General features: G+C 35.2%; 1 protein-coding gene across 1 annotated transcript; it reads left to right on the forward strand.

Annotated features, from left to right (window-relative positions):
- The first annotated feature begins 39,476 nt into the window (after nt 1-39,476).
- On the forward strand, nt 39,477-233,222 carry LOC149085634 (nephrin-like). The gene is made up of 22 exons (XM_089232440.1): nt 39,477-39,917; nt 173,147-173,305; nt 177,074-177,195; nt 184,834-184,891; nt 187,775-187,927; nt 192,755-192,919; nt 193,167-193,457; nt 193,557-193,768; nt 195,386-195,473; nt 197,215-197,351; nt 201,532-201,685; nt 204,246-204,304; nt 205,894-206,137; nt 209,261-209,572; nt 210,674-210,952; nt 216,384-216,692; nt 218,233-218,523; nt 220,311-220,493; nt 224,364-224,518; nt 227,350-227,407; nt 227,815-227,873; nt 229,633-233,222. The coding sequence occupies exons 1-22, from the start codon at nt 39,806-39,808 to the stop codon at nt 229,831-229,833; spliced, it is 3,801 nt and encodes a 1,266-aa protein (XP_089088566.1). The 5' UTR covers nt 39,477-39,805; the 3' UTR covers nt 229,834-233,222.
- The last annotated feature ends 55,136 nt before the right edge of the window (nt 233,223-288,358 follow it).

The following is a 288,358-nucleotide window of genomic DNA, read 5'->3' on the forward strand; positions in this document are numbered from 1 at the left end:
GAAAGTTCAACTAAATGACTCTGGTGATCCCTCCTAACGGGAGAAAAACTAAAAACTAAATAAAAATGAGTAAAAAAGTAAAATGGTAGGAAAGACCAAATAATATGCCTTACTTTCCTTTTTTTTTCCCCTCTGATGTCGAGAAATTACCCGAAGTAATGGATGTATAACGATTCCGGGAACAATCAGTCGCGTATACGTAAGGAATTTTTCTTTTCTTCTCTCCTATCTTCATTCTTTACTCTTTCTCCTTAGATTATTTTTTTCTTCTTTTTTTCTCAACGAGTCATCAAAAGGTGAAAGGAAATGTCATCTTCTGCTTATGTGATTGATGAAGTGAAACTGATGAACAATAAAATATAATTACATAGCACGGAAAAGGACTGGTGGGCCAAAAAATCATTCGTAGAGCCGCGAAACGACCATAAATCTCCATGTTATTGCTTGTCGCTTGACATTTCTTCATGACTTTTTTTGTTGTTGCTTATCCAGTGTCATCAACAGCAGCATTTTCCAAGAAAAGCTTAGATTGATCTATGCAAAAGTACTGTATATGCAAACGTATATGCAAAAGTGCGTACTGCGTACTTCTGTGATGAATACCTAGAGCTCTGTGGAGATTTCTGGCATAACCATTCAAGGGATCTCGTACATTTTAACATGCTCAAAAATCCTCAAAACTATACACTATTCTAGATATAACATTAAAAGTATTATTTGATCATTATTTTATTCAAAACTTTTTACCCATATTTTCGATTATATATGCTTCGCAATGCAATGTGTTTCACATACGTGATCGCTGGAAGTTACACAGAGCACCGAGCTCAAAAGAACTCTATTCTCTTTCATCTTGAAGATATTTCGCAATATTGCATAAGCATAAAATACGGCATAAAATGATAATATTCGAATGTAAAAAAAGGGAGAAAGAAAATAAAATTATGTTGCGGAAAATTGTGTTTGTTTCTCATATCTCCAACACTTATGTTTTTTTAATATTACAATGATATACAGGATGGACGAGAAGTCCTAGACACATTTTTAAAACTAATAACAATTGCTATTAGCAATGATGCGGTTTGCAATAAAATACCCATCGCTGCCTCAAGTACTTTTTATTAAATTTAAGAAAAACGTAAAAGTTCGAATTTAACTCACCAATGTCGATGTAAAACAAAAGACTTGACATAACACATAAAATGCAACACAAACAGTGCATAATTTATGTTCCTGACAATGTGTCTTACATAAAACGATCATATTTCAACATTAGCACCTTTTCACCGATTTAAATAGTATATCCCGAGCCAAAAAAAAACCCGTTCATGATGAATTGTGATTATGCAACGTAAAATGTCATAAACATCAATTATGCTTTGACTATGTTCTATTTTATTTAAGTCGGGTTTTTCGTTCTATAGCGTCACTTGTGAGTGAAAATTGAACTCTTTTTTTTTAAATTTGTGATAAGCATTTCTGTGTGCAAACCACGCATTATTATGTTAATTGTATGATTTGTTATTATTTTGAATATTTTTGCATTTGTTATTAAAATGAGTCCAAGACTCTTCATCCATGCTGTATACTTGCATTTCTTACTCATTGATTGCTGCTCAGATTATAAAAAGTCGTATATGCGCATAAAATGATAATAAAAGAATATTGGAATAAACGTTTGTGTGATAGTATAAATACAGTGAAACACCTGTATAAAACGGAAGGTCAAGAGACTGAAGACTTATTTTCCGTTTTAAACCGTTTCAAACAATTTTATACATAAAAATATATGCAGTGATTTATTTCTATCGTTTACGAAACTGGAGTTTTGAGAACATCGAGTGTTAAACAGAGACATGCATATTATTTTGAATTTTTTTATGTTTGCTGTTTCAAATAACTACACATTTGAAATTTCATACTTAATGCGCTAATATAGTTGAAATTCAATATAAAACGTTCTCCTGAATCGCAATAGAATGAACACTTACTTTTGTTAAAAATCAAAATTTTTTAGTACTGTGAAACTTCGATATAACGATATTCTGCGGACCAAGAAAAGTATCGTTGTAGAGGGATTATCGTTACATCGAGAAGCAAAATTATCCTTACGTGTGATCAAATTTATGCTGCTGTTGTCATCTTTTCTACATCGACATTATTAATAGCCAGAAAGTTTTTATTTAATTTTGTGGCGAATAAAATATTTTATTCACCACAAAACTGTTTTTATTACACAAAAAATTGTAATTGAGAGAGATCAATTTAGTATATAACACATTCCCACTTCATTTGTAAGCATAAAAATTCCAATTATGAATCAATGTCCGAAAATGTCCGTCCCGCTAAAATTTTCTTTCTGTTTTCTTAGCCCGCTTCTGAAAAAGTTTGCTCATCACTAGACTAAAGCATAGTTTTTAGGATGCTTGACCATGTTAAAATGTGTGAAACCTTTTTATGCGTGTGCTTCAAATAAAAAAATAATTAATTAATTATCCCATTATTAATTTTGAAAAAAATAAGGACCCTTTTTAATCAAGATGCAACTTTCTACAAGCAACTGCATGCAGTCACCGACATACAATTATTTGGCTTCACGAATGCAAGAAAAGATTACTACAATGAAAAATCCCTGTCGAAATGAATGTTTTCCCCCATTGACATCAGCAGGATTTTGTATTTGCCTCTGAAATTGATAACTAATCCATTTATCTGGAAAGTCTCATTAGTCATTACCACTAATATTGTAACCTAGAAATTCTCATTAGCAATAGTGCTTGCTCAATTGAACGATTTCGTCGACATACGGAGATCTGTGCGAAAACTTAATCACCGTTGATCGTATAATCCTGAAATTTTTATCTTAGCACATAGGTTTTACATCTATTAAAATATCTTCCGTTAATCTTTCAAATAGTGAAAATGGTGTTTTCTCTCTGCTTTTGATTGAGATTTTTACTCGAAAAAAATCTTAAAGATATTTATTTCATATTGATAGAAGAATTTTACACTTTTCTGTTAATGATATTTCCTTTCGCGTAATTATTTACATCTATAAAAATTTTTATTAGAGCAAATTCTTATAATTCTATGAAATAATGATTTTTCTCACTGACCGCCCAACTTCGGTCTATCAGCAATAAGACAATTCGCTCTCGTTTTAATCCAAGTTGGGGGACTGAATGCCTCTTTTAATTATCATTATTTGGCTTGAGCATAGGTGATTATTTAGAATAACAATGCGTTGGTAAATATTCTGAAACAAGCAAAGAGTTCAGGGGATTATAAAGTAACAAAAAGTGTTAAAAGTAATGCATTGTAGATTTATATACAACTACAGTAATCAAAAACACATATCTACATATGATATGGAGCTGAAGAAACGCACAGATAAAAAGTGTCTTACCTTGCCTTTCACCAATCCTCAGTGTTGTACCACTGTCGGTAAAATGACTGCAGACAGCACAAAAAAAAAAGAGAATTAAGAAGATGGACAGACATAGTGAAAAACTAGCTAATTATGTAGAGATACTGATTTTTGGTTTAAAAAAAAATCTCTCTGCCGCTACCGGGCCTCTCGATTATCGGCCGAATGCTCTACTAAGGTATAGTGGCAGATAGAATGTTTCACCTTTGGAGCGCTTATATATGCTGAATGGTACTGTGCGATGGCCGGTGACAGCAATCGGTTAATAATGGCTCGTAAATGACATCAGGACAACAGGTGACATGTATTTCGAGAAAAATGTACTCTCCACTTGTTAATACAAGATATACTGAAAACTGGCTAATTATGCAGAGGGTTTCAAACAGTTGGCTGTTAAGATGAATTTAGGAAAGACAAATAATTCAACTGCCATTGCGGAGAATTGCACCCACTTCCTCTCACTTTCCGGGTGAGTGCCCTAGAACACTAGCCCATTTCAACGAATATCTAAATTTTTCCTTATATTAAAAATGGGTTTGGAAATTAGAGGTATGACATAATAAAAATTGAAAGATAAGTTGGATTTGTTGATATACATGAGACAACTATGGAAAAAAAACGCGCAAATCCATCTCGTCGGATCTCACTAATGAGCATATTTTGGTAAAACATCGACAATGCCATTAGAATTGTAATCGAAGAAAACTTTCATAATGAATCTAGAATTTTCGTATTGGCGAAGAATATTCCGAATTCTCTATCTTTGCTTCTAGAGGGTTCATATACGTCGGGAAATGTAGAATGCTGTTGGTCAGTGGAATTTCGACTGCTTTCATTAAAAAAAGTTATCAGTCTATCATATCAGGTTCTTCTTACTGAAGACAAAGAAAAGAGTAAAAAAATGAATTTATTCATAACGTATAAATTGACGAGATTTATTTATATGTTTGAATAATTATTTCATTATTTAATTCATTATTTTGCTGCTGGAAGTTTGATTTGTCTTTGTCTTATCCTGAAAAAAATCCCTTATCCCATACTACCCATGTTAAATTTAATCAACTTTACGCGATTTAGTCTTATGCGATTATTTTGTGGAACCAATTAGCCCCCCCCTTAAAACGAGGGACGTCTGTATGTTATGCACCACAAGCAAAGAGAAAACGAATCATTTAGGTAAAAATTAAACAAAGATATATGGTGGGTCACAAATATTCTAAATTGGTACCCACAGCATTTAAACGTATAACAAGACGCACGCCCTCAGATAAGATAGAGCGATGTGATCCGAAAGAGCACTGCAGTCAATTGCATCAGACAGAGATAATGTAAAAATTTAGAGGATGCCTACATCCAGCCGTATGTTGAAAATGGTTGATGTGATTAGATCAAGGATTTCTGAGACTTCGCATATTTTTTTTTTTATGATTTTGCACATTTCACAATTTCTACGCGATAGAGCCTTCTATCATTATTTGTGGTCATTTTAGACATATTTCCATATTTTCCGAGCATTGCTTTTCATATTTCAACATCTTCAGTGAATGCTCCTAGACATTTTACTATTGGAAGACTTGATACGTTTGAGACAAAATATGGTGTATCTTGGCATTTTCATGACATCTGTTCACTCGTCCTATTAATGTTAACGATTCCTTTTCACCTTTTTGGAAGGTGGAGGTGAAATGTTTAGGAGTAGAGGTCTGTTACTATTCTTGACTTCAAGGTTGCCTGGGGGGGAGGGGGATATCCCTTAAAATCTTCCTTAAATGTTCTCAATCCCTCAATAACAATAGCGTGGCTGTAATTGATTCATCATACAATTTATTCTTGTAAGGCTATAGAACAACAAATCCTTAATTTTCCCATTTTTCACTGTTTCTTGACGAGACCGTAGACGGTGGGGAGGGGGGGCTGGGGCTTGGTTCTCATGTTTTCTCCCTTGTTGAATCTACCTGTGTTACTAATTCTGTGATATGTATATGTTGTAGTTAGTGAATAGAGTGGTTGGCTAAACTCGTTTCCTGTGGTTCCCACCACTTCAAGGCGTGAATGCGAGCCGATCTTTCCTTTGAAAAGTCTCACGGAAAGCTATTCCACTTCACTCATAGTTTGGAAAACAGATGGCAGCACTATCACATCACGTACAACACTCAAGATACTCACTCAGGCTGTTAGATACACATGCAAACTTCCGGCACAAACCATTTTGTAGCGAATTGCCCATGGTGATAGACCGGACATGAGCTCGGTTTGAAAGGAAAAAAATAATAATAATCAGAAGAATTTCAGTCCAAGCAACAACTATTTTTTTTCAAAACTATTAAATAGTACTAATTGCATGAATACTCCTCATTCGTACTTTAATTTTCCGAAAATTAATTTTAAGCGAAATAGGAAAGGAAAATTTTGGGATTTTTTTAAATTCATTTTTTACAATGTCCGTTCTACCAGATTTTAAGTCATAAAAATACTAGCCCTAATGGATGATATAATGTATAAAATTATGAATTAAAATATTTAATTCCTCTTCCATGCATAATGCAATGTGATGGAAGTAGAACAACAACAACAAAAAGGGGTTTACTATTTTTATACCTTAGCTGCAAATCCATTATTTGGAAAAAAAAAAGTTTGAAAGCATAGTCCGGAACAAAGACCAGATATCATATCTCTCTCTCTATTGGGAAACTAATTTATAAAAACACTCCTGTTCTCTCCAGGAAAAGTTCACTTCTTTTGTCTTGCCAATCATTGCGTTTCAGGGGAACATCAATACGCGGATAGGGAAAAAGAACAGTGAAGGAGGAGAAAGAAAAGAGAACGACAACGTAAATGACTTTCCGTAATAGAAGAAAAGCATTTTCTATACGAGGGACAGAAAAATCGCTTTGAGTACTAAAAGTATATATGTATGAAAAAAAGATCAAATCGTTCTCTTCTCCTGTATTTTTCCTTTTTTTTTTTGCTATTCTTCTCATTCGATGCTGAAATTACCAGAGTAATGGAGAAGAAGAGGTTAAAGTCTGTTCCTGGAGGAGCAATCAGGTGAGCGTTACGCCTTTGCAATGGCTGATGTTCACAAAACGAAAAAAAAAAAAAAAGGAATAAAACACAGACAAGAAAATGTCATTCGACTCAGTTTTGATTGATGATCTCAAGATATAGAAATCACCATGTTTACAAGATATTTTTCCACTCTTGCAGCTCGTTCTGAAGAGAAAGATATATAAAAAAGAGATTTTTTGAGAATCTGAGATGCCATAACTTACGATTTATATACGTATTACAGTATATAAAGTTCTAATATGTTTCTCGATAGGACTCAATTATATTTCTTTTGTTACCATACTACTAGTAAGTTTAAGTTAGGACAAACTCTTCTTTTTTTAATACACCATTTGTTTCAAGTCCCCGACAAAAATTTTCTTTTTCTATGTCTCCTGACCATCTACCTGCAACTTTATCTGAAAATAAGTATTTCGTATGAAATATACACAGGGTTATATGGTGGGGAAGATGATGTCACTCTCCACTATTACTGAAAAGCTTTTGACAGCTGGCTGATGCGAAGATAAATCCGGGAAAGAAAACCCAATGGACCTTGCGGGGATTCGAACCCACATCCTCTCATTTGCCGGGTGAGAACTGTGGACTGCTAGACTACAAAGCCAACGAGTCCGCTTTCCTTGGAGCTTGTGTGTGCTGAACGGGGCCGTACATGGACAGCTAGACCTATCTCGGGGCAAAGCTCACGATAAGTTTTCTTCTGGTGGCAGCGGAGCCGCAACTAGGTGGGGGGGGGGGGAGCAGGCGAGTCTCGTGCCCCGGGCGCTAGACCCGAGGGGGCGCAAATTTCATTCTCAAACATCTCCTGCAACATTACGGCGGCGTCAAAACTCACACTTGCCCCGGGTGACAAAGCATCTAGTAACGTCCCTAGGTGGCAGTGTCAGACATTGTGAATTTTGGCCCGAGTTGGGTTTGGCTGTCCATGTACGGTCAAGTTCGGCACACGCGAGCTTTGAAGAAATAGGATTCGTTGGCTTTGTAATCTAGGGCACTCACCCGGAAAGTGAGAGGACATGGGTTTTATTTCCAGCAAGGTGTATTGGGTTTTCTATCCTGGATTTATCTTCGCATCAGCCAGCTGTCACAACCTTCTAGTTAAACTGGGTTGTCGGGATGATTAAAAAATAATAATCGGGTTTAAAAAAAATATGACTTGAAATATACAGGGTGATTCAGAACTCAACGTACGAACTTTTAGGGGACGTAGAAAAGACAAAAACTAAACAGAACCGCTTAAGAATGTATGGGCGAAAACCCCAACCTGATCAGCTGGAGGACCATACATTCTAAATTATTAACCAGCACAATTTATTTATTATGCAGGGTGATTCAGAACTCAACGTACAAAGTTTTAGGGGAGGTAAAAAACACAAAGAGAATCACATAGGAATTTATGGCCGGAAACCCCAACCTGATCATCTGGAGGATAAACGAAGATGTAGAAATGACAAGCTAATATTGTGGGGAAAAACCGTTTATTTAGCGACAATTTATTCGAGGACAGTACGTGTTCACGTTAAGTTTCACAATAGGTGCTCAAAGTTCTTACCATCCACAGTTATGCACGGTTGAGGGCGCTGTTCATCAACGTGGTTGGCCTGGCGCATGGCTAGAACGATCGCCCAATTTATCTAGCGTGGATTTCTTCTCATGGGGGACCCTGAAAGCTATTGTCTACGAGACGGCCGTTGACTCTGATACCAACCGCGTCGCAAAAATCTCTGTCGTAGCTGCATATTTCCGCAAAATGCCGGATATTTTTAAAAGGGTTAGACAATTAGTGCTTCGCCGTTGAGAAGCGTGAGTAACTGCGGATGGGTAAGAACTTTGAGCACTTGTTGTGGAAGTTAACGTGTACACGTACCGTCCTCGTGTAAAATATCGTTAAATAAAGAGTTTTTCCACCCATTATTGGCATGTCATTTCTTCATCCTTCAGCTGATCAGGTTGGGGTTTCTGGCCATACATTCCTATGTTGACCGAATCTGTTTTGTGTTTTTTACCTGCCCTAAAACTTTCTACGTTGAGGTGTGAATCATCTTGCATAAATTGCGCTATTTAATAGTGAACGGGACATGCAGAAGTATAGAGGTTAAATTTTTATTCATACACATTCAATCATCCAAAAGTGTTTTTTGTTTTGGAATATGCTCCTCCTTCATCGTTGTTTCAGGTTAACGAGAGTTGCAACGTCCCTTGCCAAACCAAAAATAGTGGTAGTTTGGGAAAGAACAGTGTTAAATGCGGATAAAACGATTTTTCTGAATTTAACACTGTTCTTTGCCAAATTTCCTCTATCTTTCGAATACGAATATCTCTGTGATTATTGCACTTGGAAACATGGATCTTTCTTTTGGCATCAGGACACAACTTTCATACAGGGCAACAACTTTGTAACTGGAAATTAGAGCAGAGGGGAACCATATAAAAACTAAGATTTATTTTATTACACACTATATTCACTCTCAAAACTGGTGAAGCATAATTTTTGAATGACTTCTGAGCATTTTTTAAATTCAAATCATACCTCTACGGCAGACGGATGATGAGATAAAGGCCGTGCTAGCACTTAGAGGACAATAGCATATTCAAAACTAAAATCGAAAATCCCGTTCGCATAAAAAAGAAGCAATTCCAGCAACATCTCCATGATTATGGTTTCCTTACCCTTTGGTGACGGCTCTCTATTTCGTCCACATTTCATCCCGCACCATATTTGCAATGGAGCATACCCGAACGAAGTAGTCGATTGGGTATTCAAGCACATGCAATTTTCACTTCAATGTATGGAAGAAAGATGACAGAACCACCACCAGAACACGAATCGCACAATATCTCTGACAACATATATACGTTAGGGCCACACGTACAATCACAACATGCATCCCGGCATGTACCTACCGATTCGTCAGAAATCCCGCAGAGTAATGTGCACGAGTTGCATGTACGGGTAAGTTGTCAAAACGTTATAAAATAGGCAGTGAAAATAATCGAGGTGATTCCCAACTCCTATCCATATCAAACATCTATTCTTCGTCTAAATTACTGCACTCAATCATCACCATCGTTCTCTTAATTAACTCAAATAATTATTTAATTTTTTTTCGTAATAAATCTAGTTATTTATTCGATATTAGTCCGTAAGACAATTTCCGAATGGAATCAATGGAATCATCATCTAAATCCTACGCTTTTCGTTTTTGTAATTTTTTTTCTTGGAAAAAAAAAAATTCGATTAGTCCTCGCATCGGTAAAATGTATTTTTTCTGCCGTTTTTCGACAACGTAAATATATGATTATAATTTTTGTCTGTTTTATATGTACGTACATGTGTACACCTACTAACTGCACAAAAAAAATTCCATCAGGAATTTTCCTTTCTTTTAGAACGGAAATATGTGATATTTATTTCATGTCCCGTTTTCGTCATGACAGTTGGAACAAAATACCACCACTTTAGTTATGATTGATGAAGTAAAGAATTGTTGGATGTCCAGACATTCACTGTGGGGCTCAAATTTCCTATGTGGGCTACAAGAAATGCATAAATGTATTTTGAAAGAAAATAGGCTAAGCACAAAGTAACTAACAACTTCTTGCAGCTCAAAAAAAAAAACAACAAATACAAATACAAATACAACGCCACAACAGGCAAAATGCCCAACGAGGTGGCTGATAAAAAGATGCCCATAAAAATATGGATGTCATATGTTTCAAAAATACAGCAACCCCATTAAAAATGCAATTAACACAAATTATAAACAATATATACACATGATAAAATATTATACAATGCCCATAAAGAATACTTATGGTTGTCTTATTCTAAGAATGGATAGCTTCTCGATTTACCCCAACATGTTTATCGTATTTCTTTTTAAACGTGTCAATTGTGCTACAATTTACTACCTCCAGGGGTAAGCAATTCCATTTATTAACAACCCTATTAGAGAAAAATTCCCTGCGACACCATAACCTTGCATTGTCCCTCACCAATCGATACTGGTGTCCCCTTGTAAAAGCGGTTGATTGGCGGTGTACTAAAAGTTCATGGTCCATCCTATCCATCCCATTGAAAATTTTGAACACTTCGATCATATCTCCTCGACACCTGCGTTCATCCAATGTAAACATATTCAAAAAATGAAGTCTCTCTTCATAACTCAAGCCCTGTGTGCCAATAAGGACACGCGTAGCTCTTCTCTGCACCCCTTCAATCAAGTCTATGTCCCTCTGTAGGTATGGTCTCCAAAACCTTACCGCATACTCCAGTCCAGGACGAACTAAGCCTCGAAAAAGCGGAAGAATGACTTTCGGAGAACGCGAAGAGACCTTTTTGAAAATGAGACCAAGCATTCAACAACAACACATATATTTATTTATATTTTATTATTGGGATAAATTGAGAAGCTATATCCATACTCAGATGAGGCAACAATAATTTTATATGGGCAGTATGTGTATTTATAGTTTATCAAATTAATTGGTTTTTTATTGCTCTTATTGGGTTGCTGTATTTTTCATAAGTGTATAATTAAGATATATTCGACATCCATATTTTTTTATGGGCATCGTTTTTAATCACCTCGTTGGGTATTTTGTCTGTTGTGTCCTTTGTATTTGGATTTGTATACATGAATTTAAGGCGAGTAAAACGGTTTACCCGCATTTAATGCGATTTTTTCCCAACTTTAATCCATTTTTTTCGAATTTGAATATCTCAGTGAATATTGCATTCAGAAAAGTGGAATGTTTTTTCTTGGCATCAGAAGAAGCAGAGGGCAGCAACTTTCTAATTGGGTTTTTGAGCATTGGGGTGTTCTACGTATAAAAAGTTAACATTATATATACAGAATTTCGGTTAACGAGCGGTTCAGTTAACGAGTAATTCTCATAACAAGCAAAAATATTGAACAAATTTTGACTCGGTTAACGAATGACGATTCGCATTACGAGCAAGAATTTTGTGCTTTGTTCATTTATTTCCACGTTATCACAACTGAGCTGATGATTTTTTGCTGCCGCCCCGTAAACGTGTGATGGAATTGCGGATAATATTCTCCCCTAAAATCTCCGGTAAGCGTGGCTCACTCGGAAAATTAACACAAGTGCGGTGTGAATGTTTACGATACAAAAGTAGATGTAGCATTGTAGCCATGCATACGCGCGCTTGACATTTCTTTTTTTTTTTTCAAATTCTGCTCGTACAAAACTGTGGGCTGATTTGAATTATTGAACGTGACTTTGAAGAGCTAGCTCATGAACAGGAACCCCTACTTGTCGAAGAGATTGTGTGATTGGGGAAGACTGGAGTGCACGAGACCATAGACTGGGGGTGCACGAGGATGACATTTAAGAAGTAGTGGTGAAAATGTCTAGAAGTTGACGATAGATGAAGTGATTGATCTATTTTTCACGCACCAGCAAGAGGTTATGGACGGTATCTCATCTGAGGAAGAGAGGAGTAAGGAGATGTCCCTTTCTCGCATAAAATGAGATTAGAGAGATGTGCAAAATGTGGGAATCTGTGCAAAACTCTAGAAAAGAACCACCCAAATAAAGTTGTAGCAGTGTGCGAGCAATGAACCTGTCCAACGAATACTGCGTTTTCCCATATCCTAGAAATCCTAAAAAGGAGGCAAAATCAAGTGTCATTGGGTAAGGCCTTTTTTGAAAGTCATGCAAAAAAATAGTAATGAGTTTGCAAACAACAAGGAGTCTGTAAATTGTCCTGAACGAAGTCCTCCTATCTCTCGTCGTTTAGAGTAAGTTAATAGTCAATATAATGTCAAACTTCAAGGAAAGGTAAAAGTTACACATAAACGGGCATTTTTTTTGTATAGCAATGTGGGGTTGTAAATGAAAAGTGTTGGTGGAAAAACACAAAATGCTAAAGAAATGAAAAGGTAGAATCACATGCTGGAAAGTCCAACCATTAGGACCTGTATCGTTGTTAGTTGTTAGTGGTAGCATATTTGAGCCCTTACTGTAATTATTTGATGTAAAAAAGGTTTTTTTTTTCCATTTCCTCAGCATTTCGTGTTTTTCTGCCAACACTTTTCATTTCCGACCCCACATTGCTATACCAAAAATGATTCTTCATGTGTAGTTTACCTTTCCTTAAAGTTTAGCTGATAAGTTCAGGGACACCTTGTATATTTAAATTTAGCGATAACGCATACGTTTTGTCAATGACCAGCGAATCACTTTTGTGAGTTTGTATCCCCCTTTCTTTCTCTTTCATAATATAGGAAAGTTTATATGATGGATTTATTCAAAGCTTTATTGTTGAAAAAAACAAGACTGATTTCTATCGCATTTAAATCAACGCGCCTGGTTTTCATACCCAGTGTATCCCATACTAAGTAGAGCAGTTCAAATCAGTTTCTAATTAATTAAATGTTAACTCTTGTTAGCATAAAATGATCGGGTTGTGATAAAATTAATATCCTCTATCCTTTGTGTGTGGTTTGGCTTTTGAGAACGGAAGATTGATTGAAAGCAATACAATTTACAGCATGGTTTGACTGAGTACCGTGGTAATGTTTAAAGACCGATCATGATCACTTTTCTGTCGTGAAAAAACTGAAACCCATACGTGTCAGTTCAAGTGTCACTAGATTATTCTATTTAAAACAAAAAAAAAAAACCACTTATGGCAGCTATTGGTACACACAGGGGCGGCTCAAGGTGAAATTCTCACCCGTGCGAAACATATTTTCGGTGTCCCTCTAGCCGCATCAGTAACGTAAACCGTAAAATCTTAGATATGTATACGCTACGCGTATGTATAATAAAATTAGTTTTCTCTGCAAACTATTCAATCCAATACACAGGGTGTCCTGTAAATGCTAATGCGGCCTTCATCTGATCAACCGTTCGTCGTAGAGATATGATTTCAGTTTAAAACATAATCAAAAACCGTTCAAAAATTATCTCGTACCAGTTTTGAGAGTGAAAATACAGTGTTGTGCGTCAGAAAATAAAAAATCCAAATTTTTATACGGTGCCACGTCTTCTAACTTCCAATTAAAAAGATGTTTCCCTGTCTGTTTTCAGTCCAAAATATGAGATCGTGTGTTTTTTACTGCAATATTCGCTGAGATTTGAATTCAAAATTCATGGAAAAGTTTTGAAAGCACAGCATAAATAAGGGAAAGACTCGTTGTCTGTTAGTTTTTGCTATAATTTCCCAACTTTCCTCCAATTTTAAAATTAAAATATTTCAGTGAATATTGTAGTTAGAAACATGAGTTTTTTTGTTGGGCTCAGAAAAGACAGGGCAACAACTTTTTAACTAAAAGTTAGAGGACAAATGGACCGTATGGAAATTTAGATTTTTTTATGATGTGACGCACAACACACTGTATTTCCACTCTATAAATTAGTACCGGGTAATTTTTTAACACCTTTTGAGCATTTTTAAATTGGAGTCATACCTCTACGACGAACGGTTGATGAGATAAAGGACGCATTAGCGCTTACAGGACACGCTGTATACTCATGGTTTCAATATGTTGCAGACAAAATATTTTTTCTAATTTTTCTGCAGTTATTCCTGTTTTGACTTTCCCTTCCTAAATCTCCCCCCCCCCCCCAGTACAGCTACACGGGATACAAAGCCCCAGAGCCACCCCGTGGGGGAACACAATATGTGGTGCATGGTAATAGCCAGAGAAAAGCACATTTTTAATCAATGTATTTTGTATATTCAGCATCCAATTGTTTACTGACATTTCATTTGAGCAAATCTTTGTTTTAATTTTCTTTTTCAATTTTCATACAAATTTTTGTATGAAACAAAAACTTTTGGAAATTAATCCGTTCAATTGACGGAGTGTCATAGTATTTTTTTTCTTAATTTGTTCACAAAAAAGGATAATTTTTTTTATGGCTTTTCAAACATGAAATTTTTTTAATTTCATCCTGATTTTCCATCTGAAAAATTTTCTCCCATGACTATGAACAAAATATACATTTACACATAGACAGAAACAGTTCTTTCTTGAATTTTTTTGGTCACATTTCCTCAAAGTCATAACTACTAATTATTTTAATTAAATTAAGTAAATTTATTTATATTAATTCAAAAAGTTAATTAATTGAAAATCAACATTAATTATAAAGAAAAACTTGTTCTAAAAGAACGTCCAATTTTTTGAAATTTCTCAAATGCGTTATTTAGCTCTTAGTGCTCCATCATCCTGAGAAAATTTGGATTTTTTTTCCCCCCAAGAAAATGTTTAACAGGAAGTTCTTAAAATGGCGTATAGATGGCGTACGCATATTCTAGTAACTAGAATAAAATAAATTAAAAAAAAATAAAAATAAATAATAGAAAAACTATTTTTTAGTTTTATTATTTCTCTATTTTCGAACGGGTTTGCTTGTACTAAGTGACGTGATGGTGCATTGTTGAGTGGTTGTAAAGTGCTTACCTTTCCCAATCACTATTTCGTGCGTGATTGTGGGATTGAACCCGGTTTCTCTGTATCATATTTTTTTTCTAGATTGTATTACTATTACACAGTCGATGCTCGTTATAACAAATATATATATATATAAAATATTTGAGACTTATATATATATATATCCTACCGGTCGTTGTAATGGTCGCTATAACGTTAGGTCATTATAACGAGTGTCGACTGTGCAATGAAACATGCTAAACGGAAAAATAAGACTGAAATAATATTCCATTTTAGGTTTCCATTTTATAATGATGCGCCCGCCCACACACACACACACTAATCAATGAAGGGCCTGTGTTTTGATTCCGTCGGAGACAGGTATTTTCCGTTTCCGTCTTAGATTGGTTTCACTGCACAGTGATACCTCGGCTAACGAACGCCTTGGCGTACGGAGTTTTTGGCTAACAAGAAAGTGATTCCGAAATGAATTATCTTCGCTAGCCGAGATATGAGTGTATTTGCAAACGTATGAGTGTAAATGTCATTTATCTTTCACAAAATACAACTGCAAATAAGGAGTTTCTTTTAAGCAGCCGTTTTGAGAGAGCAGGTTTTCTCCGAATTCCCGCAGCGTAGGGGTTAAGGGGGTTGGTGCATGTGTACTTCCCAAAAAACACACTTTCAAATACTATAAAATTTTCTGCGTCTAACTGTGCTCAAGTTTTGGTTCTACCTGTTCTAGAAATATCTTTAAATTTTTTTAATATAAATTGCTGGCAAATATTATATACGGTATATATACGCTAATATTTTCCACTAAAATACTCTTTTATCAAAACTCAAAAGCTCTTTTCTCAAAGTTTTTTGTTACATAAGAACATGTTTTCCAACACCGCTCATTCAAATGCGTTGAAACTGTGTGTCTCTCAACACTATTGCATTACATACTTTAGCATGATAATTTTTTTATTAAAATAATTTTAAAAAAAATGCGGCACAAAATATGGATAAATTTTGATAATTTTTTCGAAAAAGCTTCATGTTGTTGAAGTGAAAATGCGATAAAAAAAATAACCAACAATCCTATATGCTCGTTTTAAATTATAAAAGTATCCTATAAAAGTATTTTATAAAAGTATCCTTATATATAGTATTTCAGAAAAAAAAATTGAGTCGATTCACTTTATATGTATATATGTATATATATATATATATGCATAAATTGGATAGAAAATTTTTAAATATTCTTTAAAGGTAGGAAATTTTCCCACGGGAAAGCATGGGAAGCCAAGATTGTTCACCAACCCCCCTTAAGTAACCAAGTATAATATGTAAAAAAAAAATTGTGCACTTTGTTCATGAATTAGAGGAGTGGTCAAAAATGGGTCTAAATAGTATTTACCTGCGTATATTCAGAGATACGTGTAGGCTGAGAAGTTATACGAAAATCAGATGAATAAAGAACTACAGTAGTATATATATACAATTTGTGAACTAATGTATTTCAGAAATTTTGCAAAATTGTATGAACAAAAAATGTAGATTTCTACAACGTTCAGCCTTTTGTTATGACTGAAGTCTCTTATTTTACACTGTTTAGAACTCTATGTTTAAATCTATCTCTAACTCTATCCGAAATCGTTCAATCAGCCCATCCTCTTCATTTCCCCTTATATCCGAAATGAAGAGGATGTGCTGATTGAACCAGTTACTGTATTCCAATCTGTCATACAAAAGGCTTCTCACCTACTTATAGACCCAGTGTCATACCAGATCACTAAACGGATAGGCACCACAGAAATTCGACGCGAAGACTAATCAAAATTATACATCCCCAGATTGCTACGCAAGTGCTGGATCTATGCCATCCAGTGTATTGAATTCCTTGCATCGTGATTTAGAGCATGATAAAATTGACTGTATAATGCACTGAACCGATGTGTGGAGACATATTGCTTTGCGTAACAAGACCATCACACAATGTATTTCGAGTAAGTCTCAACTGTCATGTTCAATAGCTAGAAATGCGCGTAACATCTGATGAAGGACGTCAGTGTGATAATAGGTATGTTACGATGGTGCGTTTTACGAAATACAATATTGGAAATACGTCATACGACTAAGAAGAATATGGTAGACACGGATCCACAATATGATGAATAAAATTCAATTTGTTGTTTCACCGTAAAGTAATTTACCACATAACACTTTTGTGCCCTGCACAAAAAGCAACTTTATTAACACTTTTAAAGGGTGGATGATGCAAAATTCCGATGCTATTGGACACCCTCGAAAGAACAAGAACTGGTGAGGAATTTCAAAATATATTGAAGGTGCTTTTGAGTGAAATACTAAAAATAATGTCATAGCACCACCTCACTTGTGAAAATATCCTCAAAATTATCGTTATAGTGGGATTTATCGTAGTAAAGGATATCGTTGTATCGGTAGGAGTTTAATATTAGATTGTAGGCAATTACAAATACTATTTGAGAAAAGAAATAGCATCGTAGAGGTATTTATCGTTGCATCGAGCACTGTTCATCGATAAACTCGATCAGGGTATGGATGTGATTGTTAGTGATTTCGTAGATGGCGTTTAGCTAATGGGGGTAGTCACGCATCAAAGCGATAGGGAGTTGCTCCAAACCAACTTAAACAGCATTGGAGCATGGGCAAATGAATGGAGCATGGTCGCCCATTTTGATTCGAAAAACCCATTTTTCACTTACGAGTTGAACGGTGTTATTATTCCGGATTGAACTAGGATGACCGATCTGGGTTTTCTTATTGATGAGTGGCTTAGGTTTTCTGAACAATGTTCAGCGGTGGTCACAAAATAGAATAGAATGCTCGGTTTCATCATTTGAAAGGTCTTTTCACGTTCTCCTAAAGTGATCCTTCCACTTTTTCCGGGCTTAGTTCGTCCTCGATTGAAGTATGCCACCATACTTAACAGAGTGACATTGATTTGGTCAAGGGGGTGCACAAAAGATCCGCGAGTGCTCTTGATGGCATGTATGAATGTATGTATTATATGTATGGATTATCGTGTATAGTAGGCCTACAGTAAAACCCCCTCTTAACTGACACCCTTCTTTTATGGACAAATATCTATTTTCTTGTGGAATAAAAGCATTCTTCTCGAATCCCTGATTAACGATCATCCATATTTTACGGATGATATTTTTGTCCCACCACCGTCTGCGAAAGAGAGGTTTACTGCATATCATACAGTACGATCTATCATGTTTGCCAACGACGCGACACTTGGGGATTATGCATAATCGCCGGTTGAAGTGATTAATTTAAGAAAATTTTTAAAACTTACCAAAATGCTCGGTGATTATGTACAATTACCGGTTATTATGTATAACAACCGGATTTATCACATTTACGAGGCTTAACAATGAAGAGAAACTTGATTTTTTTGGAAATGTTTACATTGGAAGAGCGTAGGTGTAGGGAGGATATATATGAGGAACCATTAAATCAGTCAGAACATGTTATTTTATATATATATGGATTTATGAGTAAAGTAGGGGGCAAGATATGATCGAAGTGTTTAAAATTTTCATCGGAATATATAATATGGACCATGAGATATTAATACATTGTAAATCAATTGCTTCGATAAGGGGACACCAGTATCGATTGGTAAGGGACAGTTTTAGGCTGTGGTGCCGGAGGGAGTTTTTCTCTAATAGGTTTGTGAATAAATGGAACAGCTTACGTCCGGATGTCGTGAATTTTAACACAATTGACACTTTTAGAAAAGAAATACGATAAACATATTGGGATAAATCTAGAAGTTATCCATACTGAGATGAGAAAACCACAATTTTTTATGGGTAGTATGTATATTTATATTTTATCATAATTATTGTTTTTTTATTGCCGTCTTGGATTGCTGTATTTTTTTGATATAGTTTACATAAAACTCGACATTCAAATTTTTATGGGTATCTTTTTTCAGCCAACTCGTTGAGTATTTTGTCTGTTGCGTCCTTTGTATTTGTATATCGTTGTAGCGAGGTTTCACTGTGGTAAAACTTCCTATTTACGAGCATAACTATACATTCAACTTTTCAAATTTCCTTTAACCTTCGTTTAAAGGCAAACGATTTACGCTTACGACCAAATATTAAAATGTAAGGAGTTGTTTCGATACGAAGAATCAACTTAAATTTTTTGAAAACGGTGAGTTTCAATGTTGGTAATTGTTTTAAAATATGCGCAATTACTTACAGAATCCCAAATGTAAATAATACATAAAAAAACCAAACATTGTATGTTTGATTAGCAAATAATGATATCTTTGTATAACTCTTCATCTGCGCGTCTTTAATCTCCGGACCAACATTCCTATTTGCGATAGTTTCAAATGCTTCGGGGAATTTTTTTTATTCTTCTTCTTTGAAATCAAACATTGATTCGACAAAGAAAAACGAATTACTCATAAGAAGTTACGGAACGTACCTGAGAGAGAAAAACAGAATAATAGATAAAGTAAATACACACACACACAAATATTAAAAAATTTCGGTCACGAGGAAAGATATTTAAACAGTTTACGAGCGACTGGTTTCCGCACTAACTGTTTAAATATTGCCTAAGTTGTATCGGAGGGAAAACCACAAAAATGTTCTGCTATAAATGTATAAAATACAAAATAAATAAAATAAATAAATAAAAATAAAACGCTCATAAAACGTTTTGTAAGTTTTCTGGAAATTTCTATCGCTTTTTTCGTTTCTTTGAAATGAAATGTCCCGAGGACATTTGCGAGAAACGCTGTTGTTTATCTCTAACACATCTTTTGGACATTCGAGCGGAGGAATCTCCTGGCTCGCCCAGTTTTCCTCAACAAGATGCAACGAACCTTTATAGTCGAACTGTATACTTATTTTAAATGCATATGTTACGGTAAATGTGATAAAACGGTTCCTATACATAATACCGGGTTATTATGCATATTTACCAGTTGTCTTGGTAAGTTCGATATATTTATTCCTTTTACTGGTGAGTATGCGTAATACCCAACCATCGTTGGCATATATGATAACGACTAAAAAAATATCACTTTTACCGGCGATTATGTACAATAACCACAAGTGTCGTTAGTAAATTTGATAAACACTGGGAATTTACCGCTTTTATTTGTGATTATGCATAATACCTTATTGTAGTTGGTGAATTTGATAAATATGAAAAAAAATTCTAATAAGTCCGGCCGCTGTGCGGTCGTGTGGGCATCGTGCTAGATTCTTATCGTGAGGATTCAGGTTCGAACCCCGTTGTCGCACAGTGGTGGTAGGCTGAAGTAGGTTCTATGCGGTTTCCCAACAAGGTTTCCCGCTTTAAAAAGTCTGTCCACAGGAGCAGGCAGACCTTCAACACGATATTTACATAACTTGGAAAATCAAGAAATTACCATCTTTGCCTCAAAATATATAGCACCGATGTCAGCACTAGCAAGCACACGATACAAGCACAACTCTAACAACAAAAATGAGTCAGGACATGCAGATACATATGCTCACACAATACTCCAACATGTACCGATTCATTAGAAATTCCTCAGAGGAATGTGTACGAGGTGTATGTTCGGTTAAGTAGTAGTAAGAATATATATATGGTGAATATAGCCGAATGTCGATACAATGATAACACATTTTACGATCGTACCCCGATATAATGATGCAATACATGTATGAGTCATCGTGTATTGTAGGCCTACAGTAAAACCCCCTCTTAACGGACACCCTTCTTTTATGGACAAATAATTATTTCTTTCTGGAATAAAAGCATGCACCGTATTATCATTTTGCTCTATATACAAGACGTTCTCAAACATTTGCCACTCACGGGTTCTCTTGTGCGACTACGTAGAATAGTTTAGTAGATATTTTCACATAAAGAAAACCCCCGCTCGTCGCGATGCCTCTGGCAAAAGTCGGGGATGACCCTTGGAGACAAAACGCACACTTTGAGAAACACTGCTATGTACTATAGCACGAATGTTTCTATAACCGTTCCCAATCCTGAAATCATGGTGTCTGCCATGGAACCCCTATATGTAGCAGCAGAAACACAACTGTCTTACGCCGAAAATGTTCTGGAACAATGGAGGACAACATTCTATCCAGCATTAGTAAGCATGTTACGATATACGATAGCAATGGCATCTATTGGACTGAAAAAACACTAAAACAATGTTTTATACATCCTATCGAGAGATATCACCACGTGTATAATTTTTGTCAAATCAAATAATGTTACTCTTTAATATTGCTACTATTACTACTACTGAACAACACATACACCTCGTTCACATTCCTCTGCTGAATTGCTGACGAATTGGTAAATGTTGGAATGTGCGTGTACGGTAGGAAACGTAACATGAAGTTTGTATCTATGTAATGCTTGTCATGTGTAGTGCTGCCACATTACATCAATTTTTCAAACTATAAGTGAAGTGTAATGATTGAATAATTGTATCGCTGTGGGCTTGTTGCTCTCTGTGCTGAGACCCTTCTAACGGGACCCTTTTAAAATTATACGGCTGCAGTCTACCAACGTTGCAGCGGTACTTTTGCGCGTTAATTGGAAACTTTTCTTTTTCATCTTGCCATTAATTCTTCAAGAGGCAACGACAAGACATCTCCTTTCCATATAGGCCTCTTATTTTTGCATTGACAAGCCCAGATATTTACACCGAAGTGCCAAATGTCATGGGATACCTCTTGATATTGCTGCACTTCGCTGGATAAAAGGAGGACTCACGCCATATTAAGAGGTATTCCATGATTTTTGGCACTTCAGTGCACTAAAAAGGATTTCTCAATGGGAAAGTTTTCCCTATACCCCTTATTTTGTAAGTCCACTCAATTAAAAGGATATGACATTTTGAATGGGGGATTAGTGATTTATAATTGCCGCTTGAAAAAGTACTAATTCTTTTTTTATAATTCATAATTATGCCGTTGACCCCTCAGTGAAAATGACTTCGACCCACAGGGGTATCGGTACCACAAATTGGGATACAGTAAAAATATCAAGTTTTCATTCGAAGTGATGTTAAAGATTTTGCGGTTTAGAGTAAAAATATCCTTCTTATTTTTCCTGTGTGTGCGAATGTGTCAGTGAAATTGATGATTAGATTTTCTTGCATAAGTGAATTTAAATGAAAAATCGAGTCAAACAAATGTGTATCTGGAAAGAGATTCGTAAAATGATCGCAAAGAGAAACCCGTGATGCGTCTTATTGGTGCTCTAGATGGTGAAGAAAGATTAAATGAGTCGTTTGCTTCCGTGTTTTTCACGCGGTAGGGGTTTCACAGAAAAGAGACTTGATCGATGGGTGGCCGCGTCCACACTCCACCTCAAGGCAACGTCGTTCCACGTCTCGTCCTCTCATCAATCTTTAGATTCCTTAAGACTTTCGTCACTTCGGGCTCAGTATTGTTCGGATTTTTCCCGACGCCAATATACTCGAAACGAAGAAGCCGCCGAGTCCATGGATATTTCATTTGTCCGTAGTGTAGGAAAAGCCGAAGTTTTGTAATTCCTAACCCCGAGAAAACAGAGAATTTTCATTTTCAACGAGAAAATCACATACAGTAGAACCTTTCGATAACGGAAACCGTGGGACTAAAAATTTTGTCCTCTAACGGGGAGATACGATATACAGTGGAACTTTGTTTATATGACATTCACATTTATCTGACGTTCGGCTTCGGTCGTAAATGGTCGCTATACTTTTAAAATTATATGCTGTATGATACACAGGTGATTATGCATAATTACAAACCGTCTCGATAAAGAACGATTGACTAACTTTCACAAGATTCATCACTTTTATCGGTGACTACGCATGATTCCCAAATAAAACTGGAAAGTCTGATGAACATGGGAGAAATTTATAGAACCTTTCTTTTCTCTTCATTAAACCACTCGTACATGATACGTGCGCTACACATATTTTGCAATAAAAATTAAATTAAACTAAAATAAGTGTGAATGAGATAAAAGCATTCATTACAACATTATCTTGTAATGGTAGCTTTCTGCACACGTAACAACAAACAAAACCAACCTTACTATTGGAACTCACACATCGTGGACCGTAGTTTTGTTCAGTTAATTAGTAAATTAATTGACGATTTATCATATTTATCAACACGAGCTTAGGATTAAACATAATCTTAGTCGAATATGATAAATTATGTTTTTATAGAGGAAAAAAATGATAGATTAGTTTGGAAAAAAAGTTACTGTGCCTGGTTTTACTGTCCGCTATCGAGAGAGTGTCTGCTAACGAGGAGTGCAATATCCCACGGGACCGGGAATCATAAAAGAAACCATTAACGAGGATTGTCTATTAGGGGAGGTACCTCTGTAATTTTTTTTGTTCTTCTTACTCATGCACGCAGGATATTTTACGAAGAGTGTCCGAAAGAATGAATATTGAAAAAAAAATCCGGAAAACAGCGAGGGATTTCTGCATGCCAGGAATACCCGTATGTACCAGTATGCCACGAAACTCAAGGCACAGATATCACGGAAAATTCTTAAGTATCTCGACTGCAAAATAATCGACTGAAAAATCGGCTGATTTGAACCTCTTCTATTCTCTGCATTTTAGAATCTTTTTCCTATTTATTGACTATATTCAAAGTAGCGAGAATTTTTCGCGTTATAAATCATGATTTATTTTGAATGTCGGATACTAGACACATTATTGTACTTATTATTACACATAAATTATATTATAATAATTATAACTCTACCATAATTAGTTTTTGTCGTATACATATAGTATATTCTTCTCAAATATTTGTCAAACATATATGTTTTTTTTTGTTGAATTATATTTTTTATTGACATTGTGACTTGCAGTAGCTCACTATTTCCCACCATTGACGATTTTTCAGCAACTTGCAACTTTAGCGATAGGTGGCAACTTCATAATTACCTTTGTCAACTTTTATAGCTGCAATTGGCAACTTGGCTTGCATCTGAAAATTTTCTTGATGAAAATCTGTGATATTTCGTATTTTGGAAGATCTGATTTCCTACTTTTATGAAAGGAATATGGTCAGTCTAGGTATTCACTAAGTTGTTATTATCTTCATTCGGAACACTATCGGCCGACCTGAGATTCTGCTTTCTTGTGATAGACTGTTATGTTGACAGGTGATTCTAAAACGTTAGACTAAGCCAACAGGAATTATTAAATTTAATTATTAACACAACAGGAATTATTAAACTTAATTATTAAAACAAACAACAGGAATTATTAAACTTAATTATTAAAACAAACAACAGGAATTATTAAACTTAATTATTAAAACAACAGGAATATGTGTATATATTGCATATTCTGTAAAAAGAAAGGGAAGCAAAACTGCTCAGCACTGTGGACGGAGGCTTTGTTTTTTCGTTTCCCGTCACACAGTGGAGGCGTTGTATATATTTTGTATGTATTGTGTATTTAGATCATTCGAATCTTCCCCCTCAATTTCATCTTCTTACTTGCCACACAAGACTTCTCCTCACTTCTTTTGAAATCCCAAGCTTCGGTCCCCAGCCCTTATGTGCCACTGGGCACACACGTGCAACTTTTCTCCCTGCTCATTGGGTCAGCTATCCATTTTTTAGTCAAACTGCTTGTACGTTACATCAACGTTACGTCAACTGCTTGTATGTTACATCGTTTGAGGTAACGGAAGTAAGTTTCTTTGCATCAGTCCGGGGTTGTGAGCGGTTCTATCTATCTGTCTATCAACAGGAATTAAACATGAGCCTAAACTAAAGTCTGCCTAATAACCACTGCGCCAGAGAGCCAAAGATAACTATTTATAGGAAAGAGTAAAAATATACGACAACGAATGAAGCCACATCTCGTTTTTTGTCACGGAATCCTACAGTCAATAAGAGAAATTTCCAGCTATACATAGAAAAGAGGAAAGTTCTCTATTCAGGATCGAACACACATATCCCAAGAGCAGTGTTTTTCCTGTCTTTAGTAACCCACTGGAGTAGTGAGTAATTCGAAATACTTATCAGATAAGCCAAAGAAAAAAAGCTTTCTTCCGGCTTTCGTTTCTTTCTTCTTTTTTTTTTTTGAAGAAAAATTCTTAGAAAAGCTACTTTTGTTTCTCCCTGAGGTATCGCTGACTACTTTTGCCGAGAAGAAAAGATGATTTGGGAAGAAAAGAAGCAGAAACAAAAAAGAAAATTGCAAAAATACTTCTTTTTTGCTTGAAGATGCCACCAAAACAGGAAAAGAAAAATCTTCAAAAACGGTCTGTGATTTTGTTCAGATCCTTTTTGTATTTTTTTTTGTCTTTACATTTGTCTTTGCTATTTTTTTAAGCTCGTACGGTTCTGTTTTTCACTCCTTTCGTCACCTCTTTGGATGCGTTTTTTTTCTTTTCTATTTCCTTGGAAGTGAAACCCTTGTTGGTGTAATGTTTTTTTTTTTTGTTCTCTCTCCTCGCCATTCTCGCAGCTTTTACAAAACTCTGGGGACCTGTCTCGACGCTTTATATATACTTTTTCTTTCAAGAGGAGATTTTTCCGTGCTCTTCAAAATGATTTGTTTTCGTTGGTGTCTGTTAGCCGAGAAAGACATGTGTACGCTGTCGAATTCATACAAAAAAAATACATCCCTCCCATTTTTATAAAACACTTGTCTGCGTTTGAAGTCAAAATATTCGATATTTTAAAAACTGAATCTAAATAAAACATTGATAAATTTTAATGATGGTAATTTTTTTTTTATTTCTGCTTCGAGCAGAATTCCGTGAGCATGCATGTATACACAGTTACATCAAATAAGAAAAGAGAAGAAGAAAAAAAGAGGGGTGGATTGAGATGCATGCACGTTAAATAGACTCCGGTCTGCATAGATAATCTAGACACAAAATACAGTGATACCTCACTACAACGTTACACGATACAACGATAAATTCCTCTAGAGATGATTTTTTTTTCAAATCGTGTTTAGAATTGCCTGTTAAACTGCTCTCGCTACAGCGATGACCTCTACTAAGATTAATCCCTCTATAACGATAATTTTTTAGGAAATTTCGAAACTGTTCTATAACGATATTTTTTATTGTTCGTTCAAAATCGGCTCCAATATATTTTTTAAATTGTTCACCAGTTTTTATTCTTTCGAGGTTGTCTAACAGCATCGGTATTTCGCACTATCTACCCTTTAAAAGTGTTAATGTGCAGTGAAGTCATTAGGACACAAAAGTATGTTGCTGTAAACTAATTTACAGGGTGGAATAACTCTTGGAATTTTATTCATCAACTAATCAATTACAATTTTTTGGTGTGAGCAAACACTCATAAATGAATTTTATGGTGGTACTGGCAATGAAAATTCAGAAGAGATGCTAAAAGCAGCATAAATTTTACGGCGCCTGATGTCAATGCTACTTCTTGATATAGCAATAAACTCTGTACAACGATATTTTTCTTGGTCCACAGATTATCGTTATATCAAGGCTCCACTATATATATATATTTCAAAAAAAATTATAAAATAATAATAATAATTCAAGGTATAAGGACAGTGGTGGTTGAAACGGCTGCAACCCCCAAAACAAAATTACAGTGATCCTGAAAATGAGTGAATGTGCATGCTTTGTTAGAATTATTGAGGTACGGCTCTGGGCAGAAGGTGAAATCAAGATATATCCACTGATAATTATCAATAATGAGGGTGATTACTAATTCTCCCCTTGACGCAATTTACTGGCGAACCGTTGATCCTAAAGACATTCCATTAGGAAAGCTTTCCAGATAACGTGTAGAACTCACATACGTCATTCATGTTGCAAGAGTTTGTATAGTTATTAAAATGAAAAAAGTTACTTTTTACGGACACTCTTTCCTCAAAAACCCCAATAGAAACTTTTTACTATGTCTCTCTTGAGGCTAACAAAAAATTCTACTTCTCTGCATGCAACATTCGCTGAGACATTTGAGTTCAAATACCAGAGAAATGTTGGGAAGAAACAGCATAAACTAAAGGAAAACGTTTCTCTCCCTCCTCGTTTATGCGGTTCTTTTTCAGATTTTCTCAGATTGTTGAATTGGAGAGAATACATCATCGAATGTAGAATATCTCTTAGAAAAGTGGAATTTTCTTGGCCTAAGGAGAAACAGGTCAACAATTTCTCCTAAATGGGTTTTTGAGAACAAGATGTCAGTATAAGAAGTTATTTTTTTATATTTTAATATCTTTTTCCTACCCTTTGCGACATGAATGACGTATCAAAGATCTACTTCATTTGGGTACTTTTTCCAAGTGAAATGCCTCTAGGTTTGCTAGTAAATAGCGGCAAGGGGGAATCACCCGGTTTGTAAGCGGGCCTGGGTGGCTTTTCTTTAAGAGAGTTTACCTCGGTATAATATTCATAAAAGGTCTACTTCCTTAATATTGAGATTGATAATAGCAAAAGAAAATACACGCGTTCTTCTATATTTCTGAATAATACATTTTCGAACGACGTTCATCCCGATAACATATATTTTTAGTTTATGTTTCATTGAAAGAAATTTGAGACATTAATGTGCATTTCGAAGAATATCGACATGATTCATCTGTGCAGTGAATCAGTTGTGCGCAAGTTCATAGTCAAGACGCAGAGAGACGCATTCGTTTGAAATATGGCAGATATAAAAATATGAAAATAACATGATATACAAAATTCGTTTTCTTATGAATTCTCAATGACAAGTGAATCATAAATGTGTGGGATCTTTTAAGGTTTTTCCTGTTTTCTTCGAATTCGGCGTATTTTCTGGAGTTTTTTAAAGGAATAACGCCGGTGTTGGTTTACCAGAAATTCTGTTCAAATCGGTACAGAAATCATTTGGGAAACACTATGAAATATATATTTGCGTCTTTCCGTATTTGCGTCTTTCTTTTCTAAATGTAACAAAATGCTGCGGTGTAACAAAATGCTGATACATTGAAAACAGTGGAATGAATATATGTGGAAAATTTGCAAAATTTTGCAGTCTATCGAGGTAGCCGCAGTGCGGTAGGGTGTGGACATCGTACTGGACTCTGATCGTGACGATCCAGGTTCAAACCCCGTTGACGCACAGTGGTGGTCGGCTGAAGTATATTTTCTGCGGTTTTCCAACTTTCAGAAGTAGATTCGAGCTGGTCGGCCATGTAAAAAAGTCTCTCTACATAGAGCAGGCAGACCTACAACACGATACTGAAATAACATGAAAATTCAACGATTTACCATTTTTACTTCAAAATATGGAATGCATATGAATACCAACAAGAACACAAGGCATGCCCAACTCTGACAACATATAAATACGTTACGGTCACACAAACACTCATTCCGGCATGTACAAATTCGTTAGAAATTCGGAATGTGTACGAGGTGAATGTACGGCTATGTAAGTAGCGTATCGAGGTGAAGGTTTTTTAAATTAAACGGAATCATGTTGTGTGTGAAGGTTGAAACATGTGTATTTCGTTCGACTTACAAGTTTTCACTTTTGATAGGTAACGTTCACAAGAATATGTTACAATGAAAAATATCATGGTTTTCATTATAGTAGGATTACGCAGAACACATAATGAAAACTATAAAACTGTGTATTACAGGTTCTTAGTATTAAACACAAAGGCGAAAGTGGGGATGTTTCCCTGCTAACGATTTCGGTCTTCTTTACCTTCTGAAAAAACACAAGGGACACGTTTCGTTGCAAAAATGTATTTAATAACCTCATGTCGTCCTTTACGACGTGACACACGCCGTTATTACTGGTATTCCAGCACGTAAATATAGCTCAAATGTTATTAGGCATTACCTGAAAGGCAAAAAAAATGTGAGTTTTTTGGGTGGTGAAGTCTGAGCTATAACTTGAATACCATCAATCATTTATGGATTGAGTTCGATGGAAAAGCCTGAGTCAGAAAATTATATAAATTTGATGGTTTTTTTCAATTGTGGGGGAAAAATAATGAAAAAAAAAATACCCGCTGACAATAGTATAAACTTACTGGGCCCATACCAAAACATGGCAAGTAGTTATACAATCCATAGCTTTCCTAATGAAGAGTTGACTCGTTCTACTTTATTATAATAGCAATTGCATGACGGATTTGACTATTTATTAGTTGCTTGCATTCTTGTTTATTTGCGTCAAAAGAGTTTTGACCCATTACAAAAGTGGGATTAATTTTTTTTCCCGATTTTACAGAGTGCAGATAAGCACATTTTGGTCATAATAGCTTGTAATGAGATTGAGTGTTTGTTTTTCATAAGGTGGATTACATTTAAAAATTCAAATACAAAGTTCGTTGACAAATTTATTGTTGTCAAAAGACGTTTGAGTGCTCTACAGTGGCTTTTTCATCAGAACTACAATATCAAGAGTGCTTCTCCTCATGGCTCTCAGGCCGTTTTTCACTGTTTTTCCTTGTTTCATTTTCAGCTTCTCCAGCTATATCAAGAGCCTGGAGCTAGACAGTCATATTCTACCCGGAACACTTATCGTAACTCTCGTCTAAAGGCACCAACTTGGCTAGTAACAAATAATTAATACAAATTTATATTGTCATTTATTTGCAGTATAAATATGTGACTGCTCAAGGTAAGACTAAAGACAGGCAGTAAACAGTTTGATAAATATATTTAGCTAAAAATAAAATGAGTATACAATTTTTTTTATACGGAGAAGCTCTCCATACTTACATGAGACAATCATAATTCTTTATGGGCAGTATATTTATATTTCATTATAATTATTGTTTTTTATTGCTCTTATTGGGTTTTGTATTTTTAATATAGTTTTTAGATATATATATTCGATATTCATATTTTTTATAGGCATCTTTTTTCAGCCATCTTGTTGGGCGTTTTGTCTGTTGTGGCCTTTGTATTTGTGTTAATCTATATTACTTCATAATATTCAAAGCATTAGTCGTGTGTATCAACATATGTACAAAATGCGCCCGTCTGGCTAAAGATTTTAACTAGTGCTTATTTTTGGTTAGATCTTATTATCGGGGAAACACGATACCATATTTCAACATGAGCAACCTTTCTCCTGTTTAGATGGGGTGGGAGCAAAAAAGACACTCATATTGTAATGCGACAGTTTTATGCAACGCAAATGGTCACAAACATCAATTATGCTTTGTTTGTGTTTCATTTTATGTGTTGAGTTTTTCGTTTTACAGTGACACATGTGAGTGAAATTTTAACTTTAAATCGATCAAAAAATAAATAAATAAATAAAACTCTAGTTCATGATAAGTACTTTAGGACAGACCGCACCTCTTTATTTCAATTGTTTGATTTGTTATTGATTTTTAAAATGTGTCTAGGACTTCTCGTCCACCCTGTATTTACATTTACCAGACTGTATGCCATGTAAGTGAATGAAGGTGCAGAAATTTTCCTCTCTATTTCTCCATACGATAGTTATGTAGAAATAGAGAGGTAGACATAGGTCCCTTTTCTCTTCTTCATAGGCTTTCTTGGATAGTTCTTATGCCGACAGTTGGCCCTACAGGGCTATTAATCGGCTAAAAATGTAATTGTGGTCTGTTATGGTCTATATCATAGACCTTCCTGGTCAGTTCGTACACCGACTGTCTGCCCTCAAGGCCTGGGACTCGGTTAAAAATTCTGGTCTGGTCGCTCTAACTATCACTGTTTCCAAGTTTTTCCATTTCAAATTTAGGAAGTCCTTTATGAAACACCCCGTGTCTCTTCACTCTGATCCACCACCTATTTGTTGGCTTTACCATTGAATTTTTGATATTTTTCAGGATTATCACGCATTCGCATAATAAAGCTTTTTTTTGGATAAGGGTAGTGCAACCGCAATGTTCTCCATTTCTTGAATTCAGCTAAAAGGCTGCCTTGAGGAAGAATATTTGTTTTTCTTTTCCCCGGGAAACAGATTACATTGTCTCTAATTGCATCCTAGAAGCACATCTGAATGTCAATATCCAAAATAAGTCAGAGAGACTATATTGTTAAATCGATACGATACGATAATGCTAAATACACGTTTATTATTTTTGTTAAACGAAAGAACCAAAAAACAAATCAACCCGACCGTACTTTATTCATCCAAGATGTTTGAATATTATTTGCATGCTTTGAATACGTCCAATTATCCTCGAATAGATAGTAACAAAAAATATAAATTTCACGTGGGATCGATAATTCAAATGCCATCCAGATTTTTCATTATGTTATCCTATCTGATATGCATCCAATTAAAGTTCTTAATTACATAATTCAAAAAATATCTGCCTACTGAATCTTTCATTGCTCAAGATAAATTTTAGAAAATGCTTAAGCTTTTGAATCATAATATTTTATGCATGAGGATGGATCAGAATACTCTCTCATATAGGCTCCAAGCGAGAGGGTACATAACAATTAACGAAATATGAGAATAGAAACGGTTACCTAATATACTTTTACTCTAATACACTTGCAGTTGATGAATTGAATCACTCTCACAATCTCTCAGTCAATTGGTAAACACGTTTAAAAAACTAAGAAAGTAATATGTTGGTGTTATGTACAACGAAGAGCACAACAAGATAGAGAGGCAAATTGGAGTGTTAGCCAGGGTACTTTTAACCTTAGCAAGTACAGTGGTGCTGCAGTGCTCACTATCTAACTAAGACTGGACGCACATCTGTTAAGGCAAGACAGCTATAGACAATCATATTCATTATTGTTCATATTGATCTGTTTGGCGTAACGTTTCAATCGGTATGACTAACTGGTGACATAGTCATAACTATCGGTATGACTATGTTTGCTACAAAACTTTCGCTATTTCAAATACAAATACACAAATACAAATACAACGCCACAACAGGCAAATTGCCCAACGAGGTGGCTGACTTAAGACATCATGGATCCCCGAGCCCATACCTACTACTGCTACACCACACATGCACCCCCCCCCCCCAACGAATCGGTACATGCGGGAATGTGCGTGTACGTGTAGTGCAACCTGACGTAAAGTTTTTGTTTCTGTGTAATGCTTGTTATGTGTAGTGCTGTCATCTACCCCCAGTTTTACTAACTATGAGTGAAGTGTTATGGTTGAATGATTTACCGTTGTAGGACTGTTGCTCTCTGTGGCGAGACTTTTTTAACGGGGAGATCGGCTCGCATTTGCGCCTTGAAGTTGGGAACCACAGAAAACCAACTTCAGCCGACCACCACTGTGGAGTTCGAACCCGGATCCTCGCATCGCGAGTCCGTCACTATAACCACTCGACCACCACAGCGGCCACCACACAAAATAAAAATTTAAGAGGGGTATAGATTATGCAAGGAACAATTCAATTTCCATTTTACAACGTTAGTACAGTTTGTATATTGAAAATTGATTAAATATCAATATTAACAAAACTTTTCGAATAGATCAGACGACGAAAATGAAATGAAAATTGCATTTAATTACAATGATCATGATAATTAAGATTTTTTGCTTTCCATTAGAAAAGTTGGCGTCCTCTATTGGCTCAACAGAGAACAAAAATAAAATAATTAAATGTACGTATTGAAAACAACTTGAATAATTAGAGGCCGAAACTTAATCTCATGTGTTTTTTTTTTCTTTTATTTTTAACTTAGTAGTTTTTTATTAATTTCAATAATATTTTATTCAATAAAAATATTATATGTATAGTAGTTCATAAGTATTAATAGTTGACGCGTGAAGTATAATATTTGATTAAGCCGGAAAAAGTCCTTCAAGTTATCAAAAAAAGCAAGCAGGGAACTTTATGCTTCCGCAATGAATACTTTTTTATTACTTGTAGGTGGCAGCAGTGGTTGAATGTAACAATAGCTTGCTCCAGTACTATACCACAGAATTGTTAGTATTCCTGATGTCACGAATCTATAAAAAAACAAAACCATCCCTTATTACAGTAAAACTTTGATTAACCGTCAATCGTTTAACCGTCGGTTTCTGTTATCCGTCACCGTCTAAAAAAAAAACTAAAAAGCAGCCAAAAGTTTTAATGTCCAAAAAGATGGGATCACTGCTATGGTCTGTGCAAATGCCACCAGGAATCATACACTGGTGAAATAAATTAAGAGAATTTCTATATTTTATCGAATTTCATGGAAAGAACTGAACTGAATGTAAAACCACTGCTTCTAGACAAAAATGCAAATCTTGTACGTCAAATACGTAAGCGTACACGTGTGTGTAATCGGAGCCAGTAGAGAAACGGGCTTTATAAGCGCGCGTAAGTTAAGACGCATTTCGTTCGCTAGCACACCTCGGCGAATTTCTTGGTGTTATTTTGCAGCAATCGGTTAATTTCAAATTGTAACAGTAAAAATGAGTAACCACCAACTTTTAGATGATGGAATGAGGTGGCGAATTGTGGGGGAGGCTAGAAGCAGGCCAATCTCAAGTCCAGATTTGTAGAGAGTTCAATTTAACGCCCAGCGTCGTGTGTAACTTATGGAAACAGTTCCAGGATACCGGATCCATCGAGAGAAAGCCTGGGCAAGGTCGTCCAAGAGCCACGACGGCCAGAGAAGATCGCCATTTGTCGATTATAGCGAAGCGTAACAGGAGTGCTACAGCTTCTCAGCTCTCTGGTGACTTGTATGCAGCCACAGGAACAAGTGTATCAAGGGTGACTGTTTCTAAAAGACTTCACGAGAGAGGGTTGTTTGCAAGAAGACCTGCTGTTTGCGTCCCGCTCACTTCTACGGACAGGAGGATCCGTTTATCATGGTGCAGAGAGCATAGAGATTGGAGTATGGATCAATGGGCGACCGCTCTCTTCACTAATGAATCCTGGTTCAGCCTAAGCACCGATTCTCGACGTACGTTCATATGGAGAGAACCAGGGACCCGCTACCTACCCTCCAATGTCCGCGAAATCGACCATTATGGCGGAGGAGGTTTAATGGTCTGGGCAGGCATCATGTTGGATGGCCGCACACCTCTCCATGTCTTTGAAAGAGGCCCTGTGACTGGTGTGAAGTATGGGGATGAGGTCGCCTTTTCAGGGTTGCAGTTGGTCCTGAGTTCATTTTAATGGACGATAACGTGAGGCCACATAGAGCTCTTCTGCTCCACGATTTTCTAGAGAGTGAGGATATTCGTCGGATGGATTGGCCAGCCAGATCTCCGGACCTTAACCCTATAGAGCATGTTTGGGACGCTCTGGGGAGGACAATTGCAACTCGCAACCCCCCTTCCGGGAACCATCCAGGGAATGAAAACAGCGTTGCTGAACGAGTGGGACCAATTGCCACAGGAAATGATAAATTTCCTTATTTCAAGTATGAAATCAGGCTGCGAGACCTGTATATCTGTAAGAGGGGACCATACCCCCCTATTAACCCATCTATTAACCCATTTTTTTGTTTATTCTGCAACCGCTGTTTCATACCTTCCGACTCCAACGAGTGTTACGCACGATCATGCGTGTGTGTATTACAATTATTGAATGGTTATTTGTTTTGTATTGTATCAATGTATGTACATATCAAATTTCATAAAAATCGGTACAGCAGTTCTAGAGATAATCGACCAAGTCGGCAAATTCTCTTAATTTCTTACACCAGTGTAGATTACCCCTGCTTGTAATTGGTAAATCCGGAAAACCACGTGTTTTGACAAATTTAAATATTAACGCATTGCCTGTGAACTATTATGCCCAAAGAATTGCCTGGACGGACCAAAAAAGTTTTTTCAAAATGGTTCCACAGCGTTTTCGTGCCTCGAGTTAGAAATCCTACGGCCGAAAAGCAGTTGCCGCAGAAAACACTGCTGTTAATGAACAATGCCCCGACACAATCCTCTCGTGAACTTGAAAGTGATGATGGCAAAATAACATGCCCAATTTTCTCCCAGAGAATACAACTCCACTTATATGAAGCGACGTTACAGGAAAACTTTTATCGAAGGCCAACTTTCGTCTGATGACGGCATGACTGTCAAAGAATTTTGGAAGAGATACAACATAAAGGACGCTATTTTCAATATTGCCACTGCCTGGGCTGACCTTATACTGAAGTTTATATTGATCATTTGTGTGTGTGTGTAAAATTAAATACATGCATGCATTATTAATCTTTTAAAGGATTTTATTTTCATTTTCATCCCAAGCCCGAAGTGAAATTACGTTACTGTACATATGTATTACGAGATTTCTATGATCCGTCTATTCGGTTATCCGTCAAAGCCCAGGTCCGGACGGTGACGAATAATCGAGGTTTTACTGTATTCTAAAAATGAAATTGGTTTTTCATTTTTTTTGAAAACCAGTGCGCAACACCAAAATGAACAACATATGATATAAAGCCATACATTTTTCATTTGGATGCTGTACGCAGTTACTGTTTACAGGTTACTATGTTTTATGTCCGCAGTACAATTTGAGATATCATTGTTTTTGTGCTAAATACGAACACATATTCCGTTTTTATATTCTGCTTCGATCTTCTATTAAGTAAATAAAAAACCGGGACAAATAGGCGTTCCGAAAGCCTTTATCGGAACAGTGTATTTAATAGCGAATGAATGAACGCCATGGTCTCTGCCACCGGACTTATCCCGTTGCCGAGATCTCATCCAGCCCAGCTTCGTGGCAGAGTCTGGAACAAAGTGACTGTGCACCGAACAGTCTGAGTGTGTAGCTAGTGTTGTGTCTGACATTTCAGTGCTATCTATACTTCAAATTGTGAGTGAAGTGTAATGATTGAATATTTGTAACGTTGTAGGCCTGTTGCTCTCTGTGAGACTTTTTAACGGGGAGATCGGCTCACATTCACGCCTTGAAGTTGGGAACCGCAGGAAACCAACTTCAGCCGACAACCACTGTGGGGTTCGAACGTGGATCCTCGCGATGCGAGTCCGTCACTATCACCACTCGACCACCACAGCGGCTTGTATTTAATAGCGAAAAACCGGGACATGTAGCCACCCTATCCCGTAACAATGCAATGCCCAACGATCATTGTAGCTTTAGGGAACATGGCGAACATTTTCAAGAACCAACAGTAAAAGAACACTGATGAAGCTACCTAGCTGGTCAACTGGATAGCTCTTGTTTGTATCGTATCTTATTAAAACACAAAAGCTTCCTTATTTTGAAGATGACCAAGCGTGAATACGTTTATATGAAGCGTATTCTTTTTATTTTTACATATCAACAGAAAGCTTTTCTTTCTTCTTCTTGCTCTATCGTTCACTGGCATAATTATTCCAAAACCCAAACGATTGTTCAAACGAAATCAAGAGAGTTTCTAAAAATAGTTACTCGACCCACGCTAATGAAAAGGACATTCATTCTGAACTGACAATCAAAGTTTCTCTTTGAGAAGCGAGTGACATTTCGATTCAATCTAAATCTTTCAGCAAAATGCTAGACCTGTCTAGAAAAGGGTCCACGTTTCACAAAAACAACGGTCATTGAAACACACAATAGGATCCATTGTCCTGACACAAGAAGAACCAAAAAAAAAAATCACGATAGTATGTGTTAAGTAAATGGAACAAAATCCTACTGGAGCAATATAAAAGAAAAAAATCCGATTTAGACAAAAGTCTAATATCCCTCTTTGTTTGTATACACAACAGACCATTAAAAGACCTATTAAATATCGCTCGTAGAGCCCAGCACGCGTCATCATCATCATCATCGCTTAGGCGTAATGGGCAAAAAGGCTTAGGGAGACAAAACACATGTTCTAAGGACGTCATCAAAGACACTTCAGAACACTTTATGTCCGCGTCCCTTCTTTCACGTTCGAGTAAAGAGTTTCCTCTTTTTTTTGTCCAATGAGTTACGAGCAGTGAAGTAATGTTTGATTACAGTGATACCTCGGCTAACGAAGATAATTTGTTCGAAGTTACATTTGTAAGCCCAAATCTTCGTTTGCTGAAAAAGCGATTTTCCATAGATTTCTATGGAAAACCGTTCAATTCGATCTAAACACTGGCCAAAATTTAAAGATAAGTTTTAAGAAATAGTAAAAAAAGAAAAGAAAAGAAAACACTGGTGAAAGTCAGGATGATGAGAAATTAGCTAAAATTTTATATCTGAGGATTTGAAAGATCAACTCTGAAGATATTTTCATATTACACCATGTGCACAACCAAGTCGGGTTTGTAGGTGTCCTTATCCCTTTGTGATTTGATCAGCTCAGTTCCATGTTCCATGTATGCCGATAGAAATGATAACCTCAAAAAGCCCAGAAGGTTCAGTTTGATGCTAATTGTCTTGCACTTAAAGAACGTGCATCTACACCATTCAGTTTCATGAATCTGGCCGTGCGCACTGAAAATATTCAAGTCTAGATGTCCTTTTTAGAATGCATTTCATTGTAGCTTAATCTTTTATTTGAAATGGTTCAAAAACGTTACACAAGAGAAGTAGAGGACCATACCAATCAGTGGATGACAAAAATGAATATATAAAAGTAAATATCAAGGTATAAAAACAAGAAGCGTGGATCATGACACTGAAACTCATATTAAAATGCACATCCTTATACACAAGAAAACTGTAATTGTGAAGAAATCGATAGAGTGTATGAGCTGATCACCCCGTCAAAAAGTCTCGCCACAGAGAGCAATAAGCCTAAAACTGAACAATTATTCAATCATTACACTTCACCCATAGTTTGGAAAAACTGATGGCAGGTGACAGCACTACCTTTAGCCGCTGTGGTGGTCGAGTGGTCATAGTGACGGACTCGCATCGCGGGGACCCGGGTTCCAGCCCCACCGTCGTCACAGTGGTGGTCGGCTGAAGTTGGATTTCTGTGGTTCCCAACTTCGAGGCGCAAATACGAGTCGATCTCCCCGTTAAAAAGTCTCGCCACATAGAGCAACAGGTCTACAAACAGTACAAATAGACAGTCACTACACATCACTCACTTCACTTCTGAGATATAGATGGCAGCATTGAAAAATCATACGCAACACTAGATACTCACTCAGAGTGTTAGGTACACACACTTACAATTCCGGCACAACTCGCTAGGTAGTAAATTGCCTATGGCGATAGACCTGAGTTGTGTTCGGTATAAAAAAACAATCAAAAAACACTACCTTTAACAAACATTATACAGAAACAAACTACGTTAGGTTCATAACACGTGCACGCAAACTCCGGCACGTACCAGTTCGTTGGAAATTCAGTAGAGGAATGTGTACGAGGTGCATGTATGGTTCAGCAGTAGTAGTATTAGAGTCAATGAGTATGGATACCTAAGAGTAGTAATTTAGAATGATCAGAAATGGAGCACTCATTGTGACAAACTGGTCAAAAATCTTAAATTTCACACAGTCCTCCTTCTTAAACTAAAGCACATAATAGAACACACGAAAAATATAAAATAAAAAGTTCACTTTTTGCAATTTTTTTTATTGTAAAAGCACATCAATTGCCTTCTATTTTACTTTCATTACTTTATGTCTATATGTAAGGAAAAAATCTAAAAACATTGTATTATACTCGGTTCAATTAGAGGCTAAAAGAAAAGTAATCATAATCAGAAAAGAAGAGAAATTGCTCAACACTCTTGTGGGCTTCCTGGACAAGTAGAAGTCCATGGAGCCACGTAGATACTGTTTTTGTGTGTCTACTCAATTTGTAATGTTTCTTTGTGTATGTATTTTTTCATATTTATGTTTTCTGTTTATACGCATTCGTGTGTGTGCGTGAAAAATGATGAACAGTAATTGTGATGATGATTCACGCAAAATTTCGGCTCACAACGCTGTTAGATTAGCATGAATAACAACAAAAATCTTTCGTCAGTCGAGTAGGAAAAATCTCTAAGAGTAGGAGCACTCTTTTTTTGCGTTGCACTCTTAACCGAATAGGACCATTTCGCGTCGGCAGAAATTTGCTACGCGTTTTCGTTTTCCTAACGTGGAGCATGAGCTGTTCTGCCGTCTGCATGATCCGGTCCGAAGGGCAGTGAAAGAAAAAACAACACAAAAATGGTGTCGTGATCGGCGAAACACGCCGCGCACGACGCATTTGAATCCTTCACGAGCAGTCGGCCAATCACGCCCAACGTAAAGCGCTGGCGCGAGGAGTATTGCGCTCGGTATTAAAACAGTCATACCGTTTTATTACTTATTTGGTGATTGTACAGCGCACCGCGCTGGACTATTCACGTCGCACGTTTAGCCAAAAATTTCGTAAGTTGCGACGTTCGTTAGCCGAGGTATCGCTGTATCAGAATGAGGTTGACGATAGAGAACGAGTGCAGGGTGTTAAAAAAAAGCGTGTGGGGGGGGGGGGAAGGGATGGCTGAAGACAGGACTAGGAACGTGAAAGAAAAGTGAGAGATCTGATTCGCGTGGGTGTCATATGGGTTCCAGTGACAAGGCCCCTTCTTCTAAGGGTAATATTCCATGGTATCTGTCAAAAACAACAGAAAAAAGTAAGACAAATAACTCTCTTATTTTTATTTTTTTTGAACTAAGAGAGATTCCATGATGCGTGTTTCTTTGACTCTCTCTGCTATTGATCGCGCCTTACTGCTGCTGCTGCATGTGGTGTAGTTTGAAGCTTCACTCCGTCTGACGATCGACGGGCATCTAGTTGGACGTTGTACTCCGTCGAAGAAGCAAGTCCCGTCTAAACTGTCCTCGGGAATCTCTAACGAACCGACGACTACTCTTTATATTTTTTCCCCCTTCGATTACTTCCTCTGAGAGAACTTTTACATTGAGTTGAAAGAAGGGGGAAAAGCGTACGCCGTTATAAAAGTGTAACGGCACTTTAAAAAGTTTACGTTGAAATTTTCATTTTTTTTTTTAAAGACTGTAAACATTTTCTTGTTTAACGTATGGTGAAACTTTGAACATGTGGTGGATTCTGTGTTCGTTTAGAATAACTTCAAAAACTTGCTCTAAAGTGAATTTGGAAACTGTTTTGTGGTTGTTTACTGTGCTGCAAATTTGGAACTATACATTTGGTGAGTTTGTGATTTCTTTTTTTTAAGCTGTAAGTTTTTCTAAACATAGATGTGAATTGACATTGGATAAGAAATAGGTTCCAAAATATTTTTCCAAGTTTTTTTAGATTTTTCATTACTTTTGCAGGAACATAAAAAAAAATTTGGCGTACATTTTTCTTTATATCGCACTGAAACACTTATGGACTCCTTACGTTACTCTCGCGGTACGAATGATCATGTTTCATACATCATGTGGTCGATTTAGAGCTTTAAAAGTTTGTAGTCGTGTTTCTTCTTTCTAGAAAAACGATATTGAAATATATTATGGAACATTCCCGTCTGAGTAGATTACTTTTATATTATGAGTATTTATTTAAGAAAATGTATTTTTGACAAACTTTTTCAATCTTGGGTTAAAAAATGCATCAAATAAGATTCGGGAAATAAGATTTAGGAAAATAGATTTCAGAAATACGCATCTGAGATTAATCTTTGAATTTGTTTCTGCAAAAACTCATTGGTAATTCATGTCAATGTTCAATTACGTCTCGCTGAAATTCATCTGGTACGCTTCTTCGTTTATTTACGACCATAACATGCAATTCCTCGGGGAAAAAAAATAGTATTTCATTCAATTTTTCATAAAAAAATAAATTTGTTTATTCAAAAGAAATACATATATATAATATCATTAAATAATTTATTTATGAAAGGAAATAAACGCCAATCACTGATCAATAATGGGTTGATTCCATATCAAGTTTAAAACTCCTTGATTTCATCTCACAATGATCATGTTTCATACATTTGTCGATTTAGAGCTTCAAAAGTTTGCATTCATATTTATGGTTTTTTTTTATAAAACGATATATTGAAATATACAAAGGGTCATTTCGTCTGACTATATTTCGTTTATTACGAATATTTTAATTAAGAAAAAATGGTTTCAACAAACTTTTACAATTATGGGTAAGAAAATGCATCAAATGAAACTTTTGGAATGTGGTTCAGAATACGAATCTAAGACTAGTCTTTGCGTTTATTTCCAAAAAAAAAAACTCATTGGTATTCATGACATTTTTCTATTGCATCTCGTTGAAATTCTCAGGCGCGCTTCTTTGTTTATTTAAGGCTATAAAATGCAATTGACTAGAAAAAAAATGAATTTTGTTTTGTTTTCCATTCGATTTACTGTTTGTTTTATATAAAAAAGTTTTGTTATTTACAAGAAAGAGATTTTTATTAAATAATTTATTTATGTAAGTAAAAAAACGTCAATCACTGATCAATTATTGTTGATTTGACCTGTTGTTAGAACTCCGTGGAGACATGTATGATTTTATTACGGTACAAATGATCATACATTGGCATTCTACCGATTCAGAGATCTGAAAGCTTTTAGTTATATCACTTCTTTTTATAAAAATTATATTGAAATATACAAAAGAAGATTCCGTCTGAGTAATATTTAGCTGATTCGACATTTGGATTAAGAAGAAAAGCATTCCTCACAAATCTATAATATTTCAAGTAAAAGTTTGGATTAAATGAAACTTTGGCAATTCGGTTTCGAATACTTATCTAAGATTAATCTCGAAGCTTATTTCTGAGAAAACCCATTGGCATTCATGTCAGTATTCAATTACGTCTCGTTGAAATTCATCTGGTGCGCTTCTTTGTTTATTTACGGCCATAACATGCAATTCAACAGGAAAAAAAGTGAAACAAATTGCATTTCATTCGATTTACTGTTTTATATAAGAAAGATAAAGTTCGTTTAAAAGAATTAGAGATTCATTAAACAATTTCACTCATTTAAGTAAACAATAAATGTCAATCAATAAGAAATTATACTTTGATTCGATTGATAATTAATAGTTCTCAAAACTCGGTGCAAACATGCACGGTGAAGCGTTTTTATTAATACAACTTTTTTATTATCATTTACAATTATAATATTTAGATTTCATAGACATTTTGTTTAGATGGATGCCGGGTGTCGATAATTTATGTGATATGCATGGGCTATTTTTGAAACGATTGAAATTTCTCAGAAATTTTGTATAGAATTTTGAAACGTAATCGAAATTTAATACACATGCATTTATGCCCTTTGTTCCATCTTACTTGCCAAGTTGCTACCTCACGTTGATTATTTGAATTCATTTTTTTAATACTTATGTATAACAACTTTCATGTGCAGGAAAAATAAGTACTTTATGTGGAGGAAAAATTAACCCTTTTTATGTGTTTAACATCAATCCAATCTCAATAAGTGACTAATTTTCAGTTATTTCAGTTGTAAAGTAAAGGAGTTTCCAATTGATTTCAAAGAGATTTTGAAATAGAGAGAGAGATATAAAGAGATTTTTTCAATTGATATTTTTGACCGAAAAGTTAGTGATGGCTCGTTTCGGAGCATTTGAAATTATTTACATTAATGTTTATTTTATAAATTTTTTTCCTCTCTTGTCACAAACCGTGCACAAATTACACGACCATCTAACTGACTCTGCTACTGTGTTATCACCACCTCGCAGACTATTTTCCACCACCTGTGCATCTTTCCTACTCCCTCGGAAAAGTAGCTGTTATTCTCGGGAATAAATATCATTACACACAGTCCACACCGTCCGATGTGATCACATCGGGAATCGGGACCACTGATAACAATAACCGAATGATAACTATATTCGAGAAAAATTCCATTTGTGTGCAAGTACGGTGGCCATACATCCCGTTTGGTTGAACAAGACGCATGGTGGACGGGTATTGGTAAAACGGGGCAACTCTATTTCTTTCTCACATAATTGGTAGCAAAATATTGAATCTTTACATTCCATTTTTTTTATTATTTTAAAACAGGACAAATTTTTCCTTTGAGCCAAAATCCTGCATTTTTGTTACTCAGCTATTGTGAGGCGTTAGAATGCAACTGTCTAATGTATATCACGAATTGCGATATTCTTTTAATGTACGATATCTTTCATAGGTTCCTTCGAGAAAGGCTCTTTGAAAAAAATTTTGAATCTGGTCAAATGAAAGAAACTAATCAGGAATTGAAGGCAAATGCTCTTTTTTCGCCATACATATGCCTTCACATTTGATCGTTTTTGTCGCACCACGGAAATTTTCTGCACATGAGGGCTAATTAGACCGGGATCTACAATTTATTGCCGATTCCGAATAGCAACCTCATTTTTACTCACCGAGAGGTTGGCGTGCTAACCCCTCGAACGGTGGACTCAATGCGGTGGGACAATGAAGTGGGACTCAATGCGGCAGCAATCTTTTCCTATGGCCTTGTCACCGTTTGTCAGGCTTCTCACAAGTACGAACCACGTATCCAACTCGTGACACCTTTAAAAATTATGCCTTTACTATTGGAAGACCAAGCAAAATCAGCTCGACACATGTGGACCACAGCTAACACGGACGAATTACGACATTAAGTACGTACATTTTTGCCAACAAGGGAAGGGGGGAGGCTAACACCTTTAGTCTCCTGTATGGTGTTACATCAGGATAACGATATCTTACGGGGGAAAAAGTTTGCTTTAAACTTAGGGTATGTCCACGATCATATACAAAGTCACAGAAAATACGTGTTCCGCGAATTCAATCTTCTTTCTTCAATCTTAAATTCTTCAATCGCAGAACACTTGTTGCGCGACTGGTATATGAGTGTGGACACCCTTAGCTTCGGAATAGAATGAACATAAAACTATATGAACTAAAACTAAACGAATTTTTCTGATGATACTGGTCCGTTCCGTTTTTTGCAAAAGTGATAAAAATACATAAATGATAACATTGTTAGTGATTCTAATGAGCGGCGTTGACTGTAGTACCTAACTGTGCATTCATGTAAGTTTCGAGCATATTCAAGCACAGTTGACCAAGTTGATTGTTTTTGATCAGTGTTTATCTAGATCACTGGAGAAAGAGGGGAAGGGGGAAAAGAAATTCTTCTAATATTATGTTATACCGCACCATTAATTCCTAACTAGGAGGGTAAATGCTATATATACTTCTTCTTTTTTTCAAATTCATCTCATACCTCAAAACTTCGACTTAAAGGGAGAAAACTTCGAATCAATAAAGATTTCAACACAGAAATAATATTGAAGGTTCTGGATTTTCACATGAAAAATTCGACGTGAACATATGCTCTTCTCATTGGACTTTGTCTTATCGCTGAAGCCTGATGGGCAGCTCAAGTAGCAAACGAGTCCCCTGACAAGCACGAGTAGCGTGGAACCGCCTATATAAATGCATGGTAAGATATCGCAGAAAGTTATCTTTGGCTATACAGTGGAACCTCCCCTAACGGACAATTTTCTGATCCCCGGTCCCGTGGGGAATTGGAATTTTATGTATTTCACTCTACGTTAGGGGACACTCGCGATAGCGGACAATAAAATCAGGCAAACTCTAATTTATTTTTTTTTTTTGGTCATAAAACCGAGAATTTATCATATTCAACTAAGATTATGTTTAATATCATGCTCGTGTTGGTAAATAGGATAAATATAATAAACTGATTACTTAATTAACTGAACAAAACTACGGTTCGGGATGGGGAATTCGAATGGTAATATTGGCTTTATTTGTAGATACGGTGTGAAGAAAGAACACATACAGCAACCTATACATTTTAACACTAAGATGTCAAAAATTAACATTAAGATGTTAAATATACCAATTGTAACCACACAAAGCCAAATGTCGTACAAATGTGAAAGTCATTTAAACGAGGTTCCACTGTCCGTTATCGAGAGGTTCTATTGCACGTACTATATTGAGATCCGGCTTAAAGTCCATTGTCAGTGAAGGTATCCGATTACGTTTGAAACGTCATTTTGGAAGAAAGTATAGATTTTAATTTACTTCACTTTTTATGAAAGAGCCGCACTTATTGCAATTTTAAAACAGGCCTTGTTTTGTTTATATGACGCATAGAGCCGAAGTTTCGCCATCTTTAGTGTTGGGCTTTTACATTGAAAGTAATCGAAGAGTAAAATTTTTGAACGTGTTTTACGGAGAATGTTAAATTTTTTTAAATATTTTACTTGAGTTTGAAACACGAGTTCTAGAAATGTATTTGATTGTATCATTACAAAATTTTAATATGATATTCTGCCATATATTGTTAAGATTATGAACGAAAATCTACGGTCTAATACGTGTATTTGTGTAACAACAGTGGTTTAACCACTTGCCTGATGGTTTTTAATTTTTTTCTGCACAGAAAATCTGAGGGTTTTTATTTTATTTTTTTTATTTTTGTCATTCTATTCATATACCTATGACTTGGAATATCAAGACAATCACAGAAAATTATACTTAATTATTTGAACTGAAAATCTTAAAACTTTGATGCACTTAGGGGCCGTTTAAGTATTACGTAAGCAAATTGTTAGCCATTTTTGACCCCCTTCCCCATCTTGTTAGCAAAAGTCAGCAAAACTCTGACCCCCTCCTCCCTTGTCAGCAAAATTTCGTCATGAGCTCTGCCCCTTTGAATCCTAACGAATATTCGTGGGATCAGAAAGGTACACAGCCCCCCCCCCCCGTATGATCAAAAATCTATGCCCTCCTCAAACCCGATTTTGTAAATATGAACTAAGCGGCACATTTACAGATCGCTTAAGTGTCTCGTGGTACGATTACAGAGCATTTAAGCAGGCCGTGGCACATTTTCAGATCACTTAAATGTTCTGGGACACAGTTCAAAGAAAACTTTAGCAATCCGTGACACATTTAGAGATCCCTTGTGTGACATGTAGCACAGGTTTAAGCGGCCCCCAGTGCGGTTCTACATCACTCGAATTGCCCGCGGAACATTCTCAGATTACTTAAGTGATCCATGACATAATTACGGATCACTTGAGTGATGCGTGGCACAGTTCGGAAGCACTTAAGCTGCCCGGACACATTTCCAGATCACTTTGATCCGTGAAGCATTTAGTGATCACGAAAGTGGCTCTGTGGGGCACTTACAATAGGGGAGAATGTTACTTCAAGTGCCCACAAACTATCGAAAGGTTTTTTATCGTTTTTGGGGCACCGAATAAGATGCCGTTAAGAATATTTCATATTTCCATAAAGGGTGGTTGATGACGTAATCATTATCCAAACCCCCCCCCCCTCCTCCTCCTCCTCCTATGTCATCAAAAGTCAGCAAATCGGAAAACCCTCCCCCCCCCCATCGATGCTGACGTAATATTTGAATGGCCCCTTAGTACATAAAGTCCATATTTTGAAATTGAACTTTTTCTTTGAAAAACTTTTTTTTTTTTCCAATTTCAAATATCAGACATAAATACAAAAAACACAGTGAGTATCAAAACACGGTGCAATATAAACGAAAAATAGAAAAATGAACACGCACACTGTGCGACCTATAGAGATTTTGCAATCTTTTCATCAGGTCTAGATGAGACACATACTTGTAGTTACAATGCAACACCGTTGGTTACTATGGTGCTTGGTCTTATTAGAATTTTTTCGCATGGAATTTAAATAATTTAGTTTTTAGAGAGTTTATGCAACTTAACTATATTCTGTATCTATGTAGTTAGAATACAAGATTATTTGTGTGTGTGTCGAAATATCATCATATTGCTGTTGCATAAAGCCATATCGTTGTGCAGATTTAGTTAAACCTTTACTTCTCGTTAGCGCCCTCCAAGGGCAGAGATTGCGAAGCCATGCTAGACACGGGGGAAGAAGTGGATGCCTATGTTTGACTTAGGCAAATCAGGCACGCGGTTAAACTTAGACAATGAAATTTCAAAAAATTCACCCGTACGTCAAAATATTTAGGTGTAACTTATGCGCATATTATTCAATTCTTTGAATTTTGATTGATAACCTGAGTCTACTAAATTAATATATTGTGCGAAAATAACAAAATATTTCATTCACAGACTTTTCTGCAATCGAATTTCTGATATTACATGGATTTTGCCTAAAATTTGACATAAAAGTTGCCTCTTTCATGGAAAATGACATAAGTAGCTCAAAACTTATGATTGTTTTCGTCGTCACTTTGTATCAAACACTGTTATTAAAGTTCGTACATTGTGTATCTAGTACAGTTTTGTAGGGAAAAACGAAAGGGGAAGGCAGAAGTCGGAAACTTTAAAATGATATACCATGTATGAATATTCGTTATGAATACACTAAATCATGAAAGACCAGTCGTTAAAACGTAATCTATTCGGAATTACAAGTGGTTAGTGGCAACGTTTTCGAGAATCAACGAAACTTTACGAATTATGATACATTTTTGTGGTTACTCGATATATAATAGAGAAATAGACGTTTTTGAATGCGAACTGGAATAAATACCGCGAAAATGGCTAAAAGAAGCGAGGAAACGTCGATTTGGAACACGTCATTGCTCGGTCAAAGGGAAGTCACAAAAGACGCTTTATATTATTTTTGGAGTTTATGAGAGAGAGAGAGAGAGAGATCTCTTCGATATATTTCGGGAATCGTAATGGGCGAGAGAGCGACCCTCGAGACACGGGCGGTTATTTCTGTCTGCGGACATAATGGTTGAGAAGCGTGAAGGACTTGAATATACTTCTTATCCAAGATGAGTTATTTTATCTCGAGTGTCTGTTGCTCATCGAGCTTTGATGATTCTCGGAATGGATGTTTCTTGTCATGACACGTGATCTTGCAATCGTTCAGCACACTACAGAATACAAAGCAAACAATATTGAATGAATTGTTTTATAATGTTCCCGTGTCTCGGGCATTTCGATGCGACACTATATCCTCGATTTACTAATTCTAGCGTCAAGTCACCTACGGATAGCGTGACCTGATTTCAATCTGGGACATCCAAAGATACTTCTCGAGGTGCTCGTTTTCTGCCTTTTAATCGTTTGTTTACGTCAGTGGTGATACCCAGCGTTTTTTTTTTTTTTTGGTAATTTCCATCCAAGACCATTTAAGTGTGAAAAATTTTAATCCTCTGACGACGGAACCCATACTGTTTCGAAACGATCGTTAGGACCGGGTTTTTAATACTTTTTTATCAATCTTTTGATTCTATTTTATTACTTTTCGTGACACACAACATTCTTCTCTGGTTTCATTCTCCAAGCATCATTAACTCTCACCAATTCTCACCAAATACTGCTGATTCAGGAACAGGAGCACGATACAAATCAAGAAAAAATTCATTGAATTATTATTTTGCCCCACATTACGCACCACAGCACCAGTAGGTGGTAAAGGTAGCTAATATTCATAATTTTTCCAAAAGTCTACTGAAATAATGTATTTCAAACCCCTGATTAATGGTCATCCTCGGGAACGGTCACGGATACCATTTTTCATCATTCGTTCCATTGGACTAAAACCCCTGTATTTGCAATTTTGATTCAGCTTGTTTTCACTAGATGACAGCACAAGTTCTAATATTTGATCGACTTTTTTGGCTCCATTTCAATGAAGTTTTATCTTGAAGGTTTCCGATGTTTGGCAAATCTGATGTAATTTTTATGGCTGTTATATTTTACATGATTTCGTGCCGTTTAATTTGGCCAGCTCTACTAATCGTTGCTCTCTATTACTAAGAGAAGAGATTCCGGCGAGAAGAAATTGATGTCATCGAATACAGTGAACTCTTGCAAATGAATTCAGTGTTCGGGAGGACACCGATAAGTTACAGTTTGAACAGGAATATCAGCAAAAGGCACATCGGCAAGAAGATGGCCTAGAAAATGGAAATCAAGATAGAAAAAAGTACATTTTTGAAGACAGAAGGACTTGCTGTAGAAGTAACTCTGTATGCAATTTGTTTGTTTCAGCAAGAAGCAAGAATTTACCTGTGTTTCCGACCCGATTCTTCAGGAAAATGCTCTTGAAGCTGCAGAAAAAGTCAGATTTCTGTGGTTTCCAACTTCTAGGCACAAGCAATTACGAGCCGATCTTCCCGTTAAAATGTTTAGCCACAGAGAACAACAGGCCTGTACAAAAATACAATTATTCAATCATTACACTTCACTCATAGTTAGAAAAATTAATGGCAGATTGCAGCACTACACATAATAAGCATTACACAGTAACAAACTTCACGTTAGATTCCCCACACGTACAGTTACATTCCAGCATTTACCAATATGTTAGAAATTCCGTAGACGGATATGCACGAGGTGCATGTACGGTTAAATAGTAGTAGTAGTAGTAGTAGAAGAAGAAGAACTCAGACTCACATCCACTTTAAAGCTTCAATTAGTTAGTTGGATCGTGTTCGTGGGAGTCACCAAATTATATTTCAGAAATTAAGCAGTGAATCTTCTGGTGTTAATGATAATGTGTGCGAAAAATGGTGTAAAAAAATGGCAAAAGTTATAGGGGATATCCAGCCCATGATATGTACCAGAGGTGGCCTACAGGGGCCGTCATGCGGTCAATGTGTGAAATGGAGTTGGAAATCTCAGCAAAACCCAGTAAACGTCGATTAATCAGTTTTTCCAAAACATGTAAATTTAGTGTGGAAACTTTGTACAATATTTCTTTTGTAAGTTCAATTGTATATCTGTGAAAAACTTGCGTAGGTATTTTGTACTGTCAGAATTTCGATCATTTGCAAATAAATAACCATTTCAGTTATTTTTAATACTTTATTTCACAGTTTTAACAGGAACCCACCTCTCCCTCCCGATGTGGCCACCATCTATTTTACGGACACATTTTTTTGTTTCGCGAGTGTCCGCCAAAGAGGGATTTGCTGCAAAATTGTCTATGCAAAACGTGATAGGCATAAAAAAGCTCCTTACATATATTATATATACAGGTACCCTAATATACAATGTTCGGGATTTTACAGTTATTTACGATTTTTTTCATTCCGCAAATTCAATCTCTACGTAAAAATCTCTTTGCCGTATCACGCATTGAACCTTGTCAGTGAACTGCCAAGTGAAAATGAAGCCGCGAATTCTCAAAGAATCACGATAAAAACTCGTGTTATAGTAACAAAACACGAGTTTAGTTTCAGATCAGGCACATTGTCCAGAGTTCGAAGAAAAAAAAATGGTACACTAAGAAGAGTTTTACGCAAGAATAAGTCGAAGAAACTGAATAGAAGCTGTTTCAAGAAGGTGTGTTAAAGAAAAATAATTTGTGTTTAATTTTTATTACTGCGGTCAAAATTACTGCCTTCCCTTGTTCTAGGTAGTTCGAGATTCCCTGTGTGAGTTCTAGTGTTCACACACGATTTCCAGTCCCACGGATTTCATGATACGGAACTTATATAGTCGTTACGCTTAAAAAATGATAGTTAGGCTGAAAGTCTTTTTCGAGGTTTAGGGCTTGATGCCTCGCCAGGGCCTAGGATTGCTGCCACTAAACATACGATAAAAAAAAGTTTGTAACTATAACGAGTGAAAAACATCTCTCACACGACATGTACCCTCTCGTCAACGGTTTTCTACCTCTTTTGTGGAGCCATTTTTAGCACAGTAAAAACTCCCTTTCTCGGACACTGGCGGGACAAAAAAAATTCGTCCATGAAAGAGGGGTGGCCGTTAATGACCCACACACACACTCTCTCTGTCACGCACGCACGCACGCACGCACGGACGCCAGGGCTCGGGTTTATAACCCCACGGTGGCACAGTCGTGGTCGGCTGAAGTTGGTTTGCCTGTAGTTCTCAACTTCTAGGCGTGAATACAAGTCTATCCAGTTAAAAAGTCTCCCCTTCGAGGGTAGCAGACCTACAATTGGTGCAAAGATTCAATCATAACACTTCAGTCATAGTCCGAAAAATAGATGACGAAATTAACAATTGTATGATTGTGTGCATCGAGCTGAACTGTCATCTTGAGGATACAAGTTCAAACCCCGTTGGCAGGTCAGTGGTGGTCGGCTGAAGTTGGTTTGGTTTTCTCCGGTTTTTTAATTTCGAGGTGCCAATGCGAGTATGCCTTCGGTTTGAAAAAATCTCGCCGCAAAGAACTGACAGACCTTCAGCATGATATTTACAAAACATTAAAAATTCAAGAATTTACTATTTTTCCTTCAAAATATGGAACACAGATGACAGCACCAGCAAGAACACGAAAAAAGAACAACGCTTTTGGAGAAAAACAAATTATTGCCGGATTGCGACTGCGGGTTTATGGGTTACCGTAACTAACGTGGATAAAATTATCACGAAGAAATACGCGAAATTAAGATGCTTCTGAATCATGTCTTTTGTTATCGGACTTTGACCAGGGATTACCGGCAACTTCTTGAACTGGCCGGGTCAATTATTTAACGAAATTAGCCAATTCGCGAATTGGCCGGTCCTGTCGAAAATTGCCCAATTTCGGGCTTTGGCAGTAATATATATATTTGACAAAGCGTACATATCTGTTGCTTTATCGCACGTAAATCATAGCGGAGTCAGTTGGCCAAAGCGCCGACATCGAAATATAAAGCGCGGGTAGCTGGCAGAGCATCATATAAATTATTTATCAACAAATTTCCATTCATAGATTCCAAAGGGGTCAAAGTTTCCAAAATGACTCCATCGATCAATTTGCTTTCAAATAAGTGCATCATCAATCAGTCTAAGCTTACCCGTTTACGGAAGAAATTTTAAGGGTTTAGCTAGCTATAGCGGTTCTTCTCTAAGAATTCATATCCTGCAGATGCGTCAAAGAACGTCTCAAAGTCCGCCGAAATGGAATTCGTACTACTTACGAGTAACTATTTCAACGGGTGCGCGTTAAAACCCGCGAGCTCGCTAATATAACGCCTAGTATACGGACATCCTAGTGCTAATTAGTACTAAGAAATATTGACTGCGTAGAAATTCTTATTAGTCGACAGCGCAAGAGCTGTCGGGACAAAACGGAGAATTAATTAAGAATTTCTCTCCTGCGAGCGTTAATCATCTGTGACATTGTTTGGTCCTTGAGCTAATGTGCTTCCTTCGGATACCAGTTAAGGTGATGAAGGCCAAAGCTTATAATTATTATATTCTAAAGTGATCCGAGGAGAAGTAATGTATATGAGATGATCCCGAAACAGTAGTTTCGAGAACGCGTACTAGTCGGTATTCATTTTCATTTGCAGTTTACCTTTTTTTCTCTTGAGATGTATTCTATTTTTTTTAAAATGATATTAATGACTATAATTTTCTGTTGTTAACGTTAATTATAGTCATTTCCGACTTTTTGGACTTAGATAGGAAATCTTGATTATTACCAAAACATGTAATAGAAATTTTCTATAACGAAATAATATAACTATAATAATTCGTTATAATTCTATAACGAAGATATGGGCATCTTTTTCTCAGCCACCTCGCTGGGAATTTTGCCTGTTGTGGTGTTGTATTTGTATTTGAAATTAATTGTAATAATGAATGCCGAAACCTTTGTAATACATTCGATATTATTTACATAAGTCAGTCGGACGGAGAGATATAGGGACTACTACTGCTCCTTTAATACAAATACAACGCCACAGCAGGAAAAATTTTCAAACAGGTGGCTGAGAATAAGATGCCCATAACAAATATGGATGCTGTATGTTTCAAAAGTACAGCAACCCATTTAAAAATGCAGTTATAAAAACTATATACACATGATATAGAATATTATACAATCAATGCCCATAAAAAGTATTTATATGGTGACTTATTCTAAGTATTGATAGCTTTTCGATTTTCCCCACACACACACAACATATTTATCGTGTTCATATGCATACGAATTTCATATATATACAAAAGATTATAGCAAAAAACTGAAAAAAACCAATGAATGAATAAAATATATAAAACGAATAATATGGTTTGTACTGTTTTCTTCCAAAACACTGAAGAAATGTGAAAATACACACACACACATACACAACCTCTGACAATAAAGTTCGGTGAAATGAAGTCAGAACGGCCGATCTGGCAACACTGGCGAAGCAAAACGCTGCACATGCGTAGCGGCAGGTGTTGACCATCTGCCGCCACCGTTGTTCAGTTGAGCGTCGTTTGTGTTCCGTGAAAAACTTGTTTTACAAAGTGTTTGTTTAGTGCGTTGGTTCTTAACTGAGAACAGGAAAATGAACGAACAAAAGTATTGTTTTAAGCTTGGCAAGACACCGAAAGAAACTCACGCGATGCTGGTACGTGTTTATGAAGATCAAGCACTGTCCATGAAGGTCAGAGCAGAAACATCACGCATCAAAACGATACTAATCACCTTTTTTGATAGTCAAAGCATTATCCACAAAGAATTTCTACCTGAGGGAACGACGATGAATGCTGCAAGGTGCATTGAAATTTTGACCCGTTTCATGAAACGTCTACGCAGGGTACGACCTCAGTACGCACAACAAGGTTCATGGTTTCTTGTTCACGACAATGCTCGCCCTCACACAGCCAATATCGTCAAACAGTTCCTGGCAAAAAAGGGGGTGGTGCAAATTGAACATCCACCATACTTGCCAGATCTCAATCCTCCAGACTTCTTCCTATTCCCACGACTCAAACTCGCTTCGAAAGAAAAGCGATTTGACGATATTCCTGACATCCAACGAAACGTGACGAGGCTTTTGAACTCCATCCCAAAAAAGACTTCTTGCAATGTTTCCAGGACATGTATAGGAGATCTCAGCGGTGCATAGTAATGGGAGGTGACTATTTCGAAGGACAGTAAGGTAACTTTCGTTAACATTTCATCTACGTTAATGTTACAGGACTATTCACCGAACTTTATTGTCAGAGGTTGTATATATATATATATGTACACAAAAAAAAATTATTTTAAGAAAAATGAAAAAAAAAATTGAATTTTATGAGAGTGAAATAGAACCTATGTATGTATATATTTGTATTTTCACATTTCTTCATATTTTTTGGAAGAAAACATTAGATAACACTATAGATTAAATGCTTAAAACATCTCGCATAAATTGAGAAAACACAGAAGAGGGAATGCATTGCTTATTACCATTTATCATCGAGAGGGAAGTAACATTGACAAGGGGTGAGACCGTCAAACCGAAAGATACCCCAGCCCACATCGCCATATGGCAATATAAAGGGGGGAGACCACTGAGATCTGGAAGACTTGCTCACATTTGCGCCTAGAAGTTGGGAAACCGCAGAAAACCAACCTGCTGCCCCACGATGGGTGACGCCCACACGATCGCACAGCGCAACTGAAAAAATGTATGTAATTTTGATCCACACGCAACAATAACTAAATAATTCCAATCAGGTCAGGCTCCTTTTGACTCTGCTAATAGAAATAAATGTTTGTTAATAGGTACTGCACTGCTATCTGTTTGTTAACTAAATCTAATGTGAATGAATAGAACGACACGAGGTATATGGGTTTTATTTTGTCATTGTGAAAAATGGAACAAATGCACCAAATATGCGAATGTTCTGTGTATAAAAATTAAACTTTCTTTTAGATATACAAGCCAAAATATTAAAATAGTGAAAAAATTCTGATCGGTCAACACGACAAATTGAAGTCACAAATTGAAGTTATTTTATTTATTTATTTTTTTTTTTAATTTTTTTTTTTTTTTTTTTTTTTTTTTTAAACTAACCGTCTGCTTAAAGGATACGGAGTTTCTAAATCTGCGTGCGAATTCAAACGCTCGTCCAAGTGTAGTTGATAAGCAAAAACCATCCGACTTGAATGGAATTAAATCTCGGATTACTGAAAACCCAGATTAGCTGAAATAAACGATAGAAATCGACTTGAAAGTGGGAGGGGGCTTACACCCACGTATTCGTACTTGGTATGGCCTACTTTGTTCTAAATTAAACATAGCTTAATTTATTAAGATTAGGCTGGCGAGACCCATGGCCTCTTTATAAGGGATAGATATAGATTTCTGATCTCTTAGATTTCTTATAGATCTCTTAGATTTCTGAGACCCAATAATTCACTACGGAAGTGCCTCTAATTTTTTTTTTTTAAGTTGACATAATATTTATTCACATCAAATTGCAGACACAAGCAAGTAAAAAATAAATACAGAAAACGTGATTAGAATACAAAATACGCAAAATAATGATTATGATGTGTATGAGTCAGAGAGCAAGTCTTTCTCGTACACAATAAAGTTAGATATAGTTGGTGCTTAAACAGCGTTATAAAGCAGATTACTAAACAATGGAAAATAAATATCGTATGGAAATACTAAAGAAAAAAACGGGGAAAATATAATGCTGAAGAAATTAAATAAAAAAAAACCCCAAAAAATTTTTGAAAGTGAAATACCAGTATGATCGGAAACAACTGAAGGAACAAGTCAGAACATGTTACACAAAATGGAATAAAAATATGATTAGCAGTGACAAAGCCAAGTGACAGATAATTGCATTCAGTCAGTTAAATATGATTTGCACCATTGAAGTTTAACTTCTATAATACCTACGTTAGGCACTTTATTTATCAAAATCTTGTGATTTACATTATCAAAAGCATTTGAAATATCAAGAAATACTGAAATAGTATGTTTGCCGGAGTCTACACTGTTGTGAGCAAATTTTGTAAATTTTAAAAGAGCATTCCCCGTATAGCATTTTTCTAAAAATCCTTAATGATCAGGACTAAAGAGTTTAGTGCTATTCAAAGAATTAGAATAGCAATACTTTTTTTTTCATTGCATGTTCAAGAAATTTGGAAAAAATAGGAAAAATTAGAATTCGGTGATAATTATTGGAATTATGTTTATCGCTAATTTCAAAGATGGGGATAACTGTAGCGTATTTCAGAGAATTTGAGAATAACAATAATAAAATAATAATAGTAATTGAATAGGTCTATTTATGTAGTTCGTTATGAACTCCCTATTTCATATTATTGTTGCATATAGCACTGACGTAGGCATCATAATCAGACCTAGACTTATTGCTTACTGAGCTAAATGATGCTACATGTTTCAGAAAATTCTCTAGGCTAGAAGGAAAACGACTGCCGTGTAGGTTTAAGATATTTCCTATATTTCCTATAGTTAAAAATATTAGAATTGCTGTAAATCGAGAATTCGAAATGACGACGAAAGTTGTTTGTTCAGTTGTTGTTATCATCTGTTATCTAGAGGGAGTATTGTTTCAGCAACTCTACCGGTTATTTTATTTATGAAACACCATTGCTTCTATAGATGCGTTACATCTTAAAAATTGAGTTCTGAATTAGTGTTGTTTGCACTTTTAGAGCTTAGGCTTTATGTATTAGGCTTATGTATTAGATTTCGGGCTATTGTGGTATAGGCACAACGTAAATTTCATCGAAAGGATATTTAAGGATCTTTTTCTAGAATTTTTCTTTACGTAGAATCAATTTGTAGATCTGATCGTTAATCCAAACTTCCTTGTACTTACGGCGGAAAGTTTTGCTTTATGCAGTTGATGGGATTTATTGATTTGTAATATTGAAGCTCCAGGTATTCTGAATGATAGCCATAATTATAAATTAAGAGAATACTACAGATTACACTAAGATTATATAGTAACTATATAATCATCATACGCTACTACTGTTGAGTGTGATGATTGGCTAATTCGTTAACAGTAAGCTGGTTAGTAACATTAAACTCTTTAATCAGCAAACAACGGTGAAATGATCCGTGACCTCACATTTAAATACTGCAGAATATAATATATGCACACAATTTTGTGGAAAAATGGATGAATGAATGACAATAAATGTGGATGTATTGGTAGAAACTCTGGTTTGTTCATTATGAAATGAGATCAAATCAATCCATTTTTAGAGACATTGTCTAAGTAATCGGTTTTTTTACATACTGTTCATCTCTCGAGATATCTATGTTTGTCACCTATTAATAAATTTTTATCTTTGATTTGTTTGATCGAACTGACAAATTCATCGCTAAAACAATCTATAATGAAAGAGTGTTATCGGTATACAGTAAGAGAATAGAGAAATTTAAATTATCACAACGTAAAAAAACATATTCAACAGATTGCAAAGGACAGATTATAGTTTTATAAAATTTTACCCTTTTTTTAAAATAAAATGCATTATTCCTCCTGACCTGGAGTGATCTCTGCAACAATGAACTTTGGCAAAATTATCAATACCACAGAAATGTATTTCATCTTCGTAAATCCAAATTTCCGATAAAAATTTAATACATCTATGTCAGATATACTTTCATGGAGGAGTGAGAGAGTAGGTAATCAAAGTTGTATTGTGTGAACTTCTAATATGAAATATAATAATATAGACATGTGAACTGGAAGGACTTTTGTTTAAGGTATCCGATTATCTTTCTTGTCACTTTTCTTTAAAATGGTTCTGGAGTGAACTTTAAATACATTTTTTGATAGAAAGTGTCTCAAAATGGTGAAAACAGTGGCAAATTTTCGTCTATCTGTTATATTTTCTATGAAAAAGTCGTTTTTATGTCAAATTTTAGGCAAAATTCATGTGATATTCGAAACACGATTGATTGCAACAATTTTTATTAATGAAATGCTTTGTGATTCTCACTGTGCATTTAACTAGTAATGTTGCAGGTTATGACCAAAATTTGAAAGATTGCATGATATGTTCATAAGTTACACCAAAATATGTTGAAGTACGTGTGAAGTTTTTAAAATTTCATCCTACATTCTGTCTATAAAACACTGTAATTCAAAAAACATATGTGATAGACCTTAGATTTTGATTCATAACCTCAACAATATATAGCAAAATACCACATTAAAATTTCGTAAGGATGCAATGCATCAATCTTTACAAATCATGTCACAAAGTCAAGTAAAATGTCAAAAATAGCATTCTTCGTAAAACACGTTTAAAGTTTTTATTCGCGTATTACTTGTATGTAAAAAGGCACCACTAAAGTGAACGTAACTTTGATTCTAAGCATCATATAAACAAAGCAAGGCCAGTTTGGAATCACAACAAATAGGGCTTTTATAAAAAATAAAAAAATGAAAATCCATATTTTCTTCCAAAATGACGTTTTCAACATAGTCGGATACCCGTCATTAGGATATAGAGTTTTGTGTGGATGAACATTATATCCAGTTCACTCACATATTCATCATCATTAATTTGTGAGAACATTATCAAGATGAGAAATTGTTTTTCTTCTATGTATTCTAGACGATTCATTTTTTTTTTCAAAAAGATTTTCCTCTTTTTTATCCAACAGTATTGAAAATTATGATTAATTTTAAATTTTTTGACATTTGAATTGGCCCATTCGTATGAACCTGGGATTGATGTTTGTACCCATAAGACGTTTAAGTCTTGGCCAGCTTTCAAACAATCCGCTGATTTTTGGGAGTTAAGTATTATATCATAGTAAAATGTCAGTGATTACATAAACTCATTCAGTTTGTTTGAGATGAAAACTTTCAGATCACATTAAACTGAAATATAAAGATATTGATCGGTAATTGTATGTTTAGGCTTATTGGCAGCAGCGATATCATTTCTAGTTTTCGGCTGATTCAGTTGCTGATCAGAAGTTACCTTATCTTTGGCTCAAAAAAATTGTTCAAGGCCTTTCAGAAACCCCACCACATAAGAAATGATACACCTTATTGCATCCATTACATTTCAATGAGTCACTTATCACCTGAATGGATTCTGCATTAGATACTTGTGCCATATATATATATATTAATTTTTATTCGAAGAAAATATGCTCAAAAAAGTAGAAAAATTGTATTGAAGAGTTAAAATCTGCAATATCATATAATATAGTCAACAGAACTTCGCAAGCAAGGTTGGCCTACGTTCTCTCATCACCGTTGCCACCGATGAAAAACAATTTTGACCTGGTGGTCCACTGAAAACCCCAGCTTAGGGATCGAGACCCCTCAATCAAAACTGAAATTTTTCAAAAAAAGAGGGGTATGAGAAAGAATTTTGAAAAATCCTATCACTTCGGATCATCCAGATCCCCAAACTTTCGAGATTCTACTACAGGGGTGCACAGTGCCCGGCCCACAGGGCATATGCAGTCTTACAAGGGGTTCCCATCCTGCTTACGGAAGTTGTTCCGGTAGAAAAATATTAACTTAACACGTTAAATACGCCCAGGTTAGCAATATTTTTTTCATAAAATTACGGGATATCACCGTAGAAAGTAGCAGTAAAGTTGCCATTTACATCTGAAAAAAATCATCGAAGGCCAGTGAGGCTGTCATTTACTGTCAAAAAAAGTTTTCAAAGACCAGTTAAGCCAAAAAATTGCCGGAAGCAAGTAAAATTGTCACTTGTCTTTCGCTGAAAATCACTTGCCTCTGTTGGAAAAGGCAAGTGATTGCTGAAAAAATTGTTGAAAAATTGTCAATCACGAAAAGTTATGCGTACTGCAAGTTAAAATGTAATTCACAAAAAAAAAAAAAAAAAAAACCCACACATGTTTGACAAATTGGTGAGATGAATATATTTATATCAATACAATTAATTATAGCAGTTACAGTTAATGTCATAATTGTCATATTATAGTTCAGAAGTCATGAAAATAATCTCAATTCTGTAGTTCAAAAGTTCAACTGATCCTTCTTGTAAACAAGTTAAAAAAGGTGGACATCTCATAAAAAGTTTGAAGGACAAATTTATATCGGAATATCCCATAAAATACGAGTCATATGGTCATACTTTATATATAAGTTTCTGGCCCACGAGTAACAAAAATACCGCATATCTGGCCCGCGGACAGAAAAGGTTGAGCACTCCCGCTTTTCTGTATGCAACACTTATTCGAGATTTACTTCGAAAATAAATAATAATAAAAATGATGGTGGCACGTTGCCCACGTGTCTGTTCATACAAATTATAGACAAATCGCTTTTGTTATTGTTCAAAGGAAACGCACAAAAACATAAGATTTAAGACGATATTAGGGAAATGGGTGCGGCCATAGCAGTGTTTTGGAGAATTCATACCTCCAATACTTATATACAGTATTTTGTTCACTTGATTAAGATTTTCAACGAAAAATCACGCTGAACAGCGGTGTCACGGGTGAGAATCCTTAGCGTAGAAACGTGCATAAAATATTACACGAACAATTTTTCTAACGAGAAACTTGTTCGTTTCACAGAAAAGTTCTCATTCCGTGCAAAACGGTAAACTTCATTTCAGAATGTCTGTCGAGTAATGCAAATGGTTATGCCTTCGAGTTATTCATCTTTTTCCAAATACGTGCTTGTCGCATTAGCGTTAATAACTGCGTTGTAACAACGCCCTTTTGTGGCCTTTCCCATAACGCGTTTCCGCTCATTAGGTAGCCCCATAGCCGCAAAGTAGTTTTCACACCAATGCTATGCGGATGGAATTTAGTTGGCATAATCAAGGAAAATGATTCATGCGAAACAAATGCGCTGCTCTGAATTCGCAAAGTCGAATTACTTGGGCGAAATACTCACTTCCACTTCAGTCGTGTACTTAATATGATTTATTGCACTAACTAATAGCCATGGAAACTACCATAATACTAGTAATGAGTGCGCATTTCGGATACAGGCATTTTATGTAATAGAATATTTTTCGTTCAAAACGGCTTATATATATATATATATATATATATATATAAGGGGAATCTCAATATAACTTAATTTTTCAGCCAACGGAAAATATCGCAGCAGATGTAATATCGTTATACCAATAGGCCGTTGTTGGCAAGTCTTCAAATTCAGCAGTTTTGATACTGCCAAAAATTCCAGACAGCTTACACATTCCATGAAGAAGACTGATGGCTGAGGAACCTCTCAATTGCAGTGAAAAACAATGCGTGGAGCAGACCATTCCGAACCACGGGTCACGAGGAATTTTTCTCCATGGATTTAGTTTCATAATGTATTGGTTCCTCAATGCAAATGCAGCAAAATGCATTTTTACCGGTAAACAGTTTTGTTGTTTTTCACTTTCAAAGTTGTGTATTCGTTATCCCAGTGTAAATGCCGGTTAAATTTTTTTTCCGACATCATTCAGCAAATAATACGAAAGGGACATTGAAAGGTTTTTTCTACTCATTTTCTTATTCCGCTGTGCGGTTATGTAGGCATCGTGATGGACTCTCATCGCGAGGATCCACGTTAGAGACCTATTGATAGCACAGTGATGGACAGCTGAAGTTGATTTTCGGCAGTTCTCCAACTTCGAGGTGCGAATTTGAGCTGATCCCCAATTTGAAAAACTCTCATCGCCGAGAGCAGGCAGACCTTCGATACGATATTTATAATGAAAATTCAGGCATATGAAACTTTCATTTCAAAATATCGAAGTTAACAGCATCAGTAGCTCATGATGCAAATAGAACTCTAACAATGTAAATACGTTAGGACCAAGCAAACGCGTTCCAGCCTGAAACCAATTCACTTGAAATTCCCCAGAGTGATAATCATATACATGGTTCATGCACGGTCAAGTAGCATTAGTAATCACCGTAATGTTAGTTGTGTCTGCACCACTTTCTCAGAGAAACCTGATAGAAAAAGACTGGTTTCATATTTTTGGAAAATTTATTTTAGGGGTTATTCTCTCTCTCTCTCTCGAACAAAACACAAAAAGTTTTTAAAATGTTATCAGGAGAAGAAAACTTACAACTGTATCTGAGCAGGGGGTTGCCGAAATAGTAGCATTTTAAGAACCCTGAGATGTTTCGAGATTTTCAAAATAAAGCGGATAAAGTTAGACGAGATATCTCGGGATTGCCACTGTAAGAGTTAATAGAGTTCAAGAATGCAAGTAACGATTTTTCTACATTGATGAAAGAAGAAAGTTAAGAAAGATATTGGAGATATAAGCAAGAAAGAAGTGGAAATTAGATTGACAGATAATATTGGCATAGCACCGAAATCATCTTTTTCAAGTTCGTCAATAATGGATACAAGAAAACAAGTTCCAATTTCAACCAGAGAAATAATTTATATTTGAATGAAACGTCGACATAGTTGTCTGATTTGTCTGTTCTGTTTTCATAATTTAAGACTTTATTTCATGTTATTTTATTTTGTTATCGCGAGAAACGAAATAATCATTGACAGAACACCAGCTGAAAAAGTTTCCTGTGGATGAGAGCGAAACGCTCCCAACGGCTCAATTAGAATATATTTAAATTTTAATTCCCCTCTTTTTTTTCCTCATTCAAATGAAATCGTTATTACAACTGTCATAAGCGATAGTCCACTCCAGTAAAGTGACTCTTCAAACGCTTTTTAACAGGGTTGTAATCAAAATTTATGCATACGCTCTCATAAAATAGTAATCAAGAAAACTTAGAGAGGCATCGTCAAATGTCTTGAATTTTTACCGCTCTTTGTTTCTTAATACGAGAGTTAAAAAGTTATTAATTATGGTGTTAATGTTTCTAGAAAATGGCGTCTCTTTTAAAGAAACTGCTAATTTTTAAGGCCTCTCTTCCTTCTTCTTCTTTTTTTTTTAAAACAAGAAAAGATGCTTTCTAAAATGAAAACTTTGCCTGTAAAATAGAAAAATTCAACAGAAAAGAAGGATCCGGAAGAGTTTCCGGGTACCCACAAGAATGAAATATCGTTCTTAACTGTCATGATTGTGAGTTTCCGGACTTGAAAACGAGGAGCTTTTCCTTAATTGGAATTTCGGGCTCTCTCTTAATTACTTGAAAGTTAATCTCTTTCCCGACGTCGTTGTTGTAAAGGGAACGATGGGGGATATCATAGTGTGTGTGTGTGTGTGCGCTCCTCTCTTTCTCTATCTTTTCCGAAACTTTACTTCTCCAGACCTCCATCGCCCGGCAGCTCATTCCCTCGACCCGAAAATTCTCGAGCACGACGACGAAAGTAATTGTAATTTTACAGTCTTCGGAACAGGTTCGTCGAGAAGGTCAAGGATTTACAGTTCGAATTAATGTCAAGAAAAGATAGCTCACACCCTCTTTTCACGGATATATATATATATATACATGTGCATAGAACGCGATGAAGGTTTGGGATTCCTTTAAAACGATATTCGTGAGAGTCGGATATCCTAACTTGCCCCCAAGTGACTATGTCTCAAAATAGTAATTGTTACATACTTGACGTTGAGATTCTCCGTGAACTGCAGAGTTTATGGAAAGTATCCGTGTAATTTTTAGTGATCGGGAATTGTAACAAGCTCATTACGCGATGAGTCTGCAGCTGAAATTAGGATTATAAATTAAAACTAATGTATAGAAATTGCCAGTTTCCCATTAAAACTGCTTTTGATAAGATATTTTAACTGGCGTTTGTGTAATAATCAGATATGAAACACTTAGCTAGTACTACGAGCACCTTACGTACTCCAGCTAGTACTTCACTAGTACTAGGAACTAGTAGCCTACTAAGGTCCTTCTCACGAAGGAATATTGATATCGCTTGGATACAAGACGACTCGGTATCTAGGTGACCCAACTTGTGTATTTCTATAAGCATTCTTAAATATTTCTATTAAACTATTTCCTAAGAAATTCTTGAATATTTCTTCGTTAACATTCAACAGATTAACTTCTACAGCGGGGTTCACACTCCCAGAAATCTCTTGAATTCCGTAGAACAGAAACCGGTTTTAAGGTGTGGCTAGCAGAGCTTGGATGATTTTATTGGCCAATTTTGCGTAAGTACACCCCAAAACCGGTTTTTGCGCTACGGAATTCTGCGAGTGTGAACCCAGCTTAACGATTATTCGGACACGATGCAAAGTGTGTTTGTAATTTCTGCAGTTTTAGAATTGCTGCCCTCTTTATTCAGAATATTGAGTGAGAAATGTCATACCGAGTAATTTTAATGCACGTATTTCTTGTGCTGTTATACTGTCTTCGGAGGACAGCGGACACTAGCCTTAAGCTATTGGCTTAAACTGATATTTGGTGTTCACGGCGTAAATGCGAAATGATGGCAGCAGCAACCAACTCACATGAATGACGCTGGCACATCTCTTGAGTCATAATTTCTAAGCTACAGCTACGAAAACAGCCACAAAGGATCTATTGTGTTGATAGATCAGTTCTTATGAGGTATCCACAGACATCAAATAAACACCCACTCATTTCAATAAATAAAAAAATACGCTGGAGTGGAAAATTCCAAATCAGTATATTTGTTGAAAAATATCTCCAGAATAACATTCCAGTATATCTCAGCTAATGAAAGTTAGAAAAAATATATAGTAAAAATAAATATAGAAATTTTGAAAAGAAAGAAGAAAAGCAAAAAAAAAAAAAATTTTGAGAAAATTCTTCTTACTACTAATAATAATATAAAACTTATTGAAGATTCAATAAAAGATTATTTCCTTTTGAAAGAAAAGTAAAAACCCTATTGCTATTGAACGAGAATGTGCCAGTCAATTAGCTTTCAAGTAATCGCGCTGTTTCTTTCTCCTCACATCAAGGCTTTGCATAAACTAATTAAATTTTTTTTTTACTTTGAATTTGACGAATTTGAATTTTTTCAAGTCATTAAATATATGTAGTAAAATACAATTTTAAAAATAATACAAGAAAAAGTATATCGCAGCGCGCACAAAACCTAATCGGCTGTACGAGCTGCATTCTGTCTTTTTAACTATACCGAGGTGTTAATGCGAGCCGATTTTTCATTACACAGTCTCATCACAAATCGCAATACACCCACTCATGTTTGGAAATAGATGACAGTACCAACTAATTTCCTGTTTCCGTTAAAGAATTTCGCCACAGAGAGCAACAGGCCTACACAACGGTACAAATCTTCAATCATCACACTTCAATCACAGTTAGAAACATAGATGGCAGATGGCAGCACTATAAAAAGCATTACACAGACACAAACTTCACGTTAGATTCACAACACGTTTACGAACATTCCAACATGTACCAATTCATTAGATGTTCCACAGAGGAATATGGATGACGTGCATTTGTGGTTTAGTAGTGGTAGTAGTATCAGTAGCACCAACTTACGTACATCAGTTACACATGAACATGTCTTGACTCATCGCTTCTAAGCTACAACTACCGAAACTTACAAACATAACTCAAGACGAAACGAAAACAACAATAATTTCGCCTGAAGCGACAAACCACGGCTGTGAAACAAACGCAAATGCAACAAATATACTTGCTCAGTTCAATGATTTAAGAAAAAAAATTGAATATATTCATTTTATTATTCTAAATAAGCTTAAACAATGTTACGGTAAGTCTCAGCTGATACAAAAAAAAAAAAATTAAAATCAACATCAAAAATTAAAAGAGAGGAAAAAAACATAAAAACAAATTTAGGTCCTTGAGAAAATGTCTCTTATCACTGATAATAAACTTATTATATATTCAATGAAAGACAAAAAATGTCGCAGGCAGAAATAAAAATTTAAAAAAAAACAACAACAAAACACTATTGCTATTGAACGAGAATAGCAGTCAATTAGCTTTCAAGAAATAGCACTGTTTTTTTCCCCTTTCTTTTATGAACACTTTGCATAACGTAATTAAACATTATATACATTTTTCTAGTTTGAATTCAACGTATTTAAATTTTTTTTCCTCAAACATCAAATATACGCAGTTAAATACAAAAAAAAGGAGACATGAAACGCGGAAGTGGTTGTTCTTTTGAAATATATACATATTTTTTCCATTTAAAAGAAGTACGAAGATTTTGATGTTGACTTTCGGGAAGTTCTTATCTTTAAAGCGATGTAATTAGTTGAGAAATATTTAGGATTTCTTTTTCTACTTTATAACTATCAAATATGCTACTTTTTTTATTGTTGCTTGGAATTTAATGTCTGAAATATATATACAGGGTGCATACGATACACGGGGGGTATGACATTTCACTTTCGAACCGTTGATCCTGGAAGTATTATTCCAATTAGAAAAAGTTTCCAAAGAACGTGTGGTACTAAGATATGTCATTCATGTTTCAAGAGGTTGCATAGGTATTAAAATATTGCTTTCTTATACAGTGCCCGTGTGGCCAAAAACTCAATTAGAAAGTTTTTGCCCTGTCTCTCCTGATGCCAGCATAAAAACTTCCACGTTTCTAAGTGCGATATTCACTGAGATATTTGAAGTCGAAAATCGAAGGAAATTTGGGAGAAAACGGTGCTGAATGCGGGAAAATGTTTTTCCGCATTTAGAGCTGTTTCTTTCTAACTTTCCTTTGGCCACACGGGCACAGTGCATAACGAAGCAATATTTTAATTTCAATAACTATACACCCCTTGAATTATGAATGACATATCTGAATACTACACGTTACTTGGAAATGTTTTTTGATTGTAAGTATACCTCTAGGATGAACGGTTCGAAAGTAAAATGTATGCCCCCATTTTCACTAGGTAACCTGTTAAAGTTATGGAGTTTGAAATACCTCATATTTTGAAAATCATTCGTTTTTATAGTAACATATTAAAAATACTTTGAAGTATATACATACAGGGTGATTCAGAAAAGATGGGAAGAACTTTAAGAGGTGATAGTACACTCCAACACAAACAATTGTCAGAAAGAATGCATGGTCTAACATGGCACGCAAACGCGTTTTGTTTGTATTGGTGTGAACACCATCACCTCTTAAAATTTTTCTCATCGCTTATAAATCACCCTGCACGTATATACTTCAAAGTATTTTTAATATGTTACTATAAAAACGAATGATTTTCAAAATATGAGGTATTTCAAACTCCATAACTTTAAAATGGCATAGCTTGGAAACATTGTGAGATAGAAACATAGAACAATTAGTATACAAGTTTGAGTTTTTAAATACACCGGATTTAAATGTTATATACACTGATTTAAAAATCAATTACCATTTTCATCGTTATAAATGAGTGCTATGTGAAAAAGGAGATCGTGTCTCTGTCGGGTGGATTAGCGGACTTGCCCAATAGGCAAGAAAACCTGGGTTCGATTTGTGGAAGAGACAACTGACTTTACTTTTCAAAGGTTTGAATCGGCGTATAGTCGTTTCCAACCAGCTCATTAATGGCAGTAAATTGCAATTCAGCGATATGGCAAGAGTTGGTGTTTGGTGAAGTAGTAGAAGTTGTAAATGTCCAGCTACGGAAACCGCTGCATTCTACGAATGTTGTTATACAGTCAATACTGTGTATGCATGGGAAGTTAACTCTAGATGCTTATTTTAGCAAATGTAGTTTGAAATTTAAAAAAATAGGTAAATTCATGTAGTTCCTGCTTATAACATTTTTCGAAAAACCGCCATGAAAAAATGTTGTGAGCGAGAAAATGCTTCAATGGGGAATATCAATGAATAAGTCCGAAATCATTAAAATAAGTCGTACTAAAGCGGTAAAACGTTCTAAGTGGGATCTTAAACTTCATGAGTTCGTTTTTTTCCCCTACATTTATAAGTTTCTACACTGCAAAAAAACTAAAATTTATTTATATAATGAGAAGTCCGTTATTACGCGAATTTTTCCTCTGATTGTGAACTGTCGTTATAACCGACTTTCATTATTTTATGAGTTCTGTCTACACGGCCATTTGAACGCCATTATTTACAGCAAAACCGGGGAAGTACGCATTATTGATCTTTGGAGGGTGCACATCAATTTTTTACAATAGAATTTTCGGTTACAAACTTTCAGAAAGCATTTTGAATTAGCAGAAAATGATTGAGGTAGCATATAAATGGTTTTTTTTCTTCCCGATGTTTTAATCATTTTACGAAGACTCGTTTTGTTTTTTAATTTTTCTTATCGACGATGATGCAAATGCTGGAAGCACATGCGTGAAATTTCAAGTTAGCTGACATTGATCAATCAATATGAAGCGCACCAAACTCTCGGGGAGTATAAAAAAGTCAAATTGTCGGCAATTAATTTTAGTTCCCAGTCTAATTGGCACCCTCGTGTGCTGAAAATGACCGTGTTGCGAGGAGAATGACGCTGAAAAACTGGTAATTGCGCATGGTTATCAATTTTTTTTTTATTATAATACATGCATATTTAACCACGTCTTAACATGTGTAAGACCTTCGATGAGACATAAAACAGATTGTTTAGATACGTGAACAGAGCAAACTCATCACTAATTTAGTGCTTCCGTTCACCAGCTGGTGTTTTTGACACGCTTACATTTACTCGTGAATGTCCAAGATAGACAATTTTACCCCAGCACTTTTCAAACTTTCATCACCTCTGTGGCATAACGTAGGATGAAATGATCTGCGGGCGTTTAAGGTAAGACGTACGAGTAGATACGTGCTCATATCGACGAAATGCGTGTTATGGTGAATGTGCCTTTTTTAGTTCACCATGAGTTCTATTTTAAGGTGAATTAACGTGGGGAAAAGAACAGTTATTCGTAGCAAAAGTAGACTATAAAAAAATAATACACAAAATTATGCGAGTAAGAAGGGGGTGTCATTGTTTATGTTTTTAGAAGACTTCTTTTTCCAAAGCATTTTGAATTAGCAGAAATTTAATGAGAATTTATAGAAGAAAAAATTAAATTTCTAATATGTAAAAAAGAATCCAAAAATTATTAAATTTTTGTCCATGACAAATGGATTATATGTTGGAAAAAACTGAAATTTTTATTAGTGCGCATTATACACAGATGCAAAATATCTGCAGGTTTTTTCCCGCGAAAATGACCTAGATATTTCCAAGAAAAAAAAAAAAAGAAACAACATTGAGCGCATATATTATGTGCCACCAAGGAACAACCGTCCTTGCAGAAGGCCAAAAATGTTAAATACTTAAAATTGACATTCCCCGCCGCCGTTTGATACATCATGTTGCGTAACATAGTTGCGTCTTATACATATATAATGATTATCAATTCTATAATTTTTGAATTAGAAACACGTGAAGAACGAAAAATTGCTCATAATCCTAGTGCATATATAACAGTTGGGATATACAAATATATCGTATACAAAAACATTCAATTTTATATAGTAAATGAAACATATGCACATAAATTATTTTTCTTACTTTAAATATTTTTTGCATCACTTTGATTTTATTGAAGAGATCATTTGCCATCGGGTGTTTCAATTGAAATTTATTCATTTATTTGGGAGCAGTGAAGGAAAAATATATATTTTTTGAAATATATATTTATTCGTTTTTGTCACTTAAAAGCGTGTTGAACTCTTATCGGTGTTCTGCCTGTTATCTAAGATAACCAGTCGGTGTGTTTCGTATAAAAAAGTTAATATTTAAGCTTAGTATTTATCTTGATTTAAAGTTGTTTTTATTTTATAAATATATATCTGACGAATATTTAGAGCATAATATTGGACACTGTTGCTATTTTTACTGTCTGTCTGTGTTATCATGTTGCTTATTTTGTTGTGAACATTGTTCAGCTTTTGGACATTGCTGTGATCCGCCCCATGCACATAAAACCCATAATTTATAGAAGAAAAACCCTCAAGCATCTTTATCTGAAGAAGTGAGAAACAACCCTCCTATTCTTAAGATTTCATTACAAAGGATGCATATAACTAATGGAAATTTATATTTGATTTGCGGATTATACGCGACCATAGATTATAGTTAGCAAATACCAGCAAACAAAAGTACATGCGACGAAACCTTCATTAGTAAGTAGTATTGGGAAAATCGCTTTCTATTCGGTTCATCAAGATACGAGATACTTCTTGGCTAATTATTATCGGTCCTGTTAATTATTCGCTTCCACGTTGTTCTGAAATCAATGTTTTCGCAGTTTTCGAATACCTTCACGTCTACACTAATTAAATTGGCATCTCAATTATCTGTTAAGCTTTTATTTCTTAATTTAGATGTTGTGTTGAGCGTTTTACATTGCTCGTGGTTCTTACACATTGGCTGATTGAACATATGTTGGATATACTTCCTGTGTGATTTCTGAAACCGATTTCAATTTTTACCATGTCGAGACGATGTGAATTGTCATTTATGTAGTTTATAATGGTGTCAACACAGTACTTGAATCACGTGTTTAAATAACGCGATAACTTCATCACACTGTAATTTTTATGTGTGTATATATACAGGGTGATTATAAAAAAACTATTCCGACATATGGGCCCGTAACTATCATACCATTCACAGAAACTGAATGAAATTTTGGCATAAGGTATTTTGATGTATGCGCTCAAGAATGATATGGAAAACAACAGTGTCACTCTAACAGTTACGGTTACAGTGAAAAAATTTCGAAAATATCAAATGGCAACACCAAGTTTTTTTGTATTGGAATGGGATCTCCATTGTGAAAAACCCTAAATAGCGTTCGAACGGCAACTGTAGCATGAAAATCACCGGCGGTAAATAGGCTAAAAGTGAGGACAACCAATAAGGACAGAGAAGCAGCATAAAATAAAGCGTTTTATTGTGTTTCACAAATTTTCCACATGACCTTGTGGAGGACTAATCAGGCTGGGATCTCAGCCGAAGAAACGGTGTGACGAATGAAACGAACATTAATGCTCTGGTGCACGGCAAAGTCCTTTTTACTTTTTCCTTGCCTAGCTCCGGGAATTTTCGTGCTACAGGTGCCATTCCAACGCCATTTAGTGTTTTTCAGTATGGAGATTCATTCCAATACAAAAAACTTGGTGTTGCCATTTGATATTTTCGAAATTTTCTCACTGTAACCGTAACTGTTAGAGTGACACTGTTGTTTTCCATATCATTCTTGAGCGCATACCTCAAAATACCTTATGCCAAAATTTCATTCAGTTTCTGTGAATGGTAGAATAGTTAGGAGCCCATATGTCGGAATAGTTTTTTTATAATCACCCCGTATATATATATATACACACATATATATATATATATATATATATATATATATTGGTAAAAACGGTGACTTGACCGCAGCAAAAATTGCTACCGCAGGGAGTCCCCGATCGAGGGGTTAACGCACCAACCTCTCGATGAGTATGAAAAACAAGCCTGCCGTTCGGAATCGGCAATAAATTGTAGGTCCCGGTCTAATTAGCCCTCGTGTGCAGAAAATGACCGTGGTGCGACAAAAATGATCAAATTATATATATTAGTGGGTTTTTCTTCCTTTTCTTTTCATTAAAACACGATATAACTCAGTAGTTTCCAATCCTTTCGACACGACGGGCCAAATTGAAACTTCCCACGAAGCCTGCGGGCAACCAACTCATGAAATTTAGTGGCATATTAATAGAAGGACAAAAATAATTAGACTTATTTCTTCTGAATTTTTTCTTTCATTAATTACCAATTTCGATTAGTTCTTGAAAATAATTTTTTTCACTAATTCGAATTAAGTAATTACATTAAATAATGATTGCATTAATTAATTCTGAGATTAATTTAAATCTGAAATCTGATTCATTAATTTTTTATTTCGGTAATTATGAAATTATTTTCCTTCTCATGATATCTTGATGCCATTTCTCTCAATAATTATGCAATTACTCTTTTATTTATTGTTGAAAATAATTTCTATCAGAATTATTTCTCATTGATTTATATGTTTTTTCTTGTTTTGTTTTACTTATTATGAATTATTTATTTCAAAAATTCTAAAAGTGTTTTTTTCAGTATTTCTGAATTCTGAATTACCAAAATTATTTCTTTCATTAATTTTTGAAAAAAATCGTCTTTTCAACCATTTTTTAAAAACGATCGTCGGGCCATGACAGAACGCTCCGAGGGCCAAATGGGGCCAAGGGCAATGCGTTGAAGACCCTGATATAACAGTTTGCGGACGTATACGAAAAATATGCGCGTGTTCCATATAAAGGTATTTTCAAAATATATTTATAGAAAGGGGGGGGGGTGGAATTCTGTAAATTATCCGTCTCTGAGTATTGCCTTCAGTCATCCTTAGCACCTAAAGTGATGCAATTTGGAATCATGTGACAGGTGTTTCGTGTCACAGGATGTTAATGTCGAAAACAAATCAAACTTTCCACCACCGAAACTCTCTTTGCCCATTAGGGTGGATTTATATCTACAGACACTCACAGTTTCGTGTCAGACAGAGCAACATAAAATGCCTGCTCCACGCCAGCGCAGCCACGATACGATATATATGAATAAGTTCATAGGTTTTATGTTAAATTTATCTGAGACGAAACGGTGAGTGTCTGTAGATGTGAATCTCCACCCTTATTTGCTTTCTGACTGCACGAAATGTGCGAGAATTCACAATAAGAGAGAGACGGCAAAGTTTGAAAAATGGGTGAAGATCTTCAAGGAAAATGCAGAAGAAGGTTTTTTTTTTAATCAATTGCTTACAGATTGGTTTTCTGTGATCGCTGACCATGTTGTTTGTGCATTCACGATTCATTCAAATTTATGAAAATGGAAAATACCCTGATCAACTTCTTTAACCGTATTCTTCAAAATGCTTCACGTTGAGCTATTTGTAATACTGGGCTGACCTGTGTGTTATCTTTGATCAAAATTGTAATAATAGTAAATCGCGGCAGCACAGTTAGTAGCCGGCTTACGTTTTGTTTTTTTGAGTTCCCAACTTCAAGGCGTGAATGCGACCCGATTTCCCCGTTAAAAAGTCTCGATACAGATAGCAAAAGTACAACAACGGTACAGATATTCAATCATTGCACTTCACTCATAGTTTAAAAAGTAGATGGCTGTACTAAAAGTCATGCACAACAGTATCTACGCACTAGATACGAACTGTTATGTTCATACACTCAACTGTTAGATATGTTACTGGCAAAACCTAGAGTGCGACCAGTAACCGAATTTTTTTCCCCAGAGTCCGATTTTCAGAAATGATTCAGGCTTTGGCCAACCAATTCGATTAGTGCATACAGATCCCTGGCCGAAGTTTTATGTGTTGATGTAAGACGGTCCGGTAGGCATCAAATCCATTTTTTTTTTTTCATTGACAACGTGCGATACGTAGCTATATATAGTAGATGTATTTGTTTAGCTCAGTGTTTTCCAGAGTGGGGAAGGACCGGGGAGGGGACATTAGAATCTTTGAGTTCAGTAGTGAATGCTATGCATTGGTTCTCTTAGGTTGGGGGCGATGAGAAGAAAAATTTTATGAAGAAGTGGGAGATGGGAGACGGCAAGTTTTTTTGGGAACTCTGGCTAAGCTCCATCTGACGATAGGAAAAAAAAGAGTAATTTGAGAGAAAAACTATAAAAATGATAATATAGATGTACTACCTTTTTTTGTCAAAGATTGAAAAAATTATTACCGCATCGTGACTGCGGTTTGACGCGTGGGTTCTCATACCTAACGCGCGTACACATGTAATTATCACGAAAACAAAATTAAGGCAACTCGGTGATGATCCTGAGTCATGTGTTTTGATATGTATGCATATGTATTTTGGTCATATTTGCCATTCATATTTTATATAGGCATCATTTTGCAGCCACCACGTAGGGCAATTTGTCTGTTGCGGCTTTTGTGTTTGTGTTTGTATTTGGACTTGGAGGAGGAGGAGGGGGGGGGGTAGAAATATCAAGATACTTGGAAGACTGGCTGACCAAAGCACGAAGTTCAGACATTGGCCGGATCGATTTACGATGCACTTGGCGAATTCGCGAACTGGCCAATGTCGGTCTTTGGCAGTAACAGGTACAAAATTTATTCGGTGAGTAAATTGTCCAGGGCGTTAGAACGGAGTTGTGCTCGGTTGGGAAGAAAGAAAGAGAGCTGTTAAAAACGATTAGTTAGAAAATATAAAGCTATAGATGTTTTATTCTGATGTTTGTGCATGCGTATGTGTGTGTATGCATTTAATTCGCTGAACAATCAGAGAAAAATATTTAAAGAAGAAGAGAGGTAGTGAGAAGGAGAGAGAGAGAGAGAGCGATATGTGAGCCAAATCTTAAGCCGTATGCAACCAACCTATCGCTGTTCTTCCGCCCTCTCGAGTTTAACGCTAGAATTTAATTAACCTACCCTCCCTGTTCCTCCTTCGGAAGGTCATGGTGTTGAATGCAAATTAAGTACCTGGCCACTACAAATTCAGACGAGATCAAAGTGGCTTTAATGATTAGGATTACTTTCAGGAAGTTTAAATTGAGTTGTTTCGCGACTTCCGAACACACACGCAACTCCGTGCTGTTTGATAAAAGGGAGCAGAGGTTTCCACAGGAAATTCAATTCCCGACGTTCTGAACAAAAGGTCTTGGTGTTTATTCTCTTGCGACGTCGATATCTTCTTCTATTGTAGATTCTATAGGGCAGGGAAGGTGCATAACGGTTTTAGTCCGCGGGCCAGAAACTTGTGGATGCTACTTCCGAAGCCCAAAATTAGCCAGTTCGTGAGTTAGTTGATTTCATCGTAAAATGACCCGACCCGGCCTATGTCCGAATTTCGTTCTTTGCTTAGCAAGTTTGCGAAGTGGCCGGAGATCCGTGGTCAAAGTTCGATAGCAAAAGACATGATTCGGGTCTTCGCCAAGTTGGCGTATTTTTTCGTGATAATTATGTTCATGTATTAAACCGCAGCCACGATGCAGTTATATATATACATTTTTCTCAAAATTTAGAGGAAAACTATATATACATGCATATTTTATTATTTATATATTTTTCCCCTTCAAATTTCTTTTTTTCCTCGTCGCATGGAGCTAATACAATACAGCTACTGTATATAGCCCTGTTTCATACGTTAGCAATGAAAAAAAAATGGATTTGTCGCATACCGAACCGTCTTACATCAGTACATCGAAATTTGGCCAAGGATCTCCTTGGCCGGAAAAGGCCCGAATCATTTCTGAAAATCAGACTGTTGAAAAAACGCTCTTCCAATTGATAAATTGGCCCCCACTTCGGGCTTTGGCAGTGGTATATATAAAGAATAACGATATGACCTGCATTTTACTGAATATTCCCATAATTTTGGTCGTCCTAAATTTTATAAGAAGCACCCTATTTTGAATAAGGCTAAGTTGAATTTTTGAAATATACAGTAAAGATTTTTTCATGACTTTTGAGTTATGTTATGATTACGATAATGTTATTATTATGACTCTTTCATAATTAATTATAGTCATATATAAATATGTTCATCTCACTTATTTGTAAAATATTTCCTTTTTTAAGTAGATTACATTTTGACTTGCAGTGCCCACTATTCTTGGCGATTGTCGTTTTTCAAGGAATTTTAACAATATTTGGTAAGCCTAATGCTTGCCTTTGACAATTTTTTTGTGGCTGGTTGTGATTGGTAACTATATTTGGTTTGGATAATTTATTTTGACGTAATTGCCTACTTAACTTGCCTTTGAAACGTTTTTGGGTTTTCAACTTTACTTGCCTTTGACAATTTTTTCGGCTTTAATTGGCAATTTCACTTGCGTTGGCAACTTTTTTTGGCGATGTCTCGCATTTATTATGGGAGAAATAAGGTCAACTTAGTGTTGCTCATCGTATTGTTTTTATTGATACTTTTCCACCGGAACAACTTTCGCAGGCCGGAGGTTGTGCACTTCTGCTATAGGTCATTAACGTTTTCAAATTGTATAAGAAAGGTTTTTCTTAATAAAAAAAACAACTTCTACTGTAACTACCATCTTATTGCATAATACAAGAAAATTGAAACGTATCAGACCTTTAAGGCTTCCGTTATTTTGATTTATGATTGCCACGATCATAACTAAACTTAACATGGAGGTGATTCTTGCTTTCAAATATTATAAATTATGGGGTTTTTTAGGAGACCATTAAAGCCACGAAAATTTACCTGAAAGAATTTTTGCTGACAAAACGTTCCAGATATGAATAAAGAAAGGCTCCTCCACATCCAGTACATCAAAATACAGGTGAGAATTTGTAGAAGAAACCCGATTCCCTCCATCACAAAATGTGTTTATAGACGCTTCAAGGCAGGGTTGCGCAAATTGCACAACCTCTCTCGTATGTATAGGGTGACCATATGACCCGTACTTTATGGGACATCTCCGTAATTTTGCCCGTTCTAAAAAGTGCCCTGTTTTTTCTCCGCATTTTCAACAAAGCTTTCTTGAATTTTCATTCTTTACTTAAATTTGAGTTGGGATTACTGTTTTACTAACTTATGAATTATATTGTGATCATTATGACTATAATTATCATAATTAATTATTATCACATAAATACTATATTCATCTTAATATATCAGATATTTGTCGTATTAAATGATTTTTTCCCAGTGAATTACTCCACTGTTTTCAATAGCGCTTCACTTCCGACCCATTGAAGATTTTACAGTGATTCCATTCAGAAGCTTTGCTAGCCTTTCAAAATTTCCTTGGCGAGAATCGGAGTTGACCTGTATTTTCGCGTGGGATCATTTTTTTGATTTAACTGGATTTCCGACGACTACCTCCATTAGCTTCACGTCAACTAACAATCCCATCGATATCCTGATCGAGTTTATCGATAAAAAGTGTGAAAAGTATATGAATTTTTAAATAAAGTATGTAAGTGTGCAAAGCACATGTAATTATCATGGAAAAAAAAAGGCAACTTAGGCCCAAGGAATATTTCTTTGAGCGACTGCACTTGTAACATATGTGCAATCAAAGCATTTCCCGTTGATCACACACACATAACCCTATTATATTCCTATCTCGCTACTACGATTCTATCCACTTAACAAGTTCCCCCCCCCCCCCATGCCCATCTCATGTAAACTCTTCGTGGATTTCCCACGTTGGACCCGATCGAATGCCACGTGGATATCAAGATACAAAACATCGACTTTTTTACTTTTGCCCGAATATTTAGTCGCATGATCACAGAAAAAATTATCTAAACATTGGATGACTTGATTTTTGAATGTGAAACTGGGACGTCCGGAAAATTCCTGCCAAACAGTCATTGATTACGGTAAATATATGACTTATCTATGGCCAGTAGTCGACATAATTAGACAATATTATAAACAAACACGGAACAACGACGTTTGGTCACCTTTGCTATACGTGGCATGGTGGAGTAAATAGCGAAAAAATCCATAATGTACGCATTAAAGGTAAGGTAATCGCCGGACGATATTCACATCAAAATTCTCGAAAATTATTCACACTTGTCGATCGGTATCTAAATACTTAATCATAAGTTATTACCTTTTTTACGGGGAATCGAACCACCGTCCCCACGCATTTCGGACGGCACTATTATGGAATATGTGAGGACTTTTATTTCGAAAAATCACATAAAACATCCAGTTTTCTGTAAATCTTGCATGAACAAATGGGGAGGGGCATCATGTATACACATGCAGTTTGAAGAAAATTATATATGACTATTGAAATCAGAGAGAATAACAGATCAAAATCTATGTGAATAATACATTATCGGTTCATCCGCAGCTCATTACAAACGTACTTTCAAAATCCATAATACATTAGTAGTGTATCAAATTCTCTATTCGTGGAATTTGTCGCAAGCGCTAGAAAGCTGAATGTTGATTTGATAACGGTTCTGCATTAACGATATGGTTCACGTTTATGTATTTCGGTTGTAGTTTAGAGCAGTGTTTCTCATCCACCGGGTAATGACATCATTCATACCGGGTCACAAGTTAAAAAAAAGGCCCGCTCCCTTTTTTCCCATTCATTTTCTTTCATCCGTGTGTTTGACCAGGCCTTCAACCTACAAAAATAAATGAAACTGGGCTGCAGGTTCCCAAAGGTTGAAAACCACTGATTTAGAGCAGTGTACTTCATAGATTGGTCCAAGAACCGGTGCCGGTCCGTGAAGCATTTTGCTCAATTCTCGTATTCCAGGAGTCGTCAACACATTTTCGTGGACCACAAGTGGCCCCCGTAGCTTTTTTTTCAGTAACCCGCCGAGCACTGCAAGCCGAGTTTGTGAATCACACAAGTGATTTCAGAAGCGTTTGTCTCAGAAACCCCATGAGTGCAGAATTTCTGATTTTGAGATAATCAAGAGAAATTTCCTAACTTAACTAAAACAGCAGATATTTTTTTAAGAAAAAATCCTAAATCTGAAGGACGGTTCTATATACATTAAATGGAAACGTGATTATGTTCATTAAGGTTAAAGAGGGGGGGGGGGTAAAAGAAAACTCCACAGCCTTGTGCAGTTTTGGGATTTCTGCAATGAAACAAATCAATAACATTGTTTTATCATTTTTATGCTATTAAAAAGTTGAGTTATATCTGGAACAATCAACAAAGCCGACTTTTTAATAACATTGAATTATGATTTGATCAATTACAGATATTTCGGAGAAATAAAATAATCATTCGTAATATATCATCCGATTCTGACTATGCGGAAACATAGTCAGAATCTTGCTTTAACTTCAGATGTCGGCCCACTCATAATCATATTCATGTTCAGCATCGCCTGTGGTATATTCAGCAAGCTTTTGCACGTTATCAATTTTTTTTCTTGTTTGATTTGGATTTTTTCAAACAGGGTAGGCATTCGTAGTTGGCGGTTCAAAAGGGGGAGTGATCTTTTTCAAAGAAAATGTTGACGTAATGAAACCATTAATAAACATGTCGGTTTTCCCTTTTCGAGGTAAACTATGGTTAAAGTCGAAGTGTTCGCACGTAGATATTTTACATGGGATTCTTTTCTCCTTTCTCAAGATCCTCCCTAACGTTTCATCAGAGTTGACAGCTTTCGTATATGACCATGGTGACCACTTTTAAAATATACTTTTATTATATGTTTTGTTTTTTACACATTGGGTAGAAATTACTCCAAATTTTACGTAGAACTACTTTGGTGTCAAGTTTGAAAAACGTAGCGAAACATTTGCAATTGCTTTTGTCAGGAAGAGTTTTCTGAGTGATTGTCTTTAGTAAGTGGCATATTTTTTGCCCCAAAGTCGTGATTTGTATATTATTTTACGTTTGTACGCGCTTGGATTAACGGCTCTTCAGAGTTTCTATGTCTGATTGCGAATCACTAGACACTGTTCTGAAATGTTGTGAACAGTAAAAGGAAGATAATCGGGAATATCGAACCACCCTTCTCTCTCTCACTGTCCGGAACATTCGCCCGGACAGTGAGAGATAGGTGGTTCGATTCCCCACAGATGAATGTGAATTTTCTTTCCGAACTACATTTCGATCTCCGCTTGGTTATCCAGGCTTTCGTACTTCAGTATCAACTAATTTCGAATTTTTTGTCGGTCATGGGGTTTTTGAAATAAGCGCTCTCTTCAATTACTTTCAGAAAACATTCTCTAACTAATGAGAGAAATAATTTCAGAATGAATGTAAAATATTCCTAGAATTTTTGAAAGAAATTATTTTAGAATTATTGCAAAATTATTTTAGAATTATTGAAAAATTATTTTAGAATTATTGAAAAATTATTTTAGAATTATTTTGAAATTATTTTGAAATTATTGAAAAATTATTTTAGAATTATTGAAAAATTATTTTGGAATTATTGAAAAATTATTTTAGAATTATTGAAAAGAAATTATTTTAGAATTATTGAAAAGAAATTATTTCAGAATTATTGAAAAGAAATTATTTCAGAATTATTGAAAAGAAATTATTTCTTGAAAAATTATTTTAGAATTATTGAAAAGAAATTATTTTAGAATTATTGAAAAGAAATTATTTTAGAATTATTGAAAAATTATTTTAGAATTATTGAAAAAATATTTTAGAATTATTGAAAAATTATTTTAGAATTATTGAAAAATTATTTTAGAATTATTGAAAAGAAATTATTTTAGAATTATTGAAAAATTATTTTAGAATTATTGAAAAATTATTTTAGAATTATTGAAAAATTATTTTAGAATTATTAAAAAATTATTTTAGAATTATTTTAGAATTATTGAAAAGAAATTATTTTAGAATTATTGAAAATTTATATTTTAGAATTATTGAAAAATTATATTTTAGAATTATTGAAAAATTATATTTTAGAATTATTGAAAAATTATATTTTAGAATTATTGAAAAATTATTTTAGAATTATTGAAAAGAAACTATTTTAGAATTATTGAAAAGAAATTATTTTATAATTATTGAAAAAAAATTATTTCACAATTATTAAAAGAAATGATTTTAGAATAAATTAAAATATTAATTTTCAAATTATTGAAAGTGATTTAAAATTAGCAATAATAATAATTTTAGTAATATTGAAAGAATTCATTTTATAATCAGTGGCAAGAATAATTTCATAAGAATTAAAATGAATAATTTCGGATGGAAAATGATTTGTGATGAAAAAAGTATTTCGCAATCTGAAAATTCACAATTAATGAGAAAAATTTTCATACATGACGAAGATTCGTAATTAATTAAATAATTGCAGAATTTATGCAAATTCATATTTTATACAAAAGTAATTTCTCAGAATTAGTGAAGATTCGTATTTAGTGAAAAAATAATTCCAGAGTAAACAAAATTCCCAGGTAGTAAAGTCGTTACTGTTTGACCGTTAAGACTAGATCTAGATACCACAGAATGACATGACGTTGCTGGTCAAAAAAATTGTTTTTCCATAAAAGTCATTTCCAAATCACTATCTTCATAAAATCATTGCGAATTTTTTTGATAAATCCGGTTTCAGTTGATAATTTTTGTCGCCCCACGGCAATTTTCTGCAAACAAGGGCTGATTAGACCGGGACAAACAATTTATTGCTGATTCTCAACGGCAGCGGTCGACATTTGCAATTCACCGAGGAGTTGGTGAGCTAATTCTCTCTCGGTGTGAGACTTCCTGCGTTTGGAATCTTTTTCTGTGGTCATGTTGTCACCGTATCCATTGTCCCTTCGTGTCAGGAAAGTTTCTGACAATGAGGAATCTGGTATCGAACTGGCGACGCCTCTAAACATTCTTTGGTACTTTAGGTGAGTATCCTATCGACCTGGTAGCCTACTACTGTTCCCAAATGTGGTTCCAGGTCCCGGTAAGGCTATACAAGCATAACGATTTCGAACCGGTTTCAGACCTGATCTAGTTATTGCATGCGTGCACGAAATAAAGTCGATACTGTGTGCGAATACATCTTAATAACAATAACTACGATTCATCTAACCAAATCTATCAACTCACTACAACTAATCAAAAGTTTTTTAAGACTTAAGCCGGTATTACACTGTAAAAGTTTGATAAAAATTATTTTATAAAACTTGAAAAGTGTAACCAAAATCGTATTTGTTACGTTCGAGCAAACTTAACTAATCCGGATATTGGTTACATTTTTCAAGTTTTATAAACGAACGTTTATCAAACTTTTATAGTGTAATGCCGGTCTAACACATAGAATTAAAAAACAAGACGAACACTGAAAAAAAGAATAAAAAAAAACACCCTTCTGTTATTATTCTAGAATCAATAATTATCTCTCTATCAATTAGTTTTAATAATGACTAAATAATTAAGAAACAAGTCATCCCCCTAGATGATTAATAAATCAATCCCCCCCCTCCTTCCAAAATCAAGGTAAAAATACAATAACACACCAAAATGAGGAACACCATGTTCAGAATCAACTTGATCAATGCATATAGATATATGCTCTCTCTCTCTCTCTTTTAATTAATATACGAGGTAAAAAAAAAAATTATCAGGAGAATAACTATAAGGGGAAAAAATTAAAAAAACGAACAATCTAGAAAATAATAATTAACAAAAGATATTCGCTTAACAAGCACAAAAGCGCATTTTCGGTTGAGAAGATGCTAAGTAAGTCTTTACGAGTTTCTTTTTAATATAATTTTGTTTTTTTTGCTAATATGTAATTTCTTCCTGTCTTTTCTTATTATAATTTCTTTTCTTTCGTTATATTTATGCCACGAAGAAAAGTTTCCCGTAAACTTGAACTTGCGCTTGAATTAATTCAAAAACAATTTATCAAAAAAAAGTTGGTTTTTTGTTTTTCATTATTCCATGGAGAAATAACGGGGAAAAAAAAAGCAAATACTGGCGCACTTAACAGCTAATTATCCATTCTAATATTATTATTATTATTTTGGTTATTATTTTTGGTTTTTATTCTTAAATGTTTTTTAATTTCTTTTTTTTTTTCTTTCTGTCCCTTAAATTGTTAATCCACGTTCTCGTATGTCACTATTATTATTATTTTTTTATCTATATACTTCATTAACGAGATTTAGCTTACTTCATTTCCATTAAAATTTTCCTTCTCGAAATTTCATTATTGAGAAAGAAATTTATCCGATGAAAAAGACGTTTTTTTAGAAGATGTTGGTGTTTATTCATGACTTTCGTGATTTTTTTTTTCTATTTTTTGTGTGTGTTTTTATCCCTTGAGAATAAGGAAAGGAAATGGATATTCTTCCTTAAATCAGATCCGTGTATATTATTTTTGTATCGAATAGGATATATACTTTAAAGAAAAAAATTCATTATTTTTTAATAAAAATTTAAGCAATTGATACACACCGCTTATTATAATCATGGATAATGTTGCCATTCACGTATTGCTATGACTTTTGCAAGGAACGGGCCATTACCATAATATGGAAAAATTAGTTTATAGTTATCGGGATTTCGGGTTCGAACCCCATCGTCGTCACAGTTGTGGTCGGCTGAAGTTTGTTTTGTGTAGTTCCAATCTTTGAGGCGTAAATACGAACCGATCTCCTCGTTAAAAAGTCTCGCCACAGAGAGGCCTACAACGGTACAATATCATTCAATTATTACACTTCACTCGTAGTTAGAAAAAATGATGGCAGGTGGCGGCACTGCACATAACAAGCATTACGCAGTAACAAACTTCCCGTTAGGTTCACAACATGTGCACGCACATTCCAGCATGCAACATCTGCCACTACCGGGAACCCTGGAACCCGGGTACCTCGAATGCTGGTCGAGTGCCTACCAAGCTATAGCATGGTACCACTCAGCATATATATGCGCTCCAAAAGAGAAATATTGCACCTGGCACAATAGCTTAGTTGGTAAAGCACTCTACTGGCGTTCGAGGGATTCGGGTTAGAGTCCGAGTAGTGGCAGAGGTGAGTTTTTTACCTAAAATGAGTATCTCTACATAAATAGCGAGTTTTTCAGTATATATTTTATATTGTATTGCCAACTCTTCAAGGCCCAAATGAGAATCGATCTCCCTGTTAAAAAGTCTCGCCACAAATCACCATCTAGAGCACCAATAAGACGCATCACGGGTTTCTCTTTGCGATCATTTTACGAATCTCTTTCCAGATACATTTGTTCGGCTCGATTTTCATTTAAATTCACTGATGCAAGGAAATCTTATCATCAATTTCACTGGAACGTTCGTACACGCACGAAAGATAAGAAGAATTTTTTACTCTATATACGCAAAATGAGAGCACATTACTTCGAATGAAAACTTGATATTCGTGGTGCCTAGACCCCGGTGGTCTAAGGCTTTTTCATTGAGAAGTAAACGGTAATTATGAAATATAAAGTTAAAAAATACTTTTTTAAAGTGGCTATTAGAAAAATCATTAATCTCCCTTTGAAAATGCCATATCATTTTTAATTATGTAGGCTTTCTTGCGATTTTCAGCTGGCTCAAATTGAGAGGTAAAGGGGAAACTTTCCCATTGAGAAATCCTTTTTACTAAATATCTGGGCTTGTCAATGCAAAAATAAGAGGCCTATAAGGAGACGAGATGTCTTGTCATTGCCGCTTAAATGGTTAATGGTCAGTTAAAAAAAAAAGAAAGATAAATCAAAAATAAATTAGTTTTAAAGAAAAGTGTTGAATAAACTAACGTGCAGAAGCACCGTTGCAACATTGGTAGACTGTATTAGTAATATTGCTCCCCTTTATAAAAGGTCTCGCCACTTAGAGCAACAAGCCTACAACGATACAATTATTCAATCATTACACTTCACTCATAGCTGTAAAAATTTATGGCAGCACTATAACAAGCATTGCACAGTAACAGACATCACGTTAGGTTCGCTACACATACACGCACATTCGAACATGCGCTAATCGTTGGAAATTCCGTAGAAGAATTTATGGACGAGGTGCATGTGTGGTTTAGTAGTATGTATTATGCTAAGGTACATATTTACGAAAGCATAATATTGGTTATTCTCCGTCATTGAATGCGAATGTTATTGAACGACTGTCGCAACCATTATAAAAGACGACATGTTCGATGCCTAAATCCCATGCAACTTGTGGGCTTTTGAATTTTCTAGCTTCAAATATGACTGTGGATGCCCTACGAACTGAATCGAAAACATGCGCATGCGGCATTCAGAATATTGTACAAACATGGGAAAACTCTGTGTATTCACTGATAACGCGAAACGACAAGTTCGATTTTTGCTGAGCATATGTTAGCAACTCAATTGACACAAGTTTCAGATTTTTCAGAATACAGAATGTCTCTAACGGAAAAAAAAAGATCCGTATGTGTCACGTGATTTTCATTCACTAGTCTTCATAGTGCTGTATTGTGAAAAATACGTTTTTTCTTTTGTTTCCATTTCTGGATTTCAGAAAAACAAAAACTTTTTTTTCAGGTTCACCCTGGATCAACTTGTTAGAAATTTAAAGGAAAAAAAATCACATGGCAAAGTTATATAAATGGACATAATAAGGAGTACATAAGAATGACATCTATGAATATTTTGAATCCATGTATTTTGAATTGCATTTAACGGATTTCAAGTATCCCAAATTTAAGGATATCTGAATGATGAATTTTTTTTCATAAACTAACCGGTATGTTCACAAAATTGTCGTGATAATTAACCAGAATAAATCAGCAAACGCTACCCGCACATAAAAAATAATCATTTTAATTAACGTCAACTTCAGAATTTTTACTTCAAACTCAATTATTCACTGACATTTCAACCTGTATATTCTGACATTTTGAGTTCAGTATTTTTCACTTACTCTTGAATTTTTTTCCTTCTCGTTTGCTTTAAATAATCATTTTTTTTTTCACGTCACGTCTGAATTCTCCACCCTTAATGAACAGCTCGACTAACATAGCCTGGAAATCTATCTAGGAACCAATTCCAGAAGTTTGTTTGAGAGCCATTTCTAGCTAAAAGCCAGCTCTCTCTCTCTATGTCCTGATTCGATTTAAAGGGGGAAAAACTAATTATGGCTTTTAAGCTCGGGCCGTGGAACTCCAATTAAAGCTATGGCCACGTACTGAGTTCCAGTGCGTTTGGATGTGAATTTGGATTGAATTTAAATGGCTTTTCAAGAACAGGTGGTTTCCACTGAAATGAAAGCCGGGTTATTCTCGTTGACTTAGTCATGGCAGAGCGTGTCCGGATGGCTCTAAATGTGCGACGCCCAAGCTTAACTTGGACTGATGTTTTGAATTTGCTTTACATTTCTTTCAAACACTTGGTGACCCGACTGGGTAGTTAGTCTCTATTTAGTTGTGCTGGTATTGGTTCTCATCTTATTTTAAACATTACTCTACTTTTTCAGAGGTAGACACGTGCTTTTTCCAGCCACCTCCATGAAACACGAATTTGGATTCTTCCTTCCCGTTATAGTCCAATTTTCTTGCCATCTACTACCGAAATTTTCTGCCCATTTAAACTTGTCACCCTGTACTATAGCCCACTTAACTTGTTCTGTAAATATGCTTCTGTTTTCGATCATTTATTTTTCTAGACGAGACTAGAATGACTGATCTTGTTTACCCCAGAGAATATATCACAAATTGGAATGTATTCCAGCTTATAGTATTTCTGCTGCGGTTAATTGACAAAATCAGTTAAGCTTAATGTTCGAATGGTACATACTTCCCTAAAACAAAATCCGCATCTCAGATTTTTCATGTATTTCATATAGAAAAAAATTATTAAAATCAACAGTTTTTAATTAAATTGTTTTAGTGCTGTTATTAGGCACGAGAAAAAGTATGTGGTGTCTGCTCTAAAGTGAACTGCTCGCTGCCATCTGTCTAGACGAATGAGTACATTTGCTGACGTGATGAAGAAAAACCACTGACATTTATTAAGAAAATGAAGATTTCACAAAAACGTATAGCGCTGTTTAAATATAATAAATCCACGAATGTCAGGAATTTATATCTTCTATATTTGAAAAAAAAATTAAAAAAATTGGGAACAAAATTCATATTCTGATGGTTGCGTGTTTCTAGCATTTCTACATACAATTACCAAAAAAAAAATATCGAAGTAAAAAAAGTACTGTATACAAAGTACTTTTGTACAAAGTGTGTAATTATTTTGTGCACTTGCGATATCACGATGCGTCATTCATCGCTCTTCCGCAAATCGCTGATGACGTTAAGTTATTTTTTCCAGTAGAAAACACTAGGGGTCCTCCTAAGTATTGCTTGCTAACAACTTTTCCAGCAGATTTGTCAGTTAAAACTGCAGTATTTAAACGTCAAAAAGCAGATCAATGCATTTAGGCAGATCGATCCTGAATGTTATCAACTAGGTAATGAAACGTTACAGCAATTAGATACAAGCGTGGATTTAGGTATTGCAATAAGCCGCATCCTGGATTTAACTGATCATTATCATGACGCATATTTTTCTCTCGCAGAGCTAATAGAATTTCATACATGTTATATGCACGCCATACCACAAATGCGATGCACATTCGTTGGCACATGTTTTCTGTGTGAAAGTTTGCCCGACACTGGAGTTCTGTTCACACGTATGGAACCCTTGCAAAATTAAGGACATAAAGCTCATCAAAATGCGACAGAGGTCCTTTCTTTACCAAACGAATAGCTGGCATGAAGGGGGCTGGTCTTAGAGGCCTTTCACACGGAGCGGATGCGGACGCGGGTCCGGAAGAAGTTTTAACAATTGGAATATACTGCGCCTTTCCGACGAGCCGAAAAATCTCCGCACCTAGGAAATGTTCATGCGGGTCCGAACGTCGTCCGCATGTGTCAAAACCTAAGTGCGGGCTCCGCATCCGCACATACAAGTTTTGACAATAGGTTTATTCGGCACTATTCACACGATGCGGATGCGGAGCGAATTCGTCCGCATCTTTGGCTACTGTTTAAAGCTTATTTTGCACTGAATTTTTTTAATTATTTGCCATAAATACCCTTAAAAACACCATATGAGGGTCCCTGTTCATCAAATATGATGTACCCACATACGTCTATCCCTTTGTTTCCTTCTCAGATTGAGATATAGCAACTTTAACTGCCTTTTGTCCATACTTTACAATTTTATACAGTAAAACCTGCCAACAACAGCCACTGACGGGACCAAAATTATAAGCCGTTCTGTTCATTACGAATATTTAATTGACTACATACTTTAATAACTTTTAAATTTAATTTAAAAATAATAATTTTTTTTTTAAATATTAAAAATTATTTTAAAAAATATAAATATTATAAATATTTATTATTTTTTAAAATTTTTAATCTTTTAATTTTTTTAAACTTTAAAAAAAATACTTTTATTAAACAATTTTATCACTCAGTTGTTGTTCACTCAGGGCCGGATTAAGACGTTTGAAGGCCCAAAGCACTTGAATATTTTTGGTGGTTCCCCCGATACCTAGAAGTATATTTTACACGATATTCAGTCTATAAACGGGAAAAAATGAAATTTCATATTTCAGAAGTGACTAATCTAAGGATCGGATTTCACTATAAAAGGTTTATGAAAGTTATTTTATAAAACTTGAAAAAGCAACCAATAAATTTATCGATTGCATTCGAGCAAATGCAACCGCTTAGCTTATTGGTTGCATTTTTGAAAGAATTATTATAAAATTTTCATAGTGTAATCCGGGCTTAAGGCCGGGATTATACTTCAAAGTTTTATAAAAGATCTTTTATAAAAGTTGGTATATTTTATAAAAGCAATAGGTGCATCGGTTGCATTCAAGCAAATGCAGCCGGTGATCTTATGGGTTGAATTGGGGAATTTTTCACGTTTTATCAAAGAGCTTTTACAAAATTTTTATAGTGTAATCCCGGCCTAATACAGAATTTTGATGTGAATATTTCTAAGCACAGACATTTTGGAGAAGTCTCCACCCCTACCCTTTTTTTCTACTTACAAATTCTTTGATATGTCCTGAATTTTTTTTTTGGAACATCGAATGTTTCGGATGTTTTTGGATTGGATTTTTCGAACATTGGATTGTGTTTTTGGAATTTTTCTTTCATATTTTTCCTAAAAGACAGATTTTTTTTCAAAATTTTTTGAAAATATTTTAAGATATTTTCTCCTATCGACTACTTGTGAGGATCGGAATGAAGGCATCTTTATACCCATATTCTATGGGGCTCTAGGATTAAACTACCAAAGATTGCCTTTAGGCTGCCTATGGGCACTGAATCAGGGGTGAAGGAGAAAAATGATTACAAAAATTGCGAAAAAATAGTTTTTATGCACGAATTTCAAACTAAAGATGCGGGCGAAACACCCGCATCTTTAGTGCTCGTCTAAAAGGGTATGCGGACCCACGTCCGCGTCCGCATCCGCATCCGCTCCGTGTGAAAGGGACCTTATTGCGAGAGGTGATCTCTCTCTCGGAAATAGCATAGAATGACTTCAGATCTGAAGATGCGCTACACACTAGTCCACCAGTTCGCTTATATGCCATCGGGAGGAACCTTTCTTCAAGATCATGGACAGATGAGCAACCAACGTAAGAACCACTTCAAAATATGAATACCAACAGCCAGAAGAGATTGCTTTTTTTCAACGGGCACAGGTGCCGTGTAGACAGAATTTGGAATAGCCTGCCGTATCAGAACTTGTACACGCCACTTATTCAAGATTTGCTTCCGCTATTGAAGATTTCGACCTGGCCCCATATGCGAAGTGCTTTCCCTTCTGGCTATTTTTATTTCTTTAATTATCAATATCATTTTTATTTATTATTCTTTTCTAGTGTAAGTGAATTGCAAGCCTTCTAGGGTTGTTGTCGTAAGTAAAAACGATTTACCAGACTCTGCACGAAGCAGGGCTGCAAGAGATTTCGGCAAATAGTGTTCGGAAAATTGAAAATAAAATTAGCAGTAAAGCAATAAAGTTAATTTAAATAATTGATAACTAGTAGGAATAGGAATAACCGATTTTGTCCGGGATCTGTCTACACTAGATACATTAAGCAAATTTCACCACAATCATGAAAAATTATTATGAAAGTTTATATACAGCCTTATACAGCCTTGTTGGATGAAAATAAGGTGTGAAACACACTCCAGAATTGATTGTCAAATCCAAGGAACCGTTGTTGCCAGATTATTTCTGAAATTTTTCGAGCTTCTCCCAGGTCTTAAAGTAGTCTATGTCAACTATATTCGGTAAACATGACAAATTCAGTGAAGATTGATTTGATCAAAGATCGGATATTTATATCAAGAAAATGCACAAAAACAGAAGAATAAATCGTTTTTCTAAAACTATGCCTCAAGCAAATTGAGTGATGAGAAACTATGCCGCGAGTAAGTCGACTGATGTTGAACTGCACCACGGGCGTCTTAAAAGCTCTAATACTTTGTCGCTGGTCACTCGAGTGATCTGTAAACATGCCACGGGTCTCAGAAGTCCACGGGTTGCAGATGTGCCGGCTACTTATTTAAAAAAACTAATTTTAGGTGATAGGCCACATCAAATGACTCCGAAGACCACATTTGACCCACGCGCGATGGGTTGAGCATGTATGGTTTACAGCAGTTTTCATGTGAGTAGATGAATAAAACGCTGTATTTTGGTCGTTTGCAATGTGATTGCTCTAAATGATGTTTAAGGGGGGGGGCATTTATGGCATTATACATGGATGGATTTTTTAAGAGAAGCCCTTCCATATCATATGATGACTTTCTGCACGACAGAACCTTTATCAGATTGCCGCTCCAGCAAGAAACAAATTTAAGCAGTGGAAAAAGTGGAAAGCACCTGAATTTTCTATCTGAATCTGCTCTTTAGTCCAAGTAACTTTGGCCACTTTCGAGAAACCATTAGAGATATGAAAAACTTTTTACTACTGGACATGTCATCCTATTCTTGCGCTCCTTCAGAAGTACCCATGATTCTTCAGTGTGCCACTGTTGTCCATCCTCTTTCAGACTTCCGGTAATTTAAAATTCACGCACAATACAACAGAGAAAATACCCGCCGACTTGCTGCTTCTAGATTTCGAAGAAAGATATCATTTCTAGAAGACATTACAAGCATTTCTGAGAAACAAATCCGACGTTAGGAATTCCACAATACATACATGGATATTCCGGCATGCACGGAATATCCATGACTTCTCAATCCTCATGGGAGTATTAACGAAATGCATGTGCAGTATTGTAGTTGTAGAATTCTGGCAGTGAAGAAGTAGAAGGCAGTGGCACAATAATTTTTTATATACGTATGCGCTATAACTACTGCCTCTTTCCAACCCTCGTATAAACTACTACTACTTGACCGTTCGTTAATCTCATATGCATTATTCAGTGGAATTTCTAATGAATCGATACATACCGGAAGGTGCGTGCGTATGTGTATGCTTGACCCTAACGCTTGTTGGTGCTACTACTAAACTACTCATACACATTGTTCGTGTTCGCCTATGAACACTCTTAAGGATTTGACATGTTGGAATGTGCGTGTACGTGTTGTGAACATACAAATACAAAGACCACAACAAGCAAATCGCCAAGAGGTGACTGAAAAAAAGATGCCTATAAAAATATGTATAACCAAATACAGCAACCCAATATAGAAGCACTTATCACGAAATGAAAAGCTAATAATTAATACTATATAATACGCTGCCCATAAAAAAATCATGGTTGTCTATTAAGTAAATATGGATAATGTTTCTAATGTAATGATTTACCTCAACATGTCTATCGTACTTCTTTTTAAACGGGTCAGGTGTGTTAGAAGTCACGACTACCGGAGGTAAGCTATTCAATTTATGGACAACCCTATTAGAGAGAAACTTCTTAGTCGACACCCGAACATGAAATTGCCCCCTACTAAACGATACTGGTGTCTCCTTGTCGAAGCGGTCGTTTGACGGTGTATAAACAACTAACTCATGGTCTGTTTCATGTGAACTGCAACACTAATAAGTTATTCCGGTTAGCAATAATTTATCTCAATCCCATCATCCTCCCATTTCCATAACAAGAAAATAACACAAAATATATTTTATACTTCCCCTAAACACATAATTTTTTTAATAGTTTTCAAATTCCTATAAGATTCCCATAAATATTACTACGTTTAAGAATTAGTATTCATAGCGGTTATTGCTGTAATGCTAATACGTTTATAACCCAAGAAAAAAGGAATAAAAACACCCTATTGGTTTCAAGAGTTAGATTTGCGTAGTCAGCAAAAATATTTCCCCGTGTAGATTATTCCCGTTCACATGACTTTCATGAATATGTATTAATTTCAATAGAAGGGAACGTTTTCGAAATTACTTTGAAATTATTGAAACGCTCTTGAATATAAATTAGCATTCATGAATATACATACGAATTCCATCTTATTATCTTAAAGAAGAGAGCGTTATTTACTAGCATGTTGAGGAATCGATCTTTGATAACTGAGCTTAACAACCACTCATTAATAATAACGATATTATGTATCGTTACAGAGTATTCCGAGCACGATCATATTAAGAAATTATTTTTTATCTTACGTTTTCCTAACTGAAACTATTCCCAAAACTTTGCGAATAGTATAGTACATTGAAGGGGGAAGAAAAAAGCTTATTTTGTCAAAAATTTTTGTTGCATGTAATAAAATACAATTTTTTTAGCATCCTATTCTTACTTACAAATTAACAGGAAGTAATAAACTAAGAAAAAATTTTGTAACATGCTCCAAGTTCCGAAAGAATTTATCCAACATTTTATCGGAGATGAAGGAGAAGAGATATTTAGAAGGAGAAAGAATACTTAAAAATATAGATTTATCTTCTTTTTTTTTTTGGAAATATGAGATAAGAAATCTCGTCTCTTACAAAATTAATCTTTGGAAAAAAAAATAATTCTTGAAATTTCGTAAAGCGTGAAAAAATGCGAAAAATCTATTTGAAAACACTTCGAAAATTTTGACTTTATCTTGAATTCATTTCGAGTAGCTTCGGGAAATTAATTACTATGAATTTTTATTTCAGCGGAAAAAAAGAGGAGTACACACTTTAGTGATGAATTCATGAATAGCTAATGCCGAAGGAAATATAATATTTTTATTTTGCTTAGGAAAAGAACACGAGAGCTTTGAAAATATGCAAACATTATAAAAGGTATTAAATAAGTTCCGGAACACCAGGGAAAATTCTGGGACAAGGGAAAATTCTTAGAATTTTATGAGGGAAAAAACGGAAATCGTTTTGAAAATATATCATTGCATCAACACGATAATTATTCAGGGTTCGGATTTTAAGATATCTAATAATGGGATTTTCAGATATCTTAATAATGGGACCACCCATGCACCTTATGTCTCTAAGCATTGCCCGAGCGGCCCATGCGTTTGTCAGTCCGGCAAGACAGTTTTCTGTGCATCAGTTAAACTGAATCTATACGCAAAACAAAACATTTCTGACATGAATCCTTTTTCTCTCTGCTGAAACTTTTAACATTCAGAAAGATGATATAAATATTTCGTTGCTATGTATACGCATATAGTTGATGTCAAATAAATTTGACCTTTGAGACCGGTTCAAATATGTAAGTTCTGAGCATAGGGCTCTTGTTTTCTTCGTCTTGGTTTCTTTAATAAGTAGATATAAATGTGTTAATGAGTTAAAGGCAAGATAGTTGCTAGAAAGCAACCAATAAGCAACCAATAAGAATAAATTATTAATAAAAATATAGACATATTTCCAAAAATTTTGGATTTAACAGCGCCAAGCAACGTTAATAAAAAGCATATGATGCCCAGAATTTATTTTTTTACGCAAAGTGATCACTTCGTTTAATAAAATGGAAGCAGTCAGCTCCCCAGCTATAAAATACCTACTATTTGACGTTCAATAATCAGCAGCTTCATTAAAGTAAATATAAAAATATAGATGGGGTAGACATCTCTTCTAAACAGAACATGACAATCACGCCAATCAGAATGTTTAGTTTTCCAAGTTGTAATGCTTCACTATACATCTTGGTTAAATCAACAATTTCTAACTTCCTTCAGGATAATAGCTCATTAGATACCAACAGCAAGGTATAACGGAGACGGTATAAATTTTTTAAACAAATTTCAAATGTTTCATTCATCTACTATTCTCACGTTTTGTTTAATCGTTTAATCTTTTCAGCGGCATTGCAAAAACCCACTAAACCCCCCTCAAAAATGCAATATCTTATTTTATGAAACAAGTTAGGTATCCATCCGATTTTCAGTAGGTGCAAAGTAAATGGCGTAAGAAAAGTTGTTCATTTGAGAAATCAGCTTTACAAAGTGACTGGGCTGTCATAAACGTATTTCAAGAAGGCGAGATAGCTCATCAATGTCAGTAGCGGGTTAAATTGAAATACGAGTCAAACAATCAACATTGGAATTTGAGATATTTGAGATAAAGAAGACAGCTACTTCATATGTTTTCGTGACATATATAACCACACGAACCACAGAAAACATAATTTCATCAAATATCTCATACGTTAGTGATAAATTCAGAAATTATTTATTTCGGTCTTAATATAAAAAAAAAATGCGTTCATTAAAAAAAAAATCATGATTCCTCAATCCCATTTCATTAATTTAATTTTTTTTTCTTCCTGTGAAGACTTGACAACAGTATTATTTCGACCGGACCGTATTCACATCCCAATGAGTAGCCACTCAGAATGGACTTCCAGTAGTAAGCTTTGGTCTAATTAAATCTCATATCAATAAAATGACCGTACGATGACGAAAAACAATCTCTCAATGATAATTCTAATTTTTTTTTTAAATGACACTGTTGAATAATCTCGCGTTTCTTTCTTATGTATTAGTTAATGCGAATCCTTTGGAATTATTTTAATTAAAAACTCTTGAGAAGAGCAAGTATTGACAACGGTGTTATGAGATTAAAACGGGGCTTAGATAACAAGTTTAATTAGAAGAAAAATATAAACCCATTCCAGATGCTACTTCAGAATATTTCACACATGCACGTCTTCTCTAAATACTATACATTTCCTACACTCTCAAAACGCCTTGTGTATTGGGAATATGAAAAAAAAAAGAGATAATATAGTTCTCGTATATATAGTTTCGGCAAACATAGCCGAAGGCACCAATTAAAAGTGGATGCTTACATTTCCCGTTACTTTTAAATTTATGTGCGTTTAATTATTAACTTCGTTCCCCCGTTTGAGCTAATTCAGGTAATTAAACGCTTGACTTCCGCTCCCAGGTCGGCTGAAGAAAGGAGCTCTCTCTTAGCTCTAGAGCTTGCGCAAATAATGCTCTTCCGTAAGAAAATGAGCTCTGAGACAACTGCTGCTGCTGCGTCGCTGAAAGTTATTAGTAAGGTGGAATGAAATATTGTTCTCGGGACACTATACTGAGGAGTATAAAAAAAATTTATTATATAAGAATTATCAGTTCTCTTCTAATTCGGTTTCGGTTTTTTTTTTGCGGACGTGATTCTAAATGCATAATAAAAAATCGAATTTGTTGAAAAATGGAAAAATATTGTTATGAATATTGTATTTTAAAATACGGTTCGGGAGAAAAGGGAAGTTAAGGATACGCGTGTGTCTCGAGACTGGGAATTTATAAACAGAATTTTAGTGAAATACGTAGATGTGATGACATTATACTAAGCATTACCTGTTATAGTATTTTGTGATTCTCATGATGGGTAAAATGGGGGGGGGGGATTCTTAACGTCTCTTTAAACGCGAACCAAAATCATCGAAGTCTTGCTTTTAAGTCTGAAATTTCATCCTTTCATAATTTCTCAATTTTTATCGATTCTGGACTTATTTCTTTCACGATGTCTGAATTGGTGTCAATTCTGGAATTATTTCTTTTATTAATTTCATTAATTATTCCTCTCGTTATTTCTCAATTACGTACTTCATTAATTGTGGCTTTTTTCATTTTCTGTGGAATTATTTATTTCTTTCATTATTATCAAAGTTTCGTCAATCATGAACCATTATTACATTTTTTGGGGGATGTTCATGTTTTTTATACCTGGATATTTTTCACATTCTGTAATAATTTTATGAAATATCAACGCCAACACACACATACGCATCCTTTTCCTCTCAAAAAATACAAAATTAGTTTTTAATAAATAGAGCCCCATTTAAAATATTTTTATTATATATTTTTATTGAACATTTTTTTTTTTTTTGTTTATGAAGTAGGTTTTTTTACGATTTTCAGCAGATGCAAAGTAGGGGGGGGGGGGGAAGACAGAAAAATGTGTTCCAATTGGAAAATCAGCTTTACAAAATGCTGGAATTGTCATTGCTAAAATACAATTCTCTTAGGAAGGATATCTGGCCAACGCCGGTGGGAAGGTTTAGAAAAGAGGGTCGTCTGGAATCACCCCGGATATTCATATCCTTGGTTAACTGAGACGAATCTGAAAATGTGTTAAATAACAGCCTGTCGATCGCAGATAAGTTAACTTTTACTGATGGTAGATCGTCACCTAAGAAATCTTTAATCATTTTTTCCTTTTGAATAACAAAAAAAGGACTGCAACACAGGACCTCTCACACAATTTCCACCTCACACCCACACTTCCGTCCTTTATTGTACATAAAATGACATTTTGAGTACATAGGTATGGGGGAACATGGGCAGGTGTACAGACGCACATCGCCTGCAGGTCACGAGTGGGGCCCATGAAAAGCTGATTATACAATCTGTTATATATGTATATACACACATATCATGAAACCGAAATCTAGTGAAGTCCTGAAATTTGGAAAGTCTTTAACAGCGGTAAAGAGTGAATTGGATTGGGTGGATTGAACTGCCCGAACTCAATGAGGTGCTCCGCCTTTCTGTCATACAATCCTTGATCGATCAAACTTTTGACTGCGCGTTTTGCGATATGATATTATAAAACTTTCTATAAATGTTTATTATTGGTGCGCATTTCTCTTGATTTATTCTATTCTTCGATTTACATAATTTTAATTACGATGCACTATAGGGGTATATCTTTGACATATCAATAACATTTTTGGTATTAACGGAGGTACCCTTGTATCTCGGAGGGAGGGCAGAAGTGCTTAAGTTGCTTATTGCGACAGACAGAACATGGATGTCTCTCGGTTTCTTCAGTCGTGAACCCCCGGAAATATTGCTGTCCGGCTTTGACTACAGCCATCCATCTATCAGATAGATAGAATGTTCTCGAATGATGGAGGACATTCTATCTAGTACTAGTAAATGTGATGGGATAGCAATGTCATCAATTGGACCGCACATATATTGGACTGCAAAAAAAAAAAAAATGTCTGAATCAACGTTTTACCCTATCGAGAGATGTCACCACAAGTGCAGTTTTTGTAAAATTATAACAATATTACTACTGCAGTGTTCCAACATTGAGCACGTTAATTTGATTACAACTTTTTAGTAACATATTTGTATTTTTTTTTTAACTTAGCATTTAATTTTCTTTTTTATTCTACAATGGGGCCGTGGATCCCTAGGGGTCCAGGCTCATCCATTGGGGAACCGCTGCTGCTCTTAGAGATACGACAATTACATTTAACAAATACGGAATAAACAAAATATGTTTATAACATGTCCGCGAAAATCCAGCCACATTCCTCACATCATAAAATGGGTATTAAATGTTTCTCTTCCAGACTCAACAGAATTTGGAATTAACTGCCGTCTGTGCCCATAAGTCAAGATGTTTACTCGAGATGGCCCGTAATAATAACGGATATCCGAGTGAAAATTTAACTCAGAGCCATGCATCGGATATAACGTGTTGGATAGACCCTTTTTTGCTGTCGCAACGAGAAAAAGCAGTTAAAAAATTTAAGACCTTATTTAACGGAGATGGGACATAAATCTCTCGGTTTTGTCACGAATGGGCCTCGTGTTTCACTGTTTGTGATAATAGCGTCTCTTCGGTTGAAAATTTGCTGTTTTATAACGTCGAGATAACATTATAATGAATAGCTAGCTACAAAGGACGTTTATTATAACGCGGGGGTCGTTTACTCCCGCTCCCATAAATCGTACCGACGACAGTCAAGTTATAACCGCAAAATTACGGCTTTTTCGGTCTGGGCAATCATTTCGCCCGTTAATATTACGAGAATTTAGAAGTCTCAACTCATTATATAGTTTTTAAATACGACCAAGTAATAGCAATACGTTAGAAAATTTCCGTTTCCACTCCGTTGCTCAAAAACACTCGGTATCTTTTGCGTGATCCATGAAAGGAAATTCGAGAGCTCTCGGAGAAAATGAAAACATCATTAATGACTTCGCAATTAACATTGAAATTCACTCCCTTTGTAGATGGAAATAGGCACGATCATTGAGGCGTTGGGAATTGATCGTTTGTATGTATCTCAATAGGAACTTTATGGTACGTACTCCAATTTGACTGAATAATTAAAAAACTAAAATTCATATACTATTTGGACACGAATTTGTAGAAAGTGACAAGGAAATGGTTCGAGCGTTTTGCAAAAATTGCTCCTGATTCTACTGATTTAAGTTTGCACAAAAATATGAAAAAGTGCGGAAGAAATATTAAACAAAAACAAGCCGTAAAAACTAACATTTTCTACGCCAACAGAGGCCAAGAATGAATTTGAAAACCCTGCAACTCTCTTCTAGTCTATGAGTGATGTCTTTCATGATCAGCAACAGCACAGACAAAGGAAAAGGAGAGATCGAGGTGTTTCACAAACCCTCTTGTGAGGTGTTTCACAAACCCTCTTGTGAGGTGTTTCACAAACCCTCTTGTGAGGTGTTTCACTCTCTCATGCATACTAAAGTGTGTGTGAGAAGAGTGGAAATAAGTTTTTTCTAGATATCACCAAAAAGTGCGAGGGGTGATGAGTAGCCGACTATTGCCATTTACAATAACTTTCTTGCGGATTTGATAACTGCACTCCACCACTAATTTTTTTCGTTTCTTAAATTTATAAGCGAGATGAATGTACTTAAATATTTTCATGACATTTTGAGGAAGGCACCTTGGGTCCCTTTCCTTGTGAGTAGCATATCAACTAGCGCAAATAACCGATTGTGTTTAAGTGGGGCTGCCCTTGTCAAACGTTGAGCCAAGTGTGAAAATAATTTGATTATTATTGCTAAAATTGATGAAGGTGGTGGAAGATATATAATTATGTATGATAGGATGCTATACGTCTATGTTGTGGTTCTGGCTCATTATGACATAAGGAACATCGCATTAACCGTTATTTCACTGTACTGACTGTTTTATAAATGGACACAACTTACCAAAATAATAAATTATTTTGTAAACTATTGAGAAATTAATTTCTCGATATAGGAAAGGATTGAAAGTGGAAAAATATACGAGGAAAATTTTTATGCTTGTAAAATTAGAAAATGATATTCAAAGTCCCAGATAGATGACGCTGAAAACGAAACTGATGTCTTTTGATACACACAAAATTGAAACTTAAACTGTCTGGAAAATGAAATATAATTTCTCACGAAAACTAAATAAGTAAAAATTAACTGATAAATAAGTAAAAATTAACTGATATTTTACTGAATTAAATTTCTCCATAATTAAGCTCAGCTATAATAAATTGTATTAAAATAATAATATACAATATGAATTTTTGAAAAAATTATACTATACTATGAATCATTTTAGAAATTAGTGTCTTAAATAAGCAGCAGAGGACGCAAATAAAAATATTTTTCCTAAGGCTGAAGTATCAACTGATTTTGGATTTCTCTTTCAACACGAAATTGCACATATTTCATTTCATCTGATTATTGATATATGATTATTGATTGTGGTCGAGTGGTTATAGTGACGGACTCGCGATGCGAGGATCCGGGTTCGAACCCCACAGTGGTGGTCGGCTGAAGTTGGTTTTCTGTGGTTCCCAACTTCAAGGCGCAAATACGAGCCGATCTCCCCGTTAAAAAGTCTCGCCACAGAGAGCAACAGTCCTACAACGATAAATCATTCAATCATAACACTTCACTCATAGTTAGAAAAACTGGTGGCAGATGGCAGCACTACACATAACAAGCATTACAGAGAAACAAAAAACTTCACGTCAGGTTTCACTACACGTGCACGCACATTCCCGCATGTACCGATTCATTGGGGGTTCCGCGGGTGTAGGTCCATGTGTGGTGTAGCAGTAGTAGGTAGGGTCTCCAAAAAATGGCTCGGGGATCCATGATGTTCTTAAGTCAGCCACCTCGTTGGGCAATTTGCCTGTTGTGGCGTTGTATTTGTATATGTTTGTATTTGTATAACAACATTTAAGAAGCTCTGAAATCCTCCCCCCTCCCCCTCCATCACGTTCAATGACGAGAATCAGACTAAGGGCAATCGACCAGTTACAGGGAACACGAAATTTCCAACTCTTCCAATTTGATGACAATCAACTGAGCTGCCTAATTTGTACCAGGTTGGAGATTTTAAACATGAAAACTCTTTCGAAGTTTTCAATGAAAAAAAAATGTCGAAGTTCTACAGAAGAAGACCACTAAAATTCATGAATTAACTAAAACAAATATTGAAATAGGCATTTACGGCAGAGAAAAATTGTAAAACGTTTTTTTTTAAATAAAATAATAGTTTGCAAATAAACAAAAAAGGACATTTATAGCATTTTGCCTGAACTCCAGGCTCAAACTATCACTCATGCGATGAAATAGGGTCCGTTGAATTGTTTCAGACATATTACTGCTCCTTCGGTACAGAAAGTTTGATAAACGCTGCTCTATTATACAATTGATCTGCTCATTCATTAACACAAAAAACTCATTTCAGTTTGTCACTATCAATTTTTTAGAAAATATTTACATTTCTTTTTTGATAACTTCATTAAAACCTTTATGCTACGACGCACAGTACTCATTGAGAACTGTTGAAGTAATTGAAACACACACGTGAGGAATATGAGCTTAAGTGAAATTGAAGTGTAGAAACAATGTAGATAATAAGATTCAAGTGATGAATGGAACGTATAATTGAATAAAACAATAACAATGTCATTAATTTATTTAAAATGTAGCCTTTATTTACCAATCTTCCAATTAAAATATAATTGGGACAACTCATTATTAAAATTAACATTGAAGCAGAAAAACAATAGAAAAATTCACCTTTTCTTTTGGTTAATTTCAATGACATCCCAGTGGATGTCAACTTCAGATACGATATCCTATTTATCGATCGTTTGGACGATTTTCTATTAGAGTTAATACAGGCTGTCGCAAATTGATTTCACAACGGATATTACTGCCACCGTCGGGTTTAGAAACATACTTTCAATTACAAAATGTTTTCAAATGACGTGTGCTTACTCAAAATGTATTGAATTTACAGGGAGGCCGTCATAGTGCGGTGATTCCCAACGCCCCCCCCCCCAAGGGGGACAATTTGAGTTTTTCTATGAAAGATTAGTCTCCCTATCCCCCATCCTTTTTTATATCGGTCCAAATTTTCAATTTTTAAACGATTCCTCGTGGAAATTTCTTTTCTTTATTTTTCCCTTTCAGAGGGATGGGTTTGACTACGGGTTCTTAATGTTTTGTAATGCACAAAAAATTTGTGCCAGTGACATTAAGTCCACGGACCCCCGTGCCCATAAAATGAAGGCCATGAAATCCTTTACAAAATAATATTCTGTATATAGCAATGTAAGAAAGTTAATTCAGAATAATGACTTATCGGACTTACCGGGCCTTGGTCTACTATTTTTTTCCCGATGCTTCGTCCGCAACTGTGATGGGCACCTTCACAGATGAGTCTGGTACTACGGAGTGCCAACGGGGTGCTCTTCTTATCAACTTTTCCTTTTCCATTTGCTATCGTTGTCATCATCACTCCGTAGTACCCCACTCACCTCTGAAGATGCCCACCACAGCTGTGGGTGAAACGTCGTAAACAAATAGCAGACCACGGCCCAACAGCCCAGTAAGTTCTTATTCAGACGCTGGTCTTCAAAGCGTATGCCAACGCAATGGGTTAACTGTTTCCTCATCCAAGCTTACGCAGCGCTCTGGATTACTTCTTAGGGTTCCTGATTAAGAACCCACTGCTTTTGACTAAGTAAAAATAGAAATGAAATCACTCCCACCTTTTAAAACTTGAGGGGACAGAGCAAAAAAGAATGGTCCTTGCATTAAAAATATTGTTATGGAACTATAAAATTTCATCTCGGCGGTACCCCCCTGACACGCACACCAAACACACACACACACACACTCACTCACTCACTCACTCTCTCTCTCTCTCTCTCTCTCTCTCTCTCTCTCTCTCTCTCTTTGAGGATATCGGAAAAGATTTTTGAAAACGCTGAAAATTAGGCTACTTTTGTGACTACGAAAACTTGCCAACACAATTTCCAAACCGTAGCGATTTTATATATTCAATATCCCGATAAATATTACATTTAAAGTTAAGAATTTTTTAGTGAATGATTTTTGAGCATACGGAAACTATAAAAAGTTAATTTCTTTTGCTTTTATGTATACGACCCCTTGGAGAACTTAAGACATTTTGAGTAACCGCGCGTCATTTGAAAACATTTTTTGCAATTGAAAGATATTTTTAATGTGAACGGTTGCGCAGAGATATCTGCTGTGCAAACAAATTGGGACAGCCTGTATAATAATCTAACTTCATGACTGAGATATCTTCGCAGTTGAGGATGGAATGGAAAAGAAGTGAACCTCAATATTACGTCGTTATGATTCAGGTTGAATACGATGGAAATGTGAAATATGAATGATAGGATTGATTCCTTCGGTCGTACCTGATTTCATATTAGGTATTCCATTACATCCTACACATGACAGACTATTCTCCCATCTCTCTCTTGGTGTAGAATAAAAAAATCACATTCGAGCACAAACTTTTCCCCGTTTCGAGAACATTGCTGGCTCTATGCCCGTCGATGGAATTTAATACTTGAAACTCCCATGAATAAGATTTACTCGGTCTGCGGAATATCACACTTATAACAATAGGCAACCGAGTTTCAATCTGTTCCTGGTAAGTTGCCAAAGATCTTATCATCCATCCTTCCGAGACCGGCAGATGCACCAAATTACCATTGGCACGTCTCGCTATGCGGAATGTCCCCGAAGGACATGTAAATTGTCACAAATATAAATGTTTGTATTAATTTACAAACTTTTGCCACACACACACATCGGTGCGATGCACACAACGGGGCACGTCATTTTTTTTTCTTTACTATAATTTATGAATGGAACAGTAATTAGATTTTGGATTCTTCGAGTTTTCATTTTTTAAGACAACATGCTAGTACTCGTTTTAGAAATTTTTGTGACTTTGACACTATTAACAGAACAGGTTCGAGTAGAGGATCAAGTTTTGAGGCCGTCATTCAATGAATAAGATTCCGTCGGTGTGAGGAGCCACTAGGAGTTTGAGTATCAGCTCTCCCAAATACAAGCGGTTGATAATATTTTTGATTCAGTTTTGTTCATTTTAGTCATCTAATTCGTCTTGATGATGGCAACCACCTGTGTTTGAAAAACGTCGAGTCCTTATTCAGACCAACAACGACTTCTTGGCTCAAGAGAGAATCTTATTCATAGAATGGATTAAGTCAACAGCCTTATTAGTTACCAAGTGTCTTCTTTTTATGTAATTCAGCCTCGTTCAACCCTTTATCTACTGACTTTGTATACTTTCAAGTATCATTTTCTTTTTAACGTTGACGTTCTTCGGGGTTGGCACTTTGAAGTACAAAGGCTGTAAAAAAATTTTACGATTATTATAGCAACTTTACAGAGATTGTAATACTGGAGAAATAGTCAGTTAATATATTTTTCAACACTCATCATTATTGATCCAAATTTTGGGTTTATGTCAGCATTTTTGTCCAAATTCCACCAAAAGTGAACGGAAGGCCCTATAAATCGTAAAGGAGAAAATGTCCTATTCTTTATAGAAAACGGGCCATTTTCAACATACTTGCGTGGATATAAAATCTCAGATAATCAACTATGTGTATGTGAAATGACAGGAGATCCCTATCATTTTGCGACATCGTGCAAGTACACCAAAATGCTATATTTTAATACGCCAAGTGCAAGTAAGTTACAGCTTTGGAGGAATATCCTGCCACCAAGTCAGGAATGCAGCAAAAAGATTGGTGACCTTCATAGAAGAAAATTTAATCTCCGCAAGAAAAAACACGAATGGGAATGCCAACTTCACTGGCGTGGACGAATTCCTCAGACTGGGAATCAGAATTCTAGCATAGAGACACCGGTGAAATTAGGGATTTTGCATACTGGTATAATGCAACAAGTTGCAACGAAATGTGCCGTAATATGATAACTTCTTGTAATATATTTGTATATATTTTTATGCATGTCTATTTTTATTTTTTGTATGCAATTATTTTAATTAAATAAAGGTCCCACCATTATGGCAGAAATTACTATTCAGTTGTACATCAAGGTTGCGTCCAGTTTTCGAAGTCGATGGACTAAGAGAAAATCCTAACAATATATGCGTATAGGGTGGTTACTGAATTCCCCTTGCCGCAATTTACTGGCGGAACGTTGATTCTAGAGAAATACTTCAAATTATAAAAAGTATCCAAACAACGTGTAGAACTCAGATACGTCATTCATGTTGCAAGAGATATTAAAATAAAATAAAGAATATTTATACGGACACCCTGTGATGGAAAACCCAATTAAAAAGTATTGTCTCTTCTCAGTCAAAAAAAACCTGTTTCTAAGTACAATGTTCACTAAGATATGTCAAGATATTTAAATTGAAAAGAACTTGAGAAAAGTGGGGAAAACAGCAAAAACTAACGGACAATGCTTCTTTCCCTCGTTTATGCTGTTCTTTCCAACTTTTTTCTGATTTGTACTCAAATGTCTCAGTGAATATTGTACTGGAAAACGTAGAGTTTTCGTTGTTGTCCTTCGGGGAGAGACCGGGCAACAACTTTCCAATTGGGATTTTGAGGACGGGGTGCCTGTATAAATTTTTTGCCCCTTTCAACATGAATGACGTATCTCAGTTCTACACGTTATTTGTGAATACTTTTTCTAACTGAAAGTATGCCTCTAGAAACAACGGTTCCTCAGTAAAATTCGGCAAGGCAATTCAGTAATCACCCTCCTGTATATGGGGATTATCGTTGTATCGATAGGCAGATCATAATCATAATGCACCACCAAGTCTCTGCTGTTTATGAAATACTTCCCAAATCCTCTTTATTATCACCAACCACCTCGTTGGGCATTTCGCCTGATTTTTTTTTGTGTATATAGTACTTGTATTATAAAATTCAGTTAGATGTTTCGCCACCTATAAAAGTGTTTGCCGCATTACACGTTTGTATACAATACACCCCACAAAGTGTTTCGTAACAAACGTATGAAACAAATTATTCCTTTCTTTGTAGTTAAACTGAACCTTAAGAACCTAGGAAAGAATCTTAACCTCTTCGCTCCAGAGGCATACGTCTGCGTAACCTTCATTTTTTAACAGACTTTAATGGTTTTAAGGATTCTTTGACTTGAAGTATGCGTCAAGATACCTAAAAAAATGGCCCTAGTACAGATATCTACAACAATAAATAAATTAATAAAAATAATAATTTATTAAAATAATTAATAAAATTAATAATTTTTTCTATTATTATTTTCTTTTAAAAGGACATTTTTCGACATGCAGCAAACAAAGATCAATCGGAAATATTTTTATTAATGGTTAGTTTTGTCTCTGGTTTGAAAAAGTTAAGTGCATCGGAATCATTATAGATCGACTCGATACCAATTACTGACGATAGAGATACAGATAAAAGTCTTCCTTTCTGCAAATTTACTTTTGTGTAAATAATAAACATTATGATTGTTTCCTCTTTCATTGGTACTGAAATGATTCCGTGACGCTTCGAAATCATAGAAAATAGTATAGAAAAGATAGAGAGCGAGAAACACCTCGACGATGAAAGAAAGAGATATGTAAGAGAATATGTATTTTTCGCGTCACAATTTCTTGGGCATCCAAATGTCGAACAACAAGAGGATCGACCCTTTGGTTACGTTCGGTGACATTTCCATCTATGTAGCTGTCAAAAAAATATGCCATGTATTACCGGAGATAGCATAGATCGGCATGTTTTCTGTCAGAATAGTCTCCCTTGGCAATGTCAAATGTTCAAATATAACGATGAGTTTTTGTGGGGGAAAAAAAGACACATATCTGTTAGATATGTCACGCTAAATATGATAAATTGATTATTATTATATGTAATAACTGGTTACTATGCATCAGATCATCTATTACCAATCGTCTTGGTAAGTTTGATAGATTACTATGCTATCACTTTTACCGTCGAATATGCATAATACCCTAGTGTCGTTGGTAAATTTGATTGATACTTGAAATCTATCGCCTTTATCTGATTATGCGAATACCCTAGTGTAATTGGTGTTCTTTTTGATAAATATGAAAAAAAAATCTTAATAAGTCTAGTATGTGTTATTAATGAATCCCGAACCCGATATTATGTCAAAAAAATTGTACGATCATCCCCCGATTTGGCGATACAATTCATGTAAGAATCATCATGTATAGTATATCATAGGCTATAGTTATAAGATTTATCATGTTTACGAACAACGCGACGCTCGCGTACTATGCCTAATCACCGGTAAAAGCAACCGAACCAAAATGCTTTGCGATAATGCATAATAACCAATTCTTATGTATAATAATTTAAAGTTTACGTCGTTTCCTAGTCCCGAGGGGCTGTCGGACAACACTAACTGCCACGACTGGCGTATGAAGAAAAAAAGAACGTTTTTCATGCCTGCCAGTAGTTAAAAGATTGTTCAATCAGCTGTCGAATCGAGTTGATTGATGAGATAAAAGCCGTGCCACAACTTATAGGACACCCCGTATACTGAAAGTATATGTCTGGAGCACCTAAGTGCTGCCATTTGCTTTCCAAACTTGGAGCGGAAAATTTGCTATGTAGTAATTTTGTCACATTGTGGGTTTTTTTATCTTGTTAAGAGACCGTTTCTAAACAAAAAACGTTTTTATTTTGCAATTAATCTCCTAAAATAGCAATAAATAAATTTCAATATTGAAATAAGCTTATTTAAGACAGCCACAAAAGAAGAAAACAATTCAAGCTGGTGAAAGTCAAATGAAAAACCAAATAGATGGTGTCAAGATACTGTATTTGACCCATTTCTCCAGACTGCCATCACAACATGATTTCTTCTAATCTCTAGCGTTTTAATTAATCAATGATTATCATTTTAATCATTAAATGATTATCATGTTGATAAATAAATTATCATATTTGTAATAAATTGTTAATTATAATTTTCATAAATCGATGTTTTTATTATTTGGTACTAAGAATTATTTTAATATATCGATGATTATTATTTTGATATACCAATGACTTATTAGTATATCGAAATAATGATATTATTAATGTTATTTTGATATACCAATTATAATAATAATATTATTATTAATTCTTATACAAAAATTATTTTAATATATCAATGCTTATTATTTAATGTGAAGAAATTTTAATAACTATTTCATTTTCATATTTCATTTTAATTACTCAATGATTATTATTTTGATATACCAATGACTATGATTTCAATATACCAATGGCTATCATTTCAATATACTAATGGCTATCATTTTAATATACCAATGATTATCATTTGGTACTAAGAAGTTTTTTATCAATGATTATTATTTGATATGAATAATCATTTTAATAAATCAATGACTATCATTTCATATGAACCATCAATTTTTCAGTAATCGATATAATATATTTTTTTATATTTTATGATAGAGAAAAAAATACAAAGGGGAAAAAATTACAAATCGACTATAATATTATAAATAATTGAACACTCTTTTTCCTCCGTATTTGTTGAGAAAAATTCAGAATATTCTTCATCATTTCCAGATTGGAGTAGTTGGAAAATAGTATCAACTTACACACCGTCGTCACTTCTCGAAAAAAAAAAAAATAAAATAAAAGAGAGTGAATGAATGAGTCTCGGTAATAATAAAATAATAATAAAGATGACGCGGATGCATTGAAATTTTTCATGTTACGGCCATAAATTCTGCCGACGTGGAAAACAATTTTATTTATTCACCTTTTCTTTCTTATCTAAAGTCTTTTGGTGCCACATGAATCCGGAAATTTGAGTCGTTCCACAATCTTCTTCTGATAGATTAAAAATCGAGGTTTTCTCACTTTTAAAAGACGATGATATTCCTTTGGATTTTTTTTTTTACTACTTGCCGTTGATATAAGATAGTGTCGATATTTTTATTGAAATTTCACGGCCGAAAACTCATTAAAGAAGTTTTTAACACGTGCAAAATCTTTTTCTTTTCTTTATCAATGTTTTCTCATTTTGATGTTTTTGAGCAATTTCTTTGGTAATGTTACGTTGGTTTCGAATTTATCTATGGGGGGAATTTCCAGAGGAAGAAACCAATTCTCTTTTATTTCGAGTAATGGGTAATGCAAGTGTTAGTTAAGATTTAGGAAATGCATATTTTACGAAGCAGTAGATAATTGGCCACGAAATAAGCGTAGACAAGTATGAAATGATTTGTGGTTTTATTCAAGATTAAAAATAAAAAGTATATTTGATTATCTAATGGGTGTTGTCTAGAATGTAAGCGCTGGGGAGCTACTCCATACCAGACTATATATGATTGCAGCTTCGGCTAAGGCTAAGCCCTTGGTTCGTGGGCCAAATGTGACCCTCGGAGTCATCTGATGTGGCACGCAACTTAAAACATAACTTTGTGAAAATGAACTAAGCGAGACATTTATAGATCACTTATGTGGCCCGCGGCATATTCTCAGACCTATTGCGTGAACAACAGCACAGAACCAGATCACTTGAGCGACCCGCAGCACATTTACAAATCACTTTAGAGAACAGCTTCGCATCAGTTTAGTGGCTTGCAGCACATCCTAAGATCATTCGAGTCACTTGCGACATTTTCAGAACACTTAAGCGGCCCGCTTAAGTGCTTAAAAGTACCAAATTACTTACGTTACCTGTGACGCTATTCCAGATCAGTCAAGCGGTAAATTACCAGATCATATACATGGTCTACGACATATTTACGGATCACTACGGCGCACTAACTCAGTTGACTAGCAACACGTTTTCAAACCAACTAAGTAGACTGCAATAGACTATTGTATTGTACTGCAATAGAGCATTGTCTAATTGCACTTTCTTGAAGTCCATTACAGTCTATAGACGTCTATAGTCAAGAGAGTGCAATCATTGCAGTCTCTTGAAGGTTGAGCACTCCTTGAGCTACGGAATAGAGCATCACTCTCAGCGTCATTTCAAAGTGTCTCGTAATTGGTTAAGTATGTTTCTAAAATCAGTGGTTGGGGAGATATCTTCTGTGCCAACAATTTGGGACAGCATTAACCTCTCGACCAGTTTCTCCCACACAGGCTAGAATTGACGTCTGGAATTATCGAAATTCATCTAACTGCTAATCTCTGTGGTAAAACTGAAATACTAGAAATGATTTACATAAAACATTCATGCAAAATAAGTAAAATAAAGAGGCAATCTATTAAAAGAAAATATTTTTCAGTTACTATTCATTGAAATATCGTAGTAAAGGGGCCGTTCAAGTATTACGTCAGCAAATTTTTAGCCATTTTTAACCCCCTCCCCTCTTGTCAGCAAAATTCCGTCATCAGCTCTGCCGCTATGAATCCTAACGCATATTGGTGGGATCAGAGACATCCACCTCCCCCCCCCCCCCCGATGAACAAAAATTAATTTTTTCATACATAGAATGCAAAAAAATATTTTTTTTTTGAAATTGAAATTTTGGAAGAAAATACCTTTATGTGTTATTATAACCAATTTCTGTTAATTTCAATGCTATTGAAAGCTGAGAACATAAAATTTATCTTTAAGAAAATCATTGCGATCCGCATTCTAAGCCATATAATGATAAATCGCATAGATGCCCTTGGCCCCCGGACTAAATATGGCATTGGAGGTTATCTGTGATAATCCCCTTGCCCTCCTCGAATCTAATTTCGTAAAAATGAATGAAGCGGCACATTTACAGATCACGTAAGTGACACGTCGTACAATTCAAGAGCATTTTAGCTGCCCGTGGCACATTTTCAGATCACTTAAATAACCCGGGACACAGTTCCAGAACACTTAAGCGGTCCGTGACACATTTAAAGATCCCTTGAGTGACATGTGGCATAGTTTTAGAGCACTTAAGCAGCCCCCAGTGCGATTCTACATCACTTAAGTGACCCTCGACACAGTTCCAGATTACTTAAGTCACCCGCGGCATAATTACGGATCACTTGAGTGATGCGTGGCACAGTTCCACAGTTCCGGACACATTGCCGGACACATAGAGATCACTAACGTGGCTCTGTAGAGCACTTATCAATAGGGGGAATGCTGCTTCAAGAGCCCAGAAACTATCGAAAGGTTTTTCTCGTTTGCGGCGAACCGAGTAAGATGCCGTTTAGAATATTTCATATCTTCATAAAGGGTGGTTGATGACGTAAGCATTATCAAAGTCCCCCTTCCCCCCTTGACAATCAAAAGTCAGCAAATCGGAACCCCCCCCCCCCACTCGATGCTGACGTAATACTTGAATGACCCCAAAATCTTCGAACTATACAGGGTGTTGCCTTGAAGGGGTGACAAACTCAAAGAGGGCGATATTGGGTATTAAGAGGAACAAAAATTCCATAGAACATTTTATCTCCCAAAATACTTATGAAGGGTGTGACGTCAAGTGGGGCAAAAAGGCTAATAATAAGTAGAAAAACATTTATTTGGGCAGCATGATTACAACACAGCTTATGGTGTACAAAATAAAGTGCGATAATAAGATTTTGCATTTATTATTGCACTGGAGAGGTGACCATACGAACCAAGAACAGTCCAGGCTGCGTCACGCATTGGCAATATCAGCTATTGACCCTGAGCAGGGGCTTGATCATTAATCAAACATTTAATTCATCATCTAAATAATTATAAAAAAGAAAAATAAATAAGTGCAAAATATTTTTACTTGACAGCATGATTACAATACAGCACAGTTCAATGTCAGAAAGCAGACGAAGAGAAATGATTACAGGCTCAATTTTGTATTTATTATTGTACTTTATTTTTACACCGTAAGCATTATTGCAATCACATGCTGTCAAATCTTATTATTGGCCTTTTTGTCCCACTCGACATCACACGTTCATAAGTATTTTTGCGATTTTCACGGACTAAACGTGGTCTACGATACCACCTTCTAAGGCAATTTTTGTTCCTCTCTTGATGCTTAATAACACCCCAATGAGTTTGTCGCCAATTCAAGCAACACCCTGTATAACAGAAACAACGTCCGGCGATAATTAGGAAGCTTTTATAGAATTGTTAGTTGCTATCTGAAAGATATGTACCACAACAAACACAATCTGCTGAGATTAAAGGATGCGAAGAAATGAGAAAATCATACTTATACCAATAGGACTCGAGATGTCATAATCAACTGATACGAACACAATGGCTACCATTGAGAGATAATTCATCAGAGAAGTGTATAAAAGAATAGAACATATTATTTTCCTTCATCACCAAAGATGATATGACGTCCAGAATAAAAACGTATCTGAGTAAATGTAATGCGGATGATATATATATACACGTGAAGGGGGAGAGGACAAAGAATTGGTTTAGCGGCTCGGACAAAACAAAAGGCCCGATTGTGTCGAAGCGATATTACAAAAGAAACAAAGGAGACGAATTGAGTCAATCCCCTTGAAAAAGATTGCTGTTGACGGTCAAAAAGGGGTGACCGAGGAAACATTGATGGAGGCAAGAAATAAAATAAATGAAATGATTTATCTATAAATTGTCTCTCGCGAAGAAAAACTGGCGGCAATAAAAATACTGAAAGGAAACCGCAGAGACATTTCATCCGGAGAAAATTCGGCTCCAATCCACAAGAACAAGTTAAATATTTGTTCGGCAACAAGTGGCTTCCCGCTAATAAATTCTTCGGTAAACAGAGTCCAAACGGATGAAAACAAAAACCGCAATAACATTGGATTTAATATTACTTAATGGACGGTAAACTTAATTTGAGTGTTTCGCGGATATTAACATTTTTCATCAGCTTTTAGTATGACAAAAAAAAAAATCCAGGGTGTTATATTACATTCTGAGGGGAAATTCATGATGAATAATGATGCTTTATATTATTTCGTGAAACAATTTCAGGGCTTAATTCCTTTTTATAATTTTGTTGTTTGGCTTTTATCTTTGGCTAATCTGGAGCACTTACGAGTTTTCGTTTTGATAAAATGAAAACTCCAAGTGCTAAGTCTTGTTTTCGTTTAACAAAAATTAAAAATTCACTGCGTATCTTGATAGGAAATGAGACGATTATGAAACATCTTTTTTTTTCTTCTGATTACTACACTTTAATAGATGATGGGAACCTGAAAACTATCTTTTTATGAAATCTTGGTTCTTGTCGTTGCATTTAAAAATGTATGGTGTATGAAAATAAATATTATGTCTTGGAGAGAAAGAAAAAGACATTTAAAAAAGAAATCATCAGGAAATTAATGCGAAATCGCCAGTTATAATGAAGTAATGAAATACGGCCAGCCCCCGCTTAATCGGATATCAATGATGTCAACACACAATATCCGTTTAAGCGGGGTATCCGATTATGCGGGGAACAATTCAATTGCCATTTTACAACGTTAGTGTACTTGTACAGGGTCTTTATAATTAAAGTTCCACTCTTCGAAAAGGCCATAAAAGGAAAACTACTTGACAAAATGTTATCAAACTTATTAATAGTTTACAGGAGGTAATGAGATTTAATTTTTCACAAAAAAAAGTTCAAAAACTCACCACCAGCGGGAAATGACGCTGTATGCAATATCGTTAAACGAAATAAGACACGAAGACATCGGTTCAAAATGTCTTTAATCGTTCCTAAAACGTGTTATTACAAAGCATGTTGAATGTGGCGTTAAATCGCAAGTTAAATCGCAAGTTAAATCGCATTACGGAGTTCTCAACAGCAGCTCTTAGCATATCAGGAGGAATGTTACGGACATTCGGTGTATCGCACTTTTCAATTCTGCAAGATCCCCACAAACATTTTCGTTTCAGAAATGATATAAAAACATTTTAAACCGATGTCTTCATGTCTTATTTTGTTAAACAATATTGCATACAGCGTCATTCCCCGATGGTGGTAAATTTTTTCAAATATTTTTTTTTTTGCGGAAAATTTACTCCCATGACCTGCTGTAAACTATTACAGAGTCTGATAACATTTTGTCTAGAAGTTTTCCTTTTATGGTCATTTCAAAGTGGAACTTTGATCATAAGACCCTGTATATTAAAAACTAATGAAGGATTGATATTAACAAAGCTTCTCGAATGAATCAGACATCATCAAAAATGAAATAAAAATTATATTTAATTATAATTATCACATTACCTAAGATTTTTATTTTTCAATAGGAAAGTTAGTGCCCTCTATTGGCTCAACAGAGAACAAAAATAAAATTAAATGCACGTATTGAAGACAACTTGAATACTCGGAGGCCAGCACTTTCTTCAAACACATACGGGGTGATAATAAAAAAACTATCCCGACATATGGGCCCCTAACTATTCTACCATTCACAGAAACTGAATGAAATTTTGGCATAAGGTATTTTGAGGTATGCGCTCGAGAATGATATGGAAAACAACAGTGCCACTCTAACAGTTACGGTTACAGTGAGAAAATTTCGAAAATATCAAATGGCAACACCAAGTTTTTTGTATTGGAATGCGATCTCCATACTGAAAAACACTAAATAGCGTTGGAATGGCACCTGTAGCCCGAAAATCCCCGGAGCTAGGCAAGGAAAAAGTAAAAAGGACTTTGCCGTGCACCAGAGCATTAATGTTCGTTTCATTCGTCACACCGTTTCTTCGGCTGAGATCCCAGCCTGATTAGTCCTCCACAAGGCCATGTGGAAAATTTGTGAAACACAATAAAATGCTTTATTTTATGCTGCTTCTCTGTCCTTATTGGTTGTCCTCACTTTTAGCCTATCTTCCGTCGGTGATTTTCATGCTACAGTTGCCGTTCGAACGCTATTTAGGGTTTTTCACAATGGAGATCACATTCCAATACAAAAAACTTGGTGTTGCCATTTGATATTTTAGAAATTTTCTCACTGTAACTGTTAATGTGACACTGTTGATCACACAAAGTGGCACTGTTGTTTTCCATATCATTCTTGAGCGCATACATCAAAATACCTTATGCCAAAATTTCATTCAGTTTCTGTGAATGGTATGATAGTTAGGGGCCCATATATCGGGATAGTTTTTTTATAATCACCCTGTACATAGTTTATGCATGTATATAATCTTAACTTAGTAACATATTTTCCAATTATTCGAATGCGTCATTCAATAAAAAGAAAATGATGTGTATTTACAGTGGAGGTGTGAAATGTAATATTTGATTAAGCAGGAAAAAGTTGAAATTATGCGAGTAATTTAACCTTGGCTCTATGGGAGAAATTTTGGTGTCGAAGGCTTTTATCTGTTTTAAATGGGTTATCCCTTATTCAATTAAGCGGGGTCGACTGTCGATGCATAATAATGAAGAAAACTAACCAAAATTCATCAAAAACGCTATTTAATGAGCATGTGATAATTTGAAATAAATAAAATTTACAGTTTGTTTTATTGTTGATGAGGTGGTGGAGGTGTCACGTAGTAAATTATTGAAATGATCATATTAAAGGATTTATCACATTTATGTGACATGTACATGTGCTGTGTCGAAGATTGCTGCTGACACATGTGCAATGGCTCTGACTGATCTAATGTCTTGAGGCGAGATACGAGGAACACGATACCTTAAATGACGTCACGCAGATTCGTTTTCCGCGTCATACAAAAGCTTTTTTATCTGCTGTCAGATCCTTGTTGAAGGTGGAACAAAGAACCTCATTGATGACAGTTTGATGCCCTCGTGGTGTGAGCTTAGTAAAGTGTAAGTTATGAAATATATCTTCTTCTCTTTTTTATTTTTGCTCATGTGCCTCATTCTTTATTTATGCCTGAAGTGGTGAGGGAAAAAAAAACTTTTTTAGCGCAAATTTACACGACATGGATCGCGAAAACCTATCAAATCACAGTATCAAATTCTTTTATGGCTGAAATTCACTAGAACACATTTCGATTTCTTCTATTCGACATTCATTTTTCTTCTCACATGAAATTGCAATAATTGTTAAAGAACAGAAATTCCACGCGTAAAATGAGCAGCGATTTCAAAACATCGCGTCGTAGAAGTTTACCACATGAAAAATAAAATAGATATGACAGTAATTATATTTAACATAAATATGCGGCATTTACTGGAAGCAAATCAAATGAATTATTTTTAGGTGTGTAGCTGCGTGAATTTTAGCGATAAGTATAAGCATGACACAACAAGCAAAACCTGCCAAGCTGTCTGCTTCCGAATTCGCAGAGAGATGACAGCACGCACTACTTGAACATATAACAAGCATTCCGGAATTAAAACCGCATTAGGTGCTCAACACAGATACATACACATTCCAGCATGTGCTCATTCGTTAGAAATTCTAGAAAGGAATTTGGATGAGGTGCGTGTGTGGCTAAATAGCGGTAGTGATAAGATCGGGTGTAATGTGAGGTGAAAAAGTTTGAAATTATAGTTCACTAGCTATAATATCTGGCACTGCCCGGGTTTTGTCCATATTCTGAGCTTTGAAGAAATGGAAAAACATTGTAAAGAAGTAAAAAATGGCTGAAAGGCGTTTTATATACTTTTTTAACTTCTTTACTTTTACAACGCATAAAACCGAAATAGTTAATTGAATAAGTAGATGCCTTTACACTACAGTAAGGGTACCAACCTTCAGGAGATTGTGGGCTTTTTTATTCCTTTGAAAACGTGTCGCGAGCCACTGAAGTGATCTGGAACAGCACCTCAAGTAACTCAAGTTTTCTGTTAGTTTGCCGCGAAATACTTAATTGAATTTGAAATTGCTGTAAGTCATTCAGGGGATCTTTCAATATGCCGCTGGTCATTTAAGTGATCTGAAACTGTGTCGCGGGTAACTCACGTGATCTGTAAACATTTCGCGGATTATTTAAGCGATGTGAGAATGTGCTATGGGCCACTTAAGTGATGTGAAACTACACCCGTAGTCACTTAAGGATTTGTAAATGTGTTGCTTAGAGTTTATTTAAAAGAAATTTAGATTTGAGGTCATAAGCCAAACCAGATTACTTAAAGGACCGCATTTGGTCCACGAGTTGTGCATGCTCTACACAAAAATATAATTAAATTCATCCATATTTTCAGCTGAGTTGTTGACATGGAAAATACCGTATTAAGTCTTTTTTCGTCAATGAGTAATTTGCTTTCTCCGTTCACGGTGTGGATACGGTATCAACAAGTCCGACGTAAGGAAAGTTAATGTGCAAAATACTCTTTGGAGACTCGACTCTAAAAAACAACTTTATGATTGAGAAAAAGAAATAAAAAGCTTTACGGTACGATAACACGGTTTATTTTTTCTGTTAGGTTCCTTACTAAACGAAAATTTATCAACTTCAGTTTACGCCACCGGCGCCCGTGTTCGCACCTACCGGCGCTGCTACTACTACTGCTACTGCTACCCCATCTCTTGCTTCTAAAATAAATTTACTTAGCAATCAGGATGGTTCCCAACGTCTCAGAGAAATCGCTGAAAGCTTCTGAGCGATGAAAAACCACTCTTTCTGTGTATACTGTTTTTTTGCTTTCCCCTTTTTGATGTTTTACACGATATCCGAGTATTCGCAGTGAGAAAATAAATATATATAAAAAAAAGAATTTATTCGGTAACTTACGCTTCTTCGTAAAAATGTTACTTTTTTTTTCTTTTACATTAGGAAAGTGTATTTTGCAAGCACTTTACTTCAGAAATCCACCGAACAAAAATATTCGGAAGAAAAGATTGATCAAACACGTTTTTTTCGGCCATTAAAGCGCGATTACTGTACTGTAGAAACTAACAGATTTTTTCTTCTATTTTCTTGCGTCATTTATTTTGCTTTGTATCGACACTTTAAAAGCTTCATTTCCTTCTTCCTTTCTTCCAATTCGTTGACTTTCCTTCTTCATTTTAACTCACTTAATGGCCATACAGTTCGGATATTTTATGAATATAAAATGTATATAATGTCATTTTCTGTGAAACTCGCTAATTTACTTTTATGTCTTCGATAGACGGAGATGAAGAGAAATACAGTGTGTGTTTTACATGCTTCTAAAAATATTATATTACTTCTTTATTTTTTAGTGTAAAGCGTCGTTGGTGAATATATAAGCACAATAAATCACACTAAATTCATCACGTTTGCTGGTTGTTAGGCATAATCGCCATTTCGCAGTTGTAAATATGATAAATTATTGCCGCGATAAGATTTATTATTTAGATGATCGTAATTTCAGCTTTAGCCGGGATCTTAACCGGCTATAATGAACTCTGATTAAACGAAGTTTTCCAGACACCCCCGAAGCAACTCCTGGTTTATAAATTCTGAAATCGGACTTCGATATAACCAACTGCTGTTTAACAAATTTTACGATTGTACTCCGATGTAATGGAATTTCATGTCTTACCCCGATATTGCGTATAATTTTATCAAATTATCATTACTTATAATTTTTTTCAGCATTTATCGAATTCGCAGCGACACCTGAATATCATACAGAATCGCTGATAAACGTAATTTCGCGAAAACAGAGTTAAGGCATTTTTTTTTGTCACGGGCCGCATCAGATGATTCGGAGGCCACATTTGGCCCACAGGATATGCGTCGAGTATTTATGACTTAACATATCGGTGATCTGATGTAAGTAGCAACACTTCGAAATGCCTCGTACACGTTCATATGAGGTATAAAAAAGCCGAAAATGTGTGTGTGTGTGTGTGTGTGTGCGTGTGCGCGTGTGTGTGTGTGTGTTTGCACCGTTTTCTATACAGTGTGTATTCAAACCAAAACAATGACTCATTTATAGAGCAATGGGAGTTGATCGCAATTAATTTTTCAAGTTTATATTATTATTTTAACAAAAATCTCCACGGCAAAATTTCGTTACATGCTATGACACAATTTTATACTTACGTTTTGATATCAAAGTTATGAAAATAGGTTATTAATATATGTTTTCTTTATATTCTGCCAGGGTCATCTTTATCACACGTGGGGCCAGGTGCGTCTCAGCGATTTCGGGGCACAAAAAGGGTTTAAGGCATCCCCTCCTTTTGTCCCGATTTCATATACTTTGTGGGGAAGGAGGAATTGGCATACATAATATACACGAACGCAGAGAAATTAAACACGCAATTAAATGTTAATTAACAAAAAAATTGATGGAGGTGAATTTAAACTAATGTGAGAAATTTTCAAAAAACTAATTAAAAATTAAGAACACATGGATTAAAAATAATTGAAAAAATAATTCCAGTGCCAATGAAAATTCAGAATTAGTAAAAGAAATAGTTTCGGTATTGATTGAAACTTGGTAATTTGGTTAGTTCCTGATTATGAATTAACATGAAAAGAAATGGAATTAATAATTCCGCAGTTGATTAAAATTGAGAAGCGAAATGAAATAAATTACCTTTTATAATGTGTGTTTGTGTGTTCCTGCCAAAGCCCGAAATTGGCCGATTCGCGACGAGGGCAGCGACTTCGCGAGATGGCCAATTTCGTTAAATATTATTTCGTTAATATTCGGCCAGTTAGTGAAGCGGCAGGTGATTCCTGGCCAAAATCCGATAACAAAATAAATGATTCGGGATCATTGTCAAATTGGCGTATTTTTTCGTGATAATTATGTCCATGTTATTTCTGGAAACCCATCAAATCGCAGTCGCGATCCGACAATATTTTTTTCCTCGAAAACTTCACGGAAAAAACTATACACACACACACACACCCCCTCGTCACATGGAGTTAATTCTGACTGACTGACTGAGTGAGGTAGATACATTTTCTCAGGGCGTACCGAGTCTTAAAGACTCCCATAAGCTTCCCTGTTTGATGCTGCTCCGTACGAGCTGGATGAAGAAGTTAAGAAGCTGTTTGTATGTGATAGTTGAGTGTGTGAGTGTAAGTGTATAAGAGGCGTGTCAATAAAAGATAATAAAATTTACAGCCCATGCTGTACTCAGAGAGTCAGTATACGTCAAATTAATTCAGATCATATTAGAAAAAATGAATTCGGTAAGTTGTGGCTTACTTATCACAGAAATTTGTAGAGCTATGTCCGAAGGAGGTGAAGTATCGAAATTCCAGAACGCATTTTATACACAATTACAAAATCAGTCAATTATCTCAGCAAATAATTGACAAAAAAGTGGAATACTGCACCTAATGGTTACAAAAGAGGATATATATATGTTCATTCTAATAAATGGCGTGAATACAATATATATGATTACACGTGGATACAAGATTAAATGCGATAAATATTGGTAGGCGTTCAGTATATATGCAACACTATGCTTCCAATCAATGAAGAGAGAATTAGAACTATTTACACTTTTTACAAAACTAAACCAATTCATTGGGCCATATCAGGCCAGTATGTTCTTAGGTCGAAGAAACCTCAACACCTCTACCGCAGGATAAGGCGAGATGTCTCTTATGTGCTGATATTCTGATGTTTCAGCTCTATCGAAATATCCTCTACATAGTTTGACTAAGTAGTCATGTATGGTTTCAATGTTCAAATCCTTCATTATGTCAAGATTTCTGATATACCATTGTGCCCCGGTATATCGCCGAAGTATTTTATTTTGCTGCACTTGTAATTGTTTGATGACCGAGGGTTTCGCTGTGGAAAAGCATGGTGCTGCATAGCACATAATTGGTCTAATGACTGACTTGTACATAATGGTTTTGTTTTTGAGGCTAAGTGCAGAGCGTGTGTAACAGACTCTGTTTAGAAGTCCTGCAGCCTTAGCGGCTCGAACTTTTGCCTCATGAATGTGGGCTTTGAAACTGAGCTTTTTATCCAAAATAACACCAAGATATTTTGTCTGAGACTTGGGTTGTAATATGGTCTGCCCCACTGTGATAGTGGTGTTCGGAGGGAGTTGTCTCCTTGCAAACCATATAAAGTTGCATTTACCCTCGTTTAAGACCACTGCATGTAGCTGACACCAGATCTCGACCCTTCGGACCATTTCTTGCAAGTTCCTCAGAGCTTGCTGAGGGTCCCTAGATGCCATAAGGATTTTTGAGTCGTCAGCATAAGAAGCTAAGATTCCTCTTTGTGGAGCAGGAAAATCGTTAATAAAAATATTGAAGAGTATTGGGCCAATTACCGACCCTTGACAAATAGATGCCTTTAGTGGACGTCTGGTGGAGAGGGCGTTTTTGATACGGACCTGAAATGTCCTATCCCTGAGGTAGCTGTGAACCATATGTATAAAATGGGAAGGAAACCTTCTAAGTATCATAATGGCAATCAGTGTTGAGTGCTTAACCTTATCGAAGGCCTTCTGTATGTCTGAATCAAAACATGCTACATAATCCTTGTGGATGAAAGCATCCTGTATGTACTCCACAACACGGACCAGTTGTGCTACACAAGAATGTCCGCTACGAAACGCATGTTGTTCATCTCGGATAAAGCTGTTATCCTCGAGATACAAAGATAATCTCGCCTTAAAAACTCGTTCAAAAATCTTGGACAATCCCGGAAGCAAGCTGATCGGGCGAAAATCATTCGCAAATAGACTTATCTCCCTAGTTTTTGGAATGACTTTAATAATGGCATGTTTCCAGCTATACGGAAAATGACAAATTTTTAACATACCATTAAAGATGCTTACTAATGTGGTGATAATATTATATGGAAGTATCTTCAAAGCTGTGTTAGTAATATTATCAAACCCAGGGGCCTTTTTTTCTTTAAGTCCTTTAATTATCTCGAGGATCTCCTCACGATCAGTGGGAGCAGCCGACACGATATTATGTGGCTGGTTGTTTTGTAGAAAGTTGTTAACCACCTGTTCAAAGTGTGTTTCTACAATAGGCGGTTGGTTACTATTTGGTGAAAACTGGTCTTCATATGTATTAGCGAATGACTCCGCTATCTCTTCATCAGTGTATACAAGACCATTTGTACCATGTATTCTGTTGATGTTGATGGCTCTGGGCTTACAAATTCTAATTAATTTCCAGAGAGACCCATCCGATACATCAGCCTCATCAAGAAAATCATTCCACTTCTGAGAGTGATATTCCTTGAGGCTGTTTCTTATTTCTCTGGATATACGGTTCAGCATGTTACGGAGATTGGGATCTCTCGTACGCTGTACTCGTCTTCGGAGTTGATTTTTGAAGTTAATTTTACACTTCAACTCCTCAGGGATGCCATAATTTTTAAAAGGCTTAATACGCCTAGTCGAATTATTTACGGCATTTTGAATTACCTCAGTAATTTTTTCTGCTGCTATATCAATGCTCTCTTTTGTCAAACTATTGATCTCAATGACCGGTTCATTTTCCAGTGTTGTACGGACGTTGGTCCAATCTGTACGAAGCATGTATGGAATTTCATAAGTGATACCACTGTCAATCTCGAATAGTACCGGATTATGGTCAGATCCGAGAGCACTGAGTACCTCAATGGTGACTCCGTGTAGAAGGTTTTTTGTCAAACCAAAGTCAAGTACGTCTGGCCTATGCTGAAGGTTGTAGGGGTAATGTGTAGATGATTGCGGCGCATGAACATCAATCATATTTGAATGACAAAAATTTGCGAGCATCCTACCATCCTGATTTGTTGTGTTGCTATTGAAAAGTTGGCTTTTAGAGTTGAAATCACCAGCTACAAATATGGGCTTATTACCGTTACTTCTAAATATCGCTTTTACTAAGGTGATATCGAGTCGATATCGTGGTGGCTTGTAGAAGGAACAGATTACCATCGGTTGTTGATTTGGGTGATGTACCCTAATAGCGATGGCCTCACAAGTTGTGGATGTAGGAAGATCAACTGTCTCAATATGAAAATTCCTCTTGATAAGAATAAGGACACCCCCTCCAGGTAGGTTGGGGCGGTCAAGCCTATGGCATTCATATGTATGGACTTTGAAGTTGCGTGCCGGTGAAAGCCACGATTCTTGTATGAGAACCGCATCCGGGTCAAATTCATCAATAGTTTCACGCAATTCATGGCGGTTATTGTGGATTCCGTCAGCATTCCAGCTGATGATTCTAAAAGGCTTAGGAGCCGTTGTAAAAGTGGTGTTACTAATTGCTATCGTATTAGTGTTTGATATTCGCAAAAAGCAGAAAGTGATAAGTGAATTAGATTTTCTTGGCCAATAGGATAACCTCTATAAAGCTCTGCCAGATAACTGCGAGCTTATCTTTCTCTTCAGTGATATCCTTAAGCTTTTGGAAGGTGGTATTTGTGATGGTTGTTAGAGCAGTAGCAATGTCATTTGCGTCATGCTCAATAGTGTGCTCGTTCCTCTCAACAACCTTTTTCGACGGCCCTTGTGATTCTACATCGATCAGTGATGGGACCAGTGGGTCCTGGACCTCCGTTGTTGAGGTCATTGTTGAAGCATGTTCCCCACTCAAAGTATGAGGGATAGGACGTTTCTTCAGCGCTCCCACAAATTTGTGGATTTTGTTAACCACCTTTTTATTTTTAGGCTGAGCCACATCGGAAAAACTTACCCTGGGCTGAGTGTTTGTTTCCTTGTTTTTATCTTGGAAGTCTATGAGATTAACCTCTTTTTCTACTTGAGGTGCGTTTTCACCCGAAGGAGTGAAAGAGAGGGTCTTAGGTTTAGGCCAGGGCCACTTCGGACATCCTTGAAATGAGCTTCTGTGTTCCAGACCACAACGAGAACACTTGTTTTTATGCGCTTTGTTCGTGTGTTGGGGGCAATCTTGAACCCTGTGTTTTTGTGCGCAAATGCCACAGACTGCAGAATTAAAACAGGTCTGGGCCGAATGGCCAAACCTCTGACATTTTCTGCACATTAATTTTCCAGGGCCACCCCTAAGTTTCTCAATTGTGACTGGAAGCCCCATCAACTCCTTGATTTTATATATTCCACTATTTCCTTTTCCCGTTTCAATTATGAACAGGGGCATGAATCTCTTGGTTCTGAAGTGTCTCATTGGGCTTACTTTCCCAACATCATGACCCTCACTAATAAGAGCCGTTTGTATGCTAGTAACTTCCATGTTTACTGGAAGCCCTCTGATAACCACTCTTAGTGGACGTTCAACGTCCACCTGGAAAGTATGATACTCAAAACCAAGCTCATTAAAGAGCTTTGTACAGTTACGAAAATCATCAGTGTGAAAGAATTTAACTGACATCTTATTAGCACCCGATTTAACCTCGGGTTTGTGCTTGCACATATCAACGATCTTAGGATAGTGCTCATGCCAACCCGTCCATTTATTCAACATGACAGGAGGGATATTGTCTTTTTTCTTAGTGTGGGTCACCTTCTGAAAACCGGTAAGATCAATATCTTCATTAGCTATATCATCTTCATTACCCTTATCCTCTGAGCTAATGAGATCTTGTAGTACCGTGCTACTGCCGCCTTGGTCCGATTGTTGTATTCTACGATTCCCATCTTCATCCTCACTTTGTGACAGCACCTCACAATGGGCTTCATTGGAAGCAGAGGGGATATTACTGTCGTCATCTGGGACAGATTGAGAATGAGAAACCAACTTTGGGACAGAATCCTGCGACTTATTGTGTTTCTTTTTAGCCTTCTTTGCACTTCTAAGAGAAGACTTGCTAATGAGCGGCGATGATACCGGGGAATTTTCCTGGGCCTTGAATTTGGATGCAAGCGTGTGCTTACAGGGGGCCTCATCGATTTCGAGAAAGAAACAAACAGAATACTTGAGGAGTTCATCTAAGTTAGAAGTATTAGTCTCATCAGCTAAGTAATCCTCATAGTGTGCCATAACGGTGCTGAAATTTGTAGCAACGCTACATTTGTCCTCAACAAGAAGAAGACGATTGTCATAGTCAGCTAAGTAAAGTCCCAAGAACGACATTAGACGTTTTTGGTATATCTGACGTATATCGTCATGTTCAAGAGCGAGTTTCGCTAGCTTGCTCAAGGCTTCACAATCGCTAGTGGCCTGACCAGGAGCGGGCAGACGGATGGGACAGACCTTCATGTTTACGCTTGTAAGATTGTAAGCCACAACTTACCTTTACTGATGTGCCATATAGTATGGCGCTTGAAAGAATTCAGTGAATTAGGATATTGAGAAAGTTTAGAAATTAAGATTGGCCTATCCTGGTGGCCGAAATAGAAAAAAGAAGAGAAAATAGGAAAGATCAGAAAGTCGAATCTTTTCCACGGGAGCTCGAGCCTCATCAAGGCTGTTTATGCACACGAATAAGTCCACGCCGGAGCCACGTGCAAGTTAGAAAAGTTCCGTTACACTACTACCTGTCAAAAGAAGCGTAGGAGTTAATTCAATACGGACGGCTGCTATATTATATATAGACATGTATTAAGAACACACCAACGAATAAGGCAAATACACGGCCCTGTATTTGCCTTATTCGTTGGTGTCTTCTTAATATTCTTGGGCAAAGTTGATCAACTCTTCTATATAGACATGTATCACATGTTCGCGATTTAAAAAATGGTTTTGTCTCCTGCCTGGCCGTCTTACACCAGCACATCGAGCTTTGGCAAGGGATCTCCGGCCACTTCACGAAATGGCTGTATTTCAGAAATGATTCGGGCTTTGGCCAAAACGCTTGGCCAATTCGCGAAATGGCCGCACTTCGGGCTTTGGCAGTAACATATAGGCCTATGTATCGTTATGTATCGTGTTGCGGTGACGGTGCTCGTCCACGGTGCGGAAATATGTGAACGGCCGCATTGCTTAGTATCGTGCAATTCATTTACCGAGTAATCACTCGGCATTACCTACACTCGGCAGACACACGAGTCGCGCACGGTGCAAATATGTGTATAGAGGACTAAATTGGAATCATAAATACCACACATACACACACCGCCAACTCTCTCTAAAAATATTTCGAATTGTTGGTGAAATCATCGTTTCACAATATACAACTCTTGGCAAAAAGTACAGTGATAAAGAAAATCTGCAGTGATTTCAAACTTCCCTTTTAACTTTGGATTTTCTCTATTTAAATAATCGGTGACTAATCTGGTAACCTTGTACTAAGCTAACCGTACGTTAGAAGAAGTAAGATGGGGAAAGAGAAGGAACATAAAACGAAAAACTATAATAAATAAGGTAGATGAGAATTTTTTTTTTTAAAGTCGTCTTTTCATCTTCACCCTAAGTGTTCTCTTTCGCTCTTATATGTATATAGTAGAAAGGTATAGCATATGTGTGAAAAAAATCATCACCAGGAGTATGGGAAAAGAGAAGGGAAAGAGCAAAAAGCGACTTCCGTTGATAGGTTTACTATAAAGCTTCATGATGATGAAGAGAAAGGAAAGAAAACACAGAAAACTTGTTTGAAATTATTCCACTGGTATTTGGATGTAATATTACGGGAATTTTTCGTAAAGATGTTGATGTTAGGTTATGCTTATTAATCAAAAGTTCGAATCTCAAACATTCCTCTGGGAGGATTCATAACGATTTGGATTGTGGTAGCGATTTGTGTTTTGACTGTACGTGTCGTCCTAACGCATTGTATTGCCAGAGTTATGCGTGTTTCGTGCATATTGGTGCTGCCATTTGTTTACCCATAGTTTAAATTGAAAAGATGTTTTAATTTCCGTGTTATGCAAATATCTGCCAATGATCAGCCTGCTTGCTCTACACGGAAAGACTTTCAAAATTGAAGATCGGTTACGTCCGTGCCTCAAAGTTGGAAAACGTCGCAAAACCAACTTTAGCCAACCACCACTGAGCCGCTGAAAGTTGTTCGAACTTGGATCATCACGATACCAACATGAGCAGAAAACGGCATGTTAAAAATAGATTTCACGATGCGACAACATTGTGTCAGCAACTGCAATAACCAAGAACTCTTGTGGGAGTGCAGAAACTAACTTTCAGGAGCGAAGGAAGATTTATTTATTCACTTATTTGATCTCTTTCAACAGACAAATGCCCAACTACAATGGAATGCTCAGTAGTGTCGATTACCGTGAGAAGAAATGGAAAAATTTTACTGAAGTAAAAAAGTTAAGAGCTACTTTTTAGCTGAAATGCACTATATAAGCATTATAATGTTTTGTTTATAAGAAAGCCTATGTTGGTATGTGATGACGTAGAGATTTCATTGCCTAGCATTCCTTGTTTTTGGATTTTCAACATGTTTTAGCATTTTTGATTGTCAAAAAAAATGCATTATAAACATAAATTTCAGAAAATCTTTATTTTACTTTTTTTCAAATTTTCAATATTTTTTGTGTGTATGAAGAAAATAGCTCACTTTGTACAAAAAAAACATTTTCAGCCAAGATGATGGACAGGGTATATTCATCTTCACATGCAATTTTTTTCCCAGAATTATATTGCTAAATTTTATGTAATCACCGGAGGCACTTTTTCCTGGAAGCCGTCTTAAAAAAACCTCTGAAAGTTCAGCCTTTAAGTGCTGTCCTCTGATGAATGCTAGAAAAGTTCATATTCACCATATTTCTATCCTGAAATTTACGCAATCCTTTAAGTCAGAGTTTAACTCCCTGAGGTAAAAAAAAAAAATTCTACAGTGAAAAAAAAGCCACACATTTGTGGGGCACCAGGACCTGAAAGGAATTAATTGCTAAAGTTAGAAAAATATACAGTATATCAAACATTTTAAGAAACGAGTTTAAAATTCATTTAAATTTATTTCTGGTTATTACCAGTTTTAGAATATATATCCAAAAAATTTTTGATTCTTTTAAAAACCTTTTCAGAAGAATTTCGTTTCTCACGTAGACTAGATTTTGAAATCGATATACGCTTTCCTCATTGGCTTCTAGTGGCTATTCATGTGAAGTTCGTAGGCATCCGTTTATCAAACTCTGTGCCTTATAATTTATTTATCGACCGTCGTGGTTGATTAATGATTTTTACCGAGTTCAGGATGTGCCTCCCGAAATCATTTCAATCAGTCTTCCATTACGGACTTCTTATCCTGTATGAATATGCCCTTTCTGATGAGCACTTTCACGCTAAGAAGATATGATTAATTCCTTTTCGTAATATCTATCGCTCGATGATTGTGGCCGCCAGCTGAAACATTGCGAGGGTAATTCATTACGTTATCTGTAGTATGAACAGGATTAACAGTATGTGGATTCTGCTGGTTTGTTATACTTTTGGTTGTTTTCTTTACTTCTTTTTCGTGTTCTTTTCTCTCGAAAAGTTGTTTTTCGTGTTCTCCTTTCTGATGGTTCTGCTTTATACTTTTTATTTTTTAGAGTTCTTTTTCATGCAATTCTTTATATTTACCTCATAAGTTATTTTTTGTCGTATTATTTGTTGAGAGTTTTTTTCCTGTAATTACGTTTATTCTTTTTATCAGCGTTATTTTTCGTGTACTTCTTTTTATTATGCTTTTTCGGATGTTTTTCATTTTCTTTCTTTTTCTTCATCTTTCTCTTAAGAGTGTTTTTTTTCATTTTCTACTTTTTACTCTTGTTTCTTAAGAGATTTTCTTTCATGTTTTTTTATAATTTTTATAAGAGTTCTTATTTTTATTCTTTTTGAGAATATTTTTATGTTCTTTTTTACTCTTCTTTTCTTAAGAGATCTTTTTTTCTGTTCTCTTTTTTATTCTTCTTCTCGAAAGTCCCATTTCCTGTTCTTCTCTTTATTATTTTCGTTAGAGTTCTCTTTCATGTACTTGGTTTTATTCTTCTTTTTGAAAGAAAAAAAATTGTGTTCTCTTTATTATACATTTTGGATAACAAAGAGAATTTTGGATTTTTTTTTGTGTACTTTTTGTTATTCTTTTTTTATGACATTTTTTCTGTTTTTCTTTTTATTCTTCTTTTTAAGAATTCTTTTTTGCGTCCTTCATTTTGTTCTTTTTAAGAATTATTTTATTCTTATTTTTAAGAATTTCTTTTCGTGTTCTTTTTCGTGGGTTTCTTTTTATTCCTCTCTTTCAAGAGTTACCTACGTGGTCACCCACTGTTGACATCGATGATTGGAATTGCAGAATGAAGAAACATTTCATGACAATAAGAATTCAGGACTCTGCACCTTTCATTACTGAAGCCAGATGTAATCCGTTTCTCTATAAATTAATAAATGAATAAATATGAAAAAATATCTCGCATTTATATTACAGTAGACTCTCGATAATACGGTACATACTTGACAAGGGTGTGCCAGATTGCTGGAAGTTAATTAAAAAAAAAAAAAAAACATTTAAATACACTCATTGCCATAAAAATTTTCGCACCAAGAAATAATTGTGGGATCGAAACGAAAGTTGGCCTGAAGGTACATGTCGGGCAGATATGCAAATGATTAGAAATGCAGCGTGATTGCGCATTGCGTAATGCCACTAGAGGGCGTTGAACTTCGTTCTCCTTGGAGTATAAAACAGGTAAGCAGAGCTTGCTGGAGTGTATTTAATCGTTTGCAAAGGAAATGCTGAGCTAGACATGCCGTTACGCCACCGTCAAAGACCATATGAGCAGTTGTCAGAGTTCGATAGGGGAAGAATCATCGGGATGATGGAAGCTGGGTGGTCAGCTCGGCGAGTAGCTCGTCAACTAGGCCGTTCTGATTTTACTGTGAGAAGGTGTTGGGACCAGTGGACAGAAGAGACGTCATTTACACGGCGACCAGGTTCAAGACGCCCTCGACACGCCAGTCGTCGAGAAGACTGTCACATCATCCGAAATGCACGCGTAGAGCCAACTGCCTCATTGGCCGCTATCCAGACACAGGCAGCAACTTCACTACGGGCCCCTGTGTCTTCCCGAACCATCGCAAGGCGCCTGGCTGAAGGACATCTGGTATCGCGGCGCCCATTACGTGTGCTGCCAATGACATCCACCCACCAACGCCTCCGTTTGGAGTGGTGTCGAGCACGACGGGATTGGACTGCAACGGAATGGAACCAGGTTGTCTTCAGCGACGAATCGAGATTCAACTTGAGCAGTGATGACAATCGTGTTAGTGTGTGGAGGCGCCGTGGTGAACGCTTCAATCCTGCCTTCGCTTTACAGCGACACACCGCTCCCACAGCTGGTGTCATGGTATGGGGTGCCATTGCTTACGATACACGGTCACCCCTAATATTGATCCATGGCACAATGACTGCCCAGCGGTACGTCCATAACATCCTTCAGCCACATGTGTTGCCACTTATGGCAGGGCTCCCAGGAGCCATTTTTTAACAAGACAATGCTAGGCCACACACAGCAAGGATGTCACAAGACTGCCTCCGCCACATTACCACACTTCCCTGGCCTGCTCTATCCCCAGATTTGTCACCAATCGAGCATATCATTTCAGAGATCATTTGGGACGGCAAGTTGGACACCCTACGAGGTTGGTCGAACTAGAGGTGCATTTACAGTGTAGTGACCGATCATAAACGATGCTCTGTGACGTCACGATGTCACGTTTTCTCGTTGTAGCGTTTTTCTCCTTGCGATGGATGGTAACCTAGCAACGGATCGCCAGAGAGTTTTTCAAACGTTTTAATGAGTTGATTGTATTTCGTCGTAGAGTATGGATGTCGCGTATAACTTGTCCGTGTGTGTCAATAAAATGTTCATGCCTTTAAAAATGAAATTTACATCTTCTCATTGCCGTCGCCTTTAACAGCAACTGTGGAACGAGATGTCTCAGGACATCATACGGAACTTGTATGCCTCAATGCCCGCTCGTATCGCATCGTGCATTCGCGCTAGAGGGGGTCCAACAAAGTACTAAAACTGCAATAAATGATCCTTTTTCTTGGATTTTCTAATCACTTACTTATATCAACGTAGTACTTACATGTGTAACATTTCGTTTCATTTTGACGACTTCTTCTGGGTGCGCAAATTTTTATGGCAATGAGTGTAATATAAACTTATTATATTATTTAAATGTTTACTGCATGACTGCACGCAGGTATGGAGTGACATGTTCTCCTCTTCATGCTCGAAACCTGCTTACTAGAAAAAGCTTACTGGACTAAAGACGGATCACTAGACGGGCCGGATTGTTGAGAGTCTACGTAATTTTATTTTAAATTTTTGTCAGAAATAGTTGCGAGCAAAAATTCTGAATTTACACAAAATCCATCTCCAGTATCGAAACTTATTTATTTCTTTGCTCCTAGTAGTATTTCAGCTCTAAAGAATGAACAGCATGCATGAAAGCATTTTATTTTTTACTTTCAGATATTTAAACGATATTTTCAGATTTTGAAAATTTTATAAACAGTTTTTTTTTTTAAATATTTCTTTTGTATTTATTTACTTTCTTTGTGAAAACTGCCGAATAAGATATGAAAAGCTTTCGGAATCGCATTACTTACACTCCACGGGCTTTTCCACAGGAAACTTTTCAGATTTTGTTCCACAATTGTTTTTTTTAATATTTCGGAGTCTGGAACCCGTACACTTTTTTTTTCTCCTCTCTTTCTCTCTTCTCCAACCCCATTGAACCCAATACAATAGGCAAGCTGTTACTAACTTATTAAAGAAAAGTTTGTCCCTAGTGTCTTTCTTAAAGTAAATTGAACAACGAGCTCCGTGTACCGATGGAGGCAGCTGCTATTTAACTTATTCATAAAAGTATAGAAAAAAAAATATTTAAGAAAAATTCTTTTAGTTACACTGTGCTCTGATGCGTACGCAATTCAAAGCGTACATGATTCACGGAGTTTTAAGAAAATTTTTCTGTTCTTTCAAGGAGAAAAAAAATTGTTTGCGATCGTATTGCTAACTATTTCTCGATTGATAGGGCAATTTTTTAGTCTTCAATAAGCATGAAATCGGATATTCGATAAGGTATGAATTACACAGTTTTTTTTAATTATTTAAAGTAGGTTTCTGAAAAAAGAATCAATGTAATTCTGCCGAGGCTTTACTTGTAATCCGTAACGCAATATCGTAAATCTCTAGGGAGAGAAGAACATCATATCCCCTTTTTCTTGTCAGTGAGTTTTAATTAGGAAAAAATAGAGTGGTTCAATTATTTTTTTCAACAAAAATGTGGAAGTTGTGATAAGGGATAAAAAAACTAAGAAAAATCCCCCTTTTGAAATTTTTCCCCCTTTAATTAGGCTTTGAAATATTCCTTGATAATGAATGATGCTCAATAATGCTATCTTTTTTTTATTCCTATAAATTAAAAATACACATACATATCATACTTATACACAATTAGAGAGTAAAAATCGGCTGCAGATCATTCTTTATGAATTCTGCATTTAGTGATATTTTGCCTACCCAAACTTTCTTTACGTACTTTGAACTCTTCGGCTGTTTCTGACGTAGTATTACGTTGATACATGTTCAGAAAAAAATAGGTATCAGTACTTTGCAGATTCAATATCAGTGCTTGTGCTGAATTACAACAATTGTAATTATACTGTAAATCTTAAGGATGATTTTTTTTTTCAATCGCCGAGTCTTTTCATACCAACGAAGAAATTATATAAAAAATGTTCTTATATTCTTGAACTTGAATCTTCCTTTTTCCCTATGTTTCTTAAATGCACGATGAAAATTATCAGACAATTATCAACAATACAATTCTTGATGATTTCTTGTTGGGTCAAATTTGAGTGATTAGCCGGAGAATGAAACTATTTTGTGGATAAATATTGCAGTAATTTCATTGTTTTCCTGGTTTCATACTCTAATTGTCATTTCCTACATCCCAATGGTCAATGACCGAAATATCCTATTTATACAATGCAATATTGCTGGCCGAGGTCCAAACAAGTTTGTTGTAACAAATACGAATAAATAAATACAAATACAAAATCTGAAGCCACAACAGGAAAACTACCCAACAAAGTTGTTGGAAATAAATGAGACAGTGGAAGAAAAAGGGTATAGGAAAGAAAGAGGCATGAAAAAAAAATAGATATATAGAAAATAGAGAAATTGTGAATGATCCCATGAAAAACGGTTGTCATAGCTGAAACCTTTTTCAACCTGTGGGTACACGTGTACGTTGCAATGGGTTGGTGGAATCACTTTTACTTACTTATATGACATGAATGACGCATTTAGTGCATTGAAATTGTAATAAATTACTTCATTATTTTGTGACGTGAATTTTATTATAAAAACAATCAATTTTTTAAGGGGGGCGTCAAAATTGACAGTCACTGCAAGGGTCAGCATTACATTAACCTTAGTTCGTGGGGGGGGGGGGTCCGTGATATCAAAAGGTTTGAAATTTGGGAATCACTGGCCCAAAATACAACAATTCAAAGGATTAATTTAGAAAAAATACGCTGAAAAAACGAAATATACACTCCCCATAAAAGTAAGATTGTCATTCATTTAAGTACGGGAAGCTTCTCTATTACTCCTACCAAGCTCTTTGAATTACATCTTAAAAGTGTCCATCGAAGGCGAATTTCCGACAACAGAAGGTAAAATATTCCTTGCAATCAGAAAAAAGAACCCCCGGCTACACAACATCCTAGAATTGTCCCTAACCATCCGAAACTGGTGTTCACCAGTCGAAGCATCTCAATGACGGAGCAAAAATATTTATGGTCCATCATATATTTTCCAGATATTATATATTGATACAGCTATTGTGGTTTACATTGAGCAGGAATTCAAAATTGATGGGAGTATCAACGGTAACTGGGGATAACTAAAACGGGAAAATCTATGCCTATTGTCCAAACACATTTTCTTTTCAATTTGGAGTTAGGGCACCAGTTAAATTTTCTTACTGGCCTTTAGAGTCGTCGAAGATCACTTGTTGGAATTTACATACTTTCAACCCACGAAGAAAGCTATATCGGCTAGGAGTCATGCTTTATTCCATACATAAACCGATTTCAGTTCCATAATGATGAACCTGAAGAACTGGTCTCAACCAAATTGGATGATTTCAAAAAAAATGAATTGCATTTAGAAATTATTCTTAATAAGCAAATGTATTTTATTGTACTAAAATACATTCTTTCAAAACGAATAGAAATAAATTCTTTTTAGAGTTATCCTCATGATAAAATCATTTCTCTTATGCTACATCTTAATTTTAGTGTAGTTATCACAGATAAAAAAAAAATTCAGCAAGGTGGAGGAAACAAAAACATGTTGCCATTATTTTCCAGTGATTCTCGGGATTTTATTCATTTTTATTTCCCCATTCATTCCACGTTTTACCACCATTAGTGAAATTATTTCTTTCGTAATTCTTCTAATTCCATTCTTTGTGTATCTCCTAATTGAATTACAAATGTGATTTCCTTAGCGTTAGTAATGACTTCTGAGAGCCTAGAATTCCCACGATATTCCTTAGAAAATTCAGTAAAATTTTATTTTCATTTCTTCGCTTTTCTATTTTTTTCCGCTTTCTTCTTTTTTATTTTAAATCATTTTGACGTTTCACCCCTCATGCTCTTTGGAATTATGGTACATGCATTAAAAATATACGACAAATCGCTTCGCAAGATATCAGCGGTATATTCCCCGCGATTTCTTGTCGAATAAAATGAATTAAATTTGCGTTGGAATAAATGATTTTTGTCATTCACGAAATACAATCTTTTTCCTTCTGTGTTTTTTTCTCCCATCTAGTTTTTTTCTCCTCTCATTATGGGATTATTTGTTTCATCGTGATTTTTGTTATTATTTTTTTTGAACCATGAACATACTTTTGCACGTTTATGAATAATTTAAGAAGTACAACAGTACTCTATTTCGTTTCTTGATATATATCTGGCATAAACAGCTAACTGAATAATTAGATAGGATGGCATATAAATAAGGAAATTGGATTATATGTCAATCATTATTTTATTAACTGAAATTATCTGCCAAGTTTATGTGGAAGATAATTATACAAATGTATATTGTTTTGTAGTTGCGGCCAGTAATAAATCGATACGCACCTTTGCACTTTTTTTTATGTGAAGAACGCTCTCAAAGACTTTTGCGATGAAATATTAGTTTAAAATGACCAATATAAAACGCTATTACAGCTATACCCATGCAGAACAGAAATGGAACGATAAAAATATATATATTTACTTCGAATTCCAATGTCAGACATTTCAATTAGCATCTACCCAGAATTTTCTCTATTGTAAATTATACATTGATTGAATTCGTTGAACAGTTTTTTTTTCAATGGTCTTCGCAATGGTTAGTAACTCATTGACTCAAAATGCACTGGGAGGATAATTTCATCGAGAAAAGGGATTTTTTCAATGTGATATTGAATATGGATTATTACAAATAAATCACCTCACCGAACACCCATTGTTCATACATTTACGTTTAGTTTCTTTCGGGTTTAAATAACAAAGCAAAAAAAAATTGACGCATTTTGATTTCTAGCATAACCACACAAAAAATGTGGGGCGCGGTCGATTTCCCTCAAAATCGATCTTCGACTTTGAATGTTCAACAGGTCGATTGCTCTCGGTCTGAAAATTATGTGCAGTTTGGTTAAGAATTGAAAGAGCAATTGAAAATTTGTTTTTACGCATAAAGAAAAAAAATTGTTTTATGGCGTCATCTGCTGTTGACTTAAAACACTAATTTCTGAATCAGGGTACATTTAATTAGTTAAGCATTTTGTGTTTACGTATAATTTTTTTTTAAAAGTTACATTATGATTCATAACTTTTGCAAAATTCATCACGATTGAGCAAAATCGTGTAAAAAAGTAAACACACAAAGTAAAATTTGATGCAGTTAAATATCAGTCAGCATAAATTTCATTTATTTTATAATCGGGAAGTTGTATTGTTACTATTGTATTCCGTTTCTAGTTTCGGTTTCGGCAATTACGTGTTCCAATCAAAATTAGTTTCGGTTTCACTAGAGGCATCTATTGTCAATTGTTAGAAGATATTTTTTATGTTTAAGTGAATTTTTCCTTTAATTTTTTTCGGTTTTTTTTTCAAATATGTACTGCAATTTAAGCCTACACTCACATCCATATCGGATATACTGAAGTATCGGTTAATATGATTTTTCGTTCCAACTTCGTGGATCTCAAGTCATGAAATAGACCGAGATATAAATTAGTTTCGTTTTCAGCGTTCTACATCTTTGATTTTAAATAAGATTTTCTGATTTTACGCGTTTGAATTTTGGTGATATCTTTATATATATTTCTATATCATTTGTTTTATCCGAAAAATTTCTTCCAAAAGAATTTACAGAATACTTTATTATTTTGATATGTCACGCCCACTTATAAAATAATCACAGTGAAAAATCGTTTAGTATCATGTCTCGTTGTGAGCCATTGAAATAACGTTGAAAATGTGTGCCACACTAGACCGATATCACAAGTGGTTCAACCTGGAAATGGATGAACCGTACGTGTTCAGGATAAGCTCAATATTCTTTATGATTGGTGTTTGGCAAATAATCTTCATTTGAATGTCACTAAATGTTTTGTGTGCTCATTCCCTTATTAATATTCTCTTATTAACCTACCGATTATGTTTCCCTAACGCATTGGCGACTCTGCATTAAATAGAAAAAATTCAATTCAGAATCTTGGTGTTACTTATACGACTGATTTTAGTTTTGCAAGACATATTGATGATATTTGTTCTGACGCGTTTAAGAAAAACTTGGTTATTTAAAAAGAATATCACCCATAATCCCATAATTTCACTACCATCCACACAATATTATTTTATTTCATTTTATTCAAATCTCTCATTAGAACTAAAATGAAATAGGCTGCTTTTGTGTGGAATTATCCATTTTATAACATTATCACTAAATGAGAAACTGACTCATTCGTGTGAATTCTGACCACGAGGTCCTGATGACGGCTCTCCATTGAAGAGCCGAAACACGTCGACCATTCGACCAATTGGACTTATTTGTCTTAAAAACATGGCAATTTTTGTATAAACATTTTATAATAATCTGATCGATCTAATCGAATGTGTTCAAAATCGATTTCTGCGATATTTAGTTTATAGATACACAGGTATTTGTTGTAAATCCAAGTCAGCCACACACCTTAGACATCAATAGCTTAGATCAAAGGCGTGAATTTTTTCTCATGATATTTTTACATAAATTATTGATTAGTAGAATCGACTGTACTCTGATACAGTCAATAATAATTAAGTGACATAACAGTCACAGGAATAATTAATTTCCGTGTACCTCAATATAAGAGAACACGCTCATCAAGTATTTTTACATTGAAGTATTTTTCTGCCAATTTACGCCATTCTTGCGCTATTTAAAGATTCGGTATTTTGTGCAATAATATTTTCTGAATCCACACACACACACATTGATCCTTTTTGAAAATCTATGAAGAAAATTAGAGATCTAATGTTACAATTGTAATTTTTATATTTACTATGTTTTGTTTGTTTAATGTTTATATGTTGTTAATAATTTCATGATTTTTAATGATATCAATGTTTTTAATGATTGATGATTTTATTTATTCTTTCTTTCTCTTATTTTAACTCTGAGTGATTGTATGTAAAGTTGCTATATGGATTTGTTGTATGTATTTTTTCCAAAAGTGTAATTGGGTTTCTTATAGTTAGGTATACTTAAATAAATAAAAAAATGAACTTCTTACACAACACGGATTGGTTAAGAACATAAATTTCAGGTTTTTAAAACGATTTGAAGATAAATGATGTTGCCTCAAATATTGATGAAAGAGTTCAAATCGTGTTCACCCTCCCGTTTCCCCATAGTTTGTTTCTGCATCTATGCAATTTTATTTTTTTTTTGAACTTGTGAGGAAAAAAATCCGCAGATGATACGCAGTAAAAAAATTCAAGTGTTTCTTTGTAAAGACATCCCACAGATTATACTCAGGAAATTACAATACTTTGTTCTATTTTTTTTTTAACTGTAATTAGAAGTGAAACAGTTTTAAAATAGCAAAAATAGGGGGTAGTAAATATAATATAATGGGATTATAATACCACCATTTTTATCATATGGTCAGCTTTCTCTTCTCAATTAAACTGAGTCTATATTTCAGATTCATTAAGCATTTATCATTACATGTCTCTATTCTGTTTCGAACAAAAGCATTATTTTAGTTATTAAATTTTAATAGTGTGTTAAACAAATGCACACATCCGTATTAATTCCTCTGTTGTTTCCAATCATTCTACACAGCGTATTGTGAGCTCCGAAAATAACTCCTATTTCATCATATTTCATTCATATATACTACAGCTGTAATTTGATGTCTTTGAATCCATTGAATATCGAGGAATAATTGAAAAACAAATATGCGCAAGATTATGCGCCAGGGGTTCTTAACCTTTTTCAGCTGTGATCCAAAGTCAATAAAAAGATCAGCTCTGCGACCCATGGGTTTTTTTTTTCAATTAGTAAAAACAGTGACGTAATAAGTGCATTTATAACAGGACTGTAACTAGAGATTCAAGTTTGGCGTGACCCAAAACAAGAATCCGCGCGAAAATACGAGTTCAAACGTCACCGGTGCCACAGTGGTGGTCGGATGAAGTTAGTTTTCTGTAGTTTCCAACTTCGAAGTGCGAATGCGAGCCGATCTCCCACATTAAAAAAACTCGCCACAGAGAGCAACAAGCATACAACGGTACAAATATTCAATCGTTACACTTCACTCAGAGTTTGAAAGATAGGCGGCGGCAGATGACAGCCCTACAACAAGCATTACACAGAAATGAACCTCACGCTAGGTTCACAACACGTATACGCACATTCCAACATGCATCAATTCATTAGAGGTTTCATAGGGGAATTGTTGTTTAGTAGCAGCTCAAGAAAATCCCTGGCAATGGAATTGTACGACTCATCTCGGAAGTCTTTGCGAATCAAGTTTAATTACATCAAAAATTTGAAAGCGTAATTTTATTGATGTAATTTTTATTCTAAAACTACACCGGAATAATCAAATTAGATGTAATGCTTAGGGTTACGTGAGTACCTTCGGTTTTACTATTATTTCTCCCGCACAACCAAACTTCCGAGAATAAGAATGCTTTCATATACACAATCCTTTCAAGTTCGACTTCTTTTTAGGATAGAGCTCTTTGAGTATGTGCTCCTTTCAGGTAGAGGAGAAGCAATCTTGAAACCTTTTGAAAGATAGAGGTAAAAGGGTAGAGGTTTATATACATACAGCAACTTCAGTAGGGGGAATTGGGACGGTGGCTGTAGGTACTTTGCAATTAGCAACGAATTTCCGTGTCATTAGACAAAGAGCGCTAAATGCTCTTAACGGAAACGAAGCGCCCCGTTTCGGAAACACAAAATGAGTTCCTCCGCCGTTCTAAGAAATTTCTTTTACTTGAAATATTTTTTCGTACTTGAATCCCATTGAAGCACGGAAGCGACTAAAACGGTATCTTTACGCCAAAACGAAAAGATTCAGGAGTCTCCGCATATGTATATATATATATATGCACGTACTCCTTTTCTTGAAGATAACGTTAATACTCTTCAGTGGTGTTGCCAGATGAGCCTCCGCTTGGTTGCTTATCAAAATTTAAGGTATTCGGGTTTCTCTTTCGATGTTATTTTAACGGATCTGCCATCAATAGCAAAAGTCGAAGTAAACTTTGAAGAGTAAAATGCTTCACTTTTAAGGGTTTCTGCTCCTTATATAGGATGGAGTGAATTTTTTTTTTCGCTTCCTTGCAATGCTTAGAGCTATAGATTGGAGCTTTTAGAAATACGTGAGTAGAAAGTTCGCAACTTACTTAACCGCATCGATTTCTAATCGATCCTCCAAAATGTTTGTTACAGTTGATGGCTATGACAGCCTTATGCGTTCTTTCTTTGAATCGGAAATTTTGTAAATAGTGCGGTATCGGAATTGGTATTTGAATACTACTCTTAGCCATCGCTTTGACATTAGTTATGCAAACAGTTATATGTTTACCAAGCTTTGTCGGATTAGAATTTTTTTAAATCTGTGTATAACTAAGGTTGTAGTGTGTGTTGACAAAATAATGTTACAACATTGTAAACAAACGGTTAACCAATCCTTTTAAGATCAAACTAACCAATCAATTAGTTCCTTTAAATCACAGACACAGTTCTAAATAACAAATTGAAAGCCTCAATGCCCTATTTTTTGACTGTGGTTTTGTACTGATGTGGCGTTGATAGAAAATTATTTGAGATATCCGTGAATCATATTTTTGATGCTATACATTTAGGATGTTTTACTTATTTAGTTATCCTAATTTAGGATTCAATTGATTCTATCGTTGCATGAATGCAGATATCAATTTTTTTTAAAAATTGAATTGGTATAATATTCTGGTTTTTATCAAATATAAATCGGAATTTTTTACTATATAATATTTTTTTTCTCAAATGAATAAAAACTTCTAAATTAGTACTTGCTCATTGCGTTTCCACAGGATCTCGTATCTCAAAGTACAATTTTCCTAAAGAATTGGTATTTTTAAAAATTTTTTAAAACTTAAAAAATAAGAGGGATGTATGTGACTGCAGTTAGGGACGCGGAAATGCTCATTAAAGCATGTCGTCCATTGAAAGCTACTACCAGCTAAAAAAAAACCTCGTTGAATAAGTCGCGTGCATGTGCAAGACCGCTGTAATTATTCTTACGTTCATGCGTGACTCGTTTTCGCTCGTGGTACGTTCCAGTGGACAGCCGGCCTTATTCCTGCATTCATCGTCGAATTGTTGCCTCCTTTTAGCGATCCTAATAAAGGTTAGTCGCAGAGGGATGAATCCGGAGTCTTCTTGGATGTGAACACATTAGAGGATACTTCAGTGTGGTGTTTGATTTTGCAGTTCGCGTAGTATATGTGGATTCAGTTGATAATGACAAATAATACATGACAAATTTTTTAGAAGAGTCTCAGACTATGTATCCTACCAATTTCTACAAATGATCCAAAGACTTGAAAAATCATACGTCTTGTTGTGCGACACGACATTGCGTTGCTAGAGACGAAGGTAACTGAAAATCATCGCGAATTACTAATAGTTTGTGTAGGGATTATGTGAATAGTCGGGTGTGGAATACCTGAGTTTTTCCTCGCCTTCATGTATCACCACCAAATGAAACAGCGATAAATTATTTTAAAATGCTTCCTTAATTCTACTAAGACAGTGTCGCTTGGTTGCCATCATCACAAGAGGATTTGTTTTTCTACTTCCAGAAATTTACTCAGGCAAGTTTCCAAAAGTGTTTATTAATCATTGGAAATGAACCATAATTCGAAACTAAGCAAATCACGAGTGTTGCTTATTTTCAGGTTTTTAAGTTATCAGCAACGACGTTTCATCTTAAAGTTATAAAAATCCTAGCTCTGTATAATTATAAGTACCATATGAGTTGGCTTGAATATTACTTCAAGACAGAAACTTTTGAGAGATAGAAGTCTGCGAATATACTGTGCATCCTGTTCCATGTCAGCCCACATTGATTGTTCGAGGGCAAAGAAAGATTGGATCGGTGACTTTTTAAATAGACTATGACACAACCACCATCATCCTCAACTATAAGAACAAACTATGGAATTTTTATTTTTCATTGTCATAAACTCATTAAATCTTGTTTTTGATAAATATTTATTAGATTTTTTTCATTTTTTTAACTGACAATTATGTATTATTCCCCAAGTATCATATTTTATGAATACAATCGGACCGGCTCAATCAGATATCAACGATTCCAACACACAATATCCGATTACGCGGGGAAGAATTCAATTGCCATTTCACAACGTTAGTACAGTATAGTTTGTATATTGAAGACTCATGAAGGATCAATATTAATAAAGTTTCTAAGTGAATCAGACAACATCAAAAATCAAATGAAAATTATATTTAATTACAATGATCATGATACCCAAAACTTTTTACTTTTCATTGTAAAAGTTAGCGCTCTCTAACGGCTCAACACAGAACAAAAATAAAATAATTAAATGTGTGTATGGAAGATAACTTGAATACTGGCAAGCCAGTATCTAATCTCAATTTTTTTCAATTTTAACTTACTAACACATTTTTTATTAATGTATAATATGTTTCATTCAATAAATTCATTATGTGTATAGTGCTTGATGTGTATCAATAGTAGATTTGTGAGAATTAGCGAAAAAGTGTTGAATTACATTTTAACGTTTTAATAAGTTTTTTATTAATAAGAGAAAAATATTTTTCTCACTAAAAATAACTTGATTTTTTTTCCTGAACGTGCGAGATTTAATTTACAAAACAAAAATTTCATTCATTTCAGCACTTTATGCCATTAATTTAGATTTTTTAAATCACCTAATTATAAGGAAAAATTAAACTTATTTTGTTTTTTTAATTTTTTTTTGTCGTTTCCATGGACACGGGTAAGTCCAGAAAACCTACAGGAAAATAATTTTTTCCTGAATTTTATGGTTGATATCTCTTAACTAAAGGATCAGAATGGCAAATATCTGAAAAAAATTAAGAAAATCGATTCAAATCTTCATTAGGCCGGTAAAAGGTTAATTTAATACATTATTTTATTTTTAATCATTTTACTTCATTTATAATTATTTTATTCATTAAGCCGAATTGAGATAAGCCGAGAAATTTAACAGTGGCTCTTTGGGAGAAATTTTGGTATCAGAGGATTTTATCCATTCAAGCGGAGTATCCGATTAAGTGGGGCCGACCGTACATTTTTTTTGGACATGATAGTTATTTTCAAAATACCATACAATTGTCGAATAACGACAAAAATCCAAATTTTATCAAAATACAGGTTTCGGGGGTATCTGTTATATTTTCAATTGGAATAATGAAAAAAAAACTGGTATATTCCATAATACCCGCATTTCCCATATATACGAGTATGTGAGTGGAATTGATACTTATATAAAATGTATATTATTATACACTATAAAGAACTTTCAATAAATAGTGCACACAAATATTAAGGGGTTGAAAGCTGTTGACTAAATTTCGAAAACATTTTCTCCTGTCATTTCTTTGATGACCTAAACCATCTAAAAAAGGAGGAAAAATTTCTTTTTTGCCGATTGATTGCTTCAGGAAACTCACTTTACGTATCGGCGACTTCTTTTCCTCCATCAGTGTGAAAATGTTTTCGCATTTTCCGTTTTACTTATTTCACGTTTTTTTTCCCAGTTTTCAAAGAGAACTTTCTGGTAAATACACTTCGGAAATATGAAGCATACAAACACAAGAAAGAGGAAAAACGTTTTCATTTAAAGGGAATTTCGCATTTGAAGTGCAAAGGGTAAACTGAAAATATTTTCGTATAAAAATAGGATATTTTTGGATGCCGATACATTTTGCTTTTACGAAGTTCCTTCCAATTACGTGCGTCTGTCACATTGAGAAAGACTTATGTGAATGGTATTTTTCACCATGTCTATGCATATATGTTGCGATAAATGTGATAAGTCGGTTATTATGCATACTTAACAATTCTCTTAGTGAGTTTGATAAATTTATCACTTTCACCGGCAAATATGCGAAATGCCCAAATGGCATTGTCGTTGATAAATTTGGTTATTGCTTGAAACTTATCGCATTTATCTGTGATTATGCATAATACCATAGTGTAATTGGTGAATTGGATAAATATGAAAAAAAATTCCAATTTGTCTATTATGTGTGATTCATACAGTCGGACTCTGATATAATGATACGATAACAAATTTTACGATCGTACCCAGATGTAATGATACAATACATGTATGAATTATCGTGTATAGTATATATATATATATATATATTATATATATATAAAAATACGATTTATCATGTTTACCAACGACGTGACGCTTGGGTAATAATCGAGGTAAGAGTGGTAATGGTTTCAGTACTTATTAAATTTACCAACGATATAGAGGTACTATGCGCTAAAAACATTGACATTTTCGCCGCGATTATTCATATAACCCAAATGTCCCGTCGTTAGTAATCATGATAAATCGTACTACTCATATATGGTATATTGTACATGATAATTCATACATGTATTGTATCATTATGTCCGGGTGTAATAATAAAATTCGTTATCATTGTATGGGGGGCACGACTATATTCATTACACATACTAGACTCACTTGGAATTTTTTTTTCATATTTCTCCAATTCACCAATGACACTAGCGTATTTTGCATAATCACTGATAAAGGCGTTAAATTCAAGTATTCATCAAATTTACCAACCACACTTGTGTATTGTACATAATCATCGATAAAAGTGATAAATTTAGGAAATTTATCAAACTTCTTAGCCCTAATGATTACGCATAACTACCGGATATTATGCATAGTTGCGAATTTATCACATGCATCGTAATATGCACAGTATATAGCATAGAAAACCAAATTTATAAGTTCAATGAATGATGTACAATATTTCAACAATTTAATATAAGTTAAAATATTTTACATTAAATTATAAGTATTTTGTTCGAAAAAACACTCAACTCTAAACCTTAAAATAGAGAAAAAATTCATTTCGCAATCAATTACTTGTACTGTTTTTCATTAACATACTGATGTATTTATTGCTTTTCCGTACAGAAATTAAAATTTTTCTGTACAGCATGATTCAGAAAAGATGGGAGAAACTTTAAGAGGTGATAGTACACACCAATACAAATAAGTGTTATCGAAGAATGCATGGTCTAACATGAAACGCAAACGCACTAGCGCGTTTCAAAATGGGCGCTCCGCAAACATTAAAATAACATTCCAGTTGAAATTTATCGGGAGAAAAAGAACACCACACACACATGCATGCAAATGTAAACTGGAGAAAAGAAGAAACCGTATGCAAATCTGCGTCACAGTAAATAACACGCGCAGACACTTTCCCTGTGAAGTTATTCCAGCGTACAACCGTTCTAACATTAGTAACGCACGGGATAATGACGCACTTTAGTAATACTGAAAAAGCAGACATGCATTTCAGCATACACATACTCAGCGTAGTTCCCCAGGTTACATTTGCATGCATGGTGTTCTTTTTCTCTCGATAAATTTCAACAGGAATGCCGTTTTAACGTTTGCGGAAGGGCCGTTTCACGTCAAACGAAACGCGCTAGCACGTTTGCGTTTGATGTTAAACCATGCATTCTTTGATGACAATTATTTGTATTGGTGTGTACACTATCACCTCTAAAAGTTTTTCCCCATCTTTTCCGAATCACCCTGTATACCCGTTTTCTTCTAATTTATGATGTAAATCAGTACTATTACCATATTTTAAGCTGAAAAAAATGCATACACAGCAATGTAATTAATTTGAGTGCTCTTTTCAATTGGTTATGAAGGCTGAATAAGGGTAAATATACAGTTTTCCTTTTATATTAGTTTATATACAAATAAAATCTTACCCATCAAAGTTGAGTTGTTGTTAAGTATAATTTTGTTTCCAATCCTCAGTTCGATGTGATTTTATAAATCTCTGCGCGCATAAAATTTCAGCAGCTCTGAGAAAATGACTATAACAACGAATCAACTCTTTCTAGATAAAAAAAGGCACTGTATTTACATAGCCGTACTTTGTATTGAAATGGCACTGAAAGGTATACTTTCTAAAATGCCAAAAAAAAATTAGAAAAGAAATTTGTGTAATGTTTTTTTTCTTTTTGCCATGTATTCGCCATGAACATTAAAATAAATACCGGACCCATAGACGGTTAACTCACTGAACACTAATAACTAAACTGGACGTGAAAATTTGAAAATTTTCCTGCGTCCTGAATAAAACCAGTCAATTCCTAGGTAATTCGACGTGCTTAACATGAATCCAACCATAAAAAAGCGGGATTGGATCCGGTGTTTTTTGTGTTTTTACATTTAATACATATACAGTAGTACAATACAAATACATTAAAAAGTGGGAAAAAATTATTATGGCTAAGAAAAACAACAAATTTATAGAAACCTCACAAATATATAGACACAATCTTATAATATACATAAAAGCACAGCAAAAATACATATACACAACAAAAATTATTAAAACTCGTCAAATCATAGAAACACAAATATATTACAACACCCTACAAATATAATAAATATATTACAACACACATTCATTCTTAACATGGTAATATCTTCGACAAAAAAGACCAATAACATATCGGCTCGAATCCATTCAGAATAGTGTATTTTCATACAAATACAAATACAACGCCACAACTTTCAAAATGCCCAAAGGCCCATAAAAATATGGACGTCATATATTTCAAAAATATAGCAACCCAATTAAAAATGCAATTAACAAAAATTATTAACAATACAAGCACATGATAAAATATTATACAATGCCCATAAAGAATACTTATGATTGTCTTATTCTAAGTATGGATAGCTTCTCGATTTACCCCATTCATGTTGGACTTCATGTTGGCAATTTCATATTGTTGTCTACAGATACGGCTCATAAAGTGCTTTTTTAACACTTTGCATAACAATATCTCGAAAAGAGCCGATAGAACTTTTTCTTGGTGATATTCGTGCTCAGCAGGTCAAAACCATGCAGAATCATGTATTTTCATGTCGGATACACTTTCACTGGTGCCCACAGATACCTGTTGTAAAGCACTTTTGTTCACATTTTGCATGATAATATCTGGAAAAAAAAAGGGAATAAAACTTATTCGTGTTCAGCAGGTCACACACACACACAAAATTATTCGGGAATTGTATATTTCCTTGCGTACGCAATTTCATTGTTGCCCAGTGTTATTCAAAATAAAATTAAACTCATTACAATAGAATTCACTAGAATAAAGAGAGACTCACTCATACGGGATTTATCGTCGATATATTATAGTCATAAAAAAAGAAGTATTTTGTGTGGCTTAGTAGTTTTTAAATTAAGGATGAAAAAGTATAGTGGAATCGAAATAATCCTGATTTAATACCTAACATTAATTATATTAAGGTTATTGCATTCATGTTGAAACTCATTAATTCACCACAGGCTTTCCGAAATATATTAGCATATTTGGGTGAAAATAAAATATACCACCATTTTTTTTTTTTTTTTTTTTTTTTTTTTTGCTGTTCAAAACATATATTGGTTTTTAAAATTATATTCTGTTTGCTCATTAATTATTTCATGTTCGTGGAGAAAAAATGGACGAAAAAGTGAATGTATCATAGAAAAAAAATTAGTTTATATGGTGATACGTAAATCAATTTTTTTTCCCAAGAGTTTAAGTAACGAGTGTTGGACAAGGGATTTGAGGAAAATGGGGGAAAAAAGTTCAAGAAATATGAGAGAATTAAGTAATTTCCATAAGTTTAATAAGAGACAATCTATATTCTAAACCTCAAAGAAATTAGCTAAATGCATATTTAATGAATAAATTTAAATTTATTCATTCTGTTAAGTAAAGGAAATGCATTTCAGATTTTCTTCAAGTCTTCATTCATCATGCTTTGTATCACGAAAAAAGAAAGAGACTGTTTAATTAATACTATACGAGTTTTAATCATGACTGGTTGGTAGGAAATTACCTTAATACTTAATGGCTTTTCTATTATACATATTTTGGAGAAAATGATCGCTTTTCTCGTAAGTAGATGAGAAAATTATATTCTGCGTAATGAGATTATTCCCTTATTCAAGTAATCAATATTTCCTTATTGATTAAAAATTATTTTGATTCGATGACAAAAAATTAGATGCAGCACATGAAGATGTTAATTTTTTCTGAAGAAATCGTACAAATACAATATAATACAATACAATATATGATGTATTTTCAGCAATGCTCTTGCAAATGATAGGGAAAAAAAGAGACAACCACAAGCACGAAAGTTTTTAAACCGCTGGCTGATGAGAAGATGAATTTAGGAAAGTAAGAAAATTCAACTGCCTTTTCAGGAAATCGAACCCACATCCTCTCAATTGCCGAGTGTGAGCAATCTTTCCTTAAAACTCGTTTGACGAAACCGTACATGGACGGTAGGGATAAACTCAGGCCTATGCTAAGACTTGCTGGCTGCCACCAGATGGCGACTTATCCAAGGATGATGTTGTCCACGGACATTTCCCGTTACCCATACGAAGAGTTTTAACAGCTGGCTGATACGAAACTGAATTTAGGAAAGGAAGAAAATTCAACGATTCCTCTCCAGGGCAGTTGAATTTTCTTTCTTTTCCAAATTCACCTTCGCATCGGCCAACTGTTAGAATTCTTGTGTGAATAGCGGAAAGTGACATCGTTCTTGGACACCCACAAATGTGTTTGCTATTAATTTTGGCTGTTTATACACGCACTGAACGAGAAGTTCTCGAGCAAAAAGTTGTTTTTGGTTTGAATTCATTTCACTCAATTTAACCTTCACCGGGGTGGGGGGGGGGGCACAACCTGTATCCTAAACCTTAAGAAAATTAGCTAAATACATATTTAATGAATAAATTCAAATTTATTCATTAAATATGTATTACCAAATTTTGAATTTATTCACTCTGTCAAGAAAAGGAATTTCAATTCAGATTGTCATCAAGTTTTCATTCACCGTGCTTACTATCGTGCGGAAACGACAGACTGTTTAATTAATACTATAGTGATTTTATAACGACTGGTTGGTAGAAAATTATCTTCATTCTAAATTACTTTTGTATTCTGGACATATTTTATTCGAGAAAATGCTGGTTTTTCTCTTAAGTAAATGAAAAAAATTCTATTCAGTGTAATAAGATTATATTCTTATTTCGAAAATCGATTAAAAATGAATTTTATTCGATGATATATAATTTTATTTTATTTGAATCTTTTAACAATTTTTACACAATGCAAATTATTTGATACGGAGCATATATAAAGATGATTTTATTTTATATACGAAAAGTGGTGGAAATAACTGGATATATTTTAAAAATTTGCATAAAAATTTAACCAATGGCATACATACATACATATGTATAAGAGTGTGTTTGCACCTTGTATCTAGATAAGCAAAACGCTTATCAAGATATCGAGCTTTTTTTTATGAGTATTAAATAATTTTCACTCACAGATGGCCCTATTTATTATAGGTCCCTTGGGAGATCATACCCTTGTATACAGCTGTGTGAACCTTCTGTGTTGTGGTTTTTTTTTTCTGTTATGTCATTGTATGTATTTTGTCAATAAAAGTAAAAGACTTTTCTTTCAACGATTCAGAATATAAAACGATTTGTAGGGATTACAAAAAATTCCAAATCACAAATACTTTAGTAATTAACGTATTAACGTTGAAAAATTCCTGCGTCTCGACGTGGACGTAATTTTTTTTTTTTTTACTATTTTTATATTACGTGCTTTATAATTTTCTACCTCAACTTAAATGTTCCAAAAAATTATGCGAGTGAACTGAAGAGAACGAAAAAAACTTCAAATCAAGCTCCGAAAACAATTCATAAAAGAGAGGAAAAAAAATCTAAATATTCCCGATGTTGTTTGAAGAACGAAATTAGTATGTTTTAATAAATGAGCTTTGATTCGAACTACAAAAAAAAGTCCTCTACTGTTAAAACAAGTAGAAAGCTCTTTCTGTATAATAACCTTAAATCCTTTTGAAACGAATAAAATAGTAATTATAAGGATCCTAATGGAAGTTGAGAAACGCACACCCACAAACAAAAAAAATCGTTAATAAATTTCTTTTGAGGGCGATTTGAAACAACCGTTTAAAAAAAAATCGAAACACCATAATTTCGGCGGCATTTCTATTCATTTCCTTACGTTTTATGCTCCGTATAAGCCATTCAAGCGGACAGTCAATTCATATTAATTAATTAACCGAGAAGTCATTACGTCAGATAAATTTTCACTCACCCATGAAGTAAAAGAAAAAGTGATTTTTTTTAATGCCCATAAAATTCATTAAAGCTCGAAATAATAAGTGGCCACTTTCATAATGAGGCAACTGGAACCTCATTTAATGGTTTTGTTAATTTCGATACTTTTTTTCATCGAAATTTCGACAGTAATACGTAGCGAGTGGTAAATGGTCCAATGCATCATCATTTTACATTTTTCATTAAATCATTTGCTACCACATTAGCAAATTGAGAATATCTTTTAATTAATTTTAGAATTAGTTTTCGAATTTATAGGTGTCCGTTACATTCGTAAAGTTGAATTTTGATAATTTGACTGGCGGATTGATGGTCCAATACAATTTTGCTCAATAATTTAGAAACTCCATTTGTTTAATTGCTTTTATTAGTTAACTAGCGAATGCACTTTTTTAGTTGTTTTTCAATAAAGCTATCTGAATAGGAAGTTATTATTTATTTTTTGTAGCTTAAATTGAACACAAAAAAATTCTTAGTCATATAAGACTGTTTATTCAAATTAACTAATTAGTACTTACTTAATGCATTTTTGGAAAGAACTGATAAACTCCTTTCTTCCCCTATTCCTCTTTTTTGGAATAAAAATTAAATTACAAGAAAAAAAAAATCTAAATTGTTATTTTTTTATAAATTTAATGAATGGCAATAATAATAATAATGATTGCAGCAATCGCATAGAGTGTGTTATAACTTTGTTTTCATCAAAATGGGAGGCGTATTGGAATTGTTACAAAAGTTTTGCGTTTTCCTGAAAAATTCAAATTTATTTCCTTTTTGAATATCTGAGAAATAATCCTGAGACAAAAAATCATGTGTGCAAATATATGGCGGGATAAAGTCAAAGTTGTGTAAGTTCACGATCCGCATTTTGAGAAAAAGAAGATATTATTAGAATTGGTGTCGTAGGTTGTTGAAAAAATTCTGATTTCAAAATTTAGATACGAAGTATTGAAGCTGTGACACAATTTAAATACTGTTCTCATTTTTTTTTTAAATTTAGCACTTCTAGATTACATTTCTGGACCTAGTCAGATACGTTAAAAATGTGACTTACACCACTTTAACCTACCCATGTAACGTGTAATTTAAAAGTTTAATAACATTGGAAATTCCAGATTTTATGAAATGCAGTCAAACTGGGTTATAACGATAATGATAAGGTAAGATATTAAGCTGACGAAATTTTAAAGTAGCCTATCGTTCAAGTCGGGTCCCATTTGGTATATATGCAAAATTTGGCGACGATCGATCTAAAATTATAGATTTGTATAGAGAACATACACACACACAGACACACAGACAGACAGACAGAAAATCAATTTTATATATATATAAGATATGGTATGGTAGAGTTACACTGTGTTATTTAGAATTGTGAGATATGCAATTTTTGTATACGATAAAACCTCTTCTTAACGGTCACTCCTAAGATGCGGTCACCCTCTTTTACGGCAAAACAATAATTTCTCACGTTTCTTTTTTCTTTAAATATACATTTCAAATCCCTGCTTCACGGCCATCCTTTTATTACGGACGAATTTGTTTGTCCTTCCGCAGAAGAGAGGGTGTTACTGCACTCCGCAATTTTCTAGCTTTCACCAATTTTTGAATCAACTTGTATGTATAAAACATTTAACAAAATGCCATGACACATATTTCTACGTAATAAATCCGCAAATGCTATGATATGAATCCTTTCTCTGCAGTGTCTGATTGCTTTAGATGCCTATGTTAAAAGTTACGGGGTAGTATTTCATATATATCATTGGTTTGCACCTTACAAGTGTCATTCTGGCTCTTAAAAGTGTCAGCTGATTGTGAATTAGATTTGTCATCGAATTCAACTTCGTAACTGTCATTGTCATACTTTCTTAGATTGTCCTTTTTGTAACTAGACACTAGAGTTGATTTTGACATTTCTCTCAGGCTCGACGTTTCTTTCTCTCGCGGGAAATTTAATATTGGTTTTTCGGTATAACAAAATAAGACACTGAAAATAGTGAAAAGCGTGAAATCTTCAAAATTCAAATATGATTTTCTTCGTAAAAAAGCGGAACTTTTACTAGAAATCAGAAAATATATTTTTCTTACTGAAATAAATTTAAATAAAACACAAACGATCAAAAATAATAAAAATATTTAAACATTCTGCTCGTGTCGATACATTAAACAAAATTAATTAAATATAGTTTCAACATAAAAATGCAATTAAGACAAGAAAAATTAAACTCTTCGAACTTCTTGAAATTTTTAAAATTTCTAGCCATAATTTACATAGTTAAATGAAAATAAAATAAGAATTTTACGTCTGCGTTTTTAATTATGGATATAGGGAGTAAAGAAGTATGGAAGTTTCAGTTATGATTACTTTCCTTACACAAACTAATAATAGTGAAAAGAAGACCACATTAAACATCAAAATACCATGCACGCCGCTTAATTCAATCACATCTCGACCTGTAGTTTCTGATAACAATAACCGATTGATGGATGTATCCAAAAAGAATCTCAGTAGTAAGTAAGCATCACGAGTCTCGTTCGGTTTTACGCCATTTAATAATCGTGCAAAATTCCCCGAACGCACACCAAACGTATAACTTTACGTTTTTTGAAAATATGAATAATTCTATTTACCTCAAGAGTAATCGAGATAGCAATTTTTTCCCTTGTGTGCGGGTGCACTTTTCAAGTTTTTACACGGTTATACATCCAAAAATATTAAAATAGTTTTATTTTTGATCAAGTTGCACGTCAGTGTTCATTTAAGTTGTCTCGTTTAACCTTACATATGTCGGACGCATTTAATTTGACAGGCGCAACGGGAAGTCATTTTTCATCTCACCCCCGTCTACATTAAATTTCTTTGACTAGCTTATGTCAAATAGGTACCTGGTTTTTTGCAAAAGTTTGGTGTTTTCTTTCTTCTATTGACACCCTTAATTAATAACAAGTTCATCACTTGGCAGTTGTATAAATGAACTTAATTAGATATTTATTATGTTTTCTAATGTGTGTCCATCAAGTACATTGTGCCTGAACTCACATATTGCGCCCGACGAGGCTATCACTAACGATTTTGAGATGATTTTTTTTTCCAGCTCCAATTTAGAAGTTGTGGAGGATTTACATGTTGCAGCATAGCTTTTGATTTTAATTCTGGAACACAATTAACTTGATTAACACAATAAGCCCGTTAAATGGAATTCATCACAGCTGCAAATTGTCACAGTGAAGTCTAACAAATACGGATTAAAATTTTTAGTTCAACTCATTTATGTTATCAGTGTGTGTGTGTGTGTGTGAGAAGCGGTTTATATACGGAAATTTCTCCTCTCGAAATTTCGTCCCGGGATGGTTTCGTCACTGGTACATTTCGCCCAAGAACTTTTGCGTTCCCTGACTGTACGAGTGACCAAGTGATGGGATGAGTTACCGTAAGAGTGACCAAGTGATGGGATGAGTTACCGTAAGAGTGACCAAGTGATGGGATGAGTTACCGCAAGAGTGACCAAGTGATGGGATGAGTTACCGTAAGAGTGAACAAGTGAGTTGGTGGGTGACCATATAAGTGAGCAACAGTATGTAATTGTATGAATGACCAAGTGAGTGTGGTCACTGACTTTATCACGAAAACGGTCACTCACACTGTCACTCGCTTGATCATTTATACGGTAATTCAGTCAACCATACAGCCAATCATGCAGTCGCTCACTCGGTCACTCATGCAGTCACTCACTCGGTCACTCATGCAGTCACTCACTCGGTCACTCATGCAGTCACTTACTCAAACAGTCAATAACACACTTACTCAAACAGTCAATAACACACTTACTTGGTCACTCACTCATACGGCCAATCATTCACATATAAGGTCACTCACTCATGCTGTCACTCATACAGTCACTTACTCAAAAAGTCAATAAAACACTTACTTGGTCACTCACTCATACGGCTAAACATCCACTTATCAGGTCACTCACTTATACTGTCAATCACCCAATCACTTGATCACTAACCCTGTCACTGATACGGTCAGGTCAGGTGAAACGTCAACGGGCGAAATGCATCAAGGTCGAGATGTCGGGGACGAAATTTCCAGATCCCGTGTGAAAGAATATTCTATACCATTTCTATAAGAACAAACAGCAGAGATGGCTGCTTTCATTTCGAAAATCGTAAGCTGCAGAGGGAGGGGGGGGGGGTGGCATGATTTTTTTTCAGGGCAAAAATTAAGAAACGAAATATGCAGATCCCTCATCTCAAGCAATAGCAATAGCATCTCAAGGGCAAGCAAATCTGATTTTGCAAATTTGCCAGAGGACTAGGCTCGATTCCCAGCGGAGACTAGTCGACTTTACATTCAAGTCATCTCGTGGATATTATGCCGAGAAGTTCATCTCGGCATAATATCCAGAAAAAAAGTATCGAATACAAATTGATTTTAAAGAGAGGAAACCGTTCAGTTCATGAAATGAGGCCAAAATATTTGAGATGAATTCATAAATACTTGATTTATATAAAAAAACAAATATTGCTCTGATTTTTTTAAAAATGTGAATTAAAAATTGAATTTTAATCTCAATTTTAATTCCATTTTGACTCAATTGACTCAGACTTTTCCCCCATTTTACGAACTCTGCAGGTTTCTTTATTGTGAATTAACTTTTATTCCATGACATTGATGTCATGCTTTTATCATGAACGCAAGTTGCTGATAATACATTTTTCCCCCCTCAATCCTTGGAATTTTGAAAAATAAAGTAAATAAATAAAACTAATATATTGACGATACGCGCGTAAAAACATTGTACTAGAATAGCACAGATATGCAATCAAAAATTTGTATCGTCACCAACCGTTTTCAATCCACTGCAAATCTGATTTTGCAAACTTGCAAGAAGACCAGGCTCGATTCCCGGCGGAATGATGGTCTGCTCTAAGTTTATCCATTTTACTCTGTCTGATGCTTTCGCCATTCAGTTGACTCCAGCCACTTTTCGGATTTTATCAATTCATCTTGTTTGAGGACGCCTTCTCAGACGTTTAACACCACGGGAGTACCAATACAGAATGCTTGTGGTCCATCTGTTGTCCTGTGTTCTTGCAATATGTCCAGCCCATTTCCATTTTAGACGTTTAACTTTTTTCATGATGCCATATACCGTTGCGTGGCTTCTTATCCAGGTGATTCGTTTTTTCTCTCTCCTTGTGATGTCTAGCATACATCTTTCCATGCTCCTTTGTGTTGTCTGTACCCTCTGTATCGTCTTGCTTATGAATGTCCATGTTTCAGCTCCATACGTCAGTGCTGGTAGCACACATTGGTTAAACGCTTTTCTTTTGAGGCATAATGACATGTGGCTCTTCAGAATTACGCAGTTTTTGCCAAAATGGTCCATCCAATCCTGATCCTTTTGTTCATTTCATTAATGATCCCGTTGTCCATGATAATTTCTTGTCCTCAGGTAAAAATAACTTTGTACTTCTTCTATTTCTGTGTTGTTGAACAGGATCTTCTTCAAAGCAAAGGAGTTGAACTTGACTTTAGCCTTTTGCAGATTAATTTCCAAATCCACCTGAACACTTGCGTTCGCCAGCTTTTATATCATTTCTTCTATTTTGTCTGGATTACTGCTGATAATAAAAATTTCATCTGCAAAACGCAAATGTTTAAAAAATCCTCCATTCATTTTAATTCCTTTATCTCATCCCAATTTAGTTTTCTGAATACTTCTAAAACAGCACTACACAGCTTTGGTGAGATGAATATTCCATGTTGGACTTATTTCCCAAATTTAATCTTTGCTTTTCTTTGTATGAAAATATGTTTACTAACTTTAAAATAAATTCATAGTAAGATATAATGTTTTTAATGATATTTCTACTCTAGAGCAGGGTTCTTCAACCTTTCATATTCATCGGGCCAATTTAATACTTCCCTCGAAGCCCACGGGCCACCAACTCATGTAATTAATTCAGTGCCATCTTAATAGAAGGCCGAGTTAAACAGGGACAAAAATATTTGAAGACTTTTTATTTATTCTGAAATCATTTCTTTTATTAATTACCCATTTTGATTAGGTCTGAAATAAATTTCCTCACTAATTCTGAAAAGTTTTTGATTAATTACCGATTAAATTTATACATTCGGAGGCAAATTTATGTCTAAAATCAATTTAATATATTATGTAATTATTCCGTAATTCTGAAATTATTTATCTTCTCAATACATTTTGAAATTGTTTCTTTCCATAATCATGCAATTATTATTTTATTGATTGTGCAGTAATTTCTATCCGAAATTACGAAATCATTTCTCTCATTGATTAATACGTTTCTTTCACTAATTCTGAAATGATTTTATTTCCAAATTTCAAAAATTATTTCTTTCAGTAATTCTGAATTTTCATCGATTCTGGAATTAATTTTAGGAATATGTCTTTCTATTTATTTTACAATTATATCTTTCACTAATTCTTTAATTATTTCCTTAATTAGTTTCGCAATGATTTTTATAATTAATTCTACAGTGATTTCTCTAATTGATTCTACAGTGATTTCTCTAATTGATTCTACAGTGATTTTTCTAATTGATTCTACAGTGATTTCTCTAATTGATTCTACAGTGATTTTTCTAATTGATTCTACAGTGATTTCTCTAATTGATTCCACAGTGATTTCTCTAATTGATTCTACAATTATTTCTTTCAGTAATTATTTCTTAAATTAATTCTAGAACTAATCGTTCTTCAATGTTGTCAACAATTTTCTGAAAATGATCGGCTGGCCACGACTAAAAGGTCGGAGAGCCAAATTTGGCCCGTGCGCCATGCGTTGTATGTATCTGTACAAGACCCCTGTGCTGGAGCATAGTTTTTGAGAAATTTTGTTTTTTCATGAGACTTTTTGGTACTGAACATTTATCGAACCTGAAAATTTGATCTTTCACGATTATAAAATTTTGTTACATGGCATATCCAAAAAAAAAAACCCGACAGTATATTTCTGTACAAGTATCCATGTTTTAAAGAAGTTTTTTTAATACATATTATAAATTCAATTTAAAAAAAAAAATAACACGACATAAAAATCAAGTCATGGGTGAAAAAAATTAATAAAAACTAAATATTCTTTCGAAAGTTTTTTTCTTGTCTGTGTAAGACACGGAAATAATGGGAAGTTTCAAAACTTGAGATAAATAAGAATTTCTTTAACGCAGGAAAGTAACATTATTCGTTATTGAATATTAATGACATAAAAAGGAAATTTCAAGTAAAAAAAGAAATAAGAAAAGTAAAACACAAAAATAATTTATTTCTTATCTTTTTTTTTTTTTAAAAATGGACTTTTTTTTGGAGAAAGAAACTATCCTTAATGGATAAGAATTCATGTTTTGTCACTAAAACAAGTCTTTCTTATTTTTTAAAAAAAATTTCCCTTAATAACTATTTCTTTGTCTTAATTCATTTTTTTTCAACAGCACCCGTTATCTAACTTTTTTTTATGCTTCTGTATGCATTAAATTGCCCTTTTTTTAAGGTTTAGGGAGAACATTATCTATTGTACGCTCTTAAGTGAAAAAAAAAATTGATAAAGTGATTTTAAAAAAAAATTATAATTTTAAATTCCCAAAGAAATGCGAAAAAAATGGAGGAACTTTGATTAGATAAGTGAATCCCAATTTTTCTCTTATTTTCTCAGGTATCTTAATGGGCTGAACTTGGATAAGTTAATCAGTTCGTGAAAGCGTAATTTTTATCAATTTTTTTAAGTGTTATGTTATAATTATTAAATATTACCGCTACGATATTATTGACTTTTTTCAAGTTGAAGTGCTTTATCAACAACATGGTATGTAATTAACCGTTTTACTCATTCTAACCTGATTCACGTGGTTTCACTCCTAGCTTTTATTTCGATTCCAACGGTTTGATTCACGTATAATGCAGTATTCTATTTGAACTTGGAATAGAACCGCGTACACGTGCAGAAAATCTGATCTATCACCATTTGAACAATTTACTTTTGTTGTAACCCTCGGACAGATGAGTTTCGTCGGAATATTTCTTTTATGAGCTGGTTTTTCGTTCGTGACAAATGTTCAGAAAAAGTGCTACCATCAATTACTCTATTTAGCATTGGGTGTGAAGTGCACCGATACTTTTCTATGTCGTGGGTCTGCCTCTCACTGTGATGAAGCTTCTCCCTCGCATTTTTCGAGAATGTATTTTATACATTCATGATTATCCATACATTTAGTTCTGCAACATGGGCGGAGATACGAGGTGCATGTGGTGGGGGGGGGCGACAGTGCCCCCAGCGTCAAAGGTAAAGACGACTGATCTAATGCATTTGTATATATATGAATTGACATCACATCATCATCATGCCCCTCCAGCAATCGTCGTGCCCTCACCCCCCCCCCAGACTTTCAAGTCTATCTCCGCCTATGTTCTGCAAAATTGCAGTTTTAAAAACAATAAAGAGCCCCTAATAATTTATTGTTGCTTGTATACGTTTCTTATACAAAAACAATGTATTTAGTTTTTATCAACATATCAGATAGCACCATAATTTCTTGCGTAAAATCATAGATACAACGATGGTATTTTAAGGAATGGAAAAGCTTGTTGGTTGTGTATATTTTTAGGATTTTTCTTTTCGTATTTATACAGCATCTGCAAATTTAAAAAAAAGTATTTTCCAAATTAATCTTAAAAAATATTTTAAACTAATTATTTCATTTTTTTTACAAATTAATCCTTGAAAAAAAAACCTTGTAAGTAAATTTTCAAAAATATTTATTTCTACTCCAGAAAAAAGCGGCGGATAATTCGCATTAAGAAATTAATTAATTCCTACGTTCCTGCTTATAATTCATGGATAATGATTACTCAAGAAAGAACGATATTCAAAAGAAATATATTTGCCCACAAACTGAAAACATTATTCATGATTTATTTCGGAGTTGTATAAAAATCATTACTTCATCAGTGATTTATGAGCTCACAGCATTCATCACCACACTCCTTATAATTTCTAGAAATATTAGAAACGTATTCCATGTAATAGTCCAATGTCTGAACATTGTTCAGCGGTGGTCAAAAAAGCGAATAGAATGCTTGGTCTCACTTTCAAAAAGGTATCTTCGCGTTCTCCTAAAGTCATTCTTCCGCTTTTTCGAGGCTTAGTTCGTCCTGGACTGGAGTATGCTGTAAGGTTTTGGAAACCATACCTACAGAGGAACATAGACTTGGTTGAAGGGGTGCAGAGAAGAGCTACGCGTGTTCTTATTGGGACACAGGGCTTGAGTTATGAAGAGAGACTTCATTTTTTGAATATGTTTACATTGGATGAACGCAGGTGTCGAGGAGATATGATCGAAGTGTTCAAAATTTTCAATGGGATGGATAGGATGGACCATGAACTTTTAGTACACCGCCAATCGACTGCTTTTACAAGGGGACACCAGTATCGATTGGTGAGGGACAATGCAAGGTTATGGTGTCGCAGGGAATTTTTCTCTAATAGGGTTGTTAATAAATGGAATTGCTTACCCCCGGAGGTAGTAAATTGTAACAAAATTGACAAGTTCAAAAAGAAATACGATAAACATGTTGGGATAAATCGAGAAGCTATCCATACTTAGAATCAGACAACCATAAGTACTATTTATGGGCATTGTATAATATTTTGTCATGTGTATATATTTCTTTATAATTTTTGTTAATCGCATTTCCAATTGGGTTGCTGTATTTTAGAAATATATGACATCCATATTTTTATGGGTATCTTTTTCTCAGCCACCTCGTTGGGCATTTTGTCTGTTGTGGCGTTGAATTTGTATTTGCATTTGTATTTGTAAGATTGTCACTCAAACACTTAGAAGTCGAAAAAACATTTTATGCAAGCGATTATGTGTATATTATTATGTAAATCAAAGGCAATCCCGATAGTATTCTTTAAATCTTAGAGAACTGTATTTTAATTACTTATATTTTTGAGATAAAAGAGAAATGTTCAAATGCCTGGACAGTGCTTTGCGAGGCTAAACTAGGATGACGGTATGATTCGTGTTTTCCCGTATAGTTTTGTTCATCCCAACTTTTTATAAACAAGAAGTTTTGATTCCTCACTGAAATCAAGGATAAAATTTTTGTTGTTCATCTTATGGATTTTTTCATCTCACATATTTGTCCTGTTTAATTTTTTTTTCATGAATTGCATTTCAATCGGCTGCGATCTGCGACAGCACTTCATTTCCCGCCATTAAGCAATTTTTCGGTGATTTCAGTAGTAATTGGATGTTTCGCTTAACTTTCACACTATTTTTGGGGACAATTGGCGATTTCCAGTATTTTGCTTTCGTATACACCACGTCACTACAACAATGGAAACGAGAGAAAATAAAGTAAAACCATAACCAAAAAACCGAACAGCAATCGGCAGATACAAAACAAACCTTTTCGATTTCCCACTGGTAACTGAAACCAGTAATAGTAACCCTAACCTTACTAGTTCTTTTCTAGTTGTTCTATGTTTCCTTTCCACGATTTCTATGAGACCGTAAATCCAGGTTGTTCATTTAGGTAAAGTAATTACCCTGTGGGGAAGAAAAGAGGAGAAAAACAGGAATGAAAAAGAAGAAATCAGGGTTGTGGTTGGAATCGGCAATGGAATGGTGGTTCACCAGCAAATCTGTTCAACGAACAGCGAAATAAAACACACACGAATACAAGAAAAGAGAAGGGAAGTTATGTGGGATTGCCGACCAAATTGGGAAAGAAAGATTCTAATGACACCCAGGAGACAACGTCCTTGTTAAGTAAAAAAGTAAAAGAACCGTTACATCGTGGGGAGGTTCGAGAGAGAGGTTTGTGAGGCTAATATTTTGCTGTTGCAGTAGTTTGTTGTTATGTTTCCATCCCTAGTATGTGGAAAATGAAATAAATTAGGGCATAAAGAAGCAAACGGATGCGATCTGGATGCTAATTATTCAGTTCTTCGAAATTCGAGATAACGATGTACTACTATTGTCTTTTTTTTATGTCAAAGCCAAAGAGGAAATAAAAATAATAGTTGTGTTATCTCTTTGCAGTTGCGAGTTATTCTATTCATTAATGAAAATCGGAACCGGGATTTTACATTCATAATTGTGCGCGTTTTTTCTGCGACTTCGTAATAAATAGCTTAAGGGTGAATGTACCGGGAATTTAAAGAATCAAAAATGCAAATGCGAAATTCGTATTGTTAAATTTAGGAAAGAGAATAAAATGCTTTTTTTGCCACTTTTTTCATCATTTTAAATTTGAATAATTCGTTTAGTAAATTGTTTTGGTAATACAAGGCGAGACGAGAAGTCCTGCATGTATTTTAAAAATTGATAACAAATCAATCAATTGACATAAAAGTTGCAGTTAAAATATTTTTCTTGGCTTAGACCTCGGAAAAAAAGTTCAAATTTCCCTCACAGATGCCACTGTAAAACAAAAGAAAACTCGGCATAATACATAAAATGCAACACAAATAGTGTATAATTAATGTCAATGACAATATTCTTTGCCTAAAACAATCACATTTCAATATGAGTGCCCTTTTTAGCTCGGCCTACATCTAAACGGGTGGAAGAATGCTAATGATGAATTATGATCATTAAATTCAATAGTTAATGGTTATTAAATTTTGATGAAACTGAGTTTTTTCATTATTTTAACAATACTATCATCGCAAAAATTTACCTCGACTTTCGTCGTTCGTCTTGGAACGAATTACCGTCGTAAATTGGGGTATAATTGTAAATCTGCAGTCCATTGCTTCGTATTGCGAGTTTCATATCGGCCGTCTTCTGAGTTTTTCAATACAGAAGCTGTGCTGTTCTAGAGGGAGGTTTGCAAATGACAGTGTCCTCAAAAAATGCGTGATCAAATGATGTATCGCAGCCGAACACCACTATCTGCTGCTCCGTGAGAAAGCATTTGTGACTTTTATTGTTACGATTGGTCATTGCGTATATATATCCCGTCTCTTTCAAAAAGTCCGTAAGCACATTTCTGAAAAATCTTAACCCTCTATGGTTCATCCTCATAAAAGAAAGTTAAAATTGTTTTTTAAAAAACGGGTGTGAATTGGCGCTGTTAGAATGCTTTTAAGTGAAACAATACATAAACACAGCAATTTCATTAGTGAGAGTGGATTTTTTAATTAGGTGGTCCATGTTTATTCAAATCTACACAGAAATATAGAAGGTTAAATGCTTTCTGACTGGTTGGAATAAAAATGGTGTAACATTTATCACAAAAAAATGATAAATGTGAAAACATATGTTTAAAATATTTATAGATGACATGAATGTGAGTGGAGAAATCCACATTTTCTACACAGACACATGCCAAACAACCCCTTGGAAAAAATCGCTAACATTTCATCCTTTATGAATTCAATTTTTCCCTGCAAACTCATATGATATTTTTCTCAAAATTTCAAAATCTCCATCCGTGAACTATACGCAGGAAATCACTGTAATTGATGATTCCCAATACAATCTTATTGCGTGATTGTAGTAACTTACAAATAAAACTGCATAACTTACATTTAAACCGCATGGATTTCGTTTAATCCTAAAAAGTAAATTTCCATTAGCATTTTAAACATACAGTATATTAGTGATTTTAGAAACGTTTTATAAAAATGTAATTTGAACACATTCGAAAGGAAAAGCGAAACAGTATTGCGGGACAGAAAACGCAGGAAAAATATTTTTTTGACATCGCTTTTTAAGGGGAGGGGGAAAAAAAAGAACACACTAAACACGTAGAAAATGCAGAATAAAATAAATAGGAAATAAGAAAACACTTTTTTTCTCCCCATTCGCACATCCGATTCCCTATCAGCACGCGAAAAACTTCTGGGAATGGGAAAACTTTGAAAGTTTTTTGGAAAATATATTCAGACTCACTTTCAAAAACCTCCATCGAGAGAGAGAGAGAGAGACGGTGTGAGAAGGTATAACGAAAGAAATAAAATATTTTCTTTTTTATTTTACCTAAATAAGTGAGAGTAAAAAAGAAAATACATGGGAAAGAAATCTCTGAAACACGGAAAAAAATACCCGGAAAACAAAATACATCGACTGTCATTCCGTAGAAAGCATTGGTATTCCTGTCACGGACGTCGTGAGGCTATCCGATATTTTTCCTGACGTGTTTTCCTAGAGGTTTTTTTTTATTCTTATTTTTTTTCCATGTTTCTACTATTTTTCTTTTTTACATCCCGAAAATTCCGGGGCGAATTCTTCCTTTTCTTTATCTGTCCATAACCACAAAGTGGAATTCCTGGACGAGGACTTTACCGCAATGTGCTCTGGATTTTTCCTTTTTTACTTCTATCTACCCTCCTGTAACCCTCTTTTCAAACGAAAGAATATCCCTAAGATGAATGAAGGGGGGGGGGGGGAAGCTACAAAAATATACCATTGAATCCATGGATTTCGATGATCCTCTTCTTTATTTCATTTTCTTTTTTTTATCTAGCCTTTACATTCAATACGTGGTTTAAACTTGATCAGGAAAACATATGGCTTTGTAAGTCCATTTATATGAGCCCATGGGCGAATTATTTTGGGTATAGTACAGGGTGGTTACAAATAAACTGACTTTTTGACCTTTTTGTTCACAAACTAAGCTATGAAGACACATTGAATTCTTCCCCCTTGGAGCGTATGTATATGCTGAATGGCTCCGTGAAATGGACGATGGCAACAGTATGCTGATAGCTCGCAAATGACAATAGGACCACCAGATGGCGACTATATACGCATATAGGCACATATATACGCATGTGTGGAAAGACATCACTCTCTGTTAGTACAAAAGGTTCGGAAAACGGGCTGAATGATGAGATCTCTAACTATATCTAGAGCACTCGTCCGACAAACGGGAGACTGGGGTTCGAGTCTCCGTGAGAGCAGCGATGAATGTTCCTTTCCTGAAACACTGATATCTATTCATTCAGCCAGTTTGCCGAATCTGTTGTATTAACGGGGAGAGTGACGCCTTTCTACGTATGCGTATATTTGTCCAATGTCGTTAAGAAATGTTATCTGTAAAAATATTGAGCAAAACAGTTTTTTTTCCTCAATGTATATGTTACAGTAAATGTGATATATCCAGTGATTATATGCATAGTCACCGACCACTTTGGTTTGATAAATTTTGCAAATTTATCTCATTTACCAGCGTTCATGGGTGATACAGGATTTCGCGAAAAAGGCTGGTTACATTCTGGAGATGATGATTTTAGGAATCAAATCCATCTCTGCTTCCACGGAGACTCGAACTTCAGTCTCATTTGTCGGACGAGTGGTCTACCCCTAAAATATGGAAACAGAATATTTCTTGCTTGGAGCGTATATACATGTTGAATGTATCCGTACATGGGAGGCGGCAGCAACAAGCGGAGAGGACATTTCTACAGATATGTATAATTCCGAGAGCGTATTGATAAATATGATAAATCGTCAATGAATTACTTAATTACGACATTCAAAATTAATTTCTACATAAATACATATTTCATAGCATAAACACATATTTCATAGCATAAACACATATTTCATAGCATAAACACATATTTCATAGCATAAACACATATTTCATAGCATAAACACGACATTTTGAATTTCAATCTAGGATAATGGAATTCGATCGGTGATACTGATTATGTATGACAATGTTGATGAACGTGAAGAAAGATAAAATTACAAGACTGATAATAATTCATAGCTTTTATCCTTATAACACTCAATTTCACATAATTTAATTTTCATGGCAAAATGTGTTTACTGCACCCATAACGTACGGAGGATACTGATAAGTGAATTTAAATGATATTTCCACATGATTATATACTCCTAGTATATTTATCATACTTCAATTCTGGAATTACGCATAGTTGCCGGAAAAATAATAAAAGTTGGATAATTTATTAAACTTTTCAAGACAATTGGTGATTAAGCATAATAACCAGTGATTATGGATATTTATATTTATCCACAATTACCGTAACATATATCGCTCATGGGCTGCAGTAGTATGCCACAACTAAAAAAACAAGTTTTGAGATAATATGAGTTCTGAGTTTCCTTGTGAAACGGCGAATTCATAAATGGCAAATCATATCTAACGGTAAAATATTCAATTATATATGTGACGTGCTGCCGGGACGAACATTATTTCAAATGTTGAAAAAGTGCAGTAATTTAAAATATAGTAGTTTTTGAGATGTGCCGCTATTGCAGAACATGAGCGATATATTCGTGCTAGAAATGAATTGAGTGAAAAGGAAATAGATAACGTATAGCAAAAAACGCATTCACTGATGAAGAAAATATTTTATCATGAAAGAATGTTTGAAATGAGAGTCGGAAATACCTTAAATGTAAATCCGGGATGGACAAATTTTCCAACAAACTTACATGGTCGACTTGAATTAATATATTCCTGATATAATATATTCTCATTAATATTACTCGTTATATATGCTATTGTCAGACATGTGGATTGAAAAAAATACATTCCCGGTTGAAGCTTTTAGATGTTTAGGCAGTAGATTTGTCCAGCGTTGATGTGTACAATCACTACGTTTAAAATCTTATAACAGTGCGAAAGTTGGTTCAGGATGGTAAATGACCGGGCCTGAATGAAATCGCAATCAACAACCCCAACCCGATCTAATTGCTATCGAGATTTCAAATAATGCCATGCTATGGTTTGAATATCTAAACTAGCTTGAAGATATCTGAATTAGATTAACTGAAACGCATATTATAGAGGTGCCAATTATTGAAAACTTGAATAAATAAATCAGTTCTGTTCCGAGCTCCTACTGTCGATCACATACCGTTATTGTTCTTCCCGAAGATATAAAATGACAGCAAATATGAAATAAAGTCAAGTATCGTATCGTTTCCATTAACTAGTCCGAAAGAATTTCAAAAATATGCAGAAAAACAAAAGTAAATGGATATTCGGAAGAAAACGAAATAGATCTATCTCCGAACTACATACACACACACATCTTGACTTTTATATTTTAAATAAGATTTCATTTCAGATATACCGTATTCCAACTTTACTGGAATGGCCCAGGGGGAAATTAGAAATGCAAAGTGAGCAGCCAAACATCATGGATTCAATGGATCTCTTTAAGTAGTAGAAAAGGGAATAGGAGAAGGAAAATAGTAGGATACTTGAAAGCAACATGCCCAAAACCTTATAAAAATAACTTGTTGTTTTGAAGTAGCAGCAGCGGCAAAAAAAAAATAACCAAAAAGAGATCAAAGATTTCTTTTTTACTCAGTAAGCAGGAAACAGAGCTCTTATTTTAACAGGATTTTGACGCATATCTTTGAACTTCCAGTTTCTCTTATACATATGAACTTGTATTTCTCAGTTTCTTTTCTATACTCGTAAATATATTTTGTTCACATACGTTATCTTTTTGAGCAACAATTCCCTATGAAAGATTTTGAATGGAATTCTTCGCACGATTTCTTTGAAATTCAATTGCCGGTGTTTGTAATGTTCCCAACTCGCGAAGACGCTGTAGCTTTACTTAAATATGGAGAAAATAAGGAAAAAGGGAAGAGAGTTGCAGCAAAATAGAAAGATGCGATGCCATTATCAAAAAACTAGAAAAAGAATATCAAATCCAAATTTTTTCGATAACGATTTTCAGATTTTTCTGTTTTTGTTTTTTCGTCTTACGTGCCACATGTTTCGGAATTTCTGGTTTACGTGTTTCTTGCTATAAACAACAAGAAAATTATCTTCAGTTAGATACAAACACTCTCACAGTACTTTACGTGTTTGAGCGTGTGGCTTCTTTCATGGTTGCATGTCTGAAATCTTGATGAAGTAGAGCTCGGTTGAGAGAAATTCTTACACGGAACACTTCGATTGGAATATGCAAATTTATTAATGACGGAATTTAATTTTAACGTAAAAAACGAAAGTAGAAAATTTCAAAGGTGATTTTAAAATCTGAGATACGTTCAAAATTTCCGATATTTCCAAGTCGCAACAAATTTGAAACGTCAAATAAAACATGCTATACTATAGGGAATTGCTTCACTGTTTTTTTTTTCAGAACATTTTCAAACCGAGGTAGTCGATTTACGTGATTTGGAATTTTTTTTTATTTATGATTGTTTGTGTGAGAATTCCAAACATGATCGAGTTTAGGCATGCACATCTTGTGCAGTTACACACTTTGCAAAATTTGAGAGGCATCTTTTTTTTTGTGATGATGGGTAGGGCGATATGACTGCTCAGGGCGGTAAAGGCCACCCCACGTCACGTCAAAGACGTTGTGAATTCTGATTCGTGGAAATTATGTGAAGTGGGAATTAACGCGTTGCAGAATTCACGAATTTCCACGAATCAGAATTTACAGTGTCTCTGACACAGCGTGCGACCATGTAACGTCATAGTAGCGTGTAGTGGCCCTAAGAGATCATAAGGTAATGAATCCTAAGAGATCATCTGACTACAGATATTCATAAATTTTTAAAATATTGAACTAAACTCATGGACAAATTTTCAAAAATTGCAGTGAGGCACTGAAGTAAGCTTTAATAATCTGCCTAAACTTTATCAAGTTCTTCTCCAGGTGGCAGCCGTTCCCCTTATTCTCGTTACTGCTACAAACTGGGGCGGGGGGGGGCGGGAGAGAACGCTGCTGAGGAGGCTTCAAACCCCGTACTTCAGCTCATCACGGCATTTAGGCCACCGTTTATGCCAATGTAATAAATGTCTTGAGAACAGATCTCGGGCTAGCACTTTTCTCATTCCTCATCACGGCATTTGGCACCACGCACAGGTGTCTCCTGCGGCTGCGGTGTGTATGGATATCGCTCTTGCCGGGATTACAAGAGACCAAGGTTCAATTCCCGACGGGGACCGGTTGACTTTTTTCCCGAGTGCACCTCGGAAAAAAACCAGAAAACAAAAATGAATTTCTTTCATATAATTGGGTTGAGAATAATCACCTCATTCTTGCTCATGTGTTTTAGTTTGAAAAAATAATATTCCTATCATCAGGAACATTTTTTTTAAATCAAGATTTGAAATCTAGCTGAAGGTTTCAGAATTTAAATAGTTATTATTTTTATTTTATAGTTCTTCGAAACTACTTATGTTTATCTAGAGTCGACTTGTGTTATTATTGGTTCATTTATAGTATTGTTACTTGATATCAGAAGAACGAATTTGTATACTCTTCGAGTAGTTCATTCATGTAACCTTAGCACACTTTTAAATTGCCATTTCGTATTCCCTACGCATCTGAAATAATTATTGATTCATAATTATTGTATTTTTCATAGTGATTATGTGTATATATAATTTTTGAAAATGAACACACAACTGCGATGATGATCCAATAATTTGAATTACTTGACGATAATTTCTCTATCGGATATTTTCTAAAATACTGTAAAACCCCTCTTTTACGGACACTCTCCGGACAAAAGATTCGACCGTAAAAGGGGGGGGACTGCATCAGGGAGAGTTCCTCCAATCACACACAATTCTCCCAATCACAAACAATTGCGTCGATGGCAAGTTCTGTCTTCAGAAATCTATTTTTCCTAGCTTTCTTCCCGTTTTTCAGCCACTCTTCTTGCCAATGTTGCTTTTACTTCAAAATGGAACATATCTGTGTCCTCCCGACATCCCATTCGATTGCAAGAGCATGAACTCCCATTTTAGGTTTTTTCCAATGTATTCGCTCGATGGCATCAATTTTTTCCTCTTCAGAATATCTTCTCTTAATGATAGAGAGCGACAGAGCGACAATAACTGAAGCTGGCCGTATCAAACAGCTTGGAATCATGTAAAATATACAAGCACAACCAGCAAACTGACATTAGAGTTGTTAAACATTAGCAAAAAGTTCAAGCAAAAATTTCATTGAAAAGTACAAAAAAGTGGATGAAATATTAGAACTTGGTCTGCCATCTAGTGAGTATAATTTGAACCAAAATTGTAATCATTGGTGTCCGGACCGTATCTGAGTTTGACTGACATTATTTAAATATTCTTTTTGTCGAGATATTTTTATTTGACCGTAAAACAGGTGTGACCGTTAAGAGGGGTTTCATTGTATTTTATTTACAAATTTCATGAGGATATTGTATGATGTGCATTGTCTTTTAATGTTTTTCCTCGTGATTTACTAAATTAGGTTAAACTCTTAGTTGCATTTGAAACTATCATTATTCAACTTGAAATAATATAAAGCATTCATACTATAAATTAAAAAAAAAGACTGGCTGTATTCTTTGCTGCAACGTGGTCTCATATTAGTGGTTGGATTGAGGCAGAGAAAAACTGTATTCTTAAATACCCGTTGGATCAAAGCAAATCATGCATTAATATTCGATTTTTTGTCTGGGGATTTCCTGTTATATAATCACTTTCTGTACGTCTTGGCAAATGTTATCACAGCGAATAAGATATCATTGGATTTGTCTTGTCATTCTTATTTGTATACACCTGTTTTGTCGGTTTGGGGTTGTATTTTGGCTTGATATAGCGTCATATTGATGCAATTGAATTGCCCAGTATGTTGCCATTGGGCTACGGTTTACGTTGCTCGTCGCATTTCTAATAATATCCCATTCACCTTAACTAAGATCTATAGTTTACGACCAAATGCAGTGCAATCGAAAGCGTCCGTAGGCTGTGACAGCTCGTAGTAGAATAGATAGGTGCTTTCGTTGCATAACTTAGCCAGACTTATGATCGGTCAAGAGGGTAATAGGAAGTACAAGTTGTGTCAAAATATCTTGGTCTATACCAGGGGTGCAGGAGAGCATTTTTGGAGGTGCAAGTTGAAAAAAAAAACCATGTTGACTAATTATTCAGGAAAATTAAAATGATGATAAAACGTGAATTTTTCAATTCCTAAAAAAATATTAATCATATTAATATTTTCACGCCTCATCTTCTTAATTATGCTAGCAGAAATGTCATACGAATTTGGCGTTGCAAAAATTCCTTTTTCGATTAGCGATTGTACTAGTTTTCCATTTCAGTTGAGAAAAAATACCATTATATAATTAAACTATTTCGTGGTTTGTTGGTACCTCGTGTTGTTAGCATGTTGTGCTTAGATTCGATATGCCGTGAACACTCATGACTCGGAGAAAACGTCAAAAAAGTTATTCATGTGTCGAAGAAACATTAATTTATAGTTGTACCGGGGCTAGAATCAATGAACTAACTATTCAATGAATCATTTTTCCAAATCTCAAAATATGTAAAAAAATAGTGTTTCTTTAATAATTAAAATAGTTCTTAGAAATTAATTATTGGATAATTAATGTATTAATCAATTGCAGAAAAAACCTTGAATTTTCTAACAGATAAAAAAGTATTATCCAAGGGGGTGCGGGATGCAAGTCGCATTGCTCTGGAGGTGTGGGAAGGAAAAAAGGTTGGGAACCACACACACACACTGGTCTAATCGATCGATAACTTTGAAGACATCACTGAGCTACTTGTGCCCGAGTTATACACGAAAAATGCATTGTTTCAACTGCTTGAATTCCAGAATTATCTGTGGAAAAGAACATAAAAGATGATTTGAGAAGATAGGTCTTGTTTTGTTTAATTTTAATTCACATACAATGTACCTCGTAAAGAGACGGCATAAATTCTGTTGAGAAAAAAAAAGACCTTGCTCAATATATGTATACAGGGCCTAACTTGAACTGATGATGAGAACTGTAAGGGGTGATAGAACTCGCCGAAACAAACAACTTTCACCCATGGGTGGAGATAGACTTAAAAGTCGTGGGGGGGGGGGCGCACGGTCATTATTGCTGGGGGAGCATGATGGTGATGTTGATGATGCCAATTAATATATATGCATGTACATTGAATCAGTCGACTCCACCTATGACGCTCAGGGCAATGCCCCCGTATCTCCGCCCATGATTCCACCATACAATGTGGGGTCGGAAAGCAAACGGCTAGCCGCGAGAGGGCGCTTTCTCTGAAATGGATGAAGCGTCACCTTTCACAGAACTCACCATTTAGCTACTATTCGTCAGCAAACGTGCAGCAATATTCGAAATAACGTGCTCAGATACATCATTCATGTTTCAAGGGGTTGTTTAGTTATTAAAAAAAATAAAAAATAAAATTTTTATACGGACACATTGTCCTGAGAAACTTAATTAAAAAGTAATTATGTGCCCCGTCTCTCTTGAGACCAACAAAGAAAATTTCCAAGATTTTAAGTGCAATATTCACTGAGATATTAGAATTCGAAAATCAAAAAAAAGTTTGGAAAGAAGCGTTGTTCGTTAGGTTTTGCTAGTATTTCCCAACTTTCCTACGATTTTTTAATTCAAACATTTCTGCAAATATTGCACTTACGTACGTGGAAGTTTTTTTGTCTCAGGAGAGACAGGGCAACAACTTTCTAATTAGGTTTTTGAGGAATAATCTAATTGGGTTTTTTGATATTTTATTTCACACTCTTACAACATGAATGACGTATCCGGGTTCTACACGTTATTTCGAATATTGCTGCGTCTTTGACGACGAATAGCAGCTGAATGCCGTATGTGAGAAAGGAGGTGTTTCATTCACTCCACAGAAAGCGTCCTCACGCAGGTCACCACTTTGTTTCCGACCCCATATTGTGTGGTAAAAATTATTTTTTTTTGGAGGGGGGGGGGGGTTGAGCTCTATCACTCCCTGCAGTTCTGACCATCAGTTTAGTTACAACCTGCATATAAGCAGAGCACCATAGCCCTAAAAGGCAGTTTTACAGGGAAACACTGAACAAAATTTACTGCTGCATTCATGCAGAATTCGAGCTGAATTTTGATACCATCACTCATCAAATTGATCATGATTTGTTGTTGATTCAAAAACATTCTTTTTTCACAAATTATTTAGAATTAAATATTTGAGAGACAAAATAGAAAAATTTTCAAAACAAAGTCTTGAGCGACAAAACCTACATTTACTTTAATATTACGCATATTGATTTACAGCTTGATCTTAAATTTCACATCACTGCTCGTGAGATTAATAAGGATTTGCAACTGGAATCTTATTGCGATTCACTTTAAATAACAAAAGTATTATCTACCGAGGTTTAAATGTGGAGAGAAATCTAAAATGGGAATTGGGAACAATGGCTTATAATATATAGTTTTCTTTATTTTCTTTTTTCTCTACTTTTTTTCCTCTTCTTTTTTCCTTTCTTTATTTCTTTCTTTTTTCATATAATTTTTAGTGTTCGGGAAAAAAACATTTTCTTTGATTTTTTAAAATATTTATTTTTTCATAACTAATTTAAATAAACATAATGTGTTTATTTAAAAATGTTATAAGTTCATAACAGTTTTAAATATATTCATATTCATTCATTTATATACGCATCATTCTGCGGTTATCTGAGGTGGCAGATGTAAAAAATTATCTACCTTTATTTTTAATTAAAAAAAAAACTAGTAATCAGAATTTTTATGAGTCGGGACGGTCTGTTGTCTTCCATTTCTTGGGGTCTTAATCATTCTTTTTTCGAATGTTCTTTTTTCCGCGTTATACTTTTCTTAAAACTCAGTAAACTTTTGCGCAAATAAGTAGATTATACTTTTGAAAATTTTCCGTTATTTCATTGTTTATAGCCGAAATGAAATAATATACTAACGAGAATACTGGAAATGATCAGAAAATTAATAACATTTGAGAAATTATTCAAATTATCTATTTCAATAAATGTTATAGACATCTACAGCATTTTAGCATTTAGGAGGAGCGAAAATATAATAGCTGTGTCACTTTATAATAGTAGATACCGTCTACTAAAATATATTCTTATTTGTATTATAAATTTTTGTTATTCGTTATTTATTTCGTGTTGATTTTTGTTGTTGTTTTTTTGTGTAAATCCTTTTATAGCATGTATAGACAAAAATATAATGTCACAGCTTTGTCACCTTATATTATATACCATCTAGAAAAATGTTTTGTTATTTGTGTCGTAAATGTGTAGTTTTTGGTATCTGTTATTCATTTCGTGTTGGTTTTTATTGATGCCTTTTTTTAATATAAATACTTTTTTAGCTTATATAGACTTTATCCTTTAGATGACAATTATGCATGTTTTTCGAAATGATTTTCGAATGAATCCTCTAATGAAAAGAATCAGTTCCGTTTACATTAATTTGATATATTTCACGAGTATATCTTAGGGGAAAAACATTCGAAAATTGCTGTAAATATTTTCATAGAAGCAGTAAATAGTAAAAAATCCCTAATAATATTCACTCTCGTAAAAGATGTTTATCGTAATTTTCAATGGGCGGTTTCTATGTCATTGCTTTGCAATCAATTTCCATCAAATCTTTAAGGTCATCCACGTGTAACGCATTTATTATATTTAGGATTCTTTAAAAGTTTTTATTTTGCGCTAAAGTATGTCTTCTCTCTCCATCACATGTTCACGTGAAATGAATCCACCGAAAGCAGTACTCGATTCTTACATAAAACACATCTTTAAGATCAGCCACCTGATCAGGCATATATATATATAAAGATGAATTATTCCTGTTGTTTTTTTTCTGTTCTGGAAGCTATTAATTCGACTTCTCCCTAATTCGCTTTTCCCGAGTTCAGAAAAGGAATTAAGTTTTCCCTGGAGAAAAAAAAAGAGGATTGGGAAAGAAGCGAGTGCTGTTTGATGTTAGAGTAGCAAATTCCTCTTTTCGCAACTAATTCGTTCCACCGTTTGCGAGAATGTTTTACTAATACCTACACAGTTATTATAGGAAATTCATTTGTATGCAGAAATGCACAAATTTCGCACTCGATGGTGCGTATGTACTTCGTCTTTTGATTTTGTAAACATTTTCATTAAAAGAAGCTATGTATATATGATCACACACAAACTCAAACTATATCACCATGCTCAATTCACTGCCGTCATATCCGTGACGTGGTTTGTTATAACAGAATTTTATTCGATATAGAAATTTACGATATGTATTCAGCTTCCATGCGCTTTTTTTCAATTGGTAATTAATGCATTGTAAACATTATTATTATTACTGTTGCTGCGTCACTGCTGTTTGCTATGACACTTTGATAAAGGTCAACTCACGTTTTTTCTTTGAATTTGAGGACATCACAAAAATTATAAAAATATATGCCAAAATTAGAGTTTTGGTCACTATCAAGTGACATTATGATTTGCTATCATGATAAAAATTTTCTCGACTAATGAAAAATTTTATCCGAAGTCACCGAAAGAAAGATGATCCGTAAACGCTTTTCATGTTTCCCTTTTAGTAATCAGTTGTGAATGCAGTTATGAAATTAAACCTCACATTTTGTACCTTATAATGGCCACATGCCTTTCATCTAAACATACTGCCAACATCCTTCTATCCATCCCATACTACGAATACCCTTTTGTCCACCATACTATACCAACATCCTTTCGTCCACCATACTACCAACATACTTTACATACCATAGTACCAACATACTTTACATACCATAGTACCAACATACTTTACATAACATAGTGCCAACATTCTTTTATCTAAAATACTGCCAACATTCTTTTATCCACCAACATCCAATGTACCACCATTCATTTATCCACCAACATCCAATATACCAACATCCTTTTATCCACCATACTACTACTGACATTCCTTTTATCACTATAGCATCCTTTTTTTCTAGCATATTACTATTAATATCCTTTTTATCACTAGCATAATTTTATCTGGTACAATAAAAGCATCGTTGTATCTAGCATACAACTACCGTCCTTTTTAACATCACCAACCTACTACTAGCATTCATTTTATCTCTCTGAGTTTTTATTTTTTAACATGCTACTAACATATTTTTTGCTAGCATACTACTAGCATTCTTTTCGCTAGTATACTACTAGCATCCTCTTATCTAGCATACTTCTAGCATTCTTTTATCTAGCATACTACTGGCATTCATTTTATAACTTTCTATCATCTTAAGTCATTATTACGTACTACAAGTACAACTTCATATACGGGTCTAATTTTTAAATTTTTTCTCTTTGCAGCAGTAAATACGCAAGCACCGCAAAAGCAGCCTGTACAGCAGCACTTTCTTGTACGTCCAAAAGACTTTATAGCCGTAGAAGGTAGCATAGCTGACCTACAATGTCAAGTAGGTGACTTGGCTGGGAAAGTACAATGGAGTAAAGATGGGTTTTTATTAGGTAATTCTATATTTTTCCAAAATAACAGAAAGTCATGCTTAGAGTAAGAACTCTGAAGTTTGCGCTCCTACAATACTTGATAGAATTAAATTTTTAAGAATCTTATATATATAATTTAAATTTTTGAAACTTAAATTTTTTGATTTAAAAACATATGAATCATCTGATTTCATAAAAGAAAAATTCTTTTCCAACCTTACCCTACTATTACTGAACAACACGGAAATTTTATAAGCAAATATTTGTAATTGGCTGATTCAAGCGATTAAACTGATTTAAGGAAAAGGATTGAAGCCTTGATTAGGATTCAGAAAAATCTCGATAAAAATATTCGAAAACGATTTTAGACGTGATGTCAGTTGGGCTGGACAAATCATAATCATGTACGAAAAATTCAGCCTCAGTAATTCACCACCATGCAATTCACCTCTAAGAAAATCACCGTTAGGAAAATTCATCGACCAACAATTCACTGACCTCAGTTCGACATGAGTGAATGAATAAGCGATTGAGCGAGTGAACGAATTAGAGAGAGAATGAACGAATGAATGAATGATCAAGTGAGCCACTAAACGAGTGTGTGAATGGGTGATCAAGGGAGTAACTGAATGAGTGAGTCGTCAATGAACAAGAGTTTGAGTGAGTAAACGAATGAGAGAAACCGGCCTGTTACTAAAGCTAGCTCGCTCACCGGGTCCCTCAGTCATTCACTAGATATATAGCTCATTCTATTACTCATTCACTCTCTGGATCGCTTTCTCTGTTACATAATCACTAGGTCACTCATATCACTCACTCTCCAAGGCCACTTATCATATCACTCATTAACTGTCACTCACTTACTCCCTACGTCATTCACTTACTCACCAAGTCACTCACTCACAATGCCACTCGACCACTCACTCAGTATGTTGGTCACTCACTTGATGTCCAAGTCACTCATTTTACTCCCTATAGGTCACTTACTTACTTCTTAGGTCACATCTCCCCTAACTATGTCATTCATTCACCAGGTCACTCATTCCACCGTTAATTCACAAGGTTACTCCTTCTATCAGCTCACTAGTTTGCTCACTGTTACACACTCGATCACCTGATCGCTCACTCATTAGGTCATTCCTCTCTCACTTACCGGCTCACTGACTCATAATATTATATATGTATATATAAAATATTACACACACACACACACGCGCGAGTATATATTACATATTAATATATATAATATTATGACTCATATTATTAATATTTTATATATATGTATATTTTAAGATTTTTATTTAAAAAAAAGTTTTTTTATCAACGATGTGTGTTCATGCACACACACATGCGTGAAATTCCACAGAAATGCTTTCTTTGGCAGCCATGAATGAAACGTATAATAAGTATTTTGATCGATTTTAAACTATCCTAATATCTAGCAATATTTACTGAGATCTTTCAATTTAAAAATCGGAGAAACAGCACAAATAAAGGAACGAAGAACTTTCTGTTAGTTTATGCTGTTATTTCCCAGTTTTCCTCCGATTTGGACTTTCAATATCCGAGCAAATATTGCACTAAGAAACGTGGATTTGTTTTTGTTCATTAATCTCAGGAGAGACAGGGCAACAACTTGGTAATTGGAAGTTAGAGGACAAAAGGTGACGTATGAAAATTTGGAATTTTTTTTTTATTTTATGACACCCTATATTTTCACTCTCAAAACTGGTACAGAGTGATTCAATTCTGAGCATTTTTTTTTAATTTGGAACCATACCTCTCAGAAGAACATCTGATGAGATAAAGGCAGCATTAGGACTTACAGCACACCCTGTATATCCATTTGCTTTACATTTCCGCGCTATAATGCTCTATGAAAATTTTTCCAAGATTTCAGGTTATTATCAGTGAATTTACATTATGTTCCGGTTTTTAATAACTAACTAATCGTCTGATGACTTGGTCCATATCCTACGGGATTTCTAACCGAAAAGCCATCACCGGGAAACATATTTTCAATATGTTTGAAATGCAAAATTAAATAATACATATGCTCATCCCATACACACTCCACAACATCCAAAAATTTCAGAAACAGTCATACATACAAGCACAGTAAAATAACAAGCAAAATAAAATAGCATATATGTGTATCTCTCATTCACATTCCACAATTTCCAAACATTTCAAAGATAATAATTATACATACATGCAAAATGAAATAGTTACTCATGTGTGCATCCCATTCACATTCCACAACTTCCAAACATTTGAGAAACAGTCAACGGCCACCATATACTTAGGTCGGTGGCTTTTCAAGCACCGTTTGTACCGTACCGTACATAGGCTATGATTTCATAAGCGAGGTGAATTGTAATAGATGACTTATTTTTCGACGCCAAGATAACGGAAAATTACAATTAGCTGGTTGTCCAAATTTAGATTTTCACACAACTGGTGACGACAATCCTTTTTTGAGTTTCCATTATTTCTTTTGAAATTTCTATTTAAAAAAATAATATTAATTTCGTTATTTCTTAAGCAAGTAAATCGATTTATTTTTAATTTTTTTTAATTTAAGTAAATCCAGTTGTAGTATTTTTCGGGAATCTAATATCTTAAGCTACATGTCTGGTCAGATATGTAAATTTTTGAAAATTTGCCCGGCCCTGGTGTTCCAATGCAGTATACTCCAATGCCTAAAATAAGAGATGCGCTACAGAATGCAATTGTGTGTGTGCACAAACTCACCTTTCAACATATTAAAATTTGAAAAACATGTTAGAATTCCGTATTTTTAGCTTCATCGATTGAAGTGTCATTGCATTTCAAATATAGAAGGATTCAGTTGACATTACATATTCAGAAGTATGTCTCGCAAAACAGAACATGCATTTGACACGTAATACTTTTGTGGACAATGTCAGAAAAGTAATTCTGCCTCTACTTCCGAATCAAATTGCAGTTTGTTTATGATCAGTATTCTCTTTGTACGCTAATGCTTCAAATATTTCTGCCGAGAGAAAGAAAATATTTTCTTATCTTACCTGAACACTCCGAAAAGAGAGACAGAGAGTAAAAAAAATATATATACGTATTCTGTTCACGATTCCAGAGGTACGTTTCGAGTTTCGAGACTGAACTTAAGTCTTCGTCGTGTTTCCTCGACCCAATAACTTTTCCACCCATTTTATCTGTCAACAGTTCTAAGGTTGGTATAAGAAAATAAGAACGTCTTGTGAGTACTTTTACTTTGCATTACTACTGCTTCCCCTCAGATTTATTTATACATAGCTTTCTGAGACTGATAAATACTAGTGGAAGGAGAAAAATACTAGCAAGTGTGCTTAGATTCCTTACATTCCAGTTGCTTCACTTTGACAACACGCATATAGAAGAGACTTTTATCGGAAGAAAAATACAGCGAGATACTATTCTACTCCTTATACCTGAAATTGATATATCCTGCTGCTTTTTGAATCGTATTTTGTATTCTTTACCAGCATAGAAAATTTCTAGGAAGCAGGTATTATTATTCTGAGTGGTTTTAGAGTTTTCTCATACAAAAATGCCTTTGGCTTTGAACATACAGAAATAAGGTAAAATTACTTTTCTCAGTGAAATCTTATTCCGAGCCGACAGATTGAATTGGAATTGTACAATATTTAGTATATTCATGTATATATGAGAGCGGACTTAGGAGTTATTCGGAGATTTCTTTTTAATCACATGTGGCTATACTGAGAGGATATATTTGAAATTTTATTCTCACATTGTTCATTGAAGGTTTTGAACCCGCAATACCAGGCTATGCTAGGTATAGCATGCTAATAGATGCAGCTCGTGGTATATACAACTTGAGGATAAATGGAGTCAGGATGGAGGATGAAGCCGAATATCAGTGTCAGGTGAGTGAACAGACATACTATCTCATGTTTACCAGTTAATGAGTTGATTTCGGCAATCGTATAAGTACAAGAGTACAAAAGAAAACGCGATATTAATTTTTTTCCTTTGTGACATTAGCATGAAGCCAATAGAACTGAAAAAAAATCATTATTTTCATAATCTGTACGGTGAAAGTCATTTACATTCCGGGTACAATTTTCAAAATTTTAATGATAAATGAAACAATTAATGAACGCCAGAACTTTGCCACTGGACATATCCCGTTGCCGAGATCTCTTCCAGCCCAGCTTCGTGGCAGAGTCTGGAACACTTTATTTTGTGTCAAAAAAAAAAAACCGTACAAAATTTTTACAACATATTTTCCCCGAACAATTGGATACTGTCGTGATTAAAAAATTTTGTGGTGATTACAGACGAGATAGGGTTGGGAGTTGGAGAAAAGTTTCGGGGTTTCGTTGAGACGGATGAATGTACATATATTAGAATGAATATACATTTTAGAAGCAACTAGAGGGGGGTAAGGGCCATGCTCTCTCATCTGTTATTTTACATTTGTCATATTATATACATAGTAAACAAACAACATGAAAATATTATTGTATAATATAAATATTCATCGGACTGAGCCATCTCGCTTAACACCTTGTTGGTGAGCAAATGGGTGTGATAACTTGTGGACCAGTATCAGTTTTATTGGGTTGCGTTCACTTGCTCCGGTGGATATGATTGATGAAATAGTATTTGTTTTCTCTATATATATGTGGATGGACGAAAATTATATAATATAATGCAAGTGTCGATTTACCCTGTCCTAGGCATAAGAAAGAAAATTCATTGCGAATTATTAAAATCAATAAATGCCCCGCAAAATGCCACATATATTTGTTAATCAAGTAGATGTCTTCTGATTTTCAGCAGGTGCAAAGTAAGGGCTCTTCAGTTGAGAAATCGACTTTACAAAATATATTGACTTGCCATTGCTAAACTGAGAGGCTTTCTAATAGAGATGGGACAAATAGTGATTTGGCCGAACAATTACCGGTGAAAAATCTTCTCAATCATAATTCAAGTAGCAAAGCATCGTAATAATAACTTGGTAATATTGCGACAAAGAATCCCATTAGAACAAGGATTTGGGAAAAAGCTTTATTGAAATATTTCAGCATCACTTTGATGATAATTAATTATAGTGAACGATGATTCAGGCTAACAAAATAATTTTACAGCAATTTTTTAAAGAATATGCTACAACGTATTTTGCAGCATCAATAAAAATCGCATTTGTAATTTCTAACCTCGACCATCAAATTAAGGGTTAGGGAATAATATTTCGCCATGAGCGATTTCCTCACGTCCTCTCTAGGTCCTTTATGTACTTTCTTCTTCTACACGGTGTGGGGAAGAAGAGAATTCGTCCTGATTTGGGTCACTCCGAAATTGCCTGTTCTTATCCCGATGACAGCCAAGAGGAAGAGGAATTCGATCGACGTTCTAAGAAATTTCATCTATGACAGGCATGAATTTGAGTGCCTTCTACCATCTTATTTCCAACATATTTTTTTTTCCATGGCAAGAGAAGGAAGGGAAAAAAAATGTATCCCTATATATAGAGAGAGAGATTGGATGGAAGGATGCTCGAACTTCCATCCGATAAAAATCTAGGATTAATTCCAAAGGAAAGCGACACCTTCGTACATGCTACAAGAAAGCGCGAGAACTTCAGTTTTGGCTCTATGTTTATCTCAGTAGTACTCAATTTTGTATATAACATTTGTTTTTTATCTCAGAAAATGAAATAAAAAAGATATATCGCACGCCGCTTAATGCGATCACGCCAGGATTCGAAGTTTCCGATAGCAATGACTGATTGACAACCATTTCCGAAAAAAATACCGATTGTTAGTGAGATAACCATATGCCCTGCAATGTGTTAATATTGGATGAGCACGAGCGATCAAATGAATTTGAAGAACACGGACCGTGAAACTACCAGCATTTCTGGAAAAAAAAGCCACCACAAGACAATTTATGATAGAGGAGGTCAAAGCAAGATATGTATGTACAGGGTGATTCAGAAAAGATGGGAGCAAAACTTTAGGATGTAGTAGTGCACACAAAAACAAACAACTTTAATCAAACAAAGAAAAATTAAAAAAAATATCTTTTTATTCACTGTAACACAGATTCGCATACGGTTTCTTCTTTATCTTTCCCATAATCTCTTTCCCGATAAATTTCAACAGGAATGCCGTTTTAAGGTTTGCGGAGCGGCCGTTTCGAAACGCGCTAGTGCGTTTATGTTTCGATGTTAGACCATGCATTCTTTGATGGCAATTGTTTGTATTGGTGTGTGTTATCACCTCTTAATTTTTCCCCCCATTTTTTTCTGAATCACCCTGTATATAGCATGGAGCGAGACGAAGGTGGAAACAATACAAAAAATTGGAGAAGCAAGTAAATCCGAGTATAATTTAGCGACCCAAAACCTCTCGCTATCTTAACCTTATAGCCCGAACTCTGAGTTTATAGTTTTCGAAATAGTTACATCGGCATAACTTCAGAATATGATCGGTCAATATTTCTTTCTTTGGTCGTATGTCTTTGTATGCACGTCGTATATGGGGGTGTATATTTGTTGTGTATGTTCAGACTTCACAGCCTTTGCGTCCCGTGTCCCGTCCCATTTTCACATTCGATATTTTCTTTGTCTTTATTTTATAGTTTTATATTTTGTGTTCTTTTAAATTCAATTCTAAGTCCTATATGTTTTTGTGTTTCAATCTGTTTCTTTGTATTTCTGCGTTTTTTGAAGTTTTGTTTTAATTTGTATATTTCATATCTTTCATTTTGCTATTAATTTTATTATGCTTAGTGGTTTTTACTTTTAATTTTCAAGTCTTTAATGTTTCTGTGTTTTTATTTTTATCAATTTACTTGATATTTATATCTTTACTTTGAAGTTTTATATGTTTTTGTAGTTAACTTCTTTTAAAGTTCAGTGTATTACCGAGAGTGTTGTTTGCTTGTATCGCTGTGTCGAACCCACCTTGCCATATGCCTGTAAAGGTGGGACGGTAGAATGAATTTGATATGTCCCGTTCTGGTCGAAATTGTTTGACACGTTCCTAATTAACAATTTTTAATAATGAAAATACAAATACAAGACCGCAACAAGCAAAATGCCCAACGAGGTGGCTGAGAAAAAATGTCTATAACAAATATCGATGGCGTATATAAATAGAAGTTTCTCACTCAACCTCCCATACAGGATCAGAATCCCATGTATTCGATTTCAATCTTGAAAATTTTGCTTGATACTAAATTTCATGGAATTTGTACTAACTTTTCCTGTTATCTGTAAACATAGATGCAAATGAATTGATACATCTTTTTTGTGTTTGGAAAAAAAAATGCTGGCCTAGTTTTTCATAATTTTCTAGTGCAATTAGCATGAACATAATTTTTTTAACCTTTTTTATGTTGAAAAATATAATGAATTGTAAAAAATATATATCATCATGATGCCCTATAACTTGAAGAAAATAATGTTTTAAAAGTGAAAATGTCTGGGAAAATGCAAAAAATTCAAATGCCTTCCATGTACGAACCCTGGTGATAACAATACCCGAATATCCATGATTCTAATAAACAGCGTACAGTCGCTAGATATACAAGTAGAAAAGAACAGAATCCCTTTTATTGATTGACTATGTAGAAAGCTGAGTTACTCTTTGTAAGTGAAAGCTGCTACGTCCGCCCCAAAGGGTTACAGTAATTCATTTATCTTGTCGCCCCGATTCTCTTTCTCTTAAAAGACGCAAATGGGTCTTGTTGGCGAGCTTAAAGCCTCGCTTCTAGTTTCAAGCTAAATCATGTTCATGTGTACATAACCCATTAACGACAAATTGCATTGGCGCTCAATTAGTAGGTTTGTCCCGAGGAATATTCCTGGCGCCAAAATCAACTCTCTGTGCTGTTAGATTTATTACTTTTACACCAACATGACCATCACTCTTGGTGAGAGCAAGGTCTCCGATTACGAAGACTCTCGTCCAAGTTTATTCGCGTCATAACTTGAGATAAACTTGTATGTTGGTGGTTCGTTTGCATAATAATTCGAGCCATTTTATTGCCGTACTCTAGAATAATTTATTAAGCCGCTTGTTTGGAAGAAATTCGTGTTTTGAACAGCAGTTAAACACTAATCAATTGTAACGGAGGTTGAATTAAAATAGCGTTATAATTTTATATTGTGCAACCAGTCTCATGCTTCAATGTATTTTTGAATGGTTGATGTCATCACTCCTTAATTCTGTATTGTGTCATTTTTATAATAGTCAGGTGTAAATTAAATTTTTTTTATTCTGAAACCATATTGATAACCCTTTCCTGCATCCCCAAAAATATGGTGTGGTTGCTTTTTCTCACTATAGATTTTTTTTTAACCTCATGGAGTCAAGTCAGCACCTTCTAGAGATAGAATTCCTCCGCACGCTGCTCGTGACGTCAGAATATAGTCCATTTTCCCTCAGTAGATTCAGGGGCAAAATTTTCCTGCTCGCGCTAGTATCATCGTTGTGTGGAAAAGGAATGATCTCGGGCTCAGAATTGGCGATTCCTATGCCCCACATCCAATCACCATGCGGTATTTGTGAGCTAACCAGGAGGATTCAACGCCAAAATAAGAAGAAAACTAGGATGCTGCACTTCAAAATGTAGAAAACTTGTAGATAGTCTTAATGACGTTACAGACAACCCGTTTGGAGGGAGGCCTCCTATCTATAGAAGGTGCTGGTCAAGCCTTGATGCCTTGATTCAAAGGATTATGTAAGTTTTGAGATAGATACGGTATATTGTGAATATGAACTTTGGAGTATTTCATATCAGAGGGCAGCACTGGAAGTTAAACTTCCAGGGGGGTTTTATTTAGATGCCTTCCAGGAGAAAGTGCCTCCAAAAAAAGTGTGATTTATTACGTAAAATTTAGCAAAAAAATTATATGTGAAGGTGAATGTACACTGTGTCATCTTGGCTGAGAACATTTGAACGAAATGAATTATTTCTCCTGAAAAAAACTTTAAAATTTGAGAAAAATTAAAGGGTTGCTGACATTTATGTTTGTACTATATTTTTTGAGCATCAAAAATCCAAATCACATTGGAAATTCCAAAAAATGAATGTTCGGATCGTAATGGAATATGTGTCACTATATAACGTGTAATGTTAGTATTCACATCGTTCACACTGATCAATTCACATTGATATCAAGATAATTAATTTTCTAGAGTTGAATATTGCACCTAGAAACACTGTACCATTAAATATTACCTTGATTTTAGACTGCATAGCCTTAATTTTTAACCAATGTCATTTACAATTTATCCTTCTCAGAGGCATAAATAGATACTGTACCGTCATTGCTTAGGCGTATATCTATTTTACCATTAAAGGTTTCATAAATTTCTCTCATTACTTACTGATTTTCAACTTAATGGAAACAGTTAATGAAAATTATTTCCATCACTAATTGTAATGATTTTTTTTATATAGTTTTGAAAATAGGTTTAAAAACGCAACTAGTTCATCATTTAAGTATTGTTCCGTTACCAATGCACGTATTCAAATCAAATCAAACTCGTATTCAAATCAAATAAAATTTATTCATTTTCAACTTACAGAGATGTAACGTTAATTTTGTAAAACATATTTATCATTCAGAGGCTATAATGCTTATACCATTCATGTAGCATTTTATAAAGATATTACTTATATTAACAATAGAAGCGCCGTAGGGGTCATTTTGACCCTTTTTCCAATTTCCCCTGCGTTATCTTGACACAAAATAGCACGTCGAAGCTGGTATTTTCCGACTTTTCTTAAAATACTTCAGGGAGTACTGTGACAGATTTTTTATTTCTAAGTAAATTATTAAAGAATCATAGAAATACCTAGAACACCCAACAGGGGTCATGTTGACCCGCGTAAGAAAAATGATCGATTTTGAAGTAAATATCTGTAGATAATTTGTGAAACACGTATTGGAGACCACCTGTGTTCAAAGAAACAATGTCATGCAGTTGGTACCGTAAAATCATGAGATATCTTAGACTAGATGTCCGAGGCATCACAGCTGAGCGCCTCGCTACTAACAAATTTGCTCTAGCTTCAGACATTTGGTACAAGTTGACGAGAAACCTGTTATTAGCACATAGTCCTAGACCAAAAACCGCCGTTGTTGAGCAATTGTTGTCATGTAAATAACAATGCTAATTATTAAATACATGGCAAATAAACAGGACAAGTTTAGTACCAAGTTTTGGTTAGCAACTGTTGTGATATCCACAAATATGTCTTTAATTGCTGTCCGGCAAAGATAAAGAGAAACCAATCAATGCACATTCTAAAGTTCGGACTCACCGTCACAACTGACATTTATTTTACTTTTGTGAAACTTGCAGATAAACCTTCTGTGAAGTAAAACCACAACTGCACGTGGCACTTCAACGCCACAATATTGTCCTGTTGCACTGACAAATGTAAACAACACACTCCCGATATATGTATATCCCGTGCGAGAACAAAAATAATGTCGTAATTCTTAGCACCTTGCACAGAATGTGTCTGCAGATGAAACCGCAAAAAACAAAAAACAAAGCTGAACACTGTCACTTATTACAATAGCACTATAACTGTGGCATAATTGTAGCAGACGAGATGCTAAGGAAATACACTACAAGATGCGAAACTCGCAGGTGACATGTTTATGCATTTTACAACGTCCATGGCATTGTCACACTCAATGCTGGCATAATTTTCAAGGAATCCTCGGGCTTCACAGATTCACGCCGAAGATTTCTTCTTGTGATGGTGCTTTGCGCAACAAATGTCCTCCAATTCTCCTGCACATCAAAAAAAAGAAAGAAATGTGTCTTTCAACTGTGCAAGAAACAGAATAATGCTTCTGACTGTTGCGAAGGATGCCAGAAACTATTTTGTGGAAAATGTGTTGCTGTCACTCTGTTAAGCGGGCATATTGTTCAGCTTGTGCACTTTAGAACATAACGAACTTTAGAACATATTGTGGGTTTTATTCTTAGTTCATGTTCATGGGTATAATTTTGCTTTGACACATGTACTAATTTATAATATGTGTTGAGTCATACCGCACTTTTTATTGGTCCATTTGTAATTTGCACTCATGTAAAAGCACATCGTGAAACAGGTTAAATATTATAATCAGATCTCGGTAGAACGTAAAGTAAAAATATTCACTTCAATGATTTAATACTTCACAAATGGGATCATTTAATAACGTTTACAACTTTCTTTGCCAATTATTCTAGCAAAGCTTTCGAAAAAATGACGTTATAGGCGGGGTGACGTTAAAAGAGGTTGCCATTATAACAAGGTCTTACTTATATATTGTTATATCAACATCATTCATCAAACAACAGCTACTTTTAATAGGGCTTGAATTACTTATGTGGGGGGGGATCACGTTGACCCCTAGGTTTTAGATGAATCTAAAATCTATCTGTTCTAGTGTTAATATATTTCGACATGAAGTATTACTATTATTGATGAATTGAATTCTCAAATATGTATTCATCGGTGAAAATATGCGGATGTCTTTTCAGGTGGGTCCAGCACCGAATAATCAGCCAATAAGAGCCAGAGCTAATGTTACTGTAATAGGTGAGTATATATGCTCAATTGGTAATAGGTATAACTGTTATAAGCTCCATATCTGAATTTTCAAGACAATGATCAGAAAAAAATTAATACCGAGTAAAAAATTCATATAAAAGTATACGTAGTAAAATTGTATAAACCAAATGCGAAAATATGTATGTGTAAACCTTCTCTACAAAGATTATAGCAAAATATTTATAGATGCACATTACAATGAAACTCCGTTATAACAACAGTTCTCAATGATGAGGAAAATTGCCATAGTCGTTATAACGGATGTCTCTTTATAAGTAAATCTTTATATTTTGCTCTGTCAGGTTATAAAATTGTATAGAATCACTTCGTTTTCTTCATTAAAACGTCTATTAGATCATTCCTATCTGACATAAACTAAAAAACATAATTGTGGTCATAAAATTGGCGTTTAGTCTCAAAGCGGTTAGTCTTTTAATCTAATTTTTACGAAAAATTGCGTATTATACCAAACCTGCAAATCCAACAGAACAATAAAAATGTTTGGTTATTATATCACTGCCCACTTACCAGGCTGTATGAACTCGTCCTCGGAACATTTTCCCGCTAATCTGAAAGTTTACTTAGCAAGATTTTTTCACTCATTCGGAAACGACTTTGAACTGCAAGTTCTGGTCGCGTGGTCTCATAATCACTGGAAGAGACTTAAGTCGAATATATAATAATCACATAATCCAAGTTTACAGTGTTGAAGCCCAAAATAACTAACAAAGTGTTAAAACAGTTTGACTTTTCTGTATCCATTCTTTGTTGGAAGTAATCAGAGTGATTTTAACGGAGAGATTATGTATCATGATAAGAGTAATCATGTTCACGTCTTGTAAAAAGAGGGAAAGAGAGAATGAGGGACGGGAAAACACATTTCTAAAGCCCCGTTCACATGGGAAATAGAAAATTCACGAATTTTCACCAATGACTGCTCTCCGTTTTCTTCCTTACGAAGGAGAAAAGTCGTGAAGCGGGTGCTAGCACTCCCAATGCTACCTCAATTTTTGCACATGTGAGCGAGCTTAAGAGTTAATGATGTTATGGCAAATGCTTCTTGATTTTCAACTTGCAGGTGAATTTTCTTTCTAGATTTACCATTAGCTATTTGATAATCTCTTGCAAATCACTCATTATGGTAAGATTCTCCTTATAAACCGTACCCGTTGTAATGTAATTTTACTGTAATATTTGTAAGCCCAATTCTTGAATTGTCACAAGGCAATGGTTACAGAAAAAAAACTTAATACCGTGTGGAGCAGTGGTTCTGAACCTGGGGAGCATATGGGTCCCCATTTGCGGCTCTGGTATATTTTGTGGGGGCCACGGGTGAAAATTAGGAGGAAGGGGAGCCACGAATTGTAGTTTGGGGGGGGGGGTAGGAGGAACCGTAATGAGCTGTGAAGAAATAAAGTGTTCAAATGAGATAGGGTGAAAAAGAAAAAAGTGCCTATTTTCAGAATCCAGCAGAGCCTCATATAACCTGCACCATATCAATGCATGTGACCATCCGGGCATGACTCCATGGCCTCATAACCATACAAGGTTTACACGATGAGATCTGGTATGGTACTATGATCTTCGTGATTATGCAAATATATGAACTGTTACTTCCTACTAAGTATAGGGGTTCTAGAACGCCACCTTGCCCTGGGACCTCTGATGTTGAGAGGGTCCTGAGTATACCCCCCCCCCGCCTATGAAAGAAGCCCACTGAACTCTAGCCCAGTGTAGCCTTGGGGTCAGGGTGATGTGTCGGGAGGGGGCGATTTTTTTTGTGTAGGTTCGTTGGATCAAACCCCGTATCTTACGAAACAGATCAGTTCTTCTGGCTCAGGGGAACTGATCTGTTTGTCCGATCAACCTTATAAACATTTTGTTCATTATAAGTTTTTTGTTTTGACAATATTTAATTCAATATGTAAAGAGAAATCACCTCATATATGTTTACAGATCACCGCGGCTTAGTTCTAGACCACTAAAGTAATTTGGCGCACACTCCCAGATCACCTGAGTGACCTATGCCATATTTACAAATCAGCACGGCCCAGTTCGAGAGCACTTGAGTGACCAGCGGCACATTCCCAGATCACATGAATTACCCACGACACACTCCCAGATCACTTGAATTACCCACGACACACTCCCAGATCACTCAAGCGGCCCACGGCATATTTACAAATGACTTAAGTGATCCACGGTGCTGTTCCCGATAATTTAATTAAGCTGTCTGCGACACATTTCAAGTCAATGAAGTGGCCCCCACTCTCCTAAAGGTTGAACACTCCTGGTTTACAGTAATTTCGAGCATAAGATGGATATAAATGACGTTTTTGAAAAAGATTCAGAGTTTGACTCGAACACTTGAGATTCTGTGGCGAATAAATGAATTATTTTAACAAAAATGTATAGGGACCAATTGGCAACGAAGCTAATTATTAATGTGCAAGTCGTATAACTGAGCGACGTATAAACGAGCCTCCACTGAGATTGGAAGTATGCCTCTAGGATGAGCGGTTCACCAGTAAAATGCGGCGAGAGAGGAATAAAGTAATCACTCTGTATATCCTAATATTATAACAATTACGGGCCATAATTTGACGGCATGTCTAATGACATGAAACTGAAGTCAATCACACAATTTCAATATGTGGTTAAAATCATACGGAGATAAAGTTGGATCTTATATGATATTTACATATTTCATGTGTTAAGGCGTTACGAAACTGTAAAAAAATCATTACGGAAAGTCTCAAAAAAAATGTTAACTTTCCAGTAAAGTTCTTCAGGAATGAACGGAATGTGTGTGTGTATTTTATGTATTTTCATTTATTTCATCATTTTGTTTTAACCATTGCTCAATTTCAGTACCGCCTAAAGTACTAGAAATCGGTGGTCATAAGAACGGCAGCGTCCTCCAGATGAAGGAAGGGCAGAAATTGAGCTTGGAGTGTGCAGCCTATAAGAGTATACCAGCAACGAAACTTAAATGGACTCGTAACGGCATCACTGTTACAAAAGGTAAGTTTTCTAAAGAAAATAAATAAATCACTGTTGTTGTTGTGTTTTTTTTTTTACCTTTCTCTATTTCGCTTGTTATATCACCAAATCCCGTTTTCCTCTATTTCATTTCGTCGTCCCGTTTTTTCCCCCTTCTTCTTTTACTTTCGTCCCGGCATCATCTATTTAATGTCTGTTTCACTCCTTTATAGACATTTGTGTCTTTTGTTGAGAAAACTTCAGAGGAAAGTTTCTCTTCTTTCAAACGAAAAATAAAAAAACTTTTTTCTTAGACACATTCTAGAACTTTCGAGCAGTGTCAGGAACATTATATATATATATATTTATTTATTTTTTATTTGTATGTTTAAAAGCTATTGCCGAGGAGATTGCGGTTTGGAAGCGAAATTCCAGTCATAAGCATTGGCAGATTTTATTTGTCAGTATTACCTCTCTCAAATTACGTTTGTAAACTTCTTTCTCAGTTGTACTTGGACTTGTTCGGTGTTTGTGTTAAGCTGTTTGGGTATTATGTTGAGATTGGTTTATGACTGTCAGTTTGTTGAAATGAAAATTTTAGTGATATTTTTATTCATAAGTACATTGTTAATTTTTAGGAAAACTCTTTTCAATTAGTCGTGTATAATTTATTGTCATAATTAAAAATGGTGAGAGACATTAATTACCTGATAATTGAAAAAAAATTGTTGTTAAAAGCATTGTTTAAGAAATTTTTTTTTATTTTAATGAAATCTTCCAAAAACGGCTCATAGCTTTATTGAAGAGACGTTATTTTTAAGGCATTTATGAATGCTATTTGCATCTCATTATCTGTATCAATTTTTCTAGTACTCAGGTGGGTATGATAGCAAGAATTTTTGATTTGTAAGTACACTATATAAGCGGGGTAGACATCTACTACCCAATAATTACACTTGCGATTCCTTGCGAAAAAATAATGCGCAATTTTTTCTTCCAGTTTTTGATGTGGCCAATACTTATTGAGTTATAACGCATTAAAAATTGATGACGTCACTTTCGAATCTTGCAAAATTCATCGAACGTGCACCAAATGTATAACTTGGCATTTTTAAGCTGATAGCAATGCTATAACCCTGAGACTAAACAAGAAAGCTAAAGCTGTGCAAACCAGTTTTTTCCCTCAAAAAATATGACCTAACAGTGAAACAAAATTACCACATTTTGGCAAAAAAATGTGTTGATTCTGAAAGAACAATTTTTCTAATAAATCTCATTTGGTTAACAGCTTACAAATCTGGTGATAAATTTGCTAATATAGTAGGATGACGCAACACGTAATAACAAGGTTAATATCACTTTATACGAAGAGGAAAAAGCGCCAATCGTGAAGGAAAATAACTGAAATTAGCTTCCAACGGGATTGTTCATATCACTTGAGTTCATTTCCAGTTAGTGGCAACCCACTGCGTGGGGAATTTTTTTTATTTATTTGGGTGTTTGATGTGTATCTAACCGTTAGAAAACTGACACGTCACCAAATTTCAAAACATTATAACTCCCTTAATATGTGTCCGATCCTAAAACGAAAAACTATGTTATTATTAACGATATTACTTTTTCACAAGGAATCACGTGTGTAATTATTGGCTGGTATCCATCCACCCTATATACGCGCAAATCTAACCGTAAAAATACATTGGATTGGCTGTATGCATAATGTGATCCTTATTAAACCTCACTTTCCCCGTCATGCTGGGAACGGACTAGACACCAACAATGAAAAATATGGTGTTCGCCGAGCTCTATGGCATGTTGGCTAATGCAGGGAATACGGTATATATGACTTTAAATACCATCTTCCCAAGTTTTCACAAAGATTATTTTCGAAATACATGAAATACATTTCTGAGTTACGACAAACTATCACTTTATATCCAAAATAATAACAATAACAATAAATTCCCAAACATTGCTTACTTTGATGTAATGCGTTTTTTTTTTAAATCTATATGTGAAAAATAAGAGTTCTTTATTCAAACTGTGGATAAAATAAACGAATTCGGTCTATGAATTTGTCTGAACTCATTTTCAAAAGAAACTTTTCGTTGGCATTAATCTTTGAAGAAACAATTTATTGGACGTATTGCGGAACTGCAGAACAAAATCTTTGTCTTCCAGCATAGCTCTTTTTTCAGACGAAAACATTTTATCTAAAAGTGCTGTGTAAAATTGTTTTAAGTATTGCGGAAGGAGTATTTTTTGGAAAGTTTTGTTTACTTTACCCATGTTCCAATTTTTTTGGGGATATTATGGTATTATTCGTGTCGATTTGGAACACTTTTGCACGACATTAAATTACATTAGAAAAACCGTCTCGCGCTTAATTTTCGCACACCAGTGTTTATGCAGCGTAAATTAATGCAGACATGAAAGTTCTTGTTGCATATTTTTTTTTTATACAGAAAATAATTTTTATAGATATCCGTTGCATGATACTGTGTACGAAAACTACGTTTTGAGTTTTTTTTAATTATTTAAAACGGCATTCATCAAAGGCTATCAGGATTCACGTAAATCACTTCTTAGATATCATTATTTGCAAAAATCTGTAGGATCGTAAAATTTCGTCATAAACAGAACCTGGTGACAGAAACGTAGCAAGTGTTTCACTGATTTTGGTGCTTTTAACCAGATGGCTCGATTCCCTTGAGAAAATAGAGAACCTCGATTATCAGAAGGAGGGATGGTCTCTGAAAGGATCATCATGATGATGACATTCATAACAACATCAAATGTGCAGACTTTTCTAAATTTTTAAATTTAAATATCTTGAACATCATTATCATTCTTTCAGAAAATGTTTCTTACCGGAAAAGCAATTCAGTGTCGCCAGTAAAATTAATCAAGAGAAGAGGAATGCTTTCACGTATCACATAGTGAACTAACTGTAGCTCTATTTTATAAGGATGGTGTGATGATGATGATGATGATGACATCTTGTGCCAGCCTCCACTGCATCTGCATATTGGTGACTTTATATGAGCTCAACAAGTCTAAAATCTATTCTTCTTCTCAGAGATTCTCCTACAATTGCTTACGCGAAGGAATAGAAAAAATATCTAGATTCCCAATAGTTTAAGAAAACTATTGGGAATCTAGATATTTTTTCTATTCCTTCTTTCTCTGACGCACCTGCATATTCAATAACAATTCTTTGAAATAAATTATGTATTTACATATGGTTAAAGCAAGTAGTGGAACATTTTAATATTCGAACTAAATCCTCTTAAAAATGAAGTATCTCGTAATAATTAGCACTTCATCAACCATAAATTTCCCTAAATTAATTAATTTTACCGGCGATTATGCATAGTACCGCAATGTCGTCGGTAAATTTAATAAGTACTGAAGAAATTATCATTTTTACCGGAGATTATACATAATATCCAAGCGTCGCGTCGTTGGTAAACATGATAAATCGTACTATATGATATACTATACATGATAATCCATATATGTATGGTATCAGTATAGCGGAGTGCGATCATATATCGACCATATATTCATCGCACAAAGTAGACTCATTTAGATTTTTTTTTTCATATTTATCAAATTTACCAACTACGCTTGTGGTTTATGCATATTAGCTGGGGTGAAAGTGATAGATTCTATTTTTAACGTGATCTTCACGTATTCCCAAGGGATCAGCATGATCCGTACAGGGAATTTGTTAGCGTTAGTAGACATCCATGCTCGAACCGGGATTTTTATCAAAGTTACCACGACGATTAGTAAGTATGCATAATAACTGATTTATCACATTTAGCGTAACATATACTGTATATATATATATATATGCAGTGGATCTCGCTTATAACGTTCCCACTCAGAACGTTTTCCCGCTTAGTACGACATATTTTCGTTTACCGATCATATATATGATCTTACCAATAAATGCTTAAAACTGCTAGGATTTGTTGTGAGGAGCAGCAATAATTGCAAATCAATCGCGACACTTTTCAGGACTTGTGTGCTCCCGAAACTAGAGTAATGAACTATTATATGGTGTCCTCACAACAATCTAGACTCATTGATACTAGAAAGAGTGCAGAACAGATTTCTACGTTACATGTTTTACAGGCAATTTCACGTCTACATAAATGACGTAAGTACAACTGAACTGCGACGCTTTTTCCATTTCTAATCATTGGAATGCCGAAGAAGAAGAAGTTACCTTCACTTTTTGTATAAAATTGTCAATAATATAATTGATGACTGCTACCTTCTTCAACTGGTTGATTTTTCTGTGCCAATTGAAAATAGGCGTGTTCGGCGAAGTTTTCGCCTACCTAAACCCCGAACAAATATTTTACGACGGTCCCCAATTTTTGAGATGTGCAATATATATAATCAGTGCGTTGTGAAACCCGATATGTTCAATTCAACTATAAGAGAATTTCTTAAAAGTTATATGTGAGTATTGAATATACATGTTATTCTGCTTTCCGTATGTATTTCTATTGTTCCACTCGTTTTTGTTTTTTTGTAGTATGTTGTATTTGCGTTTTTGTATTTTTCTTCTCTTGTCCATCTCTGTAATTGGGCAATCCTTGCCTCTTGAGACGTGAATAAATAAATAAATAAATAAGTATTCCCAACTAATACTAATGCATACTGATTGAGATTTTCCGTTTAAAGCGTTTTCTCGCTCACAATGCTTTTATGATGGTTTTCTGAAAAGCGTTATAAGCGCGCAGGAGATCCACTGTATATATTTCTAATTATGGAATTTATATGTAAAAATACAATTAGGTATTTGAAGTTCATGTGTTTTTTCCCAGTTTTAATGTGTAAAAATCCAATTAGATGTTTCACCAATGAGAGAAGAATCGTCAGGAAGGCAAAAAACGACATCGATAACGGTAACGCTAGCACCGAAATTGGATGACAATGGATCGATCTACAGCTGCGTCGGTGAGCACTTGGCTTTAGGACGACCTCTGAGATCGACCGTCTTCCTAAGTGTGCTATGTAAGTGAACTCTTTTCTTTTAGTGCTCTGTCTTACAGTTTTGTTCGCTCTTGAGTCGCTCGGGTCGTTAACATGCATGGCACGTCATAACAATGCATCATCATACAAGTGCTGAGAAGTTTAAAATTATTGAAAAAAAAAACTTCTTACAGATTTGGCATTCACTTTAATTTCAAATTGCTAATAATAGCTATTGAGAATAATTTGCTTATTGCAACACTTTGCTACGATTCTTTTTTGCATTTAGATCCGCCACAACCACCTCAGATAGAAGGCTACCACGACGGAGACATAGTACAAGTTGGTGACAAGCTCACGTTAGCCTGCATTTCTAGAGGTGGCAATCCACCGGCACAGCTGTACTGGTACCGCGGTGACGAGCAAATGGATGAAACTTATTCTACAACTGGTCGTGAAGCGACGAACACATACACGTTTACGGTCTCTCCGAAAGACAACAAAGCCGTCTACAGGTGCGAGGCTACCAATACCGTCACCCTCCAGCCACTGGTCGCTTCAGTTCGACTAAACGTTTTATGTAAGTACATGATCTAAGAGAAAGGAATTAGAATTGAATTCCCACTGATGTCTGAAATCCATTTCTATTCGTCAATTCCAATACGTATTCTATTTTCAGTCACCCCAACGAAAGTGACTATCAGCGGCCCTAAGCAAGCCAGAAGAGGAGAGACCGTGACACTGAATTGTAGAACGGGCTCAAGCAACCCACCGGTTGAAGTGTCTTGGATTATCGACGGGCGACCGATGATGTCCACCCAGGCTGTGACCGAGGACAGTTCCAATGGATGGGTTACATCTTCAAACGTCACTGTCTCTGTGTCCAGGCAGGTAAAATCTCCTGCTTTACATAACAGGTTATAGCGGGTTTCGGTAACCAATAAATTGCATGATTTATCTCTCACAAAAAGCAAAACGTATTTCCAAATTACACCAAACATACACAAGGCGAGCATAAAATTAATTGGCCTGGTAAGAGTATTCCGCAAATGTGGAAAGATCAGCTGTTGAAAGATGGAATTCTCATTCCGCAATCACGATTTTAAATTATTTCTTCAAAGAAATAACGCCCCAGGATGAATGTGGACGAGTACGTACACCAAACATGAATAAAACACCCTCCATCGGGGGATTTCGTAACAATTTTATGTAGCAAAGAGCAAATTCTACCGTTATAATCCTTCTATCGGTTAACTTTTAAACTGCTCTCATCAGGCCTGCTTATTTTGTGCTCACCTTTTATATGACACACAGAAGTAATGTGATTATTCCAATTCATACACAGTACTACCCGTACTTTAACAGATACATACTTTTATATGACCATTTTGTACATGGTCCGCATGCTTATTCATGTGCATGGCCTGCATTTATGTCCGTTTTTATCGTTAACACACCTTGTTGATTTCCAAGTAAACATGTTGTTTGATCCTTTGCGGTCCAGAGATTTTTTCAGTACTTCGTGGGTGCAGTTCGTACTTTATATCGCCTTCCACCCGCAATGAGGAAGGTCACTGGATGCAATTGCGTTTTTTTTGTTTTGTTTTTGTACAGCTTATAGAGTTTATGTATTTTTTCATTTCTTAAGTGCTTTTTTGCACTGTTTTTGTGTCCTTGCATTTCTTCATTTTTTTGTTTTTGAATTTTTTCATCTTTCGTAGAATAATATTTTATTATGCATATATGTGAATTCTATGTATTTACATTTAGTTGTTAATTAAATTTTTCTCCGATACGGTCCTGTCCCTTGAAAACGGCAATGGCTAAAATTGGCTAAAGTCTATAAAGCTTGGGCCGCGTTAGGTTTGAAATAAAGAAAGGTTCTGTTAAAAGTCAAATTCATAGGTCCCTACCTAATACCGTAAGGAGCTGTTATAACAACGAAGCATCAGTTTTTCCTGATGTAGATTGTACCTCATCATAGGACATTAAAAAGTTAAAACATATATGCTACTGCCAAAGCTCGAAAGTGCACAAGGGTGGCTGGTAAATGTGATAAATTCGCAAGTTCGCAACTGAATGCGAATTCGCTTTTAACGGAAGACTGATATGAAATTCACAGTTTTCATTGTTAAACCTGTTTTATCTTCGTACTGATCCAAAAAGTAAAATATATTTGGTACTTCTCTCGCCCTCTTGCACAAATGCGTAAACGAATTCAAAACACTCACCACCCCAACATCGTACACGTACCATTTAAGCAAATTATCGTAGGTATCGACCCAAATTAGATGATTCCTAATGCATGTTGGACCGTCAAATAATGAAGAATTTGAAACACTCTCCTAAGCAGAATATAATTGAATTTGCGAACCCTATATTCGCTAGTGATGTTACAAAAGAGTAGCGCATATAAGATGCGGTTCTTTTTTCAATAAAGTGATAATTTACATTGGTAAAATATCTTGACTATTTCCTATACTAACAATACTCGTTTTATTTATTCAGGATCCGGATACCAAGTCATTCTCTTGTTACGCAGTCAGTGAAGCTCTAGGCGAAACGTTGGTTCAAACCGCTTCTCTTACCGTGATATGTGAGTGAGATATAATAACCTTTGTTGGTATATCCCATTGTCAGTTGTTGTTTGCAATATATAATTCACATGAATCATTCAATATACGAGTGAGAAGCAGTATTAGCCCACGGCAATAGACGGAAATTCTGCATTGAAGCGAAAAAAGTACATCATTTTCAGCAACATCAAATAAATTTCCAAAAACCGTTGAATACTCCCGTTTCTCTGCTCATAGTGACACCTAAATTCAAATTGTACTTTAAACTTTGCTATTGAAGGAGTAGATACACCCCGCTTCCTATCTCTTAGAGATATCGGAATATTCCAAACAATCACAACTCCATTTAAAATCGGAATTTCCATTAAATTTCTGTAAGAGGTGTTCGCCAATACGCATCTAGATGTGTGGTTCACGCATCAAAATTCAATTTTACTCCTGCAAATGATGGTGAGTAGTGGAAATATCCCTTCAAAAGTATATGTAATTGTTCTAATAGAGCTATTTCTCTGTTTTTCATTTAAAAAAATCACCCTTAAAATATTGAAGAGGAGTAAAATTACTCTTCAAAATTATTTTTTCGGATAATACTGGCTGTAAGACAGTGATTTTCAATTGAAATGTGATCCGTGAAACTTAAGAGATTAAAGTATATCATAGAGATTGAAAAAGTGTGATATAGAAAAAATAAAAACAATGACATTGAACATTGAAGGACCGGACACACCCCGCTTCCCATCTCAGAGAGAAAAACAATGACAGCCAACACACAATGAAATTAATTGATAATACTGTGTTTTGTGCGCTGCAGGATTTTGGAAATTATTCAAATTTGTAGTATGAGTTTGAAAGGTTGGAGAGCGCCGCTGTGTGAAAATGTTTCTAGCTTATCTTTGCTACTCTCACAGCAGAAATGGAATGTTTACTTTTGAATTCTGCTTTTCAGTCGAATATGTTCGAATAAAACACCGAGGAGAACATTGCGAAATTCCACAATATTGATGGCACTATTTGTGCCTTTCGCCTGCTTTGTTCCGATGCAATTTCTTTTCATTAATTTCCTTTTTTTCTGTAGTTTCCTTAACAATTTTTTGCAATGAATTGTACGTTATATTTGTTTTCGTTTTTATGCAAATGTAATGGAAATTTAACTATATTATCATTCCAGTCAATTTACTTAAAGCCAGGACCGTCTTTAGAGCATCACAGGCCCCCCGGGCCAAGTGATTTTTTGAGACCCCACCTGGAAAATTCTCGAAAATTTTAACTGGTTCTCATTTTTGTGAGGCCTGCATTCTCTTGAGGCCCCCGGACCATGCCAGGGTGGGCCCATGCGTTGAGACGGTACTGCTTAAGCGTCTTGTATAAATTTTCTATTTAAAATTAGAAAAATTTAATATTGAAATTTAGAAATTATCACCACACGTTTCATCTAATTTTTATATATATCAACTACGGTTTCTCTGTGTGTAGCATAGTATATTCCACGTACGCATTGCTATCCCCCACACTTTTCCAGCAAATGGAAAAGTACAAACCTAGAAACCTTTCCTGTTAGATACTCAATGTTATATTATAATGTTCAATATTTTACAATTGTATTGCTCCATATTTTATAATTGTATTGCTCCATATTTTACAATTGTATTGCTCAATATTTTACGGTTACGTTTACCAATATGCATCTCTCTTAATAAGGAAATGTTGATCTCAGTGACTTCATCAGAATTCATATATTCTGAAAATCGTGTATTTTATTAGATCCCCCATCGAAGCCAGTAATCACCGGTTACAAGGAGAACACACCCATAAAAGAAGGAGACATACAAAAATTCACTTGCACTTCAGTGGGAGGGAATCCACCAGCTACTCTTCGGTGGTTCAAGAACAACAAGGAGGTAACTTTTTTAAATCATGGTCTTGATACATAATATAGCCTATATATGGAGGGTTTCAAAACCGATGAACCAAACTTTAATAGTTCGTATTACACTTATGCCTGAAAAAAAACACAGTTTCCTACCGAATAGATGTACCGACACTGCTCAAAATGACTTCTTATGGTTTTTATATACAAAGCCTATTCATAATTCCTGAAAATCGATTGCAGTATTTTTGGATACAAAAAAAGCTTTCGATGTTGTTGATCAAAGAATAAATATTTCTTCGAAAACTTGACTGATAAAGTGTAGAAATATGAACGAATGCGTACTATTTCGTATTTCTAAACATGATAAATCGTACTTAGTTCATCACATTTTCGGCTATTATCCTTGATCGTCATTTCGTATTGGTAAATATGCCAAATAACTTCCATTGCCGTGATAAGTTTAATTTAGTTGGACCTGCTTGTGAGAAAGAATCTCAACCGGATATATTGAACTCGGATTTAACGAATATTTTTAGCATCTCTGAAATAACTCTTATAATTAAATCTTATTTGACGAATTCTGCAATCAGACCTCGATTTAACGAACTGCAATATAAGCCTTTAAGTGGGATTGACGAGATATATAGATTTCATAAAAGTGTCTTATTTTTAGCATTGGCAAGCCAGACAAATTTACCGTACTCCAATATAACAAAATCTCATTTAATAAACTTTACTATCGTTCCCTGATATATTTAATAAATTTTGCTCCTGTATGACAGGCAAGATGATAACTTTCAAGTATTTACCAAATTTACCAACGACGCTTCGGTGTTATGTATAAGCAGCGGTAAAAGTGTTATTCTTTTTGCATTTACCAAATTGACCAACGACGCTTATGTATTGTGCATAAACACCGGTAAAGGTAATAATTGTTTTTTAATCATTTATCAAATTTACCGAGACGATTAGTAGTTATGCATAATAATCTGTGATTACGTCAACCGGATTATCGTATTTATCATAGATTTATCGCATTTACCGCAAGTTTATATAACATGGGCAGATACTTGTTCCTTCTCGAACCTACTTGTATCATTTACAGAATTTTAACTTACACGAGGAATCGTTTTTTTGCCAAATACAGGTCCTAAAAATAAGCGGGGACGGGGGGTTCGTTTACATAGATCACATTAAAGATATTAACACACATTACTCAATTCCTTGAAATTTACGATGACAGTTACTCTGATGATGATAATGAATTATTTGGCAGTGGATTGTGATGTATTAGATGAGAGTGATGAGGTATTTAGTGGTTTCTCTATGATGAATAAAAAAATTATTTTTCTTATATATATGCTCCAAAAACATTTTATTAATTTCGTGTGCCCATTTTTCATATATAAACATAGAGGAATAGACTAAAAAATTCAAATTCAAATTCAAAAATCATATAAGACTGTCCACTTGGCCCTATCTAACATTCTGAGCATATTATATGTGGAAATTCACCTGGAATTTCTTCCCTTGGATGTCGTTTAAAAAAAATCGTTTATTTTAGATTAGTCACTGATTTCGAATCAACTTTCAATCATACTGTTGCTTGTGTTTTCCTAGTAACTTCCCCCAAATGGTATTTGCGAGGTGCTATAATAGCAAGAATACAAAAACTACTATTCATAGTGGACAAAATAAATTTTAGTCTTGTCTTCTAAAACTCCTATCAAACTCAATTTGAAATCATCTGTTTCAGTTGAATCAAATGGTATTTCTTTTTTTTCCGGGAAATTTCATCAGAATATTGATATATTTTAAATATTGAAATATTTTTAAATAGTCAGTTATCTTAAATGTTATAGGCAGGTATATAATCCGAGACACCTAATCAGTTTCGTTTCAAACAAATCAAGTTAAATTACAAACTTTTTGCACAAATTTTAATCTAATCGAATCGATCAAGTCGATTAACTAACAAGTAATCGATTACCGACCCGATTAATCGATGAATCGGACCATCCCTTAGGCACATGTTCTTTTCTAATCTTATGTTTTTTATAACACCCTCTATACATCATATCTCTCTAGATCAATTTTAAAATCCAATAATAATTCTATTCTAATTGGGAATATAAATCTATTCTCTGAAAGCCTTTCGGATCAAATACTTCTGCCTCTAAGCAAGTAACGAAATAGGCGTTCTAAAAATAATAACAATTCCATGAATCGGATATTCAACAAACGTGTCAGTAGATCCATTTCCCCTTTCTAACAAAAGCGTGTTTTGTTTTCTTTGTGCCTTGAAGTATTTCTTATGAATCAGTTTGTCATTATTGCGCGACGAAACGCGGTAGAATTCCACCCTTTAAATATTTACACGAATCGGATTCCTTTAGCGTTACGGGAATATCGTAATATTGTACGACCGATAGCATTGATTTCATCTTAGCTTACTCTAAACATAAGAAAAAAATAATAGTAATAAAGGAAAAACACGAAAATTAGGGTAACGGGGGTAAGGAGCGTCGTATCTCCAAACCGTGTTTCTGGAGGTTAGATTTTGATGGATTTTTCGAACAAGCTCCCTCTTGTACGACCTGGAAATTTTCCAGACCCAATATTGGGTTTTTAGTTATCACGGAAAATGGTTGTAAGGATTTGCCCATCGCTTTTCGGTGTATGGTGGTGGTGGTGGTGGTAGCGGTGATTAGTTAGCATAATGATGGGTTTGCGCTAATTATAATTTTTGTTGTTGTTTTCCCTTGTTGTTCTGTTTGTCAATATATTTTTATCGTTTCCTCTCACGTAATGAATAATTTCTGATGTGTTGCGAACGGAGTACATACGACTTCCATCAATATTGACTTCCGAGAAAAAAATATTATGCCAGTTTCGATTAACTTATTGCTTCTTTCTCGCAGCCGACAAGAAAAAAGGGTTCTAAATGAATATTGTTTTTGAAGGGAAGACTTTTTTTTCTGGATATAATGGCGAAAACAACTCGGGAAGGAAAGTCTATTAGTCTCCGCTAGGAATCGATCCCAGTCCTCTGGCAATAAAGCAAAGCGCTCTGTCCACATACACCACGAGAGACATGACTATTCCTTCCTTGTTTACTCTCCGTAGCGTGCCGTGCTACAGTACCATGTCTCAAATACAAAATCAAGTACAAGGCAACAAAAATTCCCAACGAGATGCCTGAGAAAGAGATGCCAATAACAAATATGGATGTGATATATTTCAACAATACATTGAACATTGAAGGACCGGACACACCCCGCTTCCCATCTCAAGGAGATATCGAAGCGTTCCCGGAAGATGGGTGCATCCGGAATTTTATTAAATATGTATATGTATATATATCTATATAAATTTGTATAACAGAATAACAAGTCCAATTATAGGAGTATAAATCAACGGACTAATTATGATAAATCATGATCTAAGAATCGAAATCTAAATTGATATTATAGCGTCCTTGGCACGTCCGGACTCGACAATCAAATTCCGTTGGTGGCGGTCTGTCCGCGTTCGTTGGATGTCACTAGTCGTGTAGGCCGTACAACGACGAATCGATGTCCAAGTATGGTATTCTATAATATAGCAACCTAATTAAAATTGCAATCATAAAAACTAAAAACTATTATACACGATAAAATATCACCCAATGCCCATAAAAAAGAAAAGATTATGGTAGTCTTTTTTTATTCTAAGTACGGAAAGCTTCTCTTGCTTCTCGATTTACCTCAACGTTTATCGTATTTCTTATTAAACATGTCAATTGTGTTTCACATTTGTGCAATTTGCAACCCCCGGAGGTAAGCTATTCCATTCATTAACAACCTTATTAGAGAAAAATTCCCTGCGACACACCACAACCCATAATTGTTCCTTAACAATCGTGTCCTTCTGTGTTGTATGTCTGTAGTAAGGGTTGGGTGTTGGTTGTGTGTTGTATAAGTGTCTAATCATATACAAAATATACTCCACACCATTTGGCGATTTTTTTCCCAAAATATTTTATGAATGTAGGAACATTTGGTTGATTGTGTACTGAATGCTAGAACATTTAGGTTAAAACCGTGTACTCTGTTTTTGCTTCACGTAAAAAATAGATAAATTAAATTAGGGAATAAGGTAAAAAAAAAAATATGTGTCATCATATTGCGTGAATAAATTTTACATGTTTAATTCTGCTTGTTAAACAGGTCAGGGGCGTCGAGAAAACGTCATCGAATGCTGTCACAAACGAACTAGTGCTCAGAGCGGAAGCGAGTGACAACGGAGCTGCCTACAAGTGTACTGCCAGTAATGTGGCCGTAGAAGAACCACTCACGAACACTGTCTCTCCTTTAGTATTATGTGAGTCTTTAATTTCCATTCAACCACAGTCATTTTATTTTTTTTTCTGCATCGAATACTGTCTTAATATCTATCTCTGCTTGCAAAAATAGTTTTATACAGTGAAAAATCTAACTTAAATCAAAGGATAAGTATCAGTTAAAAATCAGCTCCAATACAGTCAAACTCGGCTATAACGAGATCTAAAAGCCACGAAATTTTGTCATTATAACCGAAGAAATTATATTCAGGAAAATATAATCAGAGAGGCAATCAAATACTTTGCATGAAACTTTTATTACTTTATGGCCAGGGTAGTCAATTTGATAGAGAAAAAATACGGGAAATTGGGATAATTGACACGAAGCAAAAAACGTTTCCCAATGTTGACGAATTTACCAAATATTATTAATAAATAACCCTTGGCAAGGAAAAAAAATTCTACAGCAAGTCTGCTAAAATGTATTTCCACGGAACAATTAGCTTAGAAAATATGCGAGATAAATATAATCGTATTCATTATAACACAATTTATAAATACAGTATTGCAAATCACTGTACTTTCATTCCTGATTCTAGTAGAGATTGGGAATTAAATCAAGCTTCTTTGAAAAAAAAACCATTTTCATAATAAATAGTCAAAAAAGGACAAAGACAAAATATTGAAATATTTTTTGATATATTGGTCAGGTCAACGAGCGCAAGTCGGAACGTCAAAAATGCATGAGTCTGAATTTTTCTAATTTTCTAGAATTTTGAATTATATAAATTATTTCCATTTATTCTGAAAATACTTCTTTCATTTATTCTGAAAATATTTCTTTCATTTATTCTGAAAATATTTCTTTCATTTATTCTGAAAATACTTCTTTCATTTATTCTGAAAATATTTCTTTCATTTATTCTGAAAATATTTCTTTCATTTATTCTGAAAATATCTCTTTCATTTATTCTGAAAATACTTCTTTCATTTATTCTGAAAATACTTCTTTCATTTATTCTGAAAATATTTCTTTCATTTATTCTGAAAATATTTCTTTCATTTATTCTGAAAATATCTCTTTCATTTATTCTGAAAATACTTCATTCATTTATTCTGAAAATATTTCTTTCATTTATTCTGAAAATACTTCTTTCATTTATTCTGAAAATATTTCTTTCATTTATTCTGAAAATATCTCTTTCATTTATTCTGAAAATACTTCTTTCATTTATTCTGAAAATACTTCTTTCATTTATTCTGAAAATATTTCTTTCATTTATTCTGAAAATATTTCTTTCATTTATTCTGAAAATATATTTTTCATTTATTCTAAAAATATTTCTTTGATTTATTCTGAAAATACGTCTTTCATTTATTCTGAAAATATTTCATTTATTCCGAAAATATTTCTTTCATTTATTCTGAAAATACTTCTTTCATTTATTCTGAAAATATTTCTTTCATTTATTCTGAAAATATTTCTTTCATTTATTCTGAAAATATCTCTTTCATTTATTCTGAAAATACTTCTTTCATTTATTCTGAAAATATTTCTTTCATTTATTCTGAAAATATTTCTTTCATTTATTCTGAAAATATCTCTTTCATTTATTCTGAAAATACTTCTTTCATTTATTCTGAAAATACTTCTTTCATTTATTCTGAAAATATTTCTTTCATTTATTCTGAAAATATTTCTTTCATTTATTCTGAAAATATCTCTTTCATTTATTCTGAAAATACTTCATTCATTTATTCTGAAAATATTTCTTTCATTTATTCTGAAAATACTTCTTTCATTTATTCTGAAAATATTTTTCATTTATTCTGAAAATACTTCTTTCATTTATTCTGAAAATATTTCTTTCATTTATTCTGAAAATATTTCTTTCATTTATTCTGAAAATATATTTTTCATTTATTCTAAAAATATTTCTTTGATTTATTCTGAAAATACTTCTTTCATTTATTCTGAAAATATTTCTTTCATTTATTCCGAAAATATTTCTTTCATTATTTATTCTGAAAATATTTCTTTCATTTATTCCGAAAATATTTCTTTCATTATTTATTCCGAAAATATTTCTTTCATTATTTATTCTAAATTTATTCTAAAATTTATTCCAAATTTTCGTGATTTTCATTTTATAAATTTTGCAATTTTCATTTCATAAATTTTGTAATTTTCATTTTATAAATTTTGTAATTTTCATTTCATAAATTTTGTAATTTTCATTTTATAAATTTTGTAATTTTTCATTTTATAAATTTTGTAATTTTTCATTTCATAAATTTTGTAATTTTTCATTTTATAAATTTTGTAATTTTCATTTTTCGAATTTTCATGATTCTCTCATTTTCTTTGTTTTCGATTCTTCTTTTCTTCAGAATATATAAAACTGGCGGTAAGGCGCACCAGAATTATGGAAACGCCTCCGAACGCGTTCAGTAAGGGCGGTCCGAACACCGGACCGCTAATTATTGACGTTATAGCTGAAGTATCGTTGCAATCGAAGTCGTTATAACCGAGTTTGATTGTATTTGCTCAATGTTGTGAGTACACATCGTTGAAATAATTTTATAATAATTCCATTATAGTCCCTGCTTCATCAGTCACCATCAAGATCAAACCAAAGAAACCGAAAGCTGGAGACATGGTAAGAACAAAAAAAAACCGTTTTTCTTAATAAGCTTTTTGTGTAATAATTTTTAACACTGGAACGGCCAGAGCAGTCATTGGGACTGTGTATGATTTAGAAAACGCTATAAGACAGTATGTAACGTACAAACTCAATTTTCGGTGACTTTTCATCATTTCTACACTTCTCTCGGTGTACAAAATTTAAAGACAATAAAGGTTTTGTTCGGCAGATATAACCATTTATGTCTATGGAACGGCCACGAGCAGTCATTTTGAATGCTATATGTAAATTGTATGTTTTGTTGCTAGCAGCGGATGTGTAAGTATGTTTTTTTAGGTAAACTCCTCATCAATCATTCACTGATGGCATTCACAACGCAACGCATATTAACTAGTAATATATACAGATAAGAAAAAAATAAATAAAATAATCATATTAGTAGCCTCATGTTACTTGGCGTGCAGCTTGCTAAAAAAGGTTATTTGCTGGGACAGCGGAAGTTTCCGTGTATTCACAATTAAGACTCTATTTTTTATTTAGCAGCTGTATATAAACTCTGGTTATCAAAGTTGATACTTTTGACAAGCTTTTTTCTTCTCTGATCGTTCGCCTGACAAGCTTAGTTTTTGTTTCAATCAGACTCTAGATAACTCTTCATGCCACCATCTAAAAACAGAGGTTCATTCACTGTGTGCAAAAATGGTTCTTAGAACACGAACATGTTTGAGCAACAATGAAATTCTTTCAGTACTAAATGAAAATCCGGTAATTCCTCCGCCATGTCTCCGTACCATATTTCCAAGGCATTGATTGTTTGGGTGTACTTCAGCAACTCTGGCCATATCGCTACATTGAAATTTACTGCCATTAATGAGATAGGTGGGAAATGAAGGCGCTGTCCATCGTTGGTCGCCTGAAGCTCGTTAGGGAAAAAATATTATCTTATATTTTCCCTCGGTGGTATACGCGCATCCTACCACCACGCCACTCGGGCTTAGGAGCCATTCAAGTATTACGTAAGCAGATTTTCAGTCATTTTTGACCCCCCCCCCCCTGTTCAGCAAAAGTCAGCAGATACTGATCCCCCTCCCCCCCCCCCCCGTCAGCAGCTATGGACAACATATATTATATGTTATCCATAGCGGGACATTAAACAACTTAATAGTCTGAATTGGAATAACTGTGATGCACATATAAAAAGGCACATATAAAAATAGAGCAATGCACGATGTGACGTAAGTGTTTATTTATGTTTATGTACCTTTTGTCATGTTAAACCTTGTTGACAGTTGTCCTCTATATTTTAATATTCAAAGTTGAATAGTTATTTCGTGGACACGCTGTATAGTTAGGCGAAAGGTATAAATTTCTTCAAAATTAACATTAACAAATTAAGCACATGAGACAATGTTCATTACCTTTTAATGTAAAAAATTATTGTGATTAAGTACATATTGTACTGAAAAGAAGGCGCAGTCAAAATAACTGTCGTTAGTATAACGTATAATCCGGTCCTTCCAGTGTCAAATCAAATAATGATGTTTCTTTTTTAAATCAGAACTCATCCGAAAGATTTTTATATTTCTTTCTCCTAAATCACCTAGGTGTCTCTGACCTGCGAAACTGGTTCAAGTAATCCCGAGTCCACAATCCAGTGGTGGAAGGATGGAGAATCCATTACTGGCCAACACGACGGGGTAATCGATTCGACTAACGGCGGAAAATCCACGAGGAACAAAGTTCGTGTGAACGTCACTTCTTCGGACGATGGCAGCTCATACACGTGCCAGGCGACCAACCACGCTCTTAGGAGGATGGTTCACGACAGCGCTACGCTGCGGGTTTTATGTAAGTGTGTATCTCAATTTCGCACATCAGTAAATATTATTTCGGTTTTTAATTTTAAACTGCCGACAATGTAAATGCTACTGCCAAAGCCTGAAATTAGTCGGTTCGCGAAGTGGTCGGAGGTCCCTGGCCGACAACACATGATTAATAAGTCTGACATAAGTCGGATAACATGATTCGGCATCATAGCCAAGTTGGTGTATTTTTTCGTGATAATATGCCACTATTAGCTATGGCAACCCATCAAACCACAGGAAACACTATGGTATAATATTTTTTTCTCTCGTCGCTTGAAGCTAATCCAATGCAACAGCTATAAACGTATATAGCCCTGTACCACACGTTGGCAATGGAAAACAAAATGGATTTGTCAACTACCAGACCATTTTACGTCATCACATTGAGCTTTGGGTCAGGAACCTCCGGCCACTTCGCGAATTGACCGGCCAAATCCGGAATTATTGCTGAAAATCGGAGTTCGGACAAAACTCTCGGCAAATTAGCGAATTGGGCGCACTTCAGGCTTTGGCATTAACATGAATGATTGACGGAATGACCAAGAAGTTGCAATATTATGTGATGTGGTGTTTCAGCCACGTGGTCACCCTGAAACGTGTCAGTAGAGTAAAGGGAAAACGTTTAAGCAATATATCAGAGTATATACTATTACTGAACCGCACATACACCTGATAAACATTCCTCTGGGAAATGTCGAATGAATCTGTTCACGAGGGAATGTGTCATGCATGTGTTGCGTACCTAAAGAGAAGTTAGTTTCCGGATAATGTCCATTATGTGTTAAAAGAATGCTGTCGTCTATCATCTAAATCTGGAAGCAAACATCTCGGCAATTTATTCTGTGCCTGTTATTATTGTGGGCGAACTTGCAACCGGGTGCCAACCTTCAGCACTACGCGGTGGAAAACCGGTTTTTGAGGTTGGGGTGCGCACAGTGCGGTTGCTGGGGCGGTCAACAGCGCAACATTGCATATCTTCGCTCTTTCCGGAGAGCAATCCAGTGGGAGTCGGTAAATCAAAAAAATTAGCTCATGAGCGCATTCTATGAACAAGCTTCTCCACACCCAAACTCGCTCCGTTAATTTTTTTTTTCAATTCAGTGATTAGCGATTTGTAATATGATGTGATGTTGAGGAAGAGTGGTTCGCCTGTGTATTGCGAAGGGTTTAGAGAACCTTATTTATAGCAGTTGAACAGCGTAAACGATTCCCTGTTGACTATCATCATTATGATGATACTATTCTGATGTATACAGAATAACAGACAGAATAATAGACATATACAACGGCGGGTAAAGATGTACAAATGTTTTATTCTTTTGATTAAACCCACCATCTGTCGGGCGCATTTGATCTGACAGGCACAGCACTGCCATTTTTTTAACCTCGCCCCACTGCTAGGGGGCGTTGGTACCCGGCGCTCACAGTAGCTTCCTGTTTTGGCATGCTCTATGCAACCTTCCCACTTACTTTGTCCTCGAGTCGAGGACCTTGACACTTCACTACGGAAAGTTGTTCAAGTTTTGTTCAGAGAAGCTCATTCCGCCCGAACTCGTCACATTTGTGGAAATATGGTGCAATTCACACGCAAATATGATGCGATCGGTGCTTTACTGGAGAAGGTACAGATCCCTTCGCCGAGGATAACTAAATAAACATATTAATACTGTGAACGCACGCGTGCACGCTTTAAAATGATTTTAGACCTTTAATTTATTTGCGGTGTTTGATAGTAGGTCATAAATTTTATTAAAGTTTGTTCGACTAGTTTTATATAAAAGAAATACATGTTTTTTTCACAGAATACTTTGTGTGTGTTTTTTTTTTGACATCCTTTAATAATGACAACCATCTTTTGGCAGTTGTATAATTAAACTTAATTAATTTGTTCACACAAGTTAACTTAATTTGCTCATTGTGTTTTCTGAGTGTGTGTGCCCATCAATCACATTGCGCCTGAACTCAGCGGTCAACATATTGCGCCCGACGAATGATTAAAAGGCAAGCAAAGATTGCTCTTGAGAGTTTTCCCATAGATAGATTATATAGTGTTTATAGTCCGTTTAAAGTATAGTAGTTTTAAAGTTATAATAGACGTCACTTATTATAATCATGGATGATGTTATCATTGCAAAATAAGGAACGAACCAATGTCGCAAATTGGGAAAAATTCGTTTAGAGTTTTGAGACCAGAACCACAGTTTGAAATAGATCCATTTTATCCCCGTAATTTGTCATTGTCATCCTACCAGAAAGACTATGTAGAAAGTCAGAAGGTGTATCCACTCCCTTGTTAACAAATATTTCCGTACTCTTTTCGCAATGCCGTATTCAAGCAGTAATAGCAGCTATAATGCATAAACGTATGAAGCTACTTTTGAAATGACCTACCTATAGTGGAGACAAATCCAATGTAAAAGAAGGCGCTATTTCAGTTCTTGATCAGTTTCTCTCAGCTTCAGAGTGTCAGGAAAATTTTTTCACAGGATCTATGGAACCTACCTTACATGTGTAATTCGTAAAACACATTAGATAGTATCAAACTCCTCATAAATAATTGAATTATACTAAGAAGAAAAACGCAACAGATTCTAGCTTATCGAAAAAAAAAACATATTTTAGAACGATATGGAAAAAATATGTGGCACTGTGCAACATTTTACAACAACTTATGGGGAAAGAAAAACTCCAAGTGGAAAATCAACCTAATTTTATACGTCCCGTTCAATCAATCGGGACGTATGGTCGTCGTATTTACTTTTCGATTTCTTTGGAATACGGTGTCAATTAGTTATTTTTATCAGAAACTCCGAGACTCGAAGTGATCATATTAAGCAGCGTGCACCGTACTTGAAAAATGCAGCGAAATTTCAAAACTGAAAATAGAATTGAAATATTCGCATTTTGAAATTACCTTCGAAAGGAATTAAACTGCGAGTCATAAAATTATACCTAGGGAATAAAATACTTCCCTTTCTGGAACTTACTTTGAAGAATTCTCAATTTCTCTCTCTTTCTTCTTTCAATTTTTTTTTCTAGAATAAGTCATACAATACTTAGAAGAAACGCTAAATTTTTCTTATTTCACTTTATTTCTTTCTTCTAGATAAACCTGAATTTCTAATTTCATTTGCCGAGAGGTTTGACGTGATGGAAGGTGACTCCACAGCGATAAACGCGACGGCTAAAGGAAACCCTTCACAAATCACATATTCATGGACCAGAAACGGGTTGCCTCTATTAGATGCGTCAGAAAGCACCACGAGGCCAGGTGGTCGGAGATACGGCCATCGAGCTCTTTTCCGCGGCTCGATTCTAGAGCTTAGAGATGTCAACAGAGAAGACGGAGGTGAATACAGCTGCGAAGCGGCGAACACGGAAGGAGTCACTTGGACCACAATCAATATTAATGTTTTGTGTGAGTGTTCCACGTTGTCACATTCCACGAAGGGCCACCTCAGCTGCCTTGAAAGTATCAGGCAAAGTGGTGTTGTGAGATGCTATGGAAGGATTCACATTGGAGCGATGTTAGAAGCGATGAAGCCTGCAATATGACACAGATTGGTTGAAAACCTGAAATTGAGGTTTTTAACCATTTTGTCGAAGTTGCAGTTGTATCGCTTATCGTATCAGTCCGGTGTGGACCCAGCCTTACCTGGCTAAAAGTACTGTGCTAAATAATTTAATAGTTTCTATGAAAGCAGATCTCATTGTCATTGGACCTCGTAAGCACCCGAGGCTCCTTGGCTGTGCTCGGGCGAGTGCGGAAAATTCATCGCCAACAATTCACCGACATGACATTCCACAGTTAGGAAAATTCAGCGACAAGCAATTTATTTACGAAATGCCATCGTAAGTAGATCAGTGAGCTAGTGAGTAAACAAGCAAGTGATTTATCAAATGTCAGGAAGCAGGGAGTTAGTGAGTGGGAGAGCAAATGAATGAGTCTCGCTCAAGCTAATGAGCAAGTGGGTGAGCAGAAGAAAATGAGCTAGAAGTGAGCAGATGAGAGTGAATCACTAATGTGGTCACTCACGCGGTCGCTGATATGGTTATTCACTCACTAGCTCATTCACAAATCTTCTCTCACTCACTAGCTCATTCACAAATCTTCTCTCACTCACTAGCTCATTCACAAATCTTCTCTCACTCACTAGCTCATTCACAAATCTTCTCTCACTCACTAGCTCATTCACAAATCTTCTCTCACTCACTAGCTCATTCACAAATCTTCTCTCACTCACTAGCTCATTCACAAATCTTCTCTCACTCAATCACTCTCACATTCACTCATTTGCTCAATCACTCACTGGTGACGAACGTTTGCCTGCGAATTGCGTGGCAGTGAAATTCCCTATTGGTGAATTGCTTAGCGGTGAATCGTTGTCGGTGAATTATCCGTGAATCGTACCCGGGTATACTCGAGTGGAGACGCGGCCATTATTTCTCTCTATGTAAGACTCTAATGATAAAGTTTTATCTTTCAATATAATAATCAAGTTTTTCTCATGTTTTCCAGTCTCTGCAAAAATCACGAAGCTGACGAAGAACGTAGTTGTCGGCAGCGGAGAGAACGCAGAATTCCAGTGTCAAGTTTCAGCCAATCCTATTATAAACCGCATGATAACGTGGAGGAGACCCGGTTTCGACATGACCAGAACGCGAGAGATGGTGGAAAGAGGGCACTCCACACTCACCGTGGTCAACGTAAGCAGGATGGATGCGGGATCTTTCGAATGCGTTGCCGACAACGGAGTCGGGGATGAGTCCGTCGAAGCAGCGCTGCTCATAGTCAAGTGTGAGTCGTGAGTGACACTTTTTATCAAGAAGCCAAATGATAAAACGAGCTTCTGCTTAAGCGTAAATTTGCCGTATGTACGTGATTGCAATTCTTGTTGAAAAAAAATTCCGCAAATTTGCGACGGAATTCGAATGCCGACGTCGATTCACTTCGCGGTGTCGCATTGATATATTATAGCAGAATTATAGCTCATCTAATCTCTTAACAGATATCCATCACTGCTTCAAAACCGGGCCTACTAATGTGATGTATATCTGTTAGGGATTGACCATTATGGAATGGAAGGACTTGATTGCATAATTGTTATGCGACTTGAATGGGACACCCTGAACATCATAGAAATATTTGAAAATATTTAGGGTGAAGTGTAGGAATCTCAAAATTCATCAAGGGTTCAGCCAGAGTGTTTATATTTGAAATATCTCTGATAGAGAAGGGTTTTTCCTCACCTTTTGCATTCCACAGCCCTCTTCACGTACAAAAAAACTGGAGGTCACAGATCTACCAGTAAAACGAAGGACATCTACTAGGGAAATGCGGATCACAGATTTGGCAGACTAAATGAAAGCCACAGTCAACTTCTACCTATAACATGAAAACTTGACGGACCTCTTCCTTCTTCTACCAATGAAATGAAAGTGTCACACACACACATTGCTATTTAAAATGTTATATACTATATACGTTATGTTATTTACGTGTGCTACACACAATGTATGCGTGTGTCACACGTCAAAAACTACAAGACAACGCTTCTTTCCCAACTTTCCTCAGATTTTTGAATTCAAATATCTCTGCGAATATTACACTTGGGTAAGTGAAATAAATATTTTGTAGTTGGTATCAGGGGAGACAGGGCAACAAACTTCTTATTGGGTTATTGGGCACGTATTTATTTTGTCTATGTAAAAAGTTTTTTTCTCAATAACCACACATCCCCTTGCAACATGAATATCGTATCTGAAATCTCTGATTTCCCACATTTATATTCCGTAAGACTTTAATATCTGCCACCGCTTTCTTGCTATCCGATCTTGAAAATCATCAGTCAATTGCGGGGACAACACTGTGCATGTGAGAAACACATCATCGAACTGGAACCCGTTCCGCAACCTATCAAATTAAACTGTGATAGTCCTTCTGTTGAAACTAGCAACCGTATTTTTGTGCCGCATGAGAACAGCAATATCAAATCAAATCAAATCAATTTATTCATTTACAACATACAGAGATTTAGATTAGTTTAAACAAAACAAAACATATTTATCATCCAGAGGCTGTGATGCCTGTACGGATGATTGAAAATTTACATAATTAATGAATAAAATATCTAAAAATATACGACATGAACAGAAACATTAAAAAAAAAAGAAAAAAAAGAGACAGATATACAACATAAAAGAGACAAAATTATCACTGTCAAATAAAGAAATACGTAAAGATAAAAAAAAAAATCAAGAACGAAAAAACACACACAACACAAAAAAGTTCTTAATGCATGGCGAGAAATGTAAAATAAAACAAAACATTATAGATAAAAAATATATGAGGAGAAAAATTAAACTCGCACATACATAGACAAACACAAACAAGAACAAATTTTTTTTTTTTTTATTGAAAAAATATACATAATTAAAGTGGCAAAGCTAAATTGAATAAATTTTATTGCTCCTCCTAAAGGTCAAAATAAGAGTCCACATCGTCTATTGAAATTAATAATTTGAATAATGATTTTTTAAATGCCGCGTGTGTATGTATATTTTGTATTTCAAGCGGTAGTGAATTATATAATTTTGGAGCTAAATAATAAAAATGTTTACGAAAAATTTCTTTCCTAAAAGTAGGAATACGGTAAATCATATGAGGTCTACGCTCGGAAACATTATCTTTTAAACTGCATAAGCCTTTATTACGGTTTAAGAACAGAATAATACGAAAAATAGCATTATGGCGTAAAGGAAGTAGATTAAGATTTCTAAAAATTGTAGAGGAATGAGGCTGACCCCGATTCAAAGTTTTGAAAACTCTTTTTTGTATTGAAAATAAAGGCAATAAATTAGTTTTATAATCACCACCCCATATAATTACACCATAATTTATAAGTGAATAAAACCAAGCATAGTAAAGGTCTTTTAAGAAATTAATTATATATATGTTAGCAATATATGTTAGATAATATTTTAACTGCTCTTTTTTTAGCTATAATCACAGATTTAATATCATATCATATTGATTTTTTCATGCGCCATAATAAAAATCCTGTCACTGATTCCAATTAAAGAATTTTAACAGTTTTATCTGATAGGTGACGGAATTGGTTTGAGTTAGTTGATGTTAAACATCTCACATGTAAAAACAGAGTGATTCTGAATTTATGGGGCAAACTTGAAGAGTTGATGTAACTTAACTTAAACAAGCATTTTTGACCATAGAATGTGTGGTCGAATCGCAAAACCGGTAGAGGGTGTTTCAGGAGACCGCTCAACAGCACTTTTGAAAAACAAATATATATTTTTCATCGGACTAACCAAACATACACAGCGATGTGATATTTGATGGAATAAGATTTTCTATCAAGTTTTTAAAGTAAGTTTTATGTACAATTTTGATGCATTATATGATATATATTTGCTAAATAGCTCAATTTATCCGTTGAAGGGCAGGCATTCTTTCGAAACCCATATGAAAAAAGTAACACAGCTGCGCTCACTATGGGAAGATCTTGTATTTATTGTATTTGTATTTGTATTTATCTCAGACTTCAAAGAAGAGTTATTATATTGATTTGATATATTTACTCTCATCAGGACATTTTTATTTAGGAAATTCTCTCGCGGCATCTTAAATTGTCAATGTTACCCCCCCCCCCCCAAGGGTGTCAAGACCAACACTTTGGGAACCCTCTGTATCAAGGTAATGAATGGATGCGAAGAAAAACAACTCTTTTCTAACAGTCGTATCTTAAGGGCAGCAAACTTTTTTTTTCACCTCAGGTGACAGAATTTCTAGAACCGGCGCTGGTCACAGATGTACTACTAAAATGAAAGTGACACACCTTCCATTAAAATTAAGGTCGCAGATCTACCAATAGAATGAAAGCCACAGATATAGTAATGAGAGAGAGAGAGAAAAAAAAAATTAAGGTAACAGATCGATGAATAAAATGAAAGTCATAGAAGCCTTTACTAATAAAATGAAGGTACTTGTTCTCTATGTACTTATAAAATGAAGATCACAGACCTTTTTACGTATAAAACGGAGTTGGCAGGCCCCTAGCATTAATAAAATCACAAACTCGGCTCACTAATACGATTTATAAGCTATTAATAATATTTAAATGTCCCCAAATGAATTTTCTATCATGAAATAACGCTTTTATTGAAGCACGAAATACGATAGGCAAATGTGTTTTCCACATCAAACCCAAAAAAAAAAAATAAGCATCACCCAAGACACGCATCCCATCAGTCGGGAGCATCGCCACGTGTGCTGAAGAAAACTATTCCGTTTACCCCCTGCAGCACAACAAGACGCGTTCATGAATAATTATGCAAATCTCGGTACTATGACAAGATCGATTTTTAGTTATAAGATAACAAAAAAAGAAATAAAAAAAAATCCAGCATCCTCTTATACATAATATATATTGGAACAACGTCCTCTATAATTGTACCAAGTTGTGGCAACGAACAAATAACGTGCTATAATGGAATTTCATTTTCCGTAAACCATCGCCAAGTTGGAAATTGAATATCGGTATATTCCCGAATTCCCATAGCAATCCCTTAAACTTTTTTGTTACAATATTAACGATGGAAAATAGCGAATTGGATGTTTTTGAGTATCTTCGGGTGTAGCTGAGATTAAGGAAAAAATATTTCGTTATTATCGAAATGGGTTTTGAAATTACATAATTTCGCCATTATTTTTAAAAATTATTTTCGTTTTCAATAAGTTTAAAACAATTACGGGAAGGGAAGGGAAGGCACTAGAATGGGTAAATGGGGTGGCAGAGAAAAATATCTGGCCACGTGCTTTTATTCTAGCGAGCTGTCTACGCTATATAAGTCAATAATCCACCGAAGAAGGCATAGTTTCAGCATTGAAACGAATGTTTGGACCTTGAATTTTTTATAGTTTGGTGATAATCGTTGGATTGCATTATCTACACTTTGCTCAAAAGGTATTTCCTTTATAGTATTAAGGTGTCTGTGAAAGGGAGTGGACATATCCATCCCTTGGACCCCAGTTTCTCTCATGTCTTCATCAGCTGAAAATATCTGGTCATCTAAAATCTTTTTTCCCCATTTGGATCCAAACTAGAATATTTTGGAGAAGAAATGTCATTTTCACGTTAGTTTGAAAAAATTTTGCAACAGAAATAACTCTAATAATTGTGAAAAAAGAGCAAAATCCGAAGAAAGTCCGCGCAGAGATTAATAGTAATCAGTACTACCATGAAGACCAAGATGTAGGAAAGGTCAACCTTGTATTTCAAGTAGCTCCACTTAGTTTGATGTGAGTTTTCCTAGGTAGGCTCAAATTCAGAAGCTGCACATGCGAACAATTCATCTTTGATCATATCCCCATTCCATCAACATTCCTTGTCCTTCTTGACTTTTTTGCACATGAAAGCCCATGTCGAAATTTGGCATCAGTGAAGCGGGGCGATCCCAATCTTTTCTTCATGACTGGAAGTGCCACCTATTTTGCACAAGAGAGTTTTGATACATATCAGCTACATCATTACGTAAACGACAAGCATATCCTAAACATTAGCACTTTTATCAATGTTTCGGTTGTGATAGCATTCCGACATAATGATTTACCCTTTGTCAAAGTGTTATAAATCTCTTTTTCTACATGATGTTTTATGGGGAAAATGAAATAGTGCCCCAGGTTTTATTCCGAACATTCTTCATCTTGACATGGTCTATGGTAGCGGTTAAGTTGTTCTTAACCAGAGGTGCACGAACCCCTTAGAAGACCTTGGGAATTTTTCAGGAGTGTCCGCGAGCTTGAATGAGATCACGATTAACTTGTTTCCACATTATTGTGTGTGAAATATTCTTAGAAAGAGCATTGCCTGCGTGTTAGAGACAAAGGGGGATCCCTGGTTTTCGTCTTATTGGCACAAAGAGTCCGTGGAATGCAAAAGGTCAACTTCCCCTGGTCTATGTATTTGTTGCAGGGTGTACGGGTTTGTTACCGTGCTGGTGATTTAAATGTTTTGACTCCACTGCGTACAGTTTGAAACCTATCAGTAGTAATTCAGTATATCGCATTAATAATTGTGTAAGTTATCGATTTCCCAATGGGGTGCTCTATATATATATATCATAGTCAGATAACCCGAAAAGGGTAAAATGTTTATTGTCATTGCATGAAAATGTTTTCGTGAACAAAATTTCTTTGTTACAAATTCCAGTCAAACCAGTGGTTCGTTTACCACAGAGCTTCGTCGACGTTGCCGGCGAAGAAGGTGAAGGTGCCAGGCTCGTATGCCTCGCCGAAGGAGCGCCGGACGTGAGTTTCGTATGGTCTTACAACGGTGGCATCATAGGCGATAATTTCAGTAGCAGCAAATACGCGTCCCAAGCGGCTAAGTTGGACGACGTCACTTGGGAGAGCGTCTTATTTGTTAAGCACCTGCAGACGAACGACTTTGGTTACTACACCTGCGTAGCTAGGAACGATCTTGGCCATGATCACGTGAAAGTTCATCTCAGAAGGAGAGGTATGTCCACTATCAATTTTTTAGATATGTAGCTACCTATAGAGCAGGAGTCTCTAACTTTTCAGGCGCACAGCGGGCGAAAACATATATCCATATAATTCAATCCTTTAAGTAATTTTAAATTTAATCCTTTTCATAATTATAAAGTTACTTCTCGTTAATAAGGAAACTATTTTTCTCCCATTTTGTGGCATTAATTTTTCACACATAAGGACACATGACGTTCAAATGGAAATTTCTTAAGACTGTATATTTCTTGCTAAAAATGTTTTAATGACACATTTCAGTATAAATATAATACAACAATTTAAAGTCCCTTAGTTTAAAAAATGTGTTTCAACAAGCTTGGCGCCTTATTTAGACACCAAGTACCGCCAAACTGGAACGGTAGTATTTGTTTGTAATTTTTTTGTCACCGTACCTTAATTTTCATTAGATAGCATCAAGTTTTTTTGTTGTTGTTGTTTTTTTCTTTTTGTTCTGTAGGCATATATGAATGATTTGTAGCAGGTATATTTTATTATGAGAAACCATTATTGAATAAAAAAAAAATATAAACCTGATTTTATATTGCACTGCATAAATTTGCAAATTTTTCACCATTTTCAACTTTTTTTTTGCCAAAATTATCACGAAATAAAAATCACAGTAAAAGGGATGCTACAAATCATTGATATATGCCTACAGAGTGAAATAAAAAAAAATGATGCTTACCAATATCAAAATTTGAGACGCAGGGGGCAAAAAAATGACCAATAAATCACCGTTCCAGTTTAGCGCCTCTTTGTGTCTAAATAGGGAGCCAAGCTTGTTGAAACACATATTTTTTAAACTAAGAGAGACCTGAAATTGTTATTATATTTATGCTGAAATGACATTAAAACATTTTTAGTAAGAAATATACAGTAATAAGAAATTTTATTTGAACGTCATGTGTCCCCTTATATAAATATGAATTTTCATCAATTCCGAAATATTTTTTGATACATATATTAATTTACATACATTCTGAGAATATTTCTGTATATATTTTTTATTAATTAAGAATTCTGTGAATTCTGAAATAATTTTTGAACGTAATTTTGAGAGAGAGTGATAAATTACATACTTTTCTTTCCCCTGCTCTTGTGTGTGTGTGTGAATGCATTCTTTCATTTGTAAGTTTTCTTTCTTATTTTCATACTTGTTATAAATTCAGTTTCCGTCAGTGGCCACAGCCCAATGTTGCTTCTAGCGCCACATGTGTTGAAGACCTCTGCTATGTAGAGACACTGCACTTTGTAATAAATCTCAATTTCATAACTTCTTGGTTTCACTTCCGGCTCAACTCACAAGGTAGTAAATTGCCATGGCGGTAGACGTGAGTTGTGTTCGGTTTGAAAGAAAGAAAGAAAGAAATAACTTCACTTTGTTAATTGAAATTGTCAGATTATTAATAGATTTCCACAATATTTGAAAAGAAAGAAGAATTCAATGAAATATTTATTAAATATAATACACTATGCTAAAATTAAGCTGCATAACATTTTTATTCTATTAGGGAGACCAGATCCACCATATAATATTCGCATAGTGAATTCATCTTACGAAAGTATTGTGCTGAGCTGGACTCCAGGATACGGAAGCGGACTTCCCCAACAATACAGAGTCAGATACTACTCGGTCGACGCTCAAGACGACGTAAAGTACGCCGACGTTTATCCACCAAATAGTACAGTTTTCGCTCTGTCCGGTCTAGAAGAATCGAAAGAGTACGTCATCCATTTGGCAGCGAGGAACGCCCTTGGAGAGAGCGACTACAGCAGGGAGGATACAAGGGCATTCACATTGCGTGAGTAATATGTTGTTGACAATAAATCATTATATTTGCTATATCAACGTTTCTCAACCTATGGTCTGCGACAATGCCTTGGGTGGTCCACACGCAGACTTGGTAAAATCATTCACCATTCATAAAATTTTACCTTGACACTAAGGTTCACCATACATCATTGAAGAGAATGCGGGACATTCATGCGGCATATCAAAAAATTTTGCCAGAAATTGCAATTCATTGCTTTAAATGCAATTCTATAATTACTGCAAAAATTGCTGAAAGGTGTGGTTGTACATTTCTGCTAAAATATATCGTAGTAGACAAAAATGTATTTGATGAAAAATATATTCAAATGATCCGATGATCACATTTCCTTGAGAAAAATACGGTAAGCTAAGATCTCGAATAATAATCCGTAAAATACGAGGCATCGCCAATTGTCATAAAAAAGGCCAAAAGTAGCCATATAATCACTGATCATAATCAAAATTTCAGAAAAATTGCGGAAAAAACCTTAAACATAACAAATGTGTGAGATGGCTATTTACAATTTCTGTCATAACTATCATAATAGTTGTGTAATATATATTACGAAAACACTGTGTGTTTATTACGATTTAGTATACATATACAAATTCACATGTATAATAAAACATCGGAATAACGAAAATTACAGGTATTTCCCATGATACGGGATACACACATTTGGTCCTATATATATTTTTTCAAACATTTCACTAGTCCTTCCTTTCAGAAAGGTTGAGAAACATTGTTTTCTGTAGTATAAAAATCGAACGAGTACCTTCTATGGTTCGAAATAAGGCTGGGAATCGACTAAAATTTTTAATTGGTTAATCAAAAATTCCTAATCCATTAATCGAAGGTTTCTATTAACTATTTAATATTAATTGATGCTATAAAATGTAATTTATACATTTCACGCACTATTCGGTAGATTTAAACAAGTAGAGGAATAGACTAAGAAATTAAGGCTGCCAGTTGAAACAATTTAATGTTCCTATACTGAACATATTTTGTTAAAACCCGGGATTTCTTGATTTAGATCTTATCTATTTTTTAAAATCGATTATTTTATGTCAGTTACTGATTTCGAAACTACTTTCGATCACACTATTATTGGCGTACGCAAAGGGGGCAGGGGGGATAGGGGTTCTAACCTCTCCCCTAAGCTGAGATTATAGTGTTATTTTGCAAGAAAAAACGTCAACCCTCTCCCCCCCCCCCCCCCGAGAAAATTCTGCTTACGCCCCCATGCATACTGTTACTTGTTTTCCTTCTAATTCCTCCGAAATGGTGCCTATGAGGAGAGGAACTGAAGCTTCCAGATTCGAACAACTACTGTTCATAATGGAGAAAATAATTTTTGGTCTTCCCTTCTAAAACTCCCATAAAACTGAATTTGAAACTGAAATGATCACAGTTTTTCGTTTAACGGACTTGTATTTCCCAATGGCGAAATATTTGATGAAAATATTGATTCAAATGTTTTCAGATATATGACCACTTATCAAAAATATTATACATCGGTAGAATAATTTATGACATTTAATCGGTTTCGTTAAATAAATATCAAGTCAAATTACTAACTTTTTACTCAAATTTCAATCGGATTGATCGAGTAGATTAATTCAACTAAATTTTTTTACTGCGATTAAGGATTGATCGATTAACCGACCCGATTTATCGATTTATCGGACCAACCCAACTTCTAAGTAAATGATACGAATCGTGCCTAGAATAATTTCTCGTTTTCTTTGAATATTTTTATTTATCTAATCTAGGCAAATACGGTGATCGACACCCATCGAGCTCAACCCAAGACGCTCTCAGCGGCGAAAACGGTGAAATACCACGAATGCTGCTTGTCATTGTATCGGTTGTCGGTACTCTCCTCCTGGCTCTGAACGTTGTACTGGTCGTTTGCTTTATCAAGAGACGCAAGAATAGGCACAACCAGGCTCGAAGTTAGTATTTCTTTTATGTTATGACTTTCAAACCCTGGTGCCACAAATGCTTGGGTTGATTACTGTAAAATGTTTTATTTCAATGTCAGGAAGTTTAGTCCGGATTTAGAGGATTGTGTAAGCTTTGAGTTAGAAATAGGATGAATATGAACTTTGGGAGGATTTCATCAGAAGGAAACACTTAAAAAAATGAATTTTCGGGAAGGGGGTTCATATGACTTCAAGATGAAAGTGTGAATTAAGGCATAACATTTTTGGGAATCGAAATGCAAAAACATCTTGAAAATTCCGAAAAATGAATGCTCGAGTCTAAACGGGTTATATGAAGCCAACTCTAACCCCCATCTACTACTCTTGCTATTATAAACCTTGCACATAAACTATACAGGGTGTCCTGTAAGTGCTTTATCTCATTAACCATTTGTAGTAGAGGCGTGGTTTCAATTTCAAAATGGCTCAAATTGTGTTAAAAAATAACTCAAAAATAACCACTTTTGCGAGTGAAAATACATTGTGTAACAAAATAAAAATAATCGAAATATTTGAACGACCCCTTTTTCCTCTAGCTTCCAATTAGAAAGTTGTTGTTCAGTGCATACGAGATGTAAGGAAAGATTGAAATTCGTTGCCTTTGTAATCTAGAGGTCTGTCGCAAGTGAGAGGACGTGGGTTTCATTCCCCGCAAGGGCAATTGAATTTTTTTTCTTTCCTAAATTCATGTTCACATCAACCAGTAGTTAAAAACCTTCGTATGAAAAAGCGGACAGTGACATGATGCTTGAATAAATCAGCTTACCGAGTTTTTGTGCTGCATGCTTATCTGTTTTTCTTAAAGGATTTCTAAAGAAAACAAAGGTTCACGTTTACACCAACACTGCGGTCAGATTCTCGTTTGCAACTATAAATTTTTCCGATTTAGGCTACACACCTTCGCGAAGCTGTCGAATCATTGATTCAAGTATAGCGTCGTCTCTCTGTAGAGGTTTATAAATATTCATACCTCATTCCTCCGCATTCACCGGCATGCCGAGAATACCCGTGTTTTTCGTACATAACCAAGAAATTCGTGTCACAGAGATTATGTGGTAAACTCTTAAATAACTAAACTCTTACTATCAATTGAACTGGCTGATTTGAATATCAGCGGGTCCTTTGCATTTTAGGATCGATTATGACAAACCTTTTCTTATGAACGACGATGGATTAGTTCAAATACCACGTTTAATTTTTCCACCATAAATCTTGGCTTGTTCCAAATGTCGGATACCACTACTACTACTACTAAACCACACAGGTGCCTCGTTCATAGTTTCCTACGAGCCTCTAACGAATTGGAATATGTTGGAATGTGCGTGTCCGTGTTGTGGATCTAACTTGAAAAGTTTCTTTCTATATAATTCATGTTATAGTGCTGCCATATGCCTTCCATTTTTCGAACTACGAATTAAGTGTAATGATTGAAGATTCGTACCGGCAAATGTCGGATACTAACTATGCTCGTTCTCGTCGATTAGATGAGCCAAATGAAAAAATTAGTAGAGTGTGAAGTATTTTTGCACTATTTGATCATGTGTTCAAGATTATTGAATCAGCAAAGTAAAGAAAAATTAAGAATTGCAACGCAAAACACAATATTGTAATATTAATGCTATTTCTTCAATCCCTAAACATGCAAAAAAAAAAAACCATGCAAAACACAGCATCTTTAATTCGTATTGAGTGGACCGTAATTAAATTAGATTAATAAGTAGATGCTTTATCATTTTTGTTATCGTTATCAAATTACTGCACAAATCACGTTTCATTCACCGAAAAAACAACGAAATCTCATCCCGATTCAAGTTCAAGTATTTATATTTAACTCTCTATGGCTCCGTGAATATTTGAACATGCAGTCGACGCCACTTATTAAAATCAGGGTAATGTTATTATTCTGGTATTGTTATCACTTCTGCTAAGTACGGGATTGACCAATATCAAAACATGAGAAATAATTTGTTTATAGTTATCGGAACTTCGGTTTGTTATCTTATTTTTTCGTAGAAATGTTTTGTCTTTTTTACATATTCTGGAGATAAGGTTGCACCAGATTCGTTTTTTCCCAAAAAGTTATCGTTATCAACCTGTAAGGCTGCGTAAGAGATCAGAAGGCTCCCATATGACAAAAATTTGTCTGTTCACAATGTCCTAAGGTAGGGGGTTCTCAAATTGTTTACAGCCGCACCGCAGAGCGGTGACCCTGTCAAAGTTTTTCAAAAATATTCATTGTTAAACAGCTCTGGAGAGACGTCGGATCTTGCGGATAAGTTTTGAATAAGAAAAAGGGGTGCCTCGGGTGGAAAAAGTTTGAGAATCCCTGATGTAAGGCATTAGATGACAGCATTAGACGACCATACCTCCCATTTGACCAAACGAAATGTATGGCCACCTTACTTGCAAACAGAACCGATTACCGATGTGATCGAGTGCCAATATGATCACATTACGCGGCGTGCCCTGGCGGCATAGGTGGTTAGAGGAGGAAGATGGAGGGTTTGACTGCCTTCCCCGTTCCCCAAAAAATTTGTACTACCAGCAAAGGTGAGAGGGTGGACGTGGAAAATTCCCCTCCCACTCTCGTTCGAACGGCCTATATCCGTTTGTAATTGGCGCACAATGCTGCTACCTGCGGACCTGTCTCTGATATTTACTGCATGCCGACTGATGTGGGGGGAACAAGGTATAAATCTGAACAGCAATCCATCCATTTAAAAGAAAATGTAATAATATGAAACGAATAAAATGCAACCTTCATTCGTTGAAATTGAACAACCTTTGCGAATAATCAAAAAATACTAATTAAGGTAGTTGGTACACTCAAACTTTCCAAAAGACACATTTTGTCGAAATTTTCAGTTTTCGAATACTATAAAATTTTCTGCGTCCATGTTCAAATTAAAATTTTTTTACCTGTACTAAAATATTTTTTAAAGTATTTTAATCTAAATTACTGGCAGGCATTATACATGCTAATATTTTCCACTATAGAGTGCCGTTTTCCTCAAAACTAAGTTTTTGTGTTAGATAAGGAAAATTTTTCCGAACACCACTCATCCGAATGTCTTGAAACTTTGTGTCTTTCAACACTAGTGTTACAAACTTTAACGCGAGTCGTTTTTATTGAAACTATTTTTATAAAATTTTACGGCGCGAAATATTTGTACATTTTGGTGATTTTTGAAAACAAATGCATGTTGTTGGAGTTAAAATTCTAGAATAAATAATCAACCATCAAAATTCTAAATGTTCTTGTGAAATTGTATAAAAATATATATAGTATCTGAGAAAAAAAAAAGAATTGAGAGCCTAAATGTAATAGAAAATTTTTAAATGTGTTCCTTAAAGGAAGGAGATTTTTCCCATAAGAAAGCATTGGAAGCCAAGAATGAGCACCAATTCCCCTTAAGATGAACGTTATACTGGAGACATCGCAGTAGATTTTTATGTTCAGATTCTTTCATGCATCAGATAATAATAAATGACATACGTGAAAATACATATGAGGTTTGCGATTTCATTACCATTACAATGTTTTTCTGCCTTCTACATCTTATTGACACCCATCCATAAATACTTGAATAACCTCCACAATGTAATAAATCAGAAATACTAATACTTCGAAGAGAGTTTCCCAGAAGAGAAAGGTACGTGATGTATATATAAAAAAAAAGGAACAATATGTTTTATTTATTATTTCGCTTGTGTGTCTGTTTCCTCTTCCCATCTTTGGATTCCTTGTGTTATCCTGGAACCGTAATGTTATTGATGAGTGTCTCTGTTCCATCTTCATTACATACCAATACCATGTAATGCGAATTTCATCTTCATCAGGTAGTCCAAAGACAGATACCCAGACCACATCCCCAGACTCTTTAATGTACACGCCAGGCAAGTATCAGCAATCTATCAACGGTGAAGCCATTTGTAATTCCGGTGGCAGCGAAAAGGAAAGCGGCGAAGAGGAGATACTCATGAAGGAATTGCTGGTAAGAAAAACACATAAAGCCGCATGGCGTTATCTCTGCACCTATTCTCTTTGTTTTATCCCCCCCCCCCCATCCTCATATATTATGATGCTTATCTTCAGGTAAAAATATTAGAAAAACAATCATCTTTATACTCTTGACATGAGATGTTTAACCTTTTTCTTCGTAGGACTCAGTATTACCAAAAGTGCGCCATTATCCCGTACGTTACAACTGTTAGAACGGTTGCACGCTGGAATAACTTCACAAGGACGGCGGCCGCGCATTTTATTCACTGTGTGTGACGCAGTTTTGCATACCGTTTCTTCTTGTTCCTAAAATTACCCTTGCATGCATGGTGTTCTTTTTCTCCCGATAAATTTCAACAGGAATGCCGTTCTAATGTTTGCGGAGCGGCCGTTTCGAAACGCGCTGGCGCGTTCGCGTTTCGTGTTAGACCATGCATTCTTTGATGACAATTGTTTGTATTGGTGTGCACTATCACCTCTCAAAGTTTTTCCCATTTTTTCTGAATCCCCCTGTATGAATTTCACTATTTTGCTCTTATCTGTTTATTAAACTTTGATTACCTGTCTCTTATCGAAAGCGCTCACATTTGTCAGTAGTATGAGTAACATTTATATTGAAATGAACGATAATATAAGTGGGGACCCTTGCTGCCACCTATCAAATATAAACAAAACTATTCGTTATAATTTTTCGAGTAAAACGTGTTGTTGGTTTTACATCAGTGTGCATCATGAAAGTGAATAGTAAAGAGTTGGATACCAACGCACGCGCGCGCACGCACACACACATACATATAAAGTTTTATGATGCCCACTGAGTGTATGATTTTTGCCACAAAAATATTTTCTGGTAAAAATGAAAACATAGTTGTAACCTGTATTATTGCACATGAAACTTACACCGGTATGTAGCATAGAAATCAAAAATATATGATATCATACCTCGAACTATTTGTTACACTGATCTGTGACCACAAGTTAATTTTACTTGGTGAATTTACAACAAATTGTTTTGTGTTTATATAATAGGTGACAGGAGGGCTTTTAGCACATGTTTATGATAATTTCCTCTTCTATGAAAAAAATCTCGCGATGGGAAAGTAAGAACTCATTCATCAATGTTTTAGGCAACATTATTTATCATCTGGGCATTAGCATTTTATTCATATAGCATCATTATCTCCATTTTCATTATCCCATGTTTTTAGTTTAGTTCCCGAACAGGTGGATCTGGTAATTCTCGGGGATGAAATGTGCATCCAACCAGAATCCTCATTTCTTCTTAAGTGTTTCCATCATTTGATGGTGTAAGATGACTCTTATGACTCTTGCATTATCATCATTTCTATCTTTTTGTACCAAGCATGAGTTCAATGCGCTACTGCAATTGATTGGCAAAGCAATGATGAATGGGGGGGGGGGGGGAAGGTTGTACTGTTATAGGCTTATCTACACCACCCCGATGTCCACGGTTGCGTTAACGCCCAAGATTTCATAACTATAGTAGTTTGACATTCACGGTTTTCTTTTTTTTTATGTTAAAAAATTATATACATGGCTTCAGCGCTGCTTCCGAAATATAAAGCACTGAAACATTCTCCATTCCATTTGTCTGTTTGGGTTTCATTAATAACACGGCTGAAAAAAGTTTCAAGAAATTGGACATTAATTTAGCATGTTTTTCTATGTAATCAAATGTAATCAATGTAAATTTCCAATTAAATACTTTTTGATTAATGTAAATAAATTAACTGAATTTGATTAAAATAATTAGGAATTGTTGAGAACCTAATGTATCATGTGACAAAAACTTAAGAAGAAACTACTTTTCTTCCCCTTTTTAAAAAATTTATTTCTGTTCATGGCCAGAAAAAAATTTCAGATCCAAAACTAGGATAACATTTAAAAAAAAATTCATTTTTGAAGTTATGAAAAACCAAATGGCGGAATAAAAGAACCAACCTTGGTCAAATTGAAACAAAAACAAATACTGTGATACTAATTAGACCTCACAATTTCCGAAAATGTTCATTTTATATAAAAAATTGAATGAAAATTTACTGGAAAAAAATTTTAAGCGAAAGCGTTGTGCAAATGCAACGTCAGTCAAACATGAGCTATTCATGTGCATAGTTCAAGATTCATTGAGAAACTAGTTATTTGTGGAGATGAAGATTACAAGGAAGAGAATTCATCACTGCCCCCACGGGGACTCGAACCCCGGTCCAGGGTTCGAGTCCACAAATAAACAGTTTCTCAATGAATCTTGTATTGACAAGTGGAGACATTTCTATATGCATGTGGTCATCTGGTTGGTCTGTGTCGTTCACGAGCTATTAGTTGATTGTTGACGCCGTCCATGTACGGTGCCTTTCAACATATATATACGCTCCAGGGTTAAAACATTCTATCTGTTTCCATAGCTTAGATGGTAGAGCACTCGTCCGGCAAGCGAGAGACCGGGGTTCGAGTCCCCGTGGGGGCAGTGATGAATTTTCTTTCTTGTGATGTTCATCTCCACAAATAACCAGTTTCTCAATGAATCTTGTATTGACAAGTGGATAGGACATTTCTATATGCATGTGCATAGTTGTTTCAAGAATCATGCGAAACGTTTTTAGCGTGAGTAAGAAATTCTCACGACACCGGTCCGCAGCCTAGCGGTTGAACAACATTGATTTAAATATTAAAAATATTACGACAAAACCGTAATTGCTGCATTCATACGAAAATTAAAATTCAGTAATCTGTGATGTCATTGTTTGGGATTGTACTTTCTGGTTAAAAGATGAAGTTGTTAATTTGATTATTTCGTTGTTTCAGGAGACAAAACTGTCTATAGAGAAAAGCATCCCTTGTTATCTCACAACAACATCGTACGGTACGTTTCTTATTTTTTGACCTGCTCTAATTACATACACAGCTCATTAATATAATGAATAACTCATTAGAGCTATGCACAAATTTTATTTCGACGGATATCCTCAGACACTGTTATCATAATGAGAGAGGGAGGTCATAATTATTTTTTTATCATATCTCTTATATTTCACCTTCTATTATTATTGTGCGTTAATGAAAGTTATGCGAGGCTGAAATTATGTCCTTTTTCTTCATAGATAATAGTTGTAATTTTAACGAATCAACTTTAGAATTTACTTTGTTAATTATTGTAAGAATTGCAAAAACCGCCATCGTGTGACCCTTAGTTAGCTGATCGTTATTTTTATGATCAAAATTATATATACGCTCTCAGTTCTGACATTGTAAGTTGTTTTTGTTTTGCAGAATTATCAATGGGAAGAGAAAAAGATAATTGTCCGGATATATTGAAAAACAGAGGAATAGTAAGTAAAGAAATAAAAATCACTTTTTTTTCCTGCTGGATGATCAGAAAATCATTGGTTGTAGATTCGGTTGGCCCCGCTTAATCATTTAACGATGATACACTCATGTATACTGATAAAATACAGTCCCCAGTCAAAACTTTCACCATATGGATAATGTTAAAGTTTAATATTATAATTTCCAAAATTTCCCCCTGCTTATATATATATACATGATATCGTTATTCAATATTCATATATATATAAAATAAAAACAATAACACACACCATATAAAATTTTTACAACATATTCTCCCAGGACAATTGGGTACTGTCGAAAAGTTTCTGGGTTTCGTTAAGACGGATGAATGTACACATATTAGGATAGAATATATTTCAAATGATTTCTATAACAATGGTTTCATGCTGAGAAGCCGAAAATTCATCAATCAACCTCGCCATAATTAGGCAAAAAAACAGAGGAAATCGCCAATGATTTTGAAAACACCGAAAATATAAAAGCATATATACTCTTGGTAATATAATGATTATAATTTACATTTAAAATTTCATTTCTGTTGCTTTTCTCTCTCAGCGTTGGGATAATTTGTTTTTTGAGAGAATTCATTTCGTCCTATATAAATGTATGTATCACACTATATGCTCTAGTTGCCTTTGACGCTGATATTGGTATATTTTAAACTTAAAGTCTGGTATTTCAATTGATGTTTTTTAGTTACATTCGGCCCCCCCTTAAACGGATATCAACGATTTCGGCACATAATATCAGATTAAGCGTTGAATCCGATTATGCGGGAAACAAGTAGATTGGAAGTTGATACCGTATACATACCGTGATACATATATATATATAGTTATCTTTAACAGGAACGGTGTAGAGTGCGTTTCATAATGCAATAACATAATGCTCAGCCTTTCATTTGTGAGTAGTTTCATGAAAAAAAAATTCTCCTGTCTGAATTTTCTGTGAAAATCGTGTCGTCCACGATGAATAATTTTTTTTGGGTGTGTTTGTGTGAATTTGATTCAACTTTTAATATTTTCTGCATCCCCCGTATCAACCGGGATATCCGTAATGATAATATTTGCTTGAATATGGGGAATGTCAATAAAAATTTTGTTGGATAAAAACCTTGACTGCTCTCTGGGGCAGATTGCATCAAAAACCTTGACTGGCCAATTGCTTCAGTCACTTTTAGTCAGTAAACAGACTATAAAAATAATGACGAAAATTGTATTCCATATTTTGCCATATATTCGTTAAAAATTGTTTTTGATCAGTTTTAATTAGTTTTCTTCATTTTGAATCCCCTTATTTCATATTTCCCCGTTGTCCCAAAGTATATTTTTTTACAAATATATCTTTTTCCGAGCATGATATTTATCTTTACATACGATACATATGTCAATGAAAAGACAAGAACCAAAATTTTATAAAAATACAACCTTTAGGCTTCTGTCATCTTTTAAATTAGAATCAGACAGAAAATAAATTGTATTCCATAACACCCGCACTTACTATACGTAAATACGAATTTGTGTACTTAGTCAGTGGTGCTGACCACAGCGTGCCAAAAAAACAAGCATTAACCATTTCAACTACTACCTATAATGCTTTTTTTTATGCTACGGAATCTTAATTCTACGTTGCTATTGAAAGTAAATGATGCATTCATTTCTGTCTGAAATTTTAATGCTTTTACTTCTATGATGCACTTAACTGACTGCAATGCTTAGTTATATTTCTTTACTTTGCCAGGACCATGTCGGTTTACACCCATTCACCGAAGATACGCAGACAACGCAGCGTGACATACCGGTATCCGTAATAACGGAAACACAAAACAAGAGGCGTATGGCGACAGTGCCGGAAGAGTCATCGCCGCTGACACGCGTACTGCAATCCGACAGTACGCAATCCAGTTGCGTTCTCGGAACAGTTGGAAGCCACTTGGTGTGATTGAGCTCAACGACATCCTAGAAGAGAAGAAACTGAACCCTGAAAAGACTAGAGTTTTTTTGAATGCCCGGATGAACATTAGTGCATTTAAAAGAGAGAGAGAGAGAAAGAGAAAAGACTAATTTCTTGATTGGTCAAAAAACCAATTAGAGCTTAAGTTAGTGCCATGACATGTTAAGGTTACAAAAACGCTAAAGTTTGGAAGAATGCGACGATTTAGAAGTATGGAAATTAGTTTAAAGGGAAAAAAACCGAGTTTTTATATTTTAATGTCATCATCTAACGAGCATTTCAACGACGTTTTAATGAGAAAGAAAAATCTACGTCATCGAAAAGACAGTTGAAAATTTTAGACATTTTTCACCGCTGTGGATATAGGATCCACAATCTATGGATCCTGCTCAAAATGCATCAGATCTTCGAGAGAAGAAAGTGAATCGTATACCATTAATCAATCTAGCATATCATTAAAATCAATATAAAGACTTTAAAATTGATAATTTACAGAAATTTAATAACTGGCTCTCAAGCATATGAGCCCATTGGCAAGTGGGCCAAAGGTAAAATTCCCGTAAGTGATTCAATTCATAAGATAATTATATTTGAGAGTTTGCTTCTTTCTCTAAAGTTCATAAACTTATCAAGTAAACTAAATATAAACTTATCAAGTAAACTAAATATAAACTTATCAAGTAAACTAAATATAAACTTATCAAGTAAACTAAATATAAACTTATCAAGTAAACTAAATATAAACTTATCAAGTAAACTAAATATAAACTTATCAAGTATTAACTTAAATAAAACTTATTATAAGCTATAAAAATCGGTTCTCATTCTACATCGCCGTACTAAATTTTACCTGACCAGACTTACAATTTAAAATAAATATTGAATTGATTTTTTGACCACCGACAGATTGTTAGTATATGAGGGGAGGGTCATTCATAATTGTTCATAGAGTTGTGGGCACAAATGAAATGAGAGAAAAATGAGTGGGGGAAGCTCTAAGGGGTATTTGCTCATTATGAGAAGAACAACACACACGTGGCAATTCTGATGAAAGTTTTCATCCAAATCAGTATAATACACTGCTCAAGACAATCAGAGGATATTGCGAATTTGTTGATAATTACTTATTATTATTTGTTGACATAACCACCTCGTTTTTTATCCATGGTGAACGAAAAAGATTTGAAATTCAAATTTATCGCATTTGCAAATTTCTGAGTATACGGATATATTTTTATGAAGTCAAAAACAACGTGTCACTTTTAGTAAATGGAGAATGGCTTGCAACGAACTTTACAAAGGTGGCCGAAAGAAACGATCGAATGCTTCTTGATTGTTCCAACTAATTAATGTGATGCCTCAACAGCGTGATTTAGCCGAATCGGAAGCCCGGAGGACAGTTGGTGGTCTAGAAGCACGTCAAAAATAATCCGTTGTAGCAGAAGCCATTTGCATTCCTCAAAGTCTGATTTCTCGCCTGTGGGATCATTTTCTGCAAACTGGAGATGTAAGGCGAAGACTACGGCTAGGTCGTAGGCAGACACACAAAATAAAGATTGATATTTGAAATTGACGTCCAGGAGAAACCACGGGATGAATGCTCATCTACGGCAACAATTCCGGACATTTATTAAAACCAGTGTTTCAACTCAAACTGTGAGAAGCCGACTTTTTTGCTTTGGTCTTCGTGCTCGCAGTCCTATGGTGTGCGTTGCTTTTACTAGACAGCACCGTGGTGGCCGCACACGGTGGAAAAAAGGGCAATGTTCATTTAGTCGAAATAAATGAACAATGTTCTGTTCTCGGATGAGTCCCGTTTCACTTTTCAACCTGACAATAAGTGACTGTTGATCTGGAGGCAACGTGGCACTCGAAATAATCCCGTATGAAAATACCCGGTGTGGAAAAGGCGCACTGATGGTCTGAGCGGGAATCTCCATAAATTGGGCAACCGACCTGTGTATCATCAGGAATGGATCACTGATGGCTCAGCGCTATAAAGATGAGATTCTCAGACCTTAGTGATCCACCTATGTTGCAGCAGTTGGGAATGAATTCCTTTGTAGGATGATAACGTGACCCCACATCATGCTCGACATGTGGATGGCTTCCATTTTGACGGATTCCTTCATATACACTAGTCATCGTGTGAGCTCCTGACATGAATTCCATTGAGCATTTTTGGGACATTCTAAGGTAGAACGTTGCTGGTCGTCCATCAACCCCCCCACCGACTGTTTAACAGCTGGAAATCGCACTTCAGCTGCAGTAGGTCAGAATACCTCAGTCCCTCATCAATAATGTATGCGAGTTCATGCCCCGTAGGTGTCAAAGATTGCTTTCCGTTCAGGAAAGAATTACTCCGTAATAAACATTGGTCTCATCCGAAAAGGAAATAGCATTTTTCCCTTATTTTTTTATGCATAAAAAGTGCGTACTTTGTTTTTCAGAATAAAAATTGAGTATTTCATGTTTCCACGCGTGATCATCTTTTCTCATATTGCACTACACCTCTAGACCGCATTTCAGCCTCCAAAACTTTCCCTAAAGCCGGATTTTCCTAGGAGCAGGCTTTCTCATGCACGTCCAGCGTGGAAACTGTGATTGGTCAAAAAAACCGAATTTCAAGTTTTTAACCATCAGTGTTTTCACGCTGCACAGAACGCAAAAGTTTTTCTCCTTGGAAAACCCGGCTTAATCTACTGTTTACAGCCGAGTAACCGCTATGTCCGCTATATCCTCTAATTGTTTTGATCACTCGAATATTAATTTGAATAAGAAGTTTATTATCGAGTGCCGATCAATAAAACACTGTTAGGAAATCGAGGACTCATCGTTTTTTAGTGAATACCTTGATGCTTGCGAGCAACAGGTTGAGTGCGCCACGTGTAAGCGATCAATGAACTCCTTACATCATTAAAATGATTGAAATATATCAAAGTATAAAGAGATAAATTGAATATGCGTTCACTTGAACGTAAATTTTATGAAAGACAAAACTCAAAGGAATAAAAAAAATAGCATGGGCATTCAAAGGTGTTGATGATCGTTTTCCTTTCAAATTTATCCCCAATCTAAAATAAGAAAATGGAACGAAAACTAGTGGAATTATATTTGCTTTCATGACGTGAGAGAAGAGGGAGAAAATTACAACCTATTAGAAAAATAAGAAGAAACTGTTGCTGTTGACTAGAAAAATGTTTTATTCATTAGAGAAATTAATGATTACGTGCCTTATTTGGTGATGATTCGAAACTTGTATATTTAATAAAGAAGGGAAAAAAGTGCTGTTCGAAGCTTCGATCTGAAAGTAATGTGTACAAAATGTATAAAAATTACTGATTTTTTTTTTCTAAATAAAATCATTCAGTGATATATCTTGTGCTGCGTTTCTCTTTGAATCTCTTTGATCATGCGAATTCATGAAGTTTGAAAATACGTTTCACAAGATAAATTGAATATAAATAAGTATTTTCACAAATAAATTTGGATTTTTCAGTTTATAAAAATAGAGAAAATATCAATTTCTTACAATATCACTAAGAAAAAACGAGTTTTTTTTGTACTTTATTGTTTACACAGGGTGAACGGACCTGTTCTGCAAAATGAAAGTGCGTAGGGGAGGATAGACGAACCCAAGTGGAACATAAAACACTCTGCCCTATCTCGAACCGTTTTCGAGTTAACCCGTTTACGATCAGGAGAGTAATATTGCATCCAAACGCCAGTTAGAGATATTCAATCCAGCTGACTGTTTCTTCAACATGTTTTTTTTACTCACCGCGAAGGTTTATTGTGGCCGTATGAAGAAACGTTGTGTGTGTCCTACTCTGTTCTCCCACCACCATCGTGCTATCTCAAAGAGATAACACGCAACTGCATGAGATAACGATGGTGGCTGTTCTCCTAAGATTTCCCCCTCCTCCCCCAACACACACACAAACACCACAAACACACACATATGATGTATATTTCTCAGACCTCATCCTGCTATTGTATACTGTAAATACAAGTAAGAAAGGGAACAAGTGAAAAAAAATCCAAAACAAGTTTGTTGGTGAGGGTGAAAAAGCAAGACACTGTACTCATACTCTATCATCCAATTATCGCTGTACTTGTTTCTCCCCACACTTATTTGTATTTTTTTCTTTCTTTCCCTTTCTTCCTTTTTTAGCGTTGAATAAGGCTACCACATTTATCGCCTATACGTCTAATACAGATCATTAAAATTTGTCGCCAACAGCCTGAGAGCAAAGGGGTTAAAGGGATTATTCGATTATGGAAGGAAAATGCGCCAAGTCTAAAAAAATCCGAATTTGTGAAGTTCCTGAAAGACCTACACGCAAACTAAACACGTAGGCCTATCTGAAAACAACAGAAAAAAAAATCATTTTAGGTGACATAATTTTCATCAAAATATCTGGACTTATTGACGATCTACAAGCGCTAAAACATTGGCCAAGTTAAAATTCGAACGGCCGCCATTACTTTTAATCGTCAATTCCTCAAACACCGTTCTACATACTATCGGTCATTTTTACCAAAATGTTATCCATCGCACCATATTTGGAGAGACCCTACAATGAACCATATCGTTGTCCTCGTTCACGAGGAATTTCGCTTATGGTTTGCAAAACATCGCAGAAATCAGCGTTTGCCGAAGTAGATATGCCACGAGAATTCGGAATTGGCGGTTTTAGATTTTGGCAGGAATTTGATTTTGCAGAAAAAGTCCTATAAGGTAGGGGTTCCCAATTTTTTTTCGCCCGTGGTGGTCCTTGCCACTTATCCGGTTTTGAACTTTGTCAATCTGTCACTACTTGCAGCTCACCATTAAATCATGATATTTTAATGAAAATGGCGACATCTTATAGAATGTTTTCCGTCCTTTCTAAACATGGACTTGATTCGCGGGTAGGTTTTTCAGAAAATTTACAAGTTTGGAATTTTTTCAGACATGACGCATTTTTTTCTCCCATTACCGATTATCCACCATCACTCGAAAACGGTCCAAGATAGTAAGGGTTGTAGGGTGTTTTATGTTCCACTTGGGCTCATCTATCAGTCCCTTTCCTTTGGCACAACAGGTCACGTTCACCATGTATAGTAGAGAGATTCATTATAAGTGGGAGGAAATTCACTTAACAGGAGTACAAAATGAACGGAGAGGAACAAGTATAACTTTTGTTCATGGGGATTCAATAATACTTCGCAGTGATGAGTACAGAGGTAAAATAACAGGGAGAGCTGGAATGAACATCTTCCATTTGTGTTTGGACATGATTCGCATATAATTATTTATTAGTCCTCTAAGATCACCAGCCTGCAACTTAGTTTATTTTTTTAACACACCACTCTCTGAGAGGGGGATACGTGATATCATTCACTCATTTTGGGAAACATTATACCAAAAAACACACCTTCATTCGGATAGAAACTAAATATTATAAATCCAGATCTTAAAACATTTTGTTGCAACTGCCCTCCTCCTCCGACATGGCCCGATTTTCACATTGGCAGTTGCCCAGAGCCCCATGTTTTAAGGGAGGGGACATAAATTTTATAATTTAGTATATATTTTACACAAATTTTTATAAATTTTATTTGGTAAAATTTTGGAAAGGTAAAGAATATTCCCTAAATCTCATCATACTAGTTCCAAAACCCATTATTATAAAACCCTTCTAAAATATAAATTTTGATATTACACCAATCAAACTTTACGCACCATGTACAATGCATCTGTTGCAATATTAACTCCACGAAAAAATATGTTTCAATGTGTCACATTCTTTAGTTCGTTTTCTCAATTTCACATGTTTTCGACTGTAAAATGGTTTATGAAACAATGACAAGAAAGTTTCCATGTTTGATAAACACGAAATTCTCAAATCTTCATCAAAATTCTGTATATTCGCATTGTAAAACTATATGCATCTGTTCTTGCAAACGCTTTTTCAGATGGACTGCAGCAATTTTCATCCTTGGTTCAGGTTGGTGACACCTTTTGACCACCTGCATATTTCCCTTCGTTGGGGGAATCATCATTCATCGAAGGGAATCAATCGTCTCCTAACGTTCTGGTTAGAAGGAGGTTGGTGACACAACGCCACAAATGTTAAATGCCGCTAGAGCTATACAAGTGACGTTTCCAAATTTTGAAACACCATTGAATCATTTTTCGTCAATGACATAACCAATATCACCTCTTTAGCTTTATTCTGTACTAATGGTGACATAAATCATAAATTCGATTCGATTTTGATAACACTACCAATGATTTTGGTCATATGAAAGTGTAAAAAAACATTTATTGTAGAATATGTCATGGAGAAATTACATTTCTCATATAAAATAATTCATATCCTTTTTTCGATGCGTTTACAAACAACATGTACTATATTTGCTGATAAACCAAACCTCTCCGACCACAGTCGATGGGAGGGGGGGGGGGCCTCCAATACCTCTTTTGTCCAAAGCCCCATCAAGTCAAAGTCGTCCCCATCTTCAGAAAGCTTCACGTGCCTCTCTTCAGCTTCTGTTATAACTCCATGTGTCTTCCCCTAACCGTATTTCTAACTATAAATTGCTAATAAAAGAAGTTCAATACTGAATACTTTAAGAAATATGGAAACTTTCACGTTTTCACTGGGAGGCGTAGCTAAAAACGCGAAACCCCTAGTATAAAAATATTATACTGAACCGAAGAAACATTATTAAAAGGTATCTATCAAAGTTCGATTTTAATCGAAAATTATACTTGGAATCATAATTTTTCATAAAAGCAAAGGTCACATTGATAGAAATAATTTCCAAATATCTCGGAATGTTTCTGAATACATACCACCCGAATATAATTTAGAAATATGTTTGATTTCCATATCCCAGCACGCGGAAAATAAATGATTTTTTTTTTCAGGAAAGTACTTTCTGTTTGCAACTCCTTAATGCTGCAAATTTAAACAGCGCTTCCTCGAATTCATCGCAACTAATCTCAACAACAAAACGAGAATGTCGTGCTCATTAGTGAAAAACGAGAGAGAGAGAGAGAAAAAAATAGGAAATAAAAAAATAATAATAATATATTTTTCTTAAAAATTTTTCGTTTTTCTTTTATTATTTCACGTGGGTTCTTTGGAATTTCTCTCCCTTATCCGTTTTAATGATGGGAAGTTATTTCTTCCTGTCATAAGAAAGAATGAAATATACGGAAGTAAAAAAAAAAAGAAGTAAGAGATTCAAACGGGCGTTTGCGGAAGAAAGGAAATGATGTTCTTTGAAGTCTTGTTAGAGTCCGGACCGACTGGTAGTCTTCATCTGAAATCTCAAAATCTCCTTGGACCTGCCATTATTCACTATCATTTCAGTTTTTGAGACTTTCTTTTCCTTTTCTCTACTTTTTTTTCAGAATATTCCTTTTGAAAATTGTTCTGTCGATATCAGGGTTTAATCTTAGAGAATTTACGTTTTTCCTTTATCACAAACTTGGAAGACATCATGGAAAATGCAACAGTTAGGAAATGTTAATTGTATTCAAGAGTTTTGATGGAACTTTCATTCACTGTTGATTAGAATTATTCTTCAACATTCTGCCTAAATTGATCTGAACTGAAAAATAGGACTGGGCTATAGACTGGGAAGCGACATGATCCGTTCGTTTCTCTGTTGAACTGCAAAATTTAGGTAGCTAATAATGGATAACAAAAGAATGGTTATTTTGTGTTGTTATTTCTTATCAACTTTATTAATGAATTAAAGGTTCCAAAATACAAATACAAATACAAATACAACTCCACAACAGGCAAAATGCCCAACGAGGTGGTTGAGAAGAAGATGCCCATAAAAATATGGATGCCATATATTTCAAAAATACAGCAACCCAATTAAAAATGTAATTAATAAAAATTATAAACAATATATACACATGATAAAATATTATACAGTGCCCATAAAGAATACTTATGGTTGTCCTGTCCTAAGTATGGATAGCTTCTCGATTCTTCCCAACATGTTTATCGTATTTCTTTTTAAACGTGTCAATTGTGTTACAATTTATTACCTCCGGGGGTAAGCTAATAGATCGACCGATTCATTTAATCTGCTGACGATTATATACAGTCGAATCCCGTTTTTACGAATACCGATACAGCGAAAATTTCGTTTTAACGAACACGTTTCTAATCCCCCAAATAAGTTTACGTAGGAATGATGCAAAAATCTAGAATTCCTTTATAACGAAATTTCATTATAACGAAGTAATTTCTCCGGTCTCTTGGAGTTCGTTATAACGGGATTCGACTGTAGCAACACTTTTGGTGCACATTCATAGGTCTTGTTACAAACACTTGCCCTGGTTTTCTTCGCAAAGTTAACGTGAATGTATAGGAAACCTCACCCACCATTTGACAAAAAGAAGCATTTTGTTTGATTTAAAGAAAACCAGTTCATAGTCATGAGAGTAATAAATCCAGATCGAAAATCAAAATATATTTATATATATATTTATATATATATATATATATATATATATATATATTTATATATATATATATATATATATATATATATATATATATATATATATATATATATATATATATATTCTTTTTGTATGTTCATGCATATTCGAAACTTAATCTGTTGATTAAAAGAATGTATATGTAATCGACTAAACGATGTATGGTCGCCGTACTTGCAAACGGGACTTTCTCAGATATACATATCATTCGGTTTTTGTTATCAGACTATCGGTAAATATATTTCAAACAGCGGAGATGATACATCCTTCATTAATTCTCGTTTATTTTTGTAAATATTTCTGAAATTATTTCTTCCAAAAATTCTTGAAAAATATTTTTTTCAATATTTTCGAATTATATTCTGAAATTTCTTATTTTTCCAATATTTTTTGAAATTGTCTTTTTTTTCTATTTCTCTGAAATAATTTTTTTCAGTATTTTCCAAAATTGTTGTTTTTTCAATAATTTTGAAATGTTTTCGAAAAGTGTTATTTTTGAAATATTTTCCGAAAATTACTGGGTTTTTTTCAATATTTTATTAAAATTATTGCTTTTTTAAATATCTTCTTCAAAATTTATATTTTTCAGTTACTCTGAAATTATAATTATTTTTCATTATAGGGGTTCCCTTGAGCATTTCTGTAGGTTGTGTAAAGGTCACCAAAATAAGTGTTTGGGTCTTGTTCACCCCCCCCCCCCCCAACTGGTTGAAGCGGCCGTGACGATGCATCAGATGCACGGAATTGATGGTAGTTGGGCGTGGGCCTCATCGCACTGTAAAAAAGTTTGAACGGCACATTTGACCCAACAGCCATGCTTTGAAGAGTCCTACCATAAAGTGGTTCCCAAACTTTTTGGAACCCAACCCCCTATATAACCTAGCCCGTTTTTCGGGACATTCCGATTTTTTTCCTGTTGTCCCGAAAACATTTTTTTTTTGGAATGCTCGTTCCAATTTGGTGATATTCACTTTCGGTAATATTAAATTTTTTAAAATAATATATGAATATTCATTTTTGTTTATTGATGTACTTAGTATTCCGTATGCAAGATGGGAGTGTAGCGAGGTGTATTGTCCTTAATTTTCGTTTACAGGGTAATTAAGAAAAAATCATCCAAGTAGTAATTAATGCCTCTCGTCATTCCGAAAATACAAGCTTTAAAGACTTTGGAACATACAAACATACAATGTTTTTTGGAAAATTTATGTGTCGAACGAAGCAAATGTATGAGCATAGAATGAGTAATTTACCCCGGCCCGAGGAATATCATTCGTCATACCGGGGTTCCCGTTGGGAGCATTTACTATCTCAATGTAAAAGAAGCAAAAATAAATATTTATTATTATTAAATATATTAAAATATTAAAATATTATTATATTTATTTATTTTTGCTTCTATGCTTCACAAGATGTTTATGGTGCTCACTGGGGTAGAATGCACTATATATATATATATATATATAGTGCATTCTACCCCAGTGAGCACCATAAACATCTTGTGAGTAGTAATTGTGGGTAGAATGCACTATATATATATATATATATATATATATATATATATATATATATATATATATATATATATATATATAGTGCATTCTACCCCAGTGAGCACCATAAACATTCTTGTGAGCAGCAATTTGGTGCGTCCAGGACTTAATATAAAAATATTTTACATTAAAGAAAATGATTAGCATATTATCACATCGACATATTGTCAGATAAAAATTATATACACATCCTACACCCAGAGAGCACCATTAACATCTCGCAAACAGCAATCTGGTGTCCCTGTGGCTTACAATAGGTATTTAACATCAAAGAAAAAAATAAGCATATTATTACATTGGCATATTGTCGGCATATTATTACATTGGCATATTGTCAGCATATTACTGCAAATGAACTATGTATGAAGTTATGAATTATGTATATGATGTTCTACCCTTTTTTACATTATTTGCTTTATGAGAGATCCAGTCTTTATGTTTATCATTAGTGCTTGAATGGTGATGTTTTCGTTCTTAAAATTGGCATCTTCTCTGTTTTTCTTCCAAGCTTCGCATTTATATATTAGGTTTTCAACACCACTGATCGCTTTCTCACAAAAGATGCATTTGGGAGATCTTTTATGAAATCTTTCTTGATATACCCCAAAGGTGTCGTCATGTCCCCCATGTTGTGTCAGGACTTGATTAAGTGGAAATCACCCTGAAAAATATATGGACATACAAAAAAAATGTGTGCCCGGTCGAAATTTCCACATGCCGTGGCCAAGTCAGGCAATTTTTCCTATTGCTGTTCCCTACATTCAAACTCTAGAAAATATAAAATGGTTAAGATTTTTAACGTTATTTAAATGGTTCAGGCTCATGGAAGAAGACTTTTTCACATAGTCAATTATTTTGGAAATCATTCATAAGTGGATTTCTTCGATAAAAAAAAGATGTAGAATCTGAACAAATAGGACCAAAAATTTACACACGGAAAACTATAAAGTAGTATTCAAAGTGAAAGATAGATGACGCTAAAAAAACTAATTTATTAAAACTAATTTTTAAATATGATTACTGGTTACTCAAATGATCTCCTCTATTTCCATCACCTGCCATGAAGAAAATCAGACCAGGAACAAATCGACTTGCTGCGAGAACACACTTAAAATTCAAATCCTAGCATCTTTAGGGAAATCGACCGAGTCCTTTAATATTGAAGGTTGAGAATTAAAAAAAAGGGGAAAATCTTTTGAAGTTCCCAATGCTAAACACATTTCGATTCTACAGAATATGGCTTCTAAAATTCACGAATAAACATACAACAATATCGAAATAGGAATTTACGGCAGCAAAAATTCGAAAAAAGGAATTTTAACAAAAAACGTTTGAAAATAGGAAAAAAAACAGTAATGACATTTTGCCTGAACTTCCGAGCTCTAATTTTCTCATACTGTGTTTTCAGTTTTTAAGAAATATACAATTTTTAAATCGGATGATTCTTTCTTGGTCACGCTGCTAAAGTATTATCTTGATATATTGATTATTGCACAAGTAGAAGATAAGATTATATTGTATGATACATGGTAATTATCTCAGCTGAGTAAATGCATTTTTTTAGTTTAGACATATTTTTAAAATAAAAATTAATTTCTTATTTGGACGTTTTAATTCAGGAGAATCTCTCTTGAACCCCCTCCCCCAGTTCATTGACGCGAACCCCAGGCGATCGCAATCCACACTTTGGGAACCACTGTCATGGGGGATAATTTTTCTTTTCGATGAATATCCCGGATACAACATATCATCTATTATTTTCTTGTTGGATGAGAAATTTTTGGGTAAATGAACAGCGAATCCACAGTTTCATTCGAATTTTTCTTCGGTATACGCCTATCACACGATACAAAACACCTTCATATCCGATTCCCATGCCAACAAGAACAGAAAGATTTTCGATGCCAATTCTCGATCATTGGAGGACTGCGACATATATATATATATAAGATGGATCAGTTCAGCCTTCGTGCTTTCTAAAAGCTGGACATTGATGAAGTGGCTGCGCACGTGGTGCCAAGGAAGGGAAGAGAAGAGAACCAAGAAGTATATACTAGTTATATAGTAACGAAATATATATGACGACGAAGAAACGGATAAGAAATGCAAGTAAAAGAAAAGTTTTTATCGATCCGGGGTCTTTTCTTATTCGAGAGATATTGGCAGGGGTATCACGAGCTTCAGTGCTAAGAAAACACTAACTCTGAAGTGATTGGAGCAAGAAAAGCCTCTGCCCATGTGTGAATGTACGCGCGTACATGCGTGCGTGTCTCTGTACCTTGTTATAAGGTGAAGGAGAAGCTGTAGTCGTAGTCATGGTGTTGTTTCCACTAGACAGAAGATTGGATGAACTTGTTTGCTGTTCTTGTTAAGGAGAGGCTGTTTCGCTGCGACTATTACTGTTTATTTCCCATTCGCGCGTGCTGCACCTGATCTCGGGTCATATCCAAGAAAAATACGCAAATAGCACCAGAGCTACTTTGCCTTTTTGTTTGTTGATACTGTTGCTGAATGATCGCTTAAAGGGCGTCACGACCCTTCAAGTAGAACTTTCAAAAATGATTTCTCAGAAATATTTCATTGAATTGCAAATAAAATACTAAAAATTTCGTGTCAATCGGTTAATTGGTTCTTTTACAATAGAAGAAAGTAATAACGAATTATAGTATAAACGTGTACGAAAAAAACTTTTTGGTCACTTTGAAATCACTTTTGATTTTCTCACAGAGATGAATTAAATTTTTTTTCAATTTCATTTGTAAAATTAAAAAAACACGAATGCCCCAAAAATTTTGAAATTTTGCTCAGAGGTTTATTCGGCATGTGTTAGTAAAACGTATCTCAAACCTGGATATCTCACCATTCGTTAGAATTTTATGAATTTTTAAAGTTTAAAAAATTATACATAAATTTCAAAAATTTAGATTCAACTATATTAAAAATATTTCTCAAAAATACTTTCCATTAGACAATTGCTAAATCGGAGGTCTTGTTTACTAGCACGTATCGAATTAACAGTTCTGCAAAATTTCAGAATTTGTGGGGAAGTAGTTTTTTTTTATCTTACGGAAGAGCTCAAAAACTGCAATATGTGAAAATCGCATTCAAAGTGTTTTTTCTTGTATATGTTTACACTAAAAAATTCATTATTTCTCACTTTTACTACAAAATAACTAATTAACCGATTGACACGAAAATTTTTAGCATTTTATTTGCAATTGAATGAAATATTTTTGAAGTCATTTTTGAACATTCGACTGCAAGGTTCGTGACAGTTCTTAACATTACGTTTGAATAGTCTTTAATGAACGGCATTAATACGTTCAGGAAATTTCTTCCTTTTCAGGAAATAAATTCAAATTTTCCATTCAGTAACCTGGTAAATATACTTGTATGATAATTTTATTTTGGGATTGACATAAGAAGACTTCAAATGCCGTGGAAAACTCAATAACTGTCTGGTTTATGTCTGAAACGTTTTTGCCAATATGGATTGGAATTCACAAGTAAATTTCGCAACAATATTTTCCCAATAAAATCTAAAATATACAAATACAAATGAAAATACAACGCCACAACAGGCAAAATGCCTAACGAGGTGGCTGAGAAAAAGATGTCCATAAAAATATGGATGTCATATATTTCAAAAATACGGCAACCCAATTAAAATGCAATTAATAAAAATTATAAAAAATATATACACGTGATAAAATATTATACAATGCCCATAAAGAATACTTATGGTTGTCTTATTCTAAGAATGGATAGCTTCTCGATTTACCCCAACATGTTTATCGTATTTCTTTTTGAGCGTGTCAATTGTGTTACAATTTACTACCTTCGGGGGTAAGCTATTCCATTTATTAACAACCCTATTAGAGGAAAATTCCCTGCGACACCATAACCTTGAGTTGTCCCTCACCAATCGATTTTTTTTTTCAAACCTAGCACAACTCAGGTCTATCGCCATAGGCAATTTACTACCTACTGAGTTGTGCCGGAAGTGTAAGTGTATGTATACCTAACAGTCTGAGTGTGTATCTGGTGTTGTGTATGATTTTTCAGTGCTGCCATCTATATCTCAGAAGTGAAGTGAGTGATGTGTAGTGACTGTATATTTGTACTGTTTGTAGGCATGTTGCTCTCTGTGGCGACACCAATCGATACTGGTGTCCCCTTGTAAAAGCAGTCGATTGGCGGTGTACTAAAAGTTCTTGGTCCATCCTATCCATGCCATTGAAAATTTTGAGCACTTCGATCATATATCCTCGACAATTGCGTTCACCCAATGTAAACATATTCAAATAATGAAGTCTGTATTCATAACTCGAGCTCCGTCTGAGATTAAGGACACGCGTAGCTCTTCTCTGCACCCCTTCAACCATGTCTATGTCCCTCTGTAGGTATGGTCTCCAAAACCTTACAGCATACTCCAGTCCAGGACGAACTAAGCCTCTAAAAAACGACTGACTAAAAAAGAATGACTTTAGGAGAACGCGAAGAGACCTTTTTGAAAATGAGACGAAGCATTCTATTCGATTTTTTGACCACCGCTGAACAATGTTCAGAAAACCTAAGCCGCTCGTCAATGAGAATTCCCAAATCGGTGACCCTAGTTGCTTCCGGGATAGTGACACCATTCAACTCGTAAAAGAACCGTGGGTTGTTCGAACCAAAATGAGGGACCATGCACTTATCAACGCTAAACGTCATGCTCCATTCATTTGCCCATGCTGCAATCCTGTTTAAGTTGGTCTGGAGCAACTCCCTATCGCTTTCATTCCCGATTATCCCCATTAGCTTCACATCATCTGCGAATTTGCTAGTAATTCCATCGATACCCTGATCGAGTTTATCGATAAAAAGTGAAAAAAATATGGCGCCAAGGACACTTCCTTGAGAAACTCCACTCGTGACGCCTGTCCAATCAGGGAATTCCCCGTTCACCATAACTCGTTGTGACCTATTTCTTAACCACGATTCTATCCAGTTCAGCAAGTTGCCTCCAATTCCAATCTCGTGTAAACACTTCAAGAGTTTACCATGTTGGACACGATCGAATGCCTTCTGGAAATCAAGGTAAACAACATCTACATTTTTGCTCTTACCCAAAGCCTTAGTCACGTGATCATAGAAGCAAAGGAGGTTAGTTACACATGACTTCCCCTTCCTGAACCCATGCTGATTATCTGACAATACATTATTCTCGTCTATCCACTTCACAAACTGCTTTTTGATGATAATTTCCAAAATTTTCGAGTGGGAGAGCTCGTCGACGATACCCTCAGCAACACTACTCCTGTATATCTGTGCGACTGGCCCCAACAATTCATTAGCACCTTCCTTGAGAACCCTGGGATAGATATCATCTGGTCCTGGTGCTTTGCTTGCACATACATTTCTTAGAAGATTGAGGACCTCCACGTCTTCTACTTGAATATCGTTGAGGGTTTTATTACCCCGTGCAACACCCGTATATCGAATATCATTATCTCCATTAAAAACCGACGCGAAAAAGGCATTGAAAGCACTACACATGCCTACATTACTCTCTACCCTAGAGCCTCCTATCGAGAGGGGGCCAACTGACCCCTTCATCCATCATTGACGTATCGAAAAAATGATTTTGGGTTAGAGCCAATGTTATCTGCCAACCTAGATTCAACTTCCTTTTTACTATCCCTTATCGCTTTCTTCAACAGTCTTCTTTTATCAGTAAACAATGATAGGTCACCTCGTCCACTTTTATACTCTCCGAATGCTTTTTCTTTTCAAGATAAAGGTTCCGCACGCTATCCGTGAACCATAGAGGGTGTGATGTACAAACACGCTTCTTTCGAACAAAGGGTATGACGTCGTGCAAAACAGAGGACAGCTTCGTACTAAATTCTTCCCATTGACTTACCACCCCTACTGATTCCAACCGGTGTTTGAAAACTTCCGCTAACCTTCTTCTCAAAATATCAAAGTTAGTTCTCCGAAAACAAGGAGCCAGTCTTTTGTTATCAACCTTACCCGAGGAAAAGTTACAGTGAAATCTGACGATACGATGATCCCTGGAAGAAAACTCTTCCCCCACCGAAACATGTTCAACTAGATCCTCATGTTCAACTAGTAAGAACTAAATCCAAAATAGCAGTACCCCTACTGGCTTCTGATACATTCTGATACATACAAAAAATTTTCGAGCACCAACTTAAGAAAGTCTCTTTCATACTGATTTCCACATGAAAGGTTCTCCCAATCAATACCTGGGTAATTGACATCCCCTAGTATGAGAACCCTCTTATGCTTACACATGTAGGAAATTTTATCATGCAATTTGGCGATGTAGTTTTGATCCCTATTCGGAGGATTGTAACAAACCCCAACAATAAGTTTATGACGTCTTTTGTTCTCAAGTTCAACCCGTATGGTTTCAATATCACTTCTCTGCACGTTACACTCTCTAGCCTTCAAACAGGATTTCACGTATATCAACACTCCACCCGCTTAGTATTTTTACGAAAAATATCGTAGCGCTATTTTTGAAGAACCCCTCGGGACAATAATATCCTGTTACCAAACCAGAAATGTCAAGATATGATCGAAGCTTCTAGATTTATCTAGAAGGTCTTCAGACGGTGGCGCCACAAAACCAGAACTATAGAAGAATTCTAAAATTTTCGTCGTATCTATGAAAACGGAGAGAGTTGTTGCACTTGACGCTCAATAAGAGAGCTCTGATATGGTTAGTGCATATCTCTGCTTGTAAAAACTATGTAAAAATTGCTGTTCTGTAAATACATTTGTAACGTCTTGCAAAGTGTTTCCATTCTCTGCTTATTTCAAGGGCTTGTGACAAATTATCCGAAAGAGTATCGTAAACAATCACGCTCGCACATGTATTCATTTTTCGAGTAAGGAACGCTGACCTGCGACTGTAGGTATGATATTAACCACAATTCCACAGTACGTGTGTGGATGAAAGCAAAAAATCATCAGCTCATTTGTGATATGGCGTTAGAACAAATAAACAAACCACATTTTTTTTCATAATGCTAATTATTCCTTAACCAAGCCACAATTTGCTCGTTAAGCGAATTGCTCGCCAACCGAATCCTTCGTTAATAGAAGTTCCACTATATTTTGTGTGTTATTGCACATAAATCTTTCTCCCATGATCTCATTAAGATATCCTGAAAATTCGACTGTTTACGGATTTGTAGTACTTGAAAAAGACCATCAAGAGTACGGGAACTTTGACCCTGTACATAAGCTCGAAATAAACTTCATGAAAAAAGTATCACCGTATACGGTGATACTGTCCATTTTTTCTAATTTATGATAATCCGGTAAAAAAATATTATTCACTGATAATTGAAAAAAACACTTAATAATGCAATAGTAATGGGAAAAATTATTAGTAAAAATCACTTAAAATTTTAATCGCATATGAGCTTGATTCTGTTTATAGCGTGATACTTCACTCGATTCTCGGGAAGATACAAAGAACGAATAGAGAAACAATAATCGGGAACGCCTTTTTATTCTTCTCCCGTTGGAAGGACCATTAATAACTCAAATGTTCTCATATGTATTAGAATACATAAATCACATTTATATGCATTCCTGATGATGCCTCATATCCTTCTTATTTATGGATAGAAGTTGCAGAGAAAAGATGAAAAATACTTCTAATACATTTATGTTAATTTCCACGCATATATCAAGCCGTCGAAACAAAGATGTGTATACGTATTTCTGGATGTCATCTTCGGAAATTGATTAGATTAATAACACGTGTATGTGAACCCCGAAATGGGTTGGAATTCGAACGATCCAGCTAAAAAAGTATTTGTACAAAGAGTATTTCCATAAAATCTGAGAGTAATTTTTTCTCGAATTAGCAATACCGCGAAACTAAATAATAAAAGCGCAGACGACTAATTGAAAAGAATATAAATCAAAATATTTTAAACGAAGCAGCCGATTCTATTTTCCAAGTTGATCTGCTGTTTAAATAACTCGTGTTCGTTTTTGACACGTAGCAATGGAAGTGAGTGATTCAGAATTAGGGCAACTGACTACTTTCAAATTATTTTTGAAATTGACGAAAATGATTTTATAAACTTATTTGAAGGAATTTTTCACGCAGAATTCAAAACTGTTTTATTCTTGTGCATACAATAAGTAAAAACAAAATTACGATTGATTTAATTCATTCAGAACAATGGTTCCAAAGGCAGCAAACAATTTTCAAACGCGTTTTTTGAATACTCATTTTTTTCGTTGCTTTGTCCTACGCACTACTAAATTTCTCAAAAACTATACAAGATATGTTCACGAAATTTTTTCATGAATTCACTTTCTTTAGAATTTAATATTTTACACCTGTTTGAATAAAAACTGTTCATTTTTTTGCAAAATGTGGTTTGTTTCACAATATTTCCCAAAGAATATTTTGTGTAACTTACAAACTTTAGTTCGTCACTCCAGTGCCGTCTTAATGCATGGGCACACCCGGGCACGGCCCGGGGGCCTCAAAAGAGAAGGGGGCCTCACAAAAATGAGATCTGGTAAAATTTTTCTAGAATTTACCAGGTAAGGTCTCAGAAAAACCACTTGGCCCGGGGGGGCCCATGATTCACTTAAGACAGCCCTGCGTTGCTCAAATAACAGTCACATAGCAAAATACAGTATCAAAACTATTCGAATATATCCGGTAGTGTATAGTCAGACGTACAACGGAAAAATCTTCAATCATCACACTTCACTCACAGTTAGAAAAACTGATGGCAGATGACAGCACTACACATAACAAGCATCACACAGAAAAATTTTACGTTAAGTTCACAACACGGACACGCACATTCCAACATGAACCAATTCGTTAAAAGTTCCACAGAGGAATATGGACGAGGTACATATGTAGTTTAGTAGTAGTAGTGTTTACTATACGATGTCTGGCGTAAGTGATGAAAATAAGCTAATTTTCACAACATAATATAAAATATCTCATAAAATTTCACAGGATTTAATTGAAATTTACAGTATTATGATTAAAACCACACATATGCTTGGTAAAAACCACGCTCTTTAAAAAAAAGGGGTCCCGCACGTAGTCAGTTGCTTAGAGAAATGGAATACGATGTGCGATCAAATTTTACTATCGTTTGGACAAAGCTCCAGAAACTGTTAATTTTATGAAAGAAACTTAGTTAGTTAATAAAGAATACAAATTTTTGTGGGGATTCTGCGATTTTTGGGTGCCTTATTTTTTAGGACAGGGGTCTTTTATATTTCAGACGTCACGGGCCACCAAGTCTCCCTGTAATTGTAAGATGGTATTCAGATTCATGAGGATTCATTGTGATGTAAAGTGGCGTCTCAACTAGGATGTGTGTTCAATTTTATATGTAAAATCGTGGGAAATAACGGTTGCATTGAAAATAATGTAGATGAAACTAAGATTATATTTGCCAGAGTAATCAAACGGTAAGAAAATCAAAATTTGAAATTCCGCTTGAATAGGCAAAGTTGCAAACCTATACAAACTAAATTGTTTCAAAACAAAAAAGTTGAATTAAGTATGGTAAAGTATACTTAATTCTCATGTGAACAAAAATAAATAATATCTCATAGTGTATATCCAGTTGTTTTGTGGGTTTACTTTTCTTGTCTCATTAGACCCCAAGCTTTTGGTCTTTATAAACAAAAGAATTTGTTCATAAAGTTGGTCATCACTGCTAAAAGCTACTAAAATTATTTGTTTTGAATACTTTTATTTATCGTGCGACATATATTTCTATGTTAATCAATAAAACGAAAAGAATCTCCAAATTTGCTTATTTCACTTTGAAAAAAAAAAGATATATCCCCCACTTCACCCTATAGCTCGTACACAAATTTCGCCGCATCGGCTGAGTGGAGCAGACACCCACAAGTATCTAAATACGATACCACTAATTATAATCAAATGAACTAGCATTTTACAGTGACGCTAATAAAATTGGAATGGGCAAATTTACTAAATCAAATCTACCATTTGAATTGAAGGAATTAATGAATATTTTTGTAATGATGAGTAATTAATCATTTTTGCAAGAGATATTTTTAAGAAATATGTGAAGAAAAGCCACATCAACTGTTTCTTTGATAATGTGAAATAGTATCTTTCTCACGTTTCAAGTACGCGTTACGTTTCTTGTTGTTAATAAATGCTCAAATAATGGATGTTTCTTTACCGTTTATATGAAAAAAATTCTCCATGATTCTTACTCATTGATGTGCATTCAAAAAATTGGAAATAAATGGTTTATGGTCTGAACGAACGCTACATATCATAGACAGAAGAAAAAAAAATAGCATCGGACTGAGAACACCATTAATTCAGTGCTAATTGTTTCAGTACTTAAGTAAACACATAATATATTAGTTTCTGACGAGTTAGGAGCTACGAAAAAGTAAACGAAACAATTTCCAATAACTCCTCTTGTTTAAAACAACTATCTTTGATGAGAAGAAAATGGAAGTTTGATATCGAAGGATGAAGGAGTAAAGAAATTTTTATTTTTCAAGAGAAGAGTTGGGCTAATAATTAATTGCTTTTAGTTACTTTACGCTAATTTTCACTATTTATCTTGATTTCGGCTTGTATTTTGGAAGAACATCTGGTGTTTTTCCTCTCGTTTCCACGTATTCTCTTTGGTGATTCACAGTTTCTATCTCTCCCGTGAGAAAATGAGTATTCTAAAAAAGACAATACCAGTATATGTTTCGAACAACTTTCACGAAAAAGTATGTGTGAATTTTATTAATACTCTTTTCGGTGATGAGAAATATCATTATGAACAAATTTTATGATGTTAGAGAATTCGGAATGTATTGTAAATATATTGTTTTTGCTTTGAAGTGTTTTGTATTTCTTAGTAATGGTGAAGAAAAATGATGTCGTGCAAATTAAGATATTCCATTTTTTTTAAACTTTTTAACATGCATAAATATCGAACTGTTTTTTATTATATTTATTCTGATTCCACTCTATTTCATTGGATATCTTGGTTTTCTTTTGAATCCGTACTAACAAGTACTCGTATTACTCGTACTTTTCAACTTGGTGAAAAAAATCTATTAAAAATTATTTAACGATTTCAAATCTGGAATACATATTTTCAAATGTACATCCAGTGTATTGTCAATACAATTTATATACCTCTAATACTTTTTTTTTCAAATTTTCCAACATTTGAAAAAAAAAACCGTACACATTTATACAATAATAACACATTTTGCGCGTATGATGAAATAGCCTGCCATCAATGTAATTACGTAAAAATCGATTGAAAATAGTAGAAACTATTTCGTTTTTAGAATGAGGAAAAAAAATTGAGATAATATGGAACAAAACCTTATTCAAAATTACTCAATGGTTACTCAAATAAACTGTGTGTGTGTGTGCGTTAATTAATATTTTAATGATATTTCTACTACAGCATGGCTTTCGAGACTTTTTGACCATGTTAAAAGATACTAGACATATATTACACCTGAGCCAAAACTGGTAATTAAGAAAAATGTTTTAATTGATTTGTGTTTATTGTATGTTCAAATGCTCTTTTGAAAGAAAAAGGTTAATTCAATTACTTAATAAAAATTAATAAATATTAAAAATAATTAAATTATTAATTAATTTTGGTTCAATGAATTAATTTAGGGGAGATATGCTTACTAGGACTCCCATTTGATTTATGTATACTTATGCATACCTCTGGAGCGAACAAGTTATTTGCAAGCCTTTTCACTTAAATTCAGTTTAATACGAATTCATTTTCTGTAAGTTGGTTGACTCTTATAAAGCAATTAAATTCATAATATCAGAAACTTGTACCATACGTATTCCTGTAATCCCAATAAAGATCAAATTTAATTTATGAATAGAAAACTGCATTTATGTATTCGTTTATTGCAAATATTAATACAGAAATTATGTGTAACAGCATCCGTAGTGCATTTGAAAAAATAAGATTATTCTACTGAATTTATTAAGTTAATGGGATTTACTCCGATGTCCTGATCCAATTAAATACTTAGTTTAATTAGACTTAACGCTGAAATATATTCTCATCAAAATTATTCCAAATGTTAGATTCATGAGAAAACACAGCATTGAAATTCAAATATCTCTACTAAGTCATCTAACTAGTTAGAAGAGCATGGCCAATCAGTGTGTTCATTTCTCTCTCTGTGTGTGTGACTGTCTCGAAGTTCTGGTGGATTCCTTCAATATTTAATGAGTTAAAATCCTCTATGAGCTGGTTAATCAGTAATTTGCATGTCTCGGAATTTTAATGTCTCGTCCCTTTTCTCGCCCGAAGCAGCTAATGATCCGTATCGCGCGATGCTTCATAAATGAAGACTCGTTCAAAGTATCACAAGCGACGACGAGCGTTACTTTTGTACTTGCGGCTGTGTTTAATACCCATTAATAATCTCGTAAAATCCGAATGTTCAACATCATCGCGAAACGCTAATTTCCATCAATCAGTCAGGCGATGTGGAAACAATGGGATTTTTCGATGTTTATGGAAAACATTAAAGATTTTGGGTGTTCGACGAAATCCCTTTTAACACTCGAAAGAATTCACATAAAACCATTTTAGGGTTGTAACGTTTCGGCTCATTTATGAATTTCATGCGGTCTCTTTTGTATCAGTTGAAATATAAAAATTTGAAGATTAAACTGATCCTGCTAGTCCTGCATGTCGCGTTTCAATCTCAAGTTTAATGCCTAATGTCTGATTATGCTAATATTCTTTATGAGAAAATGCGTCTCTAAATTTACCGCTTTAAATTTAAAAATGTGTGCATTATAATTTGCACAAAATATTCGAAGCCTACTAATTTTCTGTACTACGAAGAGTAATTGGTACAGGTAAGAAGAAAAGAATTTCCGTTTTTGATACACGGAGTCAGTTTTACACGTTAAGTAAATACACTGAAGTGCCGAAAGTCATGGGATATCTCTTAATATTGCTGCACTTTTAGCCGGTAAAAGGAGGTGCCACAAGATATTAAGAAGTATCCCATGACTTTTGGCACTTCAGCCTTCCTTTTACCCGGCAAAGTGCAGCAATATCAAGAGGTTAACCATGATTTTTGGCACTTCAGTATACCGCATACGCATGCGTTAAAAGTGACAAGTGACTTATTAAAAGATGTGAATCAGAGTATTTGTATACCAATTGCTTAAAGTTAAAAATAACGACTAATAGGAAAAAGTGCTTCATAACACAAACAAGAAAACAAATTGAGGTAGGCGGTGCCAATAGACACGGCCGCAAGTTCTGTCGCGAATACGCTTTTGGGCCTTTAATCACTTGGTAGATTCTGATGATGATTGGTAGATTTAATGACAAAATGACATTAGACACAAGAAAATATATTAAAGCCAGAGTGTTACCATTGGATTTGTCACAAAAATGTATATCCAACGACACATCATGGGCTTCTATCTGTGATACGAATTTTCCTAGATAAAGCATGAAAACATTTTGTTACTAGTGCGGGCCACGTGTCTGGTGTCCAGACCGGAAATGTATTAAAATAAAACCACAGTGGTATCATTAGATGTGTCTTAACGAGATCTACTCGCAGACATAAAAAACACTGATAGATTCTGAAAACTACCTGAGATATGAGCGTTTAATGCATGTGTGGTGTAGCAGTAGTAGGTAGGGCCTCCAAAAATTGGCTCTGGGATCCATGATGTTCTTAAGTCACCCACCTCGTTGGGCAATTTGCCTATTGTGGCGTTGTATTTGTATTTGTATTAAATTATTTTGCTAACGCAAATATTTGCGAATGCACCCAGCATCGTCAGATGATTTGAGACATATTCATGTCAAAAAAGCAATCCTTCCAATATAAAATAATCAGATTCAATTAAAAGTAAAAGAAATATGTATATATATATATATGTGTGTGTGTGTTAACCCTTTACTCGTTCAATTTTTTTTTTCACCTTAACTCAGTCATTACATCTTCAAACAGCGGAATATCACCAAAATTGCAATTTTATCAATCCAGAGGAAACGTATAATGCGAATTTGTTTCTTCTTTTTTCCAATTAATATAATTTTATGTGTTCATTTTAACGTTTTACTGACCAATGTTTCTTGATTTTATTAATTAGAAAAATGTATTTTAATTACACGAAAGCAATTTTTTTTCGCTGATCATGTGCGATTCCAAACTAATACTAATTTACAAAAGCCGCTGTGGTGGTCGAGTGGTTATAGTGCCGGACTCGTGATGCGAGGATCCGGGTTCGAACCCCACAGTGGTGGTCGGCTGAAGTTGGTTTTCTGTGGTTCCCAACTTCAAGGCGCAAATGCAAGCCGATCTCCCCGTTAAAAAGTCTCGCCACAGAGAGCAACAGTCCTACAACGGTAAATCATTCAACCATAACACGTCACTCATGGTTAGTAAAACTGGGGGCAGATGACAGCACTACACATAACAAGCATTACACAGAAACAAACTTTACGTCAGGTTGCACTACATGTACACGCACATTCCCGCATGTACCGATTCGTTGGGGGTTAGTTGGGGGGTTCCGCGGGGGGGGGGTGTATGTGTGGTGTAGCAGTAGTAGGTAGGGCCTCCAAAAAATGGCTCGGGGATCCATGATGTTCTCAAGTCAGCCACCTCGTTTGGCAATTTGCCTGTTGTGGCGTTGTATTTGTAAAATGAAAGTTTAGTTCATTTCAGCACTGATGCCATAAATTTAAATTTTTTTTTAAATCACCTATTTTTCGAGATAGTGAAATTGGATTTTTTCGTTTTTAATTTTAATATTGTTTCTATGGGCATCTATCGTGAAATGCATGAATTATAACCGTATGTTATTATAAATATACATTTTTAAAACTCATCTCTCATGAATAACATTTCTGAAACTTCACACGTGAACAGACAAATTATCCGTTTGAAATTTCTGACTACAGCAGCGGCGTAGATATTACAATACCCTATGAATAGTTAAATTAAATTAATTATATCAGATAAAGTCAAGTCATGTTTCCGGAAGCACAGAGCAGATGATCAAGAAATAAAATTTCTAGATGCTGCAATAACTGGGCGGGTAAGCCTCTGTATTTTGGTGCACGTGAATCATTAATTTCATTCGGGATCCGCTACATACATACATATGTAATTTCCATCAATTTATCCTGGAAGTTAAGAGAGACAGAAGCCGGCTTTAAGCCAATGAAATAAAATGCTTCGTTCGCAAATTGTGTGCTCGAGCCTTTCACTAATGATTCAGATGATTTTGTGAAATATACAGTTTATAAATCTCTCCCTGGTAATTATTTATTGGTAATTCTAAATACAGCTTCACTTTCTGTCAAATTACGTTATTCAAATCTTGTTCTGGAACAGGAGAACCTGTTAACGTGCTGTTAGTCACAAATACGCGGAGACTATCGACTTAAAAGAATCGGTTTTGTTTAATTTCCTAACGTAATCTGTTCATCGATTACGTGAGTGCATATTAAATATTTCGTCCATTCTCGATAAAGGTATTTATTCCCGAAAATGCATTCCTGTCGAGGAAAATTTGTAATCACTACAGTATATTAACGTAAATTTCACAAAAAAAAGATTTCTAAACCAGAAATTTCGCATTCCTTCGCAAAAATTAAAGAATTAAAACTTTCTAGCTTAAAACATTTTTGTGTTCAGTAATTTTGCAAAAATATTTTTCAAATCAAAATTTTTGCATTAATTCGCAAAAAAACAATTTTAAACCAAAAATTTTTGATTCTTCGCAAAAAAAAATTTCAAACTAAAAACTTGGCATATATAATGACATTTAAAGCTTGACTACACAAAAATAATTTTCGTATCGAAATTTTGGAATTCATTAGCTCAAAAAAGAAAAATCAAAACTTTTGAACACTACACTGAAACTGCTGAAACACTTTTCAAAGGGGCCGTTCAAGTATTACGTAAGCAAATTTTTGGCCATTTTTGACCCCCTTTCCCCCTCGTCAGCAAAATTTCAAGCTCTGCCCCTCTGAATCCAACTCATATTTTCATAAAGGGTGGTTGATGATGTAAGCATTATACAAACCCCCCCCCCTCGTCCCTTGTTATCAAAAGTCAGCAAATCGGAAACCCCCTCCCCCTCCATCGATGATGACGTAATACTTGAACGGTCCCAAATGAAAAATTTTGCAAATCCGCAAAACCGAAACTAAACTAGCGGCATATTTTTTATAGTTTAAATACGGAAACAAATATTAAACTGCTGTATTTAGTAGAAAGTTGTATAATTCAAGCGCTCAGCAAAATTACAACCTGTTTTCGTTTGGAAAAGTCTAACCTAAAACTATCTAGAACTCGCGAACGTAGTAAAAATCGAATTTTGGCATTTTTTCTCCAAAATCGGTAATTTCGCATTTATTGGATCTATTTCGTAAATATGAAAATTACACATCGATCAATGACATCCAGGATATGGAAATATACTTGCTGTCTCGTCAAAAACAAATGTCGCGTATTTTAATGCAGATATTGACTACATTGTGCACGCTTATATGAAGCTTGAATGGATGATTACTCTTGAGCAGAATTTCCCACACGCTAGGTCTTGTGATTAAAATTTAAAAAAAAAATCTACCCATTTCACCATCATTCAGAAACTCAAATCAGTTGGTTTGAATTAGAGCATATGGGCAAAGTTGTACTATATGGTTGCTCTTCTTCTGAAGCTGGGAATAAAGGTATGAGAAAGGTTGAATACTCTTGAACTGATACGGCGAGAATCGCATCACGGATTCCTCGATGTCTTTATATGAGGTTGTGCATGGTGTTTAAGAAGAATGCAATTAGAAGTTCGTTCAGTGGGTAGGCCTAGAGTTTGATCTACGCCGGTATGTGGAATCATTCACAACTTTGGCTAATAGATGGCGTCACAGTCTCGGTGCAATATCTTAAAACAACGGGTGGTATTGTTCTTCGCAAACATGAGTAAAATCACAAAACGATGTATTCGAAACGATCGCCTTGCCTAGCAAGGACATGCCACGATGCGTAGAGTGTAGTTTGAAGCCCCTTTCCTGCAATGTCTCTACTACTCAATTGTACATGCACCTCGTTGATATTTTTGAGGGGAATATAATGCTACTGCAATGAATGCATATACGTCATAGTTGAACTGTTCGAACTGATATAGACAGACATGACCGCTGAACATTCAGATAGACCGTTTTGGGTTGGTTTGCGCTCTTTCCCCAAAGGGCTGGAAGGTCTCGAAGAGCCTGATGATGTCATATCGATGAACCGAATCAGAACCCGCTAGCATTCACCAGAAACTAACAAAGCAACCCGTTATAACACACACACACACGTGCGAGAAAAGTCAAGCTGATCATCATTGGGGACTCTTACAGTAAACAGTGGCCTGCAAATAGCCCCATAGAAAAAAGTCGTGAAATAAAACGACTTTGGTGCCATCTATAATTCAAAACCGGAATTACTTTTCAAACCGGTATATCTAACATTCGAGGCCTACCTATTAAACGACACTGTAAAATATCTCAACGCTTATTTTTAGTCCGACCGACATCAATGCTTAATTAAAATTTCGAGTGGCTCTGGTTTGGATTAGTTTCGGAACTTGGGGGACTGTCCTAAGTTAGCCCGGCAGTCAGCACAACTTCTCTCCAGAGGGATCATAAATAACATTTCCAAGACTTGCACAGAGAAGTCAACAGCGACATTTTGTAGTCATACATGAGTATTTATTGCGAATTGTTATACATAAAATGCACATATACTGATGCCATAATCATATTCCTTCAGTATAGTATAGTGAAGATGATGGTAAATCTCTAATATCAAAAAATTAAGTTCGACACCAGCAGAAAAGAGTCGAAAAAAATTATCTGTACTTATTATATTTTTAAGTCGAAAGGTTTCCAAATTTCTCCATTTGATCTACTGAAATACTATAACTTTTACGATTGTCTCATCTGGGCAATATTCTGTTGTGAAACCCTATTACGCTTTAAGTTTTGGGATTCCGGATAGCCCCATGGTCATAAAATGGAACTTAAAGCTAGACGTTTTGAATGGGAAACTTATACAGTTTTCGTAGTACTCAATTCGTAGCTTTCTCTTGGAGACTCAACATTAACGAGTACACATTGGTTAAGTTAGTGTTCTAAGTTACTATCATAAATATCGTTGGACATTAAAGTTCTTTCTTAATCACCATCAAGGTACATGCACATTATTATGATTACTGTAGTTAGATAAACTAGGTTAATGTAAATTCATCTTAGTTAAGGAAATTGCATGAACACAACGTAAGACAATGAGGAAGCATTAATAAAACCAATTGTATGAATAGAAAATTATTTCTTAGATGACACTAGACTTACTTCGTGTTCTGCGCTGAAAACATCGATAAACTATTCATCCTTCAATGGCACACAGGGTGATTCTAAATTGATAGGACAAACTTTAAGAGGTGATATAAAACTCCTAAACCTTTTCTGTCACGGAATGTGTTTTCGGATCTCAATAGCAACGTCGGTACATGGTGTTTCTAGAGATTGCACAACAGCAATTCACCAAAAAGAAAATATCATATTTTTCTGACGAATTTTCTGGAGTAACTTCAATCAACCATTCGAGGGTGCAGCGTATTGTAATGAGGTAAACATTGTCATGGCGCAACTTTAGTAACGCAAATTCAACCTCAAGTCATTGTACCACTTGAGCATCGTCTAACCTCGACGGTCCTTGCACCAATAGGAAACAAACTCCACTCAAAACCGAACATGCATGTACACCTTCGAATGGTTCAGAGCACATATCGCAGGAAATTCGTCGTTAAAATATGGTATTTGTTTCTGGTGAAGTGCTGTTGAGCACTCTCTGAAAACCACCTTCTACTGCCTTTGCTATTAGACCTTTTCTATTGCTATTAGACAGCACATGCTATGATACCAAAAATGCTTGTTTAATTGTCTTATACCACCTATTAAAATTTGTTCCATGAATATGAAATCGCCCTGCATATTTGTTATGGGCGTTGAATGTTTATATTCTTTCTACTAGTAGTTTTGCATACCGTAATTTCCTGCGTATAATCCGTGAGATGCGAATTTTACTATCTTACAGAAAAATGTCACCGCATACGTAAATTTCATTAACCAATAATGAAATCTTAATGAATGGTAGAGGGCTGTTGTTCACTTTTGTATAGTATATTCTACCTATCTATAAATCTTAAAAACACTAATTTAAAAAAAGTATTTTTTACAAATATTTAATTTCAGACGAATTTCTCCGGAATAAATATGTAAATAATAGTAAGCGGTGTTATAAATAATAACACATACGAGGGCACAACAGGGAAAATGAACTACAAGGTGACCGAGAAAAAGATGCCAATAACAAATATGGATGTCAAATATTTATAAAACAGAGCAACCCAATTAAAAATGCAATTACAAAAACTAGAAACAATATATATATTTATAGGCTACATGATAAAATATTATATAATGCCTTTAAAATATACTTATGGTTGTCTTCTTCCAAGTATGGATAGCTTATCATTTTACCCCAACATCTTTATCGTGTTTCTTTATAAACGTGTCAATTGTGTTAGAATTAACGACCCCCGGGGATAAGTTATTTCATTTATTAACAACCCTATTAGAGAAAAAAGTTCCTCGCGACACCACAACCTAGAATAGTCCCTTACCAATCGATACTGTTGTCCCCCCTTGTCGAAGCAGTCAAGCGTATTCAAATTCAGATTTGAAAAAAAAAAACACCAATATATAATGGTATATTATGACTGTTCAATCACTTTTTTGATTGGTGAATAATTACCAATTTCAATACTGGTATTTGGCATTTTGCAACCATCAGCAAAAATTTTATTTTTGTATTTGTACAGATGAAATGGTAGATGCAGGACTTCCGCAAAATCTGCCTGACCATTTCCTTGACTGTCCTTGACCAAAACTCTGGAAGAAAGAAATACTGTGAAATCTCAATATAACGATACTCTGCGGATCAGAAATAATATTGTTGTAGAGCCATTATCGTTCGAAAGGTAACATAACCATCATTACCAGCTACCAAATGCAAGCTGTTCTTAGAATCTCTTCTTAATCGGTATTTTTTTGTGTCACCTGAAAATGCAAGTATAAGTACATTTTTTAAGATAATATTATTATTTATAATAACCATTACAATTAAAATATCAATAGTTAAAATAATTAGAATTTTATATTTATTCGCAGCAAATAAACTATAATTAATTAGCTGATTCATAAAATTCAGAAAAGTGTGTTGTTCCTATAAAAAAGTTATTGCACCATACTTTTATGCACTGCTCCAAAAGAAGCTTCATTGCAACTTAAAACTTTAAAATTTTCAGGGACCACGATTCATAAAATACCAATATTATTACACACATTTTTCGGAAGAACAAAAATTGGTTAGAAATTTCAAAATATATTGAAAATGTTCTTTAGCGAAATGTAATGAAGTATTGTAGTAGGAATTCAAAATCTCTAAAATATTCTTATAGAAGGAATAATCGTGGTAAAATACAGTGGAACTTGGCTAATTCGAATTTTGGATAATTCTAAATTTTACGAGCTCCATTGAGTTTTCTATCTAATTTAATGTTAAAATTTCTTTTTCAATTCGAACCTTTTTTTCGTATATTTTGGATAATTTGAAGTTAGAGGAAGAAAATCATGGTTTTTTTGTATGAGCAAATGTACTTTGGAAAAATTCTACAAGCAGTCAGAATGATTCTATCGACCAAGTTATTACACAACAAATATTTGAAGGCAATGATGTATAATTTTTAAAATCCCGACCTAATTTCAGTACACTATGGATGGCGTTCTCTCGATCTTGACCCCTGGTTCGAATTGCCATGCTAAAATTCTGTCTATTGAGCGACGTGTAAAGAAATGTGTGCCAGCCCTGAAGATAAATCCAGGTTTTATGATAACTTTTGCCATAAAAAACCTGTACTTTTTTGGAAATTGCACTCTTTTTGGTAAATGAAAGTCTTTAAATGACGTATATATGGCGTACACATATGTATTCTAGTGTTTATTCGTATTATTTCTCTGTTCTCCGATAGTTTTGTTTGTACATTATGGGTTATGTGTGTATAATAGTGTGGTAGAGTAGAACGGCTTGTCTCCTAAACCTTATGTGTCGTTGATTGTGGGTTCAAACTCAGATTTTGTGTTTGTTTCGTCCACTTTTTTTCGATTATATCGAGCACCAACTATTCCCGCAGGCAAAAGAGTTTAAACAAAATAATATCTCCTTTATTCCACAGTGAGATATGTGAGAATTGGTTCTTGGTTGGGATAGTTTTTATGCTGAAATATACAAAAGCATCCACGGTAACAGGGATAGGATTGGATAAACAGCAAAAAAAAATATCTTATGCATTACTGAAGCATGAAAAATAAATTGATATTTGAATGATGCCGGCATATTGTTTCGGTTTTTTTTTATCTAATATTCCACTATTTTGGTTGCATGGTTCGGCAACCAAAGAGCGTTTTCTTGTAAAATAATGATGGGAATGTTTGTTTCCTTCCATCTTATATGTTTACCCGTCTTTTATTCGTCCGGGGAATAAGAAAGCGATTCCAGAAAATCGTCCTCATCTCATGAGAAACAAATAAAGGAATATTCTCTTCAAGAAGAATGCGTTTACTCTTTTTCCCTCAAGAGTGAACCAACCAAAACTATGATAAAGTCACGATTACCATTTATTCTATTCCATACCAAGCTCTAAATCATTCTTTTTGCGTTATATGTAGTTATTTTTTGCCGGCAGGGGAGATGTCTTCGTGCAATGTATTGCTTAGTTATATTTTCCCCTCGGGCATATATGGATGATATGATACCTTCATCTAGCTGATGTTTCCAATGGTTTGAATTCTGTGATGGAAATTACTTTGGGAACTAGAAATCATGCACACGTGCGTACATGAAACGAACTACAATTGTATAAAAGATGGGAAACTTTGTGCCGAATTGTTTTATACTCATGTTGACGGATTTGTTGAGACAAAGCTGTGAATGGAATCGTGACGTAAGCTGTTATACATAACTTGTTATCACAGCTTTGGGAAACAAAGACGGGTGTGACAAAAAAAAAATTGTGCTATTTTTTATGTATTTTATTTTATTCTTTAACTAAAAATAGAAAATGTTCTGATAGAATTGATTGGGAATATCTTAATGATGATTCTTGTCAGATTCTGGCTATCAAATAATCACTGGTAATTGAGGTTATTTTCAAAACTGAACACTTTTCCACTTTTTCCGAAATGCACATTTTAATGGTTTATGATTTTTTGGTGTAAGCCCTGTCAGATAATTAATTAATTAATTAAAATTATTAATTATTAATACACATCGATCACTATATACATAATGTTTTTATTGAATGAAACATTTGGAATAAATGAAAAATATAGGTTAAGATAAATATGTTTTGAGAGAAGGTACACTGACTTCCAAGTATTCAAGTTGTCTTCAATACGTAGATTCAATTATTTTATTTTTGTTCTCTATTGAGACAAGAGAGGGTCCTAATTTCCCTTAATGGAAAGTAAAACTTTAGGTATTGTGCATTGCAATTAAATATAATTTTCAAATCATTTATTTATGTGCGATTTATTCGAGATTTATTCTCTTTATTAACATCGATTCTACACCAGTTCTCAATATATGGACTATACTAATGCTCTGAAATGACAACTGAATAGCTCCCCACATAATTGGATATTGTGTGCTGCAATCGTTGATATCGGATTTACTGGCGCTAACTGTATACATAATAAAAAATAGCATTGGAAAAAATCACAAAAACCCTCATAAAGTTTAGAATAATTAACAAAACTAAATCAAATAACCTAAAGGTACAACCAACCCCAAAAAAATATGGCCGTCATTCTTTTAAGTATAGATGACTTCTCGAGGACTCTTATCCCGCTTATCATATTTCTTCTTGAAGGTGTCTGAAAGGGAATTCACGCCAATAGAAAATGAACTATTCCATGCATTTACAACCCTATTGGAAAAAAGTAACTCCCAGAAATTCAACAACTTGGAATTGTCCTAAACCACCAGAAACAAGTGTCTCCGAGTCAAAACATTTTATTAACTTAAAAATGATTTATGGTGTACCATATCATTCCTATGTTAACTACCTAGGTTAAGAACCCAGTGTTTGAACGTGTATAAAGAACCCTCGTGTATATAAGGAACCCCCGGATTTTTCAGGCTTAAAATTTGGGAAAATGTTGAAAAGATATATCTATTTTTCTATCTATGTTTAAGGCATCCCTTCTAGTTTTGGAACTCAATTTTTGTAAAAAAAGGAGTTCCTTATACATGTTAAAATACGATACATTCTAGTGGTTCTAATCTGTGCTAAACCTGACCATGTGTTGTTTGAATGACGTCAGTCTAACACTAAGTTTACGGTTTAAATTAAGTCTTGGCTTCTATTGGTGTTCAAAATATCAATATTTAAAACAAGTTTTGAGTGATCCATAATAATTCTGCCGGATTTTGTTATGTTTTTTTGCATATTTAAATAAGTAGAATCTCAGTGTGGTAATTTTTTTTTTCAAAACTTTTTGAAGACGTCACCTTAAGAACCTTTTCCTTGTAAGCAGCATATATACATCGAATGGAAAAATAACGATGATTTTGATGTTGATCTCAACAAATATGAATCCCGATTTCGGCATCGATAAATAGTTGAATGCTCATTCAAGCTGAATCATTTCCCGAGAGATCATTATATCACCTTTTATGTATAATGCATAACTGAACAGCTTGAAATGGGTAAGCGAATCCACAGCAAGGGAATGATTGCACACAAAACTTCATTCATCGCCATAAACCGAGAGACTCCCGTAAAAAGGGGATTACAAGTTATTCAGCGGAGCCTTTCAAATGGGAATTTCAGCAAAATTTTAATGACTTCCTTCAATTATAAGCATTTAATTCGATAGATAAAGCGCATTAATGGTCCGGGCAATTAAGTTGCGCCATTTAAATTTGGAAGCCTTTACTAATAAACTAATGATCAAGTCCTGCTAGTATTATGGAAATAGTTCTGTGGTTGTATCTATACCTCAAACGACTTGGTATGTATTCCAAGTTCATTCAACAAGCATTAATTAGAAAAATCTCAGCATTAAATGCGAATCAGACACTAAATTAAATTCTTCAAAAGCGTAAAACTATTTTTTTCTGTAATTAGCTGAATCCATTTGAATATAAATTGGCATTTTTGAAGAACTGAGCGTTCAGTTCATTTACTAGTCTGGGATGTATGGTATTGGCTTATACATGATAAGATGAATCGCAAATGAATAGTATATTTTTTCCGGAGAGAGAGAAACATTAAGTTTGAATATCTACAAAAGATGAATGCGCGCAAGAATGGTTGAAGCACTTCAGATGAGTTTTAATCAATTCATTTAGTACTCGATTGTTCTTTGATTATTCTTATTCCATACTCAAGTAGTTTAAGCCGGAATATTTTTCTTACAGCTTTTAATGAGCTTTAAATCTCGAAAAATCTCAATTAATGGCTTTCGAAATCAAAAGAACTCTCAACGAGAATATCATGAGAAAAAAAGTCGTTTTCGGCAGCGATATATTAGCTACTTTTCGTTGTTTCTCTTAAGTTGGTTTTTTTTCCTCTCTAAAAAGTGATCGATTCGGGCTTTTCATCATTGTTTTTCTTACTGATGCGATTGCATCTTAAGCCGGGATTTCACTATAGAAGTTTGATAAAAGATCCTACACAAAACTTGCAATAAGTCTATTGCGTCTATAAGCTTATTGGTTACATTCAAGCGAATGTAACCAATACGCTTATCGGTTGCATTTTCCGAGTTATATAAAATAACTTTTTGAAACTTGAAAATATAATCAATAAGCTTATCGGGTTACATTCGAACAAAAGCAACTCATAAGCTTATTGGTTACATTTGTTAGGTTTTATAGAAAAAAAATTATAAAACTTTTATAGTGTAAATCCCGTTCTTTGACATTGTTTATTCAATTATTGACGTCATCATATGTTTATACAGGGTGATTCGGAAAGAATCGTCGATTTCAAAGTGATGTACCCTATTTTCTCAATTAAACGACACAGAATCATAAGTAGTATGTGTATGAATATAAAGGGGAAATGCATGAGTAGTTTTTTTTTTTTACAAATGTTCAGTATGACCCCCCCCCCCCCCTTTAGCCCCATAAAATGCCAAGGTATTATGAAAAACCTTTCAAAACACGTTCTAATGATGTCGGAGGAAAAAAAATAGTTCCATCTCTTGTATGTAGAAACTAATGGGGGTAGTCGCAATCTAAGCGATAGGGAGATGCTTCAGACAAACTTGAATATGATTGCAACATGGGCTAATGAATTGAGCATGACCTTCGGTGTTGATAAATGCATAGTCGCTCATTTTGGTTTGAACAATCCAAGGAAATGCATCGTTTCACTTGCGAGTTGAATGGTATCAATGTGCTATCGAGAATGCAACTAGGGTTACCGAAATGGGAATTCTCATTCACGAGCGGCTTAGGTTTTCTGAACAATGTCCAGCTGTGGTAAAGAAAAATCTATTTCATTCTTAAAAGGTCTCTTCGCGTTCACCTATAGTCGTACTTCCGCTTTTTCAAGGCTTAGTTCGTCCTACACTTGAGTATGTTGTAAGGTTTTGGAGACCACATACCTCTCAGAGGGACATAGTCTCGGTTGGGGGGGGGGGGAGTGAAGAGAAGAGCTACGCGTGCTCTTGCTGTCACACAAGGCTGTCTTCCTTGTTGCCAACCAAAAAATTTTATATTTTCAAGTTCAATATTCACTGAGTTATTCGAATTCGAAAAACGGAGAAAAGTTTAGAAAAAAAAAAGCTAAAATGCAGGTAAACCGGTTTTCTCACATTTAATTATGGTGCATTTTCCTAACTTTCCTCCGTTTTTCGAATTCGAATATCTTAGTGAATATTGCACTTAAAAACATCGAAATTTTTTTCATCAAGAGAGACAGGGCATCAGCTTTTTGATTAGGTTTTTGGGCACACAAGGGCTGTATAAAGATTTATTTTATCTAAAGTTTTCTATAATTTAACAACTATACAACCTCTTGCAATATGAATGGCATATTTGGGTTTTATGCGTTATTTGCATAGTTTTTCCTCATTAAATGTATGCCTCCAGGATCAACGGTTCACCAGTAAAATGTCATAGGCCCAGTTAACCATGCACCCTGTATATTTCCCATCTATTACAATCTTTTTAGAAATGTTAAAATATTATTTTTTATATATAAATGACTTGAATGTTATGGCCATGTTTGGCTATTTTCACATATTTAGCATCTTTCTTTTGCGAGATTCAACGATATTTGTAGTTTAGATCAAACCTACACTTATGAGGCAGAAAATGGTTTTGTCGCCCTCGAACTGCACAAATTTCACCACCGTTCTTTCATTCTAGTATAATTTTCTTGACCAGTCATTCCTCAAATTTGCCAGCCTGAGCTGCAGCCCACTTCACCGTCACCCCGGTAAATATTCAACTGTCTCCAAGTCACCTTTTTGGTCGCTCACATGCTTGTGCACTTTTTTGCCAATTCAATTTTTACACACACACTCCAGGCCATTCACTAATCTGCTCCTTCGCTCACCGGGTCACTCTTTTGGCCACTCAAATGCTTACGAATCCTCTAGGTAAGGGGCTCTCAAACTGTGCTCCGCGGTGCCCTGCTGCGCCTCCAACATTTATCAGGGGCGCTGAGGAGCGGTGACGCTGACAAAGGTTTTTCGAAGAGATTGTTTGTTAAACAACTCTGGGAAACCAACGGAGCTCGCGGATAATCATTGGATAGGGAAAGCGGGGTGCAGCGGATGGAAAAAGTTTGAGAACCCTTGCTCTAGGTCAGTGAGGCCCAATTGGGATCTGGTGGTCTGGACCACCACGGCCCAATTGTACACTTATAAAAAGGTTTATGCTAAGTTGTAAAAAAAACAAACATAAAATATTATCGCAAAAATTAGAAACTTTGCCTGGTTTTAATTTATACAAAAATTGCTACGTTTTCAAGACAAATAAATTCAATTGGTCGAATAGTCGACGCGTTTCGGCTCTTCAATGGAGAGCCGTCATCAGGACCTCGTGGTCAGAATTCACACGAATGAGTCGTGGAGGAGTGATGTTTACGTCTGGTCGTCCGAAGAGTTCGCCTTTGTATTTGCTGCGTCCGAGTGGTCTTTGGATGCGAATTGGGGAGCCATCTGTTGCAAAGTGTTGAAATTTTTGTCTCGACTGAGGTCAATAACGCCTGTCGAAGCTGATGAAATAGTTGGCGTGTTTCTTCCATCATTAACGAGGAAATTCTGGCATGTTCTGATGAGTATCCCTCGAGAAAATTCAATTCAGAGTTGTGTGTTGCTTTTTTAAAAACAAACGCTTTATTGAAATCAAAATAATGTAAACGTTGCCAACATTGTTGGGCAGTAGCCGAACTATCCGTCCGTCCCTTCTCAACATGCTTTCGGTGTTCGAGAACTCGAATATTTAGATTTCTCCTAGTTTGGCCAATATATCCATTTTCGCAATTATTGCATGGGATGAAGTAGATACCAGATTCTTTGGAGGGTGAGATAGGATCTTTCAGATGGGAAAAGGTGAGTATATTTGTTGGCTGGAATATTGTATGGAAGTCAAATTTCTTGAAGATAGAAGAGATCATGAAACTTGAAGAATCGAATGGAAGAACAACGGTATTAGAAAACTGTTTTGAGTCAGCTGGGAGTAAGTTCATGGTGCTTGTCTGGGTCATTTTTTTGAGGATCTTGTCGATGATAAAAGGTGAAAAACCACGATTAGAAGCGATGTGACGAACGATATTGAGTTCATTCTGGAGGGAGGCTGAATCACTGCAAAGTTTTAGTGCTCGATGAACAAAAGAAGAAAATTCCGAAAGTTTCTGATTGGGAGGGTGAAAGGATTTTGCATGACGTGGCATGGAGATAAGGAATGGCTTACGGTACACAGGTGTATGAAATTCATTGTCTGCCTTTTTAATGAGCACATCGAGAAAAGGCAGCATATTATTTTTTTCTATTTCATAGGTGAATTCAATATGTGGGTCAATAGAATTCATAAAATTGAATAACTCAGTGACATTAACATCAGTCTCATCAACTAAGGTGAATGTGTCGCCAACATACCTGATCAAAAGTTTGAAGTGGCGGGTTTCCAAAAGTTTTGTTTCGAAAAAATTCATATATATGTCACAGAGGATATGCGAGAGTGGATTGCCCATGGCAAGACCTTCTGTTTGACGGTAAAACTTTCTAAACACTGAGAAATAATTATGCAATACACAAAGTTGGGTGAGTTGACTTATTTCATCGATTTGCACAACTGATAGGAACAACTTGAAAAAATTGCACAACTGATAGGAATGTTAGTAAACATGGATTTGATATCGAAGGAAATCGTTGTTGCGTTTTCTGGGTGAATGCTGCGGATGATGGAAACGAATTCAAAGGAATTCTTTACTGTGAAACGATGCTTTTTGCAAAGAGGAGACAAAAGTTCAACGAGGAATTTAGCAAGTTGATGCGTAGGTTATCCAATGCAAGAAATTATAGGTCTTACTGAAAATGAAGGTTTGTGTTTTATTGGAAGAGCATAAAGTCTACCGCAGTTTGCGGCGGATGGAAAGATGTGTTTCTTGGTCGAAGAATGTAGAATGGGAGACTGATTGGTTTTCTTTTCAACCAATTTTAGAAGGGTAGGTGCTGGATCCTTATTGAGACAAGTGTATGGTCCATCGTTAATTAATTTTTCAACCGACTCTTAATACATGGATTTATCAAGTACAACAATTTGGCCACCATTGTCAGCTTGCGTGATGAAAATATTGTTGTTTCGTTTAAGTTCTCGAATAGCAGAGATCTCAGATTTCTCAAATGGCGAAGTGGTTTTTAGATTGGCCGAAACGGAAGAGGAAATTAAATGCCGAAGAGATTCTTTTTGATCGGGAGAAATTTCTCGAATTCTCCAAAAGTTGTCAATCTTTCGAGTGAAACATTGTCTGATGCCCATTTGAAAAAGTACTTGAATACGGACTTAATTTCTCATCACCCAGACCTCATTTTTGTCCTACAAAACTTCTTGCGCCCATCGAACGGTCGTTTCTCAACAGTAAACTTTCTCCCGATCAAAAAGAATGTCTTCGGCATTTAATTTCCTCTTCAGTTTTTCGGGGACAATCTAAAAACCCCTTCTTCACCATTTGAGAAATCTGAGATCTCGAATCGCAGAGATCTCGAATTCTTAAACGAAACAACACTATTTTCCTCCACGACTCATTCGTGTGAATTCTGACCACGAGATCAGAATTCACACCAGTCAGAATCCATTGAAGAGCCGAAACGCGTCGACTCAACCAATTGAATTTATTTGTCTTGAAAACGAGGCAATTTTTGTATAAATATAAAATTGTTAATAATAAATATTTTAATTAAATTAAGGAGCAAAAGCACTGCTGAAACGTTTGTAGACTGCAATAGTGATATCGTTATGATTTGACAAAAATTGTACTTGTGGTGAGATCTCTCGATAGGAGTATGAAACGTTGTTTTAGTTTTTTCGCGGTGCATTAGACGCCATGGATATTGCGTCACATTTACTAGTACGGGATAGAACGTGCTCTATTGTTCGAGGACATTCCCGCTGATAGATGACTGTAGTTCTTGCTAATAAAAATGGGAATCCATGGCAGACACCAAGATACCTCGGGGTCCACGACTAAAAGTATTGGGGAACCGCTGTTCTAGGTCACCCTTTCGACCACTCACTTATCTGATTATTTTATCTTCATTATAAGTCATTCTGTCGGTCATTCACGTTGGCAAACTATTTATATCACTCAATGTTCTAGCTTCGCAGATGTATGGGCTTTACCGTCAGTGGACTGTACAAATCTTTCTGCCCTTTTACTATTATATTGATTTTTCTTGACCACTGGTTCTTCAAATTTGTTGCCCGTACGAGCTTCCCAATCTGGGCTATAGCCCACGAAGCCCCTTCCCCAATTAAATGCGTCACTAAATGTGATCACTGAACATTGGTGGACCGGCTAATCTGCTTCGCATCTCGTAGAGATATCTGGGTTGGGTCATTTCATTATATACCGTACCCCGCCCAGGTTCTATAGACAATAATTGTCAATTTCAGCCATCGCCCCGGATGAGAGACTGGACGGTGTCGGTATTGCGAGTTCCCAGTTGAGTCCCCAGCGCTCGGTTGAGCTTTTCAGGCACTGCATAAGGTCAGCTGCCTCTTATATATTTTGCATCATCGATAAATATTCATGTGGATCGATATCCGGACTTCAAATGTAAGGACATTGCCTTCTTGGGCATGTATTTGATTAAACCGAACATAAGAACCTTGCATTCTTTCTCTGGATATGGCCTTTCGCTTTTTTTTTCATACGTATCAGTAACCTCGGTCGCGTCTCGTTGCTGCCACTCAGATAGTCAATTCAGCGTGGTGTATTGGTTATTCTGTGGTCACGTGGTACTGTATCAGAGAGGAAATAAGAAGTAATATTTTTTTTACCGTCAGCCACCAATCAAATGGAGAAGAATCAGCCAAAAAAGGGAATAAAACACAAAAAAAACGATGAAGAAAATGTCTCAGAAGGGAAAAGAAAGGAAAAAATAAGGAGAAAAGGCGGAAATTGGATAGTTCCAATCCCGACTAAAGGCTTCCTCACAAGATAACGTGACTGGAATGTCCGTAACAATACCGCACTTCCGTATCCGCGTCTGGACTATCCTTTGCACACACACACACATACTGTACATATCCCTATGCTGCTGTATTCGGCCAATGATAGAAGTTTGCTTCCATTCCCCATACTCCCTCTTACTGCTGCAGTTAATGGAAACCTCATTTCTAGTAACTGCCCGGAACTCCACAACAAATAAAGTAATCAACGTTTTTATCGTTATGCAGTGTTCGATGTTCTTTTATGTATTTCATTCATTCATTTTTTTTTCCATTATTAGTATTTTATCCATTTGGAAAATACTATTTTTGCAGATTATATCGACATCAATCGAATTGATTAAAAAAAAGAAGAAAAACATGATAATTATTTACTTCATACAACGAAATGATAATTTTACTAAAACATGTGAAAAATCATAATCAATAATCGTCTTTTGTTTTGAATACCAGGAAATTGAAGTATACAGGGTGAACGTGATCTGTTCTGCCAAACAAAAGGGGGTGATAGACGATCGCAAGTTGAACCTGAAACACAATACCGACCCTGTCCTATCTCGAAACGTTTTAGAGTTATAAATGATATTCAATTTAGACAGAGACGAAAAGTCTGAAAAAATTCTAAGTTATGAAATTTTAGCAAGACCTACATGAAAACTAAGCTCATATTTGCAAAGAGCAAAAAAAAAAAAAAATGTGATACTAATCCCATCAGAATATCCAGATTTAATGATAAGCTATAAGCGCTGAAAGATTGGCGAAATTCAAAATTGGATTGTCGCTAAAATTTTTAATCGCCAATTTCGGCAACACTCTTCTAGCTACAACCGATGAAATTTACCAAAATTGTCCATTCTACCAGCTTTCGAAAGAGTCTACAGTAAACGATATCAGTGTTCTGTGGTTCGAGAGAAATTTAGACTTTTTCTCGCAATACATTCCTGAAGTCGGCATTCGTCGAAGTAGATATTCGACGAAAATTCAGGTATTGGCGGTTACAGGTTGACAATTTGATTTTCCAGAAAATGTACTATTTTCTGGACGTCGACACCCCCTCTTCAGAATATTTCGATTAAATGGTGAGCTAGAAAAAAAATTAACCGATTGTAGCTATCGCTTTTGGCGATAATTTGATTTTGAACTTGATTCGATTTTCGCCAATGTTACAGCACTTGCAGCTTGTCATTGAATATAAGTATTAGGATGCAAATAGTGTCATATTAGTAAGCTTTTATTATTATTATTTTCTTTTATGTGTGATTAGTTTGCGTGTAGGTCTTGCAAGAATTTCATAAGTTTGGGTTTTATTCAGACGTGATGCTTTTCCTCCACATAATCGATTATCTAGTTATCTAGTATAACTCGAAAGCGGTTCCAGATAGAACAGGCTTGATAGGGTGTTTCATGTTTCACTTAGGCTCGACAATAACATAAGCATGTAGTTTTTCTGCCAAATTTTAAAAATAAAAAAATGACTACCGTATCGTGACCGTGATATCATGTGGTGTTTCTTGTGCGAATCGGTAAAATCACTATAAGTGACACTACATACAATCACTATAGTGAGAGCTGTTTCCGATTCATACTGGGAGCCGGTGACATTCGTCTCTTCGCGTCGTGGTGAGGGATGACCTCGTAAGCCCCTCTGACTAGTAGTCCGGTAATAAACGTCTTAAAGAACAATACAAAAGAATTGATATTTTAAAACATGATAATATACGATGAAAGTATGATAATAAATGATCTGAAAGATTAAAAAAAAGTTTACGTAACTCAGAAATTCTAAAATGGTTTAATTTAAGACACATCGATTTTCTGACTCCTTTGATCGTTAGGGTTGTACTACCGTGTCCATAATTATCCCGAAAAAATACTCCAACTTGGACATCGAATCATGGCTTTTCTTTTCGTACTTTTGCTAGGGATCTCCAGCCACTTCGCGACCTGGCTGACCAAGCTCGATATTTGAACATTGGCCGGATCAATTTAAAACGAAATCTGCCAATTTGTATACTGACTCTTCTTCACACTCAGAATAGCACGCGCTGTTCTTCAATAAAATGTTAACCAGTGTTTTAGATAAGTTGGTATTCTATCAAATTTCCCGAGAAGTTGAACTAAACTTATTTTTGCAGTGGGGATCTTAACTTGTTCCATACCTTCCAACTCGTCTCTTTTAACAAGGGGCGGAGGACGTCAAAAATGGCTAAAAATGGGCTTACGTAATATTTGAACGACCCATAATATGGGCCGTGAATCAAGATTTTGGAGAATTACGAGGAATTATTTGAGAAGATCTTATAGAAAGTACGACTAGTCATAACTAGTAGTCTGACCATATGTTCTCAAGAGAAATAAGGAAAATTGGAATTCCAAATACGGGAAGTAATGGGCATCACCAATTATATACAAAAATAACGCGCAAAGTTGTCAACTATTGCATAACTAACCAAAAATGTCAATTTGTCATTATATTTATTTATTTACAATTACCCCAAACGTCATATGAAATGCACTTATACTGGAAAAGTAATAACAAATAATGAAATAATAATGAAAAAATTATAAAAATAATCGGAATTAATAGTCAGAAGGGAAAGCACTTCGCATACGGAGCCAGGTCGAAACCCTCAATATCGGAAGCAAATCTTGCGTAGGAGATTCATACAAGTTCTTACGGCATACTGTTCTCACATTCTCACCACACGGCATGTGAATCCGTGGAAAAGTCATCTCCACTTGCCGTTGGCATTCTTATTTGGAAGCGATGCCTCTGTAGGTCAACTTGTTTGACGATGATCTTGAAGAAAGGTTCTCCCGATGATAGATAAACTATTTGATGGGCACGTTTGTAGCACATCTTGAGACTTCGAGGTGCGAATGCAAGTCGATCTTCGCATTAAAAAGTCTCGCCGCAGAGAGCAACAGGCCTACAACGATAAAATCATCAAAAACATTACACTTCACTCATAGTTCGAAAAATATGTGATAGATGGCAGCACTGTGACAAGCATTACACAGAAACAAGCTTCACGATAGGTTCACAACGGGGACACGCACATTCCAGCATGTACCAAATTGTTAGAAGTTCCGGAGAGGAATATGGACGAAGTAAATTAAATGTGTGGTTTAGTAGTAGTAGTAGCACATCTTGAGTTCAGCAGTGATTCTACGCCATTCCAGTGAGTGCTAACCCAGAGATTGAAGCCTCTCGCAATAAGACCAGCAGCTCATGCCAGCTATTCCTTTGTAAAGGGCCTCTGGCTTTTCAAGGAGCTTTAAGTCCTTAATTTTGCGAACTTGCGAACAGAACTCCAGAGTCGGGCGAAGGTGCACACATAAAGCATGTGACAACGTATGTGCATCACCAATGGTGGAAAACGAAGCATTACTGCATCTTGCAGTGGATCAAAATGAATTCCACGAAATAAAACGCTTAACACGACAAATCTGTGAGGCGAATATTTTTATTCATAACTTGAATTATCATAATATGATTTACGAGTAGAAAAAAATAATTTCAATTAAGAGTAAAAACTTTCAAGGTGAATAAGATTCTTTCGAAATACGTGAAAAACCGGGACGTTGGTACAAATAAAGTCGGGACGGTGAAAATACGGGATGCAATGAAAAGATAAATAAATAAAGTGACTCGAGAAAATAGAAGTGTCCTTATAGTTCTTCTCAACTACATTGCGATGACAATTGAGAAAAATATCTGAAAAAGAATTGCGAATTTTTTCGGATAAGTTTTAAACATATTATTTCTTATCGCATTCGTGATGTCTGAGAAAAAAAAATCGAAAAATTCTAACAGTTACTTTTGTTTTAATCGTTATTTTGTCCTCGTCTGATCTTATAGTTTTTCCCACCACCGTACAATAAGAATCACTCAGAACTTGAGGCCTTGAACTTATAAACACGATTTTTAATGCCTGTCTTTCATGGAATCGACGACTGAAGTACTGCATTAATACGCTCTTTTAATCTCAATCAATTGCTATTCAACGTGCTGATAAAGATTTCATTCAACAGAGTCCTTGAGAGATTTCTTTTCAAGGGAAGTTCTACGCAAATATACTAAGCCAATGAACTTAATAGAGATAGAATTATTATATGTCCATGAAAGATTTTTCTTATCAGATAATATACTAGTTATTTTATACTTCATGTGGCACCCGAGGTGACGTGAGCTCGGCCACAAGATATCTTGAAGATAGGATAATACAGTGTCTGCTCCGACTTATGAATGAAAATAATTGATTGGCATGAATGGAAGGAATTATTTGCAAACTGCAGAAAAAAAAATTGGATAAATAATACAGGGTGGTTGTAAATAAACTGACACTACTCAGGCAAATGTAATACTCGTTCTGATGGAGGAATTTTGATGAAATTCGGTAGCATAAGATATATGAACCACATGGGAAAAGAAAGAATCAATAAGAAAAATTGTTCCATTTTTGACCACCGGGTGAAAAAGTGTCGCTTTTTATTGCAGTTTTTTCCCATGATCCGAATAACTTATATACCAAGTTTCAATGAAATACTTCCACCACAAAGGGCGCTACATTGGTCAGAGTAGTGACAGTAGGGTCAGCTTAATTATACTGGCACCATATTTATTTACTGACACATTTATTTTCATGCTACGCGCTGTATAAGTATTAAAAAAAATGTTTTTCTTGCGTGTCAAAATGTGGTAAATACCAAAGTTTTCAACTTGGGAAACGATGTAAATGTGCAACGCACCAAGTACGGTATTTCATAAATTCATTAGAAGATGTCTTCAGTAGCATAAGTACCGCGAGGGGTGACCTGGAGAATGCAGTAATGCCATGATTACACTCGAAGCCATTACCTTTTTATCGGTAGCAAGTTTCCCTGACCTGGAAAATGTATTAACTGCCGAAATTGACCTGAAACTTATTTTTCGCTCTCTTGTAAAATTTGCAATTTGCTTACTGCGATTTCTATTTGCAGTCTCCAATTACTTTTTGGTGCGCCGTATATGGAAAAAACCTGAACTTGGAATTTACGAGCGATAAGATATTTTACGACATACAGCCGACAGCAATGTGCATTTTGTTCCATCTTTTGTAGATGGCAGCAGGGGATCTTGTGTAACAATGATACAGGGTGGCAACTAGGATTTTTGCTACCCCCCCCCCCCCCACAGCTTCGAAATTAAATCACTTTATAACGGTTTTCTTTGTTCGCATCTAATACTGCCGCCTCTTAAATTTTACGACGATTTAGGAGGATTTGCCGGGACTATTTATTGTCGGTGTATTGAACTGACTTGCTGCCACCTACCAAACAAAAACAAAACAATTAATTTTCATTCTTTAAGTAAAATTTCCTGTTGGTTTTGATCTGGCTCTAGGCTTGAAAATAATTGGTACATAGTATGATACTATATATTACAGTAGAACCTCGTTTATTCGAACATTAATTTTCCGAACAACTCGAACAACCGAACACCTTTTCAACCTAACTCATTTTCAGTTTTCTGTAGTTAGTGATACTCAATGAGTTGGTATTTTCTTGGAATTTGCATCCTGTGCCATCATGGGCTCCCGGGGCAATTTATTTTTCTCGGCCAATTCTCGAAAATTTGTACCTTTCTCTCGTTTTTGTGAGTCCCTCTTCCTTTAAAGCCCCCGGGCCATGCCCGGTTGGGCCCATGCGTTAAGACGGCACTGCTTGAATCCTCTTTTCACCCAACTCGATAGCTTCGCTCTATTGTACAATAATTCACGTTCAAACAATTGTACATACCATACCTGTGAGCTATAGACGTAACAAGGGAAGAGATCCGGGTAGAGTGTATATAGTTATAAACGACTGACCAGCAAACAAACGTGTGAATGGGAGCAGATTTGGCTGTCATCTTTTTTTTTTTTTTCGTCTGACGAATTCATCTTAAATTCAATTTATTGCTTTACGTCATCGAATTTGTTTCGAAATCGATTTTCCGACCTTTTCACTTTTCCGAACACAATTCGGTCCCGATGTGGTCAGAGGTTCTCTACTGTATTTATTTTTAAGCTGCACGCAATGGTACAAATTTTATGGTTCATAGTATTCGGTTATTATGTTTTTATGTTTGCCACAAAGTTTTAGCAATTATTTTTTTCTCTGCCGAATATGAATACGTATTTTTTGGCAAAGAATGGACTAAGGTATACATTTTTTTTTCTTTCTTAATTTTTGAGATGGCAACAGGTGTTCTAGTGTAACGAACTACGTTTTGGCACGATTAGAAAGAAATACGATGTCGATAATGTGGTGAATCGAGAAGCTATGCATACTTAGATACGACAACCAATATTTTTTATGGGCAGTGTATTTTATTTTATCATACTCATTACATTTAATATTGAAATAGCTATATATACAAATACAAATACAACGCCACAACAGGCAAATTGCCCAACGAGGTGGCTGACTTAAGAACACCATGGATCCCCGAGCCATTTTTTGGAGGCCCTACCTACTACTACTACACCACGCATGAACCCCCCAACGATTTAGTGTGCATTGTTTTTTTCCTGATAATTGCTTTCAGTTACTTTTGACACTCATACATATTTTATGGGCATCTTTTTTTCAGCCACCTAGTTGGGCATTTCACCTGGTGTGGTATTTACCCGTTTTTCACATCCCCACCGTCACCACAGTGGTGGTCGACTCAAGTTGGTTTCCGGTGATTCCCAAATTCGAAGCACGAATGCAAGCAGATCTCCCCGTTAAAAACCCACACCACAAAGAGCAACAGACCTACGACGGTAAATTCAATCATTACACTTCAGTCATAGTTTAACAAATTGATGACAGATGGCAGCATTATAACAATAATTACACAGAAGCAAACTTCATGTCAGGTTCACAACACACACGCTCACATATTCCAGCATGGGCGCAGCTCTTCTTCGACCACATGCTTATACCTCATTGAGACGAAATGGCAGCCCCTGATCTGGTTGAGGGAGGCGTGATATTTGTATTTGTACAAAATTGTATTCAACCTTTTTATACTTGCAGACCGGTTAAATAATTGAATAATTCCGCGAACTGGTGAAAATACGAGAAATAACTTGAGAATTGGCGAGAAAAAAAGTAAGCACTGTAAAAGGGGAAAATCTGTCAACTCCTCCTCACAGTTAAGACAGAAAATTGATATAGTTTCTGTATAGGCAGTAATTTATTAAATTCTAAATTCAAAAATTGCAATTTTTTAGTTGCTGGACGTTCACTGTTTTACTTTTTAAAAAAATATATGCTTGACGTCAATGCTGTTTTCTGAGATATGAAGAGGCAACATCTTCCATTCAATTTCAGTGGTTTTCAATACGGACGTAGTTGAACAATTTGTTGTCACACTACAACGATCTTGTGTTTTCCAAGAAATACTTTTGAGGGAAAATTTTACTTCTCTTGAAAATATAAAGCGGTAATTTTATAGAAAAAAAAAGTGGGGCATTTTTTTTTAATGAAAAACAGAGAAATACTTCTTGAAAGTAAATTAGAATATTTGAAGGAGTATTATTACTCCTCAATGAAATTCGAAGGAGTAAAATTGAATTTTGTTGTGTGAATCACGCATCTAGAGGCGTATTGGTGAACACTGGTCGGTACGTATCCGTAGACCAGCGGTTGGAGAGCACTAGTCTATGTAGAATGCCACTTATGTATTTTGACATCCGAAATGGAGGATGTCTTGAGAAGGTAAAATGAATGCAGAAGTTTACATATTCCGAACAGATATGTACTGGAACTTCACAGTGCCACTGAAATAGTTCGAGATCAGAAACGCCACGAGATGTTTGAAATATTTAATTAATTCCCACGAGTTCCGCGAACGTAAAAAAAAATTAATTGGTCATTAGAGAAATTTTGTAATTCAGGAATCATCAAATGCAGCTTCTTATTAACATTCAATGTTTCCAACACACCATACACGTGATCTTCTCGTGAATCTGAATCTCTAGAGACTACGAATCGCTACAACTAATTGTGAAACAAAAATAAGAATTTTAATCTTATATTCGATGGAGATAAGATAAAAAGAGCGTAAAAAATCGAGAATTACTCCGACATTGAAAACATTTAAAAGAAAAAAAAAATTCTAATGAATCTCACATGGAAACAAAATAATTACAATGTAAGTAGAGAAAATGACTCTTAAATAATAATAACGATTTTATTGTGCAATTTCATTTTCTCGTTCCTTTTTTTTTGTTTTCTTGGTTTTCTCTTTTGCATGGGTCTTATGGATCCCATGGGAACGAGGAGAGCTTCACCTCAATGCTAACGAGATACTTCTGACGTCCTACTAAGTGCAATGATATTGCTGATTTTTCTTACTGTTTTTCCTCCCCTTGGCTCGTCATGTTTGCCTTATATCTTCATAAATTACGTTTCTTCTTCTTCTTCTAGGATCTGAACTTATCCACGAGAAATAGTAATAGTAAGAATTAATTCTCTCTTATGATGAATAAAAAGGAATTTCTGTGGAAGAAGTAAGGTATGGGAATAAAAAAATGAGTGGGAAGTACCCAAAGTTGAGTAATCTTCTATATTTCCCGATCGCAATCATTACGAATAAGGACTCTTTTCCTGTTGGATCTGGATTAACATTGACGGTACAGGAGAGGAATATGAAAAGAAAACTATTTTTTTTTTCCTCCCTGTAAGATTTAACGCTGGATGGAACAAGTAGCGATAATAATAATATTATTACTGAGCGTAATTACTTCTGTGAGTTTTCTAAGAGTAATCAATATTTTGTTCCTCAGAATATGGACACGTCTTCGGTTGTTTAGCCTGGATCGTTGTGGTGAAGTTTGTTGTTTACACTTGTGCAATATATTGAAATATCCCGATAAATTTTTTATATACTTTATATACAGCCGCTGTGCAGTTATGTGGGCATCGTGCTGGAATCTCTTCGCGAGGATCCAGGTTCGAACCCCGTTGACAGCGTAGTGGTCGGCTGAAGTTCGTTTTCTGATTTTAACTCTTCAAAGTTCAAGACAGCTGAAATAAGGAGTATGGATATGTTTTTTGGAATTGTGAAGGGGGTGAGAAATTGAAAGACCTCGTCGGAGGCGGAAGCCTGAAAAATAAGTAGCATAAAAGCAGTAAGAAGGAAAGAATAAAAAGAAAGAAGGAAGGGGAAAACGAGTAGGCCTAGTCAAACCGCGGATACACTCAGAACACGCACTCCGGCATGTACCAATTCATTAGAAATTCCACAGAGGAATGTATACAAGGTGCATGTACGGTTAAGTGGTAATATTATACTGTATATATAGTGAACGCAGCTCAATGTGATCAAATCGGAACTTGGGAGTGTCTGATAACAATAACCGTTTCATAACTACTCCCGAAAAAAAAGCACGATTGCAAGTACGATGACCATAAGCCCCGTTCCGTCGAACGGAACTTATTGAAATGGGGCACCTAAGTTTCAAACAGGTTTCAAAATGTTGAATCGAGCATTTTTTTTCCCAATTGTTGTAAAGCATAATTTTTTCCCTAATTAATAATCCTGTTTTTTTATCATTAAAAAATTGTGCGGAGTTTGAATGGAACTGTCTCTAATGTTCATCTCGAATTGCGATACTCTTTATAATACACGGCGTGTCCATAGATCACTTGTGAACATAGGCGTACGCAGAATTTTCTCTAAGGGGGGGTTTCAATTTTTTTCTTCTCAAGGGGGAGGGGTTACGTTTTTTCCGGCAAAATAACACTATAATCTCGGCTTGAGAGGGGGGGGGGTTAAAACCCCAAAACCCCTCTTTTGCGTACGCCAATGCTTGTGAATGTTTTCCGGTTAAGGAACTTTGAATGTGATCAGTTGAAAGAAACTGACTAGGAACTGAAGAGACCTTGATCACCCATCATTCCAATAGGTAGGCCAAATAACTGATATTAATGTCTGATTTTACGTGGGTGTACCGTAAGATCGACATATGGGGAGCAGCATTTCTGAACGAGTTCTGGCGCAAATAAATAGTAAATTGTAAAAGAAATAATTTTTAAATTAATGAATGAAATGATTTTTAAATTCATGGGAAGAAATTATTTTGTAATTAATGAAAGAAATAATTTTTCCGAATTAATTGATGAAATGATTTTCGAATTCTTGGAAAGAAATGATTTTTCAATTGATAAAAGAATGATTTTATAAGTAATAAAAGAAATGTTCTCGAAATTTATTTAAAAATGATTTTGTAATAAATGAGCGTTTGAAATGAAAGGCAGAAAATAATTTTGGAATTAATGAGAACGATAATTTCACATTTATTAAAGGAAATAATTTCAGCAACTTCAGAAATCATGGAAATTCAGAATTTATTAAAATTTCCGATTAATTCAAGCTACTTTCTCGTTTGATCGGGACCCTTGGGTTGAGCTCCGTTGGTCTCCCCCCATTAACGATCTACTGGGCACATATAAATGTATCTCGTCCCCAATACTCTATCAACGTATTACAAAACTGAAGCTTTTGCTTCATTACTCACAGATTGTATTGATATTTTTTGAATTCGTAATTGCCTCAAACTTGAAATTCATCAGCAAGATAAGTTTCAAGTATTCTCTGTATCTCCCCACACCTTTTGAATTACGTGTGGGCAGTCACCAAGAGGGATGTCTCGCGTACGCTTCTGGCATTGATTTATGACAAATATACTTGTAAAAAGCATAACACTGGCCAATACAAAAGCATAAAATGGACGGAAACTAGTAAATTTTCATCAAGAATTTTTATATTACATCTCCTCTCACACACACACACACAACGTCTGAAAAACAAGATAACAAAAATACTGGAGCTCGTTTACGAGAGAGATTATTGATAGCTATTACTAATGCATATGGCCAACCTCACGCAGTGAACATCTGAGTAAGACGCATTGAAAAAGAAAGTTGGAAGGAGTTAGCGAGATAACTTGAAGAATATGAACACGAAAACATGAGCTTATATAGACCCTCGTAAACACTTGATACACAGAACAAAATGATGTTGTGTAGAACATGATGATAAAGTTGACAACTGTCGGCATACGCAGACGGAAGAAAAGATAGTAAATATTCCCTTTTATGACTCATTTTACTCCCATATTTTCGACCGTAAATTTTTCCCGTTTTTTCTGAGGAATGTATATCACTGTTGTATGAGAGACTCTTGCGTGTCGTATCACGGATCGAACTTATTCATGTGAGTCGTATCCTTAGAGTTGTAAAAAAAAATTATATCGACATATTGAAATTGAAAACGTTGAAATCATCCATTGGTAGAACCATCTAGTTTTGCCTGAGCACGATACTGTTCAGAAATTCCAACAATTTTTTGTGCATTGGAAAGTACGGGAAATTTCTGAAATACATACAGGACTGTGTGTATCCAGAACGAAATTTTCTTTCAAGAATGGATTTTGTCTTGGTATGATGTGATTGAGTGTCATGTAACTATAACAGCGCTTCGAAAATGTTAAAACTAATACCTGTGACTTTTAGTCTGCTTAATTAGCCAAAAATCAGCAAAACAATTGTCTATCGGTTCATCAATAGGTTTGATTGGAAAAGGCATCATTTAGAGATCAAGAACGGTTCCACTACGTACCGTGAGAAGGACCCTGTATATAATTGAAATAGTGTAGTGACTCATACCTAACTAAATACTATTCATAAATAACTCGAGATGGCTATAAATTTTAATACATTTTGGAGATTTTTATGCCTTCTCTTATCGAACATAAACACGCATGTTAGAGCCAACCAAAGAAAAACTGTTGTTACCCTCTTGAAACCAAACTTTAACATCAGAGATCACCATCGTACGCAGGGAGGGCCTGTGCCCCCAGGACGATCAAAAATTAAAAATGTTTTTAAATATTTTTGTAGAAAGATTAGAACATCGAAAAAGAAAATGCAATTATATTCTATCCTAATCAATTTAAAGTTATTTTTGAAAAGGTTAGTCAACCGAGAATTCTCCGGAAGAAATTCCCCTCCCAAACCGGTATGCCTCTGAAATAGTGATTCCTGTATACAACCCTGCCAGAACGCAATCAAAGCAATCACTTCCTTTAGTGTTACGTGGACATGGGAATCGCAATAATATTTTCACTGATTAAATAAATTGAGGGAGAGAGAGAGAGAGAGAGAGAGGAGGAGAGAAAAAACGTTCAAGAAATTTCTACCCTCACACGATGGCTCATTGAAGTCATCAACTTCTTGCGGGACTGCAGAGGAAACACCTAAGATCACTAGAAGCCATTGCTTTGCCTTGGCTATTGTTAATTGTTGTGTGTGTGTGTGTGTGTGCGTGAGCGCGCGCACCCTATAACATTACAAAAAAAACATGTTACAGAAAGGGAAGGCCACAAACACACATCCAATTCCACAAAGACGCAATGGAATCTTCAGTGAAAGTTTTGACACACAAAGCAGCACAAAATGCTCACACTGAATACAGAGTTTCGAACATCATTCAGTTCAAAATAAGGAAGGCAGCACCAGTGTAGCATAAAAAACATACCGCTGACCACATAAATACTTTACGTCAAGGCACGCATACATCGCATACATCCACACAGAACCCATTCCTGCATGTAGCCAACTCATTAGAAATTCCCAGAGTAAATGCTTACTAGCTGCATGTACGGTTAAATAGCAGTAACGTAGCAGCTTCTAGTGCGTGCTCGCTAAACGAGAAACACATATGATAATCTAAATAAATGCCTTCAGACATTTAACAGATTCACTTGAAAAAAACATGCGAGTCGCACAAGCATGACCTTTGAGGCGAGCCGGTCTGTTAATATTTTCTCCACAGTATACTGACAGATCACGATATACTTACAAAAACACGAAAATTGAGGCACCTGATACTTTCAGTATGGAATCCCAATGGAGGCACGCATCGAATGCGATACACTGATATCATAAATAGGTTACGGCCACACATAATACGCACACAAAGTTTTCAGAAATGCAACCAGCTCGTTATAAATCTCCCAGATTAGTTTTTATTAATAGAATTTACACTCATAACTTGAACCTACATTACGCGGAGCCATAACTAGGATTTTTGCCACCCGGGGCCAGAATTATTTTGCCGCCCCCACAACTTTAAAATTCGATAATTTTTTGTTCCCACCTAAATCTGCCGCCCCTTAAATTTTGCGGCCCGGGCAGTTGCCCCCCTCCCTCTAGTTACGGCCCTGCATTACGTCAGAAGTAGAGAAAAATATCTAACCTCTGGTCTCAGAACAGCTGAGTAAATATATATATATATATAAATTTCCCTTTCTTTTTCAGTAGTCTTTTGTGAAAGGTAGATGGTACTCAAACTCATACGTTGTAAATACAGTGATACCTCGGCTGACGAAGATAATTCGTTCTTGAATCACGTTCGTTAGCCGAAAACTTCGTAAGCCGAGGTATCACTGTGCAGCGACACCTGTCTAAGACAGACAGTTTATAAGATGGAAGCCTATCTTCGAATCAAAAAAATAGTCTCTTATTGGGATTAATGCTTTTATGTGTGTGTTCACCCTTAAAAAATGGAATGTCATTTCAGTTTCTTGACGTTCCGTTCCGTACGGGTTTCGTTGTATCATTCGGAAAAAAAAGGTGTGATGCAAACAGAGAATCTGGGTTCGAACCTTCAATTACCAACAAGAGAGTGGTCGGTGTTAGGTAAGCACACTATCATCACTCGACAACATACAGTCACACCACGAAGTACAAAAACGATATAGAGAAATAATAAATAAACTAGAATATATTTGCGTATGTCATCTACACATCACTAAGAATTTAATGTTGAAAAATTGTTTGAAAAAATATCCATGATCATCGTGAGATGATGGAGCATGCTGCTAGGCTCGTCATCCCTGGAGGATGGAAGCACGCTAAAGGTTAATACGGCAATGGGACGTTTGCAATTCATTCCACAAGTTGTATGGTTGTATTATGCTATGACTATATACATAGAAAATTGTTAATTTCCATACGTTTTGTTTTATTTTATTTCATAAAACACACTTTTTCTTTAATGTATCGATTCGACCGTGATTGTAAATTTTTATTGAGAACTCCGAATATCATTAAAGTAGGAATAGTTAGAATGGCACAACACACATTCGTGTAATTTACTATTACCGGGTTATAAATGAGTATCACAGATTGGAAAATGATGATTTGTTGCTTTCGTTCATGATTGCGAGGATTTAATAGCGCTATTTGCAGATCCATAACTAAACCTCATACAAACACAGATAAACATCACGCAACGACATGTTGGAATCGACATCGTGAAGATCGTTATCACGAGGGCATTAGAGAACAGCCAGAAATCTCGTTACGAGTATTGCCCTATTGGAGAGAGAAAACAGAGATCCCCGTAGTTTGTTCCAGACAAAATTTAAAGGATTCCTCATCCCCCCCACCCTCAACTCTTTCGGTCGCTTTCCTGGATAGCGATTCTGGAAGTTTATTACTCGGAAGATTTTATTGCCCCACTGTTCGTTTGAACGTCATCGGCATTGCGATTATTTGGCGTCGTAAATTTCCAGGTGATGACTGCGACGGTGAAAATTTTCACCATTTGATGCCATAAGTTGAGTTGCTTTTAATGAGATACTATACATACACGCGTTGACCTTGAACTTAATTATAATTCTGATCCCGTTATTGCTGTTACAAAAGCTATTCATGCACGCGGTTATCAACCGATGAAATTCCAAGAGGATTTTGGAAGAAATTTCAGGGTTTTTTTTGGTGGGACTATGTCTCTAAGAAAGTCATTCAGATACATGACTTATGATAAATGTAATAGTTTACATTTATCGTAAGTCAACTATACTTAGTTGCAAACTCGTTACTTTTTTTATCAGAGCTATGTGATAACAAATATGGCTTTGTATATAATAAAAGCTCGTATGAAAAATACAGTCGACGCTTGTTGTAACGACCATCCTATTATAACATTCGCAGTGGACCATTAAACATCCCAAATATTTCCGCATTTCTACCATGGTATTTTTGAAGTGAAACTTCTTTAGTGACATAAGAGTAAAATTTTGTGAGGGAAAGAAAATCCGTCACAGAAAGTGGAACGCTTTCTTTTACCTCAAAACCGGTTCCGAAGAATGGCTGATTGTGTGCCGAAGTCCTGAGAAGCAGATAAGAAAAAAGTTCAGAGGGTGGGTTGGCATGTATGCTTTGTGTCAGATAAAGACAGTAGTTTATTTCCTACACCCCGTGCTGCCAATAGAATCGTATAACGTCCACTTTATTCTCTATTATGATGGGCAATGCATACAGTTTGGAAGAAAATAAAATTGGATTAGGATGAAGGAGGAAAGGGTGTGTGTGTGTTTAATCACTATTCCTGCAGCCTAGGGTTTGAACAATCTAGAAATTTTACTTCTATCGCGCGAGATTATTACGCAGATATTTCTATCCAATGCAACGCGCAGTGAATATCATTCAACCCATTACAACGACAACCGTTTTTTGTTGTTTTTTCCCAAAGAAACGGACAAAATCCGTCGTTGAATGTGTTTGACCTTAGCATTTCATGCTTGGAGAATAAATGGTATGAAACATAAATGGCTTAAGTATTAGGTAAATCCGCTGGTCAAATAGTGCCATCATTGGACACTTCGTGATACCGTTCTGTCTTATTTTTCATATGGGGGGGTTCACTCCCAGTTCTCACGTGATTGACTTTTTATCTTGTATTTTTGAGTCAAGTGAACTTATTTTGCTGCATGTTGGGAAAAATGGATGTAGGTTTTGGCCATGATATAGTATTTTCGTAAGTGGAATGCACATAGTGCATAATGTATTTAAATTGCGTCTTTTTTACGCATTTTTATTGCAATATTGCGACAAAATCTGAAAAAGACTTGTTTTTAAAATTTCATTAGTCCAATACAATTTTTTAATAGACTCTTCCCGTACAAGAACGAGATATGCCGGCCTAGAGTAAATGGAAAAAAATAAAAATTCGAGCTCTCTTTCTCCCTTCTTTCCTTCATCGAGACGCTTTATTTAGTAACCCTATATTAGAAGGGGGAAATTCTTTTACTTCAACATCATAATTTTTCATTTTTTCCCTCGCTATGGTTTAACGAAAAAAAACCAAAACTTTAGTATCACATATAGAATAAAAATGTATTTGGTGGTGGGAAAGAAGAGAAAACCTGCTCCACTCATCCCTTTTCCCTCTTCGAAAATATAAACTTCTGAGATATATCGCTAGTACTTTAACTATACATCGTTCAGATGTGTTGCCAAAAAGCCTATTCTTAAAGGGGTTAACTAAAAATATTCATTTCATGTTAAGCGAAACCGTCTTAACGATCAGAAAAAAAATCATAAATTGTAAGTGATTAATTATATCCAGAAACTTTGTCGTTGTAACTTCATAATTCAATTTACTAAAAATTCTAAAATTTCGATTTCATCGTCATGGCTTCGAAATTAAACTTATTAGAAATTATCCGATGCAAGTCATTTAAATCGCATATTACAAACACATTCTCTCGGTGATAATTAAACAACATCGACTTCGAACGTCCGAATTTTCTAATTAACAATTTGCAGTTGAGAAATTCCTTCAGCTTCCATTATTTAAAGACGGATAATCCCTTTCATTTAAAACGTGAAACACACAGGGAAACGTAAACGGACAGTTTTCCCTCCATTCTTTGGAAATTTCAATAATCGGCTACAAAGAGCTTATTATCTGCAAAAGCCATAACCAGGAATCACGAGGACGGGGGGGGGGGGGCATTGTGGAAGAAGGACGGAATAAAGAATTTGGCTTCGAAAATGATTTCACCACTCAAAGTTTGCCTAATTACTTTATTGATCCTAGACCGTTGGGGTATAGGAGGACACAGTGAAAGAGTCTGAACCTAAGGTCGGAGAAATAACGCTTGATTAATTTTCGTTTCAATACGAAAACGGTGTACGGAAAGTCAATGGCGCACTTTCATACGCCATTCTTTCTCTTTATGATGTGAAAGAGAGAGCGAGAGAGCGAAAGCTGTATATACAAGAGTTTGTTGTTTGGCACCTTCCACATATTCAGCCGCCATGCAAAGTAGGAAGAAAATACAAAATTTTATCACATTTTGGTAAAGGGTAAGTAACGAGAATAAACGAAAACTGCTTCTACAGTATAATTTTCTGATATACTGTAGAGTTATTTGAATTAATATAATTATATACAAGGATTATAAGATTATAAGAAGGATAAAGATTAACTTATTATAAAGAAGGATTTTATTCGATGTCTATCATTTATTTATTTATACAGCATTGTTTGCCGAGGAGTACAAGAGAATGCGTTTGAATGTGATAAGAACATTGCTTAAAATTGCATGAAAATTTATTGATTATGGGAGAATCAACAATAGTGGAGGGGGGAGAGTCATTTCATTCAACTATGGTATGAGGAAATAAGCTGTAAAGGGTGATTCTAAATCCATAGGACAAAATTTTATAAGAGTTG

The sequence above is a fragment of the Pholcus phalangioides genome, unplaced genomic scaffold (assembly GCF_987345545.1).
Source record: "Pholcus phalangioides strain wild (caught in Gottingen) unplaced genomic scaffold, Ppha-v1.0 ptg000006l_1, whole genome shotgun sequence".
Taxonomy (NCBI): Eukaryota; Metazoa; Arthropoda; class Arachnida; order Araneae; family Pholcidae; genus Pholcus; species Pholcus phalangioides.

Coding starts and splice junctions, on each gene's coding strand:
- LOC149085634 (XM_089232440.1), top strand. CDS start 39,806: ATGTGGTGGATTCTGTGTTCGTTTAGAATAACTTCAAAAACTTGCTCT. Junction 197,352..201,531: donor GGTTCAAGAACAACAAGGAG/GTAACTTTTTTA, acceptor CTTGTTAAACAG/GTCAGGGGCGTCGAGAAAAC. Junction 201,686..204,245: donor TGTCTCTCCTTTAGTATTAT/GTGAGTCTTTAA, acceptor ATTCCATTATAG/TCCCTGCTTCATCAGTCACC.